The 241,548-nt window shown below is 47.2% G+C and overlaps 2 protein-coding genes across 14 annotated transcripts; both read right to left on the bottom strand.

Moving 5' to 3' along the window:
- Window positions 1–10,694: 10,694 nt before the first annotated feature.
- Window positions 10,695–133,495, bottom strand: Adarb1 (adenosine deaminase RNA specific B1). Of its 12 annotated transcripts, XM_040732505.1 has the most exons (13): window positions 133,343–133,495; window positions 80,069–80,237; window positions 58,139–58,165; window positions 55,329–55,403; window positions 54,762–54,830; window positions 51,048–51,982; window positions 46,614–46,728; window positions 42,780–42,948; window positions 41,840–42,018; window positions 40,741–40,909; window positions 29,194–29,375; window positions 15,697–15,875; window positions 10,695–14,809 (listed from the first exon to the last, which is right to left on the bottom strand). In XM_040732505.1, exons 4-13 carry the CDS (start codon window positions 55,354–55,356, stop codon window positions 14,630–14,632), a joined length of 2,205 nt encoding a protein of 734 aa, XP_040588439.1. In that variant the 5' UTR covers window positions 55,357–55,403; window positions 58,139–58,165; window positions 80,069–80,237; window positions 133,343–133,495; the 3' UTR covers window positions 10,695–14,629. The 12 variants fall into 12 exon arrangements, with proteins under 12 accessions (XP_040588439.1, XP_040588442.1, XP_040588440.1 ...); XM_040732508.1 differs by lacking the exon at window positions 54,762–54,830; XM_040732506.1 differs by lacking the exon at window positions 58,139–58,165 and having other exon boundaries at window positions 51,048–52,029.
- Window positions 133,496–203,035: 69,540 nt separating this feature from the next.
- On the bottom strand, window positions 203,036–231,095 carry Fam207a (family with sequence similarity 207 member A). Of its 2 annotated transcripts, none has more exons than XM_040732042.1 (6): window positions 230,886–231,095; window positions 227,377–227,485; window positions 217,794–217,862; window positions 211,628–211,775; window positions 206,987–207,052; window positions 203,036–204,212 (listed from the first exon to the last, which is right to left on the bottom strand). In XM_040732042.1, exons 1-6 carry the CDS (start codon window positions 231,021–231,023, stop codon window positions 204,089–204,091), a joined length of 654 nt encoding a protein of 217 aa, XP_040587976.1. In that variant the 5' UTR covers window positions 231,024–231,095; the 3' UTR covers window positions 203,036–204,088. The 2 variants fall into 2 exon arrangements, with proteins under 2 accessions (XP_040587976.1, XP_005070773.1); XM_005070716.4 differs by having other exon boundaries at window positions 206,987–207,055; window positions 230,886–231,092.
- Between the last annotated feature and the right edge of the window lie 10,453 nt (window positions 231,096–241,548).

The raw sequence follows: 241,548 nt of genomic DNA, 5'->3' as shown, positions 1-241,548 counted from the left end.
TGAGACAAGGCCTTGTAAGGGACTTCTCAGAGCATCGGACATTGTGGAGGAACACAAGGTGGTAATCATAGTCTGCCCCGCCCCCACCCCATGCTCAGCATTGCCACCTTGAAAGACCTACGTGGAGGAATGCAAAGACACACGAGGGGTGTCTGGGAACCTCTTACAAAGCCTGAGGTAGGCACCAACCCACGCAGGGAAGAGTCTGAGGTGACATGAAGGATTAGTGACACTGGCTTGGGGACAGACCTGGGTCTGCTGCCCCAGGATGCATTTATCACACAACAGGGACTGAAGCGTGGGCCCCAACTCCCCACCCAGGAACTCAGTCCTCTCCCTGGCACTAGAGATCTGCACCCCGTATCAGATGGCTTTGTCCTGGGATGTCGAGGGCTGGGGCTGGGGGTACAGGATGGAGTGAGCAAGAGTCACAGAGAATGTGAAAGGAACGGCTCACACTCATCCAAACCTAACACCTTCACTGTCATCCAGGGTTACAGCAACACTGACACCCCACACAGCAGCCCTGGGCACAGCAGCCCTGGGCACAGGCCACCTTCCGCCTGCATCCCCACAGGTCTTGCATACCGCCATGGCCTCCTAGCTTGGCTGTGCTGCGGGCCACCAGCACTTGTCCCGGAAGGTCGGGCACCTCTCTTGGATGTCTGTCCCGGCGCGCTGTTGAAGAGCCAGGGCTGCATCTGGGGCAGCTGACTTCCTGAGGGACTAATGTGACCAGTGTCAAGTACCCAGGCTCCCTCCTGCCTCCGTCTCTCCCAGACTCCTCAGAGCCATTTCTCCTTGCAGCCTGTCCAGAGAGGACAGGCAGAGGGGTAGATGAAGACAGTCCTGCTAAAGCCACTGTCAACTAAGGTCTTCTGAGAAGGGACAACAATGGCTTCACCCCTCAGGCAAAGCTGCTCTCAATATCATACAAAATAGCTTTGCAAGGAGGCAAGGAATGAGAATCACTGCAGGAACTATGTAATAGGTAAAATACTTAGAACCCACATAAAAGTAGGAGAAAAAACAACCCCACAAAGTTGTCTTCTGACCCCCACATGTACATGTGTGTCCAGATAACACACAAACACACACACACACACACACACGAGTAATATAATTTGAAAATTAGAAAAATGAGTTTGTAGAAAAACTTTACAAGACTTAGAGACAAAGATTTAAAGCTTTTTATACCCCAGAGATTTTTTTTGTATGTGTGGAAGTGGTGCCTGTCACCTGGGATGGTACCCATTCTATCTGGTATACAGAACTGATATCTATTTAAAGATTTACAAATGAGACCTGTGCCAAGTGCACATACATGCTGAATTCCAAAGAGTTCATAATTAAGTATTGATACATTATTAGAATCTCGAAATTAAAAATAATCTCCTTTATTCTAGGCCTTAAATAGGTAAAAAAAAGTAATAATTGATTTTAAAAAGTGCTAATGGCATAGCTTATGATTCCTAGGCTATCATTCTATATCAGTCTAAGGATTATACTTTTGTTACAACTAAAGATATAAACAAGTTATAAATGTTCCAAACCATCACTCGTTTATAAATAATAAGATATTATAATAATATTATAAATAATCAGAACAAAAGATATGTATGTTTTAGGTTGGTTAAAACAAAAAAGTTACAGGATTTTCTAAGATCAAAATGTAGTGCACATGCGTGTTTTGGCTGCACGTGTGTATGTGTACCACGTATGAACCTGATATCTGCATAGGGCAGGAGCTGGTGTCTGATCCCCTGGAGCCGGAGTTACAGATGGTTGTGAGCCACCACGTGGGTGCTGAGAACTGAAGCTGGGTCGTCTGCAGGAGCAGCAAATGCTCCTAGTTGTTGAGCCTTCTCTCCAGCCTCTCTACACTTATTTTTGTTGCTCAAATTTGGCAGAGGGATTTTTTTTTACACTGCCTTTCTTCCTAAGTGACATCAGGTCGGCAAGGCCATGTCATCCCCTTGCCATAAAGTAAGTAATGCCTTCAGAGAGAAAATGCAAGGTCTGAACACCCCATCAAAATCAAGAACCAGAGGCCCCAGGATCATGGAGGTTCTTGTGCATGTCACTATCCCTCCACTAGGTGGAGATGTTGCTCACTTTTCTGCCTCGATCCCCATTTGTGTTCAGCTCTTGGTCTTAGTAGACCCAGGAGTGTGTTTTGCTTTTTAAACTCACGCTCTTGGACTCCACATATCAATCAAGTGATAGACATTTAGGAGACAGTGTCCCAAAGTACTGAACATGACGGGAGACTCTGATGGGGGCCTAAGTTTAGAATCTCAATAGGAAATTGCCTCTGGGCAATAAAAATGGCAGCCCCGGCCCCTAGAGAGACTTGTCTCCAGGTTTGGCAATCTGGTCTCATGGCTGTCTATTCATATGCATGCTTTCTAGCTTTTGTGTCTTCTTTTCTGAGGTTCTAACATTACTGTGGGAAAGGCAGAAACAAACTGGGAATTCCATCCCTGAGTCTTGCAAAACTAAATAAATTCACCTTTCCATATATATAAAATGTTGCTTTCTCTCCCTTTGGCCAGCACAACCATGCCAAGGCTATAAGTCACAGTTTCAAGTCCTGAAAGCACTGTTGTTTTACCTTGTCGTTTCTGGGATCCAACAGATCTTTTTGCTGTTTCCATGGTTCTGCTTCTCCCAAAATATCATAGGTAAGCAGTGTGCAGCCTTTTGACATCAGCCTGTCACGGCGCTTCCTTACCTTCTCAGGGCTTGAAAGCTTGTTTCAGTACTAATTCGTGTCCTTTCGCCTGAATGCACTGGGTTAGTCACCCATTTCTCTACTGAAGGGCTTGTTGGTCACTTCAGTTTGGGGCGATTAAAAATAAAGCTGCTATTGTTACCAGGATCTACCATTTATACAGCTACCCAAAGCCAGGGAGACAGGAACTAATGAGAAGAAGTAAATTCGAGGCCAGTGAGAGGACACGAGGAACGCCTCTCACACCTGCATCTGAGGGGCAGTGCTCAGGTCTCTCCTTCCACTGCGTGGGTTCCAAGGATCAAACTCTGGTCTGGGTCTGAAGTCATCCCCAAATCAGGTATAGGTTTTCTCCTAGGAGTTGGATACATTTTACACTGAATACCTTTTGTGATGGGTTTACGGTTTGTCTAAATTGTTTTCTATGTGGGTGTCCAGTTGCTTCAGCACCATTGGTGAAAGAGACCATCTTTGCTCTGTCGTGTTGTCTTTGTTCCTTTGTCAGGGATCAGCTGATAATTATCAGTTATCAACAGGGCTTTTCCCTTCCACGGATTTACTTTTTTTTTCTCATACATCACAGTGCACCTGCTCACTGGCTTTAACAGGTTACTCCAGCTCTCCTCCTCCTATGCAGTGGTCTTCCTTGGAGGACCCCCTCCTCGGGTTCTCAGGTGTCCATTTGGAGTGCGGAGGCCCCGGATGTGAGCACCCATCAGAGCAGGCGTACACAGCCCGTTTCCTCCAGGCAGGCAGTCACTCATCATGCGTCCCTGCTCTTTAGCTGCTGGCTGACCATCTTTCCAGCTGCTGCTGTTTCTTTCACTGAGACAGGAAGGGACCACCACAAGTCAACTCTGGCCCTGTAACCTGTTATCCATCCAGCTAACAGCACACACTGGACAAGCTTTGTCATCAAACGCCAGATCAGGTTCCAAGGCCAGAATGTTCGCAGACCAGTCCCTCAATATGACCGCACAAATGACAAAGTCAACAGAGTTGTTTCCATAGAAACAAAATAGTGAGTCCTCTGGCTTCACCTGCTCGTAGTTGACCTCAGATTCTGGAGGTCACATGGCTGAATCATGCATTATGTGCATGATTACACATGCTCTGATTACACCTTGACATGGGTTAGGAAAACAGTTGCGTAAGTACTCTGTGGAAAGTTGAAGGCTACTTTTGCAAAAACCAAAATGCACATACAAATCTACTTAAGGCTATACTATCTGATAGGTGACTACCATAGAATAAAAGACACATTGTGTCTGAACCCTCTGCTGTTTTAATTCAGTCTCTACTCAGCTTTGCATATAAACTTGTTACTTGTTTTGCCAAAGACTAACACAATGAGCTTGGCCTGTTGCCGGCTAAAATGAATGTTTCTTATGTCCTACCATGTACTTTTTTTTTTTTTTTTTTGCAATTCTAGCACCTGTAGTCCCTCACCCTTATCTTAAGACCTAGGCAAAAACATGAAGCCAGAATGGTTCTGAAGATGATAAAGCCAGCTGTAGCTCAACAGTTCCCAAGCAAAAAAAAAAAAAAAAAAAAGACTGCATACAACAAGGAAAACATCTTTTGAAACCATGCCCATGGACAATTGCTAAAAATCCTACCTAGTCTATTCCAGATGATTAAATAAATGCTACCTGGTCCTTCTGTTGAATGGAATGGCCCAATCATCGCCCTCTGCTCTCAATCTGAAGCTCTACCCCACCCCATCACTTTTAATATCACCTGTCTTGTTCAATATGTGGCTTGGTCTTGTTTCTATAGTTTGCATGTCACAAGGTCCCACTGTGTGCTTATTAGCTTATTTTCAGTCCAGATCCCACTCAGCCGTAAGTACAAGTTCCACCCTGACCCCAGATGACTAAGTAAGAGTTAGCTGCCTGGTCATTATTCTGTCTTGTAGAGAGTTGACTGAGATTGGGGAGCAAAGATTTCGGTCTAATTCCCTTTGGCTAAGGCTCTTCTATTGTCCCTTTTCCCTCCCACAGGTAGACATGGTACTGGGTCCCTTCTCACCAAACAGTTCCAATATGCTGAAGCCCTGTGGCTTCGAGAGCCTCATAATCTTCCTATGATGCAATGTGTCCAGTGCAACTCCCAGGGCCATAGGTACATTCCTGGGCAAAAGCTGACATGGGCTCTCAGGCCATCTGGATGGCCAGGTGAGAGAGCCTGCTATGGTGCTGGGAACACATTGTGGTCTTTCTCAGTTGCTACCAGACAGTAAGTGCAAAGCTGAAAACAACAAAAATCAAAACAGCAAGATTCTAATATGGGACTGTGATCATCATCAGTAGCTGGGTCACCCTCCTTGTCACTAGACATCAGCTATGTCCACAGCTTCAGTGGAAGCACAGATAGACAGGTAGTCCAAAGAAATTACCTTCCCTTCCAGTCACAGGAGGTAGGTGATGGGAGTTGCTAGGCGTGTGCAGCATAGTCTCAAACAGGCTGCACATCTACTCAAAGAAAGATGAATGGCTAAGTGACAGGGCTGATGGTGCCCTGCCTGGCAGGTGACAATATTCAGCTGACAGCATTTTTTTGCTCTGTAACAGCTAAATACCAGGAAATCTGACATATGCCAGGAAAAGACAGCTTTCAACTATATCCTTTTAATGGTTTTCTGGGGAGAAAAATTACTGCCCAGGATTACTTAGTTTGAAGTGGTGTTTATAGGAAAAGTTCTAGAATGTATAGTAATATACTGTAAGAAATGTTCTCCGTCTTGCAAAAGGCAAATCCATGTCTGGAATGGATTCCCTATCTCAATGGGACACCCAGGCATCCAAATTAAGCTGATTAGTTCAGGGTGAAAACAAATAAAAACAAAATGAGTTTGGAGGCTGCCTTCATCTGACTTTGCTTAAAAGCATCCCATCTCCACATAAGTCCCTGCGTCCTCATTCTCTCGTGCAGCTTCTCCTTTTTATTGTTGGTGAGGAGAAACTCATGTCCCACACTTTAAGGAGCTGGTGGAGACAGAGTTAGAGGGATAGGATGTAGTTACTGCAGAGGGTCTCTGGCACTTTAAGGAGTTGATGGAGCTGGAGGGACAGGATGTACACACAGCAGAGGGTCTCTGGTCTTAGCAGACACTCAGCAATGACCTGCTGGTTTGAGTACGCTTCGGGGTCTTTAGAGCAGTAGGATTCGCTGGAAGTCTACCTGTGGGGTGACCACTCTGCAAACAACCTGGTTACAGATCTTATCTCCCGCACCCATGGGGAGGTCCTGGGCAGGCTCAGGAGGGGCTCACAGGCAGGGACCCCTGAACCCTTACGTTTCTCTCCTAAGTATCTACAATAGTCGTCCCAGCCTTACTTAGGAAACAGCTCCAGACATCTGTGAGGCATGAGTGACTGAGGGCTACTCAGATCTGATTTAGGAGGCATGTCACCTCACTCCACCTTTCACTTCTGCCTCCACTCGGCAGAACAAGCTCTTGGCCCTTCAGAAAGTTCTTCCCTGAATATATAATGTTCTTTTTCTTCTCAAAGATGTGATCATACTGATTTCTCTACTATAAAACAATTTCTTATGAAGGAAAACAAATTTATTCTTGCCACAGGCTTTGTAAATGATATCCTGGAATTATGTTATTTTCACACATCAGTTTTTCAAAAACACTTAATCTCATTAACCCAGTACCTCCGATGGGTTGATCAGGGCTTTCCAACCTACATCCAAGGATCAAGATGTCCCTGTTCCATTATAGCATGGCTTAGCCTCAGTATATTCTAGTTTTGTTATTGTGGGTATGTTAAAAAAACTGAATGAATTAAAAAATCATAGCAACAATCTTTTTTATTTTATTTTTTTACTTTTTAAAATTATTTTTTACATTTCAATCCCAGTTCCCCCTTCCTTCTCCCCTCCTGCTCCCCCTTCCCCCTTCCCATATGCTCCTTGGAGAGGGTAAGGCCTCCCTTAGGAAGTCAACTAAGTCTGTCCCATCATCTAGCTGAGGCAGGACCAAGGCACCTTTACACCCCCCCATATCTCTGTGTCTAGGCTGAGGGTATCTCTTCATATAGAATGGACTCCACTAAGTCAGTTTGTGCATTACAGTTAGATCTTGGACCCATTGCCAGTGGCCTCATATATTGTCCCAGCCACACCACCACCACCACACCCACACCCACACCCCCACACCCACACCACACACACACACATTGGTTTTACGAGACAGGGTTTCTCTGTATTGTTTTGGAGGCTGTCGGTCCAGCCTGGCCTCGAACTCACAGAGATCCACCTGCCTCTGCCTCCCGGAGTGCTGGGATTAAAGGCGTGTGCCACCACTGCCTGGCCACCATCACCTATATTAAGGTAGTCTAGTTTGGTCTTAAGCAGGTTCCCTATTTGTCAGATCTGAGTCAGTGATCTCTCACTAGTTTGAGTCAGCTGATTCTGTGGGTTTCCTGATTATGGTCTTGACTCCTTTGTTCATATTATCACTCCTCTATCACTTCAATTGTACTCCAGGAGCTTGGCCCATTGGTTAGTTGTGAATTTCTGCATCAGCTTCCATCTGTTTCTACAAGAGGGTTCTAGCTTCTCTGGGGTTGTGGATTGTAGGCTGGGTATCTTTTGCTTTATGCCTGGTATCCACTTATAAGTACATACTACATATGTCTTTCTGATTTTGGGTTAACTTACTCAGGATGGTTTTGTTTTTTTTTCTAGTTCTGTCCATTTGTCTGTGAATTTTAGGATGTCATTGTTTCTTACCATTGAGTAGTACTCCATTGTGTACATATACCACACTTTCTTATTCATTCTTCAGTTGATTGGCATCTAGGTTGTTTCCAAGATCTGGCTATTATGAATAATGTTACCGTGAACATAGATGAGCAAATATCCTTCTGGTGTGAATGTGCCTCCTTTGGATACAGAGTGATATTGCAGGGTCTTGAGGTAGGCTGATCCCTAATTTTCTGAGAAATCACCATACTGATTTCCACAGCAGCTGGACAAGTTTGCACTCCCACCAGCAATGAGGAGTATTCCCCTTACTCCATATCCTCTCCAATATAAGCTGTCATTGGGGTTTTTGATATTAGCCATTCTGATCGATGTAAGATGGAATCTGAGTGGTTTTGATTTGCATTTTCCTGATGACTAAGGATGTTGAGCATTTCATTAAGTGCCTTTCTGCCATTTGAGATTGTTCTGTTGAGAATTCTATCTAAATATGCACCCCATTTTTAAAATTGGATTATTTGGTAATTTGATGTCTAGCTTCTTGAGTTATTTGTATATTTTGGAGATCAGCCCTCCGTCAGATGTGGGGTTGGTGAAGATCTTTTCCCGTTCTGTAGGGAGCCATTTTGTCTTGTTGACCATGTTCTTCATAGCAACAATCTTGACAGTATTCTGAATACCTAAGTAATATCCCCCAAATCCAGTGGTTTAAATTTTTAAAAGTTGTGAGAATGGTTTTAATGCTTCATCAGCTGTCAAGTCAACGAGGTTTTTTATTCATTCAAGTGTTTTAAAGCAAAGGATTAGAAGGCTTGAAGAAGAATCTGTCATCCTGTCATCTTTAGTCATGGTGTTTATGACACAACTTGTCAAGGGGCTGCCATTTATCTGTGAGTCTCTGTCACCTTGTTAAACCTAATATATTCAGGAGGGGTCTGGGACATTGAGATGCAAATTTCAGTGCTCCCCCCAATTTAATGTTGATAACATGCTTTCCCTACACCTACATTTTAAATGTACTTTTATTGCAACTGTGCAGTTGCAGAGTTGGCGCATTCTATTTATGGCAAATGTCCTCCATGTAACCTAATCTTTCTTGTCACACCAGTGAACCAAGTCAGACCTATTTTCTGTCAGAAAAAAAACCTGACCTACTTTTCCAATAGAAACAAAAGTACTAGCAAGATTTTCCAGGGATATTGAAAAAGAAAACCATGAGAAATGAGTTCTAGTAGACAGCCTGGAAGAGAAGTGACTGGAGACAATGAAGTCAGGATTTTAAACATGTGGACCTAATATAGTTACTTGACTCATTTTATATGGAAAGAAAATGAGTTTCAATTTGTAACAACCTTATGAAACATGTAGATGAATGTTCAGGTTATGCTAGTTTGCTTGCACAGATGTGCTCTCTCTCTCTCTCTCTCTCTCTCTCTGTCTCTCTCTCTCTCTGTCTCCCTCTTCCTCCCCCTCTCCCTCCCCTCCATAGGGAACTCAGGGCCTCTCCCATATGAGGCAAGCGCTTTGACTAACTGTATCACAGCCCTTCTCTTATTTGTTAGCATCATCATCAAATGCTCCTTCATAGTTAACCAAAAAGAAAGGTATAGGCTGCTGTCAGGATACAGTCCAAGTCAAGTGAGGGGAATTCTGAATGCTTGTAAGAAAATTCCAAGAAACAAGACAGTCTTGTGACCATTTCTTCAAAAACATGAATTGTTCTTGGAATGTGTGTACCTCCTTCTCACAGGTGTGGCAGATAGAAATGAGTTTACTTCAGATTATTTATTACATCTGGCTACTGTTACTTGTTTATTTGCCTCTAGAGAAAAACATGTTTTTGCCAGGTGCAGTTTGTCTTTGTGGTTCTACACAGCTGGAATCCATGAGAACTTTGCTTATGTGACCATTCTTAACTCCCAGAATATAAAGTGAAGCCTGAAGAGGGCTGGCTATTTCATGAGACTTTAGTCCACCTCATTCTTAGGATCCATTCTTCCAGGTTGAACCGCTGTTGAAGTGGCAAACAGGCTGCTAAAAAGCTAAGTTGGGTAGCTGTCACATCAGCACGTATGTCTGCAATACGTTAAAGCACATTCAGTTCATTCACAGAAAATAAAAGACACAGGCAGAGAAGCAAATTGCCTCTGACCCTGGAGAGGAGGGCATGAAAGGAGTAGAGGCAGCTGGCATTTCCTGGGTCACACAGGTTAACAGTTGTTGGCCTCTATTTTTGGCTTCCCTGTTTTCAGTCTGAGACAAAGAATCAAAGGCAAATGTGTCACTGCATTGGTTTTACCACCAGTTCCAAAGCAGAGAACCAGGCCATGTCTCTAACTGTGCTGCTTTTAAAAGGTACAAGGTGCATATGACTCTTAAAACACCTTTACAATGATTTTATATTTAATTATAGAAATATTAACCAAGCCGGGCGTTGGTGGTGCACGCCTTTAATCCCAGCACTCGGGAGGCAGAGGCAGGTGGATCTCTGTGAGTTCAAGACCAGCCTGGATTACCAAGCGAGTACCAGGACAGCCTCCAAAGCCACAGAGAAACCCTGTCTCGAAAAACCAAAAAAAAAAGGATTTTAACCAAATAGTTGTTTTCAACAGGAAACTCAAATCAAAGCCATTCCAAATTCCATAGCCATCATCCCATCCTTGTAGACTTATCCATGTGTTCCCTTATTAATGATAGTCAATGCGATAGGAAAACAATATATTTATTTACCAGAGAGAGAGAGAGAGAGTCGCACAAACCAGGAGTTAGAAGCGTGGCTGGCTTCCAGGAGAAAAGGGAGGTTCCTTTTTCTTTCACTTCCTTTTATATATACCTATGTCAGTTTACATGTCCCCGCCCTCATGGGTGGATAGCTTTGTGGGGATCACTCCTACACTCCCTTACATAATACATGCACACACCCTCAAGACCACGCTTTCTACAGTCTCGTGGCCAACTCTCCCTGAATCATGAATGTCCTTCCTTCCACAGCACCCTGTACACTGGGCAGAGCCAAAAGCTCTCCAGGAAGACAGAGAAACCAGGTGCAAGGAACCAAGGGAGTCTCCAGGTGGATAGATGCACTGAGCACATGCACAGAGGTAACATGACCAGACATACTCAAGACCCACAGCTCTCAGGTGGCGGCTATCCACACCTTTCAATACAATCAGGAGATTTTTGACTCCAGGCCTGCCAAGGGAGCAAGGACAAAAGTGAAAAGGAAAGTCTCCGCGAGAAGTCGTAGTGAAACGTCTTAGTCTTTATTGAGAACATCTCAGTCCTTTGTCTACATGTGACAACATCTCATGCTCAGTTCCGGCTGGGCTCAGTGTGAGAGGAAGCTCATGCAGGCTGTAACATGTGATATATACAGAAATATACATACAGAGAACACTGAGGATTGTATCTTAGCAACATGTTTCTTGGCTGAATTACATTCATGTAAAAGTGTCCAAATTCTAAAATCAAATGAGAAGTATATAACTCAAAGCCTAGAAAAGCAAACAGCTTTTAGGGGCTTATTCCATTAACATTCCACAAACTGTGCTTTTTAACCTACTGTGTTCCATTCAGAAGAATGGCCCATCAGTTCCTTATGTACCATCAGCTCCTGCTGTGGCTACAATTAGTGCTTCTGAGGCTGGGCACTTGTCATTCAAACACCAAACACAAAGTACAGGCACTACCACAGAGACAGGAAAATTTCCCCAGGAACTGGAAAAGTGCATTGAGGAGCCAGTCATGATGGGCCAGACCTATGTGACTAATTTGTTCATGGTCCCTGGCAGGTCAGAGGCTTCCCAATCCCCATTCCCTAATGTCACATGAACTCAGTAGCCCCAGTATGGAGCAGTTCAAAGCTGCAGATCGGGTGTAACCACCTCTTCAGCTTTGGGGAGACTGTCACATGATAGATATGCCAAGAGACAAGGACACATACAAGCTGTACACACTGAACACATACACTCTGCCCTTCCCATGATGTAGTCTGGGGCTGACAATATGAAGGAATCTTTGGAGAGGTTCCCTAATTTTGAGAACTTACAGATGTGAATTTTGGCTCATTTTCTTCCTCTTTCTGGATCAAAGTTATGACTGGACAGAGCTGACATTTCTGGAGTAAAGTATTTTGGAAGTGACTAGCTGCTCCTGCATTGTGTGTATTTACTCTTAGCACGGGGTGATAGGCAGCTCACCCCCCATTCCTGACCCTCTGGTGGCTGCCCATCCTTGGTGCACCTGTCTGAAACTAAAGGGGAGACATAGGTTTAAAAAACAAGCAGCAACTACAGCCTGGAGGTAAGATGAGCTGGGGATAAAATAAACAGAGAGCAATGCCTTATGAGATGGTGGCTTGTACACTTATTCTTAATTATTTAAAAAAACACATCAAAATAGGAAGAATGGTCAAAGACTCAGATTCAGAGTTGTAGTTCTTTGGTATCCCTCACTGGGGAGGTGCTTCCTCCTGATACGATTAATGGATCAGGGTAAATGTTACGGACACCACACCCACCCTGCCTAGATCTCAGTGGAGAGCCCCAGCTCTACACAAACATGTTATCCTACCTGAGACTCCTTCGTGATAATGACCTCCTAGTGTGTCCTAGCTACTGTCAGAGTTGGGCCTGAACAGTCCTGAGGGACACTGCTTTGTGAAATTAATACTTCAGGTTTAGCAAAGTTCACAGCACAGAGAACCTCCTGACCTTCATACCTGCTGAAGTGTCCAACACATTTCCATCTTGGTGTATCAAGCTTTCTGTTGAGTGTGTGATATCTAGGTCCTGGACATGAACAACCATCATGGTGTCACCCACGGTAACCTTCAGGAAGGGGTTCTAAGAGCTTAGTGTCTTGAGTTAACATTTCTGTTTCCTTTCTCTCTGGTCACAGAAGGGCTGTTTGAGCTGCCATATCCTGGGAGCAGGAGAAGGTGACACATGTGCCATGATGCCTCCTCACCACAGGGTGCCCTCCAGGCTGTCTTCCTCCCTCCTTCCAGGGGCTAGGGCCAGTCTACATAGGACAGGCCCCTGTGATTTTAGGCATTCTATAGGTTGTAACATTGGCTTCCTGGTTGGGCACCTTTGTTATGTGACATGGAAAGCCAGATGTAATGCACGGTTTTTAGTATATATGGGATATACTTTTGTTATACTTTATAACCAAAATGTACTTAAAAACAAACAGGAAAACTCAACTAAGCCCATCTCCCCATCTCCACTAGGAAACATACAATTTAAAATAAGAGTAAGAACACACCGACATGGTGTTTTTCCTTTTGGAAAGTGCAGGAGCCTGTGGGGAAGGTGGTGATAATATGACAATATGAGACCTAAACTAAGGAACCCCAGTGCACTTTACCCATCAAGGCCCTGCCATGGCACACAGGGCTCTGTGTTCCTGACTGGGAGAGCTCACCCTTGTCAGGAGGGCAGGGGGTGAGTTGGAGATGTCTGTGGTAACACATGTCACTAGGGAGTTCTGGTAGGACCTTCATGCCATGAGGGTCAAGCCCCACAGGATGAGAGACACAGACAGGGCTCCCGAGATGGGGACACGAGTAGATCTCATGTAAGCAACAACACACAGCCTCTTGAGGTCTGCTGGGAATCTGGTGGAACTGACAGTGGCTACGCTTTTGTTCTGGTTTTCCTCAGCGTGTCAAGGACACAAACACCTGGTTGAACAGCGCAGAGCCATACAGCTGCCAGTGCTCTAGATTCAGCTGTAGTGGATGTGTGCTGTGGGATGAATCCGCACCTTCTCTGCTCATGGCCCTGAGGCTCTTCGGAGCAACCTGCTGGACCAGGCTGGCACATTGAATTGACAGCCACAGCCCCCTCCTCCCCCTCCTCCTCCCTAATCCTGAGTGGAAACAACAAGGCACCTGGGGCAAGTCTGAGCACAGGAGGTCCAGGTGGTCCACTCCAGGGCCCTGGGGGCCACCCTGTGCCTAAAGGGTGCTGAGAAGCATCTTGGGGCTCAGCCACAAGAAGCTGATAGCACCCAGGCCTGCCTGTCGTGACACCAATGTCTGGTCTGCAGCATTCTGGCCTCATACTGTCTCACCAGCTTCAACCTGAATGTTTTATTTTTCAAACGTGTGTCTGATAAAGCTGGAAGGAATAACTTAATAATATGCCTTACCTGGCATGCTCCAAGAATGGTACCTGGTTAAATAACTCTTTCCATCCCGTGAAGCTTTCTGAGTAGTCAGTGGTTCCAACCTACCAGATCCCAAAGAAGGAGCAGAGGGAAGGCTGTGTGCTCTGTGTGCATAGCAGCCATATTTTACTCTTCTAGGCCACAAGACCTACATGGTTAAAACCCCAAATGATGACCAGCCAACACAGGCTATGGACACATTTGATCTTCAGTTATTTAGAAGCAAGTCGAGTTCTCCATGATCTGAGCCTAACCAGGGGCATGGATGTTTCTAGAGGCAGGCAAGGCAGCAGGTCCTAGGTCATGACTCTGCAGGACACAGCATCCCTGCTGCAGGGCTGGTGTATGCCAGGGTCACACTGTATCATGCTGGGTCACCCCAGGAGAGCTGTTAAAACCTACTGTGAGGACCTAGCTGTGAAGGACCTATGGAGAGGAGCGGCCACGCGTAGATGGGCGTGTGGGGTTCTCTTCCCACCTCTATCTCTCGCGCTCTTCCACACACAACGTTTTTTTCCTTTTGCAATTAAAATAATGTGGCATAAAAGTGACCTGACATAATTACTTCTTATTTTATAAATCTCATTCCTAGCTCTGAATAAATTATTTATTCAAGAATCTCACACAATGTAATTTCTATTTTCCTATCCTTAGGAAGCCCTACTCAGTAGAACTCAACGTCTAATGTAAACTGAGATATAAAGCGGTCACTGGGTAGCTCAAGAGGGGAAATGTGTGGCAAGGGTGGCGATGGGCCCCTGTGCCCCTCATGCACCCCCACTGTGCACCTGATCCCCATTCACATGTGAGGTGCCCCGCACCCTACGTCCCCATGCTGCCCTGTTGGGGTGAGAGCTGCTGGGGATGGTGCTTGATGTCCAGTGGCTCCCCCAGACTCCCCATGCCCTCTCCAAGGTGCACACCTGTCCCAGTTCAGATGCAAGGCTCTGGGGGACGACTCGGCACTGCAGCCTCGCACTCTGTGCTTGGCACCCGCCTGGCTCAGGGAGTGAGAGAGAACTGGTCCTGCTCTGTGGGCTTCTCCACCCAGGCGCCCAGCCCCGCCTTGATGAAGGCAGTGAACAGACGTGCCTTGGCAGCCTGGTACTCCTTCGCTGCCAGCTTGGACTCGTGGTATGTAGTGGGCTTAGTGATCTTGGTGCGCAGCAGGTGGGGGGGAACCTGTAGAAGGATACATGCACATGTAAAGCAACTACTGGAACAGCAACAAAGAGAGAGAGACCTAGGGTAATGCTAAAAATGATGCTCAGCACTGTGTTGGTTTGTGAAAAAAAAAAACAGAAGAAGGCGCTCTCCTAGATGGAAGAGGACCCACAAGTGGCCAGCCTAACTCTCACTCCCATCTCTAAGCAGTGGCTTGTAGGTCAGACAGATGGCTGCAGGACCTGTGCTTCTGGAAAAGCCCAGGCCCAAGTTCCACCTGTCCCCTGTAACTATTAAAAAGAACATCTGGGTGATGCATGCCTTGCCACATGGCAGAGACTGGAGGTGTCCTGCAAAGCCCTTGAGTTACCATAATAGCATTTGTCTTTCCCCATGAGGACAGGAGAGTTTGTCTGAGCCCCACACTATTGCTCTAAGCTGACTTCATAATAAGAAAATACCATATCCCTGACTTAAACAAGAACGAATGTTATCCTGCCTTATTATCTGAGGTTTTACTTTAGAAAAAGGACTATGCAGCTAAATGAAGTTTCTGACCCTTGATGAAGGGAACAGAAGCCAGCATGGCAGTGCTCAGTGACTGCCCTTCCTTTTCATGATTCCCAGCGCAGTGGCACCAGCAGTCTCCTCCCCCAGTGCCAGGATAGCAGCTGAGACTCTGCAGGGGTGAGGGAGGAGGCTGCCTTTGAGGCATCATCTCTCAGGCTCGTGGGACCAGGACCATACGTCTAAGCTAACAATACTCTGAAGAAATAAGAATTTTCAAATGATCCTGTTAGGAGGTTGCAATGATGGCATGATGATGAAAACCAGGAGGGATGGAAGGAATGGAGATGGACACGCTGGGGGAAGTAGGCCGACACCCGGTGAGGGCGCCTCAGTACCTTGCCGTGTACACGCATCCAGCGACAGTACAACGCGTGCTTACACAGGCGGGATGGGCGGCCTAATTCATCCTTCCCTGTTGTGGCATTGATGACCTCTATGGCAGAGTCACCCACTGTCCAGTTGACACTGAAGTTTGGTGCCTTCCCTGGCTGCCGTGCCTCTGCATTGCTGATGCCTGGAATACAGCAGACACAGAAGTGACATGAAGCCCTTGTTTTCCACCAGGAAGAAGGAAGTGAACAGCACAGCACACAGTTCAGAGCTGAGGAAGTCCATCATACCAAGACAAGGCATACCACTGCCACAAGGGAGAGGCTAAGCTTCCCAGTGTGTGGCTGTCTCTTGGTGACCCAGGAAAAACAGGGCTAAGAAGGAAGAACTGATACATAAATATACATTTGTCTGTGAGGGGCAAGACTATAGAATCTGACAGATCCCTGAATCCACAGGATTTCCTACCAAGCATGTCTTAGCTCTCCCTGGGGACCAACTGAGCTAGAAGCCTAGCAAAGGACAGATGGGCAAGCTGCCTCAGTTTCTACAAAGTGGAACCAGTGGGGCTGCTCAAAAACAGCAGCAGATAGCCTCGCCACTGAATGCCGTGTACCAGGCCACTCAGTTTCACAGCACAGCTCTCCAGGTACACAGAAACTTAGAACTCAGCAAGTAAGCACAGGTGCATTCTTATACTTAATTACTTCATTGTAATCAACCACAGGCTTGCTTTGAAGAGTGAAAGGTTTTAGAAAGATATATGGCTGTATGGTGGTGACATACACCTTTATTCCCAGCATTTGGGAGACAGAGGCAGGAAGACCTCTGTGAGTACATGGTCAGCCTGGTCTAGAGTGAGTGTCAGGACAGCCAGGGTTACATGGAGAAACCGATCTTGAAAAACAAAAAAACAAAACAAACAACAAAACAGCAGCAGAGGGGGAGATATCTGCCAGGGAAACTGAACACACAGTTAAACTTTATGCAGTGCCTTTAAGATACATGTCATGTGGCTGCTATGGCCCTCTTAAAGTCAGAGTTGCTCAGAGAGTGGCACAGGGACAAAAATGAAGAGAGTATCTCTGAGCAGGAAGACTCACCACAGCATGCTTGTAATTCAAGACTAAGACTTCTGAGAGGACTGGAGGGAAAGGTATCTAGCAAGCACATAGAAGACAGGGACGAAGCCCTGGACCAAACTTCTAGAGAGGAACCAGTGTCTGAGGAAACACATCCATGGTGGACTTAATCACAGAATTCAAAACCAGTGTCTGAGAAAACACATCCATGATGGACTTAATCACAAAATTCAAAGTGCAGAAGAAAATACCAGTGAATCACTAGACATGATGACAGAAGCAACTCAGAATCTCTCTCTCTCTCTCTCTCTCTCTCTCTCTCTCTCTCTCTCTCTCTCTCTCACACACACACACACACACACACACGGGGGGGTACATGAAAGAATCAAATCTATGTTAACTAGAATTCTTGAAAGAGATAGAGCACAGAAAAAAGAACATATATGAAGAAACATGAATAAAATCTTTCCACATTCTGTGAAACCAACAAACTACAGAACTAAGACACTCAGCAAACTCCAAGCATAAGAAATATGAAGAAAGTACATCAAAGCATGTCACATTAAACTGCTCAACATCAGCAGAGAGTGAAAAATCCTTAAGCACAGTCAGAGAAGACAAACCAAGGAGCCAAGATGGGCTGGACAATGCAGATAAGAAGACAGGGCAATGGCCTTTGAGTTCTAAAAAAGCATAAAGCCCCTACCATCCCAGAAAGATACACTAGCTCAGCAAAATGTTTTTAAAGATGAAAGCAAAATACACTTTCAGACATACTGACGCTGAATAGTTCATTCATCTTCAGAAGACTCTTAAAAGGAATGTAAGAGAGTTCTCAGTCAAAGGGGAAGATGACAGCAAGTGGAATCCAGACCCACATAAAGAGAACAGGGAAAAATGGGGGGAGGATGAGAAGGGAGAGAACCCTTTGTTATTTAAATACCTTTAAAAGATAATAGAATTTTAAAATGAAAGTAATAATGTGGGATTTTTAGCACACAAAAAATTAAAATGTAATAATACCACAAAGTCTGGGGGATAAGAAATGAGAGCATCTATTGTAAGAGTCAGGGAGATGGCTGGGTGGTGGTGGCATATGCCTTTAATCTCAGTACTTGGGAGGCAGATCTCAGTGGCTTCGAGGCCAGCCTGGTCTACAAAGTGAGTTCCAGGATAGCCAGAACTGTTACATAGAGAAACTCTGACTCGAAAAACAAAAACAAAACAAAAAAGAGTTAGGGGGATGTCTCTGTGTGTGAGGTGGGATAGAATCACTTGGAGGCAGATTGTGGTGCATTAGGAATGAATATTATAAACCCTTTAAAATTAATAAATCTACAAAACAAAAGTAACAGCTAAAAACGTAAAAGGGAGCTAAAATATAATTATCAAACACAATATTATGGTAAGAGAAAAATGGAAAGGGGCAACAAAGAACATTTGGATCAAACAGAAAATAAGCAGCAAAAATGACAGAGTTAATAACAATCATAATAAAAGTAAATGGTTTAAACACCTCACTGAAAAGGAAGAGATTATTGTGTTTAAAATAAAGACATTTAAAAGATATATATGCTATCACTAAACAGAGGAGAGCTGAGGTCACAAAGCAGATCGCAGAACAAAGGACATTTCCAGAGATACTATTTATTACGTATACAGTGTTCTGCCTATACGCCAGAAGTGGGCACCAGATTGAATTGTAGATGGTTGTGAGCCATCATGTGGTTGCTGGGAATTGAACTCAGGACCTCTGGAAAAACAGTCAGTGCTCTTAACCTCTGAGCCATCTCTCCAGCCCCGATAAAGATCATCTTACAATGAAAAAGGAGACTGATTTATTAAGAGAAGCCAACACTCCTAAACTTCTATGTATTGATCACAAAGCTGAAAAAATACATGAAATAAATACTTAAATTAGGAGAAATAGACAATCTACAATTCTAGCGAAGAGAGAGTAAATATCTTCTCATGAACTGACAGTTCAAGTAGATCACTAAGGACGTGAAAGATATGACAAGTTCAGTCAACTTGATGAAACTGACATTTATAGATCACTTTACCTAAAAACAACTGCTATGCACTCTTTTCTGTTTCTCACCAAAATTTATAAAGACAGATTTTTAAAAATATACTTATGTACCAGGTAGTAGTGATGCATGCACGAGGAAGGCAGAGGCAGGCGGATCTCCAAAGCCAGCCTGTCTGAGAATCCTGTCTGAAAATCATATATACATATGCATGTATGTATGTATGTATGTATATATATTATACATGTGTACATAACAGAACAGAACAGACATGTGACAAAATGTTCCTCTCCTTCTACCATGTGTATTCAGGTTATCAGGCTGACAGCAAGTGTCTTTAACCACTGAGCGATCTCTCCAGTCCAATACAGAATATTACTGCATTGCAAAAGAGGCTTTAATAATTTAAAAGGACCAAGACTATAAAATGAAAGTCCATTTGAAATAGGTAACATAAACATTTTTGCAAACCTCTCTAATATTAAACAGCACACTTGCAAATAACCTACAGACAAGGAGTTTTGAAATAACTGAAAATGAAAACACAGCATAATGATACTTGTAAGTGGTATAGAAGCAGTAAAAGACAATGACCTCTGCTAGCATCTTGAAGAACTAGAGAAAGAGCAAATAACACACTGTGTGCAAAGAAAATAATGAAGAAACAGAAGTAATGAAAATATATAAAACAGAAAATAATAGGAGAAAAATCAATGAAAGCAGAAATTGTTCTTTTAGAAATGATCAAAACAATTGATATTGCTAGTTAGGCTGACTGGAAAAAGACAAGATAAACCACTGTCTCAGAGTTTCTGTTTCTGTGATGGAACAGCATGACCAAAGCAACTTGGGCAGGCAAGAGTTTATCTGGCTTACACTTCCATGTCACTATTCATCATTGAAGGAAGTCAGGATAGGAACTCAAGCAGGGCAGAAGCCTGCAGGCAGGAGCTGATATAGAGGCCTCGTGTCTTGCTCAGCCTGCTTTCTTTTTTCTTTTTTTCCCCCTCTTGCTTTTTTTTATATTTAAGTTAAAAACAAGCTTGTTTCACATGTCAATCCCAGCTCCTTCTCCCTCCCCTTCTTCCCCGCCTTCCCCACCAGGCCCCACAGTACCCTACCCAATCTCTACTCCAATCCCCAGGGAGGATGAGGCCCTCCATGGTGGATTTCCAGGGTAGGGCCTAGGCCCTCCCACAAGAGTCCAGGGTGAGCGAGCATCCCTCTTTGTGGGATGGGCACTCAAAGTCTATTTGTACACCAGGGATAAACACTACCCAAGGCCCCATAGATTTCCTTGGCCTCCTCACTGACACCCACATTCAGGGGGTCTGGGTCAGTCCCATGGTGTCCACCCAGCCATCAATCTGGGATCTAAGAGCTCCCCCTTGTTTAGGTCAAGTGTTTCTGTGGCTTAAACTAGCCCAATCTTAACTCCTTTACTCATCAGTTCTCCCTTTCTGTCACTGGATTCCAGAAGTTCAATTCAGTGTTTAGCTGTGGGGGTCTGCCTCTGCTCCCATCAGTCCCTGGATGAAAGTTCTATTTCCCAGACTCTGGCAGTGGGATTGTATGCTGGCACTCTCCTGATTCATGTATAAAATCCATATATGAGTGAGTACATACCATGTTTGTCTTTTTGTGACTGGGATACCTCACTCAGGATAGTTTCTTCTAGTGCCGTCCATTTGCCTGCAAATTTCAAGATTCCATTGTTTTTTTTTTCCGCTGAATAGTACTCCATTGTGTAAATGTACCACATTTTCTCTATCCACTCTTCAGTTGAGAGGCATCTAGGTTGCTTCCAGGTTCTGGCTATTACAAATAATGCTGCTATGAACATAGTGGAACAGACGTCCTTGTTATATGAATGTGCATCTTTTGGGTGTATGCCTAAGAGTGGAATTTCTGGGTCTTGTGGTAGACTGATTCCCATTTTGCTGAGGAATCTCCATACTGATTTCCAAAGTGACTGTATGAGTTGGCACTCCCACCAGCAGTGGAGGAGTGTTCCCCTTCCTCCACATCCTCTTCCAGTATAAACTGTCATTGGAATTTTTGATTTTAGCCATTCTGACAGGAGAAGATGGTATCTCAGAGTTGTTTTGATTTGCATTTCCCGGATGGCTAGGGATGTTGAGCACTTTCTTAAGTGTCTCTCAGTCATTTTAGATTCCTCTACTGAGAATTCTCTATTTAGTTCTGTACCCCACTTTTTGATTGGATCCTTTGGTGTTTTAGAGACTTGCTTCTTGAGTTCTTTGTAAATTTTGGAGATCAGGTCTCTGTCAGATGTGGGGTTATTGAGTATCTTTTCCCAATCTGTGGGTTGCCTTTTTGTCTTGCTGACTGTGTCCTTTGCCTTACAGAAGCTTCTCAGTTTCAGGAGGTCCCATTTATTAACTGTTGATCTTAGTGTCTGTGCTACTGGAGTTATGTTCAGGAAGTGGTCTCCTGTTCAATGGTACCTCCCACTTTCTCTTCTAATAGGTTCAGTGTAGCTGGATTTATGTTGCAGTCTTTGATCCATTTGGATTTAAGTTTTGTGCATGACGATTAGACATGGATCTACCTGCAGTCTTCTACATGTCAGGCTCCAGTTATGTCAGCACCATTCATTGAAGATGCTTTCTTTTTTTCCATAGTATAATTTTAGCTTTCTTGTCAAAGATCATGTTCATGCGTGTATGGGTTAATATCAGGGTGTTCAATTTGATTCCATTGGTCAACCTGTCTATTTTTTGTGCCAATACCAAGCTGTTTTCAGGACTATAGCCCTGTAATACAGCTTGAAGTCAGGGATGGTGATGCCTCCGGATGTTGCCTTATTGAACAGGGCTGTTTTGGCTTTCCTGGGTCTTCTGTTTTTCCATATAAAGTTGAGAATTGTTCTTTAAAGGTCTGTGAAGAATTGTGTTGGGATGTTAATGGGGATTGTGTTAAATCTGTATATTGCTTTCAGTAAGATTGCCATTTTTACTATGTTGATCCTGCCTATCCAAGAGCATGGGAGATCGTTCCATTTTCTGGTGTCTTCTTTAATGACTCAAAATTTTTGTGATACGGGTCTTTCACTTGTTTGGTTAGCATTACCCCAAGGTATTTTATGTTGTTTGTGGATATTGTAAAGGGTGATGTTTCTCTGATATACTTTTCAACCCTTTTATTGTCTGTATATAGTAGGGCTACTGATTTTCTTGAGTTGATCTTGTATCCTGCTACTTTGCTGAAGATATTTATCAGCCGTAGGAGTTCCCTGGTAGAGTTTTTTGGGTCACTTATGTAAACTATCATATCATCTGCAAAAGTGAAAGTTTGACTTCTTCCTTTCCAATTTGTATCCCCTTGATCTCCTTTTGTTGTTGTATTGCTCTAGCTAGAAATTCAAGGACAATATTGAAAAGGTATGGAGAGAGTGGACAGCCTTGTCTTATTCCTGATTTTAGAGGAATCAAGTTGAATTTCTGTCCATTTAGTTTGATGTTGGCTGTTGGTTTGCTGTATATAGCTTTTATTATGTTAAGGTAAATTCCTGTTATCTTGGATCTCTCCGCTGCCTTTATCATGAAGGGGTGTTGTATTTTGTTAAAGGCTTTTTCAGTATCTAGTGAGATGATCATGTGACTTTTGTTTCTCAGCTTGTTTATATGATAGATTACATTGATGGATTTTTGTATGTTGAACCATCCCTGCATCCCTGGAATGAAGCCTACTTGATCATGGTGGATGAGTTTTCTGATGTGTTCTTGGATTCGATTTGCCAGTATTTTATTGAGTATTTTTGCATCAATGTTCATGAGGGATACTGGTCTGAAGTTCTCTTTCTTAGTTGTGTCTTTGTGTGGCTTGGATATCAAGGTTATTGAAGCCTTATAGGAAGAGTTTGGCAAAGATCCTTCTGCTTCTATTGCATGGAATACTTTGAGAAGAATTGGTATAAGCTATTCTTTGAATTTCTGGTAGAATTCTGCACTGAGGCCATCTGGCCCTGGGCTTTTTTTTTTGGTTGGGAGACTTTTGATGAGTGCTTCTATTTCCTGAAGGTCCTGGATAGATATTTTACCAACACTAAGAGACCACAGATGCCAGCCTATACTGCTATACCCAGCAAAGCTTTCAATCACTATAGATGGAGAAAACAAGATATTCCACGACAAAACCAGATTTAAACAATGTCATCTACTAACCCAGCCCTCCAGAAAGTTCTGGAAGAAAACTCCAACCCAAGGAAGTTAACTACAACCAGAAAAACATAGGCAATAGATAATCTCATCTTACCAACAGCCAAAAGAAAAGAGGTGGAAATCCACATATAATTCCATCACCATCAACTTTTCCAAAACAAACAACGAGCAATCAATGGTCATTAATATCCCTCAATATTAGTGGTCTTAACTCGGCCATAAAAAGACACAGGCTAACAGAAAGGATTTGAAGACAAAATCCATCCTTCTGCTGCATACAAGAAACACACCTCAGCCTCAAAGACAGATATTACCTCAGAGTTAAAGGTTGGGAAAAGATTTTCCAATCAAATGGACCCAAGAAACAAGTGGGAGTAGCAATACTAATATCTAACAAATTAGATTTTAAAATAAAATTAATCAAAAGAGATGAAGGAGGTCATTTCATACACATCACAGGAGAAATACACCAATATGAAGTTTCAATTCTGAACATCTATGCCCCAAATACAAAGGCATCCATGTTCATAAAAGAAACATTACTAAAACTCAAATCACACATAAAGCTCCACACACTTATAGTGGGAGACTTTAACACCCCACTCTCACCACTAGACAGGACTACCAGACAGAAACTTACCAAAGAAGCAAAGGAACTCATAGAAGTTATGACTCAATTGGGATTAACAGTCATCTAGAGGACATTTCATCCAAATAAAAAAGAATATACCTTCATCTCAGCGCCACATGGAACCTTCTTAAAAATCAACCACATACTTGGCAACATATCAAACCTCAACAGGTACAAAAAATTGGAATAACTCCATGCACCTTATCAGACCACCATGTGTTAAAATTAGAATTCAACAACAACACAAATTGCAGAAACCTTACAAACTCATGGAAATTGAATAATGTACAATTGCACCATCCCTAGGTCAAAGAAGAAATAAAAAAAGAAATTAAAAACTTCCTAGAATTCAATGAGAATAAAGACACAACATACCCAAACTTATGGGGCACTTTGAAAGCAGTGCTAAGAAGGAAGTTCATAGCACTAAGTGCCCACATGAAGAAACTGGAGAATGGTTACACTAGAGAATTAACAGCACAACTGAAAGCTCTAGAACACAAAGAAGCAAACTCACCCAGGAGGAGTAGACACCAGTAAATAATCAAATTGAGGGCTGAAATCAATAAAGTAGAAACTAGGAAAACAATACAAAGAATCAATGTAATTAAGAGTTGGTTCTTTGAGAAAATCAATAAGATAGACAAACCTAAACCAAACTTACGAAATGGCAGTGTGAACATGCAAATTAACAAAATCAGAAATGAAAAGGGGGACATAACGGACACTGAAGAAATCCAGAGACTCATCAGGTATACTTTGAAAACCTGTACTCCACAAAATTTGAAAATCTAAAGGAAATGGACAATTTTCTGGATAGATACCACTTGCCAAAATTAAATCAAGAACAGATAAGCAATTTAAACAGCCTGCTTTATTATATTTTTGGTTGCGAGCCTAGCCTTTAACAGCTGAGCCATCTCTCCAGCCTAACAGCCTGCTTTCTTATAGAACTGAGAACCACCTGTCCAGGGGTGGCCCCACTCACCATGGGCTGGACCCTCCCCCATCAATCACTAATTAAGAAAATGCCCTACATGGTAGCCTACAGCTCTATTTTATGGAGATATTTTCTTAATTGAAGCTCCCTTCTCCCTGATGACTCTAGCTTGTGTCAAGTTGACATAAAACTAGCCAGTACAACCACACTTGCCACTAGAGACACCACAGAAATTAAAATGGTAAGAAGAATATCAGGGATACATTTACATCTACATTTCACAAATCAGATGAAATACACAAATTTTTTGAAGATACAAACCATCAAGCTTACTCAAAGACAAAGAGTGAAGAAGTAACAGACATTTAATTTGTAGCTTCCTGTGGCTAGAGAAATGGCTCAGCAGGGTGTTGGTGGCTCACACCTTTAATCCCAGTACTCGGGAGGCAGAGGCAGAGGCAGAGGCAGACGGATCTCCGTGAGTTCGAGGGCAGCCTGGTCTACAGAGTGAGTTCCAGGACAACCTCCAAAACAATACAGAGAAACCCTGTCTCAAAAAAAACCCCAAAACAAACAAACAAAAAAACAAAACAAAAAAGAAAAAGAAAAAAGAAAAAAAGAAATGGCTCAGTGGTTGGGAGCTGGCTGCTCTTCCAAAGGATCTGGGTTCAATTCCCAGCACTCACATGGTAGCTCACAACTGTCTGTAACTTCAGTTAAGGGGATCCAACACCCTTACACAGACATTCATGCAGGCAAAACAACAATGTACATAAAATAAAATAAATAAACATTAATTTGTAATTTCCTCATAAACTTTCACAGAATGGCTTTACTGTGAATTCAACCAAACATTTAAGGAATCATTAATAAACCCTAAAAACTCTTCCAGAAAAAAAAACTGGGAGAGAGCTACATTTTATGACTGAGAAAGATAGTAAAAGAAAACTATAGCCAGGCAGTGGTGGCACACACCTTTAATCCCAGCACTTGGGAGGTAGAGGTAGGACGATCTCTGTGAGTTTGAGGCCAGCCTGGTCTACAGAGAGAGTTCTAGGACAGCCAGGGCTGTTACACAGAGAAACCCTGTCTCAAAACAAAGAAAAGAAAAGAAAAGAAAAAGAGGAAGGAAGGAAGGGAGAAAGGGAAGGAGGGAGGGAGGAAGGAAGGAAGGAAGGAAGGAAGGAAGGAAGGAAGGAAGGAAGAAAGAAAGAAAGAAAGAAAGACTATAGCAGCCTTATAGCTCAATGTGGTAATGTATCCCAATGTGGTAATGTAATCCCAACACTCAAAAGGCTGAGGCAGGAGGATCAAGAGTTCTCGGTCAGACTGAGCTTAACATAGTAAGACATGTCAAGAAAGTAAGGGGTTGGGGAGACAGAAAAGCAAAGGAGAGGTGTCCTTACCGCTTTCTAGAACTTTTTGAAACATGGAGTTTCATCACATACATGGCTACCCATGAAAAAGGTGATGCTAGACATTATGAAAATGGGTACTGCTCAGAGGGAAAGTATCACAGGTGTTACCATGTACAATTGGTTCAGTGCTACCCAGCAGCTGTCAGCACTGCTGTATGTAAACAAGGTGCAGGCAGGTCTCTTGCCAAAAAGTATGTGTGCTGAGCCTACCAAGCATTTTAACAGCTAACACAGCTTCCTGACATGTGTGAAGGAAAATGTTCAAGGCTGAAGCCTTCTTGGGCTACTGACTAAGTCACATCACTTCCTCTGAGAACTGTCAGTTTCTCACGTGGATCCTTGTTTCTGATCCATTTTAGGATCTGCAACTGCTTCTTCCTGGGTTTGCCATTGAGCTACCCAACTGCTGAATACAAAATGTCAAAACAGTTCCTTTTCCAAGGGGAGGAGGAATGAATGTCTACTTAGCTGCGATTTGTGGGAATCTCTGGCCATAATGAAATCGGATTGTTTCTATACAAATGGCTATTTGGATTGTGCCATCTTCCTTTTCAGCTGCATTACTTCTGTATGACAAAGCCAGAATGAAGGACCATTGCTGAGTGAATCCTATGCACGAGAGCTGCAACACTCTACATTAAAGCTAAATGGTCAATTAACTAAGAAGTAAAACGCTAAAAAGTACAAACACCCTCCCCCTTATATTTTAAGTTAAGTAAATTAACATCTTTAACAAAAACAGAGCAAGTAAGGCAAAAAGAAAATAGCTAGCCCAAGGTTCCAATCCAACCACATGCTTTATCTGAGCAGACGGCTCAAAATGGTCACACGAGTGCATTTCAAGTCCCCAGGGCTGACACATCCTAAGGATGGACACCCATGAGCAACTCACCTCTCTGGAGCTGCAAAATGAGAACTAGGGTAATGAGTTGATCATAGGCCACCATGCAGAAACCAATAAAAACAGGAATGACTTGGCTGGTAATGAGAGTCCCCAGTTGTTGTAAATTAAGTGTGCTAAATAAGAACTTTTAACACAAAACTGCAGACACACTGTGAATTGGCCTAATAAAGGATTCAACTAAAAAAAAATCAGGAGAGCTGGTACTTTTTCTCTTATTTTCACTTCAAAGGCACATTCTAATAGGTTCCTCACATAATAGGATGATAAAAATGAATTCTATATATAATGATCAATACAGATATTTATGTCTTAGAAATTATTATTAGTCCTTATCAGTAAATTAAGGGAAATGTACTTGTGGTGGTTTGAAAGAAAATGGTCCCCCAAAGGGAGTGGTGCTATTAGGAGGTGTTGGAGTAGGTGTGGTCTTACTGGGGAAATGTGTCACTTTTATATATTCTATATACATAAAACACATCTGACTTTTATAAATGAGGTCCCTTTCAGATTTCAGTTATTGATGGAATGTTGCTTAGACAGTCTATTCAGCTCTTTTTGGGGCATCTGTGTACCCTGTATCTCACAATCATATTCATACTCTATGAATAAATACAGACACTGACAACTAGAGCAGAACACCCACCATGTTTTGGATCTGGTTTAACTGTGGTCTCTTGTACTTGAACAGAAGCTTGTACTTAGTGTGCTGTGGCCAAAGAGGTGATGTCATTGGGCACATACTCTCATAAGGGACTAATTGTCTCACGTTTTTATAAACACAGACCCTGACCCTTAACCTTGCTTTCTTATCATGGGCTCCTTTCTTTGTTCTCTGACCCTCTTTCAAATGTGTGTGTGTGTGTGTGTGTGTGTGTGTGTGTGTGTGTGTGTGTATGTGAGAGAGAGAGAGAGAGAGAGAGAGAGAGAGAGAGAGAGAGACACGACACACACACACACACAGAGAGAGGGAGAGAGACAGACAGACAGACAGACAGACAGACAGACAGACAGACAGACAGACACTGCATCTGGTTGTGTGTGTGCCTGTGGAGGCCAGAAGAGGTATCAGGTTCACTGGTGCTGAAGTTATAGGAGGTAGTGAGCCACCATGTGGATGCTGGGAACTGAACTGAGTGCTCTTAACTTCTCCAGCCCCACCATGGGCTCAGCACACATTTACCCTCCCTGTTTTGATGTCTCCCTATCCCACATGAAGTAGACACCAGACATATGAGGCCCCCTAATCTCAGTCTCCAAAACTGTGAGCTAAACAAGCATCTCTATGCTCAAATACCTAGTTATAGCAACAGCTAAGGAAGTAATCTCCCTCCAAATGTATCACACTGAAAATTTTCTGACTCATGAGAAATTAATTCACTACCAATACTCAAAAAGGTATCAATATTCCAAGTTCAACTTAACCATCAGGTTTAATGGAAAAAAAAGGAATAATGGCTAGGGAGCTATAATATTCAATCCCAGATAATTTTCATCTTTCTCCTTCCCTGCTTATTTCATATGCTCTGACAGACATGCTATCAAATAAAAGTCCACACTGCTTTCTTGCAGTTAGAGACATGCTAGCAGCCAGGCACTGAGGCAGAGAACACATGCACCCCAAAAGAAGCCTTTTGTTTTTAGTTTAGGATATGGTTTTAGTTTTGAGCTTACAGAAGTAAGTAAAATGTTATTTTCTTTTAAAAGAGTAAAAATACCTTAACTGTGTCCTTTTAAATAAGGTTGGGCTTAGAAGTAGGAACTTTGAATTCAAAAGCTCCTGTTCACTCTACTGTTAGCCACTGACACTCTACAAAAGAAAAGAAACCAGGAGTAAAGGTATAAAGGGCAGGAGAAGGCACCAGTGAAGGAGAGGCACACCTGCCACACCTGCCACAGTTCAGAGGGAGAAGGGTGGGTGGGTGGGTGGGTGTCAGCAGCACTTGGATAGCATCTGGGTGAGGATGGGTGGTTCCCAAGGCCCAGCCTGGTTGGTCTTGGGAAGACTGCCTAAGTCTTTGCCACTGGGGCAGGAATGAATATGAAGTACATGAAAAGCACAGAGGTGTCAGGTTCCTGCAGCTTCTGTAGAGAATAACAAGGTTCACAACTGTGGAAAGGCATTCATCTTGTAGAAGGATTGTCTTAAAAGGCCTGGAGACCAGGTCAAGGGACTCAGAGACAAGGTCTTGTTCCCCTTTTAATGGGTTTGCTGCTGCCTGGCAGCCATATGCTGGCTCCAAGTGGGGTGATGCGTAGGACCCAGACACTGTGAGCTCAGGGTACTGAGGTAGGAGGTAATGCGAGGGTACTTGCCGCTGAGCAGGGGCTTGTTGAGGGTGTAGAGTGGCGGCAGGTCCTCTATGTTGGAGATCCGCTGGTACATGGCCCTGGAGAGGTGGTCACCATGGTACAGGCTGCCCAAGATGATGCTGGAGAAGTAGATGGGCTCTACAAAAATGCTGAGCAGGGACCCCTGGATGCCCACCACGTTCCAGCTGCAGGGAGAAGGAAGTAAGTCTCAGTAGACACAGGTATGGCATCACATACAGATATAGCACAGAGACACATGGCTAATGCTGGAGGAATTGTAAAGGGGAAGGCATGGCCGTGAGAATCACTGACTAAGCAGCTCAATTAAAGGTTATCTTCACTGTGAAATAACTCTGGGTCACAGTCTTGGGGTCTTCCATTGCTGTGATAAAATGCCACAACTAAAATCAACTTAGGCAGGAAAGAGTTTATTTCATTTTAAAGCTCTCAGGTCAGTCATACATACTCCATCACTGAGGTAAGTCAAGACAGGAACCTGGAGGCAGGAACTGAAGCATTAGTCATGGAGAAATGCTGCTTACTGGCTTGCTCCCCATAGCTTGCTCAGCCTGCTTTCTTTTTGGTTTTTTTGAAACAGGGTTTCTCTGTGTAACAGCCTGACTCTTCTAGAACTTGCTTTGTAGGCCAGCCTGACCTTGAACTTACAGAGATTGCTTACCTCTGTCTCCTGAGTTCTGTAGTAAAAGGCTTATACCACTATGACCTGCTCAGCCAGCTTTCTTACACCATCTAGGACCACCTGGCCAGGAGTGACACCATCCCCTTTGGGTTGGGTCCTCCCACACCAATCATCAATCAAAACAATGTACTATGACTCGCCTACAGGTGAATCTTGGTAGCACTCTCTCAATAAGATTCGCTCGTTCCAGGACATGTCTAGGTTTGTGTCAAGTTCATAAAAAACCAACTAGCATGGCTAGTATGTTTTTCCATGACAACATACTTTCTGTAGGTTATCTCTTAAAGGGTACTGAGAAGTCGCACGTTTCTTGTGAAAAGCCTGAGGAAATTTCTCATGGGCAAATACATGAACTTTTCCTTCTTCTAACAAAAGGGCTGCAGTCTCCCGTGGAACGCCTCAGAGCCAGCTCCTCGGAGGACTGTGCTCCAGGTGGGAGTGGAGGTGTGACAATGTGGTGCATGCACTAGAGACAGAGAGGGTGACAATGCGCTGGCAGATGCCGCAGCGCTGGTTGACATGAATTGAGGTACAACCAACGTGAGGCGAAGCAGAGGCTTCTCTGAGAAAAGGAGTGAGAGAGGCCACCCACTTAAGAGGAGGTACCAACAGAAGGCCCCTGAAGCTCAACCCCAAGGACAGGGCATGAGGAGGATGACATACTCCAGCCTCTGGGACAAGGGACTTGGGACAGGCAGGGGTAACCATGCAGGGGCAGGCCAGGCCAGAGAGTGGGGTTTATCCAAGTGGTCAGGAGCCACTAAGGGGAAGGGTGAGACCCTAAGCAGGCTCTGGAGGACTTGAGGCATGGAAGTAACTTAATCCCATTTGACACAGGTGTTTACGGAGGGAGAGACTGACTAGCACTGCATTTTGGAAAGTAAAATCATCAGTACAGGGAAGGGACACAAGGAGAGAGGACTCCTAGGGCACATATGTCAGAAGAAAGAGTTCAAGTGAGTGGCAGAGAGACAGGGAAGTGGGCCAGATGCTACAAACCTCAGCAGATGTGGGAAGAGGAAGACTCCTGAACTGCAAGAAGGCTGAGGCCCAACCCTGAACTTTCCCTAGACCTACCGTCACGGGATGGGCACTGTCTGCCCAGGTGACACCTGCAAGGGAGCAGAAGGCAGACAGGTGCTCTGTGGGTCACAGCCAGGAAGCTACAGGGAGGGCTCCATACAAGCAGTAGCTGAGCCTCACTTGTGCAGACCTGCACTCAGGCCAAGCTTTAGCCATTCAGCATTGTTAGGTCTAACCGGTACAAGGGGCTAAGTGAGATGCCTACTAACATATCAGAGAAGACACTGGCTGCCAGGGGCTCCCAGCATCCTCAGTCCCTACTTGTTATAGAGTCGCCTGGCTAGTGTACCTTGCCCATTACCATAAACTTCTCTAGCCCAGGAACTGGGCTGGGCTGCCTCCCTCCCCCCGCTGTTCCCTACATAATCCAGTCATTTGGGCTATGTAGTCCATTTTTGACCTTGTACTTTGGCCTCTTGTCCTCTTGGCTGCTGTTCTTGATTCCCCTCTCCCTCTCTACTTTCCCCTCACCCCTCTCCTCACATGGCTCCATTCAGTTGGCTGGTCATGTTCAGTCTGGACCCTTCTAGTTGACTCTGGCTATGCTCTCCCTCACATCTACAATAAACCTTCTCCTTCACCATACCTAGGGGAAGTTATGTCCTTCTTTTGTTTCTTTTTTTCATTCAAGGCCACACCTAGCATAACCTTTATCTCTCCTTTTCTAGGTTCTCAACCCTGTTGGTGGAGGTGTCAGTAAGTCAGTCCCAGGTTGTGAGCACGGAGAACTGTCCCCACTACTCATTTCTCTAGTGGTGGCACGGGTGGGGGTTGAGATGTCCTCCTTGTCCCCTCCACCCCAGCCCATCAATACCTGAGGCAGATGGGAGAGCTGTCCCTGCCCATAACCAGTCATGCACCTGGCCTGGGTAGCACAGTAGAGCTGACCCTGTTGGCAGAGGTGTGGGTGAGCCAGGCCCAGTGTTGTGAGCATGGGAAAGCTGTTTCCATTATTTATCTGTCTTATGGCAGCATGGGTAGGGAGAGATGCCCCCACCCCACACCTGGCCTGCCCATCATCCTGAGGCAGGTAAGAGAGCTGGCCCTGAGGTCATAAAAGTCAAGAGAGCTGTCCCTGGTCCTCGTCAGCTGCAGCTGGAGAGACGCTGCCACACCTCACCTGGGCAACACAGTAGAGCTGGCCCTGAAGATGAAGGTGTGGGAGAGGTGACCCTGAGGATGTTAAAGCCAGGTAGCTGGCCCCACCCCCTTGCTCATAGCTACAAGGGGTGAAACTAGCCAGGGCAATGCTAGAGAGCTCACCCTGGTAGCGAAGACGGGAGAGCTGGCAGACTGACTAGCCCTGCAGTTACCCAGGCCCAGAACTGGGATTATGTGTTGTCCCACCCCAGTGGTGCACATGTGGGGGAAGGGTGTCAGTCCTATGGACCCAGGGCTGCTCTCCTTGAATCGGACCAATGATCCTTTTCAATAAACATCTGCATGTAAAAATGTATGGGTAAAGGGTTTACTACATAAACTCACTGTGTCACACTGCGTTTCCATGACGAGATTTTCCCCTTCTTCCCTTTCCCCACCTCTTTTTCTCTCAAATCTTATTTTGTTTTATTTAGGGGTGGGGAGGGAGATGGGTGGGACGGGGAGGCATGATGTGTAAGACACAAAGAATAAATAAAAAATAAATTAAAAATAGATCTAGGTTCTGACTTCTGAATAATGCCAAAGCTAGACCAGGGTCAAATGATGCCAGTCTTGCCTTGCCATTGTGCCCCCTCCGGAAGCAAACAAGAGGTCTGGCCCTCAGTCTTTCCCTGCATGCAGCAGCTGGCACAGCCCTGGGAAGACACTGACTGGTCCAGTCCACTCCTTCTCAGGAGCCCCACAACAGGTCCCCAGAAAACAGCATGTCTCCTCTGGAGCCCCGGAGCTCCTGGCTTCCCTGCTGCAGTCTAGAGGACTGGGCACACGTGTGCCCCTGAATTCCCTCGCCAGCCCTTCACATAATTTACACTGCTAGTCTCTGTGACCTCTCTTAACCCCCACGAAGAAGGTCAACATGCTGAATGGATAACCTGTAATTCCTAGGATGTATTCTTTCCACCCTCTAAGAAGGAAATTAAAACAGCCTTCCCTGTCCTCAGAGAACATCTGAAATGATTCAGCTCTGGAAGCCCCAGGGCTCCTTTCTGATGTAGATGAGAAGCCTGCTGATTTAGATGACTTAAGCAGAACTCAGTCCCCTGGGCAGTAATGCTGTGATCTTGCAGAAACCAGCATCTGTTAGGACTCATTAATTCTGAGCACACACTTCCTTGGAGATCCCAGCTTCAAGGCACTGGGCAGAAAATAGCTCCTCAGCCAGCTCTACTCAAAGAGAAGCTCCTGTCAATCAGCCTTACAGAGAAGAGCCATGCCCACTTTCCGGGACCACAGACTGAGAGATCCCAACTCAACATTTTTAGACCCCTAGTGACTAGCCCATCACAGAGTGACTTGCCCTACTACCCTCCCCTGAGAAACCGGAGACCTCAAGATAAACTTAAAAGATAACCCTCCCTGATCCAGGAACTAGCTCACCACATTCCTGCTCAATGTTTAACTGTACAATGCCCAAAGAATGCTTGCTTGAGATAACCTTCCTGTTAAGACGTAAACTATCATCTAACTTCCTCATCCTTTATGATGTTTGCCTAACTCCCCCATTCAGTTTTTCCCTTTTAAACCCCCCCCCCACTGCAGCTACTAGGGGTCGAACTCCTCTGCCCCTGTGAGGGTCATGAGCTCAGCCCCAGTGCACTGGTTCCCCAAATAAACCTCGTGTGCTTGCAGCAAGAATGGTCTCTCTTGAATTATTGGGGCATCGGCTTATCGCGAGACTTGAGTGAGGGTCTCCCCACTCTGGGGGTCTTTCAAGACCACCACATAAGGACATTACAGATACAGCACGATTCCACATGGCAAAGCGTTCACCAGCTAGAGATGCCTGCCCAGTTCCCATGCCCACCTGGACCAGGGCATTAGGTGAGGAGCTTCTCTGCTCAGGCCCCAAGAAGGGAATGCATTTGTTACCAGAAAACAATAGGTACTCCCATCTCCTGGCCGTATGCCTGTTCTGCTGGGTTCAGGACTGGTCTGTGGCTTTTGTGTTTTTGTTTTCTTTAAGTTATTCTTTGAGGATGGGAGAAATATTGCTGTCATCTCGCCACCCCTACCCAATCTACTACAGAGCCTGACCTGGCCCTGAGCACACCAAGGAGAGTGACCAGAAGACATACAACAAGAGCACTATGTTGATCCAACCATGGACTCCTTCCACAGCTCTTGCTCAGACTGGTCAGGACAGCTGTTTGCTCTGTGGTCCCCTTCTTTTCTGCTTCCATGTCACAATTAACCTTCAGAGAAAGTCACCCGTGCCCTTCAAACTAATCCTGCTGGGAGTGTGGCTCTTCCAGGGGCTTCCATAAAGCAGCCCTTGTTTACCTACCATCTGTTCTGAGCAAGCGAATGAGTCAAGAAAGCCTCCTGTCTGTACTTGGATCTGTCTTTTCCTGCATCCTCAGGCAGCAGAGGCCACAGACAAAGCAGCCCAGGGAGAGTCAGGGCCTCTCACTGTTCTAAGGGCAACCTCTCTGGAGCTGCTCTTACTGTTGGGCTATCTGGACACTATGGAAACCTCTAGTGCTACCCTCCCCATCCTCAGCCTACGCCAGACCTCAGTTCCCCACCTGTTTTGGAACACTGTAGTGCGAGTGGCCTCTGCCCGGCACCTAACCATCCAGATCTCCACAGTAGCCTCTTTGGAGGCCCTGCATCCAACTGGCATCAATCGGGCCCCTATGCTATTTTTGTCCTGTTATTTTTTTAATCTTTTTTTTTTAAACAATCTTTTCAGCTGGGCATGCGTGGCACATACCTTTATTCCCAGTGCTCTGGAGGCTAAGACAGGTGGATCTCTGTGAGTTTGAGACTAGCCTGGTCTATCGAGCAAGTTCCAGGATATCCAGTGCTACACAGAGAAACCCTCCCTCAAAAAAACCAACCAAACAAACAAAAGACGCAGTCTTTTTTCATTTTACACCAATCCCAGTTCCCATCCTATGCTAGTCTTGGTCCATGATTTTCCTGAGTAGCCATTTCTTAGCTTTGTCGTCTTTTCTGGAAAGGCATGTTGTGTTCCTATTTCTGTCAATTTGCCTGTGCTTTCCTCAAAGCAATATTTTTTTTAAATATGAAATAAAAGACAGAGTTTTAAGGGTTCTGACTTTGGCAATTGTTTGGGTGACCTCCCCTTCAACCAAAGGCAAATAGATTGCCAACACTCAGCAAACCCTTCAAACCAGTGCCTTTGTTCTGCAAGCATCAAGGTTGCTCCTAATCTAGATTCTGTCATGTGGTTATTAGTGTTGACTCTAATGAAGATACAGAATAAAAGGAGCAAGCTGAGAAAGGAAAAATACAAAATGTACAATTTTGAGGAGAAAAGGAGTACCAGGAAATGAAATGGAGCTAAGTCCTGTGTTCAAAGAGATAAACAGATTAGGAGATGGAATAAAGTGAGTGGTGACTTCAGGGCAAGATCCTACCCAGCTAAGTATCCAACTTGTGAAAAGGAATTAAAGAAAAGCTTAGAGTCAGGTGTGGTGGCACATGCCTTTAAACCCAGCACTCCAGAGGCAGAGGCAGGGGCAGGGGCAGGTGGATCTCTGAGTCTGAGGCCAGCCTGGTCTACAGAACAAGTTCCAGAAAGCCAAACTTAGGCAGTGAAGGAAACCATCAAACAAAGAAATCTGGTGAAGATTTGAACAGGGGGCCATGTTCCAGGCCCCGTAAGCAGCAGAACTTAGCAGCTTTGGCCATGTGGTTCTGGTTTCAAGGATAGAAGAAAGGAGCTATGGAATCCTCCTTCACTACTAATAAAAGCCACTAAGGCCAGGCATGTGCCAGGGGTGACCCCGAATGAAGGCCTAGAGAGGCCATTGCATGAAGCTGTGAAGTAAAAGCCTGGATTTTTTTTGACAACTCCAAGACATTGGAGATGCCAGAGCCATGGAATACCTGTCAAGAAGAGCTGCTAACAGGGAGTGGGATCAGTCCAAAAGAAAGAGGTGTGTTGTAGTCAACAAAGCTGAAAAGAGATGGAGATCTGGAGTGTTTTGACATCAGACATGGAGATGCAGAGTTTGGAGTTTGCCTGTTTTTGGTTTTGCTTTGGCCCAGTATTTCCTCACTATGCTCCCTTTCTTACATTTTGGAATGGTAATGTATATCCTGTGCCAATATATGTTAGAAGTATGTGATCTGCTTATTTACTTTGATTTTGCAGAGGATTACAACTAAGAGATTGTATGATCTTAGAAGAGACTTTGAACTTTAAAAATTTTAAATAATAGGTTTGAGACTGTTTTAGACTATGGGGACTTTTGAAGTTGGACTGAATGCATTTTTGCATCATATGGCTACAAGTCTTTGGGGTCCAGGGACTGGAATTTGAAAAAAATGGTTCCCAAAGGGAGTGGCACTATTAGGAGGTATGGCCTTGTTGGAATAAGTGTGTCACTGTGGGGGTGGGCATTGAAGTCTCAATCTACACACAGGGAGGCACTCAGTTCACTTCCTGTTGCCTGTGGATCAATCAAGATGTAGAACTCTCAGCTACGTCTTCAGAACCAAGTCTGCCTTGCTGCTATGTCCCACCATGACAATAATGTACTAAACCTCTGAAACTGTAAGCAATTAAATGTTTTCCTTATAAGAGTTGTCATGGTCATGGTGTCTTTTCACAGCAATGGAAACCCTAACTAAGGCAGGCAGTGACAGGATGGGACTAGAGCTTAAAAGTTACCAAAACCAGACAAGCACCAGGTTAGGAAGAACTTCCTTGTACAAAGCCAATAAACAGAGGCTGGGAGAGGTGCTTCTTTTTCTAAATGCTCAATCCCAGCTAAGTAAACAAATAAAGTAGCAAAATTAAAAAAGAAGCATGAATCAAAGGACTAATGATAAATTTCTAGAACCCAGTCTTAAGGAAATACAGATCTATGAGTGTTCTGACGAATAATGTAAAGTAACTGACATGTGGAAGCCTAATGAGATAAAAGAGAACATGGGCACTCAACACTATGAAAAGACTGTATGAACAAAACAAGATTATCAACACAAAGGGAACTACATCAATACATGAGACCTTCTGAACATGAAGAAAACAACTGAACTGAAAAGCTTGACTCTGGGATTAATGGGAGAAAGAGCCAGTAAACTTAAAGACAGACGATTGGAATCATCAATAGAAAAAGATAAACAATGTAAATGAAGACAGGCTATGGGACTTATGGACACCAGTGAGCAGAACAACATGCAAGTCCTGGGAATGCCAAGAGAGAAACAGAAAGGCAATGAGAGTTATTTTTTTTGAAGAAATAATACCTGAAATCCCAAGGAAAGAAAAAGGCCACACAGATTCAAGGGCAAAGAACTTAAATGAGCATGAATACAAGTAAAACTACAGTGGGTACATTTCAATCAGACTAAGTCAAGACAAAGAAACTTAAGAAACATCAGTGAAAAGTCAGTGCTACTATAAAGAGAGTTTACCAGTTTCTTAGTAAAAACATTATGAACCAGAAAGGAGTGGGAAGATGTATCTCAAAGTGTCCTTCTTAAATGAAGGGGAATGATGACTCTCAGGGACCACCGATACCAGTGGGCAGAGTTCATCACTATTAGACCTTAGAAGAAACAGAGACACAGACAGCAGTCAATCCTTCAAACTGAAGCCTTAAAACAGTAGACAGAAATGGAAGGCTGAATAAAAACACGAGGCTCTCCTGCAAAGGTGACCACATGGACAAATATAGTTACACCAGGGGCTGGAGAGAGAGCTCAGCAGTGAAGAACACCTGCTCAGAGGATTGAGTTCCTTCAGCAACTCGCACTCAGATCAGGTGGCTCACATCCTCCTGTAACTCCAGCTCCAAGAGAACCAATGCCTTCCACAGTCACCCTCACATCTCTGGCATCCACTCATATAGATACACACACATACTCATAAATAGAAATAAATCTTTAAAAATAATTATAATTGTTTTTTTAAAGACAGGGTCCCACTATGCAGTTTAGCTGGCTTTGAACACAGGACCCTCCCACTTTAGCCTTCTGAGAGCTGGGATTGGATATGCACTACCATACCTGGCTTGTAATTTTGATGAACTGAATTTAAATAAGTTATGACTACAGATCCATGTAAGTGGCTATAAATATACAAAGGCATAATCTGTGATACGGACAAAGTATGAGGGAGTGGAGGTAGAAAGAAATTTTCATATGTATTTGAAGTTACATTATTATCAGCTTAAATAGAATGCTATAATTTTAAGATGTTTTATGTAGTCAGAATTGTAACTACAAGGAATGGAGAGATGACTCAGTGTTTAAGAGGAGGTTCTTCCAGAGAACCTGAGTATGGTTCCCAGCATCCACATTAGGAGGTTCACAATTGCCTGTAACTCCAGCTCCAGTGGTATTTAACACCTCTGGCCTTCACACACACCACACAGCCCCCCACCACACACTTGGAAAGAATTAAACAAAATCTAAAAAGCGAATAACAGCCACAAAGGAAGTTCTATAGAAAATATACAAAAAGAAATAAGACTCCTGTGAGGGTATTTTAGAAGAAAGGTGGGAAGGGAATAAATCAGGGAGAAATAAAACTACACACCACACAAGTATCTTTCTACCCACAGTAGAGTAAAACTATAGACCAATATGAAAAATGAAAATTGAAAAATCAGATATATAGAAACCAAATATCATGCTCTGCAGTCAACAAACCAAAGTTGCAAAGGAACTTACATGAATGAAAACAAAAACAAAACACAGAAAAGCAATGGGATGCAAAACAATTTAGGAAAATAAAAAGAAGGTTGAAGGGTCCTATTTTCTGATTTCAAAATGGTACAAATGTGATAGTAATCACAACACTGTGATACTGACATACAAGCATACAGTGCAACAGAATAGAAGGGGCTGTCCACAGATAAGCCCTCACATATTTGGTCATGATCTCCAGAAGGTGACAAGGCCATTCAATGGCAAGGATCCAGAGAAGATGCTGAATTGCCTCAAAGATTTAAAGATGACAGTAATACCAATCATGAGAGGATCTCTCCAAAATCAAGAAGAAAAGGGCAGGACTGGAGAGATGGCTCAGTAGTGGACCCCAGGTTCAGGTCCCAGTACTCACATGGTGGCTCACAACCACATGTAACTCTAACACCCCCTTCTGGCCTCTGTAGGCAGAAGGCATGCACGTGGTACACACACACACACACACACACACACACACACACACACACACACACACACACACACACACACACGGGTGGGGGTGGGGGAGGGGGAAGCACTGGGAAGGCAGACTGGAAAGACAAGAGCAAACACATGGGCTGAAGAGATGGCTTAGAGGTTAAGAGCATTGGCTGTTCTTCCACAGGTCCTGAGTTCAATTCTCAGCACCCACATGGTGGCTCACTGCCATCTGTAATGAGATCTGGTGCCTTCTTCTGGCCCATAGGAACACATGCAGGCAGAACAATGTATAAACATAATAAACAAAGGAATTAAAAACAAGAGCGAGCAAATCCACTACAGCAGGCACAGGTAGTGTACCACTAAAGCCTTGCAGAGTTTGGAGCATCTGGGTTTTAGATTTTCAGTTAGGAATGCTCAATTGGTAGAGTCTACAGAAATATTTCCAAACTCAAAGCCTCCAAAATCTCAAACACTCCCAGTTCTCTGGATCTTTTTCTTTTATTTTTTTCCTTTGGCTAAAAGTTACTTAACCTGCACCAGCACTCGGGGAGAATGGTCCAAGGCTTATGTATGATTAATCCAGCTCTGAGTCTTACAGCTCCCCTATGACACCCATTTTGGAGAAAATCAATACAAAGTGCTCACAGCAGTTGAAAAGATGATGGTTCATAAGTAATGACCAGGTTTCATGCCGCACTGCAAGATGTGCCCCACTAAGCTTGACCCGTCTGATGTAAAGGGGAGAAAAAGACACACGCGCACTATGTCCATGTCAACTCTAAACCTTCTGGGTGGCTAGTCCAGAACTGCTTACCCTGGCACCACAGGGGCATGTTCTATAGCGAGAGGTTTAATTTTATATGCACCTGAACATCTGAATGCTTCTATCACCTGCTGAAATACATTAGCTGAGACATAAAAACAGAATAGCCACTGGAACTTGTACTGGCATCTGAAGAAATGGATTTCTAAAATCTGACCTGGATCTAAGCTCCCGAGAGAAGCTGCTTCCCAGGCACGCAGCAGGTAACTAGAGCAGCATGTTCACAGAGCACTAGCCTGGGCCTGGGATGGCTCACATTGTTCTAGTTGATAAAGATCAATCACAGTGTTAACTTATGGGCACAGCGACCATGGACACTGTGTTTCCTGCTGACAAGGAAATGCTTGTATGTTTTCCTCTGGGAGGGAACTGTGTAAAATATCATAGCCTGTAGAACGCCCAACACAATCTGCTTAACCCTGATACCTGCATTGAAAAAGACATAATAAATACAAGGCAAGATGAATGTTCTGAAGCAAGCAGTGTGGGAAAACAGGAGTGTCGTGTGCCATGGTCTCCCCTGTCCCCTCTAGGTAACCTTGAAAGCACCTGTGAGAAAGGAGCCTGTGCAGGGAACGGGGCTAAAATACAAATGATTTTGAAAACAGTGAGTCAGGAAAGGCTTATTAAGAATCACACATGCATGACGAGGGGCAGGCCCTTGTGGCCTTACCGTGCTATCTTGTCGCTGCAGGACATGGTGAGCAGTCGTTCCCCCTGGAGCACCCCGTCCCAGGTTTGGATACTGGCATTTGAGCGCACAGGGATTGTCCCTTCACCAGATTCTATTTTTGTCCGTAGCTGTCCCCTTGCTTTGCGATTCGGATGTCTATCAGCTGGTTCTACAAGAAAGAGAGGGTTCAAAACTCACATGTAATAAAAGATAACGTATTGAAAAGCATATATAATGCACTAAAATTTAAAGTATAATTTATGGGTTATTTATGCAAACATTTATTCAATCCATACAAAAGTAAATTGTTCCAAATACATTCCAGTAAATATGTAAAATCCGAATTGAAAAGACAATACAGACTAAATTTATGAGCATGGAAAAAGGTGGTTTACATTTTGGCTGAGATGATTTCTATCATTAACAAGTGGAAACAAATGGAAAAAAATGCTAAGATTTGCTAATTCTGAGTGATAGATACTTAGGTGCTTGTTATATATTAACTTTAGTATTTTTATCATTTCAAAAATGAATACAGACAAACACAGAAATCAATCCATGGGTATATGTAAAGATATTTCCAGTGATTAGCAGTGAGTTATATGAATTTTGGTGACCTTTTTATTAATTTTTAAAAGTAGTAATTATTTATAGTATTATTGTTTTCAACACCAAGAAAATTCATTTGCAATGCATGGTTTTAGACACGAGAGTAGGAATGTACACACCAACTGTTATAAAACCACAGTCCAAGGCTGGCCTCCAGAGCATGCAACAGACAACACCAGGGGTCTCCATTGCCTAGTCCACCTGCCTCTGCAGCACAGCCTCATGCTTCAGTCAGCACTCACTGGAAATACGGGGATTGCTTAAGGGTGGAAATGCCTTCACTCCACTCTAATTACTTAATCAAAACTAGCACCTTTCTTTTAGAATTAGCATTTTTCATTCATTATAATTTACTAACTAAATGATTAATTTGGAACAAAGAATCTGTACTCTTATCAAATCTACACCTAAGGCTGAAATTAAAAGAAAATAAAAAGAAGTTGATGTGGATGTGTTCTAACACTACATTATATTATGTTTTCTTAAAAACCTGTCAGCTGGTGAGTTTCTGGCGTCATACCCTCTAGCACTGGCTCATGGGGAGAGAATATTCTGGCGTCTCCACAGGGTGAGGTGCTGATGTACAGGTGGAACTGTACAGTATCCTTCAGCCGGAACCCACCCCGTTCTGACTTTTGAAAGATGGACTTTTTCTGGTCTTCCTTGTTACTGCAAGGGAAAAGTTATGAGAGTGACAATTAAAGGTATGTGCGGCCAACGGGGTCTACAGTGGTCCAGAAGGACTTCAGAGGTCACTGCTTTCAGTGGGGGAGGGGGGTGTTCTGGAAACAGTACCTTGCTGTGCATACCAGGTTGGCCTCAAACCTGGGATTCTGCTGCCTCAGTTTCCCGACTGCTAGGATTTACAGTTGTGTAGCACTATGTCTGTCTAAAATCGTTGTTATACATGTTTATAGTAACCCCTAGACCAGATCCATTCAGTGATCACTATGTCATCACTGAGAGTGACGACTCTCAGTGAGACTGCAAGGTAGAAGGACCACATAGGAGAAATGGCATTGTCAAGAAGAGCAGTCAGGTGCAAGGACAGTTATGACCATGCCCAGTGACTGCAATGAAAATGACCTTCTTTACCAGGCAGTTTCTGAAGGCATGTTTATACTCACAATGCACGAGACAAAAACCACCATCTTAAACATGGACTTGAAATTTCTGAGTATGCTATGTTTCTGTATGCGTGTCTCATGTAAGTGTGTGTGTGTGTTTATGAGTTAGTTTACTCTAGTTCACAACTGAGCATCATGAGAGAGTGGGACCTGCTCAGACAGCATCACAGGAGAGCAAGGCTCAGCCTTGGTATTTACTCCTCACACAGTTAGTGCTCACACAAACAATCAAGGCTATGCAATGCTTTCTGATATAAAGTATTTTTAAAATAGCTTCCTTCACTTGTTCATTCCTAGACTTACTTTAAATAAAGCTCAAGCTGTGCGTAAAGAAACCTGAGCAGGGACCTTCGGGAGATTATCTCTGCATGACAGTCGTTTAGTGCAAGGCCACGGTCACTCATGTATTCACCGTTGATACATTTCGTCCCTGTTGAAACACTTATCACCTTGGCGTCTTTGACGTCTGTACCTGAAAGACAGGAGAGTAACTGGCAACTAAGGACACTGGCCTGTTCGACATGTGCTCTCAGCAACTGGACCACTCAGGCTCAGGCAAACCCTTGAGCTTGTTTTCACATGTCTTCGTGCCTCCTGATTCCTACCCGAGAGACCTGTACCTCAAATAGCCTCTGACTGAGGCTTTGTGCAGTCCCATTTCCAGGAGGTCACCTTCCCCACCTGCAGTCTGCACCCAAACTTCATGTGGTCACTTCCACTGCCTGCATGTGTGTTTGACTACAGGTAAGAAGCACTGTACACAGTGCCTGGCAACAGCCTCTAGAGTGAAACATTAAAGAAGCTAGGAGGAATGACTCACAGGCTCAAGAGTACCAAGAAAGAAAACAGAATCAGCTTCCACGTTTTCATTAGTAATCTTTCACACTGAACCACACCGAGAGTGAAACCATACACAACGTGACCTCCTTGAGAGGGAAAATCATGATTAAATCCTGTGAGAAAGACCACTGACCCAGACATGCAACAAAAACCTGAATAGGGAAGGGGATGTGTCTCAGTGGTAGAACATATACCTGGCATGGGTGAGGTCCTGGGATACATCCCTAGAATGACAACAGAAAACAAACAACAGATCCAACGGCATCAGCAACCCAATCCCGAGTAAGGTCTTAGAGCAGACGTGGTGACTGAAACAGACGAGTGCTACATATTGTAGGGTTAGTGTTAACTGTCAACTTGACAGACTTTAGAAATAACCCAGGAGATGTGTCTCTGAGCACCCCTGTAAAGGCTTATCTAGACCAGGTTGGCCTTTGGGCACACCTAGTACAGATTTTCTTGATTAGATTGAGATGGGAAGACCCACCCACCATAGGCAGCACCATTCTCTGAGCTGGAGGGGGGGGGTGGTTCCCAGACTGCATAAAAGGGAGAAAATGGAGCTGAGCAAAACATTCATCTTCTCGATGTCTTGACTGCAGATGCAATGTGATCAGCTTCCTCAAGCCCCTGCCCAGTGACTTCCCCACCATGATGGACTTCTCCAACATGAGCTGAAATAATCCCACCTAGGTTGCATTTATCGGGGGTATTTGATCATAGCCCCAGGAAGAACTGTAAGGCACAGGCTACATGGGAGTCACTGTGCCAGGAGTGTTAGTGAATCATCTTCACCCCATATCCTCAAGATGGCCTCCATGAAGCTTTTGTTTCCATTCTGAAGAAAAGAACTGCAGCTCACAGGGGTGAGGGGGTGGGGGGGTGGGGAGTAGGAGGGTGGTGTTAATAACCTGCCTGAGGCCATTCAACCATTGGGAGCACAAAACCTATGTGCCCAGTTCCATTTCACCGGTTCTAGACACACATTTTGGCTATGAGAAAATGGTCATAAAAACATATGAAAGGCTGCCAGGTGCTGGTGGCACAGGCCTTTAATCCCAGCACTTGGGAGGCAGAGGCAGGTGGATCTCTGTGAGTTCGAGGCCAGCCAGGCTACACAGAAACTGTCTTGGGGGAAAAAACATACAAAAGGCTAGTCATTGATGTGATTGGCATCGTTAGCCTTTTCTGTTTTCTGTAACAGAATTCTTGAGAGAACAACTTAAAGGGGGAATATTAATTTTGACTCACAATAGATGTTTCAGTTCATCATGACAAAGTGGAACAGAATGGCTTAACTCATGGTGTTAGAAGCAGAGAGAATGCCTGTACTCATGGGCCTTCTCCTCTTTCCCTTTCTATCCATCCAGGCCTCTCACCTACAGGATAGTGCCATCCGCATTCAGGCTTAGTCCCCTCTGGAAATGCCCTCACAGACATACCTAAGCATTTCTCAGGTCAATCAAGTTGACAATCAAGATTAGCCATCCTAAATTCACCCCTTGTCAACCTGACAATCGAGCATCTTAAAAGATTTCATCCTTGGTCTCTAAAAATACGTTAATGGAAATGCATCTAGTACCTCTAAGATTGTTATAATCTCTAAAGTCCCAACACTGTTCAAACCCAAAGTCTACTGAGACTCAACACAAAATCTTAGCTGTGAGCCCCATAAAAGTTAAAGCACATTTTACATATTCCTGACACACAATGGCAATAAACTTCCTATACCAAGTGGGAAGAACAGGGGCATCTGGCAAAGGGTGGATGAGCTCTTTGCCACATTGTAACACAAATGGCCTAGAGTCCAGTTCCCGGAACACTCCAGGTTCCCATCTGGAAGATTGTATCTGTCTGCATTCTTAGTAGCCCTGGTCTTCTGAGCTCCACAGAATCACCCTTTAAGCTGAGCTTATACATTCTAGGGCTTCTTTGGCTCACATCTGCAAACTTTTCTAAAACTCCTCCCATAAGTCACTTCCAAAAGACTTTTCTGATCCACATAATTTGTCAGTCACAGCAACAATCTCACTTGGTATCACAGATGGTACCAATTTTATGTCATATTTGTCACTGGGGTGACAAATTCCTAAGAAAACTAAAGGAGGGAAATTTTTTATTTTGGCTGAGTTTCTGTGGTTTGGTGGTGAGCGTGTAGCAGAGCAGTTTCATATGATGATGACCAGAAAAGGGGTGTGTTTATGAGTATGAATATGTGGGGGGAGTGAGGGAAAGGGAGAGTTGAGGAAGAGAAAAACAGAGAAAGAGGCGGAGAGACAGAAAGACAGTGAATGAAAATGAACATGCTTAGATTAATGGGCTTTCCCTATCCCAATTTTTAAGTTCTTTCTGAAACTACTGGACTATGGGATGCTGCCAGACACACCTAGGGAAGTCTTTCATCCTTGTAACTCTGAAAATGCCCTCATCCATATACCTCTGAGGTGTGCTTTACCAACTTCCCAAGAATTTTCTGACTTCACAAAAGTTCCCCCAGGTCAAGTCACTCTGATGTGGCAGTAGTGACACTAACAAAGCAGAAAGGGTCCACGCTTCAACAGAAGCCAGAGTCAGTAATATGTGCTTCCAGAGCATGTTGGGTCACAGTGATGACATGTGGTAATTAGTATGCTCTCTCCAGAGGAAAAGGCAGGTTAAAAAGTTGAACATTTTGGGGATTAAAGAGATGGCTCAGCAATTAAGAGCACTTGTTTTTTTGTTTTTGTTTTTACAAAGGATCCAGGTTTAGTCCCCAGCACCTATATGGCATCTAAAAATATCTGTAACTCCAGTTCTAGAAAATCTGATGCACTCTTCAGACCCCTGAGGGCACTGTGGTACACTTATATACATAAAACACACACAATACATCTTTTAAAAGTTGAATATTTTACCAGGTGGTGGTGGCATACACATTTAATCCCAGCATTTGGGAGGCAGAGGCAGGTGGATCTCAGTGAGTTTGAGACCAGTCTGATCTACAGAGTGAGTTCCAGGACAGCCAGAGCTGCTACACAGAGAACCCCTGTCTTGAAAAACAAAACAAAAAACAAAAAAGTTGGCTGTTTCGGAGGAAAAGAGTTGCTGGGTATTGAACATGTGCTTCACCCACTAAGCTATGTTCTCAGCCCTAAGGAGGAAAAAAGGCTTCTGCAGACAATTATTACACTTGTATATGGCAGCTGCACGAAGACAGAAAGAATAAAAGGCACACTCTGTTGGTGTCACAAGACTGAGAACGTTTACGCTTTTTCAAACCAGAAAGCAGACAGGCTGCACACAGTGCCAGATGCTTACCTGTGGTCATCACTACTCCAGAAAGCACTTTCCTTCGTGCGTGGGGGGAGGAAAAGTTGTCTGTCAGGTCACTGAACTTACCCAGGACCAGGCGTGAGACAGCATCTGCCAATACCTGGGGGAAGAACAGAGACCAAGCTTAGGGCCAGGGACTATCTGTGGTGGAACCAGTCTCTCTCAGTGTCAGCATACGCTGTCTACTTCAGGGAAGAGTCTTACAGTGTCACTTCTACTCTAGAAAACCCACACAGACGCACCAGAAAACAAATGTGTGCACACATGGCGGTGGGGAGGGTGCAGGGAGAAAAGCTATGAGTGGTTTTACCTAGCCATGAATCCTGTGTGCTATAATACTAGCTGCCTGGCAGCAGGGGTACACTAGTGCATCTGTGGCATGACTCTGTTGGGGAAATTCATGCCTGGCCCTGTAAACCTGGGGAGCTTATGGCCTTAGGGAGGAAGCTACCATTGACATTTTGCTATATGGACATGCTGTCAAACTGCCCTGTAAGTATTTGTGGTTTTTACTCAAAAGACCAGTGCTGCTCTTAGTCTGAGGGGAGCATGGCTTTGTGCAGTCTGCATCACTGAGTGTAGAGACTGGTTATAGGTAAAAGTGACGGCAATCAGTGACTGTTGAGTGCTCAGCCCTAAACAGGACATCTATATTATCCCCTGCAGGGCTAAGGGAACACTGTAGAAAAAGGATAGAAAAAGATGCAGGAGATGGATGATGTGGAGAATTGCTGAGAAACACTGTCTTCTAGACATGACATGGCACGTGCAAACACTCCCTTGCCTTAGGAAGAGTGTTAGTGGTCACTTGTATGGGGCCTAAATAAGGCTGGGCTCTATCAACGTTCTATTGTGGATGGATGGATGGAAGGATGGATGCATTAGTTGCTTTTCTTGCTGTGATAAAATACCCTAGCAAATGCAGCTAAAGGGAGAAAGTGCTTATTTAGCTCAAAGGTTACGGTCCATTAAGACAGGGAAGTCATAGCAGCAGGAGCTTGAGAGAACTGTTCACCTTATATCCACAGTCAAGAGCAGAGAACAATGAGTTAATTCATGCACTCTAGTGCACAGTTCTTTTTTCTGTTCTTAGACAATCTAGGGCTCCCTGCTAAGGGAAGGTGCTACCCACATTGGGTGGGTCTTCTCCCCCAATTAGTTAATATAATCAAGATACTCCCCACCCCCAATGCCCCAGGTCATCCTAATATAGACAATCCTTCATTAAGACTGCCTTCCCAGGTAATTCTAGATTATAACCATAATATTGAGCGAGGGAGAGGCTCTGAGGCTCCAGCCCTCCCTAAAGAATTATAGGAAGTTAATGGTGACTGGGAGAGAGGGAATCATTTTCCTCAGTGGTGTAGCTACTGGTAAATTGCCCTTGCTCAAGTAAATAACCCTTTATCCATACTTACGCAAGCAACCCTAATTAGATACAGTGGGTCACACACAAAAGGAAAAAGGCTTGAAAGTAGGAGGGGGGTGTGGTGGTTTGAAAGAAAATGCCCCCCAAAAGGAGTTGGCACTATTAGGAGATGTGGCCTTGTTGGAGTAGGTATGGCTTTGTCAGAGGAAGTGAGTCACTATGGGTTGGGCTTTGAGGTCTCCTTTGCTCAAGCTACACCCACTGAAGACAGACCATTTCCTGGTGCCTACATATCAAGATCTAGCCAGCACCATGTCGGCCTGCACATTGCCATGCTCCCCCTGTGATGATAATGGACTAAAGTTCTGAAACTGTAAAAGTCACCACCTCAATTAAATGTTTTCCTTTATAAGAATTACCATGATGGTGGCGTCTCTTCACAGCAACAGAAACCCTAATCAAGATAGGGGCTTGTTGGGAAAGAGTTCTATGGGAGTGGGGAGGGATGAGAGAGATACACTGGGAAGGAGGAGATGACCAGAGAATTATATATGACATTGTGAAAGAATGAACTTTTCAAATGTACGTTTTAAAAGTCATATAAGGGCAGGCACAGCTCCAAGTGACTTTTCTGCAGAAGTGTGATCTGGATAGCTGAGCCAAGTGCCTACAGAATGTATACTGTGAGACACAGGCAACTGACTCTCTGAAAAAGCCTTATGAACCTTACCCTGTGTGGTTGGGGCTAAATACAGCAAAAGTATAAAGATCCCCAAAGCAGGTAAGTGTAGTGGCTTATTCCTTTAATCCCAACACTCGGGAGGCAAAGGCAGGTGAATCTCTGTGAGTTCACACCCAGGCTGGTCTCTATAGTGAGTTCCAGGACAGCCAGAGCTACACAGGAAGATCCTGCCAAAACCAAAACCAAAACAAAACAAAAACACCAAAAAGAACCCTACATCCCAACAACTCACCCTCAATGACACACACAGGGTGAGGACCTGCTATACAGCTGATTCTTGGCAACACCACACTGGCAAGCCTGCTACAGCAGAGTGCCACAGGTGTGGTGTGGCCAACACTGTCTGACTTTATAACCCACCCCACCCCGGGAGTATCAGGAAGGGAGATAGTTCTCAGAACAGGGATGCTTGGCCCAAGCCCTTTAAGAGATACTTTGGGGAAAAAGCAAGAATTTATATCCATCCTGGAATGCAGGTTCTGAATCTCCCCAACCTGGACCCCTGCATATAACCACTGAGATTGGTCCTGAAGATCTTACTGTCTTCAGTCTTTGTGAGCTACCCTGGGGAACTTAAAAGGGTCAGTACTGGTTGTGCTACTGAACAGAGATATGAGGATATAGCTCTGTTGTTCCCAGACTCTAACTGGCTCCAAATTAGAGGGGCCCAGCCTACTTCAACATGAATAGATTCTCACAAATGCCACTTGCCTCCCCAGGTCAGGAGATCAGTCCTTTCCATTCAAAGCCATTGAGGCAGTCACTCAAGAAGGCGGGGCTAGATGCATGATGGGATGCACCCCTTTAATCTCAGCACTTCCAGAGGCAGGCAGATCTCTGTGTAAGTTTGAGGCTAGCAACATAAAGAAACCCTGTCTCAAAATAAACAAAACAAAAAAAAAAAAAAAGAAAGAAGGGCTGAGGACACCTTCCCTAGACCATTTATCTGCTAGTCCTCTACAGGATCCATGGTGTGTAAAATAGTTTCAGTGGCTTTGCTACTACTGTCAATAGTAAGGGAAGACAAATCACACCAGATGATATGTTGAACTCAGGTCAAAATATTTTAGCAAATCTAAGCCTGGAAATAAAAGCCACTTGGGATCTAGTGCCATAGTTTGTAAAATAACCAATAGACTAGCTGGTTATTCGTGGAGGGATGTTAACAAGGGACTAATTGGGAAGCAAGTACATGTCACAGAAAGTCAGAAAAACACCAAGTCCGTTCCTCTAGGCTGAGCTGTACTTGGTTGCTTTAGGCAAAGCAGAGCAGGTCTTCCATTAAAATCAACATTTGGGTTTAATCCCAGCACTCAAGATGCAGAGGCAGATAAATCTTGGTGAGTTCAAGGTCAGCCTGGTCTACATAGCAAGTTCCAGGCCAGACAGGGCTATATATTGAGATCTTTCCTTAAAAAAAAAAGTAAATTAAAACTGTTAATTCGCCAATTCTGGCCAATTCCTTCCACACTAAGGAGAATTTTGACAAAAAGGAATTAAGATAGAAGACTAAAAAGCAGATCAGTGAAATAAATCTGGGATTCCAAGACCCCAGACACAGCCAATGATCTGGGAATTGATTAGGACTGAAGGTCTCTTTTTCCTTTTTCCTCTTGCGCTACCCTAACATTTCCTTTTCACTGTGAGTTTTCTGTGAGGATTGCAAACTTGAGTGGCTGTCCACATTCAGCTAGAGCAGGGAGAAGTCCACACAGATGTCACATAGAAAATGTGGCATATAGAGATTCCCAGCAACTGGCACTTTCTAGAGTGTTTACGAAAGGGTTCCTTCTTGCCACACTCCCTGCCCTACCACATATGTTCCTTATTGCTCTGTGGCTATTGCTCAGGGGCCTTCGACTGCAGACTGGACATCAGCCCTTATTCTGGGCATGATTTTTCTGTGCAAAGTCTCAAGGGATGCTCCACTGAACTAAGGCCAAAATTCCATCATTTGGGCTCCCTGCCCCATTCCCTGTAAAGGACTGCTATGGGATGAGGGTTCCTTTGGGACAAAATTAAATGGAAAGGCAGTTGTGGTTGTCCTGGTGAGGGCCCTGAGGTATCCCTGCTCCTCACTGTCATTACCCTAGCTAGTGAGCATAAGTCAGAGGAGATTAAATCAGATTCTCAATGACCAAGTAACCATGGGAACTGAGGCAAAGTCACTCCACAGTCAGACTTACCAGCAACTGCTCCTGCTGAAGACTTAAGAACATGAGTCAAAAGAAATAGTGAGAGCTAAAGGCTGCTTAAAACGCCATCAAGGGAAATGGCCACTCATTTGCAAACACACATTTTTCCTCACCTGTGGCAAGTGCAACTGAAGACCCTCACTGAGAACAGGCTGACGAGACGGTGTTTGGTCCAAGTGCAAATTGAAGACAGTAGCCAAGGCAGACTGTGCAGCCCGGGCCTTGGCGAGCTTCTTGTTTCTCCCTGAGCCCTCAAAGAACTGGCCATCTACCACCACGGACATGACAAAGCTCTTGGCATGGCTCTCCCCGCTCTCAGAGAGGAAGTCATACTTCAGCCCTGGGCGCAGTTCATTCAAGATCATCACAGGATTCTTCCCACTTGGGGGTGGGAATGGTGGTGGGATGGGCAGAGGAGGCTGGGTGAGGCTGGCAGGTACTGGGGAGGCTGACAGGCTAACGTCTCCACTCGAGCTGAAGGAGTCATCTCCATTGGAGCCTACGTAGAAGGGTGGGTCTGACTTGTCTGGAGTCTCGAAGCCGTTGAAGAGTGTGTCAGGGAAGTCGGCTTGGTCAGACGTGAAGTCAGTGTTCACAGACAGGGTCCTTCCCATGGCCAGATGGGCCTCAGAGGCATTAGGAAACTGGACAAAAGACCTCAGGGCCTTCTCAGCAGCATGGAGTTTTGCCTTTTTCTTTGTAGGACCAGAGCCCTCAAAGATCTGCCCATTCACCTCCACAGACATGACAAACAGAGGTGCATGCACGGGCCCTGTCTGGGATAGCAGCATGTACTGTAAGCCAGGTTTGATCTCGTTCAGCTGCATCAGGGCGTTCTTGGGCAGAACAGGCCCTGGTGTTTTCCTTCGCTTCTTCAGGCGGTACTTGGAGTGGCCATTGCTGCCCTCCTCCAGGGGCCGCTTCCTGCTGGTGCTACCACCACCCCCGTTGGAGAGCGGGATACCCTCGCCAGGCCCAGGTGTGCTGCTGTCCTTGGGGGGCATGTTGTCCAGATTGCGGTTTTCCTTAACATCAGTGCTGCTGGAACCTGTGGTGCCCAGAAAGAGTAACTTACAACGCCTTCGTTGCAGGATCTTGTAAATGCAAAATTTATAGATTCCTTTATCTCTTTGTAGCTGGGTAAGTGATGTGTGTGTGTGTGTGTATTTCCTTCCTCAATGCAATGCGAGGAACTACACATTGACCAAAGCCCTAACTGTTTGGGGCTGGAATGCACTTTTGAGTTTTTGTTTTTGTTTTTTAAACTAATACCTATTGCCTCTTCTAGTTAGTTTATCAATTTCTTCAGCATTAAAAGATAAAATTTTTAGCTTATTTTCTCTACCAAAGACATCCTACATCTTTATAGCTTACCAAGATGTTAGACGTTAAGTTTATTCACGAAGACTCACACTAAGGCTCATGAAGTGGCCTCTGAATGCACCAGCACACAGGCATTTATCTTAGCATGTTACTCCTTTCCAAGAATACTGACCTTAACTGCAGCACTTCTCAGGAGAGGAGGTGCCATTTAGAAATGTCTTCACAACTTATTTGGCTCTTGAGGTTCCAAACATCTAATCAACATGTGATTATTTGGTTTAGTTTATGAATTGATCATAGAAAACTGCTTGTATAATAAGGTAAAATATTATGACTTTATAGAATTTATCTTTGAAGGATAATGGATACATTTAAGATTTTTCATCGTATTTCACCACTATTTGCTTCGGAATCTTTCGTAAGTTTTATGCTAGGAAAATATGTAAGAACGAGACACAGAACGGGAGCAGCAGGCAAGCTGTGCTCCCTAAACATGCCAGCAAACCTGCCTTTCAGAACCAGCTAGTCGGTTTCCAGAATACCCTGGCGATAATACCTTCTAAATGTACTTTACATGGCAAAATAAAAGATGATTTTGCTATTTAAATGGGAAATAAATGTCAGGCATGCTGGTGCATACCTGTTATTCTATGACTCATAGGGGAGTTGAGAGTTAAGAGGACAAACTACGCTACACACAGCCATGACCTTATCTCAACCTTCCACCAAGCAAAAAGAAAAAAAACCATTTTTTCAAAGTGTCCAGTTCTCCTTTTAGGTTTATTAAGCTTTCTAAAAACAGAACAAATAGTTCCTCTTTTATCATTTGATTTTTCAGTCCTGTGCAGTATGCCCAGTACAGCAGGGCTGAGCAGTGCTTACTTATACCTTCAACCACTAGCTCCTAAAATCCAAAGTACATCTTAGTTGATGAAAATATTCCTAAACATAGTGGCTTCAGGGGTCTATTTTCATTATGCAACATGCCAACAGATTTTCTATGTCAAGCCATCTGAAAACACTGAAAATGTTCCTCAGTGAGCCCGTGGGTGGGGTTAATGTCATAAACGTCTTGGTTGTTGCTGCCAGTCTCTAGAGTTAAGGATCACAGATGCCCAGGGCCATCATTATTCAGCTGAGACAGCAAGACTACCAAGATAAACTCAGTCCATGTGTGGGGGGGGGAGGGGTCTCTCAATAGACACCTCTTCCCAGAGCACTCCTGACACACACACACCACTTCTCCCAGCTGACAAAGCTAATGGAATGGGCACTAAATTTTCATTTATAACATCCTCCAGCAAAAGACCGGTAGGTTACTCCTTTCGGTACTCAGGGAACAAAAGGTGAAGAGGTAGAGCAAAGACAGATAGAGAGATTAATAAAGGGGGAGAACATCACATACTACATTCTGTTCACAATTCAAGTTTATCAACAAACAAAATTAACCAGCATTGGAACAAACATCATCAGCAAGGCACTCTGACATGCATTTAGCCAAACATTAATGATGACAAATAGCCAAATGCCCTCAGAACTAAGTTAACAGTCAAGATTATGAGAAAAAATACACTTTCTGTGACAGCTAAAATCATTCTCAACTCTTACTCACTTCAGAAGAAAAGGTACCAATTGCATTTTATCAAAAAAATTCTCCTGAGCAAACAAAAAATAAAAGACTCCAATTAGAGACAGAGCCCACTCTCTGCTGAAGCAGGCACTGTCTCTGCTGTATTTAAACTGGGAAATGAATCACAGTGGAACTGTAACTGCTTTTAAAACCACAAGAGACACAGGCCTGACATTTCAAGTTTACACAAGAGTCAAAAGTTTATTTTTACAGGAATATTATTTGGGAGGAGCCTTCCTTAGTTAACTTAGCCAAGGCTCAATGATGATAGCCACAGCTGGAGACACAACCCAAGTCAGCAGGTAGCCCTGGGGACACCTTCGCATATTCCCAGGGAGGTGTTACTGGGTTGGCATAGCACTGGCAATACTGCCTGAAATGTAGAGTTTAAAACCTGGCAACACTGAGCATGACGGGTGGATCTGCCAGCAAAACCACAGCTTAAACTGTTACTAGAGCAGAACTGAGAAGTGACCAGTGAGCTGTGAGCAGTGACCGCATCTGCAGAGGAAAAAGCATGCCAGCTGCTACACTACTCAGAACGGCACTGGGCAGCTGCTTCCTGCCAGTCAGTGGTCATTCTCAGGGTAGAGGATGTCTGCTGCAAAGCCCACCCCAGATCCAGCACAGCAGTGGGGTACAGACTGTTGGGCTCTGAGCATCCCTGCTACTGGGCTGAGTCATGGAGAGCGTGCTAAGCCTGGTTCTCACCATCATACCACCCCCAGGACATGTGGTTCTGCTGTGCAGCTGCATGTCCTTCCTTCAGACAGACAGAGCACCTTAGCTGGAAAAATGCTGCTTCCAGGCAACTTTCCCTTTGGACCTGCTCCTCTCTGGGACTGAGGGTGGACAGAAGTGACTGGTGACTCACAGAGAACAATGCCAAGGGAGGAATCGTCGGTGTGTCTGTGGCCCCATGCCCGCAGCCCTGTGGAAGACGCTGTGGAGAACAGAAAGAACCCCAGTGGGGGTTTGGTTCATACTAGCACCAATCACGTTCCAGTCTTCAGAGACTAAGATCATGTAGATTCCCTTCCCTCCAATGCAGGAGCAGCGACTGTGTCTGAAGGGAGCTTTATGAACTGATATCCCAGTGACCAGGTATCTGAGTCAATCAAAAAGGTTTTCTTGCACTTTATTATAAGAATCATAACTTCACATGAAGCCACACAGCATTATGAGACAAGTACCTAGAGGCATATTTCTGGAATAAAAATGATGGTCCCATGATGATAATGAGGAATGAAAACTCTAGATAGGTGGCTGTAAGGAAAATGTCCACAGTAAATATTAATGCCTATATACAAAACCCCACCACTGCCAACAGCCCACATCTTAGGAAACATCAAGCTAGTCTTATTAATCATATATACAAAAGCACTAATATTTTAATGGAACATGAACTACTTGGGCACTAAGTAATAGGCCTAGATCTTACTCATGTTCTCTTCATCTTCTATATCCATGGTAAAATGCTTTTGAGGGTTTCTTGACTGGCGGAGACCACTTCTGTCTGAAAGACAGCAAAAAACAATGTTTAGTGTGTAATCCTGGCAAAATGAGGTACGGCCTCTTTGTGTATTGATCATCACAGCACAGCAATAAAAAAACAAATATCATAAAAAATATTGGGCTTGTCATTTGGGAAGGAATATTTTCAGTCTCTTCCATCTCCTCTAAGCATACTCCAGGGCACCTTAAGTGGAGGGACAGTGGAGGCAAGGAAGGGACCTCCACAAAGGAAACCTAGGGCAAGTATGCAGGAACTTCATGCTCTACTCCAGGGAATAAAGGGTCACTAAGGTTCTGGGCCAGGGACAAGGTGGTAATTCTACCCCATAAGGGCCTGCTGTCAACAGCTATGTCACAGCAGCTCACAGACTTACAATAAACTGCCATCTAGTTTCTCTCTGCCCTTGTAGTCTATGAATGGTAGTAAAGTGATGTCACATTAACAAGACACCACACTTTTTTTTTAAAAAGTTTTTCGGAGACAGGGTTTCTCTGGGTAGCCCTGGCTGTCCTAGAACTTGCTCTGTCGACAAGGCTGGCCTCAAACTAACAGAGATCCACCTGCTTCTGCCTACCCAAGTGCTAGGATTAAAAGTATGCACCAATACTGCCCAGCTGATACCTCAGGTATTTTACCCACACTTCCATCCACCCCAACAACCTGTCACATGAGAACAAAATGTGTATAGTAGCTTAAATCTAACACGATTCCTTCACCACACACAACTACTATTCAATTAGCAGGAGAAACTAAGAAAAGATCTAAAGAAAAATTTCAACTGTCCAATCACTAAAAAATTTAAGGTTTTCATCTTCCCAAATATTTCTGATAAATTGCAATTAAGAGAAAAAGATTTGCAAAAATTGAAGCCAATTATTCTTTTGTAAACAAATTTGTTTTATCAATATCAATAAAGTAAATTCCTTGCTTTTAGGAAAATTGTGATTAATTATGCTAGGTAGTACATATAGTTCATATAGCACTTGCATGATGGATTTTCTACATAGAATCTTTTATTCAAGGTTTTCAAGGGGCTAGAGAGATGGTTCAATGGTTATAAGCACTAGATAATCTTCAGAGGGCCTAGGTTTGATTCCCTGTACCCACATGGAAGCTCAAAACTGATGGCAACTTCAGTCCCAGGGGATGATACCCTCGTGATCTCCATGGGCACTACATGCAAATGTTGCATAGACATACATACATGTAGGCAAACACCCACACATATGAAATAAAAAGAAAATAGAAATAAATCTATAAAGGCATTATCATTTAATATTAATCCATTACTTTAAGATATATTTCAAGCATCTATTATGTCTAAAGCATTTCTGGGTACCATAAGAACCTAAAATAAATAAGATAGATTTTACAATTAAGGAATCCAAATGTTAGTACTGTCCAGACAGCTTTTTATGCTAAGGAACTTTTGCTAATAGTTATGGTATGGAAACAGTAGTTATCCGTTAGAGGTACATACTGAAGTATTTATAGATGAAATGATGATGTCTAAGACTTATTTCAAAGTAGTTCAGTGTGGTTTGGAAAGAAGCAGAGAAAGGAACAGTCCTGGGCTGGTGACTGCAGGAGATGGGCATGTGGATCCCCTATGCAAGGGTGTATATTTTATACGACTTTGCAGTGTATGACTCAGTGTCCTCAGTCTGTACAGTTTTACTTTTTAGTGTGTGTGTGTGTAGGTCAGAGGGTAACTTCGTAGAGTTGGTTCTCTCCTTCCACCTCTATGCAGATTCCAGAAATGAACTGAGGTCATCGGGCTTGTGCCGCAAGCATCTTTACCTACAGAGCCATCTCACCAGCTCAAAGCACTATGGAAAGTTTTAGGAGAAAGTAGGGGGTTGGTGAAGTATCAAGTGTGGGAACACTGTAGGGGGGCAGGCACCTTTAGGAAGGAAAGGGTAAGCTCAGGAAACAGGGATATGGTTGTTCATTCAGACTAGTTTTGGCCAGAGGTTGGAGCATAATACTGCAAAGACAGAAATAACAGGACAGGGAACAGACACCTCTGAGAGACCCAGACTATGTGGTAAAATGCAAATTTGAAAGAAAGCTCTTGTTTGCTCAGAGGAGGCATAAGACAGGCAGAGTGCACAGAGGCTTCTTTATTGCAATCATCAGTGTAACTGCAGAGATCTATAACTGTTGACAGCTTAGTCATGGGTGGGACATCTACACACACACACACACACACACACATGCACGCACGCACACACACATGAATGTGAACTCACGCACACACACAAATACATGCACACACATGAATGCACATGCATATAAGGCTCAGGGAACACCATTGAAAAGAGGTAAAAGCTGGGGAAAGATAGGGAGCAGAATGAAAAGCTGGCTTCAGGCATGATATTGTTGTTATTCTATTGAGCTCACAATAGCTATGATTACATGCACAAGACAGGATGGGGAGAGGGTTCATGAGGGGTCTCCACCTCCCCTAAGGATTTACAGCAATTAACAGTTGGTGGTGGAGGGACAGACATTTTCTTCAGTGGTATAACCACTGGTAGGGAATTCATGTTCCTGTAAACAAACTCATCTATGTTCCTGTAAACAATCCTAATGAAACTGTGTCAAACACAACAACAACAACAACAAAAATAGTAGAAACAGAGCTAGTTGGGAAGAGGATGGGCATCAGTGGGAATGGGAGGGGACAAGGAAGGATAATAGGAGTATGCTCAAAATGGAAAAATATACTTTACCTTTTCTTTATGTTCTGTGGTATACAGCTGAGAGCCCCAGATTTCAGAATAAAAGAAATAAGACAATCCAATCAGGGTAGACATGCTATGTGCCCTAGAAGCCAAGGTGGTACCCAGAAGCTCTGACATTTCTTAAGCCTCATTAACCTGACTTGGAGTGGAAGAAGTTGGAAATCACCCAAACCAAAGGACACAGATCAAAACAAAGCAAACAAAAATCAACCAACAAATAAGAAAACAAACCCTGACAAAAGCAGCTATTCCTGGTGAGGGAGAAAACTTGTAAACAACACTGTCTACTCCAGCATAGCTTACAAAGAGCCCAGCCTGACCCTATGTAGAACTCTAAGTGGGAGCCTGGAGTTCCAGGCATAGGTGGAATGAGACAAGCACAAGAGGGGATTCACAAGATTCACTCCCACTAGGCTGAGACAACTCTGCTAGCCACCTGAAAACAAAAGGTCACCTAATGCTGCTACTGGAACCCCCAGAAGGGACAGCAAGAAGCCTTCTGTGCTGGCTGGTTTTATGTCAGCTTGACACAAGCTAGAATCATCAGAGAGGAGGGAGCAATATAGAAATGCCTACATAAGTCTAGGCTATATCTAAGCCCGTGGGTATTTTCTTAAATAGTGATTGATGGGGGAGGGCACAGACCATTGTGGGTGGGGCTACCCCTGGGCTGGTATCCTGGGTTCTCTAAGAAAGCAGGCTGAGCAAGTCAAGGGGAATGAGAAATAAGCAGCACTCCTCCATGGCCTCTGCATCAGCTCCTGCCTCCAGGTTCCTGCCCTGTTTGAGTTCTTGACCTCCCTGCTTTTTATGATGAACTGTGAGTAAACAAATCCTTTCCTCCTACACTGCTTTTGGTCATCCTATTTTATCACAACAATAGTAACCCTATTGTTACTAAGACACTTTCTTAGGTAGGATGCTGGACTTAAGGCACTGTCACCGTTTCTCTTACAGAGTATGGAAGAGTTGGCTTAAGCAGAACTGGACAAGACCCTGGGTCTCATGACATCACACTAACGGGTTCCAATTTTAAAAACATGCATAACATCTTTCACCCAGGGAATCAGGACACCAACAGTGAGAACAGACAGTCTATAGATGTCAACACAGAGATTACAGACATGCAGAGTGGTCAGGAAATTAAATTAACACAGACTTTACCCCTGGGAAAAGGGGAAAGGAGGAAGGCATAAGCAATCTCAGCCCTCTGAGCTAGGACAGAGTCAGCAAGGGACAGAGAGCAGAGCATGGGACAGAGCAGAGCTGAGAACAGATGAGCCTAGCAGCCTGGACAAAGGTGCAAAAGTGGCCAGCGGAAAGAGGATAGCCTTCAACACAAGGGAGCCAGGAGAGGTGGAGGCTAAACAGGACCTTGGCACAGCCCATACTGCATCCAAACATGACTTCAAAATGGGTCAGGAAGTTACATACAAAACATAGAACCATGAAACTTACAGGAAAACCTTAAGAGAAAATGCTTGGAATCTAGGCCAGGCAGAGTGTCAGACCTGACAGTACAAATGCAAGCCAGGAAAGGGAAAGTTGATACAGTAGACTTTAGAAATAAACCTGTTCTTACAGGCCCTTCTGACTGAAAACCATATATCCAGCAAGGAGGGTAGATAAGAAGGCCAACAGTGAAACAAATATCCAGTAAGAAAATGGGCAAAAATCAGAAAGACACCATTTGCCACAAAGGACACATGGGTGGGAATCAAGCACATGAAAACATGTCCACCATGCCTGGCCATGAGGAAAAGGTAGCTTAAGAGGACTAAGCACAGGGCTGGAGAAATAGCTCAGTGGTTAAGAACACTGGCCGCTCTTCCAAAGGACCCACGTTCAATTCCCAGCACCCACATGGCAGCTCACAACTGTCTGACTCCACAATCTGACACCCTCACACAGACACACATGCAGGCAAAATACCAATGCACACAAAATGAAAATAAATAATTTAGAGAGAGAGGGGGGAGAGAGGGGGGGAGAGAGAGAGAACTAAGCACTGTTGCATAATGAAGAGAAAGTCTCAATCAGAAACCTCAACTCAGGTGCTGCGAGGGCTAGAGAAACTACACCGGTGCCTGCACAGGCACACGGATGGGGGAGGCAGGAGATGGGAGGAATATAAAGGAACCATGAGTACAATAGCTAAACACGAGACTGCCACACGACCCAGCAAATACACTGTGGGGCCTTTATCCCAGAGAAACAAAGACCTTCATCCTCACAAGAATGAGGATCTCGGTTCTCATACTGAACAGGGATCTACATTATCTTAAAGGAGAGTTTAATTCAAAGATGGGCAGATGTCACACAATTAGTCTAACTTCACTCTTTACATAATTAATCAACAGTTGGCTGTAGGAGTAACTGCTGACCAGCCTACCCAAGCCACAGGTGCCCAGGCCAGCCTGCACACGCATTCCAGGCAGGCACTTCTTCCCTGAGTCAAGCCTGCCTCTACACCCAGAGACTGCTGACCCAGAGACACCAATGAGGAAAGGGCATGCAGCAGTAGGTCACCTGAGCCAATAGGACCTTGGGAGGGGGTAAAAGGGCAGGTCTAACTTCCTCAATAAAAGAGCCTGCAGCACACTCTGCTACTCACTGACTCCCAGTGCCTGAGTCGCTGGTGCTGCATCTTCTCACCCCCTCTCCCAAGGGCTGTGGGAGCTGGGTAACCAGCAACAGTTGGTGTGGGTGGGAGCTGGCTCTACTCAGATGTCTGTTGCAGTGCTGGACCCTAAGGCACAGGAGAGCACAGCCTGGCGAGGACCACCCGGCTTGCACAGTCTGCCTGATTGTTCTGCTTTCACTGAAATTCTGTAAAGGACATGGAAAATGTCTCACAGTAGAAAATAATTGTGCTATGGCTGGTGGCGGGTGGGGGACCTGTGTGGTAAGAACAAGAGCTAGAAATCCCTGCAGAGCAGAAGCCAGCACCTACAAATGCCAAACCTTGCACCAAAGGTTATAAAACAAAGCAGAGGAGACGCCAAGTGCTTTACAGCATTTCACGTGGCTGTTTCTTACAGCCTGAAAAGAAGGTCTGTGGCCTGAACTATGAACAAGAATTAAAACCCCATCAAAAATCCCAAAGGAAGAAAATTCCAGGAATTGGCTTTATTTGATAGCAACATTTAAAATAATTGCTCCATTTTTCAAGATGCCTCCAAGGGTAGGAAGAGGTAAGCTAAAGCTGGGAGGCAGCAAGTGTGAAGACCTCCTGACTCCACATCAGAAGAGCAGAGACCTGCATTTAACTCATTAATGGGGCTCCGGCTACCATTCTGACTTTGTTTCTTTAGCCACACTACTCAAGGTGATTCTAATGGCAGTGCAGAAAAAGAGAAGTTTAGAATCATCGTGCAACTCTGAACTAAAGCAGTAACCTGTCGGGAGCATTCCAGGGTGGACACAAGAGGCCCCACACCTGAAAGGTCTTATCTCACAGACAGAGGGATGGAATGAAAAGCCAAGCAACCAAACATACCACATTCAGAAACAGTGCTTGGCAAAGATGATGCTTTAAGCAGGGACATCTAAAGGAGCTTTCCCTTGACACATGGGCCATTCATCTGCACTGTCCTTCCTCATTTGCCAAATACTACTGTGATTAAATTGGCAATATTTTACCTTTAAATTAGGTGGGAGAGAGAAATGATTCTTGTTATGTATCTTAAAAAAAGATTTAGTTTATTTTGAAGTGTGTGTACATGAGTGTATTTATCTATGAAGTCCCAGAGCCGGAATTACAGGCAGTTGTGAGATGTCTGATGTGGTTGCTGAGAACTGAACCCAGAACCTCTGGAAGAGCAGCAGGTGCTCCTAACCACTGAGCCATCTCTCCAGCCCTGTTATGTATCTTTTTATAGACTCTTCTGTTGCAAAACAAAAACACAAAGGCTTATATTAACATCTCCACTAGCCTCTGAGACAGCCCTCATCTCCCTATGGTGGTGAGGCTGCAGGCCTCTTCCTTCTCTCCCTTTAATAGATACTCTAGACTAAAAGAGAAAGAACATGTGACTACATGACTTGCTTATATCAAAGACATACCAGAACCCAAATCCTTTCTACTGAGTTAGTGAAAATGCTGTCTCTAAGTACACTAAAACATTTACAGATAAAGATAACTGGCAGACAGGAGAGCTAGGGAAAACTTCTGTTGGTAAAGAACACACTCTGCTGGGCAAGCATGGGGTCCCAAGGTTGGAACCCCAGCACTCACATAAAAAGCTGGGTGCAGCAGACAGTGCTCAGTGCTGGGAGAGTGGACACAGGTAGATCCATGGAATTCTTGCAGGTAAGCTAGCCTAGCCAAATTGATGAGTTCCAGGTTCAGCGAGTGACTCTGTCCCAAAAAATACAGTGAAGAGTAAAGGAGGAAGACACTCACCATGGATCTTGTCTCTACATGTGTGTGCATACATACACATGTATGCACCACATATAAAAGTTGAGTGGCAAACATAAATAAACTCACCAATAATTATTATGGATTTAATCAATTTCCATTTTCCCTCAAAAACTACAGATTTTAAGAACACTTTTGCATGTTCTTTATGACTATTTTTGGTTTTATTTTTAAAAACTATGAACCAAACATTTAAAACCAGAGTTTTAAAATATTATTTGGGTTGAGTCTTTACATAGGCATGCAGTGAGCTCAACTCTAGAATAATTTTATAGCGTTGCAACAACAACAACAAAAAAAACAACACATAAATGATGAGTCGATTATTTTGAATGGTTCCTGAAATACAAATGTCTCATACCACCAAGAGAAAACAAACTGAAATTCACCAGGTTAATCAAGTTGTGTCAGAAAATGCAAAGTACTTCATGACTGGTATTTTCCTTTTAATATCACCTAGCAAAATAACACCACTAAGGTTTCCAAAAATATTCAACTGATACTATTTTCAAGGAAGTACTTTTCTTTCTAGAAAACCACCCACATATATCCTGATACTTGTTTAATTCCTGCAGAGTCTTACATACTAAGGAGGAGGAGGAGGAGGCAGGTTGTATCAGAAAATAAGAATTGGACATGGCATTAAGCTAATACGTTTTTACAGTATAACACAAGTGGGGGAATTACAATCAGGATAGGCAGGCACAGCACTCATCACGATAGGTAGAGAGTTAATAAGAGTAGCCCATGGAGCAGGAAAGAAAGAGCCTAAAGGCAGCAGCAGAGAGTACCACCAGTGGCATCAGCCCAGGAGGACCCAGTATAGGTTACTGAGACCTGGTAAGCACAGAGGCAAACAGTGAAGATATCAGGAAACATAGGAAGTGGAGTAATAACACTACAGGGTGTGGGTCTAGTTCCCTCTGCTTCACTAAAAACAAAGTATCAAGCAAAACTTACACACGGGCAGCAGGAGAGTCATTAGTGGGTCAGTTACATGCCAATTGCATGTACAGTGCTCAGCTACTAGTGGGTAAGGTCTGGCAGAGTCAAGTGCAGGCGAGGACTCTGAGAAAGGAGTGACTTGTCCAGGGCTGAGCTCTCCAAGGGACCTTGAGTGAAGTGCTCGCGTAGGCAGAAATAGTACCATATACCACCTGTGTTATCTTGGGAGTCCCACCTCCTACATGCAGACATGCTTAGGGCAGAACAGCTATAACTCATCCAGGTTTTTTCCTTCTCATACCATATCTTGAACAACCAGCCCCTCAAAGTTGAGCTCAGATTTTTCAGCCACCTGCTTCTGCCCTCACAGCAGCCAGGGTGGTCTCTTTATAAGCAGCACAAGCCCCCAGGTTCACACACACCCCTGCATGCCCCACCATGGCCCACCTGAGCTCCTCCTCCTGGGCTCTGTTAATTGTGCTCTTTTCCCAGGCTGGAGGCACTCAGCTTGACTTAATGTATTCATCTTGAGTCACAACTGCCATGAAGCCTCTGAGCAACCCTGACCTATTTTGCTGTATTATTTCCTACTCACAATCAGCACCAGGAATGTGCTGGCACCTTATGTTTTAGCTGGATACAAACCAGGTTCATCCCAGCAAGGATGAAAGCCATTTTGATGAATACCAATAAGCACCCTCTTTCTGCCCCAAGAGTGGGAACACGCCATTCTTCCAGCTCCCCGACCATGCTTCCACCTGCCAATCTCTAATAAGCTACATCACCTGACATCCTGGATCTCTACCTTTTTTGGTCTTTAAGCACCAATGGCTTCTGGTTCTTCTGAAATACTGGGTTCCTTTAGAAGCCTAGATGTGATTTCTCCCAATCAGGGATCTGCAGTGTTCTCCCCAAATTACCACAGGGCTCCTGCCTCCTCTCTGAACATACCCAGGTCAAACACTTGCTCAGAAAGACTTCAATCATCAACCTATCCAGGTGTTACTTGCACATTCCAGGCACAGTGGGTCTATCACTTGTAGATTGTCGTACCCTCCTTCCATAGCTGAAGCCCACAGGGGTGAAGCAGCTTCGTCTCCTGACCTCTCTTCTAGCACCCATCCATGCCTGTCAGCCATAAGACGCATAGCCCAGTGAAGACGGAGAGTGAGGGCTGAGCCCGGCTGTTCACAGCTTTACCCACCTCCTTGCAATAGCTGTGCTAGATACAGAGGTACATGTCTAGCCTACGCAACCACAATCATGATCCCCAACTTTTCACATTGTCTTGTGACTGCTACAGTTATTTCCTCAAAGTAACCCATAGAGTGCCAGGAGGGCCAAGGAACTCCTGGGATGCTTGGATCTTGGATGGTTCTTGCTGTTTCTAATATTGACTGGTTATTAAAATTACCAAAAGAGAAAACATGTACTTTTCATCAATTATTTCTATTTTGAAATGTTTGCTGAAATGTGCCAACCAGACAGCAATTTGTCCAATTGTGAACTAGCCACTGTGGCTAAGTAAACACACATCTACTGTGCTGAGGCATACATAACTGGGACTGTGTGACTGAGCACCAGATGAGTTTACCAAGATTGCCAGGTAACAGCAGGGTCAATGACCCCATATGGACAGAGCAAACATGGGATAACCATGGTGAGGACCAGAGTCCCAGTGTCCCACCAGCTCCTCTTTATTTAGCATGCTATCTATATGCATGACTTCCTTCCCCAGGAAGTACCACACAAGCTTGTTGTCAAGATGGAACTGTAGGTACTGATAGCCTCAAAAGCCCAGAGCCAACATCTTCTCTGCATGGTCCAGATCCTCACAAATAGCTGGCTTCATCTGCAGCACTTGCCCTGACAGCAGCCTATAAACCCATGAAGTGCTCAGAGCTTTTGGTCTGTGTGTCTCTGGCACATAGTAAAGTATTTCCCAAGGTGGGTGCCCCCGTTCCTGATCACATCTATGCTTACAGAACCAAGGTGCCATGGGGAAACACATCAGCCATGTCTGCTTCCTCTGCACTGAGTCTATACTGACAGTGAGTGTATGGCTGCAAACTGAGGTCTTTGATCTGGAAGGGGTTATAAGGTGAACGAACGGGTCAATGGGAAAGGCAGTTGCTTTGAAACAATCAAGATTCAGCGGTGTGCTCCAGGTGCTTTTACTCTCCTTTGCTAAAGGGTATACATTCTCTGCTCAGGTCCTTCTCTACCAGATACCTGTAACAGCCTGCGCTACACAGGATGGCTGTTGGTGGGGGTGTTGGAGAGCAGTTGGCTGAGACTTGCTGAGGACCTCTGACCTTGCTTGAGCAGTGACATGCCTTCCTCGTGGCGGCAGTGAAGACCACACTGAGTGGGTCCCTGTGCCTGAGTGCCAGTATGGCCTGCATTCAGTGAGTGCTCCTGTCAATTCTAAACAAATTCCAGCAAGAAGCCAGGCAACACAGCCTTCCATCATGCTTCTTCATGTCCCTGACCTGTGACTGTTCTTAGCAAGTCAGGGCAGTGACAGTGACAGAATCCTGGACAGTGCTAACCATCATCAGCAGACAAAGCCTGACTATGCTTGCCACGTGACCTGAAGAGCCCTAAAGTCTGGCTGTTTATCTCAGAAAAATTAAAATAATCCCTAAATAAATGCATTAAAGTCACAGGCCAACTGTTTTGGCTACACATGTAACATGGAGCTTATATTTAAGAACATAATGGTCCAAAATGGGATTATAAACCAGAGTTCCATCTATGAATTAATTGAGAAAATCAAATCCAGACCATTCTCTCTAAGAAGAGTATTTACTATAACCAAATGATGAGACAGAGTATAAAACACTTAGTATGTTGTTTAAAACACCATAATAAATTAAAGCTATATCCAGAAAAATTTAAACAATATGAATATTTATTATATAAAAATCTAGAATACTATGCTTATATTTAATTAGTTTTCCTTCTCATTGGGACAACTAAGTGGAACAAAGCCACTGAAGATGTTTCTAAAACTGTATTTTCTTTTCCTTTTTCTTTTTTTTTTGAGACAAGGTTTCTCTTTGGAGGCTGTCCTGGAACTAGCTCTTGTAGACTGGGCTGGTCTCAAACTAACAGAGATCTGCCTGTCTTTGCCTCTCGAGTGCTGGGATTAAAGGCGTGAGCCACCACTGCCCAGCTTAAAAACTGTATTTTCAATATTAACATTTACACTGGGAATTGGCATTGGTGAGATGTACTTTGGATCCAATTTCTATAACATTCCAAGTGAGAATTCACATTCCAAGTATGATTTAGGACTTCAGCTGCTAGACTGGAATGTGCTTCTGCCATGGAACCCATCCTCTCTAAGAGGAGCTCTTGCCCTGGCATCAAGGTCGTCACTTGTGCCATGAAGCAAGTCATCAGCACAATGCAACAGGACACACTCTGTCACAGCACATTCTAGGAAATCTGAGCTATCTACCCACAGTGGTGCTGTTCAGCAACTTTCTACACTTGAGGCCCTCTCATAGCTGACATCACAGATTAAGTGTCTTTCACTGTCACCAGAGCCTAGGGAATGTCCTTCCTGCCTGTACAAGTAGCATAGCAGCCACAAATCACAGATACTACCTCTCTGGTCACACAAGTTCGTATGGCCCTTTCCAGAGCAAACCTCATGCCTGAGAGTCAGGACCAGCATTCTTACCACTGCAACACTGTTTCTGCATCTGTGCTGTGAATGTCCAAACCTCTATGCCAGCATGCACAAGTTCCTCATGAGAACTCGTTAGGCGGGTCGGTCAATGCCACTCCTTCATCTCTCAAAGAGATCCCCTCTGCACAGACTAGCGCTGAGACCAACTTCATGACAGGAGCCTGGGATCACTCATGACCAGCCGTCCTTTTCACCCCGAGCCGGGAGGACTGCTCGGAGTCTCAGGGTTATTTTCCTACAGTACTCAGAGAGTGCATGTCTCTGCTGGACTAGAGCCTCATTTCCACACCACACCCAACGCCATTCACTTCTCCACCCTGGAAACAAGGCAGAGGTGGCTGGACTCAGATCAGAGCGCCTGACGACGGCCTTCTTACATGTGCACAAGAGCTTGGAACAGACTAAAGATGTTCTCACACTTGGGACAAACAAAAGACTCAATGGGAAAGCAGACGGACTGGGCACAGACATGGGACCTTATTCACACAATGTGGTGGTGGGGACATAGCAAAGGAGCACCTCTGAATTTCAGATCACCCCACCAGTCACCTACATGCTGGCTGGGGACTGACACCTGAACAGGTGCTAATGTGCCTCACAGTCTGACCATGCCAAAGGCTCTTCTCAGGCCTTGACCAGCAGTATTTGCCTGGTCAGCACCAAGACTAAACAGCTTTCCTTCTCTTGGGACTTCCTGCTGTGTTGGAGGCTCCTTCTAAGCTGCACACAAGCTGACCAAAGTTTGTCCCATGGTGTGTGTGGGGGGCAGGGGGGACTGAGCAGTCACTAGGGAAATGCAAGAGGGAGGGAAAAAATCACTGAAATCATATTGTTGTCACAGTTCAACAAGCAGCTTGCCACTACAGTTTCAACACAGAACTAAAATTTAAAAGGCATGCATTATTCCAGTCTTAGAAAAAGCACAATTAATTATACATGCTCTGTTGCCCCTTAAAGTATTTCAAAAGCTCAGTTTCCATCTTAAATAACTCTGGAGTAATTGCATGACCTTCTTAACAGTCTCCATTGTTTTAGGGGTGTTTCTATCAGTTTCAAAGACATATTATAAACCACCAAGAGTAAGTGCCACCGCACACAGTCACGATGCACTTACTTAGGAGCATGGTCAGGAGCAAAGTTCCGTAGTGTGCAGGCCTAGCTGCTACCATGTACTACTCTGCTCTTTAAGTCTCTAGCCTGAATAAGGCAGCCACACAACAGAGCTTTTCCTGAAGTGGACACAGCTCCAGGGGACTTAAGGAGCGTGCCCTGAGCTGGGACTGCAGTGAGTCCAAAGAGTGAAGTCAGACTCAGGCTTGGATGTCCCAGCATTCTCCCAGCCAGGTGGCTCGTGCTGAGGGTCTGCAGAACAAGGGGCACTTCTAAACTAGGCCATTGGATCAGCACTTCCCATAGCTTTGCTTTCGTGTTTCTGACTGGCACTATGACTTCCCGTCTTTTAAAACTTAACTGAAGATACAAAGGCAGCAGGATTGAACTCTCCCAAGATGAGAGTGAGTGGATACTTAAATGGATTTTTTGAGCCTCTCTTTGTTCTACACATATAGTAGAGAAATCATCACGAGCCCTCAAGGGCACAGGTACAGTACCCACAAGGATGCAGGGACCATGATGTGCTCCAACCCCCAACATTCTATTGAGTGCACGAGTCTTCATTACACTGAGCAAACTGCAAAGACTGCTGCCTCTGAAATTAATTTCGTCTTCAACCTTTAAAATCCACAGCACACTTTATTTCCTGAGGAATTATCATTGCTGGCTACAGAGCTTGCCACGGTGACAGGTCATGCCCTAACCCTGTGGGGTGGTAGCACTGAGGCAGTGCCGGGCGAGGAAAGCAAAGGCAGAGGCAGGGGCCGCACAACACAGCCGGCTGTTCGAGGCTAGAAGCATTTTTTCCACTGGGACATTTTCTATTATTTCCAATTATATGACGACAGTAACTGTTGATAGCTTTTGTGGAATGTTTTCCCTCCAAAAGTCAAAGGTTTGTAATTTTTATAGCAATGGATAACTTTTGAATCTTTTTTTTAAAGACCTATTCCTTTTAATGTCTTAAAATACTGAGTGGAATTAAGGACTGAAATAAGCAGGGCACTGACTGTGGAGGATTTACCCTCTGCTTCTGCAGAAAGAAAATGTTTCCACAGTGACAGCTACAGTCTTACCTTCCCAGTATAATAAGCGAATTTAGGGCAAAAGGCACTAGTGAAGAGCGGCGGCAAAAGGCAGCTGTTATGAATCGTCTCTAGAGAAAAGTCTCGAAACGCTAAAGCTTCAAACTTCCACAGCTTCACAAACATCTTTCCAAAAGCATCCTGCAGACGGGAGCTGAAAGGACCTCCGCTCACACGTACAAACGCGTTTTCAAAGCTTCCTTTGTCAGCATGCCCTACCAAATTCCATAAAGTACCAGCCAAAGAGAGGCACTACAATCAGCAACGAGGCAGAGAAGCAGCAAGACTGAGCCACCAGGCAGCCCGCCCCAGAAGACACTCCTGTGTGACATGCAAACTCCACCTATGTGTCCCAGTAATTACCTTTCCTCTCAGAGCGTTTTTTGCGCCTCCTTTTATACCGACGCCCCACGATGCTGAAGAAGGAACCCGTGATGAAAGTCCCCAAGCCGGGCAATGCCATATGGACTAACGAGTGGCTGCCAGTCCCTGCCAGTCCCAAGCTCATTCTGTGTCCCTTGGTCACTCAGCAATAACACAGAGGATCATTTCAGTGTGCAAAAGCTGAGGCTGAGGCAACAGCCACCCCTGCCGGCGGGATACGAGTTACCGACTGCTCCTGTCTCAGGCTCATTCACCAACCCTCAGAATTAGGCAGAATTGGGCTGAATGGGACCCAGACGCACAATGATTTCCTCACACACCACCCAGAAAGTGACATGTGACAGTTAGCCCTCCAATTCCGGCACAAAGCACTGGATAGAAAGGAGAGAAGTGCAGCGGCTGCAAACCTTTCTGGGGAAAGTCTCCTACAGCAAACATCCAAGTCCTGTGTCAACTAAAATTATGAGTAAAAGCACTGATAAAGGAGCAGCTTGTGAAACAAGAACAGGAGAAAAGTGGGTTGCCGCAAAGCACAATACACACAGGGTGAACAAGGGAGATGATGAGAGAAGCCATGAACATGCCAGGGAATGGTGAGGCTGGCCCAAGAAAGTCCCTGGGACACAGTCTCTCGGGAAACCCCTCTTCTTTTCACCCATGTGTTTGGGACCAATGCTGACCTGGTTCCTTCAAGAGTGTAGAGCATGGGCTGTGATGATGGGTGCTGAAGGACTGGGGAAGACTCTAGCTGGCTCCTTTGTGTTTTCCATCATGCTTAGGGAACTAACACACTGAGCCAGCCTAGCCTAGGACAGTATTCTGACCAACAGGAAATATGTGCAAATTTTGTATACCTTGACTTATATATTTTATTTCTTAATCCTTTAGATCAAGGCTACATGCTTCTCCTGTAAAGGGCCAGATAGTAAGACCTCATCGCTACATGTCTCTGCTTTACTTTTTGTCTTCTTTTTATCTTCAAAAACTTTCTTAAAATGTATAAAAATGGCCTACCTGCAAACACTCCTTTAGGTTACTACTATCAACAAAACAGCGTATCTTGATCCGCTATTTGTTCCAACACAAGTGAGCTTACCACAGAATACCCAGACACATGTGGTTACAACTTCATTCAGCCTTCTCTGCTATTTTGCCAACTTTCAGTCATAATTATCCATCTTTCCACATGTTCTTTCCATTCTGAAGGCGTATTTGTCAGAGAACAGAAACACTGTTTCAGTAGTATATTGATTTAAGTGTTTTAAAAATCTAGGCAAGACATGTTGATCTCACTGTACTCTCATCGCAAGCCTCCACCCTGCGACATCAGGTCCAGGCTAGGGATGGGTGCTACAGACATTAGGCCCAGGGAGGCAGCAGCTGTCCTGGAGATGCCCCTGATGCTGGCAGAGCTCATACACATGCATGGTGAAGTCTTAGCTTATGCAGGCAGGAATGCCTCAGGAGACACCTATAAGATGTGGAGAGGCTGGAAGTATCTGCTAAGAAAGGTAAGAACAAAGAGCCCTTGGGAAGGTGAGGGTGAGCCTACGGTGTCCCGTGGTGGCCCAACAGTGAGTTGGTGTCATGGGTGGCAAGCAGGGCCTGAGAACCACACAGAGTCCACACTTATATCCTACAGTGGAATGGTAAGGGAGTAGGATGTGAAGGGACAGGGCTGGTGGCAGTCATAGCTATAAAGCAGAGAAAAGGAATGATGGAGGGCTGGCAGAGAAGAAAGGACGCAGGCTCTCAGGCCAGGACACAGAGCTCCGCTGACAGGAAGCTGTAGTAGCCAGCTGATGCAGACAGAAGCCAGCACTGTTCCTACTTCCTGGACTGCTGAAGACCAGACCCACGGGGTTATCACAAAGCTGATTCCTCTAAGCCCCACTAGGATGGCAGAGCCCCCCTTGTCACGCTTTCCTGATTAGCTCCTGCACAAACTGTCTCCTGTTTTAGTATCACTGACAGGGGAACCCAGCCTGGAACCCGCTCACCTGGGCTCTGGCTTCAGCATTGCCTCTTCCCACCCATGAACTCTCACTTCTCAGGACTCTTACCCATCATTCTAGGGCTGTTGTATCTCAGTATCTTCAGGGGGTTGACCCAAGATACCTGGCCCCATACCACAATGTCAGGTCCCTGGCATAGTGATGACACAGTATCTGCATGTCCTGTGTACTCATCTTCCCACAGACTTTAAGTCACCCCACAAGTACTTTTCATACGCGGTACAACGCAAATGTTTCATGAATACTTGTCACACTATATTATTTAGAAATAGCAAGGAAAAGTCTATATATGTTCAGCCCAGATGCAATTTTCCCAAACATTTCCAATCCATGACTGGAGGTAGACACTCTACAAATATAAAAAGGGCAAGAGCAGTCAGAGCCAAGTACAATACCTAAAAGCAATTATTCAGCCTTAGTGCCTTTTCTACTGTATTTATACTCCCTGGGGCTGCTGGAGTCTTGGGTAGTTGGGAACAGAGGACAATCCTCCTCTGGGTACAAACAGTACATCTAAGGAAAGACTGGGTATGGGGGAATGCACCCTTAATGCTGTCCCATGTATGGGAAACTTAGGAACCCTATTACAGAGATTAGGGGTAGTTTTGATATGTCTCCAGTGTTAGTCCAAGAGGGTTGTGTGTCAGGCCTGCCACCTCACTAGGCCTCCTGCCAGGCAGTCAGCATGAGTGGGAGGGGTGCCAGGAATAAGACAGCAGAAATGCCTAGAGGCACCACAGAGGGCCCAGGTAGTCTCACCGGTGCTTAGACACCAGCACCAGGGTGATCTAGACCTATCCCACAGCTCTAAGGAACGATCCGAGCCTGTGGGAATGATGCTGGCCACAGCTCAGAGGTTCCTAATCTAGGGTAAGGGGACTCTTCCGCTGTTGTTATGTTTTCCCTAGGATGTCGGCCTTGGGAACAGATGACCTGTTTTGAAAAACACCTGGTCACATCTCCAACCTAGGCAGCAGGCTTTATAGCTTCTTGTTACAAGTCATCAGAACAAAAATCCTAGCTGGGGCCACTTGCCTGTGCTTGAATACCCACTGGTCATCCAAAGTCACAGTCAAGATCAGGTGTATGGTACAGCTCCCACCATGGAGTCAAGCAAACCACGGAGAAGGCAATTGCTCACAGCGAAAGCAAATCATCCTCGGTTACCATAACAAGGACTGGAAAGGCTCTTTGGTCCCACTCAGTTATATGCAGCCACTTGCTGTATTTAACAGCAGAGACTTGACATCCAGGCAACGGTGAGCAAAACAGGTGCTGAATGCACTTGTCTTCTCTCAGCAGCTGTTTGGACCTCATCAGACAGTGCAAACAAGTGCACAGTGAACCTCCCCAGCCCATGGTTGGTGTACCTTTGGCCTTGTTGACAGTTAGTGTAATTTTTGACTCAAGCAGTTTAACAAGGCACATGGCATAAGAGCTCTGGGAAAGTGGGGCATATGGCCAGGAAGAGCTCTGTTGGCACTGGTGTGGTTAGCACGTTTGAGTCATCCCACAGTCTCCAGAGTAGAATATATGTCCTAACTCTGTAGATACCGTTTTCTTCTATCTTTAGGATTAGTTAAGAGAAACATCAAAACAGAAGTCTGATTCATGAAAATCAAAAAACGGCTGCAGAATGCAGTAGTCTAGTGAGCCAGAAGTGGCTTCCACGACAATCCCACAGGCTGAGTGTAATTAAAACATTTCAAGTCAGGTGTACTGGCGCACGCCTTTAATCCCAGCACTCAGGAGGCAGAGGCAGGCAGATCTCTGAGTTTGAGGTCAGTCTGATCTACATAGTAAGTTCCAGGACAGACAGGGGTACACAGAAAGAGAAAGAGAGACACAGAGACACAGAGACACACAGAGAAACAGAGTTCATTGAGTTATAAACTCTGAGTCAGTTATTCATTGGATATTTACATAAAACCAACATATGAGAATGCCTGGTGCCCTCAGAGGTCAAGGGGAGATATCAAATACCCTGAATCTGGATGGTTGTGAGACACCCATATAGGTGTTGGGGAGAGCACTGGGTCCTCCATAACCACTAAGTCATCTCTCTAGTCCCTCTTCAAAATAGTGTTAAAATACCTCAGAAGTATTTGTTAATAAGAAAACCAGTAAAACACCCCCCTATCTAACTCATATTTATTGGATTCCTACTAAGCACAGGATATCCTCAGTGCCCAAGGAGTATCAGGAGACAAAAACACATGGCTGCTTTCCTGAAACCTATGTTTAAACAAGGACAACAAGGATGTATAGGGAACATCAGACATCTAAATAGCACAGCATGCCCTGTGGGTAGAAGAAAGATGCCTGGAGTGGTCAGCATTGGTAAGGTTTCTCCACTCTGATGGAAAATGGACCTCAGGCTGGTGAGAGAGCTGGCCACATGCATCAAGTGTGCATTTTCTGCAGGCAGTGCCCTGGGGTAGTTAGGCACAGGCCTAACTGTCAAGCAGCTAAGCAGAGATGAAAGAAGGGGGTCCATGGGTTCATCATGTGGACTGAAAAGGCCTGTTACCAAGAGTTTTCATCTGGTTCTGACCTTATTTTAAGAATGTTGCAGGCTGGGAGGGAGCAGTCAGGGGTAAGGCTTATAGCAGAAACACAAGTTATGACTCAGGGAGGGCAGTTTAAGATACAAGAAGCTAGTCTTCAGTCTTCCCATGATGCTCAGAAGTATAGCCAAGGGCTTCCTGGATAGGAATCCAAGAGAAGAGAAGAAGCCAAGAGAAGGTCAAAGGACAATAGAAAGAGAGATCACAGGGTAAAGGAGCAGGACCTGGGTGTCTGCAGATCCACAGGAGGACACAGCTAGGCAGGATATGAGTCTGAAAATCAAGAGGAAAGCCAACACTGGAGACAAGGGGCTGGAACTCACTTACAGAGGTACTCTAGATTATGAACACACACTGGCCTAGAGGCGCAGGGGTCAGGCAGAGCCTGAAGAAGCACTACAGGAGGTTAGATGGGGGAAGATGCTGGGTGAGGTAGGGGTAGAGCAGGGAGTTCCCCAGGGAACAAGCTACTGTGAGTGCCTCAGTGGCTCCCACCCACACTTCCAGTCTCTACACATGCACCAGCTCATTTAAATCTCACCAAATCTCAGGAAGGAGGCTTTAGAATGGCTGTATGAGGGGAACCAGACACCCACCAACTGCTTTACAGCCATTCATGCCATACTTGTTAAGGAGTTGTGCAGTTTACAGTCTGAACAGGTGCATACATCACCATGGTTACAGAACATGCTAGAGCTAGTACCCTAACTAAAGGCTCCACCACCTCCAATGGGCTGGGCCCGTACACAGTGCTCACTTATTTCTCTGTCTTCACCTGTCAATCATAGAAGGCAACTCTGGGACAAAACCTGGGCTTACCTGGGAGCGCTCAGTACTGAGGGGCCTGGCAGATGTAGGCACAGCAGTTGCTGAGGCCCTTCACTGGCTGAGGTGCAGTTACAACCAGCATGCCAACCTTGGGACTCAGGCTCCATATGTCCAAGTACAGCAAAAGCATACTCACTCTGAGTTTACTCTTCATTACACCACAATTCCTGAAGCAATAGGCAGCAACAACATATACACCTTTCTTAGGGGTAGCTAGTTTATACTTGTCATGTTAAAATGGAGGGAGTGTACCTCAGTCTACTTGCTATGCCCCTGGCTCTGACTCACAAACAGCTTTGCTCAGGGCACTGCTCTCTCCGCAGTGAGCCTACAGCACCACCTGCTGTCTAGAAGAGATCACTCATGGGAGTAGTTCTGAGGTTGGAGCAGGTGACACCAGAGGGTGCTGTTTGGAGCTGATGCATGGCACCTGGTCTGGGAGCCTCACACTGGATGTTATGAACATTTCCTTCAGACAGGATATGCTGAGGCCAAGATGAGCCAGGATACCTATTGGGACATGGAGGTTGACTGGGGAGGACAAGAGGAAGGTGTCTCTCCCTTGGTGGCATTGTGGGAGAAACTACACTTTTTTTGAGGGGTAGGAAGGGGGAAATAGATCAAAAATCTTTCTAAATCTCTCCTTAGACTTGTACCCTACTATGGGCACTTACACAGGTCCTGTCCAGCCCCAAGCCATCTGGTTTCTAGGTTGCCTGGTGCCCTTTCTGCCTCACCCTGCTCCTAGCTAGGTGCTCACCTCCAGCAACCTGCCTGTTAAATACCCATTCAGACTCCTGCACTGGGTTCCACTTCAGGTTGCTGGCAAAGCCTTGCCAGCTTTGCCCTCTAGCTCATACCTCTGCTTACGACCACCAGAGAGCACACATACCTGAGAGCAGAGAGGCACCTGGCCCTGACTTTGTCCTTCATATAGTCACTCTCTGTGATCAATGGGCCTTGATTATCACTGGCCACAAAAGCCTGACAACTCTAGGGAGTAACAGAAAGACCACATAAGGTTTGCTTCAGGCCAGACAGCAAGGAAGGAAGTGCAATGGCCATGGTGCGCAGCTCCCTGGCCACGGGTGCTGTGGGTGACGGAGGCATCTGGGGCCTTCAGCATTCCAAGTTCTGCCAGCTGTTTCTCAAGAGAAAGTTTTTCAGTGTCATACAGAGATGTGGTTTTTGCTTGGGTAGCTGGTGGACACAGGAAGCCGCACGGTCCCATCACGGATGCCTGGTAAGGACATATTGCTTGTGTTTGACTCCTAGTTACAGACAGAACGGCAAACAGGTGATTTTAAAACTCTGGGATGACAGGGAATGCTGGGAAAGCAAGCTAGTCTAGCTCCTGATAAAGCAGCAGTGCAGATAACAATGAATTTTCTGCTCTTCACAGCTCTTCCAATCCGCTGTGGAACATGAAGGCCTCCTGCAAACGGGGGCGAATTAATAAGGCTGGAAGAACACACACTGTTCTCTTGTGGAACTCCACAAAGTTTATTTCTGTGTCCCCAAGTAACCAGCTCTTGAACAACCAGTGCCTCTGATCCAATGCAGTCTTCTCCCTGTCTACAGGAAGTATGTCAGTTCCAATGGCTGAGGGTTCTGTCCCTAGGACAGCCCCATTTCAGGCCTGGCATCAAGTCCAGGTCTCTGGAACTTCTGACTGGCCAGTTCTAAGTCAGAGTTCTCACAACCCCTCCTCAGATAGGTTCCCAGAACTTTATTCATATTTACAGTTTCTTTTTAAATTTATTTTTATTTTATGTGTATGGGTATCTTGCCTGCATATATGTTCATGCAACATGTGTGGGCCTGGTGCCTACTGAAGCCAGAAGAGAACATTGGATGCCCTAAAACTGGAGTTGTAAGACACTATGTGGGTGCTGGGAATTGAACTCAGGTCCTCTGGAAGATCAGCCAGAGCTCTTTACCACTGATCCATCTCTCCATCACACAGTTTCTTTAAAACAAATTACAATTATTTATTTGTGTGCATGTACGTGTATATATGTAAGTATGTATGTATGTGTAACACACACATATGTACACAGGCACACATGCATGCTACGGGTGTATACACACACACACACACACACACACACACACACACACACACACACACATACACACACAGGTCAGAGGACTCCCAGTGATCAAACTCAGATTGTCAGGCTTGGCAGCAAGCATTTTTACCTACTGAGCCACCTTATCAGTCCTCCAGCTCCCTATAGAGAATATTTTGAAGGAAATAATCAAGCAGTCTGTGAACAGGTCCTGTGCATAGGAGCTTTGTACCTTAGGGCTTTGGGGTACACTCCTCCCAGCTCATGAATGAGGTTCCATTCCCTGGCAGCCACTGTACTAGCCCCTGGAGTCCTCCAAAGCACCAGTCTCTGGAGATGTTCCTGTTCTTGGCATGGGCCAGGTTCACAGAGAGAACTGTGGACTATGTACCATTCAGGTGGACAGTTGGGACTGTGAGGGCAGACAGTGGGAGTGGAATCCAGTAGTGCAGCAGATGGAGGTACAGGGGTTTGGTCATCAGTGATCAGGACTTCCTGGGCTTCAGGAAATGAGAAGGACCCTCTGAAAATGGAACTATGTGCTGTACTGTGATGGACAATCTTGGCTATCAACTTGACTACATCTGAAATCAATTGAATACCAAGCAATTGAGCGTGCCTGTGAGGGCTAAGAAATCCCTTTTAATATACAGGTGTTTACTCCATCCGTTCCGTTCCTCTAGAGAAGACTGACTAATACGCATACCAAAAGCTGTCTACAGTGAGCTAAGTACGCCAAGACCTATTTGTGTTTTAGACACAAGCACAATGAAGTTTGCATATCTTTATCATGTTTTTTTTTCCCCAGCAATGAAACCACTGTGGAAAGAACACAAGACTGCACCACCTGACAGGGAATCCAGTACTTGACACCTCTGCCAGCAGTAATCCCTGAGCTACACACCACTTCTTAAGGACCAAGCCAAGACAGCACAGACAGCCTGCCAGCACAGTGCCATGCCTGTTATGAAACAGATGTGGTGATAAAGAGAGGAAGGACTATTTTAGTCAAACGCTTACATGTTTATTTTCTTCAAACCTGATTTTAAAAAACTGCTGCCAGAATTAGCTCACATCACCCAAATTAAAAGCAATACGCAATTTCTACACTGCTGCTAGCATTTATTCACAACGAGCCAGTAGGAGGAGACACACTCCACAGTGCTGATACTTTGTTATTCCAGCCTTAACTTTGCTTGCTCAGCACATGCTTTACCTAGCTCCTTGTGACCTGATTTTCTTGGATCTCCTTAAAGATGATTTATTTGTGCAAAGGATATACGTAACTCAATCCTCCAGAGTATGCACATGTTGTATAGGGATCTTGCTGTTTCACATACATGACAGAATTAATGCAAGGCTTTACTTCTGCAGCATGTTAAAAATAGGTGGCCATTAGTTGAGCTCTGGGTAGCAGCAAGAACCTTTAAGTCTCCTCAGACTCACTTCAGCTCTGGGATTTCCAGTGTCTCTCAGAAAATTCTGGTTACAGAGAAACTGATTTCACATTGCTAACGGAGCTAAAAGATGGGTCATCAGCAAAAATAAAACTCTACTGCCGTGAGTTCGAGGCCAGGCTGGACCGACAGCCTCCAAAACAATACAGAGAAACCCTGTCTCGTAAAACCAAAAAAAAAAAAAACAAAAACAAAAAAAAACTCTACTGCCTGGCACGTCAATGGTGAAGGTAACTGTGATTCCTCCCACCTCCTAACTGCATATGTCCCCCTCACTGCACACACACATGCGAGTGCGTGCATGCGTGCACACACCCACATACCCCACATACACATCCCCAACACACACACAATCAGCATCAGATGTAAATAAAACAGAATCTCCAATGGAGTTCTCAATTTTTTTTGTAGAACATTTATGGGCACAGAAATAACAGATGAGACATTTCTTGGTGCAAATTCAAAACCCAGTGGTCGGAAGCGAGCCCACTGCTGTCCCCCAAGCATGGTGAACTCCAGGGGCTTCAAGCTGTTCTGCTTTGCCCACATGTACACCCTCAGTAACTTCCCCTACTGCCTTGACCGTGCTACTCACGACTCTCCAGTTGGCAGTGCAGGAGTGCTCAGTGGATGGCTCACTCTGGAGCTGCCACGCAGGTGCAGAGTCCCGGGGGTGTTCCTTGGTACCAGGATGTAAGTGAGGAAGCAGAAAAGCCACAGACATCCTGGGGCACACACAGGCACAGAGCACCCTCTGTCAACCACCATCCTCCCATCATTCCTCACCTCCACACCAAGAATAAAACGTCCAACCTTCCCGTTCCACAACGTGGCCCTGACTGAATTACTCTTCATATTAGCATTTTGGGGGCTTCAGCACCCCAACAGAAACAGATACTAACTTAACTGACAGTCAAAAAAAACTAAACACCAAAAAAAAAAATCCAAGAAAACAGCATGGAATGGTAAAGGGCCTTCATAAGACTTCCCTAGTATCAACAGTGATGAAGTCAGTCAGCCCAAGGATGGCTGGGGTTATGTGAGGTCTAAAGAGGTCCATGGCCACAGAAAGACAGGAGTGAACGCAGGGTAATAGTCTGTGCTGGGAATTATTCAGTGAAATGCATTTCAAAGGCAAGCCAAAGGACTTAATTAATTTTTTTTAAAGACAGGCCTTTGCTATGTATCCCAGACTGACCTTGAACTCCTAATCTTCCTGGATTAGGAATTCCAACCCTGAGGGCTTGGAATTCAGGCCTCTGCCACCACACCTGGCACAAAAGGCATCTTCTGTCAGATTTTACGAGGTTTTAAAAGGGTTTTACTTACCTTGAATGTGTTTCGTTTTTATCTTGGCTTAAATCCTGAGGCCAGACTCCTTCAGGACAAAATGAGAGCGCAGCTCAGCGGTACTGAAGCAGCAAGTGTGATGTCCTGGGCTGATGTGCTCCTTTAGCCACACCTTGAGTTCTCCATGCCCACCTTGGCAAACTTCGATCTGTAATAAAAGATTCGATTACTCAGTACCTACTTAACTTCAGGTTAAAGGCTTTTCACCAACTGAGAAATGAACGCTCACAACACTCTTGTTTGTGGTTGGCCGTTAACTTGAGATCTTGCATCCACCTCCCCAGAACTGACATTACTTACATGCATGTGCCATTGACTCGACACTCTGAATTTAAAAGTCTTCTTCCTGCCCGTAAGCTTATACCAGTTTAAAGATGCTTTTACCAATTTTTAAAGGGGATCCACAGTCGCCATCAGGCCTTGGTTCACTTGTCCACAAGTCACTGCACATGTTACAGCCATACTTAAATCCTACTGGCCCAACACAACACCCTAACAGAACCCCAGGGTTAGAAAGGAAGGAGGGCTCAGGTAAAATCTGTTCTCTTTAAATAAAATGCACACATCCATTATGCATGCAAACACATGTGTGTGAGAGTACAGACACAGGGACACATGTGCCCAGGCCCTCACTCTGCCCTGGTAGCCACCCTGCTTCTGACTGACTGTGAAACTCTATCTGTAGCCGTTCCCCTCAGTGTGCTGTCAACTAGTCAGACTGTTAAGGGCACTTCACCACATAATAAACTCAGGACCCTACCCCCCCAGAGCTCCTCCTAGATATCTGGAGAGCTATGTCTGGAGGTGACTAGATCCTTGCTAGGAGCAAAAATGAAGTGTGTGTTGTGCCTCTCAGTTCCTAACTCTCACAGGAGCCCACTGCCACCAGGGCATGGCTGTAGGTCTCCTGAGGGGCAGGGTGAGGAAAAGATAGCCTACAAGTTTCCCTGCTGTGTCTCCCACAGCCCTACATTATAACTCCAGAGTCAACAGCTTCCTCACAGTTGCTTTACTGGGTCACAGAGCCATCCCACCCAGAACAAAGGCATCTGGGCCATGTGCCCAGAACTGCTCCTTCATCACTTCACCATGCCTGGGCACAAGATCCCAGTCAGGATGATCATAAACACAGTGCTGTTTTATGTGCCACGTATTTTAAGATGCATTGCCAGGCACCAAGTGCTAGTCAAATAAAATTATCACTACAAACTACGGCAACACTAAACATGTGAATTTCATCTCCAAAACTTTTAAAAATTAAGTAAATTAACAGATCCCAAGAAAATTACAGACTTACAAAGGCTTCAGAAGAAATGTAATGTGTGACAAAAGTATACATGTGAAAGCATCAGAAAACAAAGTTTACCCTACAACAAACCCTCCATACCTAGACCACTACTCCAGGAGGTTTAACATGTCTATCAAGATAATGAAAAGGAACAGGACTAGTCTGTCCCATGCAAACAGATGTGCAAGCTCTATATAATAAGAGGGGCGCAAATTCAACCCAACAAGGTGGGTTAAGCTGTGGCTGTAGAGCTGTGAATGTGCGTAAAAGTCAGTTACAGTGATCTACCTACCAAGTTAGCCACGTAGGAGAAACACGAGATGAAAGCTTCCTCCCAGGCAAGTCAAACCATAAGTTCACAGGTACATGCTTACATGGACAACTGAGGATAAAACCAAGTCAGAGTCCCAAAGTGTAGGATAGAAGGTATCTACCAGTGTGTGAGGGAGGGTGCTACCAAAGAGCAACATGGAGCAGACTGAGTACCACTGTCCATCTACTTTAGCTGGTGGTCATGCAGTTAAAATTATTCTTTTATACTAGTTTTTTTCTGTACAGAAAACATATAATAAACATGTATTAGAAAAATATCTCCAACAACAAGTGGTTTACAGAGCATTACCTGCAGCTGCTATAGGGCTAGCTAATGGCCCCTTGTTGGATAAGGCCACCAGATGATCACCTGTAGCACAGAAGAGAGGACCCCATGTACAGCTCAGGTATCAGAGGTGTGAGCCAGCATGAAGGCAGCTGGAAGCTTTATATTCCTCAGAAAGGAGGCAGAGTTGTGACTGTTGTGCCTGTACAGGTGCATGTGTGGTTGAGAGAAAAGGCAACCCTCAGGATGGAGGAAGAGTGTACTGACAGACACTCTGAGGAGCTAGTACCCCCTCCACTTGTGGAGCTCCTCTTGGTGGCTGTTCCAAGTCTCAGAAGCCCCTTTTCTGACAAGTGTCTCCAGGTTCACCAAGCTGGAAGGCGGCTTCAACAGCTTACGCACTCATGCCAGTGAAGACTGATACCAACAGCAGTACAGTACAAATTGTATTAGCATGAATTATCACTCTAGCACTTGATAGATTTGTTGTGCCAGTAATAATCATATTGATTAGATAAAATAATTACATTTCCTCTTAAAGTGATATTTATCATTATAATTTAATCACACTATGGGAGTAGGGACTTTGTCTGAGGGCTCAGTGACCAGCATCCAGCAGAAAAGGAGGACCAGAGCTGGCAACCACTCCTGGGACTGTGGCTCTAGAAGGAACAGGTGATTTCCTATAAGCAATGTGAGAAAATCTAAAGGAAAGAGAAATTTTAGAAGCTTTAAAGTAGCAGACCAGTGAGCTGGTCCATGGCCATCTGCATCTCAATAAGGACAGCACCTCCACACCTAGCAGTGGCAGCCCAGGACATAGGCCCAGCTAGTTCATGCACATGGCAAAACCTAAGAATGACAATTCCTCATGGAGGGACACTAGCAACTGAGCTCACTAGTCCACTGAAGGATGTTTTGAAACAAGACAAAGTATATTCTGTTCTAAGAATTCATACCAGTTTGGGTTTAATTTAAACTTTTCTTTTCCTCTCTGACACAGACTAAGTTTTAGCTGGAGTATAAGTTTGTACCATAGTCAAGAAATCGGATTTATCTCAGTTCTGAAGATCCAATTAAGCCAACATCCTTCTAATAACGTTGGCATGGACACTCAGACTCCAAGCATCAGCTGGTTTTTCCTTGATTCTCTGTGTTTTACTGAACACACCAAAGGAAGAGTATTTTGTCATTTGCTTTACTGACTACATTAAACAAGTTTTATGTTCTTAGCAAGTAATGACCTATTTTCTTTATAACATCCTAAGAACAGACTATGAAAATATAAGGGCTCATAGCACATACAAAGCTCAATCTACACAGCCTCTGGGGAAATGCAGGGGCACTACCTGGCCCACACAGTCTGGCTGCCTGGCAGAGACAAGCAAGGGTCAGCAAAGGCTGGGGCAGATCTGGAAATATCAAGATCTTCCCTGAGTCTCAGGATCTCAACTGTGGGAACACTGCTCACTTTTAAGTATGTGCAGCGTTTTTTAGTCAATTCTGAAATTTTTTTAGTTCCCCTTCCCCAGGCTCTCATACCTCCCACACTGGCCTCAAACTTAGTATGTAGTCACAAATGACTTCAAACTTCTGATCCTTTTGCCTCCATATTTTGAGAACTGCAGGTGTGTGCATTGAACCTGGTTTATGTGGTACTGGGAGTCAATCACAGAGCTTCATGTATGTTGGGCAAGCAGTCTACCAAATGAACTACAGGCCCAGTCCTCATCTTGTATTTTTTAAAAGATTTATTTATTTATTTATTTATTTATTTATTATGTATACACTGTTCTACCTGCATGTTAGAAGAGGTCGCCAGATTTTATTATAGATGGTTGTGAGCCACCATGTGGTTGCTGGGAATTGAACTCAGGACCTATGGAAGAGCAGTCAGTGCTCTTAACCTCTGAGCCATCTCTCCAAGCCCGTATTTTTTTTAAGTGAATCAGTGAGCATTTTTGGAATTATTTTTTATGACTTGAGAGAAAATACTATTTCAGCAATCTATTGCTCCATGTGAAATTAAAACCTGTTGCGAATATTAAAAGGGCTCATTAAACAAATGGGGTTTCCCCCACATCTGACTGTTTATGATCAATTTGAGAGGAATCTAATGATCCCAATGCCATGAAAGAGCTCTATTTCCAGAGCTAGAGCCAGAGGAAAGGCTCACATGGAAAGAGATTTACAGAAAAACACAGAGACAGAGCCCAAAAAGCAAGGAGCAAGCCAGCAAGCCAGCGTGGGTGCTGGCCTCATGCTGAGGGACAGAGTGGAGGTGGTGAGTGAGAGAGATGCTGGCTGGCACCTTTCTCCTCAGGTCCACCCTCTTGGGAGAACTGTCTAGCCCTGGGCCAGATATAACTAAGCACACTAAAGGCCTGGGGGCTCAGGCTCCACGAGGAGGGCATCTGTCATGGTCAGGTGCTCACATCCTGGCAGACTTGGTTTGTTTGGGCAATGGGTAGGAACAAGTATCATCTTACTGGGTGGGCCTTGAGGATTTTCTATATAATTAATGAAGAACTACTAGGTTGAGATTTTCCTGTGTCACAAAACCAGAGGATCAGTCACATCGTCTCCACTATGGCTTTTTCTTGCCTTAAGGGAAATATTTTTATATCTTGAAAATGAAGGTACTTTCACCCAGTTATAGCTGGCAAGCCAACAAAGGCAAGAGAACTGAAGTCAGCGTGGAGCACATACAGACACACAGTAACAGAGATTCCTGCTGTACCAACAGTGACCTAAGGCACGGCTGTAAGGCCCTACTTCCTAAAGATGCTACCATCTTCTGATAGCACTTTCCTGGGGACCAAAACTCCAGTACAGGATCCCTTGGGTGGGGGGATGGGGGAGAGACTCTCAATTCAAATTCTAGAAGGCAGAGAAAACAGAAAAAGCTACAAACCTGGACCAGGAATAGAGAAATGAGACAAAGCCGTAAAAGTCACAAAGATGCACAGGGGTAGGGTGCAAGATTCTAAATATACCACCTTTAATCCCAGCACTCTGGAGGCAGAGGCAGGCAGATCTCTGTGAGTTAGAGGTCAGCCTGGTCTACAGAGCCAGTACCAGGACAGCCTCCAAAACAATACATAGAAACCCTGTCTCGAAAAAAAAACGAAAAAAAAAAAAAAGATTCTAAATATATCTAGCCAACACAATCTTTTCACAATGAGGACAAATGAAAGTGTTTCAGACAAACTGCTCCTAGGACAATTGCCACCAAAGAGAGTCTTAGGGGAAACATTTCAGAAGTAATGTAATCCTAGTGAGAATACATAGAAGACCAAAAAGAAGAAGCCATGTGTGGAGACACCAGCAAATGGGGGTGGGGGGGAGTCCTTCCAGCAAGTAAGCCAGTCTCCACGAGACCAATGTAACCATGCTGCAGACACCAAAAATCAGTAGACAATGTCTCTTGTAAACATAAACACAAAAATCACCAGGAATTTAAATCCAGCAATACATAAAAGACAGAACATCACGGCAAGCTGGATGCATTCCCACCAGGAACACACAGTTAGCTTTAACATTCAGAAATAAAATAAGGAGGTGTGTTAGCGTGACATTTCTACTCAAGTATTCTTCAACAGAGTCCTTAAAAATTCGCATTGGTATCGACATATCTTTCTGACATACAATAAATTTGACAGTTTTCATAAGGAAGAAAGAGAAAGAGGGAGGAAGAAGGAAGGAGAAAAGCACAGAAGATAAATAACAATGCTGATATAATGAAGACCGTGTTTTTGCTAATAACTAAAATGAAGGTTAAGCATACACAAGCCTCCTTATGTTCTCCTCTGGTGGAGGGAAACAAAGTTGAAAGACAGTAGAGCACCTGGGGACTGTCATTACTAACCGAGCTGAGGGGAGACAGGAGCAAGGCATCTGACTTTGGTTCCTGAGAGACCTCAGGATTGCTCTGTTATCCTATTCTAGCAGAAGCAGGTATTCTTGGTTAAAAGTAGTTCACCATTGAGCTTCTGGAAGATGTGAAAACTATAGTCACAAAGGGTGTACTGTGTGCCCAGGTGTGCTTATCTAGTAACAATGAACCTGGCTGAAAGGGTGGGAACACAGTTCAGTGACAGAGCATTCAGTGACATGACAGTTCCAGCATTCACAAGGCCCCAAGTATCATCTCCAGTCTACGTGAAAAAGAAAGAAAATGAACTCAAAGTTCCATACCACCAAAGTTCAAGACCTGCACACTGACATGCAGTGAAGCTCAAAGTGAGCCCAAGGGCATCCAACATACCCTAAACTCAGACTTCCCGTGGTGCAACAATGAGACTTCGTAGCTTCTCTCTTAACACAGCTAAAGTTGGCCAGGGAAGTGACTTCACACTAGTCTGCTTCACTACATAAACACGGCTCTCAAGCAAAGCTGTGTCACTCATACAAAGGATGTCTGCTTAGCAAACCCGGGTTTGATTTATCTAGACATCCACTACTGTACCTAGCTTTTTGTTTTGTTTTATTTTGTTTTTTTGAGACAGGGTTTCTGGCTGACGTGGAACTCATTTTGTAGACCAGGCTGGCCTCAAACGCATATAGATCCACCTGTCTCCGCCTGTCAAGTGTTGGGATTAAAAGCATGTGCCACCACCACCCAGCTATACCTAGTTTTTATAATCATTGTCTTGCTTTTGTACAACAATTTCCATGTTATGTTTGCACAAATTGTCTTATAGTGCTTCTGAACCATAATTATTCAATAACTCTCCATCTGGAACACCACTTCCATTTTTCCCTATAACACAGATGTTTATAATTTCTCCATATTGCTAAGGTTGTGACATCTTATCTGTTGGGAATTGTGCTGACTGGATAATAGGGAATTCTACTAGTGATGTTCCATACAAGTATAATAAAAACACCCAGCCATTTTCCAGTTTATGGAGTATCCTTATATAGTGAAAAATGACATGTAAAGGCACATCATGTTTTACATACAAGCTGCTGATAAGCTCACTGGAACTGGCTTCATCTAGTTTCTTCCCAAACCCTCAGCAGCACTGAGCTATGTTTCTATGGAAGAACAAGATCAAGCCCTATAAAAGGGCTGAGGCATGGAACCCTGCATTCTCCAGGAGTTATCTAAAAAGCTTCTGCTTCAAGTGGTGATGAAGTTTCCACTTCCTTCCCTTTCAGTCCACCTGATGGTCACAATGTCAGAAAGGGTCCTTTATGGCATTAAGTGAACCACAGCAGAACTGACAATTACAAAAGGAACTTAACGACAAATAAGAAAACTTGCCTAAGTCCTGAAAGCACGAGCAGACAGAAGCAGGGTGACCTGACAGAACAATCTGTGATGTGAGACTACAGAGGGAAAGGGGTCCTCTCAAGCAGTCTGACATGAGGTAGTGTTTCCATGCCTACACAGAAACCTAAGAATTAGAAAGTCTAAGGATCCCTAAGGCAGATATAACCATTGATACCAGGGTCTAAAAATAAGAAGCCAGTTGGATGATGGGGGTGAGAAGAAATCAAAATGTCAGTGTGCAAGGATGGGAAGAGATTCCCCTGCAACAGAACAAGTCTGATACCCAATTTCTCAACTTCAACATCAGACACTGGAAATAACAGAGAGTACTAAGTACAGAGGGAAAGTGATACAAACCCTGAATTCCAGACTCAGTCAGAGGATCAATCAACTGTTAGAACACGATAATTACATGTTTGAACACTGGGTAAGAACTCAAGAAGCCTGTCAGTCATGATTCCACATAGCAGCTGATTAAGGAGGGGCTCCAGCAAAACAAAAATAGAACTGAAGAAACAGTCATCATAAGATAGAGAAGCCATGGCAACGGAAGCTGCCAGAAGCAGCACGGAAACCTACAAGACAGAGTTTCCATGTGAACCTTCTTTGATTGGCAAGGGTTCTGTGCTTCAAAATTACACATCATTCTATTTAATTCTAAAGCAAAATATACTTATGTTATAATAATGCTGTAAATGTTGCTTCTCTTTTTTTCTGTTACTCTTTTAGACTAAAAATGTTGCTTCTCTTATAGCAAAATTTTTATATTAAAAATTCTGTAGAAAAAGCACAGAGAGCCTAAATATAGATGAGAAACAGACTACAAGTGTTTCAGACTTTGTCAATATAAATCTAAAACCATAATTCATAACAACGGAGAGTTGGGAGACTGACAACTGCCCACAGGATCTAACTACAGAGATACTAACCACAGTGACCATGAAAAGAACTTGAAAAAGAAAAAACATAAACCACACTGTGTACACTGGCATGGGAAGGATGGGAGGAGGAAATTTTCTCTCTGTGTGAATGTGGGGGGGGGCACACGCATATGGAAACCAGAGATCAACCTTGAGTGCTATTCCTCAGACTCCATCAACCTTGCTTTTTTTTGAGACAGGGTCTCTCATGGACCTGGAACTCATTGATTAGGCTAGGCTGGCTAGCCAGGGAGCCCCAGTGTATCTGCCTATATCTTCATCATACTTGCTTTTTCTTTTCTTTTTTAAAATTTCTGTTTGGTTTTTTTTTTGCTTGTTGGTTGGTCTGTTTGTTTTGAGACAGAGTCTCACTGTGTAGCCCTGGCTGTCCTGGAACTCGCTCTATAGACCATGCTGGCATGCTGGGATTAACGGTGTGCACCATCACCACCCAGTTTCAAACTGCCTTTTAAAAATGTGGTTTCTGGGGATCAAGCCTTCTCTGTTAAAAATGCTTTAGATTTATTTATCTTATGTATATGGGCATTTTGTCTGCATGTATGTATGTATGTATGTATGCATGTATGTATGTGCATTGTGTGCATGCAGATGTCAGAAGAGAGTGTCAGATCCCCTAGAACTGCAGCTACAGACAGTGTAAGATGCCATGTGGATACTAGGAAATGAACCCAGGTCCTCTGCAAAAACAAGTAATCTAAACCACTTTCTCCAGCCTCATCAACTCTTCTTAAACTTCATTTATAATTACGTTACTGGAATGTTGTGTAGCTGCTTCCTCAGGTTTGACATTTTTTCCCTAGAAGCAAGAGAGGACTTAGGAGGTTCATGACATGCATAAGAAACTTGCAAGATTCCCACACCTCTCTCCAGGGTTATAAGAATAAATTATTTGCTTACAGGGCACAGACTCCAGTGGTGTAGTTACCTGGAAACTCCAAAGCAGCAGCTTTCATGAGTCATCACTCATGCTGGGTGGGCTTTTTGGTGATGCTGTTGCTCTAGTCATCTGTGTTCCTATAAGGGACCCCAATAAGCTGACACACCAAGTTAGGCTTGAGTCATTTCTTTGGTCTGTCATTGACTTCTTTGGGGTGAACAAAAACAGACTCTCCCCAAAAAGTCATACAACAAATGTGGTTTTTACTACTTGCTGGTATCACTTTGGGTTTTTAAATCACTAAATAGAGACTCATCAACAGAGAGGACTTGTTAAATAGCTTAGCGTGTAAGCTGAGGACATGACCACAGCAGGATATGGTTAAGTGGAAGGTTTTATTGTAGATATCAGAAGAGAACAGCCAGAGGCATCTGGAAGAGTCTAGAACAGAATAAAGAAAGGAGTCGACTGAATATGGTCAGCAGATTGGGCCTGGAAAGGAGATGGGGTAAGGAGAAAGAGAAAAAGACAAAGAGAGAAGAAGACTAAGAGGGGCAAAAGAGAGAGCTAGCTGAAATAGCAGGGTTATAAGGACAATGAGAGCTGGGGGGAGGGAAGCCCACGAGCTGGAGAAGTTTATGGAAGGGGAAGAGGTGAGAAGAGCCAGGTACCTATCATACCGAGGGAGCCTGAACTTTGGTATACTAATAGGCACCACAGATAGCCATTTGTCCCTTCTGCCAGTGATAAGGGAACTGGCTCCTTTGGTAAGGGATGCCAAAATTTAAGCAGCAGAGTTTCCTTTGGGCCTGACATTTAGCACACTCTGTACAACACAGCACAGAATAATGTGCTCTCATCCTTAAAGGGTGGGACATACTGTGAGCAATGAAAGGTTGGGTGCTATCATCATGGTGCAAACTCTGCATCTACATCTAAGTCTAGATGGCCCAGCTCACCACACACTGAAGCTACATAGTGTATACACATGGCAGTGCTCTGAAAACTGTGATGAACAAAATAAGACTACATCAAGCACAGGAAGAAATGATGTATCAGGGGCTGCTACTGGCACAACATGGCACACTTTTTTCTAGTAAATTTTCCCTGGATGACAAAACACACTCTGAAATAACAATGAAATACAGTTAAATAAATACATAAACTAAAACCACAGTCAAGGATGTTCAACCACACGTGCTGTACTTTCAGACAATGGCAGCAGAATAGGTCTGTATACACCCATACCACCACACACTTGAGTAACAAGTACATAACAGCATTACTACAACTACTATGCAACCAGGCAGTAGAGATTTTTCAGCTTTCATATAATCTTTGGTTCTGCAACCATATATATGTAGTCAGCCACTGACCAAGAAGTTTTTATGCCTGGCTACATTTGAAATCAGAACTTTTCAAAAAAGGATTTTTCACTGTACAAGAAAAAAGGAAAACGTAGCAGTTCTATGAAGTTGGGGGAAGGTTCTACAGAACACATCATGATGTAAAGAGCAAACGGATGTGATAGGGAAAATATCTTAAAAGGAACTCAGAAATGCAGGAAATTTTCCCTAAAAGGCTCAGTATTGGAGGCAAAGGGAGACAGGGAGGAGGGGGAGCACAGAGCTACTCTGAGCTCAGATTGCAGGCCCTTCCCAGGCTGGCCAGACAGAGATCCAAGGCCTGGGGCAAAGTCAACCTTGGGAGCAACCCTGAGGACAGTGATGCAGGAAAGAGCATTCAGCAGGCTGTAAAGGGAAAGGGCCAATGGTGACAACTACAAGATGCTAGCTGCAGTGACAGCGGGGGCTGGAGAGTTAAAACAGCAAAGCATGAAGCAGTAAGGAAGAATAAGAGGGCGTGTAGCTGAGTACATGATAACCAGACTAGAGAGATTAGACAAAGGGTGGGACTCAGAGCCAATGATGGCATTACTATCCCTTCTTACAGCCTTGATTCTAATGTAGCTAACTGTAGTAGACTGAACTGGAAGTAAAGGTGTCTTCCAACATGAAGCTGCCACCTGGAAAACCACTTTGGACCACCTTTAGATAAAAAGCTAGAAATAAATCAAGAAAGACTGCAGCTAGATCTTGGTGGCTGTGACAGAATAAATCTTTTGCCATAGGAGAGTTAGGAGAGTTGCAAGCTATTCACATAAATGCGAGAGCTCAGAAAGTTTAGTGTAATTAACAACACTTGAGGCACTGAGGAGAAGGGGATGGTTAACGCTGGCCCACTGACTATCAGCTAGTAGTCAAGATGAGCAACTAACAAAAACACACGTCAGAAGCGGACAGAGGTCATCAGCCAGTCCTGACCTGGTAGGCAGCACATGAGGAGTGAATAATCATCGTCCTAGTTGGGCCAGGAGGACATGTATAAGTTATGTGGGTCTGCCATTGGCTCAGTCCATGATAGCCCAGAGGGAAACAACCTCACAGTAGACACCTCAGCCTATGTCCGGTTTCTGTCATACCCCCGTAAACACCACAGACAAGAAGTTAAGCATTCTTTCTGTCTCTTAGAAGTATCTCCTGCTCTCAGGAGTTTTCCTTAGACTCTCACTTTCCTATAAATCTTAATAAAGCTTATTCTTCTTTTGTATATATGTACAGGAGAGTTATCTTTAAATTTCATTAATAAGAGATAACTAGGGGGCTGGAGCAATGGCTTGATGGTTAAGAGCACTGGATGCTGCTCTTCCAGAGGTGCTGAGTTCAGTTCCCAGCAACCACATGCTGGCTCACAACCATCTGTAATGAGATCATGTGCCTTCTTCTGGCCTACAGACATACATGCAGGCAGAACACTGTATATATAATAAATAAATAAATAAATCTGAGAGAGAGAGAGAGAGAGAGAGAGAGAGAGAGAGAGAGAGAGAGAGAGAGAGAAAATGATCTTGGAACTACTGTTTCAGGTTGATCTTTTGATAATAATTGGGTGTCTCACACCTTAGGACCCTGGGTCAAGCACAACTGAGCCCAAAGAGACCCTAATAGGATAAGACAAGCTCAGATAAATAGATGATGCTGCCACTGAACCTGACAACTTTTCTCCTGGGGACAGTGACAAATGCAGTGGATGATATCTTCCCCACTTACCCTTTTCATGAGGTGCTGGGGATAAATAGAGGCCCATTTCTACAAAGCAAATGCCATACACCCCAAGGCACACTCCAGTCATTGATGGCATTTTAATTGGCATCCCCCACAAAGCACTTATATTCTTAGTCCTGCATGACCCAACCTCATACAAGAACTTGGCTTCCACCTATTAAAAATGTAGTATTTCGTTCTATTGCAAGAATCCCTCCCTTGGGAAGATGTTAACAATGTTTACTCCCTCTTTTAAGGTCCTAGTGACCAACAAAGAACAATCCCACCAAATTTTAACCTGGGGAATCAATGAGTTTATTGCTTACAAAGAGCATGGGTGAACCCAAAATTGCCTTACTGAAAAGTCCCCATCCAGCATGGATGATGGTTTCCCCAGAATCACAGACTCCATTTAATCTCCCCCAGACTAATATTCTACCACCTCCTAAACCCCTGAGGCTATGTGCAATTCAGGCATAACTGCATACAAATGGCTACAAGGAGCATCATGACTCTCTGGTGAAGGTCCAAAGACTCTCCCCATCCCTCCATCTCTGAAGGAACACCCACAGTAAACAAGCCAATGGAGATGGCCTCTTGCAAGCAAGGCAGGCACAGCTCATCTGATGGAAGATGACAGCTATTCTGCTCAAGGATAATACTATTCAACAGTTCCTTAGGAAAAAAGGATGATAAAGATGAAATGTACTAATATACAAATGAGTATCTCTTCAGCTTCTTGTCTTGAAAAAAATAACAAAGCCCTTTTAAATGGTAAGTAGATGTCTCTGGTATTTAACCTAGAAAAGGTTATTAGGCTCACAACTACACAACCACATAGGATAGAATGGAGATGCAGGACTACTCCACTGGTGGAATGTTCCACACGTTACAGATGAAAGCAAAAAAGCAAACAGCTTCTGAAAGCAACTGAAAAGTTATTGGTATATAATTAATAAAAAGCTTGGAAGACATCTAGATTACAACATTTTCACAGCAGACATGTAAAGTTCAAAAGCCAAAGTGAAAAGGAAGGTGGGTAATGTACATCAAAAGAGGTCAGGGGCTCTACTCTGATTTGCTCACAACCAGGGGCACGAGACAGTAGCTATAACCAGATGGTGAGTTCTAACTGGGCTTCTTATTCCAGGTTGTCTGGAGGAGATGAGTTTGGTAAACCCAGTCACTAGAGGCAACACAATACTGCCATCCAGTGTCAAGAGGAACCCACCAAAGTTCAGAACATGCTGGTCTCACGCAGTGGGGAGTCTAAATATAAGACAGGCCTTTGGAGCTTCACTGTGGCTGAAGTGGGGTCACCTCCCTTTGATCACCAGGAGATGAGATCAAATACCCCAAACTCCCTGTTTGTACACCTCTGAGATGAAAGAACAGATTAATTCTATTTGTAATCAAAGCATTGCCTGGATGGAGGAGGGGCTTATTAGATCAGGAACCTAAGGAAATTTAGGAAGCTCAATGAGTTGTAAGTGTCATAAGCCCTGACCCCAAGGCTATGTAAGGAGTAAACCATTGCTAGGGAAAGAAGGCTTCCACTGGAGTTGTCTACAAATTGCCCACAAAGCTCTAAGAATACTGGGTCTCAGGTGGGCTTTTTGGTGACACAGCTGCCTTTGAGTCATTCATACTCTTGCAAGTAACCCCTCACCCACGCTCCTGTGAATAACCTCAGTAAACGCAGTTGCTCACCAGGCTAGACTTGGTTGAGATCATCCTCTCCCCGCCCCCATGTGTCATCAGTGCCTTATCTGCAGTGATTGGCGTTTGTTCACGTCTCCCCAGGAAAAGTCACAAAGCACAGCATTCTATTAGACATTTGGTCATCCTGAGATTTCCTGGCCTTTATAAGGCAAGGGGTCCACAACCCCAGCTTGTGAGGAGATAAGTGAGCTTGGGAAATACGCTCCCAGAGCAGCACACTGTTTTGTTTTGTGTTTTGTCTCTGTTGATCTGAATAAAAGCATACTGACTCACTCTCCCTAAGCTAGCACATTGGTCTCAGCACAGGACAGAATGACCCTCATGCCCAGAGCTGGAAGCTGGCCTGTTTGAGAACCCAGCTCCTAAGCTTGCTGGCCGTGGGCCCATATTTTAACCGACAGCCTCTGGAGCCTTCCTCCTGTGGGAGTGTGGTACCTGCCACAAGAGCTACATCGTGTGGGTAGATGACCCATGTGGAGGTGTGTATAACCCCTATTCAGAGCAAATGCTCAATAAATGCTAGCTATCCCTGGTGAGAAGACAACTTCAACACTACTAACAACAGACTGCCAAGTACAAAGCGTAGATTATTTTTAATCAACAAGTTAGTTGAATAGTTTTACCATTTGTTTTAGCCTTAAAAATCATATTAGGGCTAGAGAGATGGCTCAGAAGCTAAGAGCTTTAGATGTTCTTCCAGGGAACTCCAACATGTGTCCCAGGTTCAGTTCCTAGAACCCACATGGTAGTTCAAAACCATCTATAACTCCAGTCCCAAGGGGTCTGATAGGCTCCCTGGGCACACAAGTGGTACACAGACAAAATGACCATACCTGTAAGATAAAAGCAAAACAAAACCACACTGAGCTCAAGCCTCAGCTCTTGTGCATACTGCAAACATGAACCCTGCCTGGGAGACCGACTGCTGTCCCACTGCTCCAGCACCCAGGTGCTGTTGCACAGACTTTAGGTCTCAGACATGCCTGATCACATAGTGTTCCTTGATTTAGGAAGGAATTACTTTAGCAAGTACTAAGACTACTTTAAATCAGCTGAGTGTTAGCTTTCTATGTGTCATTCATGACAGGAGATTATTTACACAGTAGAAGCCAACTGGGACTTCCAAGCTGAAATCTGAGAAATGTGGGCAGTAGCCAAGCTGTAATTGACCTTCCCACTTGCTGGGGAAAGAATCAGAAGGCTAAAGCTGGGCTAACTCAGCATGAGAGCTCCTCAAACAGGGATACATATTGGGGAACCCCAGGGACACAGGGTAGCAGCATGGCCGGCTCAAGTCCAGAGCCTCTGTTAGGCTCAGTAGTTGGGTAACTTTCTAGTCATGCTCAAAGAGAAGCTCCCAGATACTTCTTCAGCACCTTTTCAAAAGCAGATAAAGGTAAAAGCTATCATTCTACAAAGTAGTTTTAAATTTACTAACACATTTCATCTTCAAGTAAGCCTAGAGAAAACATCCAACAAAAGAAGATTCCAAAGCAGAATGAAACATAGAGGCACCCTCGTCCAACTGTGACCTTCCTCCCACAGCCACTGGGCTGCAAGTGTACCTCCTAATTGTATTACCCACATACACACAGACCACAACTCACAGTGCATTCTTTGTCCCCCTGAAGATACTCTCGGCATTTGGGACCTTAACTTGGGATCATGACCTAACTTGACTAGGACTCTTGAGTCAACTCCTGGGTCTCACATGTCATACTGGGGAATTATTAAATCTAGGTTATTTCACTACCAAACAAACATATCTCATGGCCACTTACTTTGTGAGGTCTACTTGCCCAAACTGGAAACTAAGTATCTATACTCAACAGGACAAGTTAATAAAAGCTATCTAGTGATAAACAGAAAGATTCACACAGCAGTATGAATGAGCCGCTGCAAGAGCAGGAACATAGGTGTGCCTCAACCCTCAGTACCAAGCAGAAGAAACAAAATTACAGAGATTTTTAGGGCAGTGGAACTATTCCCCATGACACAATAACGATGGATACATGTCAGCATGCACTGTCCAGCCTACAGAGTGCCTAATACCAAGAGAGGACTCTGCTGTAAATGCAGGTGGTGGTAATGTATCTGTGTGATTCATCAACTGCAGTAAACAGTAGGAAATAAGCTTTCTTTCAGTTTCCCCCATTAAGCTATCATAGCATGCTCTGACACCATAATAAAGAGAGGTCCTCACCAGCAAGCAAGCAATCATGCCTGCAAGTTCAGTTCTAACACAGTCTACAGGGCAGACTACCAGATACCACAGATCATTGGCCCAATTCCTAAGATGGCCTCTTAGATGCCAGATTCAGGCTCCAAGTTGGTTTTCCCAATTTCTCAAGACTTCATCTTTAGTTGTGACTGTGTGCTTGAAAGGCCCACAGAACACAGAGAAGGCATAATTACATGACTGGCTTGTTACGGTCTACATGAAGAGATGCAATTAATTAGAGATGCTCTAGTGCTCCCCCACACTCTCCAGAAACTACCTGGAGAAACCTTCATACACTCCCCACTCTATCCTTCAGGTTTTCTGGAGCCTTCCTAGCATAGACATGACTTCTCGTGGCCTAGTAAAAACCCAGCAAGGCCCTCTGCTCCAGTGATTCAGTCTTCTTCACTTCAGGGAATAGGTTAGGATTCCCCTGCCTCATGACCTGCAGAGGATGAAAATACATCAGAAAATTTATCTATGACCTCTAAAGGCCAGGGAAGATGAGTCTGATGACTCACCCTAGGGAAGGGAAACTAGTGTCTATGGCCTGCAATGGGAAGGGAGTAATGAATTGGGAAGTGTATGTGTGTGTGGGGGGGGTGTATAGATAAGAGACAGACTATAATAACATGATACATATGATTATTATATGTGATATATTACAATATATATCATAAAATGATATCTGTGCACCTTCCGATGGAATGTAGGCAGTGGAGGAGATTCCACGTGTTGAGTACAGAGGTACATAGGGACTGTTAGTTACATTTTGAGTGTGAAATGTCTTCTATAGGCTAATGCATTTGAACACTTGGTCCTCAGATGGGAGTGCTGTTTGGAAGGCTGTGGTACTTTTAGGAAGTGGAGCCTTACTGGAGGAAGTGAGTCACTGGGAGCAGGCTTTACGGTCCAGTCCCACTCTATTATTTCTCTTCCTGTTGGGGATGTGGGGTAACCAGTCACCTCCCCATCCATCATGATGGACTGTATCCTCTTGAACTATAAACCAAAATAAACGTTTCCCTCTTTAACTTGTTTCTTGTCAGGTGTTTGGTCACGGCAACAGGAAAAGAAACTAACACAGGGATTCTCTGTACATTCTGTTTAATTTTTTTGGTGAAAATAAAATTACTCTAAAAAATAAACTTTATAGAAAAGTTTAAAACTGACAGGGACAAGACTTGCTGTGTATGCCTCAGGACTTGAGTTAGCTGCAATCCAGCACTGGAGAAGAGGCAAAAGGATCCCTGGGTCCACTCTAGCTAATAGGCAAGCTTCACGTTCACAGAGAGACCCTGCCTCAAAAAATAAGGTACAAGTGATTAAGGAAGACAGCTGATATCTATCTCTGTGCAAGCAGACATATGCACATGTGCACTCACACGCATGCGAACACACACACACACACAAACATCAAAACAAAACCCAGATAAGTGAAGCTATAGGCCAAGGTCAGAGTCTGGTGTACCCTGGCTGAGTCAGCAATAATCTGTTGGAGGTTTGAGGGGTTAGGACTCAGCCTAGGTGGAGGTAAATAGACAAATTTGCTTTATAGCACTTCACTAAATTGTAAGCTAAGGCCCATGCACTTTCCTACGTGTGTGATGCTTCCCAGCAAGGAAGGTAAGGCAGCAATTGTTTCAAATAACTGCTGATGTGAAACTTAAAGATGGGAAAGCAAGAACAGAGTCCCAGACATGGTCGTTGCTTCTTGGGAAGAATATGGCATCCTGGTGACCCAGGCACACACTTGTAGAACACACAAACTCACAGAGCACATGCACTCAAGGGGCAAACACAGAGGGAGGTACATATGAGAGGGAGGACAGGAGGCAGATGCTCATGGGCCTGTAAGAACAGGAACTGGGAAAGGCAGTCTGAGAGATTCAAGGAAGCAGCATGGGAATCTTTTCACAACACTGTCCATGAGATTTGATTTACTATCACTTTCTTTTTTTTTTGTTTGTTTGTTTTTTGTTTGTTTGTTTGGTTGGTTTTTCGAGACAGGGTTTCTCTGTATTGTTTTGGAGCCTGTCCTGGAACTCACTCGGTAGACCAGGCTGGTCTCGAACTCACAGTAACCCGCCTGTTTCTGCCTCCCGAGTGCTGGGATTAAAGGCATGCGCCACCAATGCCCAGCTTACTATCACTTTCTTAAATAAGGGAAAACAACAACAATGACCTAGTCAAGACAAAATTCATCTTGACAGCAATGGCTACTAAAAGAACTAAATACCAGCAGCTCTTTAAATACTGGGGCCGGCAAAAGGATTGGTATGTGCTTAAAGAAGTTAAGATTCTTCCTCAAACCGCCATCATGAAGAATATAATCCCCTAAGAATTAAAATTTTCTGTCAGTAGCAGTTACTTGGTTCAACTGCCAGGAGGAGGAATAAGTAAGAGAGAAAGTGAGCAAATCCTGCCAAGGTTGCCACCAGCAGGTCCTTACAGGCACCGCACCCAGCCCTCTCTGGAACCTGCCTGAGGCCTGGAAAACACCAAGTTCTTTGCCTTGGTGTGTGCTGCTTTCCAAACTGGCTGGAAACAAGGAAACCAGAATTCCATCTCAGGATAAGCCAGTAACGACTTCAGGCTTGTTTCCTGGGGCCACTAGCCAGTCAAGCTGCCGTTTAGCTGACGCCAGCTTCTCGGTCCAGACTGCACAACCAGGAAGCCAACAGTGCACAGGAAGGAATCTTACATTTTCTTTTCAAAGTTTGAAGTTGAAAATACACGTAAAAAAAAACTAATTTGAGCTTTTCTTTCCACATCAGCTCACAAAGCAGAAGGTTAGGCTAATAAAGGAAGTTGGAGCTTTCTGGGAGAGGGCATGGACTGCAGACACACGCTCACAGTGACTTCTGACTGAAACAGCTTTCTGTGGAATGTCTATGAGGCTAGGGAAGGAGGGAGATAACCTCCTCACAGAGAGCTGAACACATCAACAGAACTATCTACGGTGACTTACAAAGGGAAATACCAGGAGCAAATCGTTGCTTAAACCCAGTTTGCAGTGGCTTTTCTGCTAACTACAACCAAATCAATATCAAACACTGGTCTTAATCCAAATCTGGGAAAACCAATGTGCACTAACAACTAAAAAACTGTATTTACCTTCTTGCCAGGAGGGTAGGTCACACCCTAGTAAGTCTCTATCTAGTGGAATCATGTTGTACTAGTTGTGCAAGCCACAGACCAGCTTCTGGGGGACACGTAAGCTTCTGGGGGACACGTAATGATGAGTACTATAGACAGGTGTGGTAACACAAGCCTATAACCTCAGTACTTGGAAGGCAGGAGATGGAGGATCACTCTAAATTTGAGATGCCTGAACAACAGTGAGTGTTTGGTCATCTTGAGCTACAGAGTGAGACTTTGTCTCAAAAAGTAGGGGGAAAGATGAACATTACAACACTACAATGCTGCTAAGATCCAGGAACCAAAAAAGCAGTTTTCACAAAGAACAGCACATGCTGAGAATGTGGGATAAGAAATACTTATCTACTGCTGTTGCGAGCATAAACTAATGTAGAAAATATGGAAATCAACATGGAGATTTCTCAAAAAAGAAAAAAAATCTAAAAATAGAACTGTCATATGACCCAGATATACCACTTCTGGGTATTTACCCAGAGGACTCTAATCAACATATCCAAGAGATACTTCTACTTTAGTGTTTACTGAAACACTATTCCCAATAGCCAAATCATGAAATCAACCTAGATGTCTATCAACAAAGAAACTTTTAAAATGGTGTATGTACACAATGGAATTTTAGCTGTAAAGAAAATGAAAATTCAGGAAAATGAATGGGCTTGATATTAAGTAACCCAAACTTAGAATGGCAAACACCACATGTGTTGGGGCTGCAGCAATGACTCAGAGGCTAAGAGCTCTTACTGTCCTTGCAGAGGACCCAGGTTCAATGCTCAGGATCAACACAGTGCCTCACAACCATTCATGGCTCCAGTTCCAGGTGATCCGACACACTCTTCTGACCTCCATGGGCACCAGGCACATATGTGGTGCACACACATACATATAGATGAAACACTCATGCACATAAGAAAGCACCACATGTGCTCTCTCATATGTAAATCCTTCATATACATACGAATGTGTGAATGTAGGCACAGGTCATAAAACCAGAAAGGGGACTATGAGACAGTAGGAGGTTTTAAGGAAGTGGGGCAAGGGGAACAGAATATGCATGCCATAAAAGGAAAACGGGGACTAGTAGGGGCGGAAAGCTAAAGCAGGAAAGAACAGAGGGATAAAGCAAAGAGAAAAGTACACTGTAAAGCAGGAAACTGTTTATGACACATAAATGAAGGAATTCATGACAGATTAGCAATGATCAGGAGATATGAGTATACATGTTATAGTCACACCAACACAGCAGGGCAGACAAGAGGCTCACGCATGCACTCCAACACTCAAGCATATCATCTACCCCCAGCTGTTACAGCAGGCGCTTTGGCAAGTGACTAGGCCTTTTTACTTCTTGTTCAAACAAGAACAGAACCTAAGCAGTACCCACTTTCCTCCCATGTTTATAGGACATGTACAGGTCACCCAACTTCTGGTGGCTGGACAAGGACCACAAAACCACCTGGCCTTCCCAGATGCAATAGTGCCCTTCAAAACAACTCTATACCTAAGCTATGAACATTGCAATGCCTATAATGACAGAGCCACCTTAAGGAGAAAGCAACAGAGTAGAAACTTAGAATCTTAACTCCAACAACAGGAATGAGGCACAGGAGTCGGGGCAAAGGAGAAACAACCAGGAGTCATCTAGGGCAGAGTGAACAGTAAGCAAGGAAGATGCGGAGCATCTGGCAGCTTGCACGTGCTGCTGCTAGTGAGATTCTGGTTCCCAAATGTCCACTACTCACACAAATGGTACCCACATGCCAAGTCATTCAGGGGCATAGCTACTGTTGCTCTGGTTATAGAGTCCATTTCAAAGCATACTTACAGAAAACTCAAAGGTAAACCTCATGAGCATCCACACTTTCTTCCAACTGGGAGAGTACCTTCCCCTTCCTGTATTCACAAACCACTTCAGTAAAGTATCTACATCATTTGATGATGCCCTTATTGGTGAATTAGCAAAAATACATTCTTCAGAACACTTGTCACCCAGACATATGAGAGATGGTATTCTAGTGAAGTACCTGAGTCATTTTCACATGTATGTATTAGTTACTTTTCTCTTTGTTGTGATAAAAGCACCTTAAGGAAGGAAGCACTTATTTTGGTTCATAACTAGTGAAGGCAAAAAAGGCCTAGTGGCAAGAATAGCTTCCATCTTAATACGAGATCCCAGCCCATAGGATGGGCTAAACTCGGTCAGGGTGGGTCTTCTCTCCTCAGTAAACTCTGGGAACACGCTACCAGACACTACCAAAGGTATAACTCTCAGGTGATTCCAAATCCAGTCCAGTTGGCAATGAAGACTGACCGTAACAGCATATTTGCATGTGTGTGTTGTCATGTCTTTTGTCTATTTTCCTATAAGATTCTGATCTCCTCCCATTAAATTTAAAAAACAGGCAAAAGTTTTTGATGCAACATCTTTTTGTTTATTTGTTTTGTGTTTTTAGACAGGGTTTCTTTGTGTAGCTCTGGCTGTCCAGGAACTCACTCTGCAGACAAGGCTGGCCTCGAACTCACAGAGATCCGCCTGCCTCTGCCTCCCGAGTGCTGAGATTAAAAGTGTGCACCACCACTGCCAATACATGCAGACACACTTTAGCCAGGTACAAGGAGGCATCTACATCATTCCTTGCACTTTAGATTTTGAACAGTTTTTGGTCTAGGAGCTTTGCTTTTATTACTGGCTTTGTTGATGCAGTTATCTCTTACACAACATCTCACAGCTGGCTCTTTTGGCATGAAAATATTATTGGTGTTTGAATATTAATTTTGTACTTCTGTCTTGGGAAATCCTTTTATCAGTTGAGTTATTTTTATCTTTTTATTGTGGTTCCCTAGAGCCATCTGATACAGCAGCCACCAGCCAGGCCTGGGCAGGGGGAAGGGCAGGGTTCCAGTGGAAAGGTCTGCTGTAGGGTTTTTGGGTAGTCTGCCAACAAAGACACATTGCCTTCTTCTCTTCATCACTTAAGTCTTTGTTTTCCCTTGACCTTGGCTCATCGTCCCTGGCCAGTAGGTACATCAGGACCTCTTTGTCATCACTAACGAATCTGTATCTGTGTGCTTGGTGCTGCTTCTTCCTGGCTCAGTTCTTTGGTGTTGCCCACTTCTCTATTTTTGGGGAGGAAGGGGTGGTGAAGAGTATGTAAAAAGAAGAAACAAATTGCCGGCCCGCAGTTTATCTTGTCTTCCATCTCATAATCCTTCTTTACCTTTCTGCTTCTCATATATATCCAAGCACCTATAGTGACAACTGCTTCACAGAAAACAAGACAAAACAATAAAACCACAAAGCTTCCGCCTGAGTTTGGCAGTGGTGACACATGTCTTTAATCCCAGCACTCAGGCAGGTGGATCTCTGAGTTCGAGGTCAGCCTGGTCTACAGGAGTTCCAGGATGGCCAGGGCTACATCAATAGAGTAACTCTGTCTTGAAAAAAAAAACAAACCTGCTTCCATCTGCTACATGTTAAATTACTGGTGTTTGTGAGTCCTAAGAAAGACAGATATTTAGACTGCTAGATACCTTTAATAGAATTTAAAGAAAGAAAGAAAACACATTTCCCCCATCATTACTTCAGCATTCTGATACTCACAGGCCCATCTTACCATGGCCCTGTGTATCATCTTCATTAACACTCGATTCCTCTCTGCTGTGTATATCCCCAGAAAAACTGATGCCTGTCTTACACCGCACAAAGCTTTGTGGTTGTAAAGTAGGCTAAGCTTGTTCAGAGTGACTGGGAAATTGCTTTTAGTAATTTGTTGATCAGTCTCTCAGTCATTCATCATTAGGACAGTGAGAGAGAGCAGCAAGCACACATAGGCCTACAACTCCCAGTGCCTTTTGGGTTTGTAAGTAACAAGCTATCTATGCAAGTATGGCAGCACTGGGCCTGTGTATTTCCTCCCATCTGCCTCTAAGTCAATAATCCCTGATGGACACTTAGGACTGGAGTCAGTGGCAGACTCCACTCACACTCACACACTAGGGTAGCTTGCAGTGTGGAATACAACCTCAACCCACATGGAACACAGAGAGCTTTGTTAGGGATCATAAAAAGGCTTTAAACTCAGCAGGCAACACAGGCAAGCAGAGAAAGGAACCTATAAAACCCCCCATGGAATTTAATAAGCCTGTTCCAGGATACAATTGCAATAAAGAGAAAGAAAGGAATTAATACTGCTATGGAAAAGAAAACAGCTTTGAAAGGTTTAAATTCTATTGATAACACCAACGATCAAGAACCAAACAGTCCTGACCCATGAAATGACACTTTGCAGAAGAATTTCTCCACCAGATTGCTGATAGGCCTCTACAGTCACATCACAGAACAAGACGACAGTATCACTAAGCAAAACAGACAGAAAGAGCAAAGAGCTGATTTCAGCCAAAATTCCTAGGCATGGGCACACTTTATAAAAGAAACTCACTGAGTAAGTTCAGACTCAAAGGTTTCCTGGCACTTCTGCAAATAGGTGAATCACATTTCCAGTCTACTGTCTGCCCACAATTTCCAATCCATTTTCATAAAGAAAGCAGCTCTTGATAAGAGGTACATACACAGAAATATATTCAATACCTCACCCCTTTCTTATTTGCTTTTGATTTTGCATGGTTACAATTACCTAATGTCAATCACAGGACCACCATACTAAAAAAGTCCAGTTAATTGTGAGAATTTCTGAGAAACAGAAAGAAATCTTTCATTGTCTGGCTTTACCCCACCTAAGAAGGGAATCATCCGCTGTCTAGTATATATATTCATAGTAGATACCACCTTCCTGTTAATTACTCAGTAAACATCTTGGTTATCAGATAGACTGGTACAGTGCCACAGTTCAAGTGACACCAACTAGCCCTATGCTCTATCACTGCCCACATCATCCACCTTACTTCTTTTCATCAAGTAGGCTCTATATCGTCTCACATCATGACTATGAGAGAAGATACTGTACAATAAGATGTCCTAAGAGACAGCATGATATCTTTGATGTTACAATATAATTGTTCAATGTAATGCTGTTAATTTTGCACTGGGTCTGAGTATAACATTACCTATAAGGTTTGGTAGTATTCTCAGTTTCAGGCACCCATGGGATCTATACTAATATGAAAGAAGTTTAGAGCATAAGGATACAATTTTAGAATGCTTTTATCTTTGCAGTGATCAAAATAACTCAATATTTCCTTGGGACTGGCTCTAATGGGTTGCCTCATTTAAATGCAATTAATTAATTGTGATCTGAGAACCTCCATGACTGAGCAAAAGGGATTGGGCCAATCAGGACCAGCTGAGGAAAACTGAGAAACCAGATCTTTCATCTCTCTCATCATTCTCAAAGGCCAAAATGAAACTCAAGTTCTTCTAAGACATAAGCCAAATAGCCAAACATTAAAATGCAAAGAATCAATGATTCATGGAAGACTAACAGGAAGGCCACTTAGGAAGAGAAGCCAAAAATCCAGCAAGCTTCACTCACCTCCATACTAGCCCTGCTACAAGAAGCTTCCTCGACTCAATCTCTAATGCTGCACTCAGAATATGAGGGCTTCATTTGGGAAAACTAGACTTTCTATTCCTGTCACTAAAGCTTAGATCCACTGGCAGACAGCAGTCATCCCAAAAGACCTGCAAGACTATGCGGAGACAGAACCTTGTGTGAGGCACCCTGGCAGGCTACAGGTAAACTCAACAGGATTGTGAGCTCTCCTACATTGTGAGCTCTCCTACATTGTGAGCTCTCCTACATTGGTTTTGTTTGTGTTTTATCACAGTAACAGAAAATGAAACTAGGATGCTTTGTCCTATCAACTTTGCTAAAGGTCACTAACAATACTAATGGCAGCAGCTCTAAAATCTCTGAGAATCCTCTTCTTGTGTGTTTTCTTGGTTCTCCCAGGCCAATTCCTCACTACTGATGTCCAAGCTAAGAAGGGTCTATCTTTTCTTATGACCTGAGTTCCTGTGTCTTTCCTGGAATTGAACTGTATCCAAGGATGGGAAGTCAGTTAACTGTAATTGGGCAATCATCTCCTCTGATGGCCCTACTCCTGTATAGGATTCCTATAAACCAGTTCCAAAGAGCTGAGGCCCACATGGTCAGATTTAGTCACAGAAATGATATCCCTTCTCTGATACCAATTTTCTATATTAGTTACTTTTGTGTTACTGTGACCAAAATATCTGACATAAACAAGGGAAGAAGATTTGGTTTGGTTCACAGTTTCAGGAGACTTCAGGAAGACATGGCAAAACTGCTCAATTCTTTGTGGTGAAAACAGGTGGCAGAGGCTATTCACATCATAGCAGACTAGAGCAGGGGCTAAATATAACCTTCAAAGACCCACCATCAGTGACCAACTTTTACCATTTAGACCCCACTTCTCAAAGCCACCAGCATTTCCAAAAATAATACCACCAGCAGTGGACAACCAAAAGTCTGCAGGGACATTTCATATTTAAACTACAACAACCTCTCAAAGACATCCATAGATAATCAGAGCTTTCCAAGGTTACTCAAGGCCATCAAAGACCACCCAAGGATACCTATGACTACCCAACACCATCTAAGGATACCCATGACTGCCCAATACCATCCAAGATACTCAAGGTCACCCAAGACCATCCCAAGGATAGCCAAGACTACCTAAGGCCATAGATAGACACCCAAGACTTTCCAAAGCTACTCATGATAACTAAAACTCATAATCTACACATCCAAATGTACCCAAGGCCAGTGAAAACACCAAGGCCACTCAATACCACCAAAGATTATTGAAGGTTGCCCAAAGCCACTCAAAGTTATTAGGCGCAAAAAGAAAAGAGAAGGGAAGTTCACATGGAAGATGACAGTAATGATCCTACCTGAAGGAACTATTCTCACGTTAGGAAAATGCATAAAATTTTACAAGCTAGTAAACACCTCAATCCCAGGAGGACCTTGCAAGCAAAGCCTCTGGGGCTTCATGAAATAAGTCATATTTTCTAGTTCATTACATGTATTCATGAGTTCCTTGAGAATGTGCTTACCACTACCATTCAGTATTCAAGATCTAAAGATACCTACAAAGAAAAATCAACAACAGAAGTCAGAATTAGATGATCTTCATTTGAGGCAGAAGGTATAGACACAAGAGGAACATCTAAGGAATTAAGTGTTTTCTTAAATATGTTTTATGTCTGAAATATTTCATGTTTAGAACCATTTTAAATTGAGCAAAACATGAAGTATCCACACAGCTCACATTAAGATTCTTCTATCATGAATCTAATATTAGCATACTTCTTACAACTAATAAATCAATATTAATTAATATTAGCTGAAACCCACACTTTAGTCAGATTTCTTCAGGCATTACCTCAGGTCCTCCTCTCATCCAAAGATCTGACATTTGTCCTCCTGTCTCTTCAAGCTCCTCCTGACTGTGAGTTTCTCAGACTAAGGAATCAAGTATTTTTTTGGTTTTTGACCCTCAACTGGAATGTGCCCTATGTCTTCTCAGGGAAGGAAGGGGCCTAGGCTGTCAGAAGGAAGACCACACAGACCAAGGGCTACCTTCATGACATCGTCCAGCTACATACTGTCAGCCCAACCCATCACTGTGGTACTGCCCTAGACCACCAGGTAGATGTATATTTTCCAAGATTCTCTCTGTGCAGACCTTCCTTGTCCCCTTCAGTCCTGTGCCCTTAAGAAGAAAGCAGCCCTGACCCACCATGCCCATGAACCTCTGTGTTCCACCTCCCTTTTCAGGACATGATCACAGCAATGGTTGTGGGTTCTGCTAGAAAGGGAGCTTTGACTCTTCATTTATTTACCAATTACTGGTTTATGTTCATGTAGACTCACAGATGTCTACTTTACTTTAGGTCATCCCCAATACTACTTTCATTGTTGAAACTGTTCCAGCAGTGGTCACTGGCATCTCCTCCAAGTGCTCCCAAGTTACCCCAATCTCCCCATCAATGTGGGTTTGGTGTATCTGAGTGCTTTCTCAGTTTCTGCAACCAGCAGGTGTTGAAGGTTCACCTTGAGCATCTCCTGTCTAGTCCTGGCTCCCACAATTTCCCCAAGAAGCTCTTGTTCTTTATATCTCATTTGCATTTTATGGCACATGCAGCTGTTCTACCACCTTAGGTACATTACCTCTTCTGAGAACAGCCCTCAAATATGCCAAGAAAATGGCTCTTTCACTGGATAGAACTACATAAGTCTATAAGAAGAGCTGGCTGCACGGAGTGAGAAGAAGAAGCTCAAACCATGTGTAAATAGTTCCAGTAATTTTTTAAATTCTTAAATTCTATATTGATAGCAAGTAGATATTAATCAAAGAAAGGAAGATAATGCTTAAAATTGATTGGCAAATTTTTTAAAAGGTCCAAATAAGTTACTGTAGAATAAGCCCATATCTGGCAAAACATGTTCACCGATGTACCAATGTACTTGCATCAGTGAGCAGTCAGGAAAAGAAGAGAAAAGAAAACAAAAGCCAAGCCTGCCAGCATACCCAGTACTCAATCTGAATGTCTGTGGTTCTGATACAGAATTCTACCTAGAAAGTCACTTGGTGTGCTTGAAGAGAAAATGGAAATATGCACCAGTTTCCAAAAGCAAAAGGATGGCTGATGGCAGGAAACAGGTATTCTCCAAACTCTAACAGGAAATCAGCATCATACCATTTCAAAAGCATTAGGAACATGTTTTAGTTACATCATGGGGATACTGAGGAAGTTTGCATCATGTTAAAGCTTTTAATACAAAAGTTCTTCACATGCTCCAAGGGGAAGACTTCAACAGTGCACCATGGACTGCAAAGACTAGGTCCTGGGCATCCTCTGGACATTCCCTTGAAGATCATAGGGCTATAAAAGAGAGTGCTGGACAGGGAACCCTAGGTAGTCAGAAGGCCACAGAACAGCAATGGAGCCAGTATATAGACCGGGCAAGACAGCTTAGGAAATCCAGTGAGCAAGGAGGTGGAGTAAGGCTAAGCTTTCTTCCATCACATAGACCCTGCATGTCCTGTCTGGGGCTGATCATAAACAGTACAACTGCAAGTCCTCACTGGACAGGACCCACACACACCAACACCATAGAGCAGAGTATGGAGCATGTGATCATAGTGGTTGAGTCTGACTTGGCATTACTGCTGTTGACCCTACTGATGCTGCTGGAGAAGACCTGCTCTGAGCCTGAAGCCAACAAGCCTACTCCCATCGTGACCCCTAGTGGCCCCTGATTAGCTGCGAAATCACTACCCAGCACTGGGTTCCATACCTGCCACAGCTTCCTACTTGTATCTAGCTCTCAAACTGCTTGCTGTGCTGGCTCTGAGGCCCATGGTTAACTAGGACCTGTAGCCTGGACATGTCCAGCTTCACGATACCGTTCAAGCAGTCAATAATACAAAAACCTACAGATATGATCAGAAAAGAGGACCTCACTAGAGGGGTTGGAGTCTCCAGAACCTAGGACCAACACCAAGAGAGAAGAGGAAAGGCAACTTTCAGCTGAGCTAGAGCACTGTTTAGGAACTTAGACGGCTGTAAATCTGCGACTCAAGATACATCCTTTCCTTTATCTTTCACTCTTCAAACTTATGAAATCACAACATGATGGGCTGCTATTGGAACCTCAGTATCTTGGTAGAAAAGTATGGGCAGTCTGGCATCCTCCTAGGTCATCCTTGTAGCCACTGCTGTAAAGTTCTCTCAAGAACCTAAGAGTTTTGGGAACTTGACTTGGGGACAAAAATTGACCATCCAACTGGTTCAATGGATAAAAGCACTCAACTGCTCTTACAGAGGACCTGAGTTCAATTCCCAGTACCCACAACTCCAGTTTCAGGAAATCCAATACCCTCTTTTGGACTCCGTGAACATCTGGACTCACAAGCATATACCCCCCCACACACACACACCACCTTTCTATTCTTTAAAAAAAGACTAGAAGCTTACTTGCACTATGTTTACAAAAAATGTTATATTGTTTTATGCATGTATTTATCTTTGCAAATTCACACTTAGGCTATTTTGTGTGTAAGTCAGTATCTTTAGACAGGATAAGAGACTACACCTCAGATTATGGAATGTAAGCTGATGCAACAACCTTCTGGTAGCATCAGGTTCACATCCTACAGAGATATTTGAGGACCTGGGTACTGTGACTATCACAGCTCAAAGCAGGCAAGTCAGGAGGCAACCTCGGCAATACCAAATACCAGGTATGATGGTTAACTGAGAGAGAGAGAGAGAGAGAGAGAGAGAGAGAGAGAGCGCTCTAGGTACCTTAATTGATCTGCATCTAACAGAAAGGGCACTATGTTTTTTAAAAGACCCCCAATGTGCCTAAACTTTAAAAAATAAAAACAAAAACCCTGAGGGCCAGGGAGACAACTCAGTAGGTAATTTTGCTTGCCACCAAGCCTGACACCTGAGTTCAATTCCCAAGGCCCGCAGTGGCTCCCTTAAGTCATCCTCTGATTTCTAAACACACATGCCTATGCCCCCCGAAACATATACAAACATAAATAAAATTGTTTTAAAGTGACTTTAATAGACTCACACTAAACATAAAAATACAACTAACTGTAACTTATTAGATACAAAAACAAGACTGCTGTCCCATTGGAAACCACATTTTTCAGTTACCAATCTGCACTGCTGTGAGGAGCAATGCTGAACCTACAACCAGGAAGATTCCTCAATGGGTAGGAGGAGTGAACACGTCTGTTGGGTCAGCACCCACAATCCTGAAGATCCATCACCATCTGTTCGTGCTCCACCCCACCTCGCCCCACCCCACCAGAGGCTGGTAAAACAGCTACTGAGATATTATCTTCTTGGGGGAAATATGCACCTATAGCAAGGGTATTTCTGCTCTACAGGGAACATGTGGTTGGACTAAAAACCTCAAGTGCTAATTCTACTAGGACAGAGGCAGTGAGAGTCAGAGAGAAGTTAGACCAGCACCCAGCATATACTGGAAAAGCCTTCATCTACCCTAGAGAGAAGCTTGAATTGAGCTTGGGACAAAAGACTGGGAAGGTACTCAAGTACACTGACAGATGGGACATCAACAAATAGCACCTTAATGGCAGTTTCTGACTCTTCTGTATATCCTGTTCACCAGACCCTGCCTCAAACACACTGTCCAATAATTTAATCACCACAGGAATGAGGGACTAGCATCTTGCTTTGCACATTGAGAAACTGAGGCCCAGGAGGTTAACAATCACACAGTCAGGCCCCAGGACCCAGCTGTATCAGGAAGCCACAGGCTGCAGTGGACACGGGGGAGGTAGTCTACGGGACTGCTGGCAGATGGAAGCCTAGTCCAACACACCTTGGAGCTAATGAGCTTTTTATTCCAGAGGTACCAGGATGTCTCTGAGGACCACAGGCACAAGGCTATGACAGTGGCCTGTGACAACTGTAAGCAGGGTACCAATAGCATGAAGAACTGTGGAGCTCAGTCAGGAGGCTTCTGTGGAAGCAAAAGAGAGTGTGGGTTTAGCCTGCCAACCATTAAGCTGTAGAGAGTCCTGGAGAAGTGGAGATCTTGATAAGGAGGCTGCAGGGACAGTGGGGGCACAGATGCAAGGGATCTGAATGATAAAGGAAGTAGAGTCTGGGGGCGTGTACCACATCTCTACCAACCAAAAGGGTGTTGGTGGCAAGTGCTGTCGGGAGGAAGGTGGGAGGGGAAGCACAGATTGCGGGTGTTATGCACTTTGGAAGAGCTCCCGGAAGCAGGCCACAAGGGACCAACATGGAGCTTGAGAAGGGAGGGCACTAGTGACCAACATGGCCCTGCATCCAATGACAGCACCTCTCAGCAGCCAAAGAGAAAGTCATGGCACTCCAAGCTGTGTCTAATCAGACCAGGTCCAAGTGAAACACATCCTCACACAATATCTCGAGTCCCCACTAGCACTAACCCTTCTGTCATAGAAACTCCACAGGTGGTGAACAGCGACCTTTCCAAACTATAGCTTTGACTTTATCCTACTCCAAGAGAAAGAGGTTTCCCTCTTGAAAAAGACCCAAGTCACCTCATACCATGTCACCTGAGTCATGGGGTATCCCTAACTAGTTCTCAGGGCAGGATGAGTCTGGCCCCTCTCATCTCTGTAAGAGTGAGTACGCAGGAGAGCTGGTTTCTCTGCTTGCCTTTGTTCTCATTCTCTGAGAGCAGCACCATGGCCCCTCCTCTTTAGAGCACTGAGGACCAGTCTCTAAGCTCTCGCCTAGGGGGCAATGCTGAAACCATAAGGGAACCTTCCCTCAGCCCTAGCTTGCAGCAGAACACCCACATAGAGACTAACCTTGAAGAGCAAATGAAAGGAGGGGAAGACTCAAGTCTCCAGAGGGTCTCCATCCCTTCTCTTAACCCTTCTGGGTTTTCCTTTGGTGCCATCACTCCTAAAGAGGCTAAAGATAAAAGGAAAGCAATCCAAATGCCTTTCCTCCCTTTTGGTTCCCAAAATGCTTTTGCTTATCTGATGAAGATGACACTCTTCCCTGCTTCCCTCTGCTCTGCTTCCCAATCATGCTATTGAAAGAACAGCCATTACCAGATCCAAGGACCCAAGCTGGAGATGAAAAGCCACACTTTGATGCAGCCCTAGGATGCTCTCCTGTCAGTAATGCGACCCAGGGGCCAAGAAAACAGATTTGGGAAATAGCCAAAATGCATCACTGGGGCATGGGTGAAGGGTGAAAAAGGAAGGAGGCTGACAGCAGCAGTCAGGGGCAGACTAGGAGGCAGCAAGAGGTTCGGGATAGGAACAGGAACACCCGAGAGAGAAAAGTAGAGAGGAGTCTGGAGCAAACAGAAGACCAAGTCAAGAAGTCACTAGGCTGGAACAGGCCAAAAGCAGGGCCCTGTCAAGTCCCACCAAGACACTTTGACACAACTGTCAGCTGGCAACCTTGACAAATGCTAGGTTGTTAAGGATTAGAAGAGCCACTCAGAGTTAGGGGGAGATCAAAACCTGAGCCAAGGGGGTGGATGTCGTAAGTAAGCCAAGAGAACTGCATACCATCAGCATGTGGGAATAGAAGCTTGCCTCAGTGCAGGGCAGAAAGCCTCTTCTCTTGGATGGCCCATGTCCTGTTCCAAGGTCTTCGCCTTGCTCCCTCTTCACAGTAGCTATCTTTCATCGTCTGTGAAATTGCTTGAGGGACATCTGTATCACCAGATATTTCCACACCAGCAAGGACCGTGTCTCACCTGTTCTCTACCCCGTTTTCAGAGGCATGATGGAGGAGTTGGTTGTTAAGGAGGGCTGGAGGGAGAAACCAGGTGAGCTGAAAGCCCACCAGGACCTTCACTGTCTGGGGACCTGAAATCTGGTATGCATAAGGAGCCTAGGCAACAGTGGCTTCCAGGGTTCCAGACTGCACTTCACCAAGCCCCCATTCCTCTGATAAGGAGCTCTGAGACCAGATGTTGCAGCTCCTCCAGGACAGCAGTGGAAGGGCCTCTTGTCCAAAAGGCAGAAGATAGATAACAAGAACGCCTGTGCATGTGCAACAATAGATTTCGGAAGTTGCAGAAATTTCTAGCAGCTGAATCTTTACCAAAACAGGACAATTCTACTTCCAGAATCAGAGAGGCAGGAATGAAACACCACTGCAACAGCAAGGAGCAATGACATGACCAAAGAGAGGACTTAGCACCCACAAATGCCTTCAATTGTGCTATCTCCAGGATGAAACACATGTTTCAGGAAGCCTGCAGGGGGAGCCATAAGCAGACTTGGGGGACCATACCTGATGCCAGGAGAGGAGGCCTGATACCTCACCTGGATCTTCAAGGGTTCTCCTAGCCTTGAGAGTTGACTGGAAATGTAAAGGACAACAGACAAACTGCATAACACCTTGGTACACACCAGCCAGGGTCTGGCTCCCAGCCGAGGACAAGTGACTAAGTGAAGCCCCAGGCAGCACGGGCAGTGGTGGGGCTGCTTCCTTCCTCAGAGACTGCCTGCTTAGGAGCTGATTTTAGAGCCTTTGGTTTCCTGGTTTTCATTGTTCCAATTGTGTCAGCTGTGGGGTGTGATCTGAGACACCAAAACTATTCTGATTCATTGGCAACTAACAGAACACCCTATCAGAAGTGAGATTAAGCTTTCTTTAACTTCAGAACACTAGGGTAATAGCAGTTTAGACATCCTTAGGACCTAGGCTCTATGGTCAAGAAAATAAGAGGGGTCATGCAAGTAGGAGAACCTGAATCCCATCAACCACAAGGGGGCTTGAGGTGGGGGTGGAGAGTTGTCTGTAATCCCAGTGCATGGTGAATGTGGAAACCTGTCATCAACAAGCCCAGCAGAATCAGAAAGTTCCAAACTCAGTGAGATATCCTGTTCAGGAAATAAGGTGGAAGGCCAAGGAGATGGCTCAGCAAGTAAAGGAACTTGCCTTGCAGAAAGCCTGAATTGGATCCCCAGAACTCCAAAAAGTTGTTCTCTGACCTCTACATTGCCTGCCATGACACAGGTGACCACATACTTGCATGAGCTCATGGGCATATGTTCGCGCGCGCACACACACACACACACACACACACACACACACACACACACACACACACAGAGAGAGAGAGAGAGAGAGAGAGAGAGAGAAAAGGACAGAGACAGAGAGACAGAAATAGTAACAAATAAAATCTTAAAAATAGGTGGAAAGTGACACCCAACAATGACCTCTGATCTTCATATATTCATACACATGTGCAAACATACATGCACACCACACACAAAAAGAAGAATTTAAAAGTATAGGATGTACAACTTTTGTTTTACAGGAATGGAGTCTTTTCACCAAAACAATTTCTTAAATAATTGTTCAAGTAAAGGATTAGTTTCAAGCATGATGCTAAAAACAGCTTCAACTGGGATTTGGAACAGTCTCTAGTTTTAGACACTGCTTCAATATTTGTATAGGAAGCTGCATTTTTCCTGTGTCCTGTGCTAATGGTATCAGTCATGACCAGGTGACTTATGGGGGTAAATACAACATTTACCTCTTTAATAATCTAACAGAACACAGCAATGGAGATAATTTTACTTTAGACAAGGGATCCTAAATTCTGATTTTTAAAGGTAACATTCAGATCAGATATGGTTGTGTTTACAGGTAATGCCAGCATTTACAAGGCTAAAGCAGAAAGATCAAGGCCAGTCAGGCTACAAAACAAGGCACTATTACTATCCCAAGACAAAGAAGAGAAAAGGAAGGGGAACCAGGGGGAGCAAAGAGGGAGAAAAAGCAGAAGAGGGAAGAAGGAAGGGGAGGGAAGAGGAGAAGTGAAGGGAGGGAGAAAAAGAGAGAGAAAGGCAGAGGAGGGGAGACAAGATGAAATAACAGTGATCAACTTCCAGACTAAGACTTGCTCTCATAATTGTTACCTTTAAGGACTAAATTCCAAGGTATAACTGTACTTAAAATAGAAACCATGTATACCCCCCAAATATTTTCTTCTTATGTTCACGTTTGAATCCATCTAACCAACCAGTTATGACATCATAGAAAGGAGAAAGGTCAGTCACCACACAAATGAAAGGATGGGAGGACTGTCCACCCAGCAATGCGTCAGGGAAGGTACCACTGTAAGGATTAAGGGAAGAGAATTAGGCTGTATGGGATCTCAGCACAGGCCTGCCACATTCCAGGCATCCCTCCGTTGGTCACAGTAACTACAGGCTTTCCCTGTCACACTCTCTGCTCCTCTGAAACTTCCTCTAAGAAATCTGAGAAGGAAGCTGATCTCTAGAGTCTTGTGAATTGTTCCAAATAAATAAACTAGAGCTGTGTTCTTATTAAAATAAAATAATGATGCTTAAACTAAAGATGAATTAATTTACAAAGGATCAGAACAGCAGAAACCCAACCCCTATGCAGAATGATGAGCAGATGGGCCTCCGGGGTCTCGTGGCTTACATTCAAATGCCCAGCCCATCACCATCCAGGCACCATCTGGGTTCACCAGTGCCGCCTCCTCACAAAACTCACCGTTCAGGGTATCCACCTTCTCACCCACAGCTCATCACTGTTCCCAGCATGCTAAACATACCATGAATGGGTAGATGGCCAGGCTCACAACCCTCAGAGCCACCAAGCTGCCTAAAGACACATTCACCAGAGGAAACAAGTCAGAAGCCCACACCACCTCCTACCCTCTCTAGGAGTGACTGATGTAGACCAGGCCCACCACTGCTCACTCGGTAGTGACAGTTAATGCCACAAAAAGTACTATTTCACCAAATTATAGCCCTTTAAGCATTAACCTTTCCTAATGTAAAATCACAATTCAACTTCTTTGCCTTTTAATCATAAGAATTTAGTAGAAGCAGAAACAATCATACAAGTAGCTAGGCTGAATGTCAACTAACATCAAAGCAGGGAATTTCAAAGTTCAAGCAGTAGAAGAAATCAGGTTGACTTAAAGTAATACCAGGGGCAAAATTAAGTGGAAGTCTACATAAGGAGAAAATTGTCAGGGACAGTCTATAGATGTGGCAGCCAAATGACAGATGCTTCATGAGGACAAGACTGGCTGATTTTTGTATGTACCACCATACTTCCAACTCCAAAATGTGTCATAACAGGCACACAATAGGAATTCAAAAAAAAAACTGTTCAATGACCTGGTAGACACAGGAATGGAGCAAGGCCTAGTTTGTACTAAGGATAAGAAGTGGCGTGATTTTAAGCCAAAGGCACCCCCCACATTTAAACAGAACTGTTATCACAGCTCATGCTGTGCAGCCAACAAAACTAGTAAGACAGAGCAGTCATGGCCCACAGGCTCAGGATATAAAAACTACTTAAAGATAAACATGGCAGGTATGCAGGCCAAGAGTAAGAACACCATGGTGGCACAGGTCAGCACCAGTCACCTGAAGAGGAAGACGCACTGACCAGATAGCACAGAGCTATTTCGGGGGATGGTCACATGAAAACACTAAGAGGAAAACAATCACCTGCTTCCCAACAATGCTACACTTTCAGCAGTTTTCCAACCAGCTGACAGCACACTGGTAGGCTGAAATAAAATATAGACTAACTAAATTAGCAAATGCTCCAAATAAGGTTTTTTCACCTACCTTGAAAGCTAGGTGCTAAATATTTACACCACTAGGTATACTTTGCATTCTATAAACAACATCTTAAAAAAAATAGGAAGAGCTCGGGGGCTGGGATTGGGAAGAGTTTCTTCTTGAAGAAGGTATTAAATAGAAAATGTGAGTTTTCAATGTTAGGAATAGGGTTTCCTCAGAATGCAGGATGTCAGGAAGCCATCATGAACTTTTCTGTATTTAGAGACTGACTGCAGAGGGAAACCGTGACCATTTCAGCAGATGCAGCAGATGCAGACAGTAAGTTCTACTGCTGTTCAAGACAAAGACGACGCTTAAGAGTCTTCAGCAAACCGGGGAAAGACATTAACTTGACACAGATAACATGTACAGAGCAACTACAATGATGCCCCATTTAATGGCAGTATGAGGAGACTCCAGTGAGAGGAAAGGGTCAGAGAAGCAGCCTGCTCATTACCACTGCCATTTATGCAGTACAAGCCACAGGGTATCCAAGACTCTAGACAATTAATAATGCTACAACTAGACATTAGCTATCATAATACCATAAGTAGGCCATGCTCTCACCATATGATCCTTTATGTAGACACCATGAGATATAATGGCAAGCTGTGGCTATAATCACATACAAAATCCACACAATAACAAACCTTGGAGGATAACTGATGAGACTTTTACTGTGATAATGCTTGACTTGGGGGCCTGGAGCAGACCACTCCAAAATGGAGGATAACATATTAGGCCAACCTCAAGCTACAAAAAATTAATTTCATATGACTCAGCCAAATGTGAAAGGCAAAACAACCACTAGAAGAAAATGAGTAATAATACAGAGAAATGTTCTTAGATGAGATATAATACCCCTGAGACATAAATGAAAAGACCAACACATTTAACTATGAAAAAAAAATCTTATTTTTGGGTAAGGAAAGAAACCAAAGCCAAAGATCAAGGAAGGAAGGAAGCTAATGTAGGAAATACTCATTCCACATCAGGAAGCAAATACTCAATAGCACCTGTAGCATCTGGGTCAGCTGGGGGCTCAACTTTTCCTGAGGTTGGAGAGAAGCCCTCCTTCCCTCTGAGAACCACTGCCCACTCGTATGTGTAGGGGGGAACACCTGTGAAGTGCTGCACACTGCAGCTAGAGAGGCAACCAGGATTTCCAGGAGGATGAAGGTGTCTTACTAAAAGCAACCTGAGCCCCTCTCAGCAGCAGAGGAACACAAGCTGTAGACAAGGAGGCAGAGGCTGGCTTCCCCTTGGCGCTTTAGATCAGCATTGCTCCGGGTGTGCTCTCCGTAGACATTCCTTCTAAACTTTTCATTTTGAAATTTCAGATTAACACAAAGATTGCAAAGGACATATAACGGGTTCCCATATACCCTCCACTTCACCTCTCCTGAAAGCCTGAGCATAGGTAGTCAAGCTGTGAGCACTGGGACAGACCGGGGAGGAAACTGTCAAACTGGGAAATGAACTCCGGTGTGACACCATTAGCTACATCACAGACCTGACTAACAGATGACAGCTTCCCACTAACTGTTTCTCTCCTGGACCCCACCCACCCCACCTTGTATCTCAATGCTGTGACTTCTCTATGTCCTCTATGCAAAGCCAGCCTTCCTTTTCTCCTTAGCTGGATACTGCGTAAGGCCGAAAACTGACAGGTGACCCCAGATGGAGCAGTCCGAGTTCTTTCCTGATTAGGTGATGAGCATGGTTGTTCAGGGACACTAGAGGACTGCATAAGGTAGACAAACTCAACACAGGCCAGGTCATCCCTGGTGAGGCGCTATCTGTTGCCTTTCTCCACTCTAAAGTTACTATTTTTCCGTTTTTAATAAGTAAACAACTTGGGGTAACAATGCTCTGTTTCAAGGCAAATATCCCTTTTCTCCTCAACTTTTCCCCACCAATCTTAGCACTGACCTCTGAAACCCTTGTCCTGGGACCCTAGCACTGTGACCACAGGGTTTGCCTATTATGTGGCCAGACTAGGCCCTTGTTCTGCACTGCCTAGCCTTCCATGAGGAAGAGTTGTCTATTCTCCCATGTTTACATGCTTATCTGGTCAGCTATCTGTATCAGTGGAGTAACCTGTACTTTGTTCTATGAACTAATATAGCTCCCCTTCTTTGTTCTTAGGGAGTTCCTTCAAGTTAGCCTCTGAGCCTTCCCTCTCTTCCCGGCACCAACAGACATCCAGAGACATCTTCTGTAAGCACAGGGTATGTGGGTGCATTCACTGATCCTGAGAGACATTACTTCTGTGCCTTCCCAGAGGACCTGTGTGAGATCACATGTATCCGCATTGACCTGTACTATTAAAGACCACCCAGCTTCAATGCAACACTCCATTCCAGCCCTTCCTGCCTTTATCTGAAACCTCCTGGAACAAGGGGAATCCTGGCTTCTGTTATCCACTATGATCTGCCCATATTCAAAATCACACACACACACAGTACAGCCTCACACGTTTAGCTCCTGACCACTGAGAAACAAGAACAGAACAGCATTTCATTTGATTCTTCTAGCTTTACCCTTAAACAGTCAAGACACTGTTTTCTCTCACTTGCTCTACTTGGGTCTCTACTTACCTCCCATACAGGGTCACCATTATCCTAATTATCTACTTCATTGGTAGATGAAGTATCTGTATCTCCAAAAGACAGGCTGTATCAGTATACTGTATACTGACACATACAATATAATGTATACTATAACAGTGCAGTGACCCCATCCCTTCTTTTCTATCACTTCTACATCCTGCTGTGACCACACTCCTCCATTCCTACCTCTTCTTGTACAAGATCTAGCCAGCATATGTTCCAACATGACGGAAGCTCGCCAAACATTCCTACTCAGCACGTCATGGAAATTGCTGCAAGACAGTCCACAGAGATGGTCCTACTCTTCAAGACTCTCATGCATATGAGTATCTAGGTCATGCTACACATATTTTCATGTTCTTGGATATGTTATCTTGAGATTCCTAGATGTGAGGCTAGGTCAAAGGTAAGCACCTATGTGTTTTTGAAGGCTGAATGTGGGTTTAGGGGATTCCATGGCTCAAAGGGGACAGATGACAGATGATTTTCTCTTCTGAAGAGTGAGTAAAACACACACACACACACACACACACACACACACACAAATACTACTGAGGATCTGACATAAGACTGCCATCTTAAGAAACCCACATAGCTTCTGCTCAACATTATGGTCAAGATAATTCAGATAATTCATTCTGGAAACAACCAAGGTAGAGAACTCAGTAGTAAAAGGCAATGGTTGTGAACCTAGCCTTTAACTGCTGAGCCATCTCTCCAGTCCAGTAGAAGGCAATGGAAAACCAATCCATCTGGCAGAAATATGAAAACACATCCACACAAAGAAACTTTACTAACATGTGAAGTAGCACCATTTGTAATAGTTACAAAGTAGAAACAGCCTAAAGCTCATCTCTTATAAGAATAACCAGGATGTGTTACATCCTCATAACAAAAGAGCAGAACACTGCAAGCCTGCAGTGTGGGTGAGCCTTAGATACACGTAGGGAGAGATCTAGGTACCTGTGGCGCTGACCACGCCCATTTTGGTCAGTGCCTCAGGTACCTAGATCTTGGAGGTGTGGGTTCATATCTCACTTCTGACACCAGCTGTAGATGAATATAACAGTACACGGGATATGGATGTTGTTGGTTATTTATTGTGGGAAATAACTTACATGAGAAACCAAAAACCCAGGTTAGTCTCTGCAGCCTTTCAAGACCTGGCTGGAACCTCGAAAGAGAGCAAGTGCCCCTCTCCTCAGCCCTTTACTCCACACGCCCATATGCACGTGTGGCCATGCCCAAAACAGGCGTAGTCAGCGCCACAGGTATCTCCCCCTACAGATGCATGTAAGTGAACTACACTGCACAGAAGTCTACATAGGACCTGATTTCACTCAAATGAAGGGTTGGCAAAAGGGAATCTAGAGACTGCAGAAGGCCTATGGCAGGGACTGTGTCTTAGTTAAGGTTTCTATTGCTGTGATGAAACACCATAACCAAAAAGCAAGTCGGGCAGGAAAGGGTTTATTCAGCTTACATTTCCACATCCCTGTTCATCACCAAAAGAAATCAGGACAGGTACTCAAGCAGGACAGGAACCTGAAGGCAGGAGCTGATGCAGAGGCCATGGAGGAGTGCTGCTTACTGGCTTGCTCAGCCTGCTTTCTTATAGAACCCAGGACCACTAGCCCAAAGATAACATCACCCACAATGGGCTGGGCTCTCCTTCACTGATCACTAGTTGAGAAAACACCTTACAGCTGGATCTTATGGAGGTATTTCCTCAACTGATGCTCCTTCCTCTCTGATGACTCCAATTTGATGCAAAACCAGCCAGTACAGGCTGCAATGAAAATAACTGAAAACAGACATGGAGGACACTCAGGGTAATGGAAAAGCTCCAAAACTAGACTATGGTAACATTGCCACAGCCCAGACCTACAAGAAAATCCTTGAACTAAAATAAGCAATTTTATTTTCTGCCTCATCTTCTCGGAGTAATCTGAAAATGAACCTTCAGACATACCTGGATCCTACTTGCATTATGTACTGCTTCCTTCCACAGTCAATAAGATCAAGAAAATTCCTGGATCAATTCTTGGATAGACTGTGACAAGGTGCAAGGCTAACCTTACGTCTGCACAGTGCTGCCCTGTCCTGCCTTCACAACGGCAAACATAATCCAGTGAATCCCAATGCTCACGACTGCTGCTGAGGAAAAGGAAAATCTCCCTTTACTCCAGCCAGGGTACCAGGAATAAACAATCCTAAACCCAGTAAGAGTGTACCCTTTATGCCCATCCGATGTGTACCCACAGCTGATCAACACAGGGAAAACCTCAGGCAAGCAGAGTGGGAAGTACATGCTAGGCATGCACAAGAGGCACACACTTGGCAGCGCCCTGCAGGTTACACAGCACCAGCCTTTTCTGCGGAAATATAATCATTGTCCTTATACAGTTTCACTAGAGGGATAAAATTAAAGAGCAGAAAGCTTTTCTGTGAAATGATCAAATATGTCACTCAGTCATCTGCATGTGGGCGATAATCACCTACTATGAGGTACCAAGAAATGCACAGGGGAAAAATCCCCAGAGTAGAAGTCAATGTCTCTGTTCCTGGTAGCTTTATGACATACGTGCCAAAGGCCAGCTGGTTAGCAGAATCCAGACAGAGGTTTTCCTCGGAGCATTTCCAAAAGCCAACTGAGATGTTATGCAAGCCACGTTTTTTCACAGCGTTTCAGCAATGGTGAAATCTAGGTTGAACTCTGTGATCCTAAGTATAGCTCTCAAACCCTTATGATTCATCCCTCTGAATTCCACATCTTATGGAATGGAGATGCTGCAGCTTCATTCCCAAACCTGCTTCTAACTGAAGCAGTCACTTACCAGTCACTGATTATGCCACTGTTTTCTTGGAATTGGGAATTTAAGCAACAACAACAACAAAAAATTATTGCATGAGGCTCTGTAAAAGTTTAGATAGCATTTTAATGAAAATAAATTTTCAATGTATTATGAAAGGAAAAACAATCCCCTGGGGTATTCCACAAAAAGAACACTATGTTACACGGGAAAAATACAAAATGATAAATTCGGTTCCAGAATAACAACTTGGCTGTATTGTTATTTTGGGTGGATATTTCCCCCAGAAAGAAACCAATCTGTATTCATGGAGACTAAGAAACATGCATTTGATGTAAGTAATTTTCCTCCTATCTAGAACAGTATGGACATGAACAATCAGGTCACTGCACCTTGAACTGTGGCCCGAGTACATGAGTCTCTTGGGGTCTTTGCCTTCAAACATATGGGTCTCAGGCCATTTGTACTCAGGTCTAGAACGTGTAAATTAACATTAAGGACTCTCTCTCAGTTTTGTGTGAAGTGTGTGTATTGGGAAGTGGGGGTCATGTGCACTCTCTATGAGGCAACATACAGGATCCCATCTGCTCTTGTGTAGCCAGGCTGCATATAGGTGATAGGCTCTGCAAATTCAACACCTCAACAGGATTCTACTCAAGAGAGAAGAATCTGAGGAAGCAGGTGCCTAGGACACAGAAAGGGGCACAAGGTTTAAGAGGTATCAGACTGGAAGGACTCTAAGGTTAGGCTCCCTAACAACCTCAAATAAATCCCTTTTTTCAATAGAACCAACTCACCCAACATAGGCTAGCCATCATGAGGTTAGTGTGCTTGGGTTGCACTTTTTAACAACAACAAACCCTGTGTTTATGTGCACTGCCCATAAGCAAAGGCACAGGAAACATGTTGACTTTCAGACTTGTTTTCTAGCCCAAGTGGTAGATGTGTTAACAATTTTATAATGTTAGGAGAAGAGACAATTAAATATTTTTTCCAATTTTTTTCCCAGACAGGGTTTCTCTGTGTAACAGTCCTGGCTGTCCTGGAACTCACTTTGTAGAACAGACTGGCCTAGAACTCACTGAGATTCACCTGTCTCTGCATCCTGAGTTCTAGGTGACTGCACCACCACTGACTGGCTTTTGGGGGGGGGAATTAAATCTTAATTGATTGATTATCTTTATCAGACATGATGAACGTCAAATTCACAGAATTGCTAAGTTCAAGACAATAGACAACCTAGGCCCTTTGTACCAAATGAGGTGCAAAAGGGTTTACCAACTCTTGCTCTCTGAAGTGTTGTATTTCCTCACAAAACCAGAGTCCCTTATTTCACCTCCTTCATTCTTGCCCCAAATCTGTTCAACTCTTCAGAACCCTCTTCAAATACTGCACCCTCTCAAAAATCATTGACCCAAGGGGACATGTGTGTGCCAAGTGTTAGCCCTGTATGGACCTTAGCAACCAGGACATGAAGGGCATGATATGTGCTATTAACTACGAATGCACAGGAATTCTACAATTCAAATTTCCGACAACCAGTGAACCTTAGAAGCAACCACTTTAGCATCTTCATTTCACATTCAAGAAAGATGAGGCAGATTCAGGATCATGCTGGGATTATTCCCCACAAGTCCCTAAATTCTGGAGCATTCTCCTGCTTGGTTTTCGACCAAGCAGCTGATAAGCTAGCTACATGTTCTCCAATTTTTAATTCCTGTAAGCCTCCACAGCTAAATCACATAGATTTTTCATTCTGTCTGGCTTTTTTTTTTTCTGAAACCTCCCAGAGCATCCAACTTTCAAATGCTGTTATCACTTAAGGGAATGCATTTCAACCGCATGCCACCCAAGAGTGTAAGATGATGTTGTTGAGGCACAACTTTTTTTTTCCAAGACGTAAGCACCCTGTTTTCAACAGATTAATTTACTATATTATACTTTGTGATTTTATAACAATTTTGAATGTTTTGTAAATGTTTCTATTCTACAAAGAAAAGCAAGGAAGTCTGGAGATAACACAGACATATGGGCATAAATACATGACTGATTCAGCAAGTACAGTAGGGCGTGGGGGCAGTGTGTAAGGCAGAAAAGCATACGGCTTCAGAGGCAGATACTTTCCTCAATTCAGGCTCTATCACTTACCACCTACAGAAAGAATAAGAAAAAGTCACCCCCCCCCCATTCAGCAAGGATTTAAAAATACCTGCCATCTGTCAGCCATTGTTCTGAGCCTTAGGACATATAGAGCACCAGTCCTGTCTTCCAGGGGCTTCCGTTCCTGCCAGGTGTTCATATGTGAGTGAAAGGAGGGAGTAAGGATACAAGCAGATGATAATCAAAGGCGTGACAAAGCATATACACATGAATGTGTGTGCAAAAATATGTAAGAGCTGGCTAGAGACTAAGGGCAGATTGTGGTAGGAGACAGAAGGGACTGCTGGGAACACCTGAGATGGAACAGGTGCAGGGTTTCAAGCAGGAAAGTGACATGATGCGCCTTGTATTAAGAGCGCGTACTTGGCTGCTAGCCAAGAATGAACTGAAAGGACACATGGTGGGAAAAGGGAGATTGACCAGGCAGCAAGTTCTCAGCAATGAAAAGGGATGGTAGCCATCCCACGTAACAGTGTCCTCCCAAGTTCAGCATGAGGATCAAACAAAATTAACCAAGCATGGCACACAGTAAGAGCTTAGTAACTTAACTAAATAATATCCAACTCTCCCAAGAAGTCACTGAGCCTCTTTACATTAGTTTAATGACTGATCTGAAAAATATCTGCCATGGGATCTCCTACAAGAAACTGCTGTAAGGAGTAACTGACCCAAGAGCAATAATCTGATCTCCCTGAGCATACCAGTTCTACCAATTTAAAAGTTAGAGAGTTTGTGACTTACAGACAACATGTGATATATTTCAAACACTAGGTAAGTACAAACAAATACTACACGTCATATACAAGTGGGTAATTTGATGCAAAACACCTGTCATTGAAGACTCTTCTGGTCCTTGGTATCACCTCTCAAGAGTTTCAAGAGCTTCCCTAACAGTTCCTTGACCTACTGTGTCTGACAACAAATAAGACCCATTTCAGAATAAAAGACTTTTTGCTGCACAAAAAGTCAAGAAGTGCCTAACAAGACGGCTCAGAGGGTGAAAGCACTTGCTACACAACCTTGGTGAGTTCAATCCAAAGAACCCATGGTGAAATAAGAGAACCAACTCCCAAAGTCATCCTCATCCCTAAAGACAGTGTGTGGCATTCAGAGGTGCATGCATGCGTGCACACACACACATATACTAATCATAAAAATAAATAAAACAAAATAAAATTAAAACAGAGAGGGAATGAGTCTCTCCTAACTGAAGAGCCCTTGATAGTTAATGGTTTCTGGGGCAGGGAAAGACAAGTTTTTTTAAAAGGTGGGGCCCCAGTAGATCAACCACACTCCAGTAAAGGGTCCCATCCCTACCAGCATGTGATGAGCACAAACTGAACTCAGTAGATTATTTAAAGGGGGTAGGCAAGAAGTTGGAAGAGTTGGGGATAGGGAGATGGGAGGTATCTGGAGAGATGCCAGAAGAAAGAGTTGGGGTGATATGATCAAAATACACATGAGACAGACATTGTGGTTGTGCTGGCTAACTTTATGTCAACTTAACACAAACTAAAGTCATTGCGGATGAATCCACCCCTGGACTTGTGGTCCTGGGTTCTATAAAAAAGCAGGCTGAGCAAGCCATGGGGAGCAAGCCAGTAAACAGCCTCTACATCAACTCCTGCCTCCAGGTTCCTGCCCTATTTGAGTTCCTGTCCTGACTTCCTTCAGTGACGAATAGTGATATGGAAGTATAAGCCAAATAAACCCTTTCCTCCCCAAGTTACTTTTGGTCATGGTGTTTTATCATAGTAACAGTAACCCTAACTAGCATGGGGCGCACGCCTTTAATCCCAGCACTCAGGAGGCTGAGGCAGGTGTATCTCTGTGAGTTCAAGGCCAACCTGAACTACACAGTGAGACCCTGACTCAAAAAGCAAAGAAACAACAAAATACATGAAATCTCAAAAAAGATATTTTTAAAGGGTGGAGGACAAAGAAGGCTGATCAGACAGACCCAGCTGGGCTCCCACACAGGCTTCTCTGTGCCATGAACAGCCATCAGGGAAAGGAGATAGTGACTACAAGACATGGCTGGAGCTTCTGGACAGCTCAACGTGTGGCATCTCATGGGAAGCTGAACAATTACTCACACACATGCTACAAAGTGCCACAGGGCCAAAGCTTCTACGTTTGTGCAGTACCCTTCAGAACACACCTGGGATTTCCTCACAAGTTATGTGTTTATGTGCTTCAAAAAATACCCTTTATAATAAAATGTAAATGTGAATAAACTGGTTCCTTTCTGGAAGGCACTCTAAGGAGGGGTTGTGAGAACCCTGACTTGTCAGTCAGAAGTTCCAGAGGCCCAGACAAAACACTGCGCCTGACGTGGAGGTCATCTTAAAGACAGAGCCCTGAGCCTAGGGATCTATCATGCTCCAGGCAGACAGTATCCAATTGGACAGGACCAGAGGACACTGCTGATGTCTGGGGCAGAGCTGATTGCTTGCACAGTGAAATCTCGCCACCCTCTGAGGATGATGTCATGAGGGGACAGTAGGAAAAACTGGGTCTGAGTTGGTGCTTTCTGCTTCGTCTCTCTACTTCCTGAGCCCAATCCACTACCCGCCACCGAGAAAAGGCCCTGTCTTCTGTCTTTCCCCACCTCTACAACCTTGACTCTGCATTATGTGAAAGCTTCAAACCTACTTAACACCTGCACTGCCTATACCACTTGTTCCTACATGTCCCTTCAGCCCCACCTTCAAATCTCCAACTAGAAGAGATATAGTCCCTTCCACTAAGGGACAACAGTATGTGACTAGACAGCAGAGCTCTCTACAGCTCTACCAAGCAAGTGTTCCCCAAATGTCTTTTCACCATAGCGTCACAGGAAAGGTCCTCTTGACCTCCACTGACACACAGCCCCACTGCCCTCCTTCCTCTAGAGTTGGGGGACATTCCAAATGCAAGCTGATATTTCTTTTAGACCTTTCAGATACCAGGTCCTCTCATCAGAGCTCTCCTTCCACTGAGGACACTTTAAAGACAAGGAGACTTTTTATTTTTAAAAATTCCATTTCATATAAACCTCTCCATAGAAAGACCACATGTTTGTTTGTAAGAACGGTATTCTAGGTCCTACACCATTCTTCCTAATCCAGGCTAGCATGTCTTTCAGATACTTTTGAATGAACTGAAGGTTCCAGATGCAGTAGCTGCCTCTGTGCTAGGGGTGAACAGTCCTCTCTCCTTCAGCCTCTGGAACTTTTTCAAGGACATGCTTCCTGCAGTGTTCACTGCAGTCAGGTCAAGAACATGCTAGTATAACTGTCTGAAGCAAGATACACCAGAGCCTAGACCATTGCTCCCATTTTGAGTTCTATCAGTCTGTTATCCTTTAACCAAAACTTCCTTAGAGAGTCATCCCCATTTAATGTCCCAAATGTCACTTCTCCCCACTGCTACAAAACTCCATCAAAGCCACTGATGTCCTGCCTCTCATCAAATCCAAGGGAATATTTTCCAGACCCCTAAGACTGAAAAGTCCCTAATCACTGGATTTCTGCTTCAGTAGCACAGTCCAGTTTCCCCTCCCCTGTGGACTCCTTGACGAGAATCCCTACCAGTACCCACCTCTGCTCTTCCGCACCCACATTCACTGCTCAGCCTATGATAGGAAACAGCAGCTATACTCAAAAGACACCTACATTTGCATATCTGGCCCAACCTTTTCCTGAGCTTGTCCTTGAATCTCCATGTCTATACAAATCTCATTCAGATGACTAATCATAAAAACAATAAGCTAAGCAAACTCTCTTAAATACTGCTAGCCAGGTACTATTCTAGGCCTTCTTCATTACCTCAGCATATTGACTCAACAAGCATTTGAGATGCTTGTTTTATTTCCTTCCTTCCTTCTTTCCTTCCTTCTTTCTTATTTTGTAGACTCACTATATAGTCCTGTCTGGCCCCCAAACTGCCTCCTTCACACTGGGATTAAAGGTATGTACCACCACGCCTGGTCAAGACACAAATTCTATTCTCCCTGGACTAAGGATAAAAAACTGAAGCACAGAAAAATTAAATAGCTAAGCAGTGGCACATTGACTCCTAGGCTAGTGTGTGGTATGATTGCTGAGCAAGGTCTCAGGCTTCATTTTCCAAATCTCAAATCCTAATCCCTACCCTAAACATACAACCTTCCCAGGCTTCCTACTCCACCAACATGGCACTACCCCAAGCTAAAAGTCAGAAGTCTCAATTCTAAACAATGTGTTGTGATTATATTATTTCAGTATCCCTTTTTATGAAAGCACAAAAGCACTGTAACAGTCTATGTTCCAAGTCAGTCCTTTCAATGAGTGTAAATGAATGCTAAGTGGTAAGAAAGTGTTGCCATCCTCTAATTGGCACATCTTCCTATGTCAGGAATATAAAAAAACAATGGTGCACCTCACAGACAAAGCATCTTACACAGATGCAGCATGCTTAGAGGATCTGTCTGTGCCACTGACCCGCCTATAACATAGGAGTAACAGTAAGAAGCTGGAGAGACAGTTCAGCAGGTAGAGGTGTTTGCTAACAGGACAGACAATCTGAGAAGTCGTCCTGTGACTCCCACATTGTCTACACTCACACATATATACATAAGAATTAAACACATGAATAGAAATGCTGGGCAGTAATAACGTTCACCTTTTGAGCTGTCAGTGGCTTAAGCCTGCAGTTATGAAGTATGTGGAACAGCTTGGCACATGACAAGCTCCTAAAAGCCCACAAACCAGAATGATTTGAAAGATTAAACCAGATCGTGTCCTTCCCTATCATGTTCAAAACTCTCTAAAAGGGAAAAGGGGAGGGGGAAGAGGAGGCAGACCAGCCCTCCTAAGATCTCCCATCACTCTGGGATTAAAATGTAAATCCCTAACCACAGCCTCTATACTCCAGCAAGCAGCAGCCCTCCCCACCTCTCCAGCCTCATTTCCTGACACTCTCCCTCCCTTTCCGACCACAATGGCTCCCTGATGTTAACAACACATGTCAAGGCCTTTACCCTAGAGTCCCCTCTGCCTGAAAGGCTGCGTCAGACTGTAGCCGAACACATCCCCACACTTCTTGGACACCTACTCTGTCTCCTTCCGTAACCTTCTTCCTTTGCCCTTCAGGGTGCACAGACATTAGAGTCTACTCTTGCTTACCATTCCACTGATTCATAATGAGAACACTAGGTGAGCAGAACTAGCCTCATCAGTTTCACTAGGACAATAACCTGGAGCATAGGTGCCACCAATGAGAAAGAAACAGCATCCAGTTTAAAAATCACTGATCTAGAGCCAACAGCTTCCACTCTGCTTTTCAGCATTTACCAGGCACCTTTAAGCTACTTTCCTTCCCTTCCTTCTCCATCTGAACTCAACTCATCATGCCTGAAAGCAAAGTCATTGGCATACAAACTCCTAGAGCACCACATACACACACACACACACACACACACACACACACACACACACACACACACACTGGGAAGAACAATAGGCGGTATTATCAAATTGTTTAAAAGAAGCAACAACAACCTGATATTAATGATCCTAACTGCAGTGGAAGGCAAGGTAGAGATTTCTGCTGGCCTGGTTACAGCACCTTCTCCATCCATTCCTTGAGAAAGACGGTCACTAAGGGATAAGGAAGAAATCTTAGTCAAGTGCAGTGGTTCTCAACCTGAGAGTCATGGCCCCTTTGGGGTAGACCCTTTCACAGGGGACAGATATTGGATACCCTGCATATCATATATTTACATTACAACTCTTAACAGTAGCAAAATTAAAGTTATAAAGTAGCAAAAAAACCCCACAATTTTATGGTTGAGGGGTCACCATAACATGAGGGCTGCAACACTAGGAAGGTTGAGAACCACTGATTTAGAGGATAATTTTTTTTGTTTGGTTGGTTTTTTTAAAAAAAAACAAAACAGGGTTTCTCTTTGTAACTTTGTAGACCAGGCTGGCCTCGAACTCACAGAGATCTGCCTGCCTCTGCCTCCTGAGTGCTGGGGTTAAAGGCATGTGCTACCACAGCCAGGCTTAGTGGATAACTTTTAAGTGAAACTGTTACTAGTTATTTATCCTATTTCATCTACTATAAACATATTAAATAAAGGGTTTTAAACCTAGCCATTTCCCTCACAAACTGTAGACTTTGGATATTCTTATGTTAGAAAATGACACAGAAAACCATCGAGTTTTCCAGTAGAACTGAACCTCTCCAAGCTTTCATACTAACTTTGCTCATTTCCCTAGCATTTGTATAACTTCACTGACTACAATCTCTAAAAGTTGCTTCTAGATAACCTCCTACTTACTTAAACAATATTCTCTGGTCCTATGCATTTACATGGCTAATCACAGCAATCAAGGCAATAGAATCCAATTCTTATGTACAACTTACTGATAAAGGAATTTGGGATTAAAAAACTATGAGCAGGTCTTCCTTGTGCCCATGTCTAAATAAGAACCCTGCTGTTACACTCTTAATGGAAATGTTAAAACACTATTATTTTAAAAGCTGACATAACTCCAGATACTGAGGAACCTAAGACAGGAGAACTGAAAACGCAAGGCCTATCTGGCTACATAGAGAGTGAGTTCAAGGCCAGCCTGGGCAACTTAGTGAGACCATTTCTCAAGGCTGAGATACACCTGAGTGGTAAAGCTCTTGCTTAGCATGTGTCAGGCTCTTGGTTCATTCAATCCCCAGTACCAGAAAAAAAAAACTATATCAAAAACGTATATATACTTTTACATATACATATATATTATATAACTGAGTGGTGGGGTATAGAGAGGAATGAGGTTGAGCCTATTCTGTTGTGTTGTTTGGATATATTACATACATATGAATTGTTTGCCTTCCTGTATGCATACTTAAGTTTTTAAACCTAAAAGTTAAATATTATAATTTTACCTCAAAATGTTAGTGCTATTAAAAATGATTAGTAAGGTAAATGTCAGTGGGTTTTTTGTATTGTGCCTGTATCTAGCACATGACCAGTTGGAAACTGTTCATTCATAGGACAAGATGGGTTTAAATTTTTTTTAATTCCAAAAATTCTAAGACAGTCTAAATGCTTTACGATGTATAAACTCACAAAGAAGTGGGTTTGCCTGTGAGCCAAGATGTGTTTTCAGGATGATGTTATTTCTTGTCTTGGCCTACCAGCAGTGACTGAATGAACACATCATGGAAGAAATACACCATTAAATTCTCTCTTCACCATTGTCCTTGCAGGAAGGTCTCCTGCGATCCTTCCAACCGGAGCTTCCCGCTGATGCAGAAGCAACTGAATGTGCCCGGTTTCTGAAACCCCTTGACATCTAACAGGCACAGAGAACGCATTCCTTTCAAAGCCTGTGAATTCCACCTCTCCACCACTGTGGGGTCACAGCACCCAGCCCAGTATGTCTCATGCAATATTTATCAAGCCCCTGTCGTGGGTGCCCATGCTGTGAATCTGCCCCTTGGAGGAACCTGTACCAAGGGACCATTAATTCCATCGTTCCAAAAGGAGCTCTACCAACCAACCTTCTGCCTCTTTTCTTCTCTCTCTCTCCCTCCCTCCCTCCCTCCCTCCCTCCCTCCCTCCCTCCCTCCCTCCCTCCCTCTCTCTCTCTCTCTCTCTCTCTCTCTCTCTCTCTCTCTCTCTGCAGGGAACCCTCTCAAGCAAGAAGGGTAAAGAAGTTTCATCCCCAAGAAAAGAAGAAACAGCTGGCTTTTACAAACAGCTTAGAAACTGCTCTTGAGACAAACAGCTTTGGAAAACGCAGCTTCCTTTCAAAGGTACAAAGAGGGTTAATACATTATTTCTAATCTCAGAAAAAAAAAACTATTGTTGCAGTAAAAGAGCAAGTTGCTATCAGGCCACTTTTCATTATACTTCCAGAATAGAAATTCATAGAAATTCAACAATGGTTTTCAAAAGAAGGGAAAAGATGTGACAACCCAAACCTGCTAACTGAAAACATTAACGTCCAACCAGACACAACGGTGAGGGTACTCCCCTCATAAATCCCGAACGAAATACATTCCTGGTCGCCAACAGGCAACTCCCGTGTCACTACAGTCTAGCGTCCACATCCTCATCGGACACCTTCTCTGGCACACAGTCACCACACAGTGATTTTCCTACCACCTATGCGAGCGCGTCAAAATTCACCTCCAGCCCCTAATGTCCCAGATGGCTCCCAAAGCAGCAGATGCCTGGCAATCGGGGCACTGGGAACTTCGTCACCCAGGCGAACGGCGCCCCGTGTGGACTCCGAGCCCTCGGAAGGGGCACGGACCACCAAAAAGCAGCCGCCTTTACCCGGGTCACGGTGTCTACACCCTGGAAGCGCGGTGCCTCCTCTGCAGGACACAAGGTGCTCTCCCCAAGGCACAGCCTCCCCTGTGTGGGGCATGGGGCTAGGGTCGCCCTCCTCGGAGTACAGAGTACCATCTGCAGGTTACAGGGTTCCCTCCCGGTGACGCAGTCTCCCCTCTGCGGGGCACTCGGTCCCCCTCCACTGGGTGCAGTCTCCCCTCTGTCAAGCACATGGTCCCTTCTGCAGGGCACAGGGTCCCCATCCCCTGGTACATCTTCCTCTCCCCTGAGCACAGGGTTCCCACCCCCGGGCTCAGCCTCCCTTCTGCTCGGCACAGGTCCCCTCTTGCAGGACACAAGATCCACTCCTCTGGACGCAGTTTCCCCTCTGCCAAGCACATGGTCCCTTCTGCAGGGCACAGGGTCCCCATCCCCGGACTCAGCTTCAGAGTGACACAAGGTGTCTCCTCCCCGGGAGCAGCCTCCCTTCTGCCGGGCACAGGTCCCCTCTCTAGGATACAAGGTCTCCATCCCCGGGCTCAGCTTTCCCCTTGCAGGGCACAGGGTCCCCCTTTTGGGGCGCAGCCTCCCCTCTGCTGGGCTAAGGTCTCCTCCCAGGATACAGGGTCCCCTCCCCGGAGCACACAGGTCCCCTCTGCCCGGCACACGGTTCACCTCCCCGGGCGCAGCCTCCTGTCTGATGGGCACAGGTCCCCTCCCTGGAGTACAGGGTCCCCTCCGCGGGCACAGCCTCCTGTCCGAGAGGCGCACTCTCGGCTCACCGCGGCGCAGCGCATCCCACGCGGACGCGGCGCCTCCAGGAGCGGACAAGCCGTCTTGGGCGCAGCCTCCTCCCGCAGCGCAGCGCAACCGAGAGGACGCGGCCCGCCCTCCCCGCGCCGCCCGGGATGTGCCAGCCACCCGCAGCCCGCCGAGGGCGGGCCCGGGGTCTATAGGGTCTGGGGTCGGCGGTCAGGTCCGCACCCGCCGGCGCTGCGCGGCCTCAGCCACCTGCCCCGCGCTTACATAAACGCGGCCGCACGCGTCCCCGCCGCCTCACCTCGGGTCACGCTGCGCCCGCCGGCTGCCGGGGTCCGGCTTCTGGGCGCTGCGCCGGGCTCGGCTGGCCCCGCGGCCCCGGCCAGGAGCCCCCTCGCCGCCGCCTCAGCCTCAGCCACCTCAGCCTCAGCCGCTGCCTCAGCCTCTGCCTCAGCCTCAGCGCCGGCGGCTCCGCCCCCTCTGCTCGCCCCGCCCCAGCCGCCGCAGCCGCGCGCGCGCACAGGCAAGGGTGGAGTCAGCGCCCGACGCCGACGTGCGCGCGCCCGCGCCTCCAGCCCCGAACCGGCATCTCCCGCTTGTCTAACCGCGAGGGCCAGCGGTTAGAACCAAAACAGATCTCGTGTCGCCAGGGAGACTCTAAGGGGAAGGGAGCCTCGGTCACGCAATGAGAAGATCGACGTGGGGGGCGGGGGGCGGGATTCTCGAACTCTCTCTCACTGAGGGGACCCGAGAGAGCGGGAGCCTCGGATGGGAGCCTCGGGGACAGGTGCGGCCGAGGACCCTAGAGATCCTGTAGAAGCTGGGAACCGGGCAGGGAGCCTGGGAGCCGTTGAAGCGCGACTGTGACTGCCCCACTGCATCGTGTGCGTGGTACCGCGGAATCCCTCAGGAATCATCCCTGGGCCTTCCCCTACTTTTGAGAGATGGCCCTGGTCACACCCACCTCCGTAGACGCTGAGCATTAAGTAGCCAGAGGACCAGGGACATGGTTTTGTGAAACAGTGTGTCTAGTGTTGGTCACTGGGAGAGTCCAAGGAACTAGAAATGGTAGCAGGTTTTTAGCTTAGACCCCCAGGTTCAAGATCAGGTTCTGCCGCTTCTTAGGCACCCCAGACATCTCATTTACTCTCGCTGCTTGTTTCCTCGTTTGTTTAAAAATTTAAAAAAAGACTAGTAAAAGATGAGCGCAGGTTACGTACTGCTAGGAAGTGATTAGCACTCTGTATGGCCTCTCAGCCGGCGATCTCACCCTAGGCTGCTCTGCCAGAATGGGACCTGAAGAGGTCCAGAATCTGAAACATAAACTGACCGCTGCAGTGCTGCAAGCGGGTCAACGTTTGCGCCCATCACTTGACATTAACAGAAGAGCCTGTCCCTCGGGCCAGCCCTCCAGTGAGTTCTTCCTAAAAGCTGGGCGCCGGGCAGTCTCTGCACAGGTCCTTGTTGGCAAGTAAGTAGAAACCATCACTCTTGGGATGCCTACTAGGACTTCAGCCTTAGCATGCAAATTTGTGCATGAGGACAACGTGTCTGTTTCTGGGTATCAAGCTATCCCTGAACTTAATAACTTAAACAGGCACGGTTGGTGAGTCTGGTGATCAGCAGCTTGTACTGTGTTCAGCTGGTTTGGTTCCTCTTGGCTTTGTGGCTGATCTCACCCCCATGCGTTGCCCACTGTTAGAATCTGGCTCGAGTTGCGTCTTATAGCGGCTGTGGTCTACCCACAGGAGAGCAAGTTCCAACACACAGGGCCTCCCCAGCCGCCGCACACATCACCTGTTTTCCCGTGACTCACCGACTAAATTGAAGATGCTGGCCTGGCACAAGTAAATACGAGAGACAGATGTGCACAAAGGAAGTGTGTGCAGTCAGAGGCCATCACATTGACAGGGCACACAGAGGCAAGAAAATGGCATTCTGGTAGCCTCTCGGGTGTCTGGTGATACCCATGCGCATGGGTGTGTCAGCTGACTAGGAAGACATCTTCACTTTCATAGTCTAGAAGTAGGTCATGTCAGGATGCCTGGTAATAGCATATCTAGGAGATAGTCTAGCGTGAGGAACGTGTATGTTGGGCATGAACTGTGCAAACCCACTATGCCACATAGCTCTGAGACTGGACAGACTTGTTCACCTTCCATCTATGGGAGAGATGTGTATCCGTCTGATAACCTGGTCCATCACTGATGATTAGAAAGACTTGATGGTAGAGTCTTAGGAACCATAATGCATACAAATATGAGTTATGGAAGCCTGGAAATGCAGTCTATTGGAAGGAACAGGAGGCTTGTGGCATTTGAGCTACTCCTTTAGCATGAGTAAAGATGGTGATGAGAGTGCCTGAGATGGAGGAAAGAGTGTTTTTCACCCCAGGAATTAGGAAAACTGCTGCCCATATTCCTGCGGAAGTCACCCTGATTGGCCTCCTTAGATCTTACACCCTCCCTCAACTACCAGGAGGTGAAATATACCGAGTGACTAGGCTGCAGGGGATAAACAGATCTGCCGCCTGCCTTTGTACACTTCACAACCTGAGAAATAATTTTACAGTTAACATTGTCATGGGGAGTGAAAATACGCAACAGGCTTATGTGGTCTATAAGGCTTAAAATATTCATCATCTGGCCCTTTACATTAAAACAAACAAACAACCAAGTAAGATCTACCTTTACCACTGGGAGTTAGATCAGCCACCATCTCACCATCAAAGTATGTGGGCTTCTATCGAAGAAATCAAGCAAAGGCAGCAGCAGAAGTAAGGAATGCTGGGAGATGGGTACCAGCTTTAGTGCTAACACGGTGTCCCAGGTCAGGTGAGAGAGTCTTAGGTCTCAGAAAGACTAAGAAGGATAGTCTGATGCCACAGCCTGAGGGGGAGGAGATGGTGGTGTGTGTTGCAGCAGGGGGAAGATAGAATCCAAGGTCCTTGTGGGCTCTGTCGTGTGTGCAAGTCTGTCAGATGCTCAGATAACACTGCCGTGAAGGTAGGTAGCAACACACAAGCGAGCAGAATCAGAATGAGGCCATCCATTTAAGACCCAAGGAAGTGGAAGAGGTCAGCAACCACCTAAAGAGAGTGGAGAAAAGAGAGGCCAGCACAAAGGAGGGCCCCAGAGACAGGAGCCAATAGGAGAAAAGATGAGAGCCGTTTGGACTTGAAAACGGGGTTACAGTGACCTTGAAGATTCAGCAGTGTATTGGGGACACTATTAGCTACAAAGGGAAAACTTCAAATCTCATGGCCCATTTTCTTAAGTTTTATTTTTATGGAGCTGGAGATCAAACCCTGGGATCCATGGAGCATTCTACCACTGACTCACACTCTGACCTCAAAACCTAAGAAGACTGACAAAGTATAGACTAACTTCACTAATAAAATCCAAAGTGATTACCGAACTCAGCAAAGCAAACTCCAGTCACAAATAAAGAAACAATGTCATGTTCAAGTAATATCCCCCCCCAAGAACATGACTTTGTGTTAGCACTTTTACAGTTACTAATCACAATGAAACATGGGGCAGCATTGTGTAATAATCTCAGTAGCTGTAGAAAGGGATTTTGAGACGTCAGCTTTGGTGGATCAGGCCTGCAATCCTAGCACTAAGCAGGCTGAGGCAGGAGGATCATTGCAAAGCTGAGGATAGCCTGGGATACAGAATGAAACCCTATATCAAAAAGAGGGGGGAATAAAAGGTTTCCAATAAAATCCAGCATCATTTCCATCTGGAGAACTACTCTTTGAAAAGTAAGACTAGAAGAAGAAAGCTTCTCGCTCCAAGGAAGGCTATATTAGGATTCTCTAAAGCAGCAATTCTCAACCTGTGGATCACTACCCCAAATGACCCTGTCACAGGGATCACCTAAGGTCATCCAGAAACACAGAAATGTGCAGTACAATTCATAACAGTAGCAAAATTACAGTTACAAAGTAGCAATGAAAATAATTTTGTAATTGGGGGTCACTACAACATGAGGAACTGTATTACAGTGTCACAGCATTGGGAAGGCTAAGAACCACTGTACTAAAGGAACAAACTGCAATAAATATACATTATTGTCTGGGTTTGCTTTCTGTTGTTATGATAAACACCATGGGCAAATGCAGCTTGGGAGAAGAAAGGGTTTATTTCAGCTTATACTTCCAGGTATGCAGTCCATCACGAAGGGAAATCGGGGCAGGAACTAAAGCGGAAACCATGGTGGAATGCTGCTTACTGGCTTCCTCCATGTTTCTGCAGTTTCCATTTTTATACAGTCCAGGACCCTCTGCCTAGGGATGGTACCTCTGACAGTGGGTGGACCTTCCTATATCAATTAGCAATCTTGATAATGCCCCACAGACATGCTCACAGACCATTCTGGTTGTGATAATTCTTCTATTAAGATTGTCTCTTTCCAAGCAATTCTAGATTATGTTAAAATGAACAAAAACAAACCAAGATAATTACAAAGGCATTATGATTGACTTACACACTACACGCTGGGTAGTTCAGCAGTGACTGGCTGCACACTGGAGAGCCTGAGCACCTGCTAGATGCTTAGTCCATGAGACTGATACCTCACAGGTCTTGGCACTGAAGGCGTGAAGGAGTCCCAGAGAGCCACTGGTCTTAAGTCCACATTGGAAGGCAGAGGAAGCAGCTGCTCTGATCAAAGCAAAGGATAGCAACAGTAACATCTCAAGGAACAAAGGTGGTGTCAAAAACCCCCGATAGCTTTGCCCTCTGACCTCCTTATATCTGGACTGCCACTAGAAGGTGCCCACACTTGAGAAAGACCTTTCTCCCTCAAATCCTTCCAAGAAATGCCCTTACACACCCTCTCAGAGGCATACCACTGAGCTGGTTCCAGTCCTAACAACGGAGATGAGCCATCGCCAATGCTGTCTATGAAAACACCTGAAACGAACTCAAGATGCCGAGAATAGTCTCAGAATTAGACAAAAGGTAGCAATGTTATTCTATTCTTCCTAAAACTGCAACTCCCGTAGTCTGGTCAACCCAGCAAGACAGACATGGAATGAAATACATAAAGAAGGAATGGATATGGCTGCCTATGCAGAAGTTTTAATCTACAAGTGAATTAATGAAAAGACAGAACTACAGAGTTTAAAGTTGTTATGCACTATCCAAAAATGATTTTCTATGAATCAGCATCCAGTATGTAATTTTTAAGATTTAATTTTAGGGGGCTGGAGAGACGGCTCAGTGGCTAAGAGCACCTGTTTGAGCACGGGTTTGAGTCCCTGCACTCACATGGTGGGTCACAAACATTTTTAATTCCAGTTCCAGGGAATCCAATATCCTCTTCTGACCTTCACATGCACGTGATGAACATACATACATGCCGGCAAAACATGCACAAAATAAAATAGTAAATTTAGCTGGGCAGTGGTGGATGCTGGGAACTAAACTCCAGTCTTCTGCGAGAGCAGCAATTGCTTTTATCCATTGAGCCATCTTTCTAGCCCCACCCCCAGCAAATAGATAATTTAGAAAAAAAACATCACTTTATAGTAACTACAAAAGTATGAATTAAGAATAAACCTAAACAGTATACGAAATTTGAAAAGAAAAAGCACGTTTAAAAGTCAATGAAAGGGCAACTAAACGGTTAGCCGCATATTGTGTTAATGGCTAAGCAGATGTCCCTATCAGAGTCACTGGGATCCTTCTAAATGTTCTACCACGGGTTCCATGCAGCCTGACCAAATCTAACATATATAATGGGAGGCTGAGGATCTAGAATAGCCAGTGCACTTTCTAAGAAAATAAGGTCAAGGATTTGCACTTCCACTAGCACAGTGAGCTACTCAGTTACAGTAAAGTGACAAGTATATGACAAGTCTTAGAGGCCAGTGGTGAAAAAGTCGACCAGTAAGTGATGCTAGGACATTGGTCCACTGGGGGGAAATGGAATTAGAAGCAAACTTTATACTATACATAAGAATCAGTTCCAGGTGAGGTCTAATTTTTCATTTCTCTATTGCTGGTGAGGTTGGACAAGTTTACATACTTTTCCTTTTGTAAAACGTATGTTTCTATATTTTATCCATCTGTAGTAAACTGTTGGCTTCTTATTATATTTTTTTCATTCCTGCCGGAGTAAGACACACTAAAGGACCATCACTGCCAGGAGCCTGCATTGGCAAACAGTAACAGTAAGGGGACTGACCAACAGACACCACAGATTCTCTGTAGGGTAAACGGAGAGAAGCAGTGGTTTAAAACAAGGAATGACGTTGCTGTTGCTAAATTAGATGCAAAGTTTGGCTTTTTGCACTACTTTAAAATATAGGACCTGAATAGACAGGAAGATTTAGGTTTGCTTGTGGGTTTTGTCTGTTTGTTTTTAGGACAGGGTCTCACTTTGTAGACGTGACTGGCCTGGAACTCACTATGTAGAAAAGGCTGGCCTTGAGATCATGGATACTGACCTGCGTCTGATTCCCGAGTGCTGGGATTAGAGGCATGCACCTCCAGCCTGGTCTTTTTTAGTTATTTTAATTACCACGTTACCAGTCTTTCTTGAGACACAAAATAACTAGCAACCGAAGAGAGCAGTGGGTTTTTGTTGTTGTTGTTGTTCTGTTTTTGTTTTCAAGACAGGATTTCTCTGTATTGCTTTGGAGCCTGTCCTGGCTCCAGGCTGGCCTCAACTCACAGAGATCTACCTACCTCTGCTTCCCAAGTACTGGGATTAAAGGCCACCAAAGCCCAGCCAAGGAGAGCACTGGGAACCTGTGCTGCTGCTTGCCTCCTCTAGGAGCTGTTCTCAAGTTGGCCCGAGGAACAGTAGATTCTCAGTTGGTGTATAAGCCTCTGGGGACACAGACCACAGTATGTGTGCGGTCCCCATCAGTGGTTTTAACCTAGAGCTTCTGGGTTCAAAACAGCTGTCCTATGCAAACCACTGTGTAAACACGGGCTACAGATGGCGCTATAGAAAAAATAGTCTGTGTAGTTTTTGTAAATTCTTATTGAGACATAACATACAGAATAGAATACGTGTGTTGATAAATTAGCTTGAGGTGTACTCCCTGTGAAAACTGCCAAAGGCAAGAAGCAGACATGAGCGCCACTCCAGGATCCAGCACCCCTGCCTCTGTGTCCCCAAGATAACCTTGCCCATGGGTTAGTGATGCCCTTTTTACTCTTACATAAGTGGAACCACACAATAAATGTCTTCTGGGCCGTGCTTCTGGCATTTATTCCTGTGAGTCACCTTCCCTACTACAACACCGCCTTTTTGTTACCGGGTAGCCATGTCACATTAAGTTTCCACAATGTTCGGCTGCTACTGAGGACGCGTCATCTGCTCCCTGTTTTGCTGTTCTGTCTAATCTTCCTGTGAAGGCTCTGTCCAGGCCTCTAGACATACATTTGCATGCTCCATCTTTGAAACACAAGAGGCAGGAACCCTCTCTGCTTTCACGGGCAGTGCCCATTTCCCATGTGTTTTCTACCAGCAAAAGCAGCAGACTTCTGGCCACTGTTGCTTGGACTGTGGTCTGCCCATGGTCTGCCATACTTACTTCTCTGACGGTCATGGGGCTGAACGTGTTGATATGCTGACTCTCCGTGTGTGCACACTTCGTGGTGAAGGGCTTCGAGCTTGCTTTTTCCTCCCTACTCCATTCTTGGTCTATCTGGACACAGACTCTTGCCAGTTGTGTGTGTTATAAATATCTTCTCTCACACTCTGGCTTGCTTTCTTTATAATCTTAATGGCCTCTGATAAATAAGAGTTCTTAATTTCAATGTGGTCCAATTTATCTGTCTTTTTCCTTATGGTTAGTATCTTTTGCGTCTTGGCTAGGAAATCTCAGCTACTTGTGTGGTCATAAAGATATGCTACTATTAGCTTCTTGGGGTGTTCCTACCATCTTCAACTTTACAGCCATAATCCACCTGCAGCTTTTTCTCTGCACTGTGTGAGGTAGTTCAGATTCAGCCTGCTGCTATCGAGTGATCAGTTAGCCCATCGCTTATTGCATTGGCGCCTTCTAGCAAATCAAAGGCCATAGGAGGTGGTTGCAGCTCCATCCCTCCCCACCAAGGCTACTTTACTTGGGTGTGGTCACCTGTCTGTCTCTGTACCAATACTTGCTTCCTTAAACACTGATGTTTAGAGTAAATGTTTTGACTAGAACATCACCATCTAGTTCTGTTTTTTTTGTTGTTGTTGTTGTTTTGTTTTTTTACATTTTCTTTGCTGTTTTGGTATTTTATATTTTCTGATGACTTGGCTTGTTTTGAGATGGAGTCTAACTATGTACCTCTGGTTAGCTTAGAAGTCGATTTAGCCTATGCTGATTTTGAACTTGTGCCTATCTGCCTTCCTTGCCCCAGGACTGGGATCACTGTGTCCAGCTCCATAGGGTTTGTTTGTTTGTTTTTAATGATCTTCCAGATTCATCAAAAGGCCTGCTAGAATTTTTGTTAGAATTCCACTGACAACACCAGGCCTGATGCACAAGCCTGTAATTCCAGATGCTTACGAGGTTGAGCCAGGAGGATTGCAGTCAAGGCCTGCCTAAGATAGTTTAAGGCCAGCATGGGCAACTTGGACTGAATCAAAATTTTGAAATTAGGGTCCAGAAGAGATGGCTGGGTAGTTAAGAGCACTGGCTATTCTTACAGAGGACTCAGGTTCCCCTCCAGGCACCTATACAGAAGCTGACAACCATCTGTAATTCCATTCTCAAGGGATCTGATACCCCCTTTCACCTACACAGGTGCCAAGCATGCGTGTGGTACACAGATATACATGCAAGAAAAACTCTTACACATAAATGAATCCTTTTAAAAAATTTTAGTTAAATATTAGAAGGCCAGAGTGATGGCTCAGCACTGAAGAAAACTGGCTACTCATCCAGAGGACCCAGGTCCCAACCCCAGCACCCACATGGTGCATCACAACCCTCAATAATTACAGTCGCAGAGGCTCTGAAATGCCTCTGTAGAACCTAGGACATGCTTGAGTCTCTAGGTTCAAACTCTAATGCTGCCACAAAAAAAAACCTTTTGGTTATATGTCAATTTTTAAAGAATGTTAAAGATGCCAATTCATGATTATCTTTTTCCTTTCCTTTTCTGTTTTCAAGACAGGGTTTCTTTGTGTAGCCCTAGCTATCCTGGAACTTGCTTGGTAGACCAGGCTGGCCTCGAACCCACAGAGATCCACCTGTCTCTGGCTCTTGAGTGCTGGGATTAAAGGCACGCACCACCACCACCCAAGTCACTCATGTTTATTTCTACGTTCGTTTAAATATTCTTCAGTTGCTCTCATAAATTGCTGTGGAGATATTTTACATATGTAAGAAATAAAAGGTGATGCTCCACTAGTCAGGGGTGGCGAACACCTTTAATCCCAGCACTCAGGAGGCAGAGGCAGAGGCAGGCGGATCTCCAAGTTCAAGGCCAGTCTACCATGCAAGTTCCAGGACAGCCAGAGCTACACAGAGAAACCCTATTTCCAAAAAAAAAAAAAAAAAAAGATAATGATCTATTTTCAAAAGTGCCTTGAGTCTACTCAGGTGCAACTATTACAGAAGTTCAAATGTTAAGCCAACCTTGCATTCAGGAATAAGCCAACTTGGGACTAGCCTTAGAGATAGCCTTGAACTCCAGTCAGGAACTTCTCTGCTTGGCTACCCACCCAGAGTCTTGCTTCATGGGCTGCTGTGGAGGCATGAGAGTGATGGAGAAGCCTTGGAGCTACAACTGGACCCACTGTGGACTGTCTGCCAATCACTGCCTGCCCACTCGCTGTGTCCTGATGATGCTGTGGCTGGGCCTAGGAGAGGGCTGTCGAGCTCCATTTTCTATGAAGTCATTGAAAACAGGTCACCCACTGGACATGAGTCCTTCCTCAGGTTTCAGATTTCTCATCAGAGAAGTTACAACTGCCTCAAAGGGAAGTCAGCTATTTCAAACAAAGTCGGTAAAAATAAAATCTAAACATCAAACAAGACTTCTAAATGGAAGTCATTCTTTCAGTCTCAGCTGGGTCCCAGAGTCCCTTCTTACCTATGGTGGGATGTGTCATCCTGTGGTGGGATGTGTCAGTCGGTGCTCGAAAGACCTGGATCTAAAGGGGCAACTATCTCCACCTGTCCAATGCCGACCACAACCAGAATGTGCAATAGAGTTACTAAGAACGTTAAGAAGGCAGTGCAGCAGAGGGTCCCACTTGATTCGCTGTCACATCACAAGTGGGAGTGAGGGAGAGCCCCCAGAAGTCCCCATGGTGAGGAGGGGACAGCCAGGCCTGCCTGGGAGAGGATTTAGAGAGCCACGGCGCTGCACAGTGTGTGCAGGCCCAGGACTAGGGCCAGCTTCCCTCTGGCTCACTGGTTCCAGGGCCACATTCCAGAGAGATGAGAGCATTTACAGTCTGTGCATATCTGTTTGAGTCCCATACATACATACATCAGCCCACCTATTTTTGCTTTCAAGAATTCCACTTCTATTTTTGGTGGAATATAAAATCTTTGACTATTTCCCAAAATGGAAAAGCAGATTTCCTTCCTTGACTGTCTGGTAATATCTTCGTTGCATTTGGTCTGTGTGAACGTCTCCCCATCTCCCAAGTGGCAGCTGCCTGGGTACACCACACAGATGGCTTTCTCAAGCCCTGCTTGCCAGTGTCCCATAGGTGGACTTGGATAAGGGTGTCAGGTGTGCCCACTACTCTGCCAAGGCAGCCCCTCCATGAGGGCTCAGACCTCCAGCTCTAGAACCTGCTCCCTGCAGGATAGGTAGCTAGGTGTTGGGGGAGGGAAGGAAGAGAGGAAGAAGGGGTGATGGGGGGAGGGGTAACCCCCTTGTATGGATTGCTGAATATGAAGTAGACACTAGCAGGGGTTCTTGTAATGAAGTTAATAATCAGAACTTCAGCAAGATTCAGGAGTAGGGGAGGTAGGGGTGTCCCAATTCGGTCATCATCACCTTAGGGCTGGAGATGCACGGGAGCCAGGAATGGGTGGTTCGAATTCCTGCCGTGCTGCTAAAAGAGGAAATGCCTGGCAGCATGTCAACCTCACATTCTATGAGATGAGAGGGCTTGAGCTCAACAAGGAGATCTGTTCCTAGAGAGTAGCAGAGCTCAGAGCTACAACCGGTCTCTCCTCACAGCGTTTCCATCCAATCCTGGCTCCCAGCAACACCCAGTCACCCCATTGCTAGACTCTCTTCTCACCCATCACTGGTTCGTTTCATTTATCATGCAACTTACATATAGCAAACACAGGAGTCTAAAGTTAGTTGGGTAATGTCTGACAAACAGAAACTGGCATCAGAACCCCATTCTAGAGCTAGAGCGGCTGTTACCCCGGAAAACTCCATTCAAGTCAGGCCTCCAGCCAAGGGAAGCCATCCTTCGGATTTCTCACGGCCATCAGTCTATTCCTGGACTCCCCATTCTGTCCCATTGATCTGTTTCTCTTCACGGTAACACTACACTGCCTGGAGCCCTGTATCCTCGTGCAAACGAAACTGCGAAATCTTTAGGCCTGCCAGAGTGGTCCAGAGGTCTTTCTGTTTCATTAGCCCTTGTTCCAGCGGGCAGTGTCTACAAAGGGTCCTGCTGGGATTTTGGTTAGGACAACTGGATTTGTAGCCTTTTCAGGAAGACCGAACTTGACACTGCTACTGCTGAGTCTTCCAGCCCATGACCTTAGTATGTTTCTGTCTCAGTCTGTTCATTCGTGGTTACTATAATGTGGTTTGGTTTTTTTTTTAATGAAGACATCCCCTATGAGATAAAGGAAGGCTCTTCCTATCCTCAGTTTCCTAAGAGGTCTCCCCCCACCCCACTATATACTTACTGAATTTCATAGTTTGTTTTCTTCTGCCTTTGGAATGGTGTCAGGATGTTTCTGCTTTGTTCTATTAAAATACTGAATCAAGTTGACTGAAGTTCAAATGTTAAGCCAACCTTGCATTTCAGGAACAAGCCCTGGAGATAACCCAGATTCACAATCAGGATCTTTCTCTGCTTGGCTACCCACCCAGACCTCACTGCTGTGGAGAGATGCAAGTGGGAGAATGGAGTGCAGGAGTGGTTTACAGAGAGAAATGAGCTCCTCAGGCTGGAGAGATGGCTCGGAGGTTAAGAGCGCTGCCTGCTCTTCCAGAGGTCCTGAGTTCAAGACCCAACAACCGCGTGGTGGCTCACAGCCATCTATAATGAGATCGGGTGCCTTCTTCTGGTATGCTGGGACACATGCAGGCAGAATGCTGTACACATAATAAATAAATAAATCTTCAAAAAAAAGGAAATAAAAGAGCTCCCCTCAGTTTAGGGGCCTGGAGGTCTAAGATCAATGTGGCTACAGACCCGCTTTCTGATATTACAGAAGATTTCCTGATGTGCCCTTATGCAGTAGAAGGGAGGTGTGTGACTCTCCACTATAGAGCCACTAACCCTAATCATGACAGCTCCATCCTCAAGTTCAAATCTCTTTCCCAGATCCAGGCTCCAAATTCTACCACCTCGGGGATTAAGATTGCAACACATGAATGTTGGAGGAACATGGACATAAATACCACTGCACTCCCCAATGACTTAGGTTGCCTTTAAATTTTCTTGGCTGTGTATCCAAGTTTTCAGCATGTAATCCAGTATTAACTACCAGTGTGACACAGAGGGACAGTTCGAACATTTCCTTCAGTTTCATATGAGAAAAGCCAAAAGACCACTAAGCATCACACACATGAATCTTGGTCATGATTCATGGCGGTTACTCTGTGAAAGCCTCAGAGATAGCCAGGGAGCTATGACAAGGGCTGCAGAGGGTACCAGCCTTTGAAGCTCTGTATGGCTTTTAGTGAAGTTTAACTTGGATGTCTTATGCATTTGTTAGTATTGTAAATGATATCATTAAAAGTCACCTCTAATTATTTCTTGCTAGTAGATAGAAAAGGAAGTGATTTTGCATATCGAACTTTTTTCTTTTACTGTCTTTTGAGTCAGTCTCACAAAGTCTGTGCTGCTCCCCAACTCTCAGTGTAGCGGGGGATGATCTTGAACCCCTGACTTGCCAGCCTTCTTTTGGTCTTCAGCTTGCTATGTTCACTCACTTTTCTGGCCCTGGAGAAAGTGTTTTTTGTAATTATTTAAGATTTTTCTGCATTAACATCCACAACCGTATTGTCCATGAACTGACACAGACTCGCTTCTTCTCCGGCACCAGTATGATTGTTTGTTATCTTGCCTTATTGCCCTCTCTAGGACCTGTGCTACAGGGTCACAGAGTGAATGATAGAGTTAACAGAAGAGTGACACAAGAAGATTCACACGAGTCATGGAAGTTCCAGACTTGGGCACCAGAGTTGTAGGAGGGGCCTGCTTCCCACAGCCCACTAGCAAAGCGTTTTCTGTTCCAGAGCATTGAGCATCAGCTAGATGAAGAATGACTTCCCGATGTCCCGTCTTGTTCTCTGAATATTTACATGAGAGGACAACTCCCTATTGAAGGCTCATTTCAGTATCTCTTTTGTCTCTCTTTGTTTTTGCCTTTTCTTTACATTTTCCTTTTGCTCTTTGTCCTAGATTTCTTTGAGTTCCTCATTTGTCATATATGTCACAAATATTTTCTCCTAGTATTTTAGTTGTTACCTACAGTTTTCTTTTTCTTTCTTTCTCCTCATTTGGTTTCTTTGTTTTGTTTTGTTTGTTTTTTTGTTTTTACGAGACAGGGTTTCTCTGTATTGTTTTGGAGGCTGTCCGTCCAGCCTAGCCTCGAACTCACAGAGATCCGCCTGCCTCTGCCTCCCAAGTGCTGGGATTAAAGGCGTGTGCCACCACCGCCCAGCTGTTTTGTTTTGTTTTTTTGAGACAGACTCTCAACATAGACCTGACTGTCCTGGAACTCACTATGTATACCAGGCTGGCTTTGAACTCTCCCAGAGATACACCTGCCTCTGACCACCAGCTCCCAGTGCTGGTACTAAAGGCCCAGCTACTTAAGGTTTTCTTAACTGTTCAAAAGGGTCTGCCCCTGTGTTTGTGAACCTTTCTTATCTTTGAGTCACACTGAGAGCGATGTTCCCTGCATCCAGGGAAGACGGCCACCTTCTCCCATCACTGACACAAGTTCACACCCCACATTAGATCCTCAGTCCACCGGAGGTTGACTCCCAGGTGTGAGGGCAATGTGCCATTCTCATCTCCCCCTCAAGGATGCCCAGAGCACGCCCTAAGGACTCAAAGACCAGATTTACCCGAGATGTGCAACACTCACTTTGTCCTAGGTAGATCCCAGTGTCCTTGGCCTGTTTCTGGATTTCTTCCATATACCAAGTCCATCTGTCCCCTCCTGTACCCCAAGATCAAGGTCATCTGTGGAACTTCTGGGGCTGGCACCCTCTGCAGACCTTGTTGTGGTTTTCTGGCTTTCTCTGAGAATCTTACAGAGTAATCCCCATAAGTCGTGGCAAGGATTCACGTATGTGATGCTCAGCGGCCTTTTAGCCTCTCTCAATTGCTTCTTCTTTGGTAGTTTCTCTGGGAGTTGGTGCTGGACCACACCCAGCTCACCCTTGTGAATGGGTAGCATTCCCAGGCAAGACCAGGAGTCATGTTTTGCCTCCTTACTGCTTTGTCTTGCTGGCATGGTATTGTTTGCCTGCACAATGAGCACACTTTCCTCCTGTGAGGAACGGCCAAGTCTCTTCCAAAGCAGTCTTTTCAAAGCTGCAGCCACCTCTCCCAGGGCTTTCAGCGAGGAGGGAGGGGCGGGCTCCAGTCTGCAAATTACAGCCCGTGTGCCTGAATATGCCCTAAAAATACCTCCCATTTGCATCTCCTGCCAGCCGGTGTTTAAGAGACTTTTTTACTTGAGGATTCCTGGGGCACCATTGCTGAAAGCGCCTTCCCGCGTTTCCTCATTCCGCTCCTGCTCCAAGCCACCTTCCAGGAAGAGAGGAAACCGGAAAGGGCAGGAAGCAAGATTAATGCTGACGGACGGAGCAGTCTCTGCCCTGCATATCAGCTCTTGGGTATTGTCTTTCTTTTTATAATAAAGGTTTTCATGATTTTTTTCTTGTGGCTAATTTGAGATTCCAGTTATTTAAGGAGCCAGAGATGGAAGCCAGATGACTCAGCCCTGCAATGGGGAGGGATTTCCTTAAAAGACCTCTCAGTTTGTGGGAGCGTGGACCAGCATGACTGTTCACAACTTGCTCTTCACGCCTGGAGCTGCCGTTCAGACACCAGACCACGTGGCAAAGAGCTCGGTCTAAAAATACAGTGCTTGCCCATCACGACAGCTCCCGCTCACCAGAACGGACAGAAGTCACAGCTTGCTTCGTCTACCGGAGGGAGCCCAGGGCTCTCTGAGCAGCTGGGTGCAGTGGCCGCTACACCTGGCTGACTGCACAGCCCCTGGACACGCTGCTGAGCACGATGCTGTCCAGGTCTGTTCCTGTGTCTTGTCACCGGCAGCCAGACGACCCACTTCTGTGTTTCTCAGAAGGGCTCTTCAGTCCTTTGGGACCTGTGCGCCATGCAGACAGACTGAGCTTTCTGGCCTGCACTTTCCCTGGTCTATAAAGACTCAAGACATTCCCATGGGAGGTCCTGAGATTGGGCCTGAGGATGTCAGGATCAGAGAGGAAATTCCCCTGCCCAACCTTCACAGCCGCTAGGCAGGTGAGCATCACAGATCTGGCCCCATGATGCCCGCCTCAGGCTAACAAAATGTCTGAGTAACTCCTGATTGGGGACCTGCCCTGTGCACAAGAGAAGTCACGGGGAATAGGGTTCAGGGTCTATAGAGCCTCATGGCCTGTGGTCTCCCTGCCAGCGCTGCCTTTGCCTCCAGGAGCGAACCCAGTCCAGGGGCAACAGGTGAGAGTTAGGAGGGTGTCTCCTCCTCTCCCTCCCTCCCCCCCCCCCGCCCCCGCAGCATCACTTCACCCCAGTTCTCAGACTCTCACACCCCGAGGCCCCAGGATCAGACTCCACTCTGCTGCCCTACACCAGCTCTGTTGTCTGAGGGTGTCGCCAGTGGGTGAACACGGCAGCGTGGCTCTGAGTGACTTCATGCAGGAAGTGTCCAGTTTTATCCTCAAACGGTCGGTCATGTGGCTGGGCACCGAATCTTGAGATCACACTTGCATCCCTCACAGCGGTGTGGGGCCCCTGTGTCCCAGGAAGAATCGAAGGTTGGCTTATTATTCCTTCCCTGCACTGCAGTCTATGGTCCCTTCAGGAGTCACGTGCCTGTCCCCAGATCTCAGCAATGGCTGTCCTTCACTATCTGATTCCATGTCTCAAAAGACATCGTTGTATATTTTATCTTTTTTGGTCATTTCAAAAGGGTTAAGAATGATCCTTGCTATTGGGATTGTCAGTGAAGTCAGATCATCTCATTTCCATACTCTCTATCAACCTCCTTGGGCCCTGAAGCCTCGGAAGACAGAGAGCACGGCTTGACTGGCTTCCTCTCTGGGTGCCAAACTGTTCTTCTCTGACCTAAAGCAGAGCATGGCCTTGACGTGCTCAGTATGGATTCAACAGCTCCTAGACCATGGCTTACCTGGCTCTGTACTGACCCTAAGGAGGGAGCTTCATACCCTGATGTCTAACCTTCCAGCTAAGGTGATGTCTACCTTATTACAGCCCAGCCTAGTCTCCCATCGAAGCAGCCCTAAAGACAAAAGAAAGACATGAACACTTTCCAATGCACGGAGCATATGAATGCTTGTCGGGTGAATGAATGAATGGGCTGTCCGATTCCCAGGCCTGGGCTTGTCCCCACACGGTTTCAGTCTCCTTGCTGTGGAATTCAAAGCTGTGACACACGACACAACAGAGTTTTGCAGGGCTCTGCCCCAGGGCCCACTCCTCACCCCTGCCTGGCATGCTAACCTAGCGCCCCTGCTTGGGTCCCTGTCCCTGTCAGAGACCAGCCCAGGCGCACCTTGCCTCGCCTCCCCCTGGCTAACCTACACTGTAGGGTTGCTGCCTTGGCCATTTTCAGCAAGAGGCAGGTAGAATGTCATCACCTGAGACAGGCTAGCCTGAGATTACCTCATCCCTGCCCTGTCAGCCGATCCCCTTTAGTATTTACCTGGAGATGAACTCAGCTGACCACACGATCTGCCTCTGGTCCCAGAAGACCAGGGGAGAAAGACCTCAGCAATATGTTTCTACCCGGGCCATCCTCTGCATTCCCCATGAAGCCGTGTGAGCAGCAGCTAGTCACCAGACTGGATTTCACCAGGGGTCCACCACCTCGGCTCCACTCCCGTCTTCCAGGCTCCTGGGATGCCTGTCAGGACTCTCAACATTTTGGTGGGAGGGTCATCTTTTTGTTGTTTGGTTGGTTGTAGAGAGTTTAATTTTCTGACTTTGTTGTTGTTAGTTCAAACATTGACCAGCATAGATGAAACAGTGAAAACTGCCCCCTCCCCCAAGATTCCTTCCATTAAAAGCCCCTGGAGAGTTCAGCAGCAAAAGCCAAGCCATAAGCAAGTCACCTCTCTCCAAAAGCAACAATAATTACACACACTACTCCACTTTGCCCTTACAACTAATAGTGCACTCATTTAACAAATGAGCACCAGCTTGGCTGGCCCAGGACGGTGGCCCCACCTCCAGGATGGCTGAAGGTAATACAGTGCATCCGGGGAGTGAACTATGCCCTTACCTTTGTAGATCATAAAGCATACAGAAGAAATTTGACTGGAAGATGGAGGTGGACAGTTCCTCTGACAAGCAAAAGTGGGGAACCCACGGTCTTCACACCCTATCAGCAAGAACTCCTCCTCCGGAGCTGGAGAGATGGCTTAGTGGTTAACAACGCTGACTGCTCTTCCAGAGGACCTGGGTTCAATTCCCAGCACCGACACGGCAGCTTTTAACTGTCTGTACCTCCTGTTCCAGGGGATCTGACACCCTCACACAAACATACAAGCAGGCAAAACACCAATGTGCATAAAATATAAATAAATATTAATATTTAAAAAAAGAACTCCTTCTCCAACCCTGGGAAGCATGGTCTTTAGCTGGGAGATGCTACAGCTTCAATCAGTACTGTACCTTGGAGTCTGATGATGGCCCCAGTGCTGTTGGGGAAGACATAATGATCTCCAAGTATCTTCCCAGGTAGAGCTGACAAAACAGACAGTGGGGTAGCAAGGGACAAGGCAGGGAGAGGAGCCCGGGAGGGAAGGAGAAGCAGCCATGCACCTTGTACTTGAGGGGCCGGAAGCCAGCCAGATGGAAGGTCTGTGGGCAGTCCATTGTTAATCCTGCCGTCCAGGTAGCTGCTCAGGCCTTATCTGGGATACTTCAGTAGTCAGCAGAGTGAGTGAAGACGTGATCCTTCAAGGGCATGGGCCTGCCCAATCAGCTAAGTCCTGAGTTCTGTGGGCCACGCTGAAAGGGAGGGTAGACCCTCTCTTCTTCGAGATGACAAGCCCAGCAAAAGCTAACCGCCCACCTGGCAGCTTGTTTTGTTGGAGATGCGGGTGGGAGGGAGTTTGCTGCATGGTTCAAGCTGGCCTTGAGGCAGAGATCTTGCTTTAGCCTCCATAGTCATATATGTTGTAGGGCAGGGTGGGGATGGGGCGGTACATGCACACGTGCACCAGTGCCTGCAGAGACCAGAACGCGGCTTCAGATTCCCTGGAGCTGGAGTTACAGACAGCTGTGAGCCTCCTGATGTAGGGACTAGGGACTGAGCTTGGGTCCTCTGGGAGAGCAGAAAGTGCTCTGAACCACTGAACCATTTTCCAGCCCCTCTTGAAAGTCTTTAAAGACACGTCTGCCTCAGCCAAGAGGATATGCTTGCTTCAAAGCCCCTGGACCTGGCTCTGTCTGGAAGCTCCTGGGAAGGCTGTGTGCTTCAGTTGCTTAAAGCCGTGGTCCATTACCTCCCCGGGCTTCAGGGCCAAGTTGGCATCTGAAGGACATTTGTGCTTTAGTAGTCTCTGGAGGCCTTCTGTTTCCTTCTGGGCTTCTCCTTTCTCAGAACAGTACCTTGTCAATCAGAAGAACCAGGCAGTGGCCAGCCCAAGGCGTTGCTCAACTACAGCTTGGGATGCTGCTAAGGGTTGGGTCTCAGAATAGTAAATGGCATGTGCTATTGTCTTCAAGTGGCGTCTGGCATAGTCTAAGTGGATCCAATGACTCAGAGAACTTTCTAGGAGAACTCCTGGTTATAAGCAATTAATCAACCATGTAGCTTCTTAGATCTCAGGCTGCATTCCACATAATGACATCTGAATCAGATTCACTCTGCCAGAGGCCCAAGTAAGACCCAATGTGGCTTCCACTCACTCAACCCTCAAAATTGCCCCCAGAAGTTAGCAGTACCACTTTCGCTCTTACGAGTGAGAAGGTTTACAGACAAAGAGAAGTCATGTGGCCATGGATGGCTGGGCCAGGGCCAGCCTCACACCCAGGGTACTAGCAGACACAGACAAACCACAGCCGGGTCATTCTCCACACACCAAAGCACGGCTGGCCTCCCTGAAGCCTGACTGCTGAAAGTCATTTAGATGCACCCCCAATACCTGCTGCGGGGCTCCTCTCCCACCACGCAGAGAAATGGGTATTCTGCCTTTTATATAACAACATGGGAAGGCTGCACCTTGGCCGCAAGCACTGAGCACAGAGACACAAATCACAATGGAAGGAATCAGACACATCAGCAAGATGGCGTAACAAGCAAGGCAGGGAGAACAGGGAGAATATTTGCAACAACTGTGGGAAACAAGGGCTTAATGTCTTGGAATAAAGTCACCAAAACCATAGATGAATATGTTAAGAAACAAAAACAGAGGAACAAATATTATAAAGACTATCATCCCCAGTGGGGACCTGCGGACATTGGAGATCTTGTCATCCGTTCCCTCCAGGTGTCTATGTAAAGCCTTAAAATACCTACGACTCAGAATTTACCCTGAGACTGGAACCTGAGACACATCCCCCCTCCCTCCCCAAAAAAAAACCTTTCCAGCGCTGTTTTCACAGCATTTTATAACAGCCAAAGTCTGAAGAACTAAGCAGCCAATAACAAAATATTACTTAGGAACAGCCAAGTGTTCAGGGCATTCTGTGCAGCTAGACGAAAGATTCAGGAGACTGACCCTTGCTGACTTGAAAACTGCCAGCAGCATAAAGGCTACTCGAAGTCCATCTGCTAAGTGAGTGTTCACACACAGTCCAGGATGCCTGCTTGGGGCCCCTCGCGAACGTATGAGTCAGGGGAGAGTCACTTTCTCTTCTTTTTTCATGTTAATTTTGTTTTTCCCATAACAAATACGTAAAGCATATGCCAAAAGCATAAGAATTTTTTTTGCTGAAGTAGGAGCAGAATTACACCCCACACCTTAGCTCAACCATTAGGACAGCAGGACCGTGCAGAGTCCTGCTCTGTTTCAGCTCATGCGCTGCTGTGGTGAGGGAGGGGGTGATGGAGGAGTTAGCGGTCCATTCTGGGCTCTTTGCTGACCACGTCTGACCCGAGTGGTCACTAAACCTCTCGGAGGACTTGCCATGTACTCAGACATCCCAGGACGGAATGTTCTGTAACCGCCATGGCAGGTCAGAGTGGGAGCTCTGGCACAGGCACCCCTGTCCTGATCCCAGGATGGGCAAAAACATGGCACATCTGAGCAGCGCTTGACCAGAGCTGCACACATCCATGGCTGCCGGGAAAGCAGCTGTAACGACATGGCATTTGGAACAAAAAACGATGCCAAAGCCCAGTGTCCGGGAATAACACTTCCCAAGCAGCCCTGGCCACAGAACAGAAGCGGCGCTCGGCGCCGTTTTAGGACAGAGGAGTGAGAGGCAGTCCCAACTTACTGGGTGTGTTAGAGGAGGGTGTCAGAACAAATAGACACAAAAATGTGTTGTGGCTGGAGCCCAGAGGAATATGCTCACTGCAGATGTGAATCAATGCAAATGGGGGGGAGGCAGGGACCCCGGGCACTTGAGGCTTGGTCATTTTTGCCCACAAGTGACTAGGGCTGCTTCCTGTTGCAGCCTGCTGGCAGGGGCAGAGCAGGGAGCTGTGAGCCTTTCTGGAGCCAGCAGCTCCCCTTGTTGAGGTCTGCTGGATAGAGCCCACGGCTGGCTCAAGGAGAACAGGCCTTTCTCGCCTCAACAGCACTTGAGGAGCGGCAGTAGCTTCCAGAACAGTCACTCTCTTTGAACTTGGCAATGGCACAGGGTCTAAGTTCACCTTAGCCTCCATAGCCTCACACTGCCACTCACATGAGGACGCAAGGTATTTCTGAATCCATATACCTGATATTGATCAGCCATCTTTACCCTTCCATGGGCACGTACAGATAGTATTATTTCATGAACATGTAGAGAAACTTGGACAAAATGAGGGAATTCAACCTGGGACTCTCAAGAGTGGAGCCGGGCACTCCACCCTTAAAGGTCAACCCGAGACTGTTCCAGCAGGCATTGCCCATAGCTGGAGCTGATGTCAGCCTTCAACACCCCTTAACTGGGAAACCCCAGTCAACTGGCCTGCCCAGCCCATGATGCCCTTTGGAACAACTGCCCTTCATCCCACCTATTCAGATGCTCTGGGCTTGCCTGCCCTCTCCCTGTAAGGCCCTGACTACAAACGCAAGTCTGGTTTCACCAAAGTCCAATTTGGGAAGCAGTGAGTTCATTGGGCTTATTTACAAAGCACAGGTAAAGGGTTACTTACAGGAGCACGGGTGAGCCCCCAAACTGCACCACCGGAAAGTCTCTCCAGCATGGAAGACTTCTCCACAGCTGCAGAGGTTCAGTCAGTTGTTCCACCACAGTCTCCTCCCCGGCAACCCTCACTAACCAACCCCAGGTACTCCAGTTCCTCCTGGAGGCCTCAGGCAATTAGGACAGACGTGTATACAAAGCCAGAAATTCAGGTGAGGGTCCAATGAACCGCACTCCCTGCCACCTCCTCAGAGGGAACATCAAATAGTCAACAGGCGCTTGTAATGGCCATGTGTGCAAACAGACAAAGGCACTCCACAGCCCTCACCGTCAGCGCTGCCCTGGCCCAGGGCGCCATCTTGCCAATTCTGCTTCTCAGCAACATGCCGTTTCTTTGACTCCTGTGTATTTTATTCTGATTTTTTAAAAATCACTCAATGAATGTATTCATGTGTCTTCAACCACAATTAATTTAAATGCCACAAGGATATTTTTACTTTACAAAAGAGAGTTTATGGAAACATTATATACCTTTCAATGGCTTTTTTTTTTTAAAGGAAACGTCCTGGTTTTTTCCAATGTGTTTTTTCTAGTTTTTAAGCTTTTTTTTTTAAATCTCTGTGAAACTTTGTTCTGACCACATTCCTTTTCCTAAGTTCTTTTGTAATCGAATACTGTATTTTCTGTTTATACCAAAATGAAGTGAAAGTTACCTCGACCAAGAAGCCCATAGACTAATGTCCACCAGATGGCCTGGCGCCTCTGCTCTCAGCAGAACACACCCAAGTCCTGCCCACTTGGCTATGCCGAGGCCTAAAAATGGATGCCAGAGGTGAGAAGGATAGACCTCATAACCTTTGTATCTGGAATGGACAGGCTTTCACAAGAAGGAGAAGATGAGGTCCCTCCACTCAAGGTGACTGTCAACCTGGAGAACATTTGATGGGGAAGCCCAATCAAAAAACAATTAATCTGGGGTCTGAGAGATGATGATGTTGGTACAGTGCTTGTCCAACAAGTGAATCTGACTCTAAGACTCACACAGAAAAGCTAGGTATGCCAGGTGGTGGTGGTGCACGCCTTTAATCCCAGCACTTGAGAACCAGAGGCAGGTGGATCTCTGTGAGTTCGAGACCAACCTGGTATACAGAGTTGAGTTCCAGGACAGCCAAGGCTACACAGAGAAACCATGCCTCAAAAAAAATCTCCTTTCCCAAGAATAAGAAAAGAAAAGCTAGGCATGACTGTGAGTGCTTGTAATCCCAGTCCTGGAGAGCCAGACACAGGAGGCTCCCTGAGTCTCACTGGCCATGTTCCAGTCCAGTGCAACACTTGAAGAATGGTACCTGAGCTTGTCCTCTGACGTCCACATGTAGATGCATACATGTACAAGTGCACCTACATACACATGTACACCTGAACACAGGTGAACACACACCACACAAATGCACACTGACAAATTCAGCTTGCAGCATGACCATCACCTTATTAGTTGATTACTGCCACCCAACATACTTTCTGCATGGAGGGCCCCTAAGTTTTCAAAACTACAGCTACAGAATATGGAATTCTCCTTGCTAATGATTTCTTGCAAATGGATGCATCCTGTAGACATGGGAATGTATGACAGGTGCTTGCTTTCATCAGCTAGTGAAATGCCCAGAGTAGATAATACCTGTAATCACAGAACTCAGGATACTAAGACAGGAGGTTCACAAGTTCTAGGCCAGCCAGGGATACATAGAAAGACCCTGTCTCAAAAGACAGACAACAAAAGCAAAGGAAGAGATAATGAATGCCTGAAGACCACAACTGGATTTGAGAAAGCCCATGCCTTAGACTTGGTGTAGCTCACAGCCAAATCCACAGGCTTAGGACCTGAAAATACCGAAATGCATTTCTGCGGGAACTTCTAACATTAACCATGCAACCTCACATCGGCCTAAGAAATGCAATCTCCAGTAAAGACAAAAAACAACTCCCAAATTCTACTTTGTTATGCTCCTCTGAGAACGGAATTAAGCAATGGCAAAAATGGAAGTGGCTTTTTGCTACAGTTTCTGGCTACTAGTCTTAACCACTGTAACTTTTGGATATATAATTTTGAAAACCATCATAAAAGGGATGTACTGGCAATATTTCCCACCTCCATCACATTTTATGTACCAAACATCTATTTTAAGAATAGATTCCATAATATTTGTTTTGAGTTTAAATTATTTTCTTTTTCTTTTTCTCGGTGGGGGCACGGGTTCACAACAGGGTTTCTCTGTGTGGTTAGGTCTGTCCTGGAACTAGCTCTGTAGACCAGGCTGGCCTCAAAGACCCTCTTGCCCAAGAGCTGGGATTAAAGGCCGTGTGTGCCATCGCTGCGTGACTTGAGTTTAAATTTCTCATTAATTTGTGTAATGTATCGTGCCAGCTTTGAGTGGCACTCTGAGTGGTGTGGAGTCTGGCCACTCCATCCCCTTCACCATTCACTGTCTCTTTTGGTTCTTGACTCTTACAGTCAAGTCTACTTGGATTGTACTGTTGCTTTCCATTTTCTAAGTCATGCTTTCTCCTGTCTACTTTCACACAAAATCTCTGTCAGTATTTGTTGTGAGTTTTTTTTTTTGGTTTTTCGGAACATGGTTTCTCTGTGTTGCCTTGGAGCCTGTCTGGCACTCACTCTGTAGACCAGGCTGGCCTTGAACTCACAGAGGGTAGCCTCTGCCTCCTGAGTGCTGGGATTAAAGGTGTGTGCCACCAACGCCCGGCTTTGTTGTGACTTCTTTATGGTCATATACTTGTCACCTTTTTATTAACTGGTTTCAATTCCTTCTGGTCTGGCCTTAGTCCCAGAGCCAAATGGACTCAAAGTTTCCAGTGGGTGCTATTGATGACTTAAAGTTCAGTTCTCAGTTGGCCTGATGGACCCTTCATCCTTAGTAATGATGATGCCCCTGGAGTTTTTGCCTGGAGTGTCTGTACACTTCTGCTGCTATGGCATCTTAGCTGGGTATAAAACTAACCTTCACAGCCTCCCTTACAGGAGATTCAAGTTCACTACAAAACTAAATGGGGATTTGAAGATTTTCCCACATATTTCCTGTCTCACAGGTTACCCATTTCTGGTAACCCTCATTCCAGTGGCCCAGTACAGTCCATCAGCATACTATGAGTCACCTAGGTAATGTGTACCTATTGTTGGTTTGTTGTTGTTTTACTCTTTTGGCTCTTGGGAGGGGGGCTGCTACCCAGCTCCCAAATTAATACATGGAGTCTTATTCTTATTATTTCTTAGGAATGCCTGGCTTTAGCTTGGCTTGTTTCTAGCCAGCTTTTCTTAAATTATCCCATCTATCTTTGCCTCTGGGCCTTTACCTTTCTATATACCTTCCTTTACTTCTTTACTCTGTGGCTTGCTGTGTAGCTGAGTAGCTGGCCCCTAGAGTCCTCCTTTCCTTCTCCTTTCACTCCCAGATCTTCTCTTCCCAGATTTCTCCTCTTATTTATTCTCCGTGTCTGCCAGCCCCTCCTATTCTTTCTCCTGCCTAGCTATTAGCCATTACATTTTTATTAGACCATTCAGGTGTTTTGGACAGGCAAAGTAACACAGCTTCACAGAATTAAGTAAATGCAACATAAAAGAATGCAACACTTCCAGCACTCGGGAGTCAGAGGCAGGTGGATCTCTGTGAGTTTGAGGCCAGCTTGGTCTACAGAGTTCCAGGACAGCCTCCAAAACAATACAGAGAAACCCTGTCTCGAAAAAACAAACAAGAATACAATGCTTCTTTCCATTGTTAAACAAATGTTCCACAGCATAAACAAATGTAACACATCTTCAACTAATATTCCCTAACATGTGCCCTGCAAGTTTTGGCTGAGGTTGAATGGAATGTGCCCCCACGACAGTACCACACAGCATTTTCACTAAACAATAACTCCTCTGAACTGTCTGAGCACCCATCCCTCCCTCAGGTCCTGGGGAACCCTTTCTAAAGTGTTGGAATCAAGCAACATACAGCCTTTTCAGACTGTCTCCTTGGGTCCATCATATGTACCTATATTTCCTCTATATCTTTCCATGGCTGAATGTGTCCTTCCAAACCCAGATGCTCCAATCCTTACCCTAAAGTGCTGGAGTTGGGAGTTAGAAAATGATGTTTCAAAAGGGTGAAGTCCAGGTGGAGTGGAGGCAATATAATATCCAAGTCCTAGGGTTGCATTGGAAACAGTTGCCACCAGACACAGGACCTGCAGGTGCCTTCCTTAGCCTTGGGCTTCCAGCCTCTAGTACTATAAAAAATAAAATATTGTTGCTTACAGGTCCCTCCATGTGTACTATGTTATAGCAGCACAAACCTATATAGAACTTGATGACTCACTGAATTTTAGTGCCGAATAGTATTCCATTGTATGGATATGCCAAAGATCTGGGTCATTTTCAGATTTTGGCAACTATAAATGTTATAAACACTGATGGTGGTGTCACTTGTGTGGACACAGACTTTTAGTCCCTCTGGGTCATGGCCAAGGAACTTGAGTGCTGAGTTGCATGGTAGGCACATGTTTCCCTTTGTAAAAGCAACAAACCCAAGCTGCCTTCCATGCTGGGACCACTTCCATTCCCACCAGGACGAAGAAGAGCTCCTGCCGCACCTCATCCGGCCAGCACTTGGCATTGTCGGTGCTCCTTGTTTAAACCACCCTAGCAGGGACACGGTGTCTCACTTTGAATTCCCTGGAGGCATGTGACGTTGAGTATCTCTCCATGCACCAGTGGACTCTGATCTGTGTTCTCCGACGAGACTCTTTTACCACGCTTTGAGCTCCATTCTTGATGGGGAATGTAGGTGTGACAGAAACTCCATCTACATAGTCTTTGTTTCCTTTTGAGTTTTAAGAGTCCTTTCCACGTTTTTGGATAACAATCTTTGATCAGATATTTCTTTTAGACATACCTTCTCTCAGTCTGGGGTCTTCTCATTCTCCTGGCAAGCCCCCTACCACACACACACACACACACACACACACACACACACACACACACGCACACGCACACGCACACGCATACGCACACGCACACACGCACACCTGCTTGTTTTTGTGTTTTACTGAAGCATGGCTTAGTGAGCACACTGATTGAGTGAGAAATGGGCCACGCAGTGGCCTCTGCGCTGCCTGTGTCATCATCGATCTTTCTGACAGTCCTCACTGAACACACAACCACACAGGCCTCCTCGTGTGTAACCTCGGAGTTTCGTAGTTTTGCATTTTACATCTAATCAGTGGTCCCCTCGGAGGTAATGTGGGGAAGGGTCTGCCGGAATGTCTCCACTCACGCTTCTCAAGTCCGGTTCTTCCGGTATCCGGTTCTTCCGGTATCCGGTTCTTCCGGTACCACCTGTGGAATGGGTCGCCTCCCTGTGTGTTGCCTTTGCTCCTTTCTCAAGAGATCCGCTAGCTCAGCTGTGGGGATCTATTTCTGGGCTTGCTGTTTGGTCCCACTGATCCGCGTTTCTGTTCTCTCCACACCACCACACACGCTGTCCTGATTACTGCAGCGTCACAGCAAGCCATGAAGGTGGGAAGTGTCTGCTGTCCCCCGACTTTGTTCTTCTCACAAGCTGTCACTAGCAGACACAGCCCTGTAAGTCACAAACTTGTCTTGGTGTAGAATCTTCCATCATCCTGGCAGGATCCCTTGTGCCACTCCCAGATAACCCCCAGCCTCAGAAAGCAACTACTGTCCTGAATTTTTCCCATGCGCTGTTTCCTGTCTGAGTCCCTTCCTATAGACTCACAGGGCCTCCACTCTGTGACAGCCCACAGCTGTGTCCCCCACATCAGTGCTCAGTGGGACCCCAGGCTTTACAACATGTAACCTTTGCTCACATGGTCTGGCTGGATTCAAGGTCATCAGAGTTCATGGGCAATGTAGGACATCTGCAGTGACATGGGCCATGTGATCATTCCCCTCCTACTATAGCCACACGCATGTATCATGCCTACATGTGTGGGAAAAAACCCACAATGTACTTAAAATTTTCATTTTCGAATTAGATATAGTGGCACATGCCTTTAATCCCAGCATTTGGAAGGTGAAGGCAGGCAAATCTCTGTGAGTTTGAAGTCAGCCTGGTCTACATAGCAGGTCCCAATCCAGCCAGGGTTACATAGTGACTGGAGAGATGGCTCAGTGGTTGAAAGCACTGACTACTCTTCTAGAGGACTCAGGTTCAATTCCCAGCATCCACATGACAGCTAACGAGTGTCTGTAACCCCAATATCAGACACCATCACACAGACTTACATGCAGGCAAAACACCAAGGCACATAAAATAAGAATCAATAAACTTTTAAAAAATGAAAATAAAAGTCCTTTTCAGAAGCTCCTGGCATGTAAGGTGAAGGAGAAAAAAATCTTGTTGTGGCCTCTTCTGGTGTCCCTTGTACTCTCCCCTGTATGAGAGACCTTTTCTCTTTCTGGGGATGTTTCCACACATTCCCGCCATGCAGGTTGACTGTGGGCAAGTCCCACTGCCTGTCTCACAAGTAGCTCCCCTCCTCTCTGTTCTGGAAGGTCAGGAGGGTCACGGGAAGACAGGGGCTTCCTCTCTCTCAGCATCTTCAGGATGCCAGTCTGCTGCCTCAGGGTGGATTATCGCCCAGGCCCCGGGGTCCTGGGTTTGCAGGGTTGATGGAGATTTGCAGCAGCATCGAGTTTTGAAGTTTTGACTGTGGTGAACTTTGTCTGGTTTTCTTCATATTTAATCGTGGGGTTTTCTGAACTTAAACCTAAACTTAGAAAAAGACTAGTAACTTTCAGTGTCTAATAGGTCCTGTCATATTTCTACGGCTCTGAGAAACGCTGTGTGGTCTAGAACTTTCTCCATGCTGGCCAGCCAGCGACACACAGAAGAGTGACAACGGCCATATAGCAGCATCCAGATTCGGCTGCTCTCGCTGTGTGATCAGGACCACTCCAAAGCCACCTTCTCCTGCCAGGTTCAGCCAACCCGCCCAAAGGCAGACAACAGCCGGTGCCGACGCCAGGAGACGTGGCAGACGTGGTACAGCTTGGCCTCTGCTGCTGAGAAGGTGACAGCACACGCTCACAGTGTTATGGGCAGTTTCCAGAGCTCGAGGGGCCATCTGGTGGTGACCCACTGTCCACCTCTGCGGGACGTCTGCCTCAAGGGACAGAATGAAGCCATCCCGTTGCTTTCCACCCTCCCGACTGCCTCGCCTCAGCACTTCTGCTTGCCCCAGAGCCCTGGCTCCACCGTCAATATCCAGGTTTCGGCCTAGATGTTACAGCATTGCAAGCATGGGCTCCACCAAGCGCAGTACCAACGCTCATCCCCTTTGCTCCATCGATGTCCCTCTGCCGTGTGTGGGCTTCGGGACGTGGAGGAGAAGGAACACCCTACCCACTGCAGGCCCAGTCAGTTCCTTTGCTGGCAGCCAATGCCAATCCTTAGGATCTAAGGGTCTAAGCAGGGTAGTTGTAGCTGTACCCTCCAGGTGGATGTGACCATTGCCTTCTTGGAACAGAGCAGCCATGATCACCGGCGTGTAACCCCCCCCCAACCATGAGATAGTGTGTATTAATATTCCCTTGTGGGAGGAAGAAGGAGGTTTGCCACTGGGGCTCACATCCTTTGACGGATCTTCACAGAGTCCTTCCTCTCCCCTGATTACAATCACCAAATAAGAGTAGACAATGGACTGGGGGGGGGGACCACACCCCTTGTGTCCCCTTGCTCCTATAAATAAGCCCAATAAACTTACTGGCTCTCCAAGCTCGACTCAAATGGGAGCCTGTCTTTGGCCCTCTCCTTCTGGGTGAGCAGACAATGTCTTTACAACTTCTCAAAAGAGTCATGTAGCAAGCAAGAATCAAGCAAGAATCAAGCCTTCCCACATGTCACTCAGTGATTCAAGTCCCACCTACAGAACAGCCTGCCCTTTGTCACACACACCACCCTACTCCGCGTCGGGGCCCCGCAGCAGATGCCCACATCAGCTGCTGTGGCATCCTGCGCTATTTCTGGGTGACACGGTGGTGTGAAGACTCTTGGGGCTGTGGGAACCAAGCAGCAACAGCCAGCCGAGTTCGGGATCACTAGAAGCCCAGCGCCTGCTCTGTTCTCAGCGTTCTTTCCCTTCAAGTGTGTATCTGGGGAAGGGGTGTGAGCGAGCAGTGGCTTCTCACCCGAAAGCCACAGCATTTCCAGAAGAAAGGTGGCCTCGTCACTGGGAAGGTCATGGCACGGAGCTCCCAGCATTTCTGAGATTCCAAACTAAGTGTGGCCAGAGATTGCCCCATTACTTATGATCTTGTTATTTTTTTTCCCTTTTCTTCCCAAAATGGCCCAGAAGAGCAGACAAATGAAAACAAAACAAAAAGACCTCCAACCTTCAAGTCTGAGCTGGCTTTGAATTGTCTGTGGGCAGAGTAGCAAAACCCAAGGGGTGCTGTTAAGGTGGCAAGCGGGGAATTTGTCACCTCGTATAAATTCAAACACAAGAGTAACTCAGTTACACTGTAAAATGTGACTCCCTCTCCAGGCAGGAAATAAACATCTACAGAGCCAAAACCCATTCTCCACCCAACTGTCACACTCATCTCCCGAAACAGGGGCCCTGTGCTGCCTGGGTGGAGAGAACACACACACCAGTGAAGGTCGGGGAGCTTTGCCGAAGCCCTGGATGGAGGATGGATGCGTGGATGGCTACACCTAATCTCCCCAGGACCCTGATAGCTCTGTGCCCCCAGAGCCAGTGCCCACCTGCCCTAAGCTGCCAGGCCGGTGTCGTCCTGCTCCGTGCCATCTGCTACTTCCCTTCTGAGTTTAGCTGCAGAGGTGCCTTTATCCCTGTTACATAAGCCAAGACTCCCGGGAGACAGTCGCCCTGGATGGTCCAGATGTTGCTGTAGACACAGCAGGTCAGGGTCCAGAGGCTACCAAGATTAACCAGTGACCATGCTGGACCTGTCCCTGCCCAGTGACCCAGACAGCTAGGGTAAGAGCAAGATAGAAACATCTCCGGCCTGAAGAGTGCCTTTTCTTACCATGAAAGTTAGGCTCTCCCTGGGTCCTTGATGTCAGAGGGACCGGCCTGTGCTGGACTCCTCCTAGGTCGTGGTAGTTAGCTCTTCTCCCATCTCCATCCCCCAGCCTCTCTGGTGGCTGAACCCAAGGCTCTATCACTACACTACTTCCTCAGGCCTTTTTCTGTTTTCATTTTTGAGACAAGGTCTCACTAAGTTGACCAGGCAGGCTTTGAGCCCACTCTATAGCCCAGGTCTTGAACTTATGATGCTCCTGCCCTGGGCTTCCATAACAGGCCTGTATCATCAGGCTGGGCTCCTGAGAACTGTCATATGTGTTCTGTAGCAACACACTCTTGGTTTGTGGAGTGAGGGGAAAGGAGGCCAGATGTTGGCATCAGTGTCTCCCTCAGGTTGAGACACGTCCTCTCACTGACTCATCAGGGTTTGATGTTTAGGCTGGATGGCCAGTTAACCTCAAAGACCCTCCTCACTGCCTCGCCATCACGGGGCTATAGGCACACACCGCCATGCCCAGCTTCTTTGGGATCTGGGGGTCAACCACAGACCCTCATGCTGTACAACAAGCACTTCCCTGAGCCATCTTCTCGGCCCAGTCTCTCTGACCTTGACTTGAAGTTCTGGATACCATAGGACTCACCCCATGAGATGCGGGCACAACCCAGCCTGTCTACTGACTGACAACCATAGCAGACCACTCAGAAAATGGTTCCTGCCCCCCACCAAGGTCAAATTTACTAGCCACTCAAGAACTTCTGGGGTTTATGGCCTAATTCAAAAGAAGTCTTTTTACATTCTGAAGCTTCAAAGAATGTTCTGGGTTTTAGAAAAAGCTTTTTGGGATTCCATTTTTAGCTGTGAAGCATTTGAGCTGCTGGACTCACTCGGCTGTATGTGATGGTGCTGTGGCTTTGGGGCTGTGTGTGAAGGTACCGTCGCTCACTGTTCTGTTCGGTGCAGCTTCCCAGATGTTCCCACTTGTGTCAGGGGTGAGAGATCTCCTAAGACCCGCCACACCCTGTGTGACTTGTGTCCCCTCCTGGGCTTTCTGTTCTGCCATGTCCCTGGCTCTCCAGCGTCCACCATCCTGGGATCCTGGTGGTTTGTGACAGTCTAGATGCTCTTTAAGCGACCCCCTCCTCCGCCCACAGTCGCTCCATGAACTCATTTCCTGGTGGCTTTCCCCTTGTTTCCGCTCTAGAGCAACTGCCCTTGTTCGCCACCAGGGCAATTCAGTGCCTCAGTTTCCAGACAGTGAAGTCTACACCTCTGCTTCCCCTTTGTTGCTTCTTTACCCTTTACAGGGGAAGGCAAGAAAGGGGCTGTCCTGGCCAGCCAGGTACACAGGGGCCCAGTCACCAGGGTCCTCAGTGAGGATGGCTCTGCCTTCCCCCTCCCCACGTCCCCCTGAACCATGCGTGGGGACCCCAGACCCCTGAATTCAGATGGCTCTGCCCTCCCCATCCCGCCTTCCCTGAGGGCCCTAAGAGAGGGTAACTCTACCCTCCCCTCTCCTGCCCTCCCCTCTCCCCTCTCCTGCTATGCAACCCCCTGTCCTCCCAGAGCCCCTGGGCTGTGGCATTACTGCTGCATTTTAAGGATCAAGCTGTTTACATTCTCTTCCTTCTCAAGCAGAACAGAACACAGGCTGGCTGGCTTCGGGTCTGGGCTGTGGGCAGTACTGGAGGCCCAGCACGGTGCCAAGTTCTGTGGCCAGGAGGGGATGAAATGCAGCCTCCATACTACGCAGGCTGCTGGCATTTGTAGCCGGAGTGAGGTCAAGATCTAGACACTCTACGCAGTCACTTCTGACCGCTTGGGGTTGTGTCCACAGGCTGAGACGCACCACAGACACATTGACTGGCACGCCTGAGACCAACCCCTGCTGAATGTCAAGAGCAGAGCTCACTTCACACTTGGTGTGATCTTGCTGAGTCTGCACCGACCCCACACCTCTCCCAGAGGTCTCTTAGCTCACGGGCCAAATGTGTTATCTAACCTCCAGCTTCTCCAAATCAACACAGAAAATGGATTTACAACCAAAGGAGGAGGAGAAGCCAGGCCCAGGCTCCTTCCACCATGCTTTGGTACAGACTGTGGCCTCCCTTCCCCGCCCCCAGTTCCTGAGCCAAAGACCTCATCTAGAGCAGTGCTTCTCCACCTTCCTAACGCTGCCACCCTTTAATACAGTTCCTCATGTTGTAGTGAACCCCCACGTTGAATTATCTTCATTGCTACTTCATAATTGTCATTTTGCTACTGCTTTGAATCGTAAGGTAAATATCTGACATGGGACCCCTGTGGGGTCTCGACCCACAAGTTGAGAACCACTGATATCAAGTATTCTCAGGTCAGGCTTTGGACCTGGAGGTGGACTTTTCCATGCTTTAGTAGGATCTGTAAAGGGTCCCGAGACAAGGTGTGCATCCTTCGCAAGAGAGGGGATCCCTCGGGACTCTTCAGTTCACTTCCAGCTTGGGTGTGGTCCACCTCTTATTATTTATTTGCTGATATTATAATAGAGTCACGTCATTTCCCCCTTCCCTTTCCTCCCGCTAAGCCCTCCCAGGTAAACCTCTTTGCTCTCTTTCAAATTCATAGCCTATTTTTCATTCATTGTGATTGCATGCATCTCTCTCTCTCTCACACACACACACACACACATACACGCAGGCACACACATTTTCAGGGCTGACTATTGGCATTGGATAACCTATTAGTGTGCTCTTCCCCGAGGAAGACTGTCTCTCACGCCCTAGGCATTCCTTGGTTGCCTATAGTTTTTGCCTAGGGTTGAGGACTCACGGTCTTTCCCCTGTCTACTTTGGCGTGTCTATTGTTGCTGTCCTTGCTCAGCTCATGTTTAGGGAGCCATGTTGGTGAGACTTCCTGGGTGTAGCTTGTGAGATGGCTAGGAAATGCAGTCTCACAGCAAATTCTCTGATATTCTGACTCAAGCCCTTTTGGTCCCTCTCCCACAACGTTCCCTGACCCTTGGGTTGTATTGTGGATATGTCTACCTGTTGAGGATGTTCCGCCTCTTAACATGGTGACGATGGAAGCTTTAGGTGTTCAAGCCACAGCAGCAGGGACTGTGTTAGTTGATTTGGGGACATTTATTAGCATATATTAACTGTAGAAAATAATGGGTTTCATTATAACATCTCCTCACACACATATCACCCATTCTGCTCATACTCACCTCCTGTCACCCTCTCCTGAATTTCCCCTTCTTCTTGAATAGCCCCTTTCCCTTTCCATGATTTTTATTTTTAGTCCAGGTTCCACACGCGACAGAAGAGATGAGATGTTTGTCTTTGTGGATCTGGGTTATTTCACTTAGCCTGATGACTTCTGGTCCCATCCATTTCCCTACAAGTGCTGTGACTTCCTTCTCCTTTGTGGCTGACTAATAGTCCACTGCGTGCACATACACTCTCTGGTCATTCCTCGCTGTGGGCGGTCAGGCTGGTTCCATAGCGCAGCTGTAGTGAATGGCACCATGTTAAACACAAGTGTTCTGGTGTTTTTCTTTGCTGAATGCTTACTCTGATTTTCTGAGGAAGGCCCCAGGAGTGGTATAGTCAGGTTGTCTGATAGTTCTGTGTTTGGAGAACTTCCCTGCAGACTTCTATAGTGGCTGCCTCTTTTACACTTCCCGAAGCAGTGTGCAGGGCTCTCTACTTCTACTGGTGTCCTTACTCTTCTGAACGGCAGCCATTCTGATGGGTGAGGTGGAGTTGCTGAGTGGTTTGATTTGCATTTCCCTGGTGGCTGAGGATGAAAGCTTTTCCGTGTGTTTATTAGTTATTGGTGTTTCTTCTTTTAAGCATGGTCTATTCAATTCATTTGCCCATTTATTGATTATATTATTTGATCACTTGGCGTTTAATTTTTTTTAAGTTCCTTACTACCTTATTTTTGCTTCAGCTCTTAGGAACCTGTTTCTGTGATGATGGGTGCCAGGTCAAGAAATGCTCAGCTTATAGAATGGAAGGCCTGAGACAAGCTGTCAACCAATGTGGTGGACAGGTGCATGACAGATGGGCGGTGTAAGGTCCAGAGGGTGGCACCCGGTGTCACAAATAAAACATGCCAGAGTAAAGGGCTTAGGATCCCCTGAGGGGAGACTTATAAGATGGCTGGACTTTCAATGCCCCCTGGGGAGCTCTCAGATATGCCAGCTGTCCTGCAAACCTCCTCAGAAGTCCTTTCTACCATACAGTTACAGATTCTGTTTTTTCTTTCTCAAACATCTGAAGTTGCCCCTGGCTGCCTGTCTTTATGCTACCATTCAAAGCACCACTGGAAGTCACCAGAATGTAGGCATTCGGCAGCAGCTCCTAGGGTGGGGAGACTGGACCCTCCAGTGGGCAAGTCACAGAAGCAGCTTGGAGCTATGCTTGTCTGGAGGCAGCAGAACCCAGGAAGCCAGAGATGTGGGGCTCCCACACAACTTCTTTTGCCAGGACAGATCAAGATCGCTTGCATTTCCTAGTAGGGGGGACTGCCACCCTTGCTTTTAGTCATGACTGCAGCAGGGCTGGCATGGGGTCAAGGGACACAACTCTATCTTAAAGTTGGCCCCTCTTAAAAACCCAAATACTATCAAACGTCACATTCCTGAAGCTAAAAATAAGCACAAAACCCGACATTTCCTAAGACAAGAAGGTCTTGGCCAAGAACTCTGTGGCTGCAAGTCCCTCTATGAAGGGGCTGTCAGACAGCTACTCAGGAAGGGCTGTGGCTACAAGGCTGCCTTGTCCCCGTCCTATCGTCTCCGTGGAGCAACGGTTTTCCCCAGACACAGGCAGCACTGGTCTGGGCTTATACCAAGACATCCCATATACCCCACTCCTCGAGAGGCCGGGCCTCTCTGGGTGAGGGGATTCGAAAACCTCCCTTGGCCTGAAAACAGAACAGTGACTTCGGTTCCTCTGGCAAAGCCGAACAACAGAGACACCGAGAAACGTAATGCTCTGCTCAGCCTCTCTGTGACCCAGCCCACAGCGATGTGCCCTGGCCAGAGTAAGGGCAAGGTGTGGGGAACAGAACAGGGTGCTTGGGCACGCCCTCTTGGGTTGGGGGTCAGTGACAGGGGCATGCTCCTTCACCCTGGCATGGGGTGTTTCTCCCTGGACACAGCTGGCTAGAGCCTGGGGCTAGGAGGAATGAGCTTCCTGTCCCTACACTCAGGCTCCAAGACAGTGGAACTGCTGCCTTACCCTGCCAATGTCTGTCACCTAGGGGGCCCATCAATCCTCCTCCAGCTGCCTCCTCTGCCTATGTGACTACAGAGGGACAACGGGGGTTGGGGGAGACAAAGAGGAAGGATGCTCCCTGAGGTTACCCTAAAACTGAGGAACGGAACCCAGACAAGCATTTCTGCAACCTTACCCTCTTCCATCCATCTCCCATCAGGAAGAGCGGGACCCTCACAAGGGAACATACAAAAAGTGACACAAGTACTGTCCCAGACAACAATCCCCATCTGACTAATGGGGAGCACACAGGGAGGGACCGGCCTTGTCTACACAGGGCAACTCGGTCTTCAGACACTCACTGCAGAGACCACGCTGGGACAGACTGGCTTGCGGGTAGAGAGAGGGACAGCGGGCAGGTGCTCAGAGAGGCAGCATCCTGGTCCCCACATAGGACATATGCCGTGGGTCACAGGGCCTGGGCTGCCCCTCTGTGGCCTGAGTGGCCCTGTTTCCAAGCCCTCTGTCGTCTGTCCTCTTGGACAAGCATCTTCTCAGCACAGCAGGGAAAGGACAGCACCGTCTGATGCTCCTGCAGAGCTCCCGCCACAGAGGAGAGTGCGTCCTTGGAGCGGCTGTCTGCTATAAATACACATCTGAGTCAGAAAATCAAATGCCTCCAGCCAGGCAGCCAGTCTGCCCAGCAGCTCCATGGCGTGGGGTCCAAGCCCTCCCCGACCAGCGCAGAGCGGCCTACTTTTCAAGCCAGGCACACTTAACAAAGGCAGGTTGGGTGGGCAGGAGGGAGACAAATGCCCACCCCACCCCATCCCCATTGGCTGGGTGGACGCCCCGCCCCCATTGGCTGAGGTGGGCTGGTTCCAGGGCCCCTGCCCACTAGGACTAGCTGCAACCTCCCCTTTCCTTCAGGTTTAACAGAGGTCTTAACCTGTTCTCTGGCCTCTAAGGCGACTACTCCATGCTTTCATGGTTTTAGGAAGCAGGAGCGCCACATTTCTTAGACTTCCAGCAAAATTGCTTGAGGTCTGGGAAGCTTCCATCAGACGCCATGTACCAGGGCCTCATGGGAGGCTGCTTCCTGTCCACTGCTGCCCCTGCTTGGGGTCCCAGTGACGTCGTCGGCTGGTGTCTACTGAGGCTGTCCCTCTGGTCTCTGGTGGCAGCAACTGTCCTAGCCCGGGGCTTCTTCATCTTTACACAAACCGCCTCTCCATGGGTCAGGGGAGCCAGCTTCAGGGATTACATCACGGTAATGCCACAGTGCCACAAGGAGCACAGTTTGAGCTGACTCAATGACTTGCATGCAGATCTCAGGTCGACCCATGGAAGGAAAAGGAAAGGGACATGGCGGGTGTAAGCGACTCCTGTGACAAGGGGCACGGCTTTGCAACTGGGAAGTTGCACCTGCATGCAACCTTCCCAGGAACTACTAGACCCTGACATTTGTGCCCCGACCATGACGTCATCTGTTTAGATAACTCTAGGTTCAGTAAGGCTGTTTCTGATGGAGCCCTTAGGCTCTGACGCTGCCCAGTTTGGAGGAAAGACAAGACCACAGAGCAGCCTGGCCAAGTTGGAGGGAAGCTGGTGGGGCCAGGGGACCCCTGGCCAGACAGTGAGCTGAGCTTGCCAGCTTGTTGCTGTCAAAACAGGGTCCTGTTGTGGTGAGTCGATTCAGGGCTGTGCAAGGGCAGCAATTTGCTCAGGTCCAGGAGAGGTGGGGTTCATCCTTGTGAAGCTGACGCAGGGTTGAGTCCCAGCAAGGGCCATTATGGTGAGGACATCACTAAAGACCCCTTTGTCCTTTGTCCTCAGCACCCCTTGTCGTATTAGTTCCAGCTCTTGAGCTGTCAAGGACTTCATTAGCCTCACACAAAGCTCCCTGGAGCGGAGGAGCCAGGCTCCCAGAAGAGGAGTTTGGCTGGAGATGTACTCTGATGAGGACCAGGCAGACTCAGCCAGGTCTCCAAGAGTCACAGAAGCACTGTCCCCAACCACCCTACACACACACACACACACACACACACACACACACACACACACACACACACACACCCTCCTGAGCCCCCGCTACAGGGCATGGCCTGCAGAAATGTGCCCACATCCCTACCCTGGAACTTACTGTCACCTCATTAGGAAATAGGGGTTCACAGATAGGATTGAGTTCAGAGTCATGGGACCAGGGTATCCCAAATCCAGCTACAGATCCTACGGAAGTAAAAGGACAGAATGAAGGCCAGGTCAGACAGGAATTGGGATTGCCACTGCTGAGGTCAGCTGACCTTGGGGCCTGAAGAACACGTGTGCTCTCGTCAGTCACGGGGTACTGATCTGCACTTCCACATGTCCCAACTGTGTTCACCCTGTTCTTGGAGCGTCCAGGGTCAACAAGTGAGGTGGGTTTTGCTGTGGGACAGTCATACAAACGAGGTGCTCCTGGTGTACAGGGAGGCTAGGGTTAAGCCTCAGAGCTGGAGCCGGGCCTACAGGCTCTCATGAGCTTTGTTTGGCACAGGTTGGGGGGTGACATGACTCCTTTTTCTTTTGGAGTACACACACACACACACACACACACACACACACAGGCTCACAAGGAGGCCAGAGGTCTACAGATGGTGTCTCCCTCCATTGCTCACCACCTTGTCTTGAGCAGGATCTGCACACTGAACCTGAAGCTCACTGATAGACTAGACTTTCAGGCTAGCTTGCCCAAGGGTGCTCCTGTCTCTTCCTCAGCTGGGATTACAAGCATATACCACTGTACCTGACTTTTACATGGATGCTGGGGTTCTGAACTCGGGCCCTCATGCTTGAGGGGTAAGCACTTTACCAACTAAGCTGAGTCTCAGCTGGCTCCATGCAACATGTTTCTTAATGGAAAAGGCATACATACATGTGCCTAGACCAAGACCTCTGCTCTAACAGGCTTCTCTTTCCTTCCTTACTTCTTTCTTTCTTTCTTTCTTTCTTTCTTTCTTTCTTTCTTTCTTTCTTCCTTTCTTTCTTCCTTCCTTCCTTCCTTTCTTTCTTTTTCTTTCTTTCTTTCTTCCTTCCTTCCTTCCTTCCTCCCTCCCTCCCTCCCTCCCTCTCTCCCTCCCTCCCTCCCTCTCTCTCTCTTTTTTTTCAAGACAAGGTGTCTCTATGTAGCCCTCGCTGTCCTGGAACTAGCTCTGTAGACCAGGCTGGCCTCAAACTCTCAGAGATCCACCTGCATCTGCCTCCCGAGTGCTGGGGTTAAAAGCATGTGCCACTACCACCCAGCCAGACTCCTCATCTTTATGCCCCAGGGGACTATCGTTGAGATGGTAACCAGAGGAGCTTGGAACATCTATTTGTGGTCCACCGGTCCTGTGGTCCTAAGATATCCTTCCCCAGGAATCTTGAAACCCCTCTGAACCCTGAAGTCCATGTCACTGTGAGTAAACACCTCCCATACCCAACTGTGTTGCAGGAGCAGCACTGGGTATATGTGTTGGGGGGTATCCCATCAGCTCTCTGACTAATTAGACTGTGGCACACACACACTGACCCTGGCTAAAGAGAGTGCCAGTGCCTATGGTCCCTTCTAGAGTGATCCTGCTCTCTTGATAGGGGAAAAGTGAGCATCCTCAATCCCTGGTTCCCGTATCATAACTGAGAGTTTCTAGGGGTGTTGATGCCCATTCTCCCAACCTGCAGAAGACACTATCCAAGCCATCCCCAAGCTTCAGGCTTGTCCATCTTCCACAGTAAGCTCAAATAGATGCCTAACAGGAGGCCTCTTCACAGGTCTGCCCAGTTGGGTAGAGGATTCCTCTATGGAAAGGAAGGCTTTGGCAATCTGTACCTCTGCTCCTTGCAGCATAGTGTCTGGGTCCTCACTGCCCAGCAGCATGACTGGCTACTCTCAGGACAAAACCACCCTTATGCCATAGAGAGCTGAGCCCTGTGGGCTGGTGCTGTCCCTTCTTACAAGTCATGCATGCTCTGGAAGGTTCTACCTGCCAGATAAAGTAGTCATCCAGTCACACAGGTGCTGGCTCATTTTTATGCCCATGCTTTGAGCTATAGGGTCAGGCTTCCCTGAGTGTTCAAGCTAAAAATAGCTAAGTCATAGAAACCGGTGACAAAACTACATTCTGCACGCTTGCTAAAAATCTGCCTGACAAAATGTGGACCACAACGCAAACCCTGCTCCATCATCTCAGGCCCATTGGGATAAATCCCATTACACAGCAGTCAGTGATCCAGCCAGATCACTGCATGAGCTCCTCAACACTGCCCCAGTGCGCTGGAACCCAGGGAGAACCAGTGATATCCCCTTCACTTCCTTCCAAAGACACTGGAGTGTGAGGCAGGAGGATGGCAGCATGACTTGATTCCTGGTGAGGAGGCCCCCAGACCACTGAGTACACCAGCCTGGGACCTCCCTATGTCTGAGCGACTAATGACCCACTCAACATTTTTGTTCTGGTAGCCATCCAGAACAAAGCAGGATGGCACTCTATTCTAACTGACCACTCCGGAAATAATACGTCCTCTCTTCAGTCTGGAATAGAGAGGTGATAGCTGGCAGATGAGATGCCTCCCAGGACTATGGACTAACATCCAAGTATTGATAGATAAAGGGAGCACAGAGCCCCCATGTTCAGCCCAGGAATGCCTTGCTTAGAGAAATGAGCATTCCACCCACTTCAGCCATTTTATTCTTTTTTCTCTTTTTTCCTCTGAAACACTCCTGGGACTGACAGGGTTGACTAGGAAGGTCCTGAGCACCTGGCGTTGGGCCTGGAGACAGGAGGCTTACCACAAGCTTACCGCACGATATGCCACCTCAGAGAGGCAGCCATGCACGGTCAGGCTGCTGTCATCTCCCCAAGCGCTAGGAATCGCTGATCTTGGCTTCTTTGATTTTTTTGTCACATCTACCACAGTTTGGTCTCTGTCATCTCTCTCCCAGCATAGCTCTCTTCACCCCAGCCTTTCTTTCCTATGTGACCTCTTGGAATGTCATTAGTACCCTGTCTGTGAGGACACCGTGTTGTCAGAACTTTTGCTATTGTCTGTTTCATCCGTAGCACTCCTAGTGGGTGCAGCTACTCTGCGGTCTCACTGTGCGTCTCCTTAGTGACCAGGGATGCTGAGCCTCTTCTAGTGCTCATTTGAGTTCTCCCAAGTTTTGAGTGATGTCTCTTCTACTCCTCTGTGCTATTATTGTTGTAGTGCCCCTATGGTGGGCGCACGGACAGCAGCTCAGGGAAAGGGAGGTGCCACTCACCTGGGTGTCATTGACAAGAACCCTAAGAGGGTTCAGGCATCTGGCTTACATGCCCATCCTCCACCCAATTTGTGAAAGGGGGGACGGGGGCTCTGATGGGCCAGGTGATACCTGCACCCTCATGGGGAAAACAATGGGGGGAGAGTCCCAAAACAGACACTCGGCAGAGGAAAGACATTAAGACCACCATAGTATTCATCGTTGCCTTAGTAACATTTCAGAGTACAGAAGTCACCGAATTCACAAAGCTGTGCTAAACAGACACACCTGCATGCGTATGAGCAGGTGCTCAGGGACCCTGAAGGACATACATGGCCTGTCAAGGGAGGACACACGGGGAACAAAATAAAAACATAGCAGGACCACAGTGAAGAGGAAGAGGAATAGAATAAACTCTAGCACAGTGGTTGCTACTGTTGTGTATTGTAATGTAAATATCTGATATGAGTAGAATAAACCCTAGCACAGTGGTTGCTACTGTTATGTATTGTAATGTAAATATCTGATATGCAGGATGTCTGATATGTGACCCCTGTGAAAGGGTCATTAGATCCTCCCAAAGGGGTCATGACCCACAGGTTGAGAATGACCATAAGCAGGACATTATCTAGGGAGTTGGGGATGCTGGTGAGTTTTGCTATTTTTAGCGAGTCGGTATTTACTCACCTTTCTAGAAACGGCACACCAAGTACACAATGAAGAAGGGCAGTGCATTGTTGATGAGGACGCTGGAGGTGCCCCAGCCTCCTGGATCGCACAGGCACAGTAGGGATGAGGTTTCTTCCCAAAGAGGCAGGCTGCCCTCAGCACCAATCTGAGACCCACTCACTGCCCAGATGCCCTCCACACACGGACACTGGACTTGTACCTGACCACCTACGGGGTTTCACAGACAGCTCAGAGAAGCTCCTCAACACTGGGGCCTGTCACGCGACAAGACTATGACCCTTCCACCCCGACTGTCCCTCCTTAAGCCATGTCAGCTGCCCCATCGCTGCCCTCCACCACTTCCTTTGTTTCTTTCCTTTGTGCTATGACAAAATACCCAGAGGAAAGCAACTTAAGGGAGAAGAGCTTACTTTGGCTCACAATTCCAGGTTCTAGTCCACCACAATGGGGAAGTCCGGGATGAAGAAACTGCAATGAAGAATGCATGCCTGTGCTTGGCAAGCTTCCTCCATTTATACGGACCAGGAACCCCATCCAGGAAATGGTCCAGCCCACAGCTAAGATGGGTCTTCTCACATCAGTTAATGTAATCAAGATGATTCTCCCATAGGCACACCTAGATGCCCATCTTCCATGGAATTGTGAATTCTTACAAGTTGACAATTGACACTTGCCACACTAACCATCGCAACTGTCCCCTTGTCACCTTGATACTTGTGGTAGTCTGGAAGAAAATGGTCCCCAAAAGGTGCAGCACTATTGGGATATGCTCAAGATACCACCCAGTGTCTTAATTCACTTCCTTTGGATCAAGGCGTAGAATTCTCCAGTACCATGTCTGCCTGCATATCACTGATACTCCCAGCCACCATGCTCCCTGCCATGATAATAATAGACTAAACCTCTGAAACTGTAAGCCCAATTAAATATTTTCTTTTGTAAGAGTTGCTGTGGTCATGGTGTCTCTTCACAGCACTAGAAACCCTAAGACAACACCCAAACACATCACTTTTAAGCTATAACTAACCTTCTGCTCCTCATAATCTCACAAGTTGTAATGCATTCAGTCCAACTTCAAAGGTCCCCAGAACCTTTAACAATTTCAATCCTTAAAAATCCAAATTTTCCCGTGAGTTCCTATAAAAATAAAATCAGATTACCTACTTTCAATATATAGCACAGAGTAAACAATACTATTCCCAAAGGGAAGAGTAAAGACTTAGCAAGAATAATTAAACCCTTTAATTTCATCACTGGCAGTGGACCTCTGAGTTCAAGGCTAGCCTACTCTATAGAGCAAGTTGTTCAAGGACAGCATGACTAAATAGAAAGACGAGAGAGAGAGAGACAGAGACAGAGACAGAGACAGAGACAGAGACAGAGACAGAGACAGAGACAGAGACAGAGATCAGGGCAAACAACAAATTCTGTAGCTCCATGTCTAGCATCCGGCCATTGTAATATAATCAGCTGGACTCCTAGGCTATAAAAGGTTTCGATAGCCTCAACCCTCACCCTCCAGCTCTGCTATACTCAGCACACACTGGTTCTTCTGTAGCTCTCCTCAGTAAATGTCCCATGATCCTGGCACTTCCAATATCCTAGAACCTCACTGCAACCTAGGCTCCACCTTTACCGAGTCATACAACAGCCTCTCTGGGCATCTTTGTAAGGACTCCAGCCCTGCCACACATTGGCCTCGGTTGCTTCCCATGACCACCTCAATATTCCATCTTTCATGCCTCCAAAACCATTACTCCATTACTGCATAGATGATGGCACAAGCTCTGCCACCATCTCAAGATGGAGGTTATCTCTCCTTCCCCAAGCTCTATCAGTTTGTGTGTGCTGACCCTAGGGAAACATTTTCCTAGGCGGTTTCTTTTGAGGGGCAGGGAACCTTTCAGTTTAGTTTTTTCCTTTAAATACATTTGGAGCTAACCAGGATGGAGCCTGTGGTGGGTGAGGTTTCCTACGGTGCCAGCACTGCACAGGAGACGTCTCCATAATGATGCTGATCTCAAGCAATCACAGCTGCTTTCTCAGCACCAGCCTGAACGTTCTGTTGTCCCGAAATTTCCCCTGCTGAACAAATCAATCCATTATTTTTAAATTCAACTTCACTCAGGTTCTCCAGACCCAGGTAGAATGAAGCCAAAATTTTGGCCCACATATCTCAGGAATGACTCCTTTTTCAGTTCCTAATAGAGTCCTTGACCAGCCCTGACACCTCCTGAGCCAGGCTTCAACTATCTGTGTTCCTTTTAAGATTACTGCCTTCCATCAGAATAGCCCACTCAGCTCTGCCCAAAGCATGCAACAGATGTTCTAATCCAAGGTCCTAACTCTTCTACATTCTAGTCACAAAATAGCCCTATGGCATAAGAACCACACAGTCTAGTTTCACAGTGGCCCTGCATTTCAGTACCAATTTCTGCCTCAGTTTCTTTCCCTGTTACTGTGATAAAATATCCTGGCAAAGGCAGCTTAAGGGGAAAAGGGCTTAACTCCTAATTTCCAGGTTACAGGTCATCAACTGGTCACGTGACATTCTGTCTCAAGGTTTCTGTTGCTGTGAAGAGACACCATGATGACAGCAACTCGTACAAAAGAAAACATTTAACTGAGGTGGCAGATTACAGTTTCAGAGGTTCAGTGCATTGTCAGAGATGGAGGTGTGCAGGCAGACATGATACTAGAACTTAGAGTGCTACATCTTGCAGGCAACAGGAAGTAGACTGTAACCCTGGGCAGTAGCTTGAGCATAGGAAACCTCAAAACCTGCTCCCACAGTGACACACTTCCTCCAACAAGGCCATACCTACTCCAACAAAGCCACACCTAATAGTGCCACTCCCTATGAGCTTATAGGGGCCAATTACATTCAAACTACCACACATCCACGACTGGTAACGGACTGTGATGAAAAACCGCCTGCTATGACTCAGCTCACATTCTCTATCCAGTCCAGGGTCTCCTACCAGGGAACGGCCCCACCCACACTTAAGATGGGTTGTCAAGTATCAATTAGCAAAATAATGACAGTCTCCCACAGATATGCCCAGAGGCTTAGCTCCCAAGTGATTCTAGATTCACACCCAGGTCCCCTTCAGTTGCCAAGATGTCTCAGCAGGGCTCCGTGTCCCCTCTGAAAGCTCCACAGGCTGGGGATATGACTCTATGGAAGTTCTTGCCTGGCAGGTATGGGACTCTGGATTTATGCCACACTGAGAGTGGGTGAGGGAAAGAGAAGGAAGGAGAGAATGGAAGGGGCACATGGGGGAAAGAAAGAAGATAGTCCCACAGAGAAGTGTGACATCTGTCACACTCATCTGGAGTCCACCACCTAAGGGGTACAGTCATCCCCAAACCTGACTGGCATGCTGTAGCTGGAAGCTACCAGGTCGCCTGCTAGCATCTAGTGATTCATGGGAAAATCAAAGCTGCAAAGCCATATGGATCTCCTGAGATGTTTCCTGATGAATAATTCACTCCTGGACGGGCTCGGCACCTGCATCTAAGTCTGATTTTCTCCAGCCTAATGCCCAGCAAGTAAATGGAAAGGATTATTTAACTTGACAAAGAACATGTGCCGGCACCAGGGTTGCTAGCCCCCCACCACCAGATCACTCAGCTTCTTCTTGGACAGGGAACCCGGGGAAGGGGCTACCCTGCAGGGTGCCAGGCCTGAGCCTTCCTGGGGCTTAGGCAGGGTTCCTGCATAGCTGGCCTAGTGAATATTGGAATGTGGATGGAATGGCAGAGAAAAGGGGAGCTTTGGAACTGATAGCCCCCTTAGCACTGCGTGAGAGACAGAGCCACCCACCCAGACGCCCACCCAGACCAGCCTCATATAGCATGCAGTCACAGGGCAGTAACCACAAACCTGCCCCGCCCTTTGACACCATCCCAACTGGTTTCCATAGGTGCCTGTGGGATGGGCTCCTCTACCTCGTGACTTCTCCTGGCTCTTCCTCTCAGTCATCACTGTGGGATTCCCTCCCGGCTTCCCGGGGTCTCCAGGTCCAGGTCAGCTTTACTTGGTGAGGGCAGACTGAGCTGTGACACGTCAAACAGGCTTGTGGTGCCTTCAGAGACACTGAGGTGCTCACGTGATTAGGGATCTACCAAGACAGGTGGGGCGAGAAGTCGTCCTGCCTTCTGCTCCTAACCCTCCAATGAGTGAAGTTTCCTCTCTCTCCCTTCTTCATCCCCTTTCTTTGTGGTTGGCACTACCTGGCCCCACAATCCCTCCAGTGCCACCAATAATACATTCCAGGTGCCACCAATGGTATCTCTGAAGCTGGCCACTGCACCAGGACAGCTGCTGGCTCCCACAAACCCTGACCCTGGGGAACAGGGAAGGGGTGGGCTGCAGGCCTGCCCGAACCAGGGATGCTGCGATTGCAGACAGATTCTTGATTGCAGAGACCTGCTGGTCCTTTCTAGCTGTCATTTGGATTTGAAATGTGTCCCAGTGCTGGGGGTGGGGCACATGTTTGCAATCCCAATACTCAGAAGGCTGGGGCAGTGGCCTGGGAGAGGGCACCGTGACATGGTGGCAAAGGCACTTGCTATGGAAACCTGAAAGCCTGAGCTCCATTCACCCCCAAGTCCCACAGAAATCTGAATGTGGTAGTTCATATCTGCAATCTCAGGACTCCCACAGCAAGGGGGAAGCAGACAACAGAATCACCAGAAAAGCTTGAGGGCTAGCCTGGAGAACATAGCAGAACTCAAGGTGGAGGGTGAGAATTTACTCCTTAAAGTTGTTTACTGACCTTCACACATGCACAATGGGACATCCATTCTGTGTCCCTACACACACACACACACACACACACACACACACAAAACTATTTTTAAAACAGAAAGCTAAGACCAAATCAGTCCAAGTTCAAGGCTAGCCTGGGCTACATAGTGATACTACCTCACAAAAGCAAAAGCATCCCTGAAAAGGCCCTATAGTGAAGGCTTGGTTGACAGTGTCATCATTATTGGGAGGTGGAGGGAGTGAGCTCCTGGGAGAAAGTGACGTCACTGGGAACACGTCACATGTCTCTGTTTCCTGTTAAGTGAGACTTTCCACTCCCATGCTGCCTTCATTGTGATGTACTGAACCATAGACTCAAAGCAACATGGCCAAGATACCAGCAGTGGAAGCCTTTGAACCCATGAGGCCAAGTAAACACTGTCTCTTAGTATGTTGATTGACTGGGGTATGTTGTCTAGAAGAGACAAACGCAGAGACAGAAACTGAATTAGTGACTGTGGCACTCAGTCTCAATTGTTTGGGTGTCCTGTGAGGGCATTTCCAGGGACAGCCATCTGAAGGGCAAGTGACCCAATGGGAGGGGGCCTGTCCCATACCAGCTGGGGGGCATGGATAGGACAAAAGGCAAATGGGAGAAACATGTGGCAGACAGCCATTCTCTCTGCCTGCCTGCATGGTGTGAACCCCTCTGCTCTCTGCCTGCCTGCCGGCCCCCATGGTGTGAACTCCTCTGCTCTGCCTCACCCTCCCCACCACCTCAATGCACCGCTCCCTCTACAACATCGACCAGAGCAAGGCCTCTCCCCCAGGTTGCCTGTGCCAGGTATTGCCATGGCACCAGAGACGCTGACTGGTGTGCTGGTTCCCCGAGGGGGGGGGATTACGGCAGGGGCAGCTAGTGGGTCCTGGAGTTTCCACTTGAATTCAGGAACCACTTGGATGGCCGCACCGGACAGTGTATGTCAGCTGTCCACAGCGCTGCTATGTCTGTAACAGCCAGAGTGCGAGGATGTGAACGGTTGGTTCCTTGCTCTTCAAATTCTGTACGAGATTAAAACAATGGAAACTTTGATCAGCGGGACACACCCACCCTGGCCACACCCCTGCATTCCGTGGACCAGGGGAGGGCACCGATACCGGTGTTGGGAGCAATTGGTCACGCACCCCAGGAGGAAGGGGCCTCGAACACTGCCGTCCACCACAGCTCTTGGAGACGCCTGGCCCAGCACATCCCAGGGATACCAAGTGCCCCGGCATCCTGCCAGGACAACACAGACTCTGGCTGGCTCCCAACAGCTCCTGAGCCCTCTAAGGCCCCATCTACCCCAGCTGCCATTGATTCTGGACAGTGTTTATGGTGTAGTGAGATGGATTCACCCTCTGGGGCGGCCTGCAGGGATTTAATGAGCAGACATCAGACTCAAGAAGGATGTGGGGAGGGCTGGAGGACTGGAGAAGCACCCAGCCCTTCCCCTGCGTGATGGGGCTGATTCAACAGCCATAATGGGGGCCTCTAGCCTCAGCCAGCTGTGCCCCCTCAGCACACACGCTGGCTGTCCTACCAAGCTTGGGGCCAAAGACTGAAGTTCTGATATAGAGCTGGCCTGACCCTTAGCTCGGTATCTGCTGTGACTGACTAGGCATATGGTGGTGGAGACACCCTGAAGACCACCCACTGTCTCTGGGTCCCCCCACTCTCAGGAGATGGGTCAATACACTGCCCATTGGAGTCTATTCAGAACCTTGAAGCGACCTGAGGCAGCACTGTTGGAATCCAGGAGACCCAGGATCCTAATCTTGGGCCAGCCCAGAACCAGCCTTTTCCTGGCAAGTGGGCTGTCCATGTGACTATTGAATGCGATGATCTCAGAGCCTGTCCTTTCCCATGCCCTGGCTCCTGCTGACATGACTATTCTCATCTACGTAGGGACCACAAGGGGCTGCCCCATGCAGGTGGGGCTCAGCTAAGCCACCAGTGTCTAAGCCTCTCCTCTGCTTTGGTCTCCACCAGCTGACAGACTTCCATAGGAGCTTCTCCCCGCAGTGACAGGCTCCCTGGCCTGTCTGCACTGTGACCTCTCTACACGAAACACCCAGGGCCACCACCCATCCAGGAAATGAAGTGGATCTCATGAGATTGAGATGGTGATGGGGCCCCAGGTTGATCTCAGCATCTCAGGATGCTCAGGCGGCTGGGTTGTAGTTGACAGTGACATGGAGCCTCCTAAAGGGATGGGCCCTCTACCCTGGCCACTCACAGACCAGTTCCACTGTGTCCAGGGGAGATTCTGGGACCCCATACTAGAGTTACTGAAAACCCTGGGTCAGAAGAACTGTGTGACACTGGGTTTCAGTTCACACAAAAGCTCAAGGTGAGACGCAGCAGGAACCAACAGAGTCGATGTGTGGACTGATGTCTTTTCCAGGGCATCACATCAATAGGACTGTGTTTGTGTAGCCTGGGGCGTCTGGCTTCTTCCACTCAGAAAGACTGCAGTCCCCAGCACATAGGAAGCTGATGCAGGAGGATCGTGAGAACAAGGCCAGCCTGGGCTACGTACCAACACAAAAGGAACAGAGGATATGTTGGGAGACCTCTCGGGTAGGCAGGGAGCATCTCTCGCTCCTGGGTGGATTGCTGGGCTGTGCAGGGCACAGTTGACTTTAGAGCCCAGGGAGTGAGATCATTCTGCTCTGTGCCAGTCCTCACATGTTCCCAGCCAACCTCTCTGCATCCAGGTGGGAGATAGCGTCTCCTTTAGCAAATAGTCACTGGAGATGGGACCACAGACCTCTGGGGCTAGTTCTGACTGAGGCATTTGGGCTTGGCTGTTGACTGATGTGAGCTAACAGCTCTGGGTAGGTTTCTATACTGTCTTGAGAACTTGCTTTAAGTTGTTTTATTCCCCCCCCCAACAAGAATTAATGATCAGGGTAAGAAGTCTGGGCAAGCCAAAGGCCAACTTTCCTATGTGTGAACATGAAGTCAGTTCCCACTAAGTCTCCAACAGGAGCACTGCGAGGTAACCACAGGCTAGCTGGGCACAGTGACGCTGGGCCTCACAGGCCTGGGGTCTTCAGAGGAAAGGGCTGTGACTGCCTAGTGGCATATGCTGCACTCCTGTCCTGACACCCTGCGGCATGAGGACGCCCCCACCCACGGCCTCCCTGCTGCCAGGCCAGATTCTGCTTCCAGGGGCACTGGTGCTCATCTGCCCACTTCCATGGCCTGGCGGGGCTGGACCCGTCCTCTGCAGATTCAGGGTCAGCGTAGGTCCCTGGTAGCTGCATGGGGTGTGGAGACTAGCTGACCTCTGCTGCAGCCCACGGCACTGAGCTCCTAGGTTACTACTGCAGAGGCTGAAGTCATCCGCTGCAGCCCTGAGATTTCTCTGGAATGGGTGGAGGAACTTCTGGCTCAGGCAAGACCTATGTGCAACCTTCCTCTGGGACGTGTGGTGACAGAATCTAAGCTTGCTCCACACACGGGGTGAATGAAGGACACATGAGCGGGGGCGGCAGCAAGGAAGGCGCAGCTGGAACGCTCTGCGGCCATCTAAGCCACCCCAGCTTGATCTCTGTGGGGCCTTATGTAAGCACCCTTCACCGGTCTGACTGATCCCGTCTTATTAGTTCTGAGCATTGACAGCGAGTGCTCCTGGCCATGGATGCGGCTTTACAGGTGGATGCATCCTCCTGCCTGGACCTGGATCCTGCCTGCCCATCCTGCTCTACCCAGTAGTAAGTGACACAGTGATTCTGAGCCTAGTGCCCCTTCTGCCTCCCAGAACCTAGGGTACAGGGCATCTGGGGAGAGCATGTCAGCCTATGTGTAGTTCCACCTGCCCCGTGGAATGAGAGCGCAGCAGCCTTCAGGAAGGTACATCTGGATACCTATGGCCCCAGGGTCCCCGAGGCCAGCCCGGGCTCCTACACTGTGTTGGAAAGAAGCTATATATATTCAGAGACATAAGAGGCACCAGGGCCGCTCACAGCCTCCTCCAAGGTGTGTTAAAAATGGAACTGCAGCGGCACCTCACCCTCCGTGCCCCAACAAAGCTGACAATGCAGACTAAAAATAACAGGTGTTTCTCCTAGAGGCGACAGAGTCAGGCTTGCACTGACACCCCCTCACCCCTCCTGTACGGCAAGAGGCTTAGGGCTGCCGAGCCAGTTGGCCCTGCATCTCAGATCTCACAGGCTAGCAGAGTCTGCATGAAGCCCTGTCTAGAGGCCAGAGGCTGCAGGTATGACACATCCACACATTCCTACTTCATGTCCAGCGCTGCTGGAATGGGCTAAGTGCAGGCCGCAAGGGGCCCCTCCTAGGGTTTTTTCTGCCTCAATCCAGAGCCGCTGTGCGATCTTCTCCATGTGTCCACGGATATCCTTGTCCAGTGAAAGAGGCAAGCGGGTGAAGGAAGAAGTGGTAGGAGGAGACATCACCCCAAGTGCGCTCCGAGCATGCTGAACCTCGGAGGGGCTGTTTCTCTTCCCAACTTGTGATCAGATCAGGGTCTCCACATACTCACGCCTCCTTGAGGCCCCCTGTAGTGTGTGACTTGGATAAAGACCAGGAGGCCCAGGGCAGGGGTTGTGGGTTCAGGGTAGCTCAGGTCAGCTGAGGTCTGGGCCAGCACTGCTCCCACCTTCCATCATGACAGCTGTCCAGTCAGGATGCCCCTCAGGGACAGGAAGCCAGGGGGCACCATGTATAGCCAGCCTCTCCCTCTGTAGAACCTCTCCCAGGATTCTTACTCAGCCTTAAAATGGGAACTTGCATCGACACAGCTGAGTTTGGACGTTTTACTCAGCTTCTCCATGGGGATACCCTTCTACAGAGTAGGACTGGATCCTGTCAGCTCCTGCTCCCCTATCCTTTATCTGCCAGGGCCTGCAAGCCTCAGCAGACATAGACCAGGAGCCACAAGCAGCTTGCTTGGGTCAGCTGGTCATGGGCAAAGCAGAGGGAAAAATCAAACTCAGCAGCACTGTGCACTGTGGTTCCCCCAAGTCTCTGCAGCCAGGCTGAAGCTCACAAGACAATCCACTTTGCTGTAGGCAATCCCAAGAACCCTTCTGTGCTTCTGAGCTATTACCCTCCTCCAGGGTCTACCAACATGCTTCCAGAGGGGTGGGGCCAGAGAGGAGGTCAGAGAACCTTCTCTAGGGTAGGGTCCCCTACTCCTCACATCAGAGCCTGGCTTGGAGGAACAATGGAGACAGATTTCCCTTCTCCCCACTGTTTCTGGGGTGATGCCTGTGGTCCCAATGCATTCCCCAGGCCTCTACTGGGACCTGCTGGTCTCATGGTACCCCTCAAGACATTGCTAAATGGAAGCAGTAATTAAGGGTTAGTCATTCCTGGGCTCACAATACGGCCCTGTTCACCCTCTCCTCTGAGCCTTGGAAAATAGACTGGCTTCTAGCCCCTTCCTAGGAAAGCTTAGCAGAGCCTGTGCAGACAGTGTGTGCAGGGTGCAGTTCCTGAGGCCTTGACATGCAAAGTTACCTCCTACACGCTGGATACCCAGCTAGTCCCCTCACTCAGCCTGGTCCTGAGTATGACCCCAGCCACATCTTGTTCTTTGTGAGACGGGCAGCTCACACTGGGTGTTTCCAGAAGACAATTTGTGACCTGGCCTCTAGAACTTTCTGCCCACGCAGGCTCTGCTGGGCCAGCCTGAGTCCCAGAGCTGTGCCACTGACGAGGGAGCACTGGCTTCTTCAACCTCCCTCCCAGGCTGGAGTCTGGAAAAGGTCCTCACAGGGCAGACCACTGTAAGGCTTCAGTGTGCCCTGCTCTTTGCAGAAACGTAGGCTGGCCCTAAGCAAATACACACGTAGCCCAGGAGGTCAAGTTCAAGGGGACAGGCAAGCCAGGCATGATGGCACATACCTGCAATCCCAGCACTCGGGAGGCTGATGCAAGAGGATGAGTGAGACCCTGTCTCAAAGAACGAACCCATCCTATACACGCTCGGAGGCAGATCGCACACCCACCCACTCACCAGACCCTCCACGCGGTCTCACACATGCATTCGAGGGCAGGCCTCAGCTCAACACCACAGCATGTTTATAGAAATATTGAACAGAAATGTCATTTTTGATGAAGTCTCCCCCTAGAACTCCTGCTTATAAACACACACACAACCTTCTTATAGCCGAAGCTCTCGTGCATGGCAGCTGTCCCCCAGTGTTTTTTTCTCTAGTTAGCTCTCCTTACCCCTCACAGTCCACGGCCATCAAAGAGCCGTGACCGCTGACAGGCAGGCAGGGACCCAGGAGGAGGGGCAGGAGGTAGGGTTTTTATATACAGCTGGGTAAGGAGGCAGGTTTAGCTAACCTCAGTAGGAGTGAGCTCTACAGGAGAGCAGTCTTGAGGCTGCAAATATCTGTGGGGAGAAAGCTACAGTGGGCATTTTCTGAACGCAGACCAGAGGAAGGCTTGGCCGTGTCTCTGAGCTTCACTCATTGAAGGCTTTGCCACGCCCACAGGTGTGGGGCATAGGGGTCTGTCAAGGTTTAAATGGGAATAGCCCCCATAGGCTCATACATTTGAACGTTTGGCTCCCAACTGGTGGACTGTCTAGGAAGGTTTAGGAGGAAGCATGTCACCGGAGGGGGCCTTAAGATTTCAAAAGCCCAAACGAGACCCAGTGTCCCCGCCTCCCCATGTGTATGTGTGTCTGTCTGTCTCTGTCTCTGTCTCAGCCTCTTGCTTGTGGGTCAGATGTAAGCAATCAGCTATAGGTCCAGCACCAGGCCTGTCTGCTGCCATGTTCCCTGCCGTGACGGTCATTACACTTGCCCTCTGTAGCTGTAAGCAAACCCCAAGTAAATTACTTTCTATTATAAGTTGCCTTGGTCATGGAGTCTCTTCACAGCAATACAGTAGTGACTAAGACAGGACCCTTGACATGCCCGTGCTCATGTCAAAAGCACTCACTCAAGACTTCACTCACTCCCTACTGCCTGGCACCAGCTGGAACCATGGTAGTTCACCATACACTTCCCCAAACAGACACCCTTCAAAACAGTGACTGACCTGTTCCACAAGTTCTAAGACCAGTGTGCTCAGCTGCCCAGACACCCCGGTAACCTCAGCCAAAGGCCCAATGGGCTGGCAGGCTGGGTCCCTCCCAAGGCTGGCAGGAAGGTCTCACCCCACCGTCTGCCCCCAGTGCTGCCCTAGACTCCAGCCTGGAGTTTCACAACCTCATCTTGGAAGTGGCCTTTGCACGGGCCTGCCATTGGTCACAGACACATCTGGCCAAATTGGGACCTCACTTAAGTGTTAACATAGGAGCGAGTGGCAGAAGAATGAAGAGCTATCTTGGAGGGCAGCTACACTCAGCTTTGTCCACTGCCGGGTCCCTAAGGTCTCATTGCAGTAGACCAAGGAATGAAGCCTCAACCTCCTTGATCAGCCACTCAGAGGCTATGACTCTTGACCACAGGCCATGACCCTCAGGAATGGGCCTGTGTCCTTTCCCGGGCCACTCCCGGGGTCTTAAGAAGAGGGATGGAGAAAAACACCTGTATCCCCATGGCAGAGCTACTTACTCACTGAGGAGAAACTTGCGACAAGAGCCTTGGAGGCCTCTAGCAGGAATGGGCGGGCGGTGCCCTACGGGGCAGAGGGAGGTGGGTAGCCAGCTCCATGCCAGCTATGCACATGTGACCCCATGGCTCTGGACAGGTAGGAAGAGTGGCCTTTCCGTGCCTCGGTTTCCCCATTGTTCCAGGCAGGCGACTTGGGCACCTGGCAGTGGCACTGGGGAAAGAGGAGGAGTATGAGGTCAGCCTGGCCACCAGCCAGGGTGCTGGCCTTGTGCCTGCACTGACTTTACAGCACTGTCCCTGTTGTCAAGTGCACAGCCCACTGTGGATTCCCTTCCCTGCAGCCGGGGGCACAGCGCTGGCACAGGACGCAGGGGCACACTGCCATCATGAGTCAAGATGACGCGCGCATTTTTCTAGGTGTGTATAGTGGAAACAAAACTAAAATATTAGCACAAGGCTAAGTTTGTTTTACAGCTGCAGTGATCTATGGCGGTACTTGTTTGACTCTGTCTAAACAGCCTTCCCTGTGCTCCCAGCCACTGCCGGCTTCCTGCCCACTGTCCCCTGGGGCTCCAAAGATAACCTGTTCAGCTGACATCCAGAAGGCAGGATACCCTCAACAAAAGACCACCCTAGCAATGTCCAGGACACCCAAGCTCTGCTTCCCCCTTGCATAGAAAAAATCCAAGCCAGGTCTGCCACACTTAGGGTCTCCGTGTGTCCAGGGCTGCAGCAGGGCCCAAGGGTGCTCTGGCCTCTGAATTCGTGATGGTTATGGTCCCCTCTCCCGAATCTCCATAGCATAGCCCCAGCACCGGCCTACCTGAACACTGACAGCAGTGAGCTTTGTCCACAGGTCTCACTGAACCAACTCGGCCCCTCAGACACTTGGGTTCTGAGCTACAAACTTTCTTCCTGAACCCCTGGGAAACCTCCTGGCCGGGAGAAGCTGCTCTGGGGACAGCAAGGCAGGGCTCCACAGCACTGTTACCCTCCCAGGAACTCAGCCTAGAAAGAGGCGAGAAACAGGCAGCCATCTGTGTGTAGGAGCTAAGCTCACAGGGCCAGTGACTGACAGGTGCTGACAGACACATATCCACAAACAACTTGAAGCCGGTTTCCCAAGCTAACGCCATCCCCCATCCTGCCTTGAGAGAAGCGCTCTTGGCAACAGTAGAAACACCAAAATGTCACATGGCTCGGGGAAAGCAAAGAGCTTCAGGAGAAAAGGGGGAGGGCCAGTGGGATCTTTGGGGAGGCTTGGCCAGCAAGTGTGGAGTATACAAGAGGCAGCCGAGGCTGGTACATTGTACGGGCTGAATGCACTCAGCTACAATGACAGCTCAAACCCGTTACACTCACACTTGATGTGACTGTCACACCCCACCCCTCCCAGTGCACTCTGCCAACAGCTGGCACCAGGGACCATCCTAGAAGCTATTGCTGGCCTCAGGTTTGTTACTCAGGAGCTGTCTGTCTGATTTTAAGGGACAGTGTCTTTCACTGAGTCCTGAGGCTCACCAACTAAGTTAGGTCCCGTGGCCAGTGAACTCCAGAGACCTGCTGGTCTCTGCCTCCCCGCATGGAGATTACAAATGCACACCCAGGGGCCTGTTTTGTTTTAAGTTTATTCTTCTCTCATATATTATACCCGGGCCACTGTTTCCCCTTCCTCTTCTCCTCCCAGGCCCTCCCCCAATTCACTCCGCTTCCATTTCCCTTCAGAAAAGGGCAGGCCTCCCATGGATACCAACCAAACACGGCATAGCAAGCTGCAGCGGGACTAGGCGCTTCCTTCCCCTTGTTGGATAAGGCAGCCCAGTATGAGGAAAAGGGTCCCCAAAAGCAGGCAAGAGAGTTGGAGACAGCCCCTGTTCCCACTGTGAGGAGTTTCACAAGAAGACCAAGCCGCACAACTGTCACACACCACAGGCTCCCTGGTTGTCGGCTCAGTCTCTGTGAGACCCTGTGAGCCCAGGTTGGTTGATTCTGTGGGTTTTCTTGTGGTGTCCATGACCCCTCTGGCTCCTACAATCCTTCTCCCCCTGCACATCCAGTTTTGTAAATGGGTTCTGGGGTTCAAACTCAGGCCCTTGCGCCTGTGTGACAAGCACTTCAGCGACTGAACATGTCCGGCCCAGAGTCCACATTTTCTTGAATGTGGCTGTTGTGAACACCATGGCACTAAGTAAGCGTAGCTGCTGTCTTAGTTGTGTTTCTAGTGCTGTAATAAACACCATGGCCAAAAGCAGCTTGGGGAGGAGAGGTTTATTTCAGCTCACAGTTCCACATCACTGTCCATCACTGAGGGACCTCAGGACAGGAACCTGGAGACAGGAGCTAACCCAGAAGCTTATTTCTCAGTCTTCTTTCTTATAGCTCCCAGGACCACCAGATTCAAGGCGGCACTGTCCACAGTGCCCCGTCCCCTCCCACACCAATCATTAATCAAGAAAATGTACCACAGGCTTTCCCGCAGGAAAACAAACCAGCACATTTGCACGGCTGCCTCTTCCTTTAGCTATATGCCCAGAAGTGGCATAGCTGGATCTTATGGCTCTACTTTTATTTAGTTTTTTTGTTTTGAGAAATTTACAACTGACTTTCATGGTGGCTAGACATCTTCCCCTGCATACATGTTTGTTTTACAATATGGGGTCTTGAACCCAGGGCCTCTGGCATGCTAGGCTAGTACTACGTCACGGACCTACATGCTGGGTCACATTTTTTTGATGCTAACCGCTGGGACACACAGATGGAACGCTGTCCACTAAGGATGACAAACACACTTCATGGACTTATCCATCACTTGCCCTACTTCTCTCAAACACTCTCTTCGGTTCATTTCCCCTTGGTTGATTACATCACTCTTTTTTTTTATGTATACAACACTCTGCCTCCATGTACATCTGCAGGCCAGAAGAGGGCACCAAATCTCATTACCAATGGTTGTGAGCCACCATGTGGTTGCTGGGAATTGAACTCAGGACCTCTGGAAGAGCAGCCAGTGCTCTTAACCTCTGAGCCATCTCTCCAGCCCAGTTACATCACTCTTTGGTGTTTGAAACTTTCACATACACACATACACACACACACACACACACACACACACACACACACACACACACACGAGTCCCCTGAAGGATAGACACATTTCCTCCCTTCCCATGGACTGTGGTGACTGCTTCCTTTGCTGAGCACACTTGAGTTTCATGTGTCTCCGTCTGTTGGCTCTCACTGTTATTCCTGGGCTAGCACAGTCCTCTTCCAAAAGCTGATCCGTGTGCCTCTACCTTGAAGACTTTTCTCTGCATTTACTTTAGCAGTTTCACTGGTACAGGGTATGAAGTGGGGGATCTAGTTTTTGTGTTCTACACTTGAGTGAACACCCACTTTTCCTGACACTATCTGCTGAAGGGGCTGTCTCTTCTACAGGATGTTTGGGAATTTTTGTAGAGAGTTAGGTGGCTGTAGCTGTCTGGGATCCATTCACTGGTTTATGTGTCTACATCTGTGTCAGTACTATGCTGTTTTTGTATGATGGCTCTGTAGTATAATTGGAAATTATGTATTGCTCTTTTTGTTCAGGATTGCTTTGGCTGTCTGGGGTCTTTTGTGAAGAATGTTATTTTGAAAGGATCACATCAAATCTATAGACTGATTTGAGTAATACAGCAATTCTTACAATATTAATTCTTTCAGTTCACGAGGAGAGCTTTCCATATTCCAATGGTTTCACCAATTTCTCTGTCCCATGTTTTATAGCTTTAATTATTAACATCTTTTACTCCTTTTTGTTTTCATAGGTAGGTTTGGGTTTTTAAGCATTAAATTACTCATCTGTATGTGTGTGTCAGGAGGTCTGTGCATGTGTGAGCACAGATGCTCATGGAATCAGAAGAGGGTATCAGATCCCTTAGAGTTGGAATTACAGGCAGTTGTGAGTTACCCAGTGTGGATTCTGGGAATTGAACGTGTCCTCTGCAAGAATGGTATGTGTTCTTAACGATTGAGCCATCTCTCCAGCTTCTGTATGTTGTAATTTTAAAAAGCAGTGCATGAGAGAAAGAGGCCATACGACAGAGCTTGCATGGAAGGGTTTTTTCCTTGGGGGAAAGTGGGGAGGGGAGAGGGGAAACTGACCTCTGGGGACAGGAGTAGCAGAAGAGGAGAGAGAGAGAGAGAGAGAGCGCACAGGTGGTGATCTTAGTGGCTACAGCTGAGGGTGTATCCTGTCAGAACCCCAAGAGCAGGCTAGTACAGATGCCTGAATACTAACACTGTATATAGTCTTTGATGCCTTAATACTAACACTGTATATTGTCTTTATCAGGTTGAAGAGGGCTATTTCTAGTCCTAGTTTCTTTGGGGCTTTTATCATGAAAGGATGCTGAGCCAACTTTCTGTTGTCTCCAGGAAACAAAAGATACCCACAGGCTGGGAGTCAAAGGATGAAAACAATCTACCAAGTGAACAGAAACTGGAGACAAGCTGGCTGATAAAGTAGATTTCAAACCAAAATTAGTAAAACAAGATAAAGAAGGCCACCACATAGTAATAAAGAAAATATTTCATCTAAGATATAAAGATTGTAAATATATATGTACCAAATGCTAGAGCTTCCTGTATCATAAAACAGATACTGTGGACTTAAAAGATCAGACTGGTCCTAATACAATACCCATTGTCATCTTAGATAGGTTATCCAAACGAAAATCAGCAAAGGACTCTTGGAGTTAAACTACAATAGATGAAATGGACTTAACAGATGTCCATAGAAGGCCCTACTCAAGAGAAACAACACACATTCTCGTCAGCCATCCATAAAACTACAGTTGACCACATTCCAGGCCACAGATTGATTCTTACCAAATACAAAAGAATTTAAATAATCACTTGTGTTTCATCAGCTCACAATGCAATAAAAATAGAAATCAACAGCAAGAAAAACAACAGAGAGGACACAAACGCGTGGAGACTGAATAATACACTCCTGAGCAAACAATGGACCACTGAAGAAAAAGGAGGGGGGGTTAAACGTTCTGAGAATCAAATGAAAGCGAAAGCACAATTTCCCAGAACCCCTGGGGTACAACGAGGAGGCTCTAAGAGGAAGTCTGTAGCTATGAATGACTTAAAAAGTATTAGAATAATCTCCAATAAATAATCCAATGATGTATTTCAAGGTCCTAGAAAAACAGGACCAATCCAGAGGGCGGTGTTGGCACACGCCTTTAAACCCAGCACTGGGAGGCAGAGGCAGGTGGACCTCTGTGAGGCCAGTCTGGTCTGCAGAGTGAGTTCTAGGATAGGCTCCAAAGCTACAGAGAAACCCTGCCTCGGAAAAACAAAACAAAACAAAACCAGTCCAAACCCAAAAGCTGTTGACAATAATAAACAATAAAGATCTAGGCAGAAATTATGAAATAGAGACAAATTCAACACAATCTCCCTCAAAATCTCAATGACAATCATCCAAGCACTAGAAAAACAATCCTACATTTCTTTCTTTCTTTCTTCTTAATGATAGGGTTTCTCTGTGTTGCTTTGGAGCCTATCCTGGAACTTGCTCTGTAGACCAGGCTGGCCTCGAACTCACAGAGAACCTTCTGCCTCCGCATCTCGAGGGCTGGGACTAAAGGCATGTGCCACCACCACCCGGTCAATCCTATACTCCATATGGAAGAAAAAGAGGCTCTACACAGGGTTAGCAAACCTTAGCTGAAAGATAGCTGAAGGTACCACAATATCTGATCTCAAATTATGCAACAGCCCCACAGCAATAAAAACATCTTGGTACTTGGTCTGTTTCTATTCCTATTGTTATGATTAAAATGCTGACAGAACCAGCTTAAAGGAGGATGGGCTTCCTTTTTTTTTTTTTTTTTTTTTTTTTTTTTTTGGTTTTACGAGACAGGGTTTCTCTGTATTATTGTTTTGGAGGCTATCGGTCCAGCCCGGCCTCAAACTCATAGAGATCCGCCTGCCTCTGCCTCCCGAGTGCTGGGATTAAAGGCGTGCGCCACCACCACCCGGCTGAGGATGGGCTTCCTTTGGCCCACGTTTCCAGGGTGTGGTCCACCAGCAAGGATGCAGGATCTATCTTACAGTAGTGAGGTGAATGCATGCTGGAGGGGGAAATGGATGTGAGAAAGAGAATAGGAGATAAAAAATGCAATTAAAATATTTAAAGAGTATTAGGTAGAAGAAAGGAAAACAGTAACATAAAAATCATTTTTGAAAGCATAATAAAATAAAAAGACTAAGAAACAGTTAATCAGGCTTTGTGCGGGTCTGGCTGGTGTGGTTCTGTTAAGCTAGTGTGGCCTACGCATAAACGAGAAGCTGGGCTCTGCAGAACCCAGGAGTCCAGGTGGTTCAGTGTGGGACTGGGTGCGATTGGGGTGCGATCGATTAGGACAGGGTTTGCAGTTTCTGGGGTAAGAAACCAAGCCAAGATCCTCGTGGCTTCCCGCAGGGCCTACTGGCACCCGGCAAAGGTAGGGTCCAGCTTCAGGGGACCCCCAGGCTGGGGCTAGAATATAGTATGAAGCCATGCACTCATCCATACCCCCTCTCTGCTCAGTCCTGACCAGGCACAAACCCCAGAGGGGTCTCTGCCCCCCAGAAATGTCCAACAGGAACAAGAGGATGCAAACCAGGTCACACGTGAGTGGGGAAGACAACAGGGGAGTGTCAGCAGAAGACGCAGGTGGGAGGGAATTCCCGTGCTCAGCTGGAGACTCTGGGAACACAAAACCCTGCAGCACGAGGAAAATTAATAACCCGCTCACCCTGCCAACAGGAAAAATAATAACAGAACACACGATTTTCTCAACAGGCCCCAGAGCAGAATTCAATGAAAGTCCGCATCTCTCTGTGATAAAAATGCTGTGCAATTAGGAATAACAGGTTTCATCGCTCTTCTGATGGAGGATGTGTTTAAAAGCAAACACCCACAAGGTACCTGGAAGAGTGTGCGGGTTTGCCCCACGAACACACATACTCATTCACATGTACATGCACCACACGTGCTGCACATACCACATGACTCTATCCTGAGGATGGTGTACTGCACACACACACACACACACACACACGCACACACACGCACACACGCACGCACGCACGCACACACACACACACCTTCATTTAGGTGGCTGCTGCTTGCCAGGTTATCACCCTGAGGATTCCAGGCCTTAAAGACATGTCCGGATTAAGGTCCAACATGCTGATGAGGCAAGGATGTCTGAAGGGGAAAAGTGGAAAGTCCAGCAAGCCTGGCTCTGGGTCAGGAAACCCCAGACAGTGCACACGACCTTTGTGTGAACAGCCAGCAGTGTCCTGGCTTGGACTCCATGAAGAACACTGGCTGGCTGGCTTCCCATAGCCAGTTCTAAACATAGTGACACTGTTATCAGTAGTCACAGTAATGAACGGTGACTTAGAGGGATTTGACAGACACGAGAACCTCTTAGGCATCCTGGTGACTCTGCTCCGTCTGTCTGTCCACCGTCCACTGCTAGAATATGCCTCCCAGGTGATCTGCCTATACTTTATGCCCATATGGTCACGGCCCAGGGACTTTGGGCCAAGTTTACTGTAAAAAGACGTTTCACCACAGAGAACCCTTGTCCCATAGAAATGCAGGACAAAGAGGTGGAAGCATTCTCCTCAGGGGTCCGGGAACACTCTTAGGGAGGGAGAGCAAGGGACCCACATAGCCAGAAAGGGACACACAGATCTACGGCCAGGCGGCAGGAAAGGGTCCCAGGACGAGGTAGCCTTGGAGGGCTTCAGGAGGCTGAGGAAGCAGTGTCCCTGTAGTCAAAGGGATGGCCTGACAGGCCCTCACAGGGAAACACCTCAGCAATACACGGGAACCTGGCGTTTGAAGAGGCCTAGAGGCAGGCTGCAAGCCTTTGAGAATTGGGGAGTCAGCTGAACATTGTTGAGGAAAGGCCTAGGCCCAAGCTGCGCCATTGAAGACCCATCCCTATCTGGCTCTTCAGGAGCCAGGCCTGGGTAGACACTGGCCTCTCTCAGGACTGAGAGCAGAGGGCTCTCAAGCCAAGTCACCCAATTGCTGGTCACACTCACCATCTTCAGTCGCTCCTGAATCAACGTCTCAATCTGGACATTCATCCTTGGTGAGACCACGCAGTATTGGGGTCTGGGTGGTCCCAGGAGGGGCCCCGAAGGTACCGCTCACTGGGTTCTTTGCTACCCCCACAGCCTGGTGAGCACAACTGTGGCTGGTATCCCTGGGGCCCAGAGAACTGAGCGATGGACACACCAGGTCTCAGAGTGACCTATACTGACCAGCAATAATCAATGGAAGGGATCGGGGCTTCCATGGCCCCTCTCACAAATGCTTCCTCCTGTAGCCCTAAGATGGCATCGCCACCGCGCCTCTGGGAGCCCCGAGAGTCAGAGTAAGTCCAGTAGTCTCTGGATGAGCAGCAGGGCCAGTGAACAGCTGAGTTCTTGCTGGAGGCTGGGACATCTAAATGGAACCATCTTCCATGTGTCCTGCTCAGGGTGTCTCATGGCCTCTACAGCTAGAACTTAGCAGATGGAGGAGACACTGGGGTCTCAGGGAACCCATAGCACCTCCTCCAGCACAGCTTGCCCCAATCTAACAATCCTGACTAGCTGTGCCCTGCTCAGGGCCCCAGGACAGCCCCGAGCTCCAGAACCCCGAGATGGGAGAGCTTGACCTGCTCCAAGACAAGGGCAGGGCTTCCTCTATTCCACGCCAGGTGCATGGAAGCTTCAGAGCTTCCTAGCAGTCTGAGCACCTGAGAACGGAGACACCATGAGAAGAGGAACTCCTGTCAAGGGGTACCAGAAGTCAGGCCTGGGCCAGCTTTGACAAATGCCACCTCTGTGTCCAGGAGGCTATCCGTGGTCCCCATGATGGGCCACTTGTTCCTCCAGACTGGCAGGCATCTCACAGGGTGGGCTGCTCTGGAACAACTACCAAGACACCCCCATTCCAGGGACAAGGGCCCCACAGCACCAGGTCTCAAGGTTCAGAAGGGTTAGACCAGCTCCCAAGGTTCAGAAGGGTTAGACCAGCTCCCATTCCTCCCTTGGTTCCTTGGACATTGCTTGTGCCGCCTTGGAGATGGCATGTCTGCCATGTGACCCTTGGCCTGGCCAAGAACAACTCTGGCCATACTCAGCTAGCCTCCTTTGTCGCTAGAGCAACTTTTGAACATCTGTCCTTCTGTCTGGGTCCCCAGGGGACATAGTTCCACAGATAGATGGGAATTCTCCCCACAGCTCCTAGGACAGCCCAGTGACAGGCACTGTTCCTACTGGACCCTACCTACCCAATTACGCAGCCAGTCTGTGAGCTCAGCAGATGTAAATCAAGTCTTGCCAGGGCCAGCTCCCTCACTAAAGCTAGTTAAACCAGAGACTGGGGCTTGTAGTAGAGTAGTTCAAGGATAGGGAGTGTGAACAGCTTCCGAGAATCTCCCACATTTAGATGGGTTGTGGCCACCCAGTGAGACTTGGGGCTGTGGTCCCAAGTTGGGAAATAGTACATAGGCCTGGATAGTCAAGGCCGGGTACCCTGGGCCCCTAACTTCACCCTCAGTGGGGAGTCCCCTGAGCTCCCCACTCCCAGATATGGTTTCTTCTCCCACCTGTCTCTACTACACTGAGGCATTTTCCATCCCACCCCCTCACTTCCCATGACGTCAGCAAGCACAGGAGTCAGGTGGGGTGTCCCTGAAGACTCTTAAAACCCACAAGCCAGGAAATCAGGCTCCTATGGTGGACATGGACTTGACCAGTGCCTCCTCATCGATCTTCTGAGCTATGGGTGCCTTTGTCTCAAGGGTACAGTCCCTTTCTGGCATCTGGAATGTGACTTACCTTGGGAAGATGACTGGAGTTCCCTGAGCACCAGCAGGCCCAGGCCCACAGTCTCCTGGTTGTCTGTGGCCAAGGACAAGTCATATGGAGGCTGGGTGCCTTCTCCCCAAAGGAGAGGATAGGGTGGCCTCTGCGGGTAGGACTTCCTTCTCCCTGGCTCTCCCAGTCACCCAGCCTCCCTCAATCTGGGAAGTATACTCAGCCCAGCCTTGGCCAGTGCGGTACAGGTGGACATTGCTGATGTATCTCTGAGACAGCCATTACAAGGGGACACTGTAATTTTCCTGTCCCCCTTACGACTTTCCCTCTGTCCAGTTCCTGCCTAGAGAGAATGTGAATACGACAGCCAGGGCTCTTGCATCTGCTTTAGCGTGACAAGAACGGGACTGGCATCTAGGCTGCGGGTGACCATTAGGGAATATTATTTTAAGGTGTGTGACTTTTGTTTATGCTGCTGCATTGGTTTATCTCTGTGAGGCTGTGTTACTGTGCCTGTCTAAAACACCTGATGGTCCAATAAAGAGCTGAATGGCCAATAGCGAGGCAGGAGCATGGACAGGCAGGGCTGGCAGGGAGAGAGAATAAACAGGAAAACCAAGAGGAGCAAGCAGGAAGAGAACAAGGAGAGGACGCTGCTAGGAGCCAGCCATCTGGCCAGCCAGTCAGCCAGCCAACCGGCCAGCCAGCCCCTTAGTAAGAGTAGAAGTGAGATAGATATACAGAAGTGAGATAAGGAAAAAGACCAGAGGCAAAAAGTACTGGGGGGGGGGTGGATAAGTTAAGAAAAGCTTGCAAGAAACAAGCCAAGCTAAGGCCGGGCATTCATAATTAAGAACAAGCCTCTCTGTGTGATTTATTTGGGAGCTGGGTGGTGGGCTCCTCAAAAAGCTAAAAGAGTAAAGATAAAAAATATCATACAACAAGTGACAATGGGCAACCCTCCAAATGTCTCATTAACAGGAGGCCACGCTGCCTTTGGGGCACCAGATTTATGTGTGGGTTTCAAGTAGCTTGTAGCAAAGACTGGTAGGTGACCAATGAAATCTCTCGCTTCCTTGGAATTTCTTCATCTCAGCCTGCTTGCGATTCGAATACCATAGGCTAGTGTCCTGTCCCTAGGAAGCTCTAGAGTCTGTCCCTGACCCCCCTGGAAAGAAGAGCTCGGGGCCCAGGCTCTGGTCCACCACCTGCCCTTCTCACTGGGGTCTCAAGCCTTCCTCCGTGTCTCCCAAACTGCCCTTGGGTTCTTCTGGCCCAGGAACCCAGAAGTCATGGAAAACGGCTGTCCACAGGGGAGGCCAGGTGGATGGTGGGATGAATGTGACAATCAGAGGTGAATCTGTAGAGGAGCAGGCCCCGAGGACAGGCAGAAGGTACAGGGGCTGGTGACTCAACTACAGGGCATATGAGGAACCGCTCCAAAGTCGGGAGCTCCTCCTTCCTGCAGACCCAACCTATGACTGTGCTCCTGAAGAGAAACCAGAAGCCAGGGGAGCAGTGAGGACTCAGGTGTGGGAGGGCTCTGCTGGCCAGAAACTTCACCCAGGGATCTCTCTCCAGGTTTCCTAGTTCTGAGAAGTGGCCCCTTCCAGTTACCCTGCTATCACACAGCACGTCTGGAGGAAGGACAGGAGCTGCCGGTCACTCCTTCCAGATGAGACATATGTGGCTAGTGAACCCAATTACTCAACCCATGGCTTCAAGGTTGAGCACTGCTTCAAAACACCCAAGGGAGGACTCGGAGGGCCCTGTGGGGCTTTGTGGGAGCCTAGAAATTCATTATTTACCCAATCCTCACCTATTGCAAGTGGGAGCCAGGGTCCACACCACCTCCAGGCAATAGCCTGTCTATAGATTCAGAATAGAGAAAAGCGGGGGCCTGATGCTCCCGACTCATTAGCCAACTTCCAATGGACACTCATCCATCACTGCCTTCCGAGAGGAAAACCATTAGTAACCTCCTCCTCCCCACTAGACTAGAACAAGATCCCTAGGACTGCCTTAGACACCGACATGTTTCCCACACACAGCCTGTACGCTTGCCTATCTGTACCCATGAGTGTGGACAGTATGTGTATGGTGTGAGCCTGCACGTGTGTAGCCAGTGTGTATATGGTGTGAGCCTGCACGTGTGTACACAGTGTGTGTATATGGTGTGAGCCTGCACATGTGTAGCCAGTGTGTGTATGGTGTGAGCCTGTACATGTGTAGCCAGTGTGTGTATGGTGTGAGCCTGCATGTGTGTAGCCAGTGTGTGTATGGTGTGAGCCTACACATGTGTACCCAGTGTGGGGTGCGTGTGCACCCGCATGCAGAGCTGTCCAATCCCTGACCCTGTGGCGGGCTGAGCTGCAGAGGAGGACAGGTTGCCCTGTGCCTCTCACACAGCTGAACCTTGGGAATCAGGTCAAATAAGGGTTGGAGAGCTGAAGGTGAGGGCAGCACCTGGCCAAGAAAGAGGAAGGGGGCTCAGTACTCGGGCCGGGAAGGTCAGGAGGGAAGCTCCCCCAGACTCAACTTCCTGCTGCTGCCATCTTCAGATAGTCTGCATTAAAGGGACGAGGAGGCCACTTGTACTTCAGAGGCATGACAGACACCCCTTGGCATCTGCGTCTGTGAGACTATGAAGGAACATTTAGATTCGGAAATACAATTGTCAATTTCTTAAAAATGGCTTACTAGAAGCGGTTAACTCTTTCAATGTTGCAGCATTTTTAACCTCTAAGGCAGACTGAAGCCATACCACGATGGCCCTGTAACTGTTCTAGTCCACATGGTGGCTCACAACCACCCATAACTCTGGTTCCCAGGGGATCTGACACCCTCTTCTGAACTCCACAGGCACAAAGCACAGGTCGGATGCACAGACATACATGCAAGCAAAACACCTATCCATGTAAAAAAAAAAAAATACATGTTAAAAAAAATGAGGTAGGTGGTCTCAGGGTCAGGGCTCAGGTCAGACGCTAGAGTGACTTCAAAGAGGATGTGGAGGCCGGGCTGCTATCACCACAGCCAGCTGGCTCTACGACATCCTGGAAGCACACGCTGATAATGCTCCCTGGAAACAGGCCACGGGGGGGGGCGTGGGGGGTGGTGGCTGAGAACCGGGAGGCTGGGGCCCTCCCTGCCCACAGCTGCCGGGGCCATGTTCAGGAGCCACATATAGACTGGGCCTGGGCAGCAGCCAGCACTTCCCAGTGTCTCAGGGTGATGTTATCGCTGTTCAGGGAACATTCCAGAAGAAACGCGCCTGGTGTTTATTCAACACTTGGCTTCTAAGCAGCACAGAAGCCTGCGGAGTGTCGGCCTGGGCTGCTGCACAGCCTGGGAGCCACGCATATGCCTGCGTCCCACACATCCCAGCACCCTCTGTCCAAGTGAGGTCTAGGGTGCCCACGGCCCAGGCAGCGGAGGGGGGCTGTGGGCACTGTGGGAGGTGAAGGCCCACCCACTTATTCCATCATTCATTCCTCCAATGACAGGGCACATGAAGCGCCTCTACCCACTGCCCATGGCTCCCAGCCCGTGGGAAAAGAAACATTAGGCTACCACAAGGCTCACACACACTGTATAGGTGCAGCACTAAGCAGACAGAGAACGTGGCCACGGCTGTGCCCTCAGGCTGCTTTTTCATTCCCTCGGGCCCCTGGCTCTCCAACATCACTGTCCCCTCACCTCCCAATGCAGTGGGGGTCCACAGACTGCTCATCTCAGAAAAAGAAATGCTAAAAACCCAAGCCCCAAGCAAGATGCCAAGACCACTTTGCTATCCTGAGAAACTTCGTATTCCCAGGAGAGCCATGAGCGGGCAGATTTGGAAATGGGACCCATTCCCAAATACTCATAGTTGGGTATATGCCGTCAGGTGGGGCACACCTGTGGTCCCAACAACTGGTAGGCTGACAGGCCACAAACTTGAGGCCAGCCTGGGCTACACAGCAAGACCCTGTCTCAACAACAAATATGGTCAGAGCAGAGGGCCCTAAGCCTAGTGTGACTGTTCTGAGCACATGCATGCCAGCTCACATACTGTCTTCCCCGCCCCCATGGCCCCCAGATCCTGGGACCAAGCAGTGTGGGGCAGGGCTGTGAGCATTTGGCCTCCACTGCTCCATTACGCCACCCAGCTGGCACAAGGCTGCCACCACCCCACAGTGTGGCCACGCCAACATGGTTCTAAACTTACCCTCAGAGCAGTAGCAAGTCCTGTGAGACGACCTAGTCACCCACCTGTCCAAGCCTGTTGGAGCAAGGGAGACTAGGGTGGGCGCTCCGTGTGTTCATTTATGGTATTTTCATCCACATCGAAGGCCAGCTGTAATTTATCCCAGCACACAAGGGTAAGCTGTGTGGTCTGCCCAGGATCAGGGGCCACGCTTCAGCAGAGTGGCAGCCAGGAACACACAGCAGAAATGTAAAAGGGGGCCGAGGAGAGGACACATGGCTGGGGAACAAGCCGGGGCCATACTGTAGCATGTCTCAGGTCTGGCTGGCTGCTGAAAGGTGAGGTCCCTCAGTGTCCCAGTCACCAGAACTCAGGAAGGCCTTCCTTACAACTATACACCCCAGTAAGGATGGGGCGGGCAGGCCCAGTCTTGCTTAGGACAGAGGAAACTCCATGGTCGGGGTCTGGGCTCAAGGGGGGCACTGCTTAGCTGGGAGTCCCGTACTCCAGGGCCACTGACTCTCCTCCTATGTTGGGCATGTTGTGCTAACAAAGTACTTGAGAATGGGCTTAGGAGGAAAGGTCTGTCTGTCCCTGGTAGCTTGGCCCCACAGTGGTGACATCACAGCAGGTCCGCTCAGTTCATGTGACTGAAAAATCAAAGAGGGTCCCAATGTCCCTTACATGGACACACTCCCAAAGAGCCAACCTCACTGGGCCCCGCTTCCTCCCAATATGGCTACCAATTTCAACAGAGGATCTCTGGGGACAGTCAATGGCATCCCCACAGCTGCCTGTCCCTGCTCAGCAGACACTGCTTCCTGCTGTCTCCTGTCCCCACTGTCTGACTACCCTGACCCTTCCTTGGTGGCCAGTGTATCTATCCTGAGCAGCGTGTGGCTGGAGAAGCCAGGTTCCACCTCAGGGAGGGAAGGACCAAGGCACTGTTGTGCCCAATGTCATTTCATCTGCTATGTAACTTTCAATTTAGCACAAAAACTAGGCAATTTTATGTTTCTACAGAAATGTATTGCAATGTAATTCATTCTATAAAGATTAGGAAACACAAAACCAGCAAACGCCCATCATTCACGCAGAGAACCGCTTTCTTAGGATCTGACTCCTGTGTCCATCCATATGGAGAGCACATGCATTGTCTGAAGTAAAATAGGGTAGCCACAGCTGATACACCCCTGCCTGTCCATGGTGTCCAGCCTCTGCCCAGCAGGGCCATCCCAGGCCACTCTCTTGCAGCGATTCCGAGGCAGTCCCAATGACCCCGGCTTGACTCCTCTCCTGCTCAGTCTGTTAGTGCCCTCCGCTGGGCTGGCCCTGACCTGCTGCAACTGCCCTGTATATGAAGTCAGCCTGCAGAATGCTCTCCCAAGTAGGACCCTGCAGGGTGGCCCAAGGCTCCCCAGCAGGCATCATTAAAAGGTACTAGCAGCCATGGTCAGACTGGAAGTCACATCACAGAGACCTCAGTACACAAAGCGCGATGAAGACGGGAAACCCTGTAAATTGTGCCAACCAATCTGGACGGCACTTGCACCACAGGTGGGTGTATGTAGCACACATGGTTTCTCTTAATGAGAATCTATTCCCCACAGCCAGGCAGCCCAGTGTTTCAGCAGATGGCTGAAAAGGCCTCTGGTGAAGCGAACTCGAGTCTGTGTCCAGGTCTGGTCGGTCATTCATTTTATTTGTTTGTTTGTTGGTTGGTTGGTTTTTTGAGACAGGGTTTCTCTGTGTAGCCCTGGCTGTCCTGGAACTTTCTCTGAAACCAGGCTGACCTTGACTTCTGCTGCACCCAGCTTAGGCCTATTCACTCGTATCCACTTCCATTCACCAGGTCACCTACGCTGTCCACACCGGGACTGAGGGCCTCATCCGCTCTGCCCAGGCAAAGGGTCCAGGCTCCACTGCTGCGGGTCCTCACTCACGGGGGCTGGGGGCCCTGGCGGTGGGCCTGAGCATGTGGGTCCCCCAGTAGACGTCTAGGGGGATGAGAAGTCACATTAGCACCCCCAGATGTAAGGTGGGGCATGGGTTACTGTGGGTGCTGCCCTCAGCCTTCACATCCTGAGACCCACTAACGTCTAACACAAGTCCATCTTGCCACCCAGCCGGGAGACTACGGGCTGGGCCTGCTCGCCTCCAGGCCGGACCACCTGCTTCCCTGCTCACAGTAGTTAAGGCAGTGAAGAGCCTGAGCTGAGAGGGCAAAGACACAAGAAGGTGTGGCCTGGATGAAGGCAGATGAGGTGAGGAGCACGGTGGCCAGCTGGGGCGTCCTGCTGTGACCAGGATCCCAAACAGAGTTGGGAGGAGTGCCCAGGTCTCAGGGACAGAGTTACTTGACAGACTCCCAGGTTCACACTGGTGCAGCCCCCGCAAATCTTCACATGAACAACCACCCCGGCTCTGCCCCCGTCGCTGGGGACCCTGGGCTTGTTCTGCAGAGGAGCGGGGCAGCTGTCCCAGGGTCAGCTCAGCCTTGGGAATGCAGGAGCGGCCATCTCTCAGTGGAAAGTGAAGCCATAGGAGGGCTCCAGGCCATGGAAGCCACAGTCCATAAATCACTTTATTTGTCCTCACCAGCGGCTCCTCCTTCCCCTTCCCTAGGTCGCAAGACTGCTTAGGCGGCCACACGGGTACAGGGCAGGATTCAAGAGCTGCTGGCACCTCTACCCGCACGCCAGGCTCCCGGATCTCACAGCAGGCACTGTCCTGGTCAGAGCTGTCCGCCACCTTCCAGCTGCATCTGGTGGGCCAGCTGCCGCCCGATGGCCAGCAGGGGACTGGCTCTGTAGGATGGGCTGGCCAGCAGCTCCCGAAACCGGGTCCTTTCTTCCTCACTGAAAGAGTGGACAGCAGAGGTCGTCAGCATGGGAAGGACGAGAACCCCCAGGACTCCTAGACAGACCAAGGCCTAAGACGAGAGCAGACAGCAGGGGCCCAGAGGAAGCACAGGCACAGTGCCAGGGCCTCAGGACTTCCGGCAGGAGGCAAGGGCACACGGGCTGCTGAGTGTGCATCATAGGGGTGGGGGCACCCTACCAGTCGATCTGAGAGGGATTTGTCAGGAGCTGCTGCCAAGGCAGAAGCTGACAAACAGGGAGCAAAGGCAGCTGACATGCCCCGAGGACAGTCTTATACAAGAGGTGCCCACCCCTGAAGTGAGCCCGAATTAGATGTGCACTGGAGAACTTGGGGCAGTGACACAGCTGTGGACACAGGCAGCTCCAGGGGCCTAGGTTCTTTAGTGACCCTGACCTCTCAGATACGCAGGAGCTTTGGCTGTCAGGTCCTCTCACCCTCTCTCACCCTGCACGGCCACCCTGAAGACACCAGCCTGTGCTGCTTCTGAATGCAATGGCGGTCAACGAAGAAGATGTGGGAGTCGGAATGAAAATGACCCCCATGGGCTCATGTTTGATTTTTGGTGGCATTATCTGGGAAAGTGGAACTGTCTGGGGAAAATTAGAAGGTGTGGCCTTGCTGGAGGAGGTGTGTCACTGGGGGTGGGCTCTGAGGTCTCAAAATCCCACACCAGGGCCAGCCTCTTTCTCTCCATCGGCTGCCTACAGATCAAGATTCAAAGCTCTCAGCTGCTGCCCCAGCGCCATGCCTGGCTGCTCCCCACCTCGATGAGCATGGACTAACCTCTAAACTGAAAGCAAGCCCCTAATGAGCTGCCTTGGTAACGGTGTCTCTTCACAGCAACAGGAGCGTGATTAAGATAGATGGGGAGGATGCTGGAATGCAGCAACAGAAGAATCTGTGGGGGCGCGGCACATCCTGGCGGGTAGAGCTACTACTCGTCCTAGCCACAGTGCAGAGGGAGTTGCCCTGGTCTAGGATGGGCTATAGCAGAGGCTTGGGGAAGAGTGACGGCCAAACAGTCACTGTCTATACTGGCTGCCTCCAGAGAAAGCTGTTGAGAAAGACGTATGTTCGCAGGAGAGGGACACAAGAAAGACACATGCAAGCGGGCGGGCGGTGGTGGCTCAGGCAGAGGCAGGTGGAGTTCGAGACCAGCCTGATCTACAAGAGCGAGTTCCAGGACAGCCTCCAAAGCCACAGAGAAACCAAAAAATAAAATAAAAAATAAAAAAAAGAAAGGAAGACACATGTAAGCCTGAAAGGAGTCAAGTGAAAATAGACTAAGGTGGGGAAGAGACGAGGAAGCCCGGAATGCACAGTGGTGCTCTCTCTGAGGCAGAGTCCGTCTGCAGGACAGGAACGAGGCCAGCTGTGCCTGACAGGAACGAGGCCAGCTGTGCCTGACAGGAACGAGGCCAGCTGTGCCTGACAGGAACGAGGCCAGCTGTGCCTGACAGGAACGAGGCCAGCAGTGTCTGACAGGAACGAGGCCAGCTGTGCCTGACAGGAACGAGGCCAGCTGTGCCTGACAGGAACGAGGCCAGCTGTGCCTGACAGGAACGAGGCCAGCTGTGCCTGACAGGAACGAGGCCAGCTGTGCCTGACAGGAATGAGGCCAGCAGTGCCTGACAGGAACGAGGCCAGCAGTGCCTACTGCCTGGGCCTCAATTCTAGCTGCTCAGAAGCTAGACACAAGAGGACAGTAACTTCAAGGCCTGCCTTGGTCAGAGAGAGTGAGCGGAAGACTAGCCTGGGTAACTTAGGAAGAACCTATCTCAAAAACAAGAGCCTGGCGGTGGTGGCAGTAGTGGCAAGTGCTTTAATCCCAGCACTCGGGAGGCAGAGGCAGGAGGATCTCTGTGAGTTCGAGGCCAGTCTGGTCTACAGAGTGAGTTCCAGAACAGTTAGGGATACAAAAGCAAAAACAAAACAAAACAAAAAAACCCAAAATCTAAACAAACCAGCAAACACGAGAGACAGGATGTATCTCAGCAATAGTACTCAGTATGTGTGAGGCTCTGGGTACAATTCCCAGTACTGGGAAGAGAGTTGAGGTTGTAAAATTCAATACACATTTCCAAAACCAAGAGTAACCATTAGAAAGACTTTAACCTATAAATTGAAGAGTTTCAGGAAAAATTGACACAGAACACTCAATACTACTAAATAACAGGTTCTATATAATCAAGGAAAAATAATTTTGGAAGCAGAAACAAAACAAAAAACCAAATAAACAAAAAAAACAAAAAAAAAAACAAAAAAAAAAACAAAAAAAAAAAAAAAGAAAGGAAGAAAATCCATGCATGGGTGTGAGACTCAACTGCCTCTGATTCCCCCAAAGATAGCACATCACAGCAGCTGAGTCTGCAGAGGCTAAAAAAGCGGAAAAACCAAGAATTTTCTGGCCAAGCTCACATCTTACTACAGCGTCAGTCAGGCAATGCTGCTATTGGGACAAGGTGTGGGGTTGCATGTAAACAACCCATGGTAAACACAGTCCCAGTCTCCATCCCAGAGACGGAGGGCAGGGTAATACCCACGCACTAGATGCTGTCACCACTCCCTGGAAACGCCTTGGCCTAACTACAGGACAGTAAAGTTCTTGGTCCCAAAAACGTCTCCCATCTGGAGTCAGAAGACAAACCGGGACAGAGAAGCGGGTGGCAGGCTCAGAGTAGGGTGATGGTGGATATAGATGAGGAAATCAAGAAGGCTCTGGTGACCCTGGCAGGCAGCAGGTACTCACAGGAGCTGCTGTCTCTGGGCTGAGCTCATCCGGCTAAGTTCCACTGGCCTGGGCTTGCTGGTCACCCTGCTGTGGACACAGAGAATCCAAGTCAGTTTGACACATTTCACTAGACAATTTGTCTCTGTGGGGCCCCCAGTGTCTACACCACCAGGAGCTGAGCTTCACACAGTACACTGGCTGTAGAGACAGGGTCTAGATGAGCTGGGTCACCTTGTCTTACTTCCTAAAGGTCCCATGTGATACTGTAAGGCATCACCCCAGGAGAGCACATCACATTTTGTTGATGGAGATTTTCCAGCCAGGCTGGCCCCATGGCCCTTGAGCCCCAAATGAACACACAGACACTGCATTAATTATGAACTGTTGGCAGATGACTAGGGCTTCATATTGGCTAGCTCTGTCTTAATTATTAACCCATTTCTATTAATCTAAGTATTTCCTCATGGTCTTATCTTGCTGGAAAAGGGTCTGGCACATTCTACCTTCCCGGTCTCACATGGCATCTGCTGTCTACATTTCCCAGAATTCTCCTCATTTCCTAGTCCCACCTATCTCCCTACCTCTATTGGCCACAGTGTTTTATTCATAAAAGAAACACATAGACAGAAGGACTTCCTCCATCCACATCTGAACCCCTAGTCTGCCACCTGCCCAACTGTAGGGGAAGTACCTAAGTAGTGGAGACCAAGGACTCCAGGCCAGCTTGACCTGAAACACTGCCTCAGGTGACCTAGCTAGGTAGCTTCCTCAGCCCCATTGGCTATATGATGGGGAAGGGTACCCTAAATGCCTCTCTGAGTATGGTAGCAGCAGCCCAGGCCTCATAGAACTCTACACATTGGCACGGAGCAATCCTGAACTCAAACTCAGACACTGGAAGCAAGAACACAGCCTAACCCTTGAAGTTCTTCCACGGGCAGACAGACAGGGGACTTCCTAGAGCACAGCTCCATATGGTGTTTCATAACTGAAAAATTTAAAACTAGTAGATTTCCAAACATACAACAGCCAAAAATAGATTCAGATCCAAATGCAAAATGAATCCAGGATGTTTCTGGCGGAGTATGCCTGAGTTGCATCATGTACCTTTATAGCAGCCTTGGTCCTGAGGGTACCCAGCATGCATTGCCAGCCAGCACTGCCTGACTCCTCAGCTAGGATCCAAGACTGTTACATGGGAGGAGTGCCAGGGTTCTTCCTGCACAAGGTTGCTGCCTCTCAGAGAAGAATAATGGTGTAACTGTGGAAACAAAGGCTTGTACCGTGTTCTTACCGTTCTTTATGTCAGTAACAGATCAGGGTGTCTTTGCACTGCGTTTTTAAGAGTCCTTGACTTAAAAATTGCTGTTTGACAACCTAGATGTCCCTCAACTTAGGAATGGATAAAGAAAATGTGGTACATTTACACAATGAAGTATCACTCATCAGTAAAAACAAGGACACCAGGAAATTTGAAGGCAAATGGATGGAACTAGAAAAAAATCATCCTGAGTGAGGTAACCCAGACCGGGAAAGACAAACATGGTCTGTACTCACTCACAAGTGAATACTGGCTGTAAAATAAAGGATAACCATGCTACAATCCACAGACCCAAAGGGGCGAGATAACGAGGAGAGCCTAAGCGAGGACACACAGATCTCTCTGGCAAGAGGAAATAGAAGAGATTTGTTTCCCCGAGTGGACTGAGGGTGGGTGGGGATGAGAACATGAGTGAACAGATTGCGGGGTACAGATGGGGAGAATACAGAAAGGGACTACTGGAAGGGGGGACATTTGGGTGTTAGGTAAAAACCTGGCACAAGGGACTCTCCCTGGAATCTACAAGGTAACCCCAGCTAAAACTCCTAGCAAGAGTGCATATGTAGTCTTAACCGGCCATCTCCTGTGACCAGATTGGTGCTTAGCCCAACTGTCATCAGAGAGGCTTCATCCAGCAACCGATGGAAAACAAATGCAGACCCACAGACAAACATTAGGTGGAGCTCAGGGAATCCTGCAGTAGAGGGGGAGATAGGATGGTAGGAACCAGAGGGGTCAAGGACACCACAAGAAACTCACAGAATCAACTAACCTGGGTTCGTGGGACTGACCTAGGCCCTCTGCATATGTTACAGTTGTGTGGCTTGGTCCTCTTGTGGGACTCCTACAGCGGGAACAGGGGCTGTCTCCAACTCTTTTATTGGCTTTTGGGACCCTATTCATACTGGGTCGCCTTGTCCAGTCTTAACACAAGTGCAATTGCTCAGGTTGGCACGTCAACTGGAGTATCTGCTGTGTTAGACTGGAATGACCAGCATTCCAGCCTCAGATCCCACAACCTGGCATCAATCTCCAAGGCAAGGAACCAGGCTCCTTGGAGAAACACTGGTACCAGGACCAGGCAGAAGATGCCCAAGGTGAGCTCTCAGGATCTGCCGACATCGGGAGGTGAAGAAGAGCTCAGACACACCCACCCTACAGAAGGGCAAATAGATCAGAGCCATTTGGGAGCTACGGAGAAATGCCGCTGGCCACTGCTGGAACAAATTCAGCAATAAATGAAGAAGTATTGGATGACAGCCCAAAGCATGAAGTAGACACTCAGTCTGCGAGAACAAACCAACGATGGGTAAATACTCAGCAAAGAGGCAACGCTCCCTCTTCAGCAGAAACTGCAGACCCTGTCCCTGAGGAGAGGGAGCATAGCTCCCCACCATGGGCCCAGTGTGGCCACTTCCTTCCCAAAGGCACAGAGTGGAAGGGGACAGAACCCAGCACAATGAAAATCCTGGGAAACACACCTCCATCGGGTGGTTCAGTGATCAGTCAGGCTAGCAGCGTGTGGCTGGATAATGTCATGAAGATGGTGCCGTCTTCATGAGCTCTGGCAACCCAGGTCTTTTCTACCCTCAAGAGAGCATGGACATACTTTAATGGGGAGGGTGGTGATAAAAAAAAAATGTTCAACTTGCTGAGTGGTGGTTGCACACATCTTTAATCCCAGCACTCGGGAGGCAGAGGCAGGTGGATCTTTTAGTTAGAGGCCAGCCTGGTCTACAGAGCAAGTTCCAGAGCTACACAAAGAAACCATGTCTCAACGCCGGCCCCAACTCCCCCCAAATTCCTGCCTCAGTCTGCAAAGGAGCCTGAGGAAACAGGAGGACCACGTGTCAATTCCCTCCTGTAAATCACTATTTCATTTTGTGGTGTGCATCCACACAGGTGTGTTCATACAGCACGCGCGTGTAAGTGAGTGTGTGCATGTGTGCATGCGCATGCCAAGGTCAACCTCTGGCGTCTTCCTCAAGAGCCCTCCTTTACTTGGAGCTCATCAATTTCACTAGGCTGGCTGACCAATGAGCTCCGGAAACCTTGCTGTCTCCACCCACGTGGCACTGGGTTACAGAGGCCATGTCCAGACTTCTACATGGTGCTGGAGACCGAAACTGAGACCAGCAAAAGTGCACCGCAAGCACCTGATAGACTGAGATGCCCCCTCAGTCCCTAGCATGTGAAGCGAAGTGCACTGGGTACCTGTGGGCAGGACAGCATTAGAGCTGGGAACCTTCTCATCACAACTGAAACAGTCCTGTGCGGGCATAGAGCCCCAACACATCCCTCTCTGGGCTGGCAGGGCAGGCTGTTTGTGCAGTTCCCCCCATTCTGGGAGCCCCAAGCACATTTTTCAGATGAGAAACTATAAAGAGGGAAGGGACCCTTGACCAGGGTCACATTTTTCACTTAAGAACCAGGAATGGAATCTGCATCGCTGGCTCTGCTCAGCTGTTGAGTCTTGACCTAGTGTCAGCGCTGAATCTAGCCTGAGCAGAACGGGTGTTCCGTCTTGCGAACCTAGCGCTCGGCCGTCGGGCTCTATAGCATGTCATCCACCTGCCCCACGGTAAGGGTGAGGGCTCACAGATGCAGTGTGCATAACCTTTGCCTTATCCTCAGATGAAAATTCTAAGATGATTTTTCTAAAAAGGTGAAATAAGAAGTAACAAACCTCGTGTGGCAGCTCACATCTGTAATCCCGACACCTGGAAGGCTGAGGCAGGAGGACTGCATTAAGTTCAAGGGTGGTCTGAGTTACACAATGAGTTACAGACCAGCCTGGAAAGTGACACTGCGTCATCGCACCCTCATTGCGACCACCCTTAGTAACAACAATAAACAATCAGAAAACAAACCAGCAATGACAGATGAACACCAAAAGCCCGGCAGCTATGAGCAGAGAGCCCAAAGCTCCCCATCTGCCCCAGAGCTCAGCTCTGCACTTTTGAGAGCCCCTTGCCCTGTGCCCATGCCTCATCCTCACTGCACAAAGAGGACAGACACACACGAGGCCTGTGCCTGACTGCACATGGAGGCGGGAACAGGCCAGTGGGAAGAAGGCATGAGGGAGCGCACATCTATGGGCTAGCCAGGCTGCTACCAGGGCTAAGTCTGGGGTGTTCCTTTCACAAAAGTCACCACATTCCAGGGTGAGGCTCTCTGGGCCACGTGTGGCTTGAGTGTTGACTATTCACCTTACAGAGACGGAAGCTTTCATAGACCACTATGGATCCCTCCCATCCCTCCCTTCCCCTGAGTCCAGGGCCGTGGGGATCCAGGGAGGATCACAGCTCTGTACGAGATGACCAGTGCCAGACACTCACCGTCTGACCTGCTGCTGCCGGCTGGCCTCCAGTTCCTGCAGCTCAGGCAGGGCATCCCTCAGGGGGTGCAGGTCGCCTACTACCACCGTGGCCCTGCGCCTTCGCTCCTCCTTGAGCTTCTGCTCAGCCAGCTTTATGGCTTCAATCTCTGAGGGGAGAGACAGGAGTGCATGACAATTAAACCCCAGCCCCGGCCCCCCCACCGGAGGCCACCAATGCCAAGGCACCCACGAAGCTGCATGCACCCTGGGGCCTGCTTGTTCCCAGAGAGCAGAAGTGTTCTTTGTTTCCCCGCTGTCACCTGCTCTGTGCCCCTAAAGACTTGGGGGGTGGGCCGGTTCTGAGTTATTTTTTCTTCTTAATCACAGAGGCACATTTTAATTACAGGGCTGACTATGAGCTTGGAAGTGCAGCAAAGGGAACCGCCTCCTCTGTGAGGGGCACAGTGCAGAGCCTGAGTGCACAGACATGGGGGGACTCTGTGCGGGATCTGGGCACACAGATGGGGGCAGCTGGCACAGGGACAGTGGGCAGATGCCAGCCCTAGGCTCCATTTCCACAGGTCACTTACTGAGAAGCCACAACGTCCTTTTTATCCTGGGCAATCTAGAACCATGTGGTGCCTCCTTGAGACTGCGAGATGGGGAGAATGACCTCATGGGAAGGAGCTGACAGCCACAGGGAACAAAAGGGAGCAGGGTGGGTGGCCAGGTGGCAGACACAGGACTAAAGGAAGAGAAAGTTCACTGCAGGGCACAGCCTTGGGATTTGATTCTCTTCAAAAGACGAATTTAATTCCAAATTGCTAATACTACAAGTACTTCAACTTCCTATTTGCCCGCATGTGGCTGTGGGGTGTATGCAGTTCTGGGACAAAGCCCCGCTGTCTCTGGGTGACATAACAACACAGGGACATTTATTGGGACACTTCAAACATGCGGTGACCCTGACAGAGGGGCAAGGAACCAGAAGCGCCCTCCTCAGCACAGCACAGGCAACTCTGCCACCGCCTACAGCTGGGAAGATGCCTCACAGGGCAGGTCAGAAAGCCCCGCCCCCAAGCAGGTCCTATACAGCAGTGTCTATCACTTCACCCTGAGGCAAAGACAGCCCTCCAAGCGCCCTGCCCATGAGAGGCTCCATGGATTCATAAAGTGACAATTTGGTGGGGGGAGGGGGCGGGGGTTCAGTCTAGCTGGAACAGAGCAAACAATTCACTTAGTACCTCATCAAAACCAGTCCCTCTTCGCTGAGCCAAAGTCTGGGGGGGGGGGGCTGAACTCCCTGGCAGAAAGAAGCGCTCAGGGCCACCCTCTCACGCTCGCACCCTGCAAACCCCGAGAAAGGAGAGCAAGGCTAAGGAAGACATGCGGCTCAATGACACACAAGCAAATCCAAGCCAGAGATGCCCAAACAGGGTGGCCCAGGGCACGCGGGGTTAGTCGGGTGTCTGGACGCTGTTGTAACCCACCATGACCCATGGCAATGCCGGCTAAAAGGGGAAAACCTGGTCACCGGATGTACCAGAAGAGATGTGGTAAAACTCACTATCTACTCATGGTAAAAGTTACAATAAACCCATAAGCAGATCTAAGACAGAAAATGTCCCATCCATCTCTACTGAGCTCAACAAGATAGCAGAGTCGACCATGGTCTCCTACACTCCCATCTGGCAGCTACCAGTAAGGCAGAGACAGAGACAGAAGGAACAGCAGGGAAATGATGGGGGTCAAGGCAGATGTGCCCAGCCTCAATTCCTAAGCACACTGCAACAGGACTTTATCCAAGCTAAGCTCAGAAACTAATCTAAATCCTATTCTTAAACGAACAAAACAAAATCAAAACCCTCAAACATCAGAGACAGGAGGATAAGAAGTTCATGGTCTCCAGGAAAACATCCAGGATATTCAAGACCCTGCCTCCAAGCATAAAAGTCTCAATGAACAACTCATTATCTTAACAGAATAAGCAGAAAGCAGGTCTATTAACCCTCAAAACAAACAAGAATGGAGTCCAGAGCAGAGTCCAGACAAAGACAGAGAAGCGGCCGCACCTGCTGCTGCCCCTCACTCCCTACACCTGAGGATGACACACTTGAAACTAAGTAAGTAGAGAAGCACCAAAGCCCAAACACAGCAAAGCCTTGCAGAACTGCTGGCATCCAGGGAAGGAAATCACAGCCGTGAGATGCTACTTCTGAGTTGCCGAGCATCGGATGGGCACGGCAAGGGTGGTAACATTGCGTGTAGGGAGTTGAGCTGTGGGTGGTGTGGCGGGCAGTCCCAGAGGACACCTGAAGCAGGAAAGTCGGATAAGGTCACAGACATTCAAGCGGCATCATCAAAACACACTGTTCCAAAGAGGGAGACCATTCTGACACTGGGGAGTCAACAGGCAGAGTGGAGCAAAATGGAGCAAGGGACAAGACAAAGGTAAAGCTTAGGACAGTTCCTCACAGTGACAGCAAAGATAGATACTGTTAAAAGTCCCAGAGAGTCCAGTGTAGCTACCAGACCTAAGACATGACCTTAGCAAGATCACAAAATGTAAGGTTCCTATTTAAAAAAACAAATCACTTGTACTTTTACAACTTTTAGAAGTTTGTACAAAACACACGCGCGCGCACACACACACACACACACACACACACAGAGGCGGGAGAGAACATCTACAATACTGATAATAGAAACTAAGGAAATCTAGACCACGATGAGGCACATCCTGTTCCTAGACTTGATTCAGTGTTGGTGACAAACCTTCCTGAAGTTGAAATGAAAAAGTAACAGTAAAATTAAATAGACACACTAAGAACCAGGAATGCCCAGAGCATCCTGAGACAAAGGAGCAGAGGAGGCCTTGTGTGACTGTCCGCCTGCTGGAACTACAGTGATCAGAGCACAAGCATGGACTGGAGGAAAGCCACGTGACTTTCAAAAACCCGACAATCCAAAGAGCAATAGTCTGTATCAGACTGAGGCGGGACTACCTACCAACTCACTGCAGACAGACGCCACCTCAAGGTGAACCACACCTAAGGACTAGCCAGGCTGGGCACTTTCAAAAGGGAAATAGCGGAACATCTTCGTGAATCTGGGTTAGGTGCTCTTTTGGGTGTTTTGTTTGTTTTGTTTTTTGTTTTTTGTTTTGTTCTACGAGACAGGGTTTCTCTGTATTGTTTTGGAGGCTGTCGGTCCACACTGGCCTCGAATTCACAGAGATCCGCCTGCCTCTGCCTCCCGAGTGCTGGGATTAAAGGCGTGCGCCACCACCGCCCGGCTTGTTTTGTTTGTTTTTGAGACAGAGTCTTTTATCTAGCACTGGCTGTCCTGGAACTCACTATGTAGACCAGGCTGGCCTCTAACTCACAGAGATCAACCTAGACAAGGCTTTCTTAAACAAAGCACATTTGTAACCATATGGAAAAAGAAATATGAGTTGGATTTTTAAAAATTAAACTCTTGTAGAAAAAAAAAGCCAGGCAGTGATGGCACATGCCTTTAATCCCAGCACCTGGGAGGCAGAGGCAGGCAGATGTCTGAGTTCAAGGCCTGGTCTACTAAGCAAGTTCCAGGACAGTCAAGGCTCAAAGAAACCCTGTCAGAAATTTTTTTAAAAAGTTAAGAAAATAAATGGGCAAGACAGTCTGCAAGGAATACAGCACACACAGCAGACCAGGGCCACAAGGTCCCCAGAACACACACCAGACCAGAGCCACAAGGTCCCCAGAACACACAGCAGACCAGGGCCACAAGGTCCCCAGAACACACAGCAGACCAGGGCCACAAGGTCCCCAGCACAAACAGAGAATCCCCAAGCTCAGTAATAAAAACACAGAAAAAGTGAACCTCAAACGAACTGCAAAGGAGATATACACAGGACAGCACTCTGCCACAGAACAAAGACCTGCGCGCCATGAGATGTTAGCCCAAGTCACCAGGCACATGACTGAAGACACGCACACACCACTGGTCAGCACAGCTGTGTGGCCGCAACTCTCATGCTGCGGAGGGGCGCACATGAACGACAGCGTCAGAAGAATGTCTGGCAGTTGCTTATGAAACTAAACATACACCTGCCCTATGACCCAACATTCCATTCCTGAGTATTTACATAAGAGGAATAAAAACACGTCCACAGAAAGACTGGAACAAGTGCTCACACAGCCGTACTCACCCCAGACAAGATGGAAAGACAGATATCTATCACAGGAGACAGGACAGCAACGACGGATAGGAACAGTGTGATGCCTCACGGCCATGGGCCTGGCCACCGGTGCAAGTAGAGCAGCCTAGCAGGAAGGCAGAGTACCGCCTGTGTGAGCGCACTCCCAGGAGACCACGGCAAACCAACCACAGACACGCCGGACACGGCACCTCACCTGGGCAGTCGGGTGGTAGACACACTGTCAGAGGTCACTGTTGTGCTAGGCAGACACACTCTTCACAAGAGAGCAGAGAGGAGCACGGACGAGCTAAGCGCTAGCCAACCTATTTGTGTGCAAATATACAAATACTCCCGACCTGCTTCGAAACACAGTAAGAAGACGCTGACAGGTAGGCGGGCATGGACCAATGAGTGTCTGAGAGGTTCAGTGCTAACACAGCCTCCGCCGCACTCTGGGACTCACACCGAAGCTAACGGCGTGAGGGGAAGACAGCAGGACTAGTAATTAGTAGCCAGGATTCTTGAACTGGAGAGATGAAGCTTCTTAATGAATCCAATCAGAAATAGCAGAACACAGATAAAAATGACACCACATTATAACTCCAGTTCCAGGAGCTCTGATGCCTTCCTCTGGCCTCAGCGGGCACGGGGGCCAAACACTCGTACACATAGAAAGGAATCTACTGAGGATGCAGGGCTGCAGACGTTGCTCAGTGGTAAACCCTGTCTAGCAAGAGAAGGACGCTGGGTCCAATCCCCAGGACTGGAGAAGGGTGGCGGCGGACACAGGGAGAGGAAGCAACAGAAGGCTATTATGTCTGAGATCTGATGAGATTAGGCTGTTTTAGAAGCGGTCATGAGCAATTAGAACGGACTCGGACGGACCGACCAGCAGGACACAAAGTTCCGTATCATAGAAGCAAACCTCAGACACAGCCAGGTCCTGCAGCCGAAGCCTCCACATTTCCTGCTCCACAGAGAATACACCGCACAGCCTTTTGCTAGGAATATAAAACTAGTGATCATTGAGGAAATTGACCAATTTCTATAAATATTGCTTCCAAAAAACATTCTTTTCAAGAAAAAAACTTGAGAAAAATTACCTTATTTTCAAGAAAAAATAAGGGAAATCATATTTAAACATGCAAGAACATAAAGATGAAAATGTTCCAAATTAACTCCCAAAGTAGGCAGAATCATACCAAAAAGATAACAGCTAAGAAAAAAAAATACAAAGTAATCTTTGTGATTTTCAAGTAAACACAGGAAAACTCTTAGGAAAAGTCACACATAATCAGCATTACAGAAAAAAAAAAAAACTACCTACTACAGGAAGGGAAGGGAGTGAGAGAGAGCTGCTCCATCTGCTCCAGATGCCTGACTGAAAACCAAGACCAAACCCAACCTCAGACGTGCCAGGCGAGCTGCCCTATTCCTGCGATCCCACAGCTGCAAGACAGAGGCACGGAGTTCAAAGTCATAGGCACGGAGTTCAACGTCAGGTCTGGCTGTCTACCCAGGGAGTTAAGCTAGCCTGGGCAGCAGAACACCATTATAAAATAACACCAACCAACCTCAGCCAAACCTGGAAGGAGCTGCAGACAGGCTGACCTTTGCTGGGGTTTGACCCCACAGATATACATGTTACCTCTATAGGTAGAGCTGTCATCATGGAGCTCAAACAGACCCTGTCCCAAAGGGACAGAGAACAACTTCCAAGATGGGTTTCTACAGAAGAGGAAGCAGAAGGCTGCAGGAGGCTCACGCTGGTCTATGCCCACCCTGGGGACAGACTACCTCATGATGCCCTGTTGCCGACTCCCTCTGTGTGGCCAAGTGAAGCCAGCCACTGAGTGCTGCCTCTAATGCTTCCTGGTGAGCTCTTCCTGCACCCCATCAGAGCCTGTGAGGGCAAAGACATGACCGGCATCCGTGGGGCACAGGTGTGGGGACGAGCCTGGGGCGAGCGTGGCTAACCCACAAGAGAAGCACAGGAACTTACTCTGTAGCCATCGCTCATGGCGAAGCCTCAGCTTTTCCTTCTTGGGCAAAATGGTCTTTGGCTCTGTACCTGAAGAGAGAACACATGAGTGAGTATGACGTCGGACTGTGCTGCTCAGCCCAGGTCCCTCCACCCCTGCAGAGGCTAAGGACAAAGACAAGGCAGGCTGTCACCATGCTCAGGTGATGACCTTCACCTCAGGGCTCAGTGGGTCCCTATGTTGGAACACCGCTATAAGGCTCCCCAAACCCGGCTGGGCCCCCAGTGTTTTTGGGGGAATGTGAGGTTGCCTCAGTGCCAGCATCAGGTCCTGGACATGACACTACTCCACCCTGCTTGCCAGCATCAGGACACAAAGCCTAAGAACAAAGTCCCCAAGAGACCTCCCATCGCTAACACGGCCCTCAGCCTCTCGTCTCTGGCTCTCCAGCCTATCTTGACTGGTGGTAGGGTAGCTTCACCCGCCTGGTTTAGTCCTCTCTTCCCTATGCTCCTGGCCTCAGGTAACCCGCTGTGGTGTGTTGGCACATCCCTACTGTAAGGGCTGAACTGTGTTCCAAACCCACGTGCTGCAGTGCTAACTCTTGGCTCTTTAGAATGGAATGGCAGGCAGCCAGGCATGGAAGCTCATGCCTATTACAATCCTAGCACTCAGGAGCCTCCCTCAGGAGGCTGAGGGAGGAGATATGCCACACGTTTGAGGCCAGCTCAGGCTACAATGTAAATTTCAGCTACAAAGTGAGACCTTGTCTCAAAACATTTGTCCAGAAGGAAAAGCAGTATGACTATCTTTGGAGAAAGGTTAGTTCTGAGTGCCAACTGGACATAATGGGAAGGTCGTCTCAATGAGAAATCGTCTAGATTATGTTGGCCTTTACGGGATTTTCTTAATTGGAGTGAGGCGGGAAGATTCACTGGGAATATGGGTGTTACCAATGAGGGGCTAAGCTCTGGCCTGAATGAAAAGCAGAGGGCAGGCTGGGCAGTCGTGGTACATGTCATTAGTCCCAGCACTCGGGAGACAGAGGCAGAAGGATCTCTGTGAGTTTGAGGCCAGCCTGGTCTACAGAGTGAGTTCCAGGACAGCCTCCAAGTTACAGAGAAACCCTGTCTGTAAACTCCCTTACTCCCCCCCCCCAAAAAAGCAGAGGGCAAGCTCAACACTAGTATGCTTCCATTGCCTCATTGCTCTCTGCTCGACTATGGATACAATGTGACCGGCTAATTCAAGTTCCTGCTGCCTTCCTGGACCGGAATTGATGGGACTATAACCTGGAATTGTGAGCCACATAAACCATTCCTCCCTTATGTTGCGTTTGTCACGTTTTATCACAGCAACAGGAAACAAAACTAAGACACAGGTCTTGGGATGAAGAGATGACTCAGAGGTTAAGAACACTGGCTGCTCTTACAGAGTCCAGGTTCAGTTCCCAGCACCCACGTGGCAGTTCACCACCATTTGTAATTCCAACATTAAGGGATCCAACGCCCTTCTGACCTCCACGGGCAATGCATGCACATGGTACACTTACATATATGCAGGCAACATTCTAATACAAATACAATGAAAACAGACAAAATCTTTTTTTAAAAGCACAGGGTCCACATACAAAGGCAGTTTAAATAAAATGTGGTCCTCTTTACAAATGAGGTCATCAAGGTGGCCCTGATCTTACTGACTGGTATTCTTATGAGGACCATTAGACAGGGAAGGCCACACAGAGAGAGACACCACCTGCCAGCCAAGGAGGACCAGGAGAACCAAGTCCTCCCTCTCACAACTGGGTCTCACAGTTCAGCCTCCAAAACCACTGAGCCATACGCAACGTAAGTCCCTGGTCCCTGCCAGTCATGACTGCAGGCAGAGGGCCTCTCTGTAGCCGAACGTTCACTTGCCTGGGGACATTTAAGAACACGGGCTATACCTCCACCAGGAACCAGACGACATGGCCCTACTTTTCAAAGGAGAAAACCAGGGCTCACCACGGCACGCCCTGTGGTAACATCAGCTAGACCTGTGCCAATTAACCTGAAGTTGGCTGACGGTGAAGCACAGACCAACGGGCTGTGAGCAGACAACACCGAGAACACTGATGGGCTGGCTCTGAGGAGCCTGGACAGCCAGCAGGGCGGCCTCTTGTCTCAGCGTGATCATAGCCCACTCTTAGGACAGCTGAAGCCAACTAGGGTCACCGCCTCCAGTGCAGCACCTGCCGTCTATAGTGACTAAGAAGGACCAAGCATGCAACTGAGACACTACAAGGCAAAACAAAAACAAAAAAACAAACAAACAAACAAACAAACAAAAAACCAACAACTGGTTACTGGGCTCCCAGAGTCCCACATCCTGGGGCAACCGGGTGGCATGCTGGGATGTGTGCATCTATGAGAGAAACCTGGAACCCCACTTGATGAAAATACCAGGACTGCGGGGGGAGGGGGGAAGGGGGTGAGGGTGGGGTGGGGAGACCCTGCTAAGCTGCTTCAGCCTTTGTTGAGGGCAGAGACTCTGCAGCTGGTGACTCGGTTCCTTTCCACAGTTACAGCCAAAGCGCTGGGGTCCTGAACCCTGCTTCCAGCCTGAAGCCGACCCGCCCTCCTGCTCTCCACCTCTAACTACTCACGTTCCACTAGAGGGAAGGGCTGGGATTGCGTGCCTTGGTCTGAGATGGGGGCTATGGAGGGGGTAGGTGAGAGGGCCCGGGGCTCAGCCATTGCTCCTCCCATAGGTCTGACGAGGCAGCAACCGATGCGCTACCCTGGACTTCAGTGTGCCCTAGAACCATACCCAGACTACAAGTGAGGTGACAGCAAGGCCTGAAGGTGGGATGGCAGGCTGGGGTGGGGTGGGGGGGTTATCTGGGGTACAGGGAAGCTTGTAAGAAAAAATGGGCTTAGCACAGCCAAGACAGCACTAAGGGGTGTGTGTGTCCAATGATAAGACATCCCAGGGGGCAGGAAGTAATTCTCCCTAGATGATTCTTAAAACTTTCTGTAATTCTGCAATTACTCCAAAGTAAAAATAACACCAAGGTCAGTGGAAACTGGCTCCAGCGGTAACAGGCCTAGCAGCACACAGCATGAAGGATGCTGGAGCAGGCCACTGAGAATGCCAGCTAGAATGTGACCCTCTTAGCCCTGCACGGCTCCAGAGAAACAGAACCGAACAAGCTGTTCTCGCAGACGCAGAGGGTGTGGAATGCTGGGGTCATGCAGAAGCTGAATGCCTGACACGGCCCTGGGGGTCCCGCTGCACTTGGCACCGATGTTGGCGCTCGCTCCCCTGCACTCTGCACAGGCTCACGGAAGACCGGCCCAGAAGCAGGCAGCAACCAGACAGACACGGGCAGCCTCCACGATGAGGACAAGGGAGTGAAGTCAGCTGGCCTGTGCTGCCTAGAATAAGCACACAGGATGAGCCGTGGCTGCTGCCCAGACAGAGGGAACCTCCAGGGAGCTCAGCCCTGGCTGTGGCCGGGACAACAGGGCTTTGAAGTGTGGCTGTTTCCAGGCTTCTCCATGACTACCGGTTGTCACAGCATCAACTGCAGCCCTCACACCACGAAGGAAAGAAGGAGACAGCCCAGCAAGCTCTCTGAGGAGTGATAAAGTGACAGGAGTAACAGCTATCCTGGGGCATGCCATCTCAGCCCGAGCTTTTCTACCAGAGAACTGGAATTTGAAACAGGTGCAGGATTACCGGGTCCAGAGCAGACCCAGATGCAGAACTATGACCCCCAATCTACAACTCACCCTCAAGGATGAGCAGAATGTTTAAAATAAAACCTGCGGCCGGGCGTTGGTGGCGCACGCCTTTAATCCCAGCACTCGGGAGGCAGAGGCAGGCGGATCTCTGTGAGTTCGAGGCCAGCTTGGTCTACAAAGTGAGTTCCAGGACAGCCTCCAAAGCTACAGAGAAACCCTGTCTTGAAAAACCAAAAAAATAAAAAAATAAAAAATAAAATAAAATAAAACCTGCAACACAGCTGAGACCTAAACCAACCACGGCTGGCCAGGCTGAAAACATGAAGACTGGACAGACAGGAAGGGTCAGAGCAGCAGTGACGCCAACCCTTACCAGTATCTTCCTAGCAGGAGATGGAGATGTCTCCACCTGGTCCTCCTGGGCTGCTCAGGACCCACAGCACCCAGGGAAAGGAGCTCGTACCCTGCGCGGGCCAGCTCTTTATTACCAAACAACTGAGGTAAGCGGCACTGGAGAGGCGGAGGCGAGAAGACCGTCGTGAGCTCAGGGTTAGCGTGGACCGGAGTGAGGCGGTTTAAAAAGCAAGTGGCTAGGTAGCTCAGGCGGTAAAAGTACTTGCTGTCTGTGGTGATTCTTTCTGTTTTAACAAATAGGGCTTGCCTGAAGATCAGACGCCAGGCAGTAGTGGCACAACACCTTTAACCCCAGCACTAAGAAGACAGAGGCAGGTGGATCTCTGTGAGTTCAAAGTCACCCTGGGCTACATGAGATTGATCCAGTCTAAAAGAGAAACGGGGGTGGGGGGGTTGGGGTGCCACAGACACCCTCACACCTTTAATCTCAGTCCTTGGGGGTCCACGCCTTTAACCCCAGCACTAGAGAAGTAGAGACAGGAGTGATCTGGCTGGGCAGAGAAAGGAATATAAGGTGGGAAGAGACGGGAGCTCATGGCGTGCAGTCTGAGCAATCAGTCTGGGGAGACAGTCTGAGGACAGGGCCACCCCTTTGGTCTGAGGATCAGGAGAGGTAAGAATTGTAGTGGCTGACTGCTCTGTTTCTCTGATCTTTCAGTATTAACCCCTATATCTGACTCTGGGCTTTTACTATTAACAGTTAGAATTTGCACTACAGCTGTACAATCCTGATGACCTAAGTTCAAGCCCTGGATACCACAGCAGACAGCAACAGTCAACTTCCTCAAGTTGTCACAGGACCTCCAAACATATGAGGTGGCTCAAGTGCTTGAACATGTGCGTGTATACATACACTGTACACGTTAATAATAATAATAAATTAAGTTTCAAAAAGGAGGGAGGGCTGGGTATTTGCAAGGGGTCATTCGAATGAGGTTAACTGAGGTGCGAAGACCTACCCTAAATGCAGGGCACCTACCGCTCCAGGGGCTGGAGTCCTGGAATGCATAAAATGAAGAAGCGAGCTCAACATTCATCTCTCTCAGCTTCCTGACTGTGGAGAGAGGCAGTGGCTCCAGAAGGCATCTGGGCAGCGATGGGCTGTGAAAGCCCACAGAGTCACGGGGCTGCCTATAAAGATGTCCTATCTGTGGAGTTTTGGAAATAAACAAGGCAAGGGTGTCCAAAGAGAGACAGCCAGATCAAAGGCAGAGCCCGTAACAGGACAGGAGCTGCTAACCACATCTGCGCACAGCACACACAAACAGGGTTTTATCTCAAAACCTACAGCTGCCTCTAGCCTACCTGCTGACGGAAGACGTGAGTGAGGAGCAGAAAGCCTCAGCCGAACACTGCCAGTCAAGCTCTGCAAATAGCAGAGATCCAGCCGCTCGGTCCCCCGTTCTGGGCTGAGAGACAGCACCCACGTGCACCCTGGCATAAGACTGGCGGCAGGCACAGAGTTCCCCGCCCTAGAGACTTCTGAAGCAGCTGGGGACAGTCGAGAAGGACAGAAGAGCTTCTGAGTCTGCTGGTCCCAAGCAGGAGCCATGAGGCCACCCCATTAGCCACGGGGAAGAAACGATGCCTCACTGAAGCGACATGCCATCAGGTGAGGTGGCCTGGGACAAAGCACGGTGATGACACTCTGAGCAGCCACGGCTGAAGGACCAGGGGGTCCTGAAAGCAAACGGGCACGTGGCTCCAAACAGACCAGAGCGCACGTGGCAGGTCCCATGTGAACACAGGGGAACAGTTAACATGACATTACACACAGGAGCAGGTTCAGCAGGCCGCATCTCGGCAGGCCCAGGTGTCCCTACAGATGCTTCTTGTTACGAGTTACTTTTCACGTAACTCCAGGTGGAGGCTGGGCCCTGGTGGTCAAGTATCTGCCACAGGGCGGCAGCAGCCCACAAGGCTGACTCCGTTCTTAGAGCCAGACCTCCAGCAGGACACGGACCCTGTCCAAATATGCTCCCCGGTCTCTCAGGACTGAACATGCAAGGACCCCAGGAGATCCTGATTCTTGAGAGAGATACAGGTCCCTCAACAGTCCCGGGCATCAACACCACCACAGGTGGGTAATCCTTACTGGGTAGAGGAGGGCGCTCAATATGGTCCACCACAGAGCCCAGGAGGCACCCAGGCAGTGGGGGTCAGGTGAGCCCACACCCGTCTCCTACTACACGTTCTGCTACTATGTGCTTAGACTGGGTCCGAGACCCCAAACCCAACAGGCACCTTCGGTCTGATCAAAGTGTGGCCTGTCATGCTGTCACAGGTGAAGCCTTGCTTTGTTACCAGCTCAGGCCAGGCTCTATACGCAGGCTCTGAAAAGATAATCTGGTAGGTCCTGGCACCGTATAAACCAAAGCCTCAGGAAGGAAGGGGCAACGGGTAGCCCCAGTTGGCTCCCTGCTGGCACACACAAACACGCGCGTCACACTCCACTAGGTAAGAGAGGACCCAAGAAATGTCACTGGAAGGACACACAGAAGCAGTCACCGGGCCATGCCTGCCAACCCTGGTTTAGTATCTCAACAAGATTTGTGCACCAATATGTCAGCCTAGCACCCCACAGGGAGCACTTCCAGAAGCAAGGGCCCAGCTCTCCCACAGCCCAGCAGCCAGCCAGCGCTCACATGACAGCGCAGGCAAGGTCAACTCATGCTGTGACTTGCTTCTAGAGCTGGTTCCCATAACTCCCTGGCATGTGCACATGCTAAGCCTGGGGGTTGAGTGGAAACAGTGAAGAGTGTGTCCAGTAGGTTCTGTCATAGCCTGACTTCACGGCCATCCATTAAACAAATTCCTAAAGAAACTCTCCTCCTCCTAGGGTTCCGTACACATGAGGAACCAGGACCTAAGACGGAAATGAAGCTTTGCTGCCCCCTGCTGAGCAGAGTGAGTACACAAAGGACTTGGCACTCACAGAAGGAGGACCCTGCAAAGTCCACCCACTCACACACTCACTCACACTCACATTCACTCACACATTCACTCACACTCACTCACACACTCACTCACACACTCACTCACACTCACATTCACTCACACATTCACTCACACACTCACACTCACACACACTCACACACTCACTCATTCACTCACTCATTCACTCACTCATTCACTCACACACTCACACTCACACACTCACTCACATTCACTCACACACTCACTCACACACTCACTCACACTCACACTCACTCACGCTCACATTCACTCACGCATTCACTCACACACTCACTCACACACTCACACTCACATTCACTCACACACTCACTCACACTCACTCACTCACACTCACACTCACTCACACACTCACTCACACTCACTCACACACTCACTCACACTCACTCACACACTCACTCACACTCACTCACACACTCACACACACTCACTCACACACTCACACTCACTCACACACTCACACACTCACACTCACTCACACACTCACTCACTCACTCTGCTCGGCCTAGGGGAGGTTGAGGGTCTAAAAAGATACAGCCTCCTGAGCTCTGGAACCTGTCGTGATGCCTGAGGAGCCCATGTGTGTGCGTTCTGGGTTTCCTGCACCACAGCTCCGTGGACACGTCACCGCACATAAGGTTCCTAATGACCCGTTTCCCCCCCAACTCCTGGTGGCCTTGGCACCCAGCAGCAGCTGACCAAGGGCCACGACGGTGCTGTTCACACACTTCTCACAGCCTTCATTCTAGGAGCCCCTGCCCCGCCCTGCTCTCCTCTGCAGGACTTGCCTCAGCCTGCCCGTATCTCTGACTCTGAGTCCAGAGAGGTGAGGGCTGGGAATGGATTGAGCTTATTTTCTGCAACAGTGGGCGGGGACAGAGAACTGGAAATAAGACTCCAACGTGCCTGTGGGTCGTCTCCGTACAGCACAGCACCAAGTTTGAGCTTCATGTCCAAGGTCAATAAAGGCTCATACTATGACCATCTGCTGGACAGGGACATGCCCGGTTCACTGCACCAGCTCAAGCCGACCACAGCGCGTGCAGGGAGGGGTGGGAGGAAGGGTGCTCACTGGTGTCTGCCACGGCTCCTTCCACCCCAGCAGGAGGAGAGGCGGGGCCGGGGAGCCATGAACCACTTCACATGGGGGTTCAGGATCCCACAGGGCAGACAGCATAGCCCATAGGACAAGGCTGGGCTTATTGGCTGGGGCAGGAGAGACCTCTGGGTAAGAGATAAAGACACACAGATCAGGAGCCCCACAGCACAGCTGCAGAACCCAGCCCTTCCAGGAGGCAGAGATCTTGCCTGTCACAGGAAGGCCAGCTCAGGGGAGCAGAAGGGAGCTGGCCCCAAGGCACCAAGAGAAAGATGAGAGATGACACCAGCAAAGAAAGCACTCACAAGGACAAAGGCACTACCGCCTCCTGGGGCTACACGTCTGTACGCAATAGGGCAGCCTGTGTGTGCACATGGGGGCTGTCTATCCTCCTTAGGTCCACGCCAGCTGTAGCCACCTCAGCTCCTGGACCTGAAGACCTGGGGCCAAGGTTGGCTGTAGGACTGAACAAGTCCTGTATTCAGGAGCACCTTCTCCTGCGACATCCTGTGCCCCAAACACATGCAATGAGGCAAGAATCACGGGCAAAGACAACCAAGGCTACTCTCTGGCCAGAGCTATACATGATCTAGGCTGAGGGGCCCTCCATATCCCCCAAACCCATCTCTGCCTCACACTAAAACTCCAGACCCTATGACCCTCTCAAAGGGGCACACAATTAAAGAGGCCAAAGGCACAGGAATAAATTCAGCATATGATAAACAGATAAGAGTGAAAAAAAAATGCCAATGTTAGGGCTGGGCATGGTGGCGCACGTTTTTATTACCAGCACCACTTGGGAGGCAGAGGCAGGCGGATCTCTGAGTTCAAGCCTGGCCAGCCTGGTCTACATAGGGAGTTCCAGGACAGCCAGTCTGTACAGAAAAACCCTGTCTTGGAAAAAAAGAAAAAAGTAAAAAGGGCTAACTACCTGGCAGTCACAAGGCCGACCTGTTTCCTGCCTCCTTGTCAATATATAGCAGCAATTTTGTAGCTAACTTTATCTATTATGTGCTCACAAATTTATGAATGAAATGCCAAGCGGCCTGGGACTTGCTTCAGAAGTGCTCGGTGTATGAGTAACAAGGGCAGGCATTTGGCACATGGAACTCTCAACACTATTCTTCCTACTGAGTCTATTTTAAATTACTTTCTGTAAAATAACATCTTTTTGTTTTGAGACAGGGTCTTTCTACATGGTTCTATCTATCCTGGAACTCCATATGTAGATCAGGCTGGACTCAAGTGCAGAGATCTGCCTGCCTCTGCCTCTTAAGTGCTAGGATTAAAGGTATTCAACACCACATCTGGCCTAACATCGGCTTAAAAGCTCAGGCTAGCCCACAGGCAATAGTCAGGGTGCACTCACCTCTCTGAAGGTAGGGAACTCACCTCTCTTTAGGGACACCACACTCTTCTGGTCCAGCTCCAGCCTCTGCACCAAAGCACTGGGGTCTATCTGTGTCCTGGCAAAGATGTCATTGTGAACCAATGTCCAGTCCTGCAGTCCCAACAAGAGAAGAGAGGACGACATCACGTTGACCTTTAGTTTCAGAGTCAAACATAGAGAAGAGGCAAAAATCCTCTACTTCTCAGCCAGAGAGGCCCCGGGAGAGCAGCTGTGTCCCTGTTCCCAGATCAGGCCTATACCTAGGATGTTCCTTCCTGCCCCGGATCAAACTTGGAACAATCAGGGCAACTGTGTCTACCAGAAAAGAGAGTGGAGCTCCTCTAGCACAGAGACTGGGCGTGGCTTCCACGCAAACAGATGCCCACACAAACAGATGCCCACAAAACAGATGCCCACAAAACAGATGCCCGTCCAGGAGCAGCTCTGAGGAAGGGAATCACTGCTCCTTGCAGCTGTGTGCATAAGCCCTCCCAGGAGTGAGCAGAAGGAATCTTAATCTTCTAAGCCCTCCACCACCTCTGAGGGTCAAAAAAGGAATACCAAGCACACAGTCTTCCAGTAGCAAGGCAAAGACTCGACTGGCCAAAGGGGCTTAAGAATAATCTCTGTCAACATGGCTTAAGCTTGAGCCAAGTTACCAAATTAAAAGGAAGATGGGGAAAATAAGACATCAGAGGCTACAGAGCAACGGGAAGATGGAGAAAGAGACGGGAAGAACCCTCAAATAGTTCAGCCATATTGACAAATAAAAGCTGGGCACAATAGGCTACAGCCTGGGCAGACAGTGACAAGTCAGCCTGAGCTATAGTGAAACCCTGTCTCCAAAATAAAATAAAATAAGAAACACAGAACAATGAAATAAAAATAAAATCCAAAACAACAACCAAGCAATGGTAGACACGGGTCAGTGATAGACCAGTTACCTAGGTTCAACTCCTAGTACAGAAAAAATAATGCACTAATTAAAAAATGAACAAGACGCCAGGCGGTGGTGGCACACACCTTTAATCCCAGCACTCAGGAGGTAGAGGCAGGTGGGTCTCTGTGAGTTCGAGGTCGGCCTGGTCTACAAAGCAAGTTCAGGACAGGCTCCAAAGCTACACAAAGAAACCCTGTCTGGGGGAGGGGGGGGACAAGACATCCAAACAAACAGTATCAATAATGACTGCTACAATACTAACCTGTTCCCACAACAAAAAATAAATATAAATTCAGAGAAGGAAGGGTCAGTATGAAAAATTAGATGGTACCGCTATACACTAGTGATGAATAATCTGCCTCCAAAATTCAGGGAAAAAATTTCATCGGTAACAGCATCAAAAATAAAATATTACCAGCCAATGGTGACACATGCCTTTAATCCTAGCACTCGGGAGGCAGAGGCAGGCGGATCTCTGTGAGTTCGAGGCCAGCCTGGTCTACAGAGTGAGTTCCAGGACAGCCTCCAAAGCCACAGAGAAACCTTGTCTCGAAAAAAACCAAAAAAAAAAAAAAAAAAAAAAAACTGCAACATATATTATTTAAAGGGATAAATGGTAAGTCATCTTGTTTTCATGAACTTAAAGATCAAATATTCTTAAGAAGGCTCCATCTCCTAAACTGCTCTAAATATTAGCTAAAGCTCCATCATATGTCTAGCAAGAAGGCTCAGTGGGCAAAGATACTGGCCACCAAATTCAATCCCCAGAACCACATAAAGGGAGAGAACTGACTCCCATGAGCTGCCCTCTGTCCTCTACACACATGCCTGGCACACATGTGTCCACATGTAGACACAGTCAACATATTAAAAAAAAAAATCCCCACTAAGCCAGATGTTGGTGGTGCACACCTTTAGTCCCAGCTCTCGGGAGGCTGAGGCAAGCAGATCTCTGAGAGTTCGAGGCCAGCCTGCGCTACATAACAAGTTCCAGGACAGCCTCCAAACCAATACAGAGAAACCCTGTCTCAAAAAACCAAAAAATCCACATTAGATGTCCTTTTTTGCAAAAATTGACTCATTGACACCAACGGGAATGCAATCCATAGGGAATGCAAGAGACGCAGCGGGAGACGCGGAAGAGTCACATGGTCCTGTAAAAGGTGTTTGAGGACATACATCTCTAGAGCTAAAACTCACTCAAAACCAGCTAATCCAAGTTGTGTGATGCTGCCATAAAGACCAATGGGACAAACCTGAGTCAAAGCCGGGCGTTGGTGGCACACGCCTTTAATCCCAGCACTCGGGAGGCAGAAGCAGGCGGATCTCTGTGAGTTCGAGACCAGCCTGGTCTACAGAGCTAGTTCCAGGACAGCCTCCAAAACAATACAGAGAAACCCTGTCTCGGAAGAAAAAAAAAAAAACTGAGTTAAAACCAAGACTCTAGAGCCAGGTTTTGGCAAACACGGGCAAGTCCACTAAGGAGCTGGGCACCCTCCAGGATTTATTAACTCTTAAGAAATCCTATCTAGCGGGGCTTTAACTGCAGCACTTGGGAGGTAGAGGCAGGTGGATCTCTGTGAGTTTCAGATCAGCCTGGTCTACATAGTGAGTTCCAGGACAGCCAGAACTACAGAGAGATACCCTGTCTCAAACAAACAAGGGGGGGGGAGGAAAGGAGGGAGGGAGGACGGAGGGAAGGAAGCAAGCAATCTCATCCGGGAGCTAGAGAAAGGGATGGCTCACTGACTAAGAGCACTTGCTGTCTCGCAGAGGACCTATGTTTGGTTTCCAGCACCCCCATGGTGGCACACAACCATCCCTAACTCTAGTTCCAGGGGATCCACACACGTCCTCTCCAGCTTCTAACAGTGCCAGACACACGTGTGGTATATGCATACGTGCACTCAAAACACACACATAAAATAAAACCTCATCTGATGCAACCACAAATGAGATTGTGTCAGCTTTACAGGTTTGTTACACAGGGTACACAGTAAATGCTTGACAAAAAAAAAAAAAAGAGCTTTAGCATTACAATTGGGAAGCCACTGACCCCACGGTCCAAAGGCGTCCCCTCTGCTGCTTCTATGCAAACCAGAAAATACTGCCAAGGCAGCTGAAGGAGAAGCACCAGGCAAATATGTGGATATATAGTGCAACGCTGACGAAGCCTGACAATATCGTGCTGAGTCAAAGAACACAACACAAGAGACCACAACCCCCTCCATTCTCACACTGTCCACAGCACAGGCCAAAGGAAGATTCCTGGTCGCAGGTATAAGTGGGGCCGTATATGACTGTAAAGAGAACAGGCTTCTTTTCAGGTCACCTAACTTCAGGAACTTCTCCTTTCCTCAAAGCCGGGAGCGACTTTAAAGAGCTGCAGCATCTCCACAGCGTGGTGGGATGCTCTCCTCCAGCAAGGGAGCGCTTCTGGAGCCGCACACTTCAACCTGGAGACCCCAGCCATGCAGCCATGCAGGGCCCCTGCTCCGCAGGACCACCGCTCTATGGAGATCCCTCTCAGCGGAGACCTGGCCCGGGCCCGACCCGCGCCCCACACCTCACCTTTGCCCCGGCTCCGCCCGCCGAGCCTAGAGGGAGGGCGGGCTCCAAGGCGCGGGGCACAGGGCCGGGCGCAGCCTCCCCGTCGAGCCTCACGGCCGCCCGGTGCACACGTGCTCGCAGCGCCCTCACTTTCCCCATCTTCGCAGGAAGACTCCGCCGGGTAGCAGCGCCGCCGCACTAGCGGAAGCGCCTCCCGGAAGTACTCCCTGCGGGGCGGAAATCGAAGCCAGGGCGGGGCAGATCTGTGTTCCGCCGAATTCCGGAAGTACCTCCCGTCTTAAGGGCGCCGTCGCGGTGCTTACAGCCGAGTCCGGGCTGCCAGCAAGTTACAAGTGCGCCGACGTGGCTGCTGTAGGACCCTTGGTCTTGCAAAAAGCCAGGGAAGTAAAGGCGACAGAGGCCTCGGGTGCTGATGACGAGAAGCGGCATGTTTCTATGGGGGCGAGCCTGGGGCAGAGCAGGGAGACAGGGTCACGCTGGGGCCTCGGCCAAGTTTTACTCGTGCGAGTCTCTGTGCAGTTTCGTCCTCAGAACGGGTCCTGGGGGTTGGACTTTACCCGTCCACTTAAATGGGAGCCAGGCGGGGAATGACTTGGCGACCTCCGTCTTCCTCCCTGCACAGTCGGCCCCCGTGCACCCAGCACGGTATTGCTTAGGGACAGCAGGGCTGGAGTGAGGTGAGTCCCACAGTTCACCTAAATGACACCTGTACAAAAAAAGTAGGCTAATGGTTGGGGCCACAAAGGAAAGCTGACCCAGGCGCAGCCAGGGTAGTGGCCTTCCGCCCTCGTCCTTTCTTCTGCGGTAGAGGGCGTCCTAGGCCCGGGCCCCAGGTGCAGGGTGAGCTGCTAAAGATCGGTTCCCGGGGCTTAGGAGTCCGCACTCTGATCCCAAGGAGTGCGCGAGCCCACCAGGGGGCGCTAGCTAATTCTTTGGATTCCTCAGCTCCTTTTCCCGTCACTCGGGGGCGCTCGTGTCCCGCTGGCCTGGCTTCAGCCAGACTGAGTAGAAAGGATTGCACGTCTCTGGCCAGCCCCGCCCTTCGGGCCTGGTGCCACCACCGAGCTCCAGGTTCACCTTACTATCCTGAGCCTGGAGGCTGGGGGTGGGTGTGAACCACGCCTGCAGGCCCATCCACTGATACAGCTACGGGGGGGTGGGGGGGGAGACGACGGGGGACGGACACACGACACTGTACCGTAGCGCCTGGCCTGGGACACACAGCTGCCTAGCCAGCTGCAATCAGCGGAGTACCCTGGGTCCAGATCGGTGTGTGTCCCACCCCCGGCGTCCAGCCCCAGCCCCCTCTGCCTGAATCCAGGTCGCCTTTTAAAGCCGACTATGGGGTCTGCCAGTCAGCACCAGGCTATGTGAGAAAATCCTCGAATGTGGCGATAGCTTAGAAAAAGTTCTTATCTAATAGTTAAACTTTTTTTTTATCTGAGGGTGAAAAATAAACACAGACGCTTTCTGATGGCAACTTCATCTTGAAAAATCCTCGCTTAAAAAATCTCCCTTGCTCCTTCCCAGTTTCTTAATTAGCTCTACACCCCCCCCAGCTCTCTCTACTCAGCAGATTCTCCCTAATTAGTTATGCATCCTTCTCTTTGCTCTCTCTCTCTCTCTCTCTGCCCCCTCCTAATGCTGTCTTTCTTCCTCTGCATCACTGCTGCTGCCTGCCCTTCTGCCTCTCTAACTTCTCACCTCCTTCTCTGTCCTCTGCCTCTTCGATGCTGTCTCGTCCCTCTCCTAGCCAAACTCTGGACAATTTCAGGTTGTTTTACAGGGCCCTACCCAAAACTCAAAACATAAGTAAAGTCACATGGTTTCTCTCAGGCTGGGAATGTCACAATGACCCATGCCTGAAACTCTAAGTTGGTGAGGGTTCCCAGACAGAAAACGACATTGGAAATCAAGACTTAACCATAACAATTAGTTAGCCGGACCTTGAGACTGGGACTAAGTGCAGACTAAAGTTGCTTCGAGCTCTGACTTTGAATCAGTAAACACCACCTGGGGAAATGACCTTTCGTGTTTGTGTCTAGGGGCAAGCAGACTGCTTTGACTCTTCTCTGAAGTCTAAAGGTAGCTGTCTTTGTGACAGAAAACTGCGTCAGTCTGAGTAATGTAAAACATCCTAGTACTATTCCTGTCAATCAATATTACACAACTGAAGTAGAAAGTCGTCTTCTGACCATCCATAGCTATATGTGTGCCAAACAAGTATAAAACACACGGCCAAGGCGCCTGTGGAAAGAACCCCACAGCTGTTCTTATTAGGGAGATATAGCTGTGCTAGAGAAACTTATGTTTAGAAAACAACCAGTCATTCCCAATCAATAATCCCATGGCCATTTTGCCAAGCAGGGTGCCCAATGACGTCTGGTGAGTCAGCTTTACCAAGTAGGACTCTCCAACAATGTCTAGTGGGTCAACTTGTTAAATACTAGTTGTCACTGCTGTACAGTCCCACAGCCCTCTGCAACCTCTGCCTGGCTCGCATCAGGGAGTTCTGCCAACACTCTCCTGACGATGTCGGCAGCTGTGTCCCAGTGTTGGTGGAAACCATACACGGAACAGGAAACGGTGGTTGGTGAGAACTGGGGAGAGAAGTGGCAAAGGGCAAGCAGAGGTCTAACCTAGGTGGGGCCTGGGCTGGGGCCTGGGCTGGGGCCTGGGCTGGGGCCTGGGCTGGGGCTGGGCTGAGGCCTGGGCTGGGGCCTGGGCTGGGGCCTGGGCTGGGGCCTGGGCTGAGGCCTGGGCTGGGGCCTGGGCTGAGGCCTGGGCTGGGGCCTGGGCTGAGGCCTGGGCTGGGGCCTGGGCTGGGGCCTGCCCTATGGCCTCTCCCATGAGCTTCTGACGGCACCACAGACAAGTCAGCGTGGCCTTTGGGGTGGAGGGAGCAGGATTAATGGGAAAGTATTTTTGCCTTCATATTTTGGTAATGAAAATATTAGTCCCTCCCTATTCCCTCTATCCCACATAGTCTGTATTACAGATTAATTTTTAATCAATTCTTTTTTATTTTTTTACTTTTTATTTTATTTTAATGGTCTTTTGGGTTTTGTTTTTTGTTTTTGAGACAGGGTTTCTCTGTGTAGCCCTGGATGTCCCAGAACTCACTTGGTAGATCAGGCTGGCCTCAAACTCATATAGATCTGTCTGCTTCTACTTCCTGAGTACTGGGACCAAAGGCATGTGCCACCATGCCCAACTTTAGTTAATTCTTAGCCCTTTTGTTGTTCTGAACACACAAATATTGTTCAGTGATAAACTATTTTGGGGTACAACTTTCTGGCTTTCCTCTAGAGTTGCTTAACTTTTACCTTGCTCAACCTCTTCTGACTAAGAGCCACATTTCCCCACCCTCAGGAAAATCTGTAAAATGATTCTCAGAATAACGTCCACATAATCCAGCCTGTAGATCAGTCTGTCCTAGGAGGACTAGGAAGTGAATTTAGGTCTAACAGTCCTATGTGGGCCAAAGTCCTGCCCCTCTTGAATACTGTGGCATCTTTTGGCAACTCAAGGAAGCAAGAATTTGGCTTCTTTGGGTGCTTCCACAAAGAGGAAGACAAGGGAGAGACTGTGTGGGGGAAGTGGTTGGGTAAGGAGCCATTGTGGTCAGGACCAAGAGGGCATGGGGACAGCCTGCTTCTTTCTTCCTTCCTGCCCAAATACCTGGCTACCCAGCTCTGGGATGCTGGGATCCCCTCGAGCCTGTTGGTGTGGTTCAAAAGGACCCAGTGAGAAGGAGCCCAGAACACTGCTTGTCACCCACAGGTTTCCTGTGCCGCCTCCTCCTCTCACCTCCTCTGGCAGAGGAGGCACCCGCCCCTGGTTCACCACAGAGGTGGCCAGCGCTAAATCTATGCTGCAAAAGGAAGTCTCTAGGGGGGGAAGGAGTCAAAGAGAAAGAGGCAGAGATGGGGGCAGGGCATCGAAAGGCCAGAGTTGGGCCAGAGGGAAACTTAAATAGGGCAGCTGGGAGGGGCAGGGAGGCCCAGGGCTGGGGGCAGTCTGAGCAGCCCCAAGCATACTCCCAGTGTGTATTAAAAGGACAAAGTGCACCCCCCTCAGTTCCTCCTCCCTTCTCTCTCTGCTGACACTGGGCCCCAGGGTGGGCGGGCTGGCCCTTGCTGGTCCCATCCCTCGCTGACCCTGCAGCACCGTTCACTGTCAAGTGCTTACCACTCCCCAGAATGCCAGCTCCACAGTGACAGCTGAGTGAAACAGGACTGGGGAGCCCTTAGCATGCTTGGATGAGCAGAGAAAAGAATGGCACATAGCACCCCCACTCTCCCCACCCCCACCTCCCCTCTCCCCCACCCTCACCTCCCCTCTCCCCCACCCCCACCTCCCCTCTCCCCTACCCCCACCCCCCCATCTTCTGAGTCCTCACATCCCCTTCTTTCTGTCTCCTTCCTCCCTTCCTCCCTTCCTTCCTCCCTTCCTTCCTCCCTTCCTTCCTCCCTTCCTCCCTTCCTTCCTCCCTTCCTTTCTCCCTCCCTTCCTTCCTTCCTTCCTCCCTTCCTCCCTTCCTCCCTTCCTCCCTCCCTCCCTCCCTCCCTCCCTCCCTCCCTCCCTCCCTCCCTCCCTCCCTCCCTTCTTTCTTTCTTTCTTTCTTTCTTTCTTTCTTTCTTTCTTTCTTTCAAGACGGAGTTTCTCTCTGCAGCCCTGGCTGTCTTGGAACTCACTCTGTAGACCAGGCTGGCCTGGAACCCACAGAGATCCCTGCCTCTGCTTTAAGGATGCTGGGACTAAAGGTGGGCCACCACCACCAGGTTGTTTTGTTGTTGTTGTTGTTGTTTGTTTGTTTAAATGGGAAACTGATACAGCTCAGGGTAGTCTTTAGCTTCTGACTTCCCTGCCTTTGTTCTCCAAATCCTGGCATTACAGGCATGGAACACCATTCCTGGTGCAATGCTAGGGGCTGACCCTAAGACTCCGTGGACGCTGGGCAAGCACTCTATAGCCCGTCACTCTTCCTTGTTTCCTGGTAACTCCCCCGCCCACCACAGTGGGTTCCCACTCACTGTGTCATGACCCGCCTTCTTTTAACACAAGTCCGTATTCTGTGGGGCCCAATGCGGGCCCTCTGTACCAGGGAGAGCCCTCACCCACCCCTGATGAGCTTCGTCTCCTACAGGTGTGGGTGAAAGTGACACAGATGGAACTTCTGGGCCTACAAAAGGGGAAGCCAGCTCCCAGACTCTAACTCCAGTCCTGCCCACCCCTCCCGCCTCAGGGCCTGGCTCCTTGGAGTAGCTCAGGAATGGTAAAGACAGCGTGCTGCATCTTAGCATGTCTGTAAGATGTAAGCATGATCTTGCTCTCTGGAACCATATAGCCCTCCCAAGTTGAACCAAATACAACCAAAATTCCTGTGGCTTGCCCACTAGCGTCTTGAGTCTGGTGCCCACCTGGCCATCTCTGGCCTCTACTTTCTCATCGTGAAATGAGAGGCTGGAAGCTTCCTGCTCATCCCACACTGTGCTTTTCCCTAGGCATGGGCATGTCTGATGCTTTAGATGAACTGCTTCCTGTACTTGCCAGACTTTCACATAGGGAAGTGTGATTGGGCTTTGATTTCCACCTTTGAGGGCAGGCTGCATATCAAATATACAGGTAAGTTTTGTGCAGAGTCTATGAAAGGAAAGTCAGATAACACAGGTCTCCAGGTACTGGCCTGTCCTGATGTATCCCTGCACTGAAACTCTGTGGGGAGACAGAGGGAGGGGGAAGGAAGGGGAAGGGGAAAGGAGGAAGCAAGCGAATGTGCATGTGTGTGTGTGTGCGTGTGTGTGTGTGTGTGCTGAGCTTGTCGCCCCTGCTGCGCCATCAGAATCTTCTCAGGCCCTAGCTGTGCTCTTCCCATACGCTTCCCCGTAATCCTGCCTAGCCACCCATACTCAGTTCTCAAAGTCAAGTTGAGCACTCTTTCTCATCCAGGGACTGCAGGTCCCCAGCTTTGCCACAAATGGGCTCCTTCCCTGACTCAGTCTCCACTGCAGGCTCCCCCATTCTTTAAGCCCTCATCTGTCAGGAGCTGGGATTATTTCAGGGCCTTCCAGTCCTCCCCACTTGTCAACCGTCCTTCCCCTCAACTCTGGGCAGTTCGGCATGCCAGTCTCATTTCCCCTTGACGTGAAAGTGGACCCTTCCCGCCCTTCCCCTCCTAGTCCACCCGCACCCCACATGGACCCTTCCCCTCATAGTCACCCGCACCCCACATGGACCCTTCCCACCCTTCCCCTCCTAGTACACCCACACCCCACATGGACCCTTCCCGCCCTTCCCCTCCTAGTCCACCCGCACCCCACATGGACCCTTCCCGCCCTTCCCCTCCTAGTCCACCCGCACCCCACATGGACCCTTCCCGCCCTTCCCCTCCTAGTCACCTGCACCCCCACATTTAGGGCTGGCTCCGCATTAGAAGAATCAGGCTCTGTTTTGAAGTCCCACCTTCCGTATCAACCGTGAGTGCCATGAGCACTGGGCACACCTGTGATTATTGATGTGGTTGGCCTGAGCTCTGTGGCTCTCTTTTCCGTTGGTCTCTCCTATCTCCCATTTTTCTTTTCCCTTTTCAGTGAGGATATTTATACTGCTACGTTTTGTTGGTGAATTGTCTTAGCAATTTTTGTATAGATGCGACGGCTAATGTTTATTGTCAGGATTCAGAATCCTCTTGGAGACAGGCTTAGGGGTGTATGAGTTACTTTTGTTGCCGTGATAAAACACCATGACCAAGGCAACTTGTAGAAGGAAAAGTTAATTCGGGCTTACGGTTCGAGAAAGAGAGAGAGTCGGGGATGCTGGGAAAGCCTGTCAGGGTGGGTTCGAGCAGGAAGCTGAGAGAGAGCATCTCAACTGCAGACACAATGGGGAGAGCAAACTGGAAATGGGGCGAGGCTAAAGCCCTCAAACTGCACCCCAGTAATGCACTTCCTCCAGCAGGGCTGCGCCTCTATAACCTCCCAAAGCCACCAGCCAGGGACCAACTCTTCACATCCGTGACCCTGTGGGTGGAGGGGGGCAGTTTCTCTCAAATCGCCACAGCGTGTCTGTGAGCTTTCCAGACTAAGTTAACTGAGGATGGAAAACCCACCCAGAACAAAAGAGGCTCCGGCCCATGAGCTGGAACCCTGGACGGAATAAAAATGGGAAAGGGAGCCGCGTACTAGCGTCCATCTCTGTCTCCAGGCTGTGGGTGCCATGTGCCAGCCGCTGACACTCCCGCTACCGTGCCTCCCATGTCACGATGGACTGTGTCCCGTGTCCCGTCTTAAACTGTTAACCAAAGCAAACCTTTTTTGTTGTTGTTGTTGTTGTTGTTTTTGTTTTTGTTTTTGGAGACAGGGTTTCTCTGTGGCTTTGGAGACTGTAAACCCTTCCTCCTTAAGTAGCTTTTTGTCGGGCATTTTATCAGAGCACAGTAAGATTCAACAGCTACTATAGGAGATTACAATCCACACACTAAACATTTTGCTGCCTACTTAACAGGGCTTTTTTTTTAACCACTTCAAATGAGACACGGAGACACCCTTCTCCCCTAGGATGCCGAGAATCAGCCCAGCTCTGTGATAACCATCTTCTCCCATCCCAGCCTGTGATAACCTCTCTTCTGCTCTTTGCTTCCCTTTTTGTTGTTAGTTTGAGACAAGGTCTCATGCTGTAGCCCATGCTGGCCTGGAACTCACTATGTAGCCTAGGCTGGCAATCCTCCTGCCTCAGCCTCTCAAGTGTTAGGACTGTAGGCTTAAGTCCCTATGCCCAGCTTTGCTCTCCACTTCTTTGAGATCAAGTTTTAGCTTCCCTGTATAATTGAGAAACGAGGTGCTGTGTGTGTGTGTGTGTGTGTGTGTGTGTGTTTTGTCTGATTTATTTCACTTAACATAGTGATCTCTATCCTGTAAATGGCAGGATCCTATTTTTTGTGACTGAGTAATATTCCAGCATGAATATGTGCCATGTTTTGTTTTTTCACCCGTCCATCCATCAGTGGACTCCAAGTTTGACTCTGCTTTCTGGCTATCGTGGATAGTGCAGATGTCTCCTTGGCACGGTAATTTCCTATCATTGAGATATCTACCCAGTGAATATCAGCTCAGACGGTACTTATGTTTGTGGGTTTTTGAGGAAGTTGTATCTGGCTCTCCATAGTAGACATGCTAATCAGCATCCCTGCCAGATGTTCCTAGGAGCCCCCACTCCTCCAAACCCTCACGGTGCCTGCCTTTCTTTGCCCTGTAACAGCCATTCCACTGGGGCTCTGATTTGCATTTCCCCCATGACCTAGGGATGGTTAATATTTTTCCATATTTGCTGGTGATTTGTACACTTCCTTTCAAGAAATGTATGATCAGATCATTTGCATTATTGGCCTTATTTCTCCTATTTGCTGGGAAACTTGCCTTTGAGAGGACTCTCACCACTGTGCTTTTTTTTTTTAAGAGGTTTATTTTTCTGAGTCTTCTGTGTGCATATGCTCGAGAAAGCCAGAAAAGGGCCCTAGATCCTCTGCAGCTGGAGTTACAGCTGGTTGTGGGATGCCTGGTGTGAGTATCAAGACCCAAACTCCAGTGCTCCGCAAGGGCAGAGACCTTAACCGTTGAACCTCTCCCCAGCCCCTAACAGTTCTGAGATGCACCGTGTGACCAGTGTTGCGATCCCATTATTAGTCCGTCATGTAGGTGTGCTGTGTCTCTCACTCTGTTGGATTTCCCTCCAGCTTGGCAGGGTTCTGACTTCTCTTTTCATGTCCTCCCTTAGTAGTTAATTTTGACATCCTCGATAATTCTGTGTCTTGGATTACACTGAGACTTGTTTTGTGGCTCAACAAGTGACTGAAAATGTTGTATGCAAGTTACACAGAATATTCCTTCAAACATTTCACAGCACAGTTTCCGCTCTGTTTGACCTGTCTGCTTCTGAGTCACATGTATGACGGCTAATTCTGATGTCATCTAGATAGGATTAAGAGTTGCCCAGAGAATTTAGTGAGACAGTTCTTTGGGGGCTTCTGTAAAGGCATTTCTAGAAAGGATTAAGTGAAAACCCATCTTGAAGGTGGGCATACCATCCCATGGGCTGAGGTAGTAGTATCCAACAACTTCTTCTGACTTCCAGGTACACCCATACACAGACATCCACAAAAACACATTTTTTTTTTTTGGTTTTACGAGACAGGGTTTCTCTGTATTGTTTTGGAGGCTATCGGTCCAGCCCAGCCTCGAACTCACAGAGATCCGCCTGCCTCTGCCTCCCGAGTGCTGGGATTAAAGGCGTGTGCCACCACCGCCCGACACAAAAACACATTTTTAAAAAAGCTAGACATGGTGGCACACACCTTTAATCCCAGCGCTTTGGAGTTGGAGGCAGGTGGATCTCTGTGAGTTTGGGGCCAGCCTGGTCTACACAGAGAGTTCCAGGACAGCTAGGACTAAATAGAGAGATAATATCTCAAAACAATAAATAAATAAATTTTAAAATAAAAATAAGCCCCCCCCTTTAAGAAAGGGAAAGTTAGCCGGGCGGTGGTGGCGCACGCCTTTAATCCCAGCACTCGGGAGGCAGAGGCAGGCGGATCTCTGTGAGTTCGAGGCCGGGCTGGACTGATAGCCTCCAAAACAATACAGAGAAACCCTGTCTCGAAAAAAAAAAAAACAAAAAAACAAAAAGAAAAAAAGAAAAGAAAGGGAAAGTTGAACTCCCGGTGAGTACATTCCCCTTCGGTTTCTGATCTGCCACGATGAGAACAAGAACTCTGCCCTTATCCCACACACACTGCAGACAGGAGCCTGTCCTGCCCCCAAGTCCTTGCCCACCAGGATGGCTGGATCCCCATGAGTCAGAACCAATGCCCCCTCTCTTTAATTTCTCCATGTCAGGTGTTTGGCTTCAGGGATGAGAACAGCTACTGACAGGGCACTAAAGAGGCCTGCGGGTCTGCGGCTCCATCAGTCTGCTCATGGGTCCGTCTCTGTTTTGTGTGTTTTGAAAGCTAAAAGATGGTGGCATCTCTGTGTGTGGCGTAAAGTGTGTCCATGTTTTTTGCATGTTTGTGAGAGAGCATGCTCATGCATGCATGCTCCCGTGGAAGCCAGAGGTCGGTCTCTGGTGTCTTCCTCAACGGCCCTCTATCTTATTTTTTGAGACAGGGTCTCTTTCCTGAACCTGGAGCTCACCAGTTAGCTAGGCTGGCAGACCAGTGATACTGTTGTCTACATCCTCAGCTCTGGGGTTAGAGATGCGCACAGCCATACCAGCTTTACATGTGGCTTCTGGGGATTAGAACTCAGGTCCTCAGCCTTGGGCAGCAAAGCCTTTACCCTCTGAGCTATCTCTCTGGCCTCTGGATTAGGCCTTTCTGATATTTCTGGGTGGTATTTGTTAGTATTTTCTACAAGTATACGTAGATCTTCCATTGTTTTTTAGTCTTCCTCCTTTTTGCAATAGAATCTTATGGTATTTCCTGACTAGTCTTGAATTCACAGCAGCCCTTCTGCCTCAGCCTCCTAAATGCTGGTCTTACAAGTGTGAACCATCACACCTGCTTTCCAATGCTGTTCTTTTAACAGTTTATCTGATATCATCTTTCGCACATTTTTTCCAACCGTGAGAAAATATGCATAAAAGTTCAGGGGTGTTAACTTCATCT

The sequence above is a fragment of the Mesocricetus auratus genome, unplaced genomic scaffold, assembly GCF_017639785.1.
Source record: "Mesocricetus auratus isolate SY011 unplaced genomic scaffold, BCM_Maur_2.0 Super-Scaffold_100027, whole genome shotgun sequence".
NCBI classification, from domain to species: Eukaryota; Metazoa; Chordata; class Mammalia; order Rodentia; family Cricetidae; genus Mesocricetus; species Mesocricetus auratus.
This window is presented reverse-complemented; position numbering and strand designations above follow the sequence as displayed.

What these genes read in the sequence shown, in the direction of transcription:
- Fam207a (XM_005070716.4), bottom strand. Translation starts at nt 231,023, where the DNA reads ATGGGGAAAGTGAGGGCGCTGCGAGCACGTGTGCACCGGGCGGCCGTG. An exon ending in CGGGCGGAGCCGGGGCAAAG is followed by an intron (nt 227,486 to 230,885) that starts GTGAGGTGTGGG and finishes TTGGGACTGCAG; the next exon opens with GACTGGACATTGGTTCACAA. An exon ending in CGGCAGCAGCAGGTCAGACG is followed by an intron (nt 207,056 to 211,627) that starts GTGAGTGTCTGG and finishes CTGTGTCCACAG; the next exon opens with CAGGGTGACCAGCAAGCCCA.
- Adarb1 (XM_040732500.1), bottom strand. Translation starts at nt 69,924, where the DNA reads ATGAGCTTGGGACTGGCAGGGACTGGCAGCCACTCGTTAGTCCATATG. An exon ending in AAAACGCTCTGAGAGGAAAG is followed by an intron (nt 55,404 to 69,779) that starts GTAATTACTGGG and finishes GCTGTCTTTCAG; the next exon opens with ACAGAAGTGGTCTCCGCCAG. An exon ending in TTCAGTTGCACTTGCCACAG is followed by an intron (nt 46,729 to 51,047) that starts GTGAGGAAAAAT and finishes TTCTTCCCCCAG; the next exon opens with GTATTGGCAGATGCTGTCTC.